The following is a 288,358-nucleotide window of genomic DNA, read 5'->3' on the forward strand; positions in this document are numbered from 1 at the left end:
CGAAGAACATATTCAGGAGATGTTAAAGAATAAAATAATAACGCCCATAAATAGTGAGTACGCGAGTCCAGTCGTACTATGTAGGAAAAAGAACGAGTTTCCTCCTTCGGATAAAAGGGCTTGGAGGTTTGCTATTGATTACAGAAAACTAAATAGTATTACCAAATTTCCAGTTTACCCTTTGCCGGTTATAGACGAGATCATTAGGCAGATCAAATCGACAAGATATATGTCTACTTTGGACTTAACGTCTGGCTATTATCAAATAGCTATGAGACCCGAAGATATACATAAAACCGCGTTTATAACAAAATCGGGCACTTATGCATTTTTACGCATGCCTTTTGGGTTGTGTGGGGCCCCATCAACATTCCAGAGAGCTATGGACATTGTTCTAAAGCCTGTCCTAGGAAAATCAACTTTAATTTATCTAGATGATATAATTATAACGAGTAGTACGTTGGAACAACATATGAATGATCTAGAACAAGTTTTTAAATTATTAAAAGCGGCCGGGCTTACAATTAACGCCTCAAAATGCAAGTTCGCAACTAAAGAACTTAAATATCTCGGTTATAAAATTTCGCAAAAGGGTATAGAAACGCAAGATTCAAAAATAAAAGCTATTAAGAATTTCCCACCGCCCAACACCGCCAAGAAACTTTCTTCCTTCCTTGGGTTATGTTCTTACTATCGATCTTTCATAAAAGATTTCGCTAATATTGTTGAACCACTCTTAGTAATCAAAAGAAAAAGGGCTAAATTTACGTGGACAGCGGAAGCTAACACAGCTTTTGAAAGATTAAAAGAAGCGCTTATTAATGCCCCTGTTTTAAAATTCCCGGAGGGGGACGAAAACCTGGAAATTGCAGCAGATGCGTCAGACTATGCGGTGGGAGCGGTTCTTATGCAAAATAACCATCCTCTGGCATTTTTTAGTAAAACGTTGAATCAGACTCAAAGGAATTATACAGCTACAGAAAGAGAAACATTAGCCGTATTAATGGCTGTACACAAATTTCGAGTTTATTTCGGCAAATCGCCAGTAACAGTCTTTTCGGATCATGCGGCTGTTGGTAGACTTTACTCGGGAAAAAAACTTAATGCCCAGGTTAATAAGATGGGCTTTAAAACTCCAAGAATATAATATCACAATAAAATATAAACCGGGTAAGGAAAACAATGTAGCTGACGCACTTTCTCGTATAAAACTGGAAGATGAAGGAAATGAACTTAAATGCGCTGTGTTGACTTCAAAAATTTTAGATTCTAGAGATACGGTTATTACTGAACTGAAAGCTGATCCTTAATTTGGAAATATCTATGCTTATTTGAAAGACCCCGAAAGCTTTGAGCACACAGATATCGATGCGATAAGAAATAGAGCAAAAAACTATGAAATAATAGATAATTTATTATTCTATACGAAAACAACAAACGAAAATCTTGAGTATAAGCCAGTCATCCCAGCCTCGCTTCGATTAAGCATTTTGAAGGAGTTGCACGAAGCAAAAACAGCGGGCCACCTAGGGGTCAGAAAGACTTTAAAAAGGGTACGCGAGGCGGTATATTTCCCGCAATTATACAAAATAGTAACGGCGTATGTCAGGTCCTGCAATCAATGTCAGTTAATAAATGATATTAATTACAGCCCGGCCGGGTACTTAAATAGCATTCACGCTACATTTCCGAATGAAATTTTAGGCATAGATCTTCTTGGTCCCTTCCCCCAGAGCGAGTTAAATAAAAATCGTTTTCTTTTAGTAATAGTAGATCATTTTTCAAAATGGATAGAAATTGTTCCTCTTAAACGCGCGTCAGCCAAAACAGTCGCAGATGCATTCTTACACAGATACATTTTAAAATACGGTGCACCGATAAAAGTCATTAGCGATAACGGAAAACAAGTCATTTGTCAAATATTTGAAAACATATGCAATGGACTTGGCATACGCCATATCAAAATGGTTCCGTATAGACCACAAGCTAACATAGCAGAAAGAGTTAATAAAAATATAGTAAAAATAATTCACAGTTACGTGAGCACACATCACAAGCGCTGGGATGGCTACATAAATGAATTAGCTTATGCTTTAAGAACGGCACATCATGATACTACGGGAAAAGCTCTAGCAGAATTATTCTTAGGCCGAAAATTAATTACGCCTTTAGATAAATTATTCTTTGTGCAACAAAGAGAGCAGGAGTTTAAACAAAAAGATGTGCAAAAGTTGATTGATCAGGCGCTTAAAACCTCGGAATAAATAAAATAATAAATAAAGAAATAGGCAGAAACTATATTACGATAGAAAACGCCGTGAAGCAGATTTTAAAGTTGGGGATAAAGTATTGAAGCGGAAATTTTCTTTATCAAGTGCCCCAGACAATTTTACGGCAAAGCTAGCTCCAAAGTTTGAAGGCCCCTATGTAATTCAGGAAATCAAAGGGGTAGTATTATATCTTAAGAACGAGAGAGGGGAAATCTGTAAAGCAAGTCCCGACCAGGTGAAAAAATACTATAATCCAAATGATTTTGAAATCCTTAAAAGTTTCTTGCAGGACTCAAGTCTAAACGAAATAGAAGGTCCAGAGACAACAACAACTATTCCACCACCCAAGAAACAGAGAACTGAAGAGAGACCTAGCACTTCTACAACCCGGACGTCGGTATCAAAAAGAAAAAATAATTTTCAAACTCCGACGTTTAAGAAAAACAAAAATACAGATGCACCGGGTAAAGAAACCGTGGTAAAGAGAAAAACACCACCTACAAAGGATAGCAGGAGAAATTACACATCAAGGAGAACGCGCACACGGCCACAGAGTCAGGTGCCAGCAAGGCCGCCGTTCCGGAAACTGAAACGGCAACAGGAGGCACAAAAATACGAGGAACAGAAGAAATTCAAGAAGGACTCCAGACCGGAGGATGTCAAGACCAGCCGTCCCAGGGAAAAACGGAAAGGCCAACAACCAGACGATTACTCCGCCAAGAGACCAGCATGTAGAGGACGCAAAAGAAAAAGTCAGGTGGACGACACTCGGAGGGCAGTAAGGAGAAGATTAACATCCATGAAACCTCTAACTTGGGTCCAATTCTGCCAAAAACGAATGACGGAGTTTCAAGCATCGAAAACTCAAAGATAAGTTAAAACCTTCTATAAATTTTTTTTCTCTTTCGTTCCGAAATGTTATGCATAAGTACGAAGTTCTATGTTGTGACGAAAGTCAATATGTCTCGGTTGAGACTTAGTTTTGTTTTACTTTATTTAGCTAAGGCAAAAGTATTATTTTCTTTAAGTGTAAAAGCTAAAAAAAAGCATTTTCTGTTGGTCGAAAGACTAATTCTGTTATGTTAAAGGGAAAATTTGGCCGAAGATAAAAATAACTTCGTATTCTTGTATTAATAAGAATTTTAGTTTCAGTGCCGCCAGCTTGGCGAAGAAGGAGTAAAGTAAAAATTTATTTTCTCTTATTCATTTTATGGTAAATTGTAAAAATCATATGTATTAAAATTTTGTAAATGTACGTAAATACTTGAATGTTATGTAAAAGTAGAATTTAGTCTAGAAGCATAAAATTGTAGATGCTAAAAGTGAATGCTTAAAAGCAATGAAGTCAAAATTTAAGTATTAAATTGTAGATAAAGTCATGCTTTAGAGCGAAAGCCTGCATGTTTAAAGATGAATGAGGGGGAAGTTAGAATGAATGTGTTTTTTAGGGTTCTCCACCTACATTTGAATTTTTAAGACTATTAAAGTAGCTCATTGAGTTGTAGAATGTCAAGTAAGGTGTGTCTGTTTGGTCGTTGAATTCTAACAAATCATTGTGGTTAGGGGAAGTGTTGTAAGACTAAAACACGAATATTCCCGTTTGACACCACACACGGTGGAGAGCCAGGGTAAAGTTAAATTAATGCTTGAAAAATTGAATGAATGTGAAGTAAGCAATAACTAAGAAAAACGAATCGTTTAAAAACAAAAATTTATTGTGTCAAGAAAGTGTAAATTATAATGTATGTAGAAAGATACTGATACTTATTCCTTCCAGATGCTGGAAGGAAAGACCAAGATTGATTGATGAAGTCCAGGAAAAGTTGCTGTAAGAAGAGAGCTTTATAACGATCAACAGAATTGTAGTATACAATTTGTTACATAAGATTTTTTTTGTGTAAACGAGGTTCTCGCCAGTTAGTTCAGAATTAGAGAAACTTACAACAGGTCGTTTGTAGGACCTGCTTCCAAGTTTTCCAAATTCTGGCAGCGGCAAATGTAGGGTTTATATTTATTTTAACTAACATTTATTCTAAGTTTAAACTATCTTTCCTGTCAAGCCTTACTTTCCCCTGGAACTGCCAATGCCAGAATATGTAAATTTGAGTAGAACGCGCAAGAATTCAAATTATCAGCGGAAGTATTATGATTTAAATAGAAGGAAACAAGTTCGGTGTGTGATATTCTTACTTCACGAGCGCGGAGGTAGTTAGCGAGAAATTGAAGAACCCCGCGTTTCGGCCTATGTGCTTGGCGGGAAGTTGTGTTAATCGTCCAAGTGAGCTTCAAGTCTGCTGAATTAGCAGCGGTATTGTAAAACGCGGTGAGTTAGTTATTTTAGAGAGCCTCGTAGTTAGAGTCTTGTCTTTAGTTTCTTTTCAGGTTATTATTTTTATTTGACTGCCGAGTTGGCACAGTCTGTGAGCGTCAAGAGCACGCAATTATAATTTTTACGTTGAATAAAAATGGACTTAAACCCTTCACAAGACTCTGTGTTTTATACAGTCACCTCTTGGTTGCGTGCAAGTTGGAGGCGCGCAACGTTACAAACTGAAATAAAAAGAGCCCTCCAGTTATTTTGTAGCTATTCACTATATTTAGCCTGAAAAGACTTGAATTCAAGTTCGTAACCGGAACGAGAAAATGATAGAAGTTAGTAATTCATTCTTGAATATCTCCGAGAATTTTGAGTAAGTATGCAGTATTAATTACAGTTATTTGAATGTCAGGACTATCTGCTTAGGATACCTTCGTAAAAAGTTTTCTAAGGATAAATTGCTAGCATTCGTATTACACATGAGGCAAATATTGAAAACACACTGCGCCTAACCTATTCGCCTGGGCAACAATCCCTTAGGTAGACAGCTTTCATACTCAAATAATCAAGCTAAACCAAACCAAGCCTTGAATTCAGATAGAACTGTTTTATCACTCGAGCAGATCGCTATGTGCTTAAACCGAAATGTCATCAACGTTATATATTCAAGTGATAATGAAACTAACAACGAACTGGACTTACAGCAATCTGTAATTAATATAGTATATACATATGTTAAATATTTTATTTATTTGAGTTTCACTGTAACTAGGTGATAAAATGTTCTTTTTTACAGAATCTTCGCGTTTTATATTGCTGCGATAGTTTTCATAAAATTCAGTAACTTATTTTTAAAGTCTGGATTCCATGCCTAGCATCAATAAATTAAGAAATAAGCCCTGACCCCCACTTTTCTAACATTTTAAATAGTAGTATTATATATCTTAAAATATAAGATCATAAGACAGTTAAAATAAGATAATTAACATGTGCATCCTTTGAACCAAAATATCTATTTATAAACTTCCGAAAGGAAAAAAAAATGCATCATTTGCATTTGAGGTACTAGAATAATAAAAACATACATAATTTTTTTGCATGGAATCCTAAAATAAAAGAAAATGTATTCTAATATAAAGAAATAAAAATTTAAAACTGAACCCAACAATAAGATCAGCAGGCTTCGGACCGCTCTGTTTTAAACAGAGAACAGTTTCTTGAGAAGCTGTGCCTTTTAGGCTCCCTGAGAATGAATCGCAAGCATCCGTATTCGGAGAGACCAGTTGCCTATATCCCCGTATCACATTCACAGTTATTAGTTCTGTTGAGTCGTATAAATATCGCAGAAACCTAAAATCAGATGGTTCAAGGTCTTTTACAAAAGTCACTAACTCTACAAAAGCCAATTGTAGCGATAATTCTGAGCTTCGTATTTCAGCTTGCGAGCATTGTAGGAGCTTGTAAGCAAATACTATCACTGAATATTTCATAATCATTTTTGTTTTTGATTATCCATAATTCAAACACAATTTTCTGGCAATCACTATTTTGACATATTGCAAATTTTTTGCACAAAATTGTGTCCCGTTGATTTCATTTAAATTAATGAAACACTTAATCTCCCCCTCACAATAATATATGTGTTGCTCATTTTAGCTCACCAGTTGCCAAGTGATTTGAATCTCAAAACGCTAGTAATTTGACATGGATTCGAACACCAGCGAATGGACTGCTGGGACGTTTTCGTGAATTTCTCCATGTTTGTGCCGACGCGAACTAATTTCCCTTAGAAAGCTCACCAGGGCATACCTCCTCTTAAGCACATAGTCTTTGTGTGCTTTGCCCTATTCAAATAATCTAACCCTTAGACTTACATAATTTTTAATTACAATTACTTATTTTTAATATATGTAGCGTAAAAAATAACAGTTGGTTAAGATATAAGTATTTCTCCCGCCTTTTTAGCATGCTTTCGTGGTGCAGTGGTCAGCACGCTTGCCGCGTATTGGAGAGGTCCGTGGTTCGAGTCCCGGCAAGGGCATTGCTCCTTTTTCATGTCTCCTGCTTCGAAGTAATCTACTGTATCTACAGTGGCGCCCGGACTGAAAATGGTGGTGGATAATGATTCTTCACCACCAGGCTTTGGTGATTGGGTCCCCTAATCCCCAGTCGCAGTATATAAGGCATTTCTCCCGCCATCTTAGCATACCCTCGTGGTGTAGTGGTCAGCACGCTCGAAGCGTACTGGGGAGGTCCGTCTTTCGAGTCCCAGCGAGAGCATTGCTCATTTTTCATGTCTCCTGCTTCGAAATAACCTAATGCCTCTACAAAGAAATGAAACACCTAAAGTTAATTTTAGTGGTAATCCAACTAGATCTTACGTTTTCAAAAAACAGCAGAGGTTGAAGAGATACCTAACGTTTAGATCAATAAAAAAAGCAAACCGATCATGAAGTCAAACACTCCTACCAGGATATTAATTACCAAGAAATATATTTTTATGCATCTTAAAAATAAAATATTCAGTCAGTGCACAGTCATTTGAAGTTTTGCATGATTAAAAGATTGTAAGAAAACCTTGATCTATAAATGAAAATTTTCGTTTATTGTTCTGATTGATGACAAAGAACAACACTTTATTTATTGAGTTCAACCCTTCATGCCAATACTCCTTCGAGAGTAGCATCGAAAGCTTGTGTAAAAATTTAACAATTAATGTTTAATTTCTAACAGAAATCCAGAACAATCCCATGGTGAAGATACAACTGAGGAATAATTAGTTGAAACTCTCAGATATGTGGAAAGAGGAACTCAGTCTCTTCTCCAAATACAATTAAATAATTAATCTAAACTTTCATTCTGACTTATACTTAGACCGAATAGTTGCGAAAACTAATTAAAACTCACTTGTACCAATTACACGATTAGACGGGTTTGGAAATGAACTTTTGAATATGTTTCGCTTGGTAAAGGCGTGATGTCCACTCACATTTGCAGCTCTAGAATCTCGTCGGGCAAATACCGAAAGATCATCACTTCTTTTGAAGTTAGTCTGCTTTACGTTTTCTCTTATCTGATCAGCATACATTCAGATGTCTCTTTCTCTCTTTCATAGTCTCTCCCTATCTTTTCCCGCTACTTCTCTTTTCTCCCTTTTTCCTCTCTGTCTATGTTCTCTAATTTTTAGCCTAAAATCTACCCAGAATCAGTTTTGTGTTGTAAGGTTGACCATACTAAAAGGGGCGATCATGCAAAAAAGTTGTATAGCACCATACCAAAAATGCATTATCACTTAAATAAACAAACACTGAAAAAAATTCAAATCCGAGGACTTCAGAGAACATCTAACTCTTCAAAATGAATTTACTATTAAAACTTTCGAAAATGTTTTTTAAATTTTTAAATATTTTAAATGTAATATATAAATTTAAAAAAATATATATCCTCTATTCAAACTCAAGACCTATATATTATGAACTTTTAAGAACTGCAATTTAATGTGCATATTCAGATTCCCTTTTAACCTTGGAAGTGCTTTAAAGATATACAGTTACGGTAAGCCCACTAGCTTACGAATTAATCCCCAGAAATTCAAGACAAAAAACATACAATTATGTATTTAAAACAAGACGTTCAAAATATCATTGCCAAGTAGTAAAGAAAATACTTAATACAGTATTTTTCCATGATAAATTAACACCACGTGGAGATTTTTTCCACACATTTAATTAAAAAAGAGATTTAAGTACTCAAACACATAATATTTCAGTTTGATTGAGTTATTTTTGGCAAGAAAAAGAGATCAAATATCATCTAAATGTTAAAATTCAAATATTCTTTAATAGAATATTTTCTTCGAATTGGCTGTCAAAACAGCTTACAAAAGTTCTTAAAATAAAATGAAATAGAATCATATTCCTTTAAATATTGATTCTGACAACCTTTTTCTATGCGCACTGGCTAAGCTTTAAATCATTTCTAAGCTTCCAGTGAAGTTTAGGGGATTTATGTAATGCCATTCAAAATGAAAAAGGTCATACATAATTTTTTCTTTACGGTTAAATTCAAGAACATGTCGTGACTATTTATATTTAAATACGATACCCTAGTTCTTTTTATGGAATATTTTCTAACTGCATAATAATTTATTGTTTGTACAAAAGGTAGGATTAAATCAGTTTTAGTAAAAAACTCTTTCCAGTGTCAGGATACATGGGAAAATATCATCCTAAATTTAAGATAATAAATGATTTCACAAAAAAAAAGGTTTTCAAACGGCAGTTATTTATAGTTTTATATTAATAAACATACTATTCAGTAATTAATAATGTAAAGAAGTACACTTAATACTTGAAATTCTGTGAATTACCCAAAACTATTAACTCAAATTTAATCAAAATAAACACAAATAATGGAATGAAACTCTGGGCAAGTTAAAAAAAAAACCTCACCCTGTTAGACGTAGAGTATTTTCGGTATTTCATGATCTTACAAAGGATGATAATACGTTTTGTGTATGAAGAAAGTTAAAACCATCAAATTTCATTTAAGGTTATCAAGTAATATGTAGAAACTAATACATGTACAATATGGCGAAGTAAATGCACGTATAGTAATCCTTTATACGTATAATGAAATCCAAATTATCCGAAGTAATAGGCACCGATAGTACTCCTGATAACTGAAAAACCGCGTAAACGTCAGCAAATATTCAAGCTAAAAATTTAAGAATATTGAAAAATTCATCAGTCTCTACGGTCCCAATTTTACGCCTATTTCATGTCTCAGGGATTTTAATGTTATATACCAGGAATGATCAAATTAAGGTTTCCTGGCTCCTTAATATTCGAGCGGTGCTTTAACCCAATGGTCTCAAACTCAACCTACGCGTGTAATACTTTAATTCAGTGGTCTCAAACTCAACATGCATGTGACTTGCACGCAAAATCTGAAAGCAGACGCGCCAGAATAATTTTTAACAAAATTTTAAAGCATTTACAACAAAAAAAATTAAAGTAAAATTTATATTTCACTTACTAATTATTTATCAAAACATGCATAAATAATAATAACGCAAAGAAAAATTCAAATTTACATTTATTTCCCGTCTTAAATCTAAAGAATGGTACCTGCAAACAATTTCTTTTGATTATACATTGTAATTCAACACTGGCAGCTAAATATTAAATTTTAGACTAAATATTTATTTGAGATAGTTACAGTATATTGAATTAACCACTAAATAACTTCATTGTAACCTAAACCGGAAAGCCGGAAACACCAGATTACTGAAACGCCACAAGTTGTCGGCTGGTAAACTAAATTTAAATTAGACTAGAAGAGAAACACGCTAATGTGACAATCAAAATCGTAAAAACAACCTTGTATTTAGCGTAAGTATATTGAAACAATCGATTTCGAGGGCAGCTAAAGGTCCCTCCTCATCAGGAGAAAGAAATACCTAGAAAGAAGAAAAATAAAATAAAGGGGAATCTCAGAAACACGTGGTCCTTATCAGCACTGCACGTGCTTATAACCGGATTTTTAATCAGAGTTACACTGGCCGCCTACTTTTACTGAGCCAGGCTATCTGATCAAACAGGTAACACAAAGGACAAGAAAAATTAGCGAAGTTTAAAATAGGGAGCGAGGGGCAACTGCACCTTCATGCTCAAAATCTGAACTTCGAATAATGGAAAACAACCACTGAACGGATTTTATACCCTCTGGTAGTACCTTTGGTACTACCAGAGGTCCGAGGAGGTAACGTCATTTATCGACACAAATAACTGAATTAAGATAGTAGAATTTTAAAGGCATTAGGAAGGACTGGATTGGACTTCAAATCATTAACTAAACTTGCTAGATCTTTGTGAATATAAAAAGCCTCAAGAAAATCCAATTCACCTATGGAAGAAGCCTTTTGGATAATTTTTGCAGACCCAAAGTCAAAATTATGGTTAAATGTCCAACTATGATACGCTATTGAAGACTTGTTAATTTCACCTTTTCTGACATAAGATTCATGTTCCTTGGTACGAAACTTCAACGCTCTTTTTGTTTAGCCAATATATCTTAAACCACACTGACACGATATACTATAAATTCCTCAAAAATTCGAGACAGAAACGCAATCTTTTAGAATCGAAAGGTGAATTTTATTAATAGGGGAGAAAACGACTTGAAAATTGAATTTCTGGAGAATCCGTGCAATTTTATAGCTAACAGAAGGATAAAATGGAAGCACGACAAGGTCATTAATATTATTTCTAACAGTGGAATGTCTTCTTTGATGGGAATCTGAAAATGTTTTAACGGCTTTATCAATAATCACCGGAGAAAATCCACGGTCAATCGCAACTGCTCTCAAATAATTAAGTTCATTGGTAAGCAAAGATTCATTTTTTGCTTAACAGGGTGGCTTAACAGTGTATGAATATTGTTAGCAAGTAGAGGAGACAATCTGAAAACTAAATATTTGGCCAAAGGATATGAAGCAGTACCTATGTTGGAAACAATTGGTCGAAAAGGAATACCGGTTTTGTGGACTTTTGGAAGAGCATAAATCCTAGCGTAGTATAAAGTAGAATTTCCTCGAAAATGCCGGTTGATAGCATATCGGTTATATCGGTTTACCACGTACACGGTTTTGACTTTCGTTGCTTCTTTCCACGTGGCTATTGGTTTTCAGGATTGGATGTTTCTCTCCTTTTGAAATGTTTTTGTCATATGTTGATGAAAATTGTCTTCATTATTTATTGGTGTTTTTTCATGTTATAAGTAATTCCTGTTTTGGACTTTCGGAATTATATTTCTTTTGTTCACTTGTTTCTTGCTTGTAACCTTGTCACAATATGTCCACTGAAAGGAACCGATTTTGCAAGTTACGCCTTATGCGTACGAAATTCTTGAATCATCTACAGTTTCTACTTAAATGCAAACATCAAAATATCATTCCCAAATTTATACATGTGAAATGTAGCCTTAAAGCTTCCGTTCACGTTTCAAAAATTTTGCATAAATTCAAATTGGCACTTCTTCGTCGTATTACAAGGGACACCCGCAAACGTTTATCTAAAATTGAATTTGAATTATATTACCTCCATTTAAAAATTGCTAATTCAACTCAAAATTTTTCCTCATTTGAACATACATCCTGGTCTAGAACTGATACCGTTTGTCAACGGCATAAAAGTGTGCTTATTTCTAAATTCCTTAAGCTCACACACCATTCGAATAGTCCCACCTATCTAACTGATCTTCGCACTGTAAACGTTAACTCCATCGTTAATATCTCCAATAGGAATCTTTTGGAGGATCAGTTAAATGTATTAAAATATAATTTCAACTTTTCAAAGACATCTAAACCTTCAATTCCTCAAATCATCGCCCCTATAGAGAAAGCCTTTAAATTCTCCAAAATTTCGGAAACGCAGAAGGATACAATCCGCCACCTAATTACTCATCACGTTAATTTTAACAACAAATCTTTGAGTTCAAATCTTAGCAAAAAGGAAAATGAGATCTTACGTGAAATTCATTCTGACACTAATATCATTATCTCTAAAGCTGATAAGGGCGGACAGATCGTTGTTATGGACAAACACACATATATTACTGGAGTCTCTAAACTGATAAATGAAGGCCCATACTGCTCAATCCCTAAAGATCCTTCAACTTCGGACCTCACGAAAGTTAAAAGTGCTATCAAATCTTCTCATATTCTGCCAACTCAGTTGAAGAAATCACTTATTCCACCTATTACTAATTGCGCTAGGCTTTATGCTCTTCCTAAAGTCCACAAAACCGGTATTCCTCTTCGAACAATTGTTTCCAATATAGGTACTGCTTCATATCTTTTGGCCAAATAGTTTCCAGATTTTCTCCTCTACTTGCTAACAATATTCACCCTGTAAAAAATTCTGTTGAAGTCATTGATAAACTTAAAACTATTTCTCCACTTCGTTCCATTATGGTTTCATTTGATGTAAAATCATTGTTTACTAATGTTCCGGTCGAAGGAGCACTAAATTGTCTTGAAATTAGGCTTCAGGAATTTCACTTCACACGTACTGAAATTAATGAGTTGGTTTCGCTTACTAAAGTCTCTCTGAGTCAAACCCACTTGGTTTTCCAAAATGCATATTTTCGTTAAGTGGAAGGATTGGCTATGGGTAATCCTCTCAGTCCGGTACTTGCTGACATTTATATGCACTATTTTGAGATGAAATTATTTGATAAACTATCTTTTCGTCTTTGGATTCGGTATGTTGACGACACTTTCGCACTTTTTGACGGTTATAAAGAGGATTTATCTGATTTTCTATCTATTATGAATTCAATTGATCCAGCCATCCAATTCACTCTTGAAATTGAATCCAACAATTCCCTCCCCTTCCTTGATATTCTTATAATCCGCAATGAAACTGATTTTAGCACTACTGTGTACCGTAAACTCTTTGCAGTTTGTTTACCAAGTCATGCCACCCTGTTAAGCAAAAAATGGCTTCTCTTTACTATTATGTATTCCGCGCTCTTAAAGTTTGTTCCTCTGAATCTTTGCTTACCAATGAACTTAATTATTTGAGAGCAGTTGCGATTGACCGTGCATTTTCTCCCGTGATTATTGATAAAGCCGTTAAAACATTTTCAGATTCCCATCAAAGAAGACATTCCGCGGTTAGAAATAATATTAATGACCTTGTCGTGCTTCCATTTTATCCTTCTGTTAGCTATAAAATTGCACGGATTCTCCAGAAATTCAATTTTCAAGTCGTTTTCTCCCCTATTAATAAAATTCACCTTTCGATTCTAAAAGATTGCGTTTCTGTCTCGAATTCTTGAGGAATTTATAGTATATCGTGTCAGTGTGGTTTAAAATATATTGGCCAAACAAAAAGAGCGTTGAAGTTTCGTATCAAGGAACATGAATCTAATGTCAGAAAAGGTGAAATTAACAAGTCTTCAATAGCGTATCATAGTTGGACATTTAACCATAATTTTGACTTTGGGTCTGCAAAAATTATCCAAAAGGCTTCTTCCATAGGTGAATTGGATTTTCTTGAGGCTTTGGGCCCACCAGCGGCCGAGCGGTAAAGTCGCTGAATACTGGTAGTTCGGTCCGAGGTTCGAATCCCGAGAACGGGCTGGCTGCATGGGCGTTTTCGTGGTTTTTCCCATGTGTAACGTGTATACGAGCCAGTTTCCCTTAGAAAGCCCTCCACGGAGGCATCCCTCCTCTTCGGCAGATAGCCCTCGAGGCTTTGCCATAATCACACACACACACACACTTTCTTGAGGTTTTTCATATTCACAAAGATTTAGCAGGTTTAGTTAATGATTTGAAGTCCAATCCAGTCCTTCCTAATGCCTTTAAAATTCTACTATCTTAATTCAGTTATTTGTGTCGATAGATCGCGTTACCTCCTCGGGTTTGGTACTACCAGAGGGTATAAAAATCCGTTCAGTGGTTGCTTTCCATTATTCGAAGTTCAGATTTTGAGCGTGAAGGTGCACTTGCCCCTCGCTCCCTATTTTTAACTTCACTAATTTTTCTTGTCCTTTTGTTACATGTTTGATCAGATAGCCTGGCTCAGTAAAAGTAGGCGGCCAGTGTAACTCTGATTAAAAATCCGGTTATAACCACGTGCAGTGCTGATAAGGACCACGTGTTTCTGAGATTCCCCTTTATTTTATTTTTCTTCTATCTAGGTATTTCTTTCTCCTGATGAGCAGGGACCTTTAGCTGCCCTCGAAATCGATTGAGTGTTTCAATATACTTACGCTAAATACAAGGTTGTTTTTACGATTTTGATTAAATTTTAATTGAACCAACGTGGAAAATTCTCTCCCCTTACTTCAGTCGCGCGGCTTGGCGCGCTAGCATAGAGTGACAAAGATTAAGCCCAACTATTCATTTCATTTTACTTTCTTCAACGGCAGTCCTGGACAATTCATATCTTTAAAAATAAGGCATAAAGCTAACATTTGGTGGCAAGACATCCTCCTATTCTAAAACTGGTACTAGCATTCAAGTTGAATTGCCCATCCCTAAGCAAGTGATATCTTTTTCGCAGAGTTTCCGCAGCTATCGTAAGTAATATGCTATAATCACACTTTTCTACACAAAACTCTATTTTTCATGATGACTGCTTGGTAATCAATCCTGAGCAAAAATCCTTATTTACTTAAATCTCTGATTGGCATGTTGAACTTTTGATGGTCATGGAAAGAATGGGCATCTCTACTCATTAGACATAAATGTTCCTTTTCTACAAAGTTTCTGTCAAAATGTCGTATACCTAGACTTTTTTGCCTCTGCTCATTTAATTTTCCTGACATGTCCTTCTCCACAGCGAATAGCCTTCACAGTACCTCGGAAACCAGCAGATTTCATTTAAAAAAAAAGTCGTTATTTCAAAATCCCGTACTGGAGTGAAAAGATGTTTTTCTTTCAAATAATACGCAGTCTGTTCGTACTTCACAGGTAATTTATCAGATATTTATCGTAATTTATCAGAAACTTATTACTGACACGTAATTTATCAGATATTACTACAGGACTTTTTATAAGAAATGAGATGTGCATCTTTGAAAATTGATTGAAACGTTGTAGCAACGTAATAAAATCTGGATCTCAAGTAGTCCACCATAAGATAGGCTTATGACGAAAGATAAGGCATAATTTATCAATCTACCGAAAAGGAAACAAAATGCAAAAACAGTTATACACATTATGCGCAAATAGCAGAACTCTCCGTTTTTCAACTAAAATGTAACATTAATGGAACATTTTCTAATACAGTCCACACTTAGAAGACTCTTGAGATCATCAGTCGATATTAACGAAAGACGATAGTTTCTCCATACATCTAGAAACAGTTAAATAATGTTAGTAACAATTACCTCCGGCCACATTAGGGCCCAGTTTACTGTGCTGTTATCTTATGCATTATTTTAAAAACGCCCATGAGTATTTTAGTATTACATGATGTTGTAGCTCAAGTCATCCTGAAGAGTGGTATAAATGTGCTATAGTTTCCAACCCGCACTGGGAAAACTAAAGGTATGTCAAATCCTAAATTTCCTCATCCTGAGCAATTTTCAAATCATTCAGATCTTATGGTTTTTTATTTCAAATAAGAATAATAAGTAAATATAATTTTTAATTTATTTTAAAGTAAAGTAACATTTTTTATCTGCATTTAATGAAAGCCAAAATTAAGAATGCAGATTTTAAATACGTATCTGCATTTAATACAAATTGTAGATGAAATTTGGTAAAGGAAATATGTAATTAAACCTCTGAATCTTTAAATTTGCTATTGCTAAATGCTTTAACTTGTGGGAAAATGGAGACATTCTCACAGCACGCGTTTATATATCATTGCATAAGCTGATAGAAATATCTAGGACCTGTAATAACAGTGTATGTATACCAAAAATTATTGAAATTATTCAATAGTTAGTTTCAAGATTTTTTAGAAAGCGTAGTGCATCAATTACTTGAGAATTCTGGAAGATCTCACCCGAATATCATTCTGAAACAGCTTAGCATTCAGGCCTGTTAACCGGTACTATTGGTAACTTAGATACCAATTTTTGCTTTTACACTGATCATGCGGCAGTCATCCACTAGGTTTAATTAGAATCTCTGCTTTTTAATAAACTCTTCTACTCGATGTTAATGAAACTAAAGTTTTGATCTAAAACGTTTAACCATTTCTTAGGCTAAGCTTCGAAAGATTTGTATAATGAAGAAAGAGCTAAGATTAGAGTTGTAAAATAGATCTTTTTGAAGACTTTGCAGAATCTAACAATAAAAATATTGAAATGCCTAAAACTCTGAAATTCGGCGTATAGATTCTCCATAAAAAATGACACGAAGTAAATGAAGTATTGTAATAGCGAAAAATTTCAGGTATCGTGTTTCAAAGAAAATATCCATTTTGACATCTCTAGAATGCATCTGCGCGTATGGACAGAATAAAGGACTCTTTTCCCAAAACGTATTGTAAAATTTATTTAAAATGGATTCAGAAGAGATTTCTTTCGTAACGTCTGTACGTAAGCATCATACGTCGTGCGTACGTACGTCGCGTACAAGGTATCATGCGTCGTGCGTATACGAGATACATACGTACCGCATAACTCAAAAACGAGTAGCTTCAGAATGTTGAAATTTTGTACATGGAACTGCTATAATATGCAGTTGTGCACCTCCCTTTTTGGTTGCAAATGTATATATACCCACTCTATTACCCGACTCGGTGAACTTAGTTTTTATATGCTGGTAAATTGCGCATTTTTTGCTTTAAAAATGATTAAATTATGTTGTTCTTTTGTTCTGGTTACGTTTTTTATGCCTTTAGTTAATATGCATGCAATAGTTGTAGAATTATCAAAATTTGTTTGAATGCTACCGAGCCTCCCGAAGGCGCCGTTTGTTTACTTTTAAAACTCTTAGGAGAATAGTGAATTAAGTGAGCTTCTGCACCAACTTCAGTGTCTTTTGCCGAGTGGGACTAAAAGTAAGCTTTCAGTTTTGTGCACCTAAAAATCTGTCTTCTTGTAGGCTGGCCGAATTGCTTATTTTTGCCTGAAAAATAATTTGATTTGTAAAAATTGCTTTTTTAAGTGTTTTAACTGCATTTGGTGGTTTATGTTTTTCTGAGTTTTACAATTTTTAATGAAGATGTTCTGGGTTTCTATGTATTTTTAGCCTTGCTGTGAAATAAGAACTGAATGCATTCAATGAGAAATATATCTCTAATGAAATTCGAGGAAATAATATTAAATGAAATGCAGCAAAAATGTGTACAATTTAAAAGGCCGTACAAGGAAGTCATATGATGTCCACATCAGATTTTTCTAATACGGATTACATTTATTTAACTCCGTGTTGAAACAAAGCAATGGAATATGTTTCATAGTAACGCAATACATATATCTTAATTTGACAATCGAACTAATTGTCGTAGAACTTTATTCCTTCTATTAAAGAATAGATAAAAAAAAACAATTTTTCTATTAAAGATTACTGTCAATTTTTATATAAAATGCGGATTTTTGGTTTTTCTTAAACATGTACCAGGTTTCGATAATTATATTTCTATTATGTTCGAATTCTGATATTACGTATCTGTCACTAAAACGTTTTGAAGTTTTCACTCATAAAAATGCAATTTCGCTCATTTTTAAAATAAGAATAATCCAAAAAAGCATTAACCAGGAAATTTCCTAAAATATGTTTAATATATCTCACTTTCATTTTATACACCCACTTTAAATACTGAAAAGTTTGATTCCTTCACCCATCACGGCTTCACTTGAAAACAAATGACATGAAGGTATCTATTTCGATGTTGTGTTCGTAGAGGAAATTTTCCTTGCTCGAAAGCGGTGATTTTCTCTCTTCCCTTTACTTAATTTATTTTCTTCTCCTACTATAGCCTTTTATAAGGCTTTATAAGCCTTCTAGGAATGATTTTATTTTCTTTTTCCCCTCTTGTGAAAAAAATATACTGTTACTTAAATTCATAAAGATTAAAAAAAAAACACAGCCAGTTTATTTTACAGTACTTTTTTATCGTTCTTAACTTTCATAAAAAGGATTTCTACGAGGATTTTTTTTTAATTTTATTTATTTATTTATTTATTTATTTATTTTAGATAAATGTTTTCTATTTCTTTTGCTGTAATGATCCTCAGTGCATCAGCCTCAAAATATAGCAGGTATACCGTCTTCTTACTCTCCAATACAAAAGTACACGTTTTTATTGCCATTTAATGTATTTGCATGAGAAATCATGTGTGCATTTTGTGCAAAATAGGTACAATTATTATCTGCAGAATTAATATCTCTGAGCTCAATATTCCATCAAAGCGTTCTTAAATTATAAGAATAAAGCTTTATAACTACACTTATATATATTATAAGAATAGGTAAAGTTTACAAGAACGCCTTATATGGTGCAGAATCTGTTTTAATTGAGGGATCTGATAAGAATTCTACTATCATTACCCTCTACTATCGTAACCGATAATTACAAAACAACTTAACTCTTCGAAGCTTTGATTATGTAGATAATATGAAAACAGCATCATAAGATTTTTTGGACTGTATTATATAGAAGTTTTAAACACATGGTATTTTCAATGTCAATGGCATGTGTCATTTTAGAAACATAGGCAACAGCAAATCACATTGGAAACATTTTGAGTGCAGCTGGGATCCAATGAGCCTCAAGCAGAGTAGTTTGGCGCTTAGAGAAAAGAAAAGACAAAAAAGAGGCCTCCTAAAGACAATTACCTGAAGTTTTTAGGGTAGATTATTTCACATCTATATGCTAACATCTTCCTCGTCGTTTTTCATTTATGCTGTCCACTCAGCTTTGCGCTGGTACAGTAAAATTAAGATTTCGTCTACTTTCTCTGTTTAATATTGTGTTTATCTTTTCTTTTTTATATTTAATGACTTCAATTGTTTCTGTTTCTGTGTTATGAACTTATGCATAGCGTTTATATAAAGCAATCATCTGCGGTCCAGGAGCGGACCAATCAGTTTTGCATTAATTTCCGTAGGGAAAATTCTTTCGGTTTATGAATGTTTTGATTGATGAACGGCATTCCGAAATAAATTTAATTTGTGAACAGATGTTTCACTGGACTGTGAATTATTTCATACATATTACAGGCCAAATCATAATAAATGCTAAATTGAGTTCTACCAAACGGCTTCCAGGGAGCACTTTTATGGTACTGCAAGCTCTGTTAGCAGTTACGTTAATTCAGAAAGAGAATTTGTTTTCAAACTGATTGATAACAGATTTACTTCCACTAGTATTCAAAATACATTTGGTCTTGTTCAGTTTCTTTTCAACCAGCGAAATAAATCCCACAATAAAATTTTAAGTTATTTATTGCATTTTTCAAAGTCAACTGGCCTGATAAGTTAACATAATTGTTTTAACTTACTTCCTTTCATATAATGATTCTTTCAAAGAAAGTTTCTGAGTTCTGAGTAACTGGTGAAAGTCTTGTGATGTTTTGTTTACATGTACGAGTAGAATACTTTAAAAAAATTCAATGTCTCTTGATGCAAAAAAAATATCATGCCATATTCTGCTGTCATGTAATATTTTGTTCAGCTGTAAGCTTATTTTTTGTTTGGTGAAGAACTATAAAATGTCAAATGATTCTGTCCGCGTATTTTAACCATGATCAAATAAATTTCGCAAAAGTATCTGATCACAGTGGAAGTTCTGTTTCTGTGTCCTAGGATTCCCAATAACTTATCTGTCTTCTAAGAAATATTTTGTTCAGATTCTCTATTCTTTCAAAAAAGTATTTTCTACAATTTCTATATTTTCGAGGATGTCCGTACTTTATTACTTGACTTATTTTTGTTTTCTTGTTCATCTTCATATCCTGAAGATAAAAATTTTACCCATGCAATATGCAGGATTCCGAGATGAAAGTTCAGATCATCGCTTTCTCTCACAGAAATAATCTAGCTTGAAATTACGACAGTAAATAAAATGTACGCGAGGGGGGAAAATTCTTATTTTTCAATTCTCTCGCAAGAGGAATCTACTGAAATGAAATTCGCGTAGATCTCGGATTTTTTTTTTTTCGGATAATTAAAATTTACCTACATTAAAACTATCCAAAACATATTGCTTACTTTTTTAAGCTTACTTTGCTTACTATTTTTTATTTCTTTTTTATAGGTTTCATGATTTTAGCGAAGACTTTTAGATTTAGCAGACTCCACTAGCTTAGGCTTGTAATTCTACCCTATATTTATTACCCACGAGATTTGATAAGTGTTGCCAAGAGGGCAAAGAGCGAGCTTTAATTTGTATTCTACATGGCTTTCTAAACAGCCATTCGTCGAATAATTGCAACATGGCAATGCGTAAGATTTTAGTTTATTTCTCAGATTTCATCCGTCAGTAATTACTTGATAAACTGAGTAATTTAAAAACTATAATCAACTCCCTATTAACCGAATAGTGGATTAAATGAGTTCAATCTTAAAAAACTTTATGTTTGTTTCTTGCGGTGTTTATGATAGAAAATTGATATCATAATTCATCAGCGTGAATCAAAGCTGTCTCCGAAAAACGAGCCCAAAAGAGTATGAGATAATAATAACGATAGTAGATGATATTAGTAGTTACTATTTCAGAATATACCCTTGTGCCCCAACGTATCTTTACATGCCCAAAATTAATAATAAAATAGCCCATCGATCATGAAATCATGAAATAGCCAATCGATGTAAATACGGAGAATATCTGAAAGACAAGCTTAATTAGCATTATCCAATGAAAAGCGATCAAACGGTTCCTGATATTCAAACCGAGGCATTACGCCCTTTGACGGTAAATCAAGGAAGTGAATATCTGAGTGAATTTCTACATACAGCATCTGAATCGTCTTATGATGAACTGATGGATAGAATGAAATTTCTTCTTCAGAAGATTGCTGAGGCTGGAGACAGGCTCCAGCAAAATAGGTTTAGAAATTCTGGCTCTTAAAGTCAAGCAGAACGTTCATGATGATCTTTAAGATCCCATTCGAATCCGAAAACGTCACATCAACTTGAGAACGAAATTAAGTGATATTCCTACTCCTACCATAAGTAAAGCAGCTGTTAATAAGATATTAAGGACCCAGCATTATCCAGGCCGTGAAATCTTATAAAAATGATGAAACTACTCCTACTAATGATGACAAAACACAAGAATGGATTAAACCCAAAAAGACGGCAAAGAGGAAATTGGATAATCAAGAAGCCAAAGAAGTCAAGAAATCTAATAGATATGATTCAGTCATCAGCGATGAAGAATTAAATGAAGAACAAGAAGCTCTCAAAAATGATTTTCTAACTCATAATCAGAATATGCCCCCCATAATACTTTCAGAAATCAATGTTAGTTGGAAAAAAACCTAATAAGTATCTTCGCGATCTTTTGTGGAGAAGAATTCGATGGTCAAATTAAAGGACAACTAAAGATTTTCTTAAAAAACCCAGAAGATTATATAAATGTTTGAGGACATCTCAGAGAGAATAATATTCGATTCCATACGTTCCACATGCCAAATCAGAAGCAATTAAAAGCAGTCATAAAAGATTGTCAAATGACCCTTCTGAAACAGATATTCAAAAAGGATTGCCAAATATAAACTTTCCTGTTACGAAAGTAAAGCAATTTGCTCGCATCGAGGATAGTAACGTCCGCAAAATTCCAGTTTATTTTATGGAACTTCATAGGATTGAAGAAAATAAAGGAAACTTTCAGTTATCTCACATTCTTAGCCGGTTGCTTTAATAAGCCAAGATGTGTAAAATGCCTTGAAAGTCATTTTTTGTATGAATGTCAACGCACAAAAGAAGACAAAGCGCAGTCTATTTTATGCGGTTCTCACCCAGCTTCGTATCGTGAACGTCCGAATTACCCAAAATTAACTAAAAAACCAAGTCTCTTCCTCAGACAAGAAATCTCTCAGTGAGCACAAAAAAGTAAAGAGGTCATCAATCTTTTTTTCACTGGAAAAAGATCCTTCAGCGATGTATTAAGAGCTACAAAACAAGCTGGCAAAAATGAATTAGCAGAGACTCTCAGATTTTTAGCTTCCGACAAACACAAGGAACATCCTAAAGAAGATCACGGAGTTAGCTGCTGAAGTAAAAGTGCAAATAGCACCTTAATTGATAAGATTAAAATTGGATTTGGAGCAGTCGAGTTTCTAATAATGAAAAGATCGCACATTGAAGCAAGCCGAGGTTACGCAGAGAATGGGTATCTCGCAGTCCTAGATCAATGGGTTAAGAATTCGAGATTAGCTGAAATCATATATTAAAAAGTTACTCTTAAAGACTTTAACACATTTCTGCTGTTGGCTTATGTGTTTAAAACGACTTTTAAGATTCTTAAGGATTAACAATATTTTATTTTTATTTGAAAAAAAGTTTTCAGAAGACTTATATGCTCTTGATTTTAAATTGTATCTTTTTCCTCCAGGCAGTGCTGTATCAGCACTTAAATCCTCTAAACAACGAATGGTCGATCTGACATCAAGGGATGAGGAGGATAATAGTGCCTCAGTTTGTGTATCAAGTATACAGGATGCAGCAATTGACTTCAATGTGCAAGGACTCAAAACGGTTTGTTATGCCTCTGAAGAATCATTTGGAAGAATCTGTCAAGCGGTGAACCATGGTCCGTTTAGAAACAGAACAGATATTCATCAACCAGTAAGCTGTGTAAATACTTCGAGTCCCTGCGCTATAGAAACAATATCAAAACTCTGAAACTGTTTTAAGAAGGCCTGCGCAAGATCGCAAACGAATAACAACTGCTTCTGAAGATCGATATCTGGCAATGCCTGACCTTCGTAACAGGAAATTAAGTTCACCATAACACAGCGTTAGAAAAGTTCTAATTTGAGTACTGTTTGGCTTTTATTTAATCTTTTAATGATTCAGCGAAATAATATCAAATAATAATTTATATTTTAAAGGGTGAATTTCACGTCTTTTTAAATGTTCTGCTTTCCCTTTTTCATTCATAATTAATCTTCCAGCAATCTGCAATTTCAAAATATTTTAATTTTTACTTCGTCGTTTTTTTCTGTCTATCTGTTTAGGCTGTAGCGTTGCGCGCCTCCAACTTGCATGCAACCAAGAGGTGACTGTTGAAATTGGATAAATGACAGAGTCTTGTTAAGGGTTTAAGTCCCTTTTTATTCAACGTAATAAATTACAAGTGCGTGCTCTTGACGCTCACAAACTACGCCAACTCGGCGGTAAAATAAAAATAATAACCTGAAAAGAAACTAAAGACAAGACTCTAACTACGAGGCTCTCTAAAAGTAACTAACCTCACCGCGTTTTACAATACCGCTACTAATTCAGCAAACTTGAAGATCACGTTGAACGATTAACAATACTTCAAGGCAAGCACACAGGCCGAAACGCGGGGTTCTTCAATTTCTGGCTAACTACCTCCGCGCTCGTGAAGTAAGAACAGCACACCTCGAACTCGTTTCCTTTCTATTTAACTCAGAATACTTCCGCTGATAATTTGAATCCTTGCGCGTTCTACTAAAATTTACATACTCTGGCATTGGCAGTTCCAGGGGAAAGTAAGGCTTGACAGGAAAGATAGTTTAAACTTAAAATAAATGTTAGTTAAAATAAATATAAACCCTACAAGGTATATATACAGCGACTCATATAGTTTTTCCGCTATCTCAAAATTATCCCGTTTATTTTCTATCTGAAAGGTAACATCACCTTCTAAACTTTGAGTGTCATCAGATTTCTTATGAATTCTCAAAGCTTCCAACTGCCATAAATTTCTCATCAATGCGGACGCCGAATAAACGTTTAAATATTTTTAACGCGTATCAAATTCTGTTCGAAATTAAATGTTTCTCATCAATAACATGTGTTTTCTGTTGAGCTCACAGATAACCCAAATTAAGTTTCTACCGATACTAGTGATTCCGAAATTCGGCATAATCTTCCTATAAAGTATCCACAAGTATCCGTCATCTAATCCTAAAGCGTTCACAAACGAATCTAACTTTTAAGGATTTCCTTTATGAAACTTTTTGACAGAATCAGTATAAAATTTTTATTATTTTTTTCATACGTGTATTTCGTTTGCATAAGAATGGCACCACACCCCGCGCTATGGCCACCCCTGTAACGTATCTTGGGAACGATTACTTTAAGATTATTTTTAAACAAATAAAACATAATTTTTGTGTAGATAAAAGATTTCCAAATTGAAGATAATTTTTATATAGATAAAAGATTTTCAAATTATGTAAGACAACGAGTCTAAGCGAAAGACACCCATATTTTTGGAGAAAGAGTTAATTAAATAATAAATTTAATAAAATAAATAATAAATGGTATGTGAAAGAGAAAAGAAAATGGTAAACGTTTTGAATATCTTGTCCTAAAATGATTGGAACAGTTTAAGCGAGGATCCATGTGAAGAATATGCGGTGGTATAAAACAAGTTGAGTAGTAGGACTGTAGTTAGATAAAATGGAAAATAAAAATTGCAGAACTGACCTGAGTCGTATAAATGTTACCTGCAAAAAATGAAATAGGTGGAATGTTTTAGCGCAGTTTAAAAAGACCAATTACTTTTAAACCAGGAACGAAGGACTTTTAAAAGTAATTGCCACAGCCTCCCTTGGCCACTGGTGCAAAACACCAGTTTGTTCAAGTGGAATACGTCCTTAAAATTAATATGTTAGTATTTAGAGAAAGCTGTGGGGTTTTCCAGTTTTAATTTGAAATATCTTAATAATAAGAAAAAGCAAAATGCCAATTTTAATATTCTTCGGAAGTTTTTAAAAAGACATCCCTAAATAATATTGAAGATTCTAAATATAATTCTGAAAATTTACTTCCAAATTTGATTTTTTTTCGTCTCAGTCTGGTTTCTTTTTATAGTTTTATCTAAGCATTTTCTTTGAATTATTATTGTGGGATAATGTAAATTTATGCTTATTAAACTTCTAAGACAAAAATTTAGTATAATACAAGTTATTTGTCTTAACTTGAATTTTATATTTTGTATATTTATTTTTTATTATAAATACGTCCTATAAAGAATTTTACAGCCATAAAAAATAAATACAAACTTTGAATTTTTATAAAATTCTAAAATCCATTTAGTTTTATATAAGGTACGGATGTTTTTTTTAATCATTTGTATTTAATCATCCCACAGCCATCAGCAGCTGTGACGCCGATTTGCTTCTAGAGGTTCTGCCAGTTTTTATCTAAGTTTACTACCATGTTATATTTCTTCATTTCTTTGTATTAATTATTACATTGCTCTAAAACAGGAACTCTTAAACTTTTTCAGTCGTGACCCCTTTTATCACTGAGATTTTCTGGGGACCCTCAGGACCCCATAATGTTTACAAAAATTTTGTGGGACCCCCTAAGTATTGCGCAAATCCGACACACGCGTGAGTCAAGTACTGTCAATTTTTTTCACTTGTTCTGTAACATACTATTCCAGTCTTAGGTCATTAACTTTAATTTCTAATTTTAAGACACAGAACAATATGAAAATTTTAAATGAGTAACAGACAAAATGACAGCGTCACGTGCAAAGCTAGGAAATTGAACGTTTATGTTATAAGGTATTTCTCCCACGTCACTAGCGTACCTTCGTGGTGTAACCGTAGTTCGCTGGGCCGGTATCCAGAGGTCCGTGGTTCGATTCCCGGGGAAGGCGGTTGCATATTTTTTATCTTTCCTGCTTCCAATTAACCTAATGACTCTACAATGTTACAAAAAGAATGCGTCGAAACGTTTTCGTTTTTTTGTTTGCCTGTATTGTCTTATCTTTATCTATCTTCAGATACATTGCGTAAAAATATTTGGGAATCGTTAAAATTATTATAATAACTTAAAAAAATATCCAAACTGCTAAAATTTATGGCGACCCCCTGCTGCAGAAGAAACCCTGCTCTAAAATAAAGAAGTTTAGCTTTGCTTTATCATAAGTATTAATTTTATTAAAATTTCATTTAACATTTTTATTTTATATTAGTATCAATACTTACTCTTTACAAAAGATTTTCACAAGACTGCAAAAAATTTTTATAGGATCTTCCAGCCACCTGAAGAACTTTACAAATTTATATTTTCCAATTGTACTCTAAATTTAATTTACTGAATTATATTTTCAAATTGTACTCTAAATTTAATTTACAGAATTATATTTTAGTTCTAGTATTTCTAAATTACTTCTTGAAACTATTTATTTGTTCTCCCATTGAAACTGTAAACACTGTACAAAATTTCTCTCCCTTTGCTAGCACACTAATATTTTTTCTCACAAGGCTTTTTATTGCTAAGCTTTTTTCTCCTTGAAGGGATGAAATATGTAAGATATAAAAATATGACGAAAATTTATTAACATATTAAACTTAATTGTAACAAAGTGACAATAGATCTTTAAATTGGTAATTTAAGTACATCCTTTCTTTGCTTTGCATCATTTCTCCCCAAATGCAAAACCTCTAACCCAATCACTGTGTAGGATTAAAAACAAAGAGCTCTTGGTATACGTAGTCTCTTTTGTTGTCTTTTGCTTTTGCTAACTAAAGGACGTCTCTTGCTTGGCTTCTTCTAATCATTCTTAAAACTACAAGGCTTCATAATCAAAACTGTGGAGTGCAGATTGTCCCTATTGTGATGTGCTATCTCATAGCGTAATCAAAAAGTAATAAAGATATATTCATATTTTCAAGTGATTTTGTAACTCTTCAAATGTTCCCGGCATCTTTTTACTACGTAACTGATATTTCGGTGATCTTCTAACTTCAGTCCACTCGAGACTGCTGTCTCGATTAGTCTTCCCTAGTAAAGCACTTATCTAACATCAGATTAACTGCAACGAAAAAATTACATCATATATGTATGCACACACACACATATACATATATAATATTTATACATTAAATGTTATAATAGTGCGTATAATATAACACTTAATGTATACGTTATGACTACTTAATGATTCTCGCATTTGTTTTTGGCTTCACATCCGAATGAAAAGATCTTCAGCTCTCGCTACTCATACAGCATACTTCAACTACGGGAAGGCTAGCATATTTCAACTTAAGCAAACGAATACATAAGATTAAAATAAATCATTTTGGAAATGCAGACACTGCTACTCAAGACAACATAAAAATGTACTTCGAAGTCATGACAAATGCTGCAGATATAAACAATCCATAATAAGTTCGGAAATATGGAACGTATTGTGTTATATTTTCAAACCCCAGAGGGACATATCACTCTTTCGAATATACCACAAGAACACGACTTCTATAAAAGCTTTACATGAAAGAAAATTGAGGTTGAAATACGCAGTTCTTACTTATACTTCAGAATCTTTAAACATGCAAGGATTCCTTTTCAAGTAAAAGTATTACTTTCGCTTACGCTTCAAATAAAACTTTCAAACTTTCAAAGGCAATAAATTTAGATTTTGAATACTTGGCTTTTGCATGAATACTTTTATTTGCCATGACTTAAAAATTTCACTTTAATTGAAGTCGACAAACTTTTAGAATAAACGGAATGTAAGAGAAGCGAGATTTATGAGATGGTCGGCATATTTACAATAATTCTTAAAAGTCCCAATGTTTAAAATCAAACCTAGATTTTTAATTAAAATAACTTTAAGTACCAAGATGATGCCTACAGTTTGTGAAATTTTTTTAGTATTTTTTCTAATTATTTTCAATAATTTTAGTTAAGTAAAATAATTTCCTTACTCAGCGTCAAAGCTTAATGTTTCTTTTTCCCCGCTGTAACATTGCTTAATTATGAAATGAAACCATTTAAAAATATAAAGGAAGGATAGGTCAAGGAAATTGTATTGTTAAATATTACAAAATTGATCAACTCTTTCTATAAGCGTTCTATAAGCGTTGCATCGTTTTATTTTAATGATACACATGAGCATATCGTTTCTGCATAAAATATATTTACATTTATGTTTAACATTAAATTCTTAGGTTAAATACATAAAAATGCTTAATGCAATAAGCTAAATTAATAATTTAGTAAGTAAGATTTTATAACTTTAAATTTTGCATATTACCTTACTTATTAGCATATTTCCCCTTTTTTTACAAATTTTATTTTTTTTAAATCGAAAACGGAAAATATCATGGTGTATATAAATTCTCAGGTAAAGGCTCAAGAACAAATTAAAACCCACACAGTATTAGGTGCAAATTTTTAAATGGCACTGAAATTCTCTTAATATTCAATATGTCTATTCTAGTCAACCTTTGTTGTACTTCATTATGTAATCATTAAACTCCATTCTTGATCATTTTTGGTATTATTTGAGAAAGATTTTCTAGGTTTCGATGCAAAGACAGAGAGAGAGGGGGGGAAGAACAGAGTTTTACTGCACAAATAATATATATGATCATTCCTTCACAACAATAGCTCTATACTCTAATATCAAATCCTTCAATAAAAATCAAAGGAAAGTAATAATAAATAAGTAATAAAAAATCTTAAAAGGCTCAGATTTGAACAATCGCATAAAACGGTTTGTTAAGGGGCTTTTTACGCTCTCCCTGAGCTCGCACTCTACCAGCCTACTCTTCACACACTCCTGCTAACCTATTACTTTTTATGGGGGGGGGGGGGAATTTTTAGCTTTATTATAGTTACAAATTTCCTATAAACGTAAATAATTTTAAAAAACTTATATGTGAAATTGTAGTAGTTTTTAACACAAAAATCTAAAGAAGCAAAGTTTTTGCCAGAAAAGTAAAAATACGCGGAAAGTCTCTTTAACATTGAGTAAATGGCTATCAAGCTAAATTGACGATAACTTTGCCGCCATATTTGGCATGAAATAACCAAAAGTCGCCAAATTTGTCTACCATTTGGCGACATTTTGGTCCGGTTCCAATATAACTGTAATGGGTATTGTAACTGAATAACAGTATTTGCTGCTATATATAGTTGTAATCGTATCCGGCCTTCATATGCCTTCCAAAAATTTCGAAATGTGAAAGGTATTAGAAATACCTCTAAGGCTAGGAGAAAACTATATAAGACTAGACAAAAAAGCATCAGAATCTTAGTAGTAGTTGTTTACTGAGTATCACATTATGAGTTGTAGTTGTTTAGCTCAGCGTGATTTAAGAGTATTGAAATGTATCCGTATTAACTTCGCTCTTTAGATGCGCTTTTCATTTCCTTGTGCTTAAACGTTCTTAATAGTTCCAAGTGTAACTACTGATTGTACTCTGTAGTACTGTGAAGATCTGTTTTGGGGGAAAATTCCAGAAGTGTTTTCTTGATAAATAAATTTTATCAAGCTATGATCGGTTCTGTGTGCATTCAGTCTGTTACGAATTATGTGCGCACATAACATTATTCAGAATTGTTTTCTTCGCAGTTACGCCGTATAGAATTCAACAGCAAAATCGCAAAAAAATTTTTTTGGTCTCAAAAAATCACAAAAAAGGTTTTGTGTATTAACTTTATTTGTTAAATATCACGTTCTTCGCACGCACTGATAGATAAAATTCAATTTAAAAGCAAAACCATAAAATATTTACAAACAGAATACCTTTAGCTTTTTCGATAGACAAACTCACACGCTGGAGATAAAAATGTTTATTCCTTACAATGTTGCCATTGTTCACTTTCAAATTGTCGGGTTTGTTAATCGAAAATTCATTAGTTTTACAAAATATGAAACAAATAATAAAATATATATATCTCATGCTATGAAAACACTAAATATTTTTAATATCAGGAATTAAATAAATTTTTATTATTTGAATCAAATCGATTCAAAAGCATGAAACTAATATTCTTAGAAACTGCATCTGTTGCTTACAAAGAGCTCAGTTTGTTGACCAGCAGAAGACAGATTCAGTTTGAAAGATGATTATCTTACATTTTGCCGAATGGCAATAGACTCCAATGAAAAGTGAAACGACGCATTTATAGTAATTCGACGCAAAATCTCATTTCGAGACTAAGAGCCGTGTTGGGATATTAAAAATCCATATTGAGCTAACACCAGTATTGCCAACATGTACTGAAAACGGAATAACACACCACAAATACACTCTTCTACAAATAAATCGAAGCACCGTGAAGGAAGTGGTTGTTTTTGATGAAATTGATTATGTGTATAGCTCATACGCAGATAATAGAATAATTAAAAAATCAGGGTCATAATACCTGTTCACGGCTCACAATCACCCATTGAGTGTTCAAAATAGTAGTTGTCGAACCGGCCCTGGCGGCAATGCATGCATAAAGTCGTCGAAGCAAGGAGTGATAGAGGTTACTAATGTCATTCTGCGACACATTCTGCAAGACACTCACCAGTTGTCGCTCCAGATCTGCGATATTTTGCGGTGCCCGAATCTGGCAGCCTACCATGTCCCAGACATGCTCGATTGGTAAACGGTCTGGTGATCTTGCTGGCCAAGGAAGAGTATCAACCGCACGGAGACAGTCCAGAGTTATGTGAATGGTATGTGGCCTGGCATTATCTTGTTAGAAAATGGCCCCAGTATGATGTGCCATGAAGGATAATGCAACCAGCTGCAGGATGGTATCAACATATTGTTGAGCTGTTAAAGATGTACGGAGGATGACTAAAGATGACCTGCTGTCATAAGAAATAGCACCCCACACCATCACACCAGGGTTTATGGCTGTACGCCTTTGTAAAACAAAGGCTGATTGTGACCGCTGGCCCCGTCCTCTCCAGACACGAACATGGTGGTCATCTGCTTCAAGAGTGAAGCGGGATTCAGGGCTGAACAATATACGATGCCAGTCTGATGGCAGCCATGATGATCGGCCGCGACACCACTCCAGACGACTCCGTCGATGTTGTGGGGTCAAAGGCAAACGTCTTAAAGGCCTCTGGGAGCGTAACCCCGCCTTAGAACAAGCGCCGTATAAGTGGCGGCCTATTGCTCGGTATGACCACTCAGCTTCACGCAACCCTACAATGCGACCACGTTCGAGGTCGTTTAGTTGTCTGTAATGTCTTCGATATCGTCGTAATGGAATCTTTAGTTGCTTCTTTACGGAATTACAATGGCAGCAACGAAAACTTTTCCGCCTCTGTTACTGGTTTTATACTTTGCGAATTGCGCTCTAGTAATGCGCGCTATGATCGCAATTCCTGTTCATTAGCCTTTAAATTTTGATCATTTGCAAGTTATATCAAGATATTTTTGCATAACAAATTTCGTCACGATTGCAAAAGTCCTTCTTGGTGCTTCGATGTTTTTGCAAAAGAGTGTAATATAAATGCATACTTGAGAAGATTTCGAGGAAAGAAGTAATATGATACATATTTCATTTTCCATGTTTAATTGTTAAACAATAAGATGCTTTAATGCACTGAAAAGCAAAATAACCAGTCTCAAATAATGTTAGTAAGTTTTAGCAATTAAAAATATTTATAAGGAAATTTTCTGTTTCACTTCCTAAAAAAAACCACACTTCTCTTAAATATGTTTTGGGGAAGGGGCCTGTCCTGTCGATTTTATTTTATGTAATTTTCAAATTTTTATCTCTTGTGCTCGAGTTCATAAAAAACGCATGCAATATTATAAGAAACTGAATTGATTAAATAAATTGTCTTTAAATATAAAATTCATTATTCGCATAAAATATAGAATAAATAAAGTTAAATTTGAAATTTAAAGTTTGGGTTTCGAGGTGCATAAATTAGGGTGACGTTCGTTCGAAGCATGTGAAAGGGTGGATGGTAGATAGAGACTTTGCCTTCTTAGTTGATTTTTCTGTCGCATTGATTTCTTCTTGTACCTCGATCTGAAAAGGTTGGATTCCTGAACTTCGTGTTCCGAGTTCCTGTAAAAGGCCTTGTGTGGGATGCAAGTGCTCAGGCGTGCAGATTCTTCTGCGTGCTTTCGTGCTTTTTCCCGACTGCGCTTCGATTATTTTGTTTGACTCTGACTGAACCGAAAATGGCATTTGTAAAACAAACCCTCCCAGGTTATATGGACCTCAAGGAAAAACAGGATAACAATACCCTGGATAAATCCGAGCGTACGTTTCTCCGGCTGACACAAAAATTCGTCAAACTCATCGCTGATGCGAATTACCAGAGTACCAGGAGATGTTTTGGGGAATTGTACCCCTCTTCTGCTACTAACGATGCTGATAAATGCGAAAATGGAAAAGTGGACATGGACTTTGAACTTGTTCGCAACAAGCGTCGTCGGCCCCCTAGTTCGCCTACCTCACCAAATAACAATCGTTTCGCCGCGCTTCCTGATAAAAGCGATGATACCCAGGTCAATGAAGTCATCGACGGCTCTCAGAAAACGGCCGAGAAAAAGAGCACCCTAAATTCTGCGAAGCAGAATCTCAAAACTCTACCAAAAGGACTCTTCAATATTGGAAACTCAGAAAAGAGTAAACCAGAGGAAACTATCCCGCCACAAGACTCCGCCCAGGAGATTACTCCACCTCAAGCCACGCCAGCTCTAGCGAACGAGGAAACTCAGGACGAGACATATGATTATCCACAGAGGAGCTCTCGGCTTCCGCCGATCATAATTAGACTCTGATTACACTTGGAAATCTCTTTCTAAACTCCTAGCCGATTAGGGTAATAGCGATTTCAAGGCCCAAATGAAATCCCAGCATGAATTTCATGTGAACGTGTTCACTATTGAAGCTCATAGACTTCTTACTGCATTACTTGATAGTAAGCAGATTAAGTTCCACTCCTATCAACTCGCTGCGGACAAAAATATTAAAGTAGTGATTCCCAGTCTTCCTATCGATACGAGCGTCACCAAAATTGCCGATGCCCTTAGTGAGTAGGGCTTTCAGGCTAATAAAGTCTTCCAGATGACGTGCAGGAAAGCCTGGCTATCCTTCCTTCAACCGAAAAATATCTGATGTCTGATATCAAAAATCACATAAACTATCTGATGAGGCTACGCATCAAAGTCGAGAAATACAAAGGTGGCACGGAGTTACACAGAGCTACCGCTACCAGGCTTTTTTTTATGCCCAAAATCAGTGCATGCATGCCCATCACTGTGTAATGCGGCCATGACCACGAATTCAAAGATTGTACTAAGCCTAAAGACGAAACGCCCCGTTGTTGCCACTGTGGACTATCACATACAATATCATATACATATTGTCTTTACTTCCCAAAACCACGTTCCTCGCTTGTTCAAAGTGGTATAACCTACACCGAGAGTAACCTACACGGTTATAACGGTAATAAACGATTGACTGAGATTCCTGCTGAGACGTTCAACGTGTAGTACGCTCTTGGATACGCTTTGATATTTGATTTTTCTTCTGACCCAGTCAAGTAGGAGGTCAGCATTATGCAATTATTCTAGTGCAGTTCTTCTGTACAGTACTGAAATATTTTTCATTGCTGCTGTGCCCTCAGGTGCATTAAAAAATATCCTTTTATAGGACATCGACTGATTTTTTGAGGATGAGATGAGTGAGGACTCGCTAAACTCTTCTACCTCAATGAAATCGCAACCCCTCCCATATCGGAAAGAAGATTTCTTAGTTACGGAGGGTACGAAGAAATCAGCGAAGAAAAAGGCTAAGCAAGTTCTGGATCCTGTAACCCCCAAAAAAAGGACCCGCAGCTTCTATTCGGCAAACGTTTTCGGATGAACATCTGCGAATCCTGTTATCTAAAATGGAGCCAAGCAGATTCAAAGAAATTTTTGGAGAAAAGTTGAAGCAGAATCAGATTGACCAGCGAGCTGTGGAGCTTTCCCAAAACGGTGGCGATCAAGAAAAGAAAAGGCTGAAGCCTGATGGAGAATCTACAACGAAAGCTGATGACTTACACTGAATGGAAGCAGCCCAGGAATCCAGCCAAGTAGCCAGTTATGGAACCTATGGATATTACACTCAAGTGAACGAATTCCAAATGCTGGTAGAAGGAGATCCTGAGAACGGGGCTTGTGCAATAATCCAGAACGGTGTGTTAAGTGCGGAGGCCCGCATCGCAGTATTATGTGCCCCAAGAAACCGGAGGGCAAGCCCTGCTGTATATTTTTGCGTTGGGGAACATGTTAGTAGCTTCCGTGTTTGTGAGGTCTACAAAACAAGGTATGAGCAGAAAAAGCAACAGAGGCCACAGTGATTACCAGCCCCAGAAGAGTCACTTGAAAATTTCCCGGAACACTCTGAAGCAAAACATCAGCCTGTGCAAAAATTAAGTGAATCGTATGTAGATATAAAGGGAAGCCCGGATCTACCCCCAGTACTATAGAGGAGATACTCTCGTGGATATTTGGTCCCAAAGTTCAAGAACTCTTAAAAACTATTTTTGAAATTTTCAGGTTTTTACAGAGTGCTAACTTCATGGATAAAGCGAAATCCAACCTACAAGCCATTCAGAACTTAATAGAATGTGCGGCAAAGGGCTAAACCCTGAGGTAACGACAGTTATTTTTTTGTCACTCGCCAGCTCCACGACTTTCGGGCTAACAGTTTTTTCGTTCTTTTAGTTACCTTACTATTCAAAATTTTTCTCTATAACGTTAATGCTATTTTAATTTCTTAAAAATTGTTTCTGTTTAGGTATTTAACTTAGTCATCTTTATTTTTAATTTATCTAAGTTCGAGAATTTTGTTAAGTTATTTTTTGACATTATTCGCAACAACTTAATTGTTCTACACAGGCTAGGGCATCAGCCCAGGCACCCGGGTGTCTTAAACACCGTTCTACCGGGGAGGGTAATAAACAACAGTATATCCTTGCTGTTTCTGCTCCACCAACAAACACTCAATTTGTAGAATTACAGAAAAAACTAGGTGAAGCTAATGCGGTCATTGGCAAGCTAACTGTTCTCCGAAATTGTCAAATCCATGCCTTCCACACAGATGAATCATGGATAATTACATCTCAAGCGTTTCTCCAATTAAGATTCTTTTGTGAAACGCGCAAAATACAACCACCAAGATCCCTGAACTGCCCACCTCCTCCTTAAAAACGATGTGGACATTTGCTTAATTTCCCAAACGCATGCAAATCCTACACATAGTTTGAAGCTTGCAAACTACTGTACATACCGTTGGATCGACTCAAAGGTGGAGGATCTCTTATTTACGTGAAAAGGACTTTAGAATCATGTTTTCAAAGTGCGGATAACTCACCAGGCTATAAAGCTGACAAAGCAGTCGTAAAGTTACCCAAAATTTGCCCTACTGCCTTTCTGTGCGGTGTATAATAAACCAGATAACAGACTTACGTCAACACACTTGGATAATCTGATGTCCCCGCTATTCTTGGTGGCGACCTCAAAGCAAAACATTGCAAGTGGGGTTGCAACAAATCAAATTTCAATGGCAAAGTTGTGAATGATTATATGTGAATAATAATCCCATATTTATTCACGTCCTGGACCAGTCGATATACAGACCAAATGTGTTTAATCGAAGACATGATATGTAGACCTTTTTTATTTCCACAATCAATACTCCTATGCAGTTATCTGTTTTGAACGAACTAACCTCGAATCACGTGCCTTTGGTAACATATCTCGGCATTAGCATGACTAAGGACACGCCGCCACTTCAAATCACCAACTGGGATTTATATCACAATACTCTGTTTACTTCTAATGTGAATTTTGATAATTTAAAATCTTGGAGGGACATTGATCATGCAGTAAATACCTTTACTAAACATCTGCATAACGCTCGTGCGCAGGCTAAGAAAACTGTGGATGGCAACAAATATAAACATCAGCTCCACAAGCATATTAGAGAAATAATCGATATTTGCAACAAATTGCATAAAGACTTTAATCGTACTTGGGATCCGGCTATTAACACTCCATCAACAGATTAAATCGATGCATTAAGCAACTGATCAAGTCACATAAAACAAACATCTGGAATAACAAAATCGAAAATCTTAATCTGGATAGCAGCTCCATTTGGAACTATCTACAAATGCTCAAGCGGACTGTCTCCTGCAACAAGCCCATTAGAAATGAGGGCGGATTCACTTACAGAGACGAAGAGATATCCGAACTCTTTGCTAATCACCTGGCCTAACAATTCGTTCCAAACTCCTTTCCTGTTAACCATGAATCTGACCTGCAAGTAATTGATTACCTATATAGATGAATTAACGCGCCTATTGCTATGAACGTCGCAAATCTGGTCACTCCTCATTAAGTAAATGAAATCATCAAATCTCTCAAACCCAAAAGGCACCAGGTAGTGATGTAGTCAGCAATCAGATGCTCAAGAACATGCCGTTCAAAACTCTCTGCAAACTCACCTGTATTTTTAACGCCTGCTTCTACAATCAGTACTTTCCACAGGCATGAAAACATGCAAATATCTTTATCATTCCGAAACCAGGAAACGGGCATGAAAATCCGGCAAACTATAGGCCTATAACCCTGCTGTTATCTATCAGCAAAATTTCCGAAACACTCATATATAATAGATTGATTAACAACCTCCAATGTTTAGCGGATTATCAACCCGGATTCAGGGAAAACCTCTCTACTTCGACGCAGATCGTTCACCTCAGTAAATTCATAGACTTGGCGATCCACAATCAAATGAGTGTCACAATTATAATGCTATACGTGGCAAAAGATTTTGATAGCGTCTGGCATCCAGGTCTGCTCTACAAACTTATCAGACTAGACCTGCCTCGTGAACTGGGTTTGCTCATAAACTCTTTTCTCGAGAAGCGCCCTTTCACTGTCAAACATGAAAAGGCAATTTCTACTGTAAAGAATATCCTAACTGATATTCCGCAAGGTAGCAACTTTGGACCTTTATTTTACATACGTTATGCTTTAACGATTTCCCCAGCTTTCCAGACGACGTTAGCATTCCCCTACGCCGATGACACGGCAGTTGTTTCCCAAATCACGTCGACCGGACCATGCTCTGGCCAGGCTGCAAGAGAAAATTCCAGCCATAGAAAAATAGTGTGATTTTGGAACAACCAGCATTTAACCCATAAAATCTAATATTCTTCTCATCAGGAAGTATTGTAGACTTGACTAAATTAAAATTCAAGTCATCTTTTTGGCTCCTCAATCCCAAGGGTCAACAAAGCAAGCTACCTCGGAGTTATCTTCAGTAGTAATTTCCCATGGAATGATCACGTGACCCAAGCATGTGGAAAGGCCTACAAAATTAAGGTCAGACTGTTCCAACTGTTAAAATGTGAACAGCTATCTCTACATCTGAAAAAGAGACTCTATCTTACGGTCATTAGACCGATTCTCACATACACCTTCCCTACCTGGGCTTTGCGTTTGACAATGACTACAAAAAACTTCAAGTCCTTCGAAACAAGTTCTTAATAATCATCGGAGCTCCCTACTTCGTCAGAAATCGTAGTGTGCACTCGGATTTAGACTTAGATTTGCTGATGTGAATGCATTCAATGTAACGTACCACAGAAAGTAACTCAGCAAATAGAGCTGAATTACTAAAATAAAACAAACAATTTTTAATTCGATATAAAGAAGTGGTGTAATAAATATCAGGGCTAAGTTCTAGACCCAAACAACAGAATGTAATATGAGCTAAACAGCGAAAGAATTATTTTTTTAAAATAGAACAGAAAACATTTTATGACGAAATTACACAATTAAATTATTTTTAAATGCTTAAATACATGATCGTATCTCTGTTTCAGTTAAAAACATCTGATGAGGCTGGCATAAGAACTCTCGCCTATTCCATGTTAAGACAGAATTGGCGGAATAGCAAAGTAAACTATAACTTACTGTTGATCGTTTGTAAATAAAATCAAATTTGTTTATAAATTTTATAGTTCAATGTTACTTATAACACTACTTACAAACACTACTGATTTAATATTCGATTCTTTCATACAAACGACAACGATAACTATACGTTCTTCGTATTCAATCGATCTGATGTTTTGATTTGAAAATATCGCAACGATTTTAGTATATTCTCTGGTCATGCAGTATGTCAGATTTACAAATCAATGACTTAATAATCACAAATTCTTTAAAAGCAGCATATCTTTAGTATTCCTGACAAAATGTTCAGTGTTGCCACACGTTTATTTTCCCATCTTTTCTCAATTTATGATATTAGTGTTCAGTTTTATTAATAAGACAAGAAACTTTTTATTTCTCATTTTAGTTTTATTTATTTAGTATTACTTTCTCCGTATTTCCATCACATAAAATTCAACAATATAGTTGCAAAATGTTTAAATTCAGCATATATTTTTAGAATTTTCATTAGAGCGTTAATTGTTGCCATACATTTTTTTCTGTTCACTGCATTTATATTTTCTATATTATTTCTTTAAAAATAATTCATATCGATAACATTTGATGGCACCACCCTTTTATTTGGAAGGTGATTCGACACGGTGAAACGAACACAAAATTGAGGATTGAAGCTAATACAATAAATTGCTTCGCAACGAGATGGTTGCATTTAAGTTAATAACTCCAAAAACACGTAGAGGACTTATAAATGTAATATTGTTACGTTATTTTCTGACACCAGTTGTTACGTTATTTTCTTCCTTCACGTTCATACGGTGTTCGTGAGGATTTGGAGTGAATAATGACGACAGCACTTGATGAAATATCAAAACATACTTTATTTCCAGTATTTTCAGGACTGTTCCAAAACCACGTTTTACAGTCGTCGAAGATCTACTATAAACACGCTGAAACTCAGCGACACTGCTTTCAGTTTATCAGGTTATCACGGTGAAGATAGCTTCACTGCAAAGCGCTAGAATACAGCTCCCGACTCTGCTTGGTCGTTCTCGGAACCCCACGTACTCTCGAGACTCTCCACGCTACAACTCGCGATGAACTCGACGACACACGAGCACAGCTCCCGACTCTTCGGTTCAGTCGTTCCCGGAGCTCAACACGCTCTCTCGACGATGCACTAACCGCGATACACTAAGAGATTCTTTCGGTGCACTCGACGACCCACTCGGTACTCGCTGCCCGGCTATCAACTCGATCGGCTCCGCACGGACTGACTAACTCGAGACACTACCGCGATACTAATTGACTGATTCTCCGCGTACCAGCAGGGTTTATATAGCTTTTGGCGTGTGTTCGAGAACATTCTGGGCAAAACCAGCAAGAATTCGTTCCAGAAAGTTCTCCATCCGTCCACGGCATATCGCCAATTTTGTCGCCAAATGGGCGATTTCTCACCATATGTGGCATATTTGCCTTCCATTTTTATGGCAACCCTAAAATTGCTTTGCGGGGAAGCTATCTTACCGCGTCTGTACATTTCGTAACAATATGTTATCATAACAACAACATAAATGTGAAAAAGTGTCCAAGTTCGGGATAAACGACGCTCGGCGTAGTCGGTTTCACGGACAAAAGAGTTAAGATCTAACGGATAGCAAGTTTTAATTAAGCAATTTCGAATTGGAGAAGTCAGATTTTTTAACGCAATTATTATATTACTTAACTAATCAACTACTGCCGATCGAAGTTATCAGCATTCACTGACATATGCAAGCTCTATTTATTAATCTGATTTTAAAAATAAGAACAAAATTCATTTACTTTTTCTCATGCCTTTTTGAATGCATCCGTGATGTCTCAGCTGGAAAGAATTCTCTTCATAGAAAACAATTCATTTGTTGACATCGCACTTTATTTACATAAAACATTCAAAAGGGAAAAAAATCTATAGTTAATTATATTTTTGTGTACAGTCTCTCTTTTTCTCTAATGACTGTACGAATCAATCTATCAGTCCTGGCATGGACTTGGAACCAGAACTGTGTACTGTTTACAAATAAAGGGGAAAACAAGGATTCAATTTACTCTCATTAGTGGAACCAGTGATGACATCTAGTGAGGAAAGGAAATACTTAGAAAGAATATAATGGCTAGCATGATAACCTAACATACTCCCACCGTTAATTTAAGATTGAGGCCAGAAATTAAACATTAGAATTAAATTTACATCATTACTCAAAAAATAATATAATGAAATAAAAACTAATGTCTATGAAAATTTCAAGCAATAAAAAATTAAAGTTCTAAAATTGAGTTCCGGAAATATTCAAACAGTTTACTGGATCATCAACTGGATTTACTGGATCATCGTTCTTAGAAACCTCCAGAGGGTAAAGTTTACGAATGGGTCGTACGAAAGTTCCTGAACAGGTTGGTGAAAGTATATATCAGAGTACCCCTTGGCGAAACTTGGCGATTTTTGGCGGTACATGGATACCGAGTTTGTGCAGTTCTTATTATTTTGGCTTGCATAACGGAGATTTTTGCTCCAAAAATTGCTGCTACACAAAGCCAAAATATCAAGACAAAGAATTGCACAAACTCAGTATCCATGTGCACATCGACCTTTTTTCACTTAAAAAAAAATCCCCGAATTGCACAAAAATGGCATTGCGCACTCCCTTGACTTATAGGGCTTATAAATGTAATATTGTTACGTTATTTTCTGACACCAGTTGTTACGTTATTTTCTTCCTTCACGTTCATATGGTGTTCGTGAGGATTAATTATAATGGCTAGTAAAGCAATCCATGTACATGTCGACCTATTTTCACTTTAAAAAAATCCAAGAATTGCACAAACTTGCATTGCGCACTCGCTTCACTTTGTTCATGTACACATCGATATATTTTCACTTAAAAAGTCAAAGGAGCACCCAATTCTACATACAGTACAGGAAAACAAAAAATGCATAATCTCAATAAACTACATTTTAAACCAAACAATAAAATAACATAAAAAAGGAAAAACATGTTATACATTTAAGCACTACAAAAAGCAAATATCCACTTACCCTATTTAGAATTTCCTTCGTCTTTAGTCTGTGGCATACAAAATTCCTTAACAGCATCCAAAAACTTCTTAAAATTATGTGAACTCGAATCCGTATATCGGCGTCGCCACATCTGAACCTTTCTTCCTACAAACCCATTCAAATCCATCTAAACAGTTTTTACGTTTGACTAGACGCATATCCTTCCTACATACAGGACAATTATAATGGCTAGTAAAGTATACCTTCATTATGAATAAGTAAACCTTCATTTACACACCAGTCAATTAACGCTCTTTTCCCCTTTCGTTCCAAATCGTACAGAAACTTCAAATTAATCTTACTACATTCAGCTATTCTGATGTAGTTGGTGTATTTAATTATGGCAAAGCACACTAGGGCTATCTGCCTAAGGGGAGGGATGCCTTCGTGGAGAACTTTCTAATGGAAAATGGCTCGTATACACGTTACACATGGGGAAAACCACGAAACCACCCATGCAGCCAGCCCGTTTGCGGGATTCGAACCTCGGACCGAACTACCAGTGTTCAGCGACTTTACCGCTCGGCCGCTGGTGGGCCCATTCAGCTATTCTACCGTCTAAACAATAAAACCAACACACACCACAAAAGCATCCCATGATTCAAAATTTCCCAGAATCATGCACCCGATTACGTCGACAATAGGGTTTCCATAACATTCAACTATTCAGGCTACCATAAATAAAACAACTTGGCGATAAATGAAACAACAACTTCGCCATAATACAAAGGGTACCTTAAAGTCTACTCTAACCAAGAGGTTTTTTACCTCTGCTACACGTGTACAACCGTCTCTACTTGGAAACAATTTTGTGACTTTGCCTATTGGCCAGTTAAATCTCTTTCGGTTGACTAGTTCAATTAGTACTGCGTCGCCCGTCTAGATAACTTGAGCCTTTTCTCTTGATTTTTGAACAAGAGTGCCCAAATATTCTTTTCGGAATCTATTTTTCAACTGATCTTTTATCTTTTGGCATTCCGGTATCTTTTTCGAAGTTTCTGGGAATTAATATTCTCTAGATCAGGTATCCTGATTTCTTAGATATCTTGAATAAAAGGTGATGGAGTCAAAGGAATAACTAGTTCTTTAGGACAACACATCATGCGTCTGCGTTATCATTTTATCTGTTACAAGCAGGTTTTTAGTCTTCACTATCGGCAAAGTTAATCTCAGCATCCCAGTACCGCCGAAACCGACGATCGGTGCAATGTCATTTATTGGTGGCGTTGTCAATTGTTCGTTATGAGTATTATTTCGTTTAACCTCGATAATAATGTAGTTTTTTGAAGTTTTAGGTTTTTTTTTCTTTTCTTTTTACATGCCTAATGATCTACCCTGAAGCGAAATTTCAGGTACCTAAGTCATTTAGAAGTGATCTAGGTTTTTGATCAGTCAGTGATTTTCAGACCTTAATAATTTCCATAACTATGAGAGTTAGATTAGTGAAATTTGGAATTGTAGGTGTTCAAGGGACTTACAAAAGGCATACGAAACTATTAAACATACAAAATTGAAAGTTTGTGGGTCTAATAGTTTTTGAGTAATTAAGTTTCGAAAGTACCTCGAAATGGTTCGTGTAAGATGCACATGGCCGGTGTCTCGCTGTTTTCTTCATGTGAAGTATCATTTCAGGTTGTCCCAAAATCTAATCAAATCTTTATATGAATATAGAAAGCTTAAATACGGAAAACAGAAATTTTTAGTTTCATACAAGAGGTATTGCGAACGAAAGAATCGTCACACACTTACTTACAGGCACATAAACAAATATAATTGCAAAAACAGTAAAAACGTGTTTTAGCGACCCTAATTCGTGCTTAGTCATTGAAAATTCATTATCGAATTTTAGATCGAAAGTATGACCTCCGTTACCTACGTATATAGGTTGGCGGGAGGTAATAAAAAAACGAAACTAATTTTAATAGGTGAGGCTCTAAAACCACACAAATGGGTTTTCATTTTTAAAGCACTAAAAATCTATACGTAAAGTACTATTTTTTATTTGCACAAAATGATAAGCACAGTTTTTTTATTGAATTAATATTAAATTACCACATTACATTTTATTAACCTAGAAATGAGTTTCACAACCTTTTTATTGTACCCCTGTTATCGTATCTGTTATAAGTCGTTATATACCTCCAGGGGTACACGTACCAAAGATTGGAAACCATTGCCATAGAGGAATAACATATTAAAATCAATGATATAGCACATATCTTCAGAAAACCTGGTAGGATATTACCTTTTCTAGGGTAAAATGTTAAAAATACTCAATTAAAAAGTTCTGTTGTACAAGTACTTCATTTTCTCGGTGGTAAACTGGCTTTTTCATGCATATGTTTCTTTTATAAATACACTAGATGTTTTCTCCCTTCAAATTTCCGAATTCAACTTACACAGCATAAGCTTTATCTCTAATTCAATATAAAAAGAAAACCATCACACCATAAGACAACCTGACAAAAACGCAATTACCAGTGTTTACATGACAGTTCCAACTGGGAACTCGAGTCTTTTATTTCTTTACTTCTCCTATTTTGCTGATTCTGCAACATATTCTCTATCTTTTAGTGAAAAAGAAGAAACCCTTGAGGAGAAATTTTATTGTTATTATGTGGAATTATTTTTATCCCGTTTGTTTCTGAGTTAAATCGATTGTTGACGAAAGTTTCTTATATCATTATTTGGAGAGAAGATAACGAAAGCTGACAATTCTGGACAAAAATTCTGCAATGGGATTTCAGAGAAGTTTTCAGTATATGTCTTCTGTCTTGACAGTTTAATACTTTACGAATTTATTTCATTCTTGACTAAAAAAGGAATTGTAATTTAAAATCTCATATATATGTGACATCTAATCCAACAAATAAAGTACAGAACTGCAAATAAAGTTCCAACTAAACAAATCAGATTATAAATTTGTATAATGCTCATGAATGCTTTTCAGAATTCTTTTCTCGTCGAAAGAATGAAATGTAATTTAAAATTTTATATACATTTGACATTTTATCCAGCATATCTCCTCAAGTAAATCACAGAATGGTAGACAGTATGTTAGACAGCTAACTCAAGGCAGCGCATGTTTATTTAACATTCCCAAATTTTTCTTGCCTCGCCTCGTAATTTTAGAAGCTGATGTCAACATAGGAGTCATTCCTTAAAAGTTCTTTGAATACTAGTTTTTTTCAGCAGTCCCCATGATGTGCAACTATGAATTATAATAACTAGTTCAAATTATTTTCAACATATTCTTATAATAATACATTTTGGTTAAACTTCAAAAAAAAATCAATGAACTTATTTTGATCCGCCTGTGTAGTTATAAAAAGATTAATGAAACCACATATATGATATCATCAAACAAGCATTCGAAAATATTTTATATAAATATGCAAAATTTCTAATGCAAAAATTATCATGATTGATCTGTAAGAAGCATAACCCTGACAGCAATATTGAAGCCTTACAAACTGTGCAGACTTATACTCATTCAGACATATATACTTAGAATATTGTACCCGATTAGTAACTGAGCAGATAAGAGCCAAGAATGTTGCGAACATTCCTATGGCAAGTAACTCCGGTCTGTTTTTCTATAAAATTATTATTAAAATTAATTTTCTATAAAATTAAGGAGCTAACTTAAACAATAAAAGTTACAAGCCATCCCTAGTAACTGTCATAGCTATAGTGTTGCTAGGTGTCCTCTGCTGATGCGATAACAAGACACAAGGTGTCTCAGGTATCAAGGTGTCTCGTTTCGGGTATTATTGTCAACCGAAACAAGCTGAGTGCAAGCTTGAGGATCTCCGAATTAATATCCACATGTTAATTGAAAGTGGCTAAATAAAAATTGGTACTAATTACACATGGACTATCACCTTTTTCATAAAAATAACTTATATTCTTTGTAAAATTTCATTGTTCTTTAGCTAACTTAGGTAGAAGCATTCATCATTTATTCGATGATCTTGGACACTGTTTTACAACTAGTGTGCCAATGTGTTGTGACCTATTAGTATGTCATGAAGCTCGAACATGTGTATCAAAAAAAAATGTTTCTGTTTAAATATAATTTCAAAGTTTGCTTACATCTTTAGTATGACGCGTTTGCGAATCAATATTTTTTGTCATGAAAATAGCGAAATCTGAACAAGAAACTGAGTGGTTCATCTTTAAGATAATCTGCATTCTGGTCTATCTCTTATTGGACTATGCCTTAAGAAAGTACAGACTTTAAACTAAAAGTTGAAATAAATATTTATAATAGTAATAATAATAATAATTTAAAATCCATGTCATATTTTGACAAAAGTTACGGTGTTCAATTAAGAGTCTATTGAAAACTATTGCCAGTCGAGTTCAGGACAATAACACTACCAAAAAGTCGAAAATTGCAAAAACATGAATTCAATTTTCAGTTTGCATTGGTTTGGTTCATTAGATAATACCAAAGTACTCTGTAGCAGTGGTTCTCAACCTTTTGACTAACGCGTACCGTCTAAACAAAAATTGGGAAACTTTAGTACCAGCACTACATTTTACAATGATTATTCCTCAATTTCTCAACAAAAATATTTTAAAAAATGTATTTTGCCATTTGTACAAACTATTGGCTATTTCCTTTAAATATGCACTCATAAAAAGTATTGGATTAAAAATTGGTTACACTTTTAATTATCAAAATTTAAGTTATAATAATTTAATTCTAAAATTTGATACGAAATTTGGGTCTATTTAAGAGAGATCAATATTTTTATGTCTGGTCTTATTTCACTTATTTTAACCTTAAATTAGGATCCACTTTTAATTTTGTTTTGTATTTATTTTTCAAATATAACATGGAAGAAAATCCTTATTCGCACAAATAGGTTGTGCAAAAAGGCAATAAAAATTTAATAGCTTTATTTAAAATTCCCTTAAATTCCCTTTTTTTTTTTTTTTTTTTTTTTTTTTTTCTGTTTAGCCAAAAGTTAACAAGTGTGTTATTTTTGACATCTTCAGTTAGAGATCGATCAAAGGAAATTTCTATTAGTTGTTCTCTTTCTTCACGAGATAAAATTTCAGGTACATTTGAACAACATCTATTTCTAATTCAACTTTCTTTTTCATAATCCTCTGGAAAACACGTGTTGAACTTATTTATCAATGAAAAACTTGTTAATGCTAATTCTTTTATTTTCAAATTATTTTCGGTTAAAGAAAACTTTCTAAAACTGCTATAAAGCTGAACATATTATTATCGGTGTTGGTGTATTTAATTATGGCAAAGCACACGAGGGCTATCTGCCTAAAGGGAGGGATGCCTTTCGTGGAGGACTTTCTAAGGGAAACTGGCTCGTATACACGTTACACATGGGGAAAACCACGAAAACGCCCATGCAGCCAGCCCGTTCGCGGGATTCGAACCTCAGACCAAACTACCAGTGTTCAGCGCCTTTACCGCTCGGCCGCTGGTGGGCCCATATTATTATCGAGTTCTTTGATTGTTAGCTCGAGTCTTTTTATCATTGCACTTATTTTATCTCTAATCGTAAACAAATTAAAGCTTTTCCCTTGTAATCCTAAATTTAATTCATTCAACTTTCTAAAAATATTTCTAAACGCGCCAACCATAATTTACTAGATAAACCCTATTGGAATCCAAAGTTTGAATCACAGAGGAAAATTTGAATTTCTGGTCGAAGTTCAAAAATACGATTTAAAATTTTGCCTCTGGATAACCACCTGATTTCGGAATATAACAAAAGCGTCTCTTGGTCACTGCACATCTCTTGGCACAAAATCGTAAATATTCATACTATATTTTATTGGAATATCGTACTTCCTCGGACAACTCGGAATGAAATTATTTGCTATAAACAAATAATTTATATTACCTTCCTTATTTGCATTACCAGTATATTCCATTTCATGGACTGAAATAGCAGTTATTTAATTATAATGAATGAATTATAATCTATGAATCGCTGTGAATTATACTCATACAACATATTAATTACTAAACACCTGTTTTAAAAAAGAATGTGACACTAAAGGTCGGCTTTTAATAAAATTAACAATTTCCACAGTTTGATTCTAACAATTTTCACGATTTCGGGGACTTTTTTGGTTATTAAACCTTCACAATGAATGGAGCAGTGAATTTAAATAGTTTATATTACTTATTACGTCTTCACTGCATACGGTAATGCACTTATTCTAAGGAATATAATCCTCACACATAAAATTGTCAATTACTTTGAACATTTCATTTGCAGTTGCTCAATTACGAAGAGATTCACAAAATAAATACTCTTCGGCAATTCTTTTGTGCCCATTTCTGGGCATAAAATCGTAAATATTCTTGAATCTAAACCTCAGCTTTTATTAAAATTAACAATTTCCACAGCTTGATTCAAAACGATGTTCAGGTTTCAGCGATTGTTTTGGCTACTAAAGCTGCACAATGAATGGAGCACTGAGTAAATTTAATTTCAGTTGCAACTTTATTTATTTGAGAAATAACACCAGAATGGTTTCCTGTTAAAGCCCGAGTTTCGTCACTGAATACAAAAAGGCATTATTTTAATATCATTCTGAGACATAAAATTGTCAAGTACTTTGAACATTTTGTTGTTCTATCGTGAAGGGATTCACAATAAATGCCTTTCGGCAATTCACTTATTTTCTTTGAAATGTACGTAAACTAACAATTGAATAAAGTTTGTTATATCAGTACTGTCATCCAACTCCAATGCGAAATACTCACTGTGTTTTATTTTTTGAATAAATGTCTCTTTTATAGAATTTTCCATTTCATGAATTCGCCGACTTACTGAATCATTTAATAACGGAATATTATTAAGTTCATTAGCCGCTTTTTCGTTGAATAATGTTAAAGATATACGATTTTCTCCAATAGTGTGAGCCTACCTAGTCTTGGGAATTCTTAGGCTTACTAGGTAACTAGCTTCCAAAGCTTTTTCACTTGAAGTAACAAAACATTTCATTACAATGATTATTCCTGTTTACTATTTATGAACTCCGATAATTTCCTCTTAAATTATTCTTCAGATTTATCCTTTAAACTGGCATGCTTAGATTCAAGGTGGCTTCTAAGAAACGATGGTTTCATACTTTAATTGGATAACAGTTCACCGCAAACAATACATTGAGGTTGAAGGTCCCTTTCATCTCCATTCCAAGTAAACCCAAATTGTAAATAACTTTCATTATACTTTCTACAAGCAATTTTTCTTTCCTTTTCAATATTTAGTGCTTATAGATTGTCTTGGTTCCATCACCTGTGAATCATCACTTTTCCGCTTAGTCTATCCTAGCTATTTTTCCATTTTGAATGTCTAAATTTATTTTATTATTTTTTCAAATGCCCAATATATTACGAGTTCTTCAAAAACAAACGACAATATTCTCAAATCGCGTAGAAAAGTAAGGAACACAAAGCAGCAAGAAGACAAAATACCTCCTCTTAGAATCAGCAAATCGACATAAAAAAATTATTCTAATTGAAAATAAAGCCATGTGAGCTCGGAAATGGTGGTGAGATAAAGAGTAAACATGCTAATAAATTGATAAACTCTAAAAGAATTAACTGGATACTATTATCTTTTTATAGGAATTTATTTCTTATTCCGTTTCCTTTTAAAAATCATTTTAAAATCCAGATCCTTTTAAAAACTTCATTAATGACAAATTTTGTTATGTCTGTGGCTTAAAGAATATTTGTGAAAATGAAAACGGATAATTTTGCTAAAGTCTATGAGTGGCTATTGACCTTGAACAAAGCTCAAGTAGCATAAATTTACGAGTATTAGAGAAAAGATTTAATCAGGATGTTGGGGTATTTAGTTTTCGAATTTAATAGTTAAAAATACTTTTGTTTCTTTACGTACCACCTATTTTTCTCTTGCATACCACCGGTTGACAATCGCTGCTCTAGAGCTATCTGCCTAAGGGTAGAGATGCTTTTATGAAGAACTTTCCAGTGGAAACTGGCCTATATCCATACTACACACGGGGAAACTCATGAAAACCATCCAGCCAACCCGTTCTGCTGGAAGCAAGCCCAAGTCGAAATACCAGTGTTTGGCGATTTTACCGCTTGCTCCTGGTGGGCTTTCAATTTGCAAAAGATATTTTCATCACTAAAAGTATAAATAATGCATTACGCATTGAGTGTCAAAATTAAATTACTTTCAAATGCGTGTCAAAATTAAACAATGTACTTTTTCGGAATTTGGTAGAAAAACTATAAAGCTGGTTCTAGAACAAAGAATCTAGACTCCCGATTAACTGATCTCTATGAGAGCGAACTTTAAGTTAGATAGGTCAAAGGCAAAAAAGTAAGCTGATTAACCTGAAAAGCATAGAAAACAGCCTTTATAGATTGAGATCAAATTTTAAATATATCAGATGTATATACTGCATATCATATGAAATAGAAACATGGCAGTGTAAAATGTAATATTATAAAAAACTTTTCCATGTTTGGTAATGACTTACCAATCCACATTATCGCCTTCCAAGTTTTGTTTCCCTAGAAGGCCACTACACGCCAAAAGAATAAAATTTCCCAAACCTTTTACTAATAGTGGACGTAATCCAATGTAATAGCCAACTACAGATCTATCATAGTTTGCCTGGAAGTTATTCACATTTGCCACAATATTGACTTTCAGATGAAATTTTAGTTTGCGGAAAATAAATAAATCAGCGGAAGTAATCATATGGGCCCAGATAATCTGTGGAGATATTTAAAGTACCCTTCCTTTCCGGACTCTGATGATGGAAATGCAGTGTGACAGGAAGCATATTCATGATGAAACATCCATATACTTGCAGTATTCGGTCAGACATGATGATTTTTCCTCTCAGCTTTCAATCTCACTAATAAAGTCAATTTTTTTCCTTCTTCTTCCACTGTTTCTAGCATCGAAGGTCTTCAGCAGTATGGTTCGTCTTCCACTATTTTTCAATTAACCGAAAATGCCTTATGCTCACTTAAACCGTGTCCTTCCGGTAGAATCCTCTTCATAAAACTGTTCATTTTCTAGTGCACTTAGTAATGTTTTAACGAATGTTTATGTAAATTTTGACCCCATACTATTATTAAAGGCTCCCTGTTTTTGTTTATGCTATATACTGATAAAAATCATTGTGAACAAACACATATTAATTACTGGGAGTTCGAAACTGCATGGTGGGTAATCAAGATTTTCAACTGACTTCCAGAAGTTAAACACGCATTGAAAATTAACAATTTTCGAAAGCGTAGTTAAATTTATGTAGCTGAAAACCGTTGCAGATGCAGACGGCTGTATGCAAATATTGCAGGCAATCACGATTTACTCTCCGAACATATCCTGTTCTTACAAATTAACATTCAATTCTCTCCTCAAAGTTAACTAGCCAGAACATACCAGTTTGTTGCTTTTACTGACAATAAGGCTTTTCTTGTCAAAGATCGCACAAGAAATGAACTGGAAAACTTCGGCACAGCAGTCTGTACAAAATTTTCTGATCTCTGCAAAATCTTTAAATTAGGAATCTCAGTCGAAAAACCTGCGGCTCTCATTTTCGCCTACTAGATGCCTCTGCATGAAATCACAAGGCAAAAACATCAAGATAGTAAGTACGCGAAATGAAATACCTTGGTCTAATGCATATTCACAAAGCCTACAGACCATTTCTGTTACTGTTTGCTCCGATTGGTTAAAACAGAAAACGTAGGGTTACAGAATCTTGTGCTTGGCGACTTTTGCTTCATCGCCTTTACTATTTGTATATGAGCATTGTGTACCAAAAAGTGTGCGGAAGCCGTCGGAGAAGCCGCAGCTCAGCGGTAACGACCACAGAAGAAATTCTCGGATTTCTAGATCACCGGTTCAACCCTTACCGGTGACTTTTATTAACTCTGGCCCTGCACGGATTTATTTTTATCCCAACTTTACTGAATGACTTTGTCATTATTTGTCTTTTCGCCGTCAGGTGCAGTGTTAAAAATTTAACACCTTTATTTTCTCTATTTATATATTAATGCTAAATTTTCTTATTTGTATTTCCTGCTTTGTACTCTTTGTATTAGGTACCAGTAGCAAGATTAAAATCCAAGATCCCGAAAAGCGTTTCAATAGAAATAGCGCATAATAGAATAAAATATAATTTTAGTTATACTTACTTTATAATTTGGGTAAAAAGAATAGGTAACTGACGCTCTTAAATGTTTACTGAATGTTTTCGTTTGACTAATTTTTTAATATTCCTTTAGTTGTATAAATTAATGCTCCATGGAAAATTTACACAATAGACTCTTTCTAACAGAAATGACGAAAAAGTGCATATGCCATTTCCATGTAAACGCTTTTTCCTGCAAACAATTATCGTACTTTTAATAGATTAAATTCAAATACAAATAAACTATTAATAAGATCAGTAAGTTATTTAAAATATATTCCACACAATTCCCCTTAGCTTTCATTCACAAAACAAAAAATTAACGATGAAATAAACGATGTTCTCCTAGCTGTACTGAAAGCCTACAAGGTTTGTTTGGCGTTATGTACTACGCCTACAAGGCGATAACTCACCATTCCAAATATGACTCCCAAGCAGATGTTTCATCCAATGAGAACAGAGCGTAGTAGAAATGGTCTGCAGGCTTTGTGAATATGCTGGTCTAATGTGGAATTTAGGTCTCACCTAGATTCCACATTTCCAAACATTACGAAATAAAGCTAATGCAATACCACAATTACTAGCACTATACGCTTTTGCAATCTTACTAGTTCCTAGCACTATACATAAGTTACTAGCACTATACGCCGCTGCAACCTAGTCGCAACCAATGGGAAAAAAGAAAAAGAAATATCTTCTAATATCCCAACGTCTGTTCATAATTAACTTGTAGAATAACAGCAACAAACGTTGCTCTCGTACTGACAGTTTTGATCTCCCTTCATAAAGCTTCGTACGATTAGAAAAAGAAAAATGATTTGGGATGAAAACTATGTCTTGAAAGGAAAATGTAAAAAGCAATGATATGAAGGTTAGGCATGGTTATTGAAAGTTCGGACTTTGAGATTTTTGATTTAAAGAACTAGCATATACACCACAACCAAAGAGTAAATGATTTGTGAATAAACATATTTTGAAAAAAATTTCATAAAGAAACTAATAGAAAAGACAAGCTATTTTAACATATCTAGCAAAGTAACGGAACTCTGATGTTAAAAATTAGAATAATAATAGTTTAAAAAAGTAAAGTACAATTGTTAAACTGTTAAACAGAAAAAACATTGAACATTAAAGAGAAGAATAGATTCTACATCTGGCTACGGGAAACAGTAAGTGTTGAAGAGCTGCAGTGTGAAATTATTTTGTCTAGTTGGCTGAGGCTTGTTTTATATTTTATTAAATTATTGAACCACTGTGGCCAAAGTTGTTCGAATGGAGCTTTTAGCTACTTAGACACAGCAGATATCCTTCAGAGACGCAGAGGATATCCTTCTGACTCTTCCCGAAAATCAAAGGCTAGATTTCGAAGCTCTATTCGGCGCGTTGGAACTACGCCTTGGGGAGAAATGTGTAAAAGATTACAGCAGGCTTCAAGTGAAATACCGTCAACAGAAGCCCATGGAAACAGTCCTGGAACTTGCCACGAATGTTGAAAAGCTGTCTCATCTCACCTTTTCAGATTGCCTGACAGAAACAAGGAAAATCTTGTCCCCGCAATACTTCATCGACGTCATCCGAGATCCTGAATTAGAGAAAGGACTACGAATGGGGGATGTGAAAGACTTAAAAAGTGCTCTGGGGAACGCCATGAAATTCGAGGCAGCCCGTCAAGCAACTCATAGAAACCGTTACCCAATCAGAGCTGCTCAAGTCCAAGAACCAGTGTATCAAATAGCTGCTCGCTTAAATGATTTAACGAGACAAGTCAGTGCCTTGAACAGAATAAGAGTGACAAGAAACCGAATCTTACATGCTGGAACTATGGTGCTGAAGGCTAAATACGAAGAAACTGCAGAACACCCCAGGGTACCGAAGTTACAAACTCACCTATCAAGAAGGAGGAGAACTAATTAGTGGCCATCTCACGGGGCGAAGGTTGCCAGATAATAAAAAGCCCCAGTTTAAAGCGGTTCAGATTTCTGCAATGAGTGGCGCCAGTAAAGGACTTTTCATCATGGGAAATATCAATGGGTTTCCTTGCAATATGATCATGGATACAGGAGCCAATGATACCATCTTTCGAAAAGATGTGGCTCAACAAATGACAGGCAAACTAATCTTGACGCCCCCTGCGGTACCCTCCAGACTGAGTCCAGCGATAAAATCGACATCGATGCAAAATTAAGTTTAACATCACATTTAGAAGTGCCGCCTACTATCATACGGCATATATGGCGGAGATTACAGATCCTTGCATACTCGGATTGGACTTTCTAAGGAAATACAGTTTTTCCTTGGACTTTAAAAATAACGAACTGTATTCTGCCTCTGAGTATATAGACCTATTCGGAATTAATGATGAAGGAGTTAAATCTGCCCACAAAATCATAGCACAAGGCAATATCACAATACCAGTAAGAACAGAATTTTTACTTCATGGATTTACAGCCGAAAACAGAAATTTCCGCTACGGCACCATCGAATATCCCATGAACTGTAACAGCCCGAAAAGAGTACTAGTAGCCTCAGCACGCATCGGCCTATAAAGGACCGTTATTCCGGTGAGAGTTGCCAATTTAACTGACAAGGCGACAGTTATTAAGAAAGGTGCAGTGGTTGCAGCATGTACTCCAATACCCAGCGTTAAAGAAACAGTAACATCCCAGAATCCATGTCTTCAAAGAGCATTACATCAGAGTTATTGCAGAATGCGCAATTAAACGATGAAGAGAGTCATGCTGCCGAACGTGTCATTCAAGATGTTTTCTCCCGCTCGTCATCTGACGTAGGTCGAACCAGTTTGACACAGCACAGAATTCACACCGGGCATCATCCACCAATCAAGCAACATCCAAGACGTCTACCAATTGCTAAAAAGGAAGAGGTAGGAAAACTTCAAAAGGACATGGAAGAAGGCGATGTCATCCAGCTTTCAGCAAGTCCATGGGCATTTCCCATCGTCCTCGTCAGAAAGAAAGATCGTTCAACAAGATTTCGCTTTGACTATCGCTGGTTTAACGAGGTTACGAAAAAAGATAGCTACCCTCTTCCTAAAATTGAGGACATTTTGGACATTGTTTCTGAAGGCAAGTGGTTCTTGACGCTTGATCTAAAAAGTGGGTATTGGCAAGTTGAGATACTCGTACATCCTGACGACCGAGAAATGACGGCATTTACATAGAGACAAGGACTTTGGCGGATCAAGGTGATGCCGTTTGGAAACTGCAATGCGCCGGCTACATTCGACCGTCTAATGGAGACTGTTTTGAAAGGCCTTTACTACAAAGCCAGTCTGATGTACCTGGATGACATGACCATCGCGAAGCGTTTTGAAGCATCTAAATAATCTTAGAAAAGTGCTTCAGAAACTGAAAGAAGCCAATTTAAAGTTGAGTTCCACTAAATGCATATTATTCAGACAGGAACTGATTTACCTCAGACATGTCATCTCTGGCGAAGGTACAGATCCAGAAAAAGTGACAGCAGTTATAAAGACTGGAGACACCCCGAAAATGCCAATCAGCTGAGAAGCTTCCTAGGGCTTTGCACCTACTATAGGAGATTCGTGAAGGACTTTCACAAGCTGAGAGAGAGCAAGCAAAAGTGCTTGTGGATAAAAGAATGTGAGGATGCATTTAACAACTTAAAGGAAACTTTAACATCTGTTCCAATCCTGACGTATCCTCAGCTCGACAGACCATTTATTCTCGACACGGATGCGAGCAATGAAAGTGTCAGTGCTGTTTTGTCCCAAGAAATAGACGCCCAAGGACGTGTAGTGGCTTACTGGCGCAAGTGACTGTCTAAACCGGAGAGGAATTACTGTGTCACCAGGAAAGAGTTGCTCGCAATAGTCAAACCCGTAGAACATTTCCATCATTATTTATACGGCAGAAAGTTCCTGTTCCTCACAGATCATGCATCATTAGCCTGGCTTTTAAATTTCAAGATTCTGAGGTTCAAATAGCCAGGTGGATACAGAGACTTCAGGAATATGACATCACTATCCATCATCAGAAAGGATCATCACACGGAAACGCCGAAGCCCTGTCCAAGACACTTTGGTACCCGCACCTATCTAGTAGGACACAACCCTCGCATTGGGAATTTATTAATGGAGAATATGAGGTTTTGCTATGGCCAAACAAAGACGTATTCATATATGCTTCAGCATACAATTAATAAAAATTTCATACATATGTACATTGGCTGGTACAGGTACATTGGATACATATGTGTATTGGCCTAATTGGTTAATGAGATAGGCAAACAAACACTTATACATTAAAAGAAATGATACACTGATAATGCAACTGGCGCATTAATGCAGAAGATGACAAATAATGATTATACGTAATCGTGTATCATCCTGTATGACTATACAGTACCTGTATGACTGTATAAGTGTTAACGATATGCATTAACACTTATACTATAATGTATATCATTTACACTTATATAGTCATAGAAATGAAATTCTGACAACAACACATGCACAATAATACGAATGATGGCGATAAATCAAAACACATAATCATATATTATTCTACTGGGCTATCCATACATCAATAAAAATGATACATACACACCTATGCGTTGACAGAAATGATAAACTGAGAATGAAGCATCAACATCGCCGCTGATTGAGACCCATGGAGTGACAAAGAAGTCGAGAAAGACCAGCTGAAAGATGGCGACATTACACCCATAATTGAATTGATGGAGTCTTCAAATAAAAAACCTACCTGGCAGGACATTTCGATCTATAGTCCTACGACAAAACAATATCGGGCTCTGTGCAACTAACTCCACATTTGAAACGGCGTCTTATACCGGAAATTCGAATCAAACGATGGAAGGGCGTTCCGATAGCAGCTGATACTTCCAAGATCCCGGAACTTGAACGTCCTTAAAGAACTACATAACAGCTGTACAGGACGCCACTTCGGTATAATGAAAGCCTTGTAGAGAGTTCGAGGGCGCTTCTATCAGAGTAACGCAAAGGATGACGTGCAGAAGTGGTGCCGATCTTGCGATGCCTATGTGAGTCGGAAAGGGCCGAAGAAATGCAGCCGAGGCTAGCTGCAACGTTACAATATAGGAGCACCTTTTGAACGCATCGCCTTTGACATCTTGAGACCTCTACCACGCTGATGACAACAAATACATTCCTCGTTGTCATTAATTACTTCACCAAGTGGTCTGAAGCTCCTATTCCTGATCAAGAGGTTGTCACAGTAACAGAAGTAATGATACAGCACTGGATTTCTAGGTTTTGAGTGCCTTTTCAGTTGCATTCCAATCAGGAAAGGAATTTTACCTCGGCTATAGTTAAAGAACTGTGCAAGCTACTCGGCATTGACAAAACCCAAACGACGCCATAACATCCCCAGTCGGACGGCATGGTAGAGAGGTTAATTCGAACCATCCTTAATAACCTCTCACTGGTGGTTTCCAGAAACCACCAGGACTGGGACAAGATGTTACCTCTGTTTTTGCTGGCTCGTGGACAGCACTACCGCAGTGCTGTCCACGAGACTATTGGCTATTTCCCATTTCATCTGCTCTTCGGTCGTGACCTTTATCTGCCTTGTGATCTCTTGTTTGGTTGCCCTCCGGATGCGCCTTCATCGCCTGAGGAATAAATGCAAGATCTCCAGGCCCGGTTTGAAGTGATGCACCGTTCTGCATAGTTGTGCTCGTCTTGACTATCGGTAAGGGAATTTTGACTTTTGCTTTTCTCCCCTAATGCTTTACGGTATTACATAGAGGGTTCGGTGACTAGCTGTTCGGCATGGAGGACGGAGAACTTGTATCGCTATACGCACATTTTCATACGCTAAAAGAAGATGTTGCTAAACTTCAAGAACTAAAGAAATCGACAGGTAGCTCTATGCGAGCCGAATTGGAAGCGAACATTATATGAACCTGGCGATGGAGATAGTGAAGACCAGATACGACACGAGAGTTACTGGACATAGATTCAACGAAGGAGACAAGGTATGGTTGTGGAATTCGACATGACGAAAAGGACGCTGTCTGAAACTACAGTCACCTTGGGATGATCCGTACACAGTACTAAACAGCCTAAACAACGTCGGGGTTCCCAGCCTAAAGTCATTCATTACGACAGGTTAGCTCCTTACTATGGCCATAGTACGTAGTATATATCATTGTAAATAGTATAAGACCATGGTCATTTTTGTTTCTAAATTAGTGTTCGATTTGTTTAAAGTTACTAATTGCAATTATTGTTTATGTTGTTATTGTAATGTAATATTCATTATTCCTTTTTGGCCTTAGTTGCAAAGTTGGCTTCTTGTCCAGGGATTATACTGCCCGGGACGTGCAGTCCTTGGAAAGGAGGCAGTGCTACGGATTTTGTATTTAGTTAGCTATTTTTACTAGAATTATAATTAAAATTGTTTTATATCTCTGTGCAATGCAGCACGAGACTTATTTTAAGAGAAAGCTAAGCCACAAAAGTAAAAATACAGGAGCAAGCGCATTTAACATTTAATAAATAGATATCTCGTACTTTTCAGTTGCAAATTCGGCTTCCTTTCCAGGGTTTATACTGCCCGGGACGTCCAGTCCTTGTAAACGGGGCAGTGTTGTCTTAGTTATAAAAGAATGCCAAAGATTACTTACTCTTTTGGTTTACGAGAACCTTCTCGTGACTGATTAAAATGCTTTAAAAAGCCGGAGAAAAATATCTCAGTTTAGTTGTTGTGTACTTAGCTGCGGTAAATTTTGTTGCACGGATTGCGCTTTGGATTGTGTCTATTTAACGTTTTAGTAGTTTAAAATATAGCTACTGATTATATTGCGTGATATTGTGATATTAGGTAATATTATTATATTATTGTGATATGTCTCTGAGGAAAAATTTCAGCATTTTGTCATGAGAATGTGAAATTTTTTGTGATAAGAATAAATTTTATTTACTTCTTATCAGACTGGTGCATTCAATCTATTACGAACCCGTACGCATGATATATATATATATATAAGTACATAATAATAAACATTACTTAATGTTTCAAATTAAAACTATGGAGCCAAAATTTACTTTGCACTGAAAAAGTGTTTAAATAATAGCTACTTATCTTAACATATATTCACAGAACATAATGTCTTCTAAACATTATTTTTTACATATTTATGGAAAAAAATGGAAAAAAAAAACATATTTCACTTCAAAACTAGAATACAATAGGTGATATTTCTGTATCATAAAGCAGTATCACAGTGCAACAAAGTTATATAATAGCACTACAGTTTTTAGCAGGGTTCTCTTTCAAACAAACTGCTTTAAAGCAAATCCACACTTCGTGAATTTATTTCCATATGCAAATATTAAACATATTTTAATAACCTCGAATAGATCGGTATTCGAGGTATACTCTTTTTGAAATTAATAAGTAAAATGTATCCCTAGCTGTTCTGTTAATTAAAAAATAATGTTAATTATTAAATTTTATTTAAGCATGTGCATATAGAAAGATTTTTTACACTAAAAATGCCCTTTCCAGTAGTAAAATTTGAAATTCTATTCTCAGTACAGTATTAAATTTTGATTCCCGCAAAAATTTATGAACAAGAAATTCAGAGGCAACATCACTTTTATTGAGTCTCTTTTGCATATAAATTGAAATCAACACCAGGAAGGTTCTGTGGCTATATTTGTTTTTATCATTACACTATCCTTTACCAATCGACACACTATACAATGTTCTCACCATACAGTAAGTTCTCACCATACAATGCAAGTCTCCATAGAACTGATTTTGAACTCTGGAAACAAAGAAAAGTTTCATATTTTTCAGCAATTGCCTTAAAACGTGCTTTTTCATGAGAGTTTTCTTAATGTCTTACAAAGAGTTCTTCAGTAACTAGTCTAATGGTCAGGATAGTCTTAAGTGTAAGTTTTCTTCCATCTTCCAAGGTTCTATCTAAACAATTCACATTTACTGCCATTTTGTCAAACAGAGTTTTAGCGAAAAAACTTTACTTCCAGTTATTCCAGAAAAGTTTGCAAGTCGAACACAAGAATATCTAAAATGAAAATTCAAGTGATGCAATGTTCCAAGTTGCAGATTGTGATCCATTTCTAAAAGATCAAACATAATATGCAAGCCCCACACTATGTCAAGCAATTTTTTTTAACGTTTCCTTTTTCCATACTTTGCTCATGCTGATATTTCAAAATTAAACAACTTTATCTATTTGTTTTTTTTAATAATTTTGTTCAGCGCTACATCAAAACAAATTACATGGTTCTGACACATTACCACTTGATCTTAAAGAAGTGATTTAAAATATGGTGTTAAGCACTATGATATAATATATGATAGTTTGGTGCAACTCCTCCGAAACTGCTTAGCAATTATACACTGCTTGATATTGAAAATGCAATACCAAGAAGGAGTGGTCAGAAAGTGATGAAATTTGGAAAAAAAGACAGAGACAGCAAGCAGCAATAAGTGATCTTTATTTCAAAATGATAGTCAGAATACAGAGCGAGAACGGTGTCGGCTCAGTAGGATAAGTGATAAGTGACGGTGGACGTGGGCACTGTCCCTTTGCCGTAAAGCTTTATCAATACAGCACCACATCCACCCTTATCTAAAGTTGGCTAGAGAGGAGCCTCACGAGAGCTATACATATACATGTATACTATAATTTGTACTTGGCATTACTTAATAATACATTAACAAATAAAACTGTATCCAAATTCTATCTGTGTTTACATTGTTGGGAGTGACTTTACATAAAGCTGCGTATTGGAACATTACAATTGCTCCGGCAATTATGCGAATGTGCTTTTGAGGGTTAACCTGCTGGGGCGTAAACATTTATACACTACAAGTGTTCAGAAGGCAGCTATAACTAAATTTCTGCAGTACACGTATGATTTATGCTATACATTACATTTTACTTATTTATGACATTGTAAATTATTATTTGGTACGGTCTATAATTTGGTAATATATATACATTACGCGATACGACATGGGCATATCATCTATCAGTTAATGGGCAAAGAACGGTATCACACTTAACATTATTTGACGTTACATTTGCAATTAATGCATTACGTATATTCCTCACTGATATGACGTTGTCAAGAGTGACTTTGCTAGATATGTATTAGAACATTATGAATGTTCCAGCAATTTTGCCAGTGAGCTTGGGAGGGCTTACTTGCAGGGGCTTGTACATATTGTTACGAAATGTTAAGGCACGGTAAAATAGCTTCCGCGCAAAGCAGTTTTAGGGTTGCCATAAAATGGCAAAGGAAGGCCGGGTTGCCACATTTGGCAAGAAATCTTCCATTTGGCGACAAAATTGGCGATATCCCATGGACGGATGGAGAACCTTCTGGAACGAATTCTGACCGGTTTCATACCTGCCAACTTCTAAAGATAAAAATTCAGAAGATTTCTCCCCCAAATTCAGAAGATTTCTCAAAAATTCAGAAGAACACGAAGAATTAATATCATGCTTTGATATTAAAAAAATAACAATTTATACAAATAGAAAAAAGAAAATTGTACTTACATTAGTAAATCTCAATTAAGTAGTAACTGAAAAATTTATTAGGAAACATAAAACAAGAACTTAATGTTACACAAAAAAATCTTCGTTGTCACAGAAATATGTGACAACGATGGGGTAAAGCTTCCAATCGCTGTCGTTGCTGCCATCGATTGACACCGAAAATGCTGAACTCTGGAGTGCAGCTATCGTTTTACTTTGTGCATCACAAGCAGTTTCGTTCACAATAGAAGATGTTTTCGTGCGAGCACAAGCATATTTCTGAGCAATCTTGAAGTTGGGAAACATTCGTCTGAAAAGTTGACCGGCGTGATCGGCAGTGCGGCACGTTGTGTTCAATGAGGAATGCAGTAAACAAACACTCTGCCAAAATGACATCGGCATCCGAATTCGTAGCCGAATTTGAAAATAAATCATCCACTTTCTTTGACGTTGTCAAAGCATTAACTTCATGCTTTTTAGACTTAACATGCTTCACAATGTCGCTTCTTCCACCGTGAAGTCACACACACACACGTCGCAAAATGCATAGTTATTTCCTTTGAAGGATTCTTTAATTGTTGGAAATTTGGCTTTATAGGCAGGCTGAAAATATTGAGAATACGATTTTTTTTAACTCATTTCGTAACAATGACGCATTAAGAAAATTCGTAGCACGTGCAAACAAAAAAAAAAAAAAAAAAGAATGCGACAATCCACGCTCGCTGAGTAATTCCCTTTCTGCTGAAGTAAGCGCGAAAAAAATAATCTGGTGCCCACAAAGAAAAGAGTAGGAGAAACAAGTTCAGCACATTGGATTGGCTGGTTAAGCGGCGAGTTGGGAGAAACCGCAGGTTACTGGATTCGAAGTAGTCGGTAGTTGGCGGTAAAACACGATGCAATTGGCGAAAATCGCTGAATTGGTGAAAAATTCTAAAATTTCGACAAAATGGATTACGATCGTAAAATTGTAAAGACAAACGCATTTTCGTATAAATTACGAAAAATTCGTAAAAGTTGGCAGATATGCAGTTCAGTCCAGAATGTCCTCGAACAAGGCCGAAAGCTATATAAACCCTGCTGGTCTGCAGCCAGTCAGTGTGTGTCTCGTCTAGCGAGTCAATCCCTGCGGAGGCGATCTCGTTGACAGCCGGCCATTGAGTGCCGAGTGCCCCGAAAGAGTCTTGTAGAACATCGCGGTTAGTGCATCATCGAGAGAGCATATTGAGCTCCGGGAACGACGGAACCGAAGAGTCGGCAGCTGTGCTTGTGTGTCGTCGATTGCATCGCAAATTGTAGCGTGGAGAGTCTCGAGAGTACGTGGAGTTCCGAGAACGACCAATCAAAGTCGGGAGCTGTACTCTGGTAAACAGAGTCGGAAGTTGTACTCTGGTGCTTCGCAGTGAAGCTATCTCACCGTTATTGCCTGACAGTGTGAAGGCTGTGTCACTGATTGCTCCAGCGTGTTTATAGTAGATTTTCGACGACTGTAAAAAGTGTTATTGGAGCTGTTCTGATTAATATTGGCTAAATAAATTGTGTTTCGATACTTCATCAAGAGTCGTCGTTATTCACTCCAAATCCACAAACCCCGTGCAAACGTGAAGGAAGAAAATAATGCAACAACATGTGTCAGAAGAAAAGAAAAATGAAACTTTTTTTGGGAATATATTGTTGCGTTTGTATTGAATTAGACTTCTGACCAAGGGTTGTACTGGCCCCTTCCAAGGACTGCACATACCGGGCAGTACAACCCTTGGTCAGAAGCCTAATTCGATACAAACGTAACAATATATAAAAAAAAGTTGTGTTTTTCTTTTCTTCTGACACCAGTTGTTGCGTTATTTTCTTCCTTCACGTTCGCACCAGAGTACAGCTTCCGACTCTGTTTTCCAGAGTACAGCTCCCAACTTTGCTTGGTTGTTCTCGGAACTCCACGTACTCTCAAGAATCTCCACGCTACAACTCGCGATGCACTCGACGACACACAGAGCACAGCTCCTGACTCTCGGTTCAGTCGTTTCTGGAGCTCAACACGCTCTCTCAACGATGCACCAACCACAATACTCTACGAGACTCTTTCCGTGCACTCGACGACCCACTCGGCACTCACTGGCCGACTGTCAACGCTATCGCCTCCGCAGGGATTGACTCGCTAGACGAGACACACTTACTTGATGAGAGATGCACACTGACTGACTACGGACCAGCAGGGTTTATATAGCTTTCGGCCTGTGTTCGAGAACATTCTGGACAAAGCCGGTAAGAATTCGTTCCAGAAGGTTCTCCATCCGTCCATGGGATATCACCAGTTTTGTCGCCAAATGTGGCAACCCTGCCTGGCAACCCTAAAACTGCTTTGCGGGGAAGCTATCTTACCGCGCCTTTACATTTCGTAACAATATACACTACTGCTGTTCAAAGGGTGGCTACATCTAAATTGCTGCAGTAAGTATATGATATATGCTATACATATGCATATTCTTGACTTTACCTATTATTATTCGGTGCGGTCTATAAGTTCAACAATATGTACATTATAAGATACAAACTTGACATTAATATTACAGTTTATGAGGCAATTAAGGAATTATACTTGACATTAATTGACATTACATTTACAATTACATTACGCATATTCAACATTGTATTTACTTTGTCGGAAGTGACATTGCATATAGCTACGTATAGAACATAATAATTACTCCTGCAATTACACGAGTGAGCTTGGAGGAGCTTTCATGCAGGGCTTGTACATATACACTACATGTGTGCAGAAGACGGTTGCAACTAAATTACAGTGCACGTATAAATAGTGCTGTGCATATACATATTTACATAATTACGACATTACATGTTTTATATATACACTATGCGATACAGCATTGACATTATATATGAGATAATAGTGGTATTACATTACCATTATTGACATTACATTTTCAAATTACATCATGCAGATTCAACTCTGTAAATACATTATCAGGAGTAACATTGCATATAGAATGTATTTATAACACTATATTTTCTCTTGCTTTTATGTGATTGAGTTTAGGATGGCGTACAGGCAGATCTGATATATAGACATCATAGCTGCTCAAGGCAGCTACATCTGAGGTCCTGCTGTACCTGTGAGATTTTTGTACAGACACATAGATACTTATTTATGACAGTGTTTGCATATAATGCGGTACTGTAAGTATATTCTATATTATGTTACTTAATTCGATACATTACATATGACTTTACTATTCAGAGATGACGTCACACTTGCGTGGTATTACATTTACAATTTGTGCAGTGTTCGGATTCAGCAATGTTTTTATTACATCCAATGTGACATTAGATTTTGATACATATTGAGCAATATAATTGCTCTGGCAGTTATGCGAATGAGCTTAGGATGTCTGACATGCCGGGGCATGTAAGCACACATTTCTAATGTTCATAGGCGCATCTTCCTATGTCACTGCAGTATTCGCAGGATTGTACTGTACATATGCTTTTGCATACATATTCTAAGATATTGTCCTTTGCTCAGTACATCAGATACGATATTGGCATTTAAATACACGCATTTAAAGCAGATAGGTTGTGCAGCCGGTTATGGGGATGGGCATTGGGTAGCGTTACACTTGCAATTCAGGTCTAGACAGAGCCTGAAGTCAGCTGTGTACTTTCTTTGTCTGACACGTCATCCATATTGATATTCACTGTTAAATTAGTGGAGATGTTCACGCATACTTGCTGATGTACCTGAACTATTTTATATACTGGTGCTTAAGTTATTTACATTGCTTGAATTTTGATTAGTACTGCTGAGATGTTGCGGTACGCAGGGGCGTAGCTAGAGTTTCCAGCACCCGGGGACAACTGAAGAATTTGCGCCCCTTTCTGTGTACCAAGAATAGAAAACATTTCATTAAAAAATTTCCTAGCATCAATTTGGCGCCCCTTGGGTGCTGCGCCCAGGGACAGATGTCCTGATGCTAAAGCAAAGTTTAAAGTTTAAAGAAATTAAACATTTAGCAGTGGTAGCAATGAAAGCTCCCTGAGTTATGTTGTGCAGACATTGAAGACAATAAAAGATTTTTGAACTTAACCACTTTATTAACAATATAATAAAAAAATAAAAACACATAAAATAAATGTCAACAATATTAGAGTATTAGGAAAAACACAACATAATCATCATTCATCAAATATTTTTACCTGTACTCCAAAACACTGGCATTCTATACAAATAAGTTAAAAAAAAAACGAAGATGTCCTAAATAGTGACTATGCAGCCTAAAAATAAAGCCGGCCACCCATTCAATAAGTCCATAAACAATGGTCAAGAAAACACCTGAAAAATTTAAATGTGAAACCACTTAAAACCGGCCTAACTTCGTTTGCACAAGGAGTCGTCGCCGCTCACGTATTTTTAATTCCGCCCTCATTGAAGTAACATAGACGCCGCCCACGGCATTTACTCACAGGACAGCCTCGAAGAATTTTAATCTGGAACCATCAAACCGAAATCAAGGCATTCTTTCACCGGACTGCATGCATCCTTTGAAGGGGCTAGAAACCGCTCACTCACCAGCCGGGAAACCACTTGGATCTTGGATCATATCTTTACTGCTGGCTTTAGCTACTAGGAGCTCTTACCAGTATATTATCATTTTACCATAGGCCATAAAGTTAAAAATTTAAGAGGTGTATTTAAAATACACCGCGCCCGAAGGCGAGATCAATAAATGAGAGAACTCATAAAATAAGTTTTGCTAAATTGCATATCATGGCATAGCATGGGTGATTATATACGAAAATGATGGCGAGAAGCGAAATGAAAGTCTAAGCTTCTGCGTGAGTCAAGAAGAGCAGGAACACGTGATCAGCGTCTGGTATTTAGATTGGTCGAGGAGTCAGAGTTCGAAAAATGAAGTTTTTGTAGTTTTTGGCAATAAATAAAGTTTGAACATAGTAAAAGCAACATCTATTTGTGAATTTAAGAGTCTAATGTCTTTTGAAACACTTGAAAATCTTCTAAACTTGCGATATAATCATTAAATGAATAGGAAACTGTAAAAGGCGAAAATGAGGTCATGTAGCTCACTAGGGCTGAGTGAGAGTAAGCACTTGGTGTTACCACGAACTTTGATTTTAAAACACACGATACGAAATAGTAAAAATAAAAAGTAAAAATCTTGGTTAAATAAGTAGTAAAACGAAGAATTCATCGATGAAAAATAAAGTCCTAGTTTTGCAAAGTTCATCTTTCTTGAATAGTAACTGCAAAGGAATAGTAATTTTTTTTTATATATATACATTATATACACTACCACCACTTAGAATTGTGGTGGATCGTTCGAGGTCTTTTCACTACGTTCTCAATAGTAGGGTCATAGTCTGTAAGCGATTTAATAGCTTCATAGGGAGAATTTCTCATATCTTCAAAGAAGTTGTGTGCAGAAATTAGGATTTGGTCGTGAATTGGATTGATATCCAGGTCTTTGTGAATTTGAGAATTTCGCACGAACCAGGGTGCGTTTACTATGCTACGTAAGATTTTGTTTTGAAGTACATTTAATTTTTGTCTGTCTATTTTTCGGGCAGTAGCCCAGGCTGGAACTGCATAAAGGATTATTGGTCGAATAAGTGAGATGTAGATATTTTTCTTGGTACGGAGGTTTAACTTAGAGTTTCTTCCAATTAATGAGTAGAGAGCAATGAAAGCAGCGTTAGCCTTATTTGTAACATATTGAATATGATCTTTGAAATTTAGGGTTTTGTCAATATAGACACCTAAATATTTATAGGAGTTGGCAACAGGAATATCTTGGTTATTGAGTCGGATATTTATATTCACTGGGATATTTTTTCTGTATCTGCGAAAGAGGACTACGCAGCATTTATCAGTATTTAGTTTGATTTTCCAGTCTTGACAAAATTTGTTAATAATGTTGACTTGGAGCTGAAGTTTCTCTAAAGCATTATTTGGACTTCGTGAACTGGTGAGGATGACTGTGTCGTCAGCATATTTGAGTATATTAGAATGAAAAGGTAGAGGCATATCATTTATGAATATTGTAAAAAGCTTCGGTCCTAAAACACTGTCTTGAGCTACTCCACTGTAAATAACTTTTTTTGAAGAGATTGCTACACCACAGCGCACTTGAAAAGTACGATGTTTAAAATAAGAATGCATAAGCTTAATAAAGCTGTTTGGTAAAAGGAAGTTAGATAGCTTATGAAGTAAGCCAGCATGCCACACTCGATCGAAAGCTTTTTCGAAATCGAGGAAGCATGCCGCTACTCCGTTCTTTTTTGTAAATTCTTGGGCAATAAATTCAACTAAATTTAATATTTGATGTGTGGTATTGTGGCCTTTGCGGAATCCAAATTGATGCTTGTCTATTAGATTAAGGCGTTCTAGATGATTGGTGAGCCGAGCACTAAGTACTCGTTCGAAAACTTTTCCAAGCGCTGGCAGAAGACTGATGGGTCTGTAATTTTTTGCTAGCTTTGGATCTTTTCCTGGTTTCGGGATCGTAACAATGATCGAATGTTTCCACTGCGATGGAAAGTAGCTGAGTCTAATACAAGCATTAAAAATATTTGTAATTAAGACTATGCATCTTCTAGGTAAAGCTTGCAACGCTTCATTAGAAATCATGTCATATCCTTTAGCTTTGCGCTTCTTTAATTTTTTAATAATTTGCTGAACTTCGTTTGGAGATGCAGGCATAAAAAAATTAATGCTGGGACTGTTGAGGATGCTATTGACAGAGTAATTAATATCTTTTTCGTGATCAGAATTTTTATTTTCATGTTGTTTAAAAATGTTTTCTAATTCTTTTGCATGAATTTCAGCTATGGAGTCTTCGGAGTGGTGAATTTTGCCCATGTGATAGAGGGGGTGAATTTGATTGGGTGAAAGATTTCTGAGTGATTTAGCTACTTTCCAAACAGAGTTTGGGTAAAGATCCATGTTTTTTAGGAAATTATCCCACGAATTTGATCGATGGGTGGCGATGTCTTCTTTTATTTTTCTGTTTAAATAATTAATATGACGTTTTTCAGTAGGATTGTGAGTAATATGCCATCTTTTTCTAAGTCTATTTCTTTCTTGTATAAGGGATTTAATTTCTTCTGGGATGTCATAGGGATTTTTGTTCTTGACTGTATAGGTAGCATTATTGATAGCGTTTTGAATTTTGGAGTTTAATCTGGTGATTTCCAGCTCAATATCGCAGTCATAACGAAGTGTGACTCTGCTGTTAACAGAATTTAGCTGTTCGCTAACCATATACCAATTAACTTTTGTATGAGCTTTAGGGAGAGGGGGATAAAATCCATAGAAGTTGAAGACTATAGGGAGATGGTCAGACGAAAGTTCTGGGAGAACATCAAGATTAGGAATATTAGGAAGGTTTTTCATCAAATCTATATCTAAAATATCCCCTAGTCCGTTGTGCGTATAGTGCGTTGGGTGATTGGGAGCAATGAGATTGATGTTACTATTGTGGATGAAGTTGCTTAAATTTTCTCCATTTCTATTTGTGACTCTACAGTTCCAAGAGGAATGTTTAGCATTTAAATCACCTGCTATTAAGGTGGGGTAGTTATTTTCAGTAAGTAGTTTCAGATTATTGAGATCAAGAGTGCTGGAGGGGGGATTGTAGACGGATATAAAAAGAAAAGGTTCTCTAAAACCACTATAGATAAGTACTGCAGCATTTTCTATAGTACAAGCAGGATTTAAATCGTATTTGGCTGTTTTGATATGGTTTTTAATGAGAATTGCGTTTCCTCCCCCTCTATTATGTCTTCTGTCTTTTCTGTAAGATGCGGTAGCCTTGTATTTTAAATTTGTCGCAAGAGCGGAGATGGGTTTCATTTACTAGCATAACATCAATGTTATGTCTAGTAAGAAAATTTGAAATTTCCACTTGTTGGTATCTGATGCCGTTTGCATTATAGTAACAAATCTTTAAGAAGCTATTTGTAGCTGAGATAAAATTTATTTGACTATGAGTTTGATTAAAATTCATAGTTTAGATTTGAGAAATATTCGAAGGCCGCCATACCGACCTCTAGTTTGTCTAATATTGTTTTTGCTGTTTTAAATTTCTGGAAGAATTCTTTAACTTGAGTGAATTGGATTTTTATCCAGTCAAAAAAGCCAAGTGGGTTTGAGTTTGTGTCTTCTGTTTTACTAGTGTTTTCATTTTCCTTGGAAGTATTCCATGCATTTTTTGGTTTGTTCTCAGGGAGTGAAGGAAAATCCTTTTTGTTAAATTTAAATTGTTCTTTTTTCTTTTCTTCTTTGAAAGCTTTAGATTCTTCGATTTGCTTCTGAACATTATAAGGATGTTTACTGCAACCTTTGAAGGAAGAAACGTGATTTTGCCCACAGAGGGCACAGACAGGGAGTTTGTTGTCATTTTTTGTTTGTTTGCAAGTGAATGTTTCATGAGGCTCTGCACATTTTAAACAGCGAGGTTTATAGTGACATTTGTCCCGTGTGTGCCCGTACCTTTGGCACTTATGGCACTGCACGGATCCAGGGCGAGCTTTAAAAGGCTCGATGAAGACATCCAGACCTCTGAGTTTCTTTAGTTCATATATTCTTTTACCTTCTTTATTTCTAGTACATTCTGCTATAAAAACAGGAAGATGAACTTTCTTTCCTTCAATAATGTGAATTACTTGTCGAATTTTTTGAATTGGGATACCTTCTTGGGCAATTTCGTTTTTGATTAGTTCCATATTAGCTGTTTCTGGAAGTTTTTTAATTATTGCCTTGATAGGCTTTTCACTGTTGAGTTTATAAGTATGAAAAGGAATAAGTAGTTTAGTTAGGTATTCAGTAACTGTGCGGTAGTGGTCTGAGTCATAAACTCTTATGGTCAGTGTACCTCCACTTAGGTTTCCACGATATTTTTTTATATTTAATTGCTCTTCAAAATCTTCTTTAATCTTATCCCAATCCCCCGTGAAGTCTGCTAAGACTATAGGGGGAATGTGTCCTGCTTTTTTGTTGGGTGTAATAAATTCACCTTCCTCTGCTTCCATATTGTCTTCAGGATTTAGTTCCTCGAATTTATTTTTTTTGAGCTGGTTCTTCAATTTCGGAATTTGATAGAGTTCTTTTATGAGTTTTTCTAGGGGTTATGTATCCTTCTTTATCTATTGTGGTTTTCTTTTTGATTCTAGATTTTTGACTAGCAGTAATATCAGATTGATTTGTTTCCTCTGTTGGATTATTTAGGGTTTCTTTTTGTTTCATTTCATTAATGTATAATTCTAAGATTTGTATATCCTTTTCCATAGCATTGACGAGGGCTAAGTGAACTTCAGTCGCATTTTTTGGATTAAATGAATTTTGATAAGCATGAAACTCAGAAAGCATAAGTTGCTTAAGTTTTTCTAAGTTATCGCAGGTAACTTCCAGATTTCTGTGATCACACACAGATTTGATACGGTTTTCAATCGCCTCCTTGTCCATGATATGCATGAATCCTAACTTTTAACCTAATGGCGAAAAGAATAAAGAAAACATACTTATCGTGAACATCAAGAAGAGACGACAGCAACTCAGGATCAGCTTCAGTAGTGAGAGCAATGTCGTTTTCCCTTACTTCACAAAATCGCAGGAAAAGTAACGCCGTAGACAGAAAGAACAATTTCTTTAATCAACAGCAACACCTCATGCCAGCACTGACGCGAGATACTTATAGCAGAAGTAGGAATGACGTTATCTCACGGCAACCAATCAGCTATCGGCACGAATCGGCTTTTCAGATGACGTAAATCATGTTTCGTTTTTGCATCTCAATTAGGTTGAAACAGTCCGTTCTCAATGCAAACAGTGGCAGCAAGAAAAGAAGTAGAAGTAACTACTATATTATATTAAAATAAGGACTAAACTAAATAAACATTTCAAGGAGGAGAGATGATGCATTAAAAGGTTTAAAAAATAAGCTATATTTTCCAACAAATGCCCCCCACATCATCATCTCCGACCTGAAATAAAAACCGAATGCCAGTATCTTTACAAAATTCAAAACAAGAATAAATAAATATCACAATTTCATTCAGAAATTTTTAAGAAAATTTTTCTTTGGGAAAATCTTATCCCATTATTCAAAAATTTTACTGTAGCAAGAAAGTCCAACATGTTACAGAACAATACAAAGACATATATATGATCATACACTCAGTACATTTACCCAGGGCCCTGGTCACTCATACAACATTCTACACTATACAATTTTACATTTACCTAATATCCATCACAATATGACTTTTAACATATTTTTCAAATTAACAAAATTCTTAATTTAAATACACACAAGAACAAATTTCATAGGAAAATTGTTCCACAAAATTTTACCAGGTTATGCTTAGTCAGCGGTTTTGTCATGGGATCAGCCAGATTATCTTTACTTGGAACATATTTTAAATCAAAAATTTCCCTGTTCAATAGATCACGAATGAAAAATAGTTTCACATCTATATGTTTTGTCCTTGAGTTTTCAATGGGTGATTTTGTAAAACATATAGCAGCCATGTTATCAGCAAACAATATTGGCCTCGAAACATAGTTACTTGCAATCTTAAACTGAATGCATTCATCCAAAATGTTTTTAAACCAAACTAATTCTTTTGCTGATTCAGTCATGGAGATAAATTCAGCCTCCATAGTAGACAAACTCACTCCCCTTTCTTTAAATGTACGCCAAGATACAGGTGATTCTCCCAACAAAGCTATTTGTCCACCAATAGACACCATATCATCCCTGCTTGAAGCAAAATCCGAATCTGAATATACGAGGCGTATTCGGAAACTAAGTACCGTTTTGAAAAAAAAATAGTAAAACAACTTTTTCGAATCCAATTTTATTTTTACATGAAAATACATGTCTTAAACTATTTTTGAACATAGTTTCCGCCAATGATCAAACACTTGTCATAGCGGGTGACCAGTTTTGTATACCATCGTCAAAGAAACTTCCCGCCAGTTTCGATAACCACGACTCCACAGCATTTTTCGTCTCATCGTCAGATCCAAAGCGCTTGCCACCAAGCTTGCGCTTCATGTGCAGGAACAAGTGATAGTCGGACGGCGCTGTATGGCGGGTGATCGAACTGCTTCCAATGAAACTGTCGAATTAACGATTGAGTGACACCAGCAGTATGGGGCCGAGTATTGTCATGGAGCAACACAATTCCTTTACTGAGCATTCCTCTTCGTTTGTTTTGAATGGCACGCCTTAGGTTTGTTAAAGTCTCACAGTATCGTGTCGCATTAATGGTTTCACCTCTGGGAAGAAATTCAGTAAGCAAAACGCCTTTCCTATCCCAGAAGACAGTGCACATAATTTTTTGTGATGACATTGTCACTTTGAACTCTTGTTTTTTCGGAGAATGAGTGTGTCTCCACTCCATCGATTGTTTCGATTCTGGTGTGAAATGACACACCCAAGTTTCATCACCTGTCACAATTTGGTTTAAAAAGTTTTCTCCCTCATCACTGTACCGCGTGAGAAATGTTAGGGCACTACCAAGTCGCTTTGTTTTGTGAACATCAGTGAGCATTTTTGGAACCCATCGGGAACACAGTTTGCGATAATTCAAGCGGTCAGACACAATTTCGAACAAAACAGTACGTGAAATTTGTGGAAATGCCTCTGAAAGAGTTGTCATTGTGAAACGTCTGTTCTCATGAATTGCTTCATCAACTTTCCTTACCAAATTATCGATGACAACAGAAGGCCGACCACTCCGAGCCTCGGCGTGGACATTTGTTCGACCTGCATTAAACACTCTTACCCACTTTCTCACCATTCCATCACTTATCGCGTATTAACCGTAAACTTCTGTCACTTGACGATAAATTTCGGCCGGTTTAACATTCCTCGCGTTGAAAAATTTAATCACGACACGAATCTCACAGTCAGCGGGAGAACTAATTGTCTTAAACATTTTGAATGTGCACAGGAAACTGAAAACACAACATAGAGCAACCAAAATGGCGACAATTGAAAGTCAGTGAACAAGAAAGACTAGTGCGCATGCGCGGGACGCCTACCACAGCGCTACGACAGCGCTCGAATGAAACGGTACTTAGTTTCCGAATACGCTACGTATATTGAGCTTCAGTTACTTGCATACCAGCTTGAGTTTGTGCTGTCTGGTGTTGGAAACGTACCCTAAAAGTTTAAGTAATCCTTCCCAGTGAAACTTACCAGGATTGCTTTGGAACTGAGAAAATATATTAACAGCATAAGCTATATCCGGACGAGTACGATTGCAAAGAAACGATAGACATCCCAAAACATTTCTATAAGGATAATTCATCATTTCAGTCGTTTCTTCTTTTGTACTGGGACTTTGAGACTTTGAGTATTTCACACCTTTAACTATTGGAAGGGAAGTAATTTGTATTTTAAAAGACTTAAATCGATTAACTATGTCTTCTATATATAATTGCTGATGAATTAAAACACTATTTTTCTCATATTCAAATTCTACACCCAGAAGCTTTCTTGTTTTACCTAAAATTTTCAAATCAAAATGTGAACTCAGGACTTTTAATATCCTTTTGGCCTGAACTTCACTTTTCCCAAACACAACTATATCATCAACATAAACCAACAGAATGACAAAATCTTTAAAACGATAGACAATTACACCACTCAAACTTGATGAACCCTAGGTTACATAGTGTTCTATCCAACTCGTAGTACCATAATCGGCCACTCTGATGCAAACCATACAAGGCTCTATCTAAACGACACACAAAAGTTTCTTTATCTCGCTCCACAAAACCCTGAGGTTGGGACATGTAAATTTCCTCTGATAAGGGAGCGTAGAGATAGGCACTTTTCACGTCACATTGTATATTTGCCCATCCAAGGTGTGCAACTAAAAGGGAGAAAAAGAGCCTTATTACTGAAAAGTTGACTACAGGAGAGTAGGTTTCATCATAGGTATCGTATTTAATTTGCCGATAACCCTGAGCCACTAAACGAGCTTTAAAACGAACAATGTTTCCAAATTCGTCACGTTTAATGTTGAAAATCCACCTGCAACCTAGTGGAGTCTTGTCTTTAGGAAGTGGAACAAGATGCCATACCTTATGCTTTCGCATGTTGGCCATTTCCTCTTCCATTGCCTCTATCCATTTAAGCTTTTCTGTGGATTTCATTGCCTGGTTATAAGTGTTTGGAATTGAAACATCTAGTCAGCTATCTCGGGTATACGACGTTGAAGGAGTACCAGTTGGGTCGATTTCACCACTATAAGTATTGCTTCCCTTGAAATCAAACAAGGTAGGATCATACTGAATATTATGTTCAGTGCAATACCTTTCTACATCATTTGGTGATCGTAGTCTTTGATTACACCCCCTCTCAAAATAATACACATCCGTACGAGTGCTGTCTGGCCTTGGAACAGGTTTACGAAGCCAAGTTACTTGTCTCAATGTAGATTGAGTGTCAGTGCCAATTGTAGAAGAAGGTACATTGGTATCGGTTCTTTCCTCTATTTCAGGAAAATAGCCAACTGGAGTGTCAGTAGATTGGAACTCTACCCTTTCTTCAGATTCCAAATCAGGAAGGGTGCCCAGTGCAGCTCCACTGCCACTTTTCTGCATTCCAATTGACTCTTTAAAAGTAGCATTTAGGGTTTCTACTACCTTTTGCTCATTTTCCAACCAAATCTTGTACCCTTTTGTTCGTACACTGTACCCAATCAATCGGCCCTTCGTTGCCTTTGGATCAAGTTTAGAATTTCTTTTAGCCTTTGGAATTCCCACATAGGCAATCGTTCCAAATGCCTTAAGATGACATACTGATGGTTTCCGCTTAGTGTATAATTCAAATGGGGTTCTATCTTGGTCCTTATGAAAAATTCTATTAAATGAATATGCAAAATACATTACTGCATCTGAGCAAAATTCGGAACTCATTCCACTATCGTGCAAGATTGCACGTACATTATTTAGAGCTGTCTGATTAAATCTCTCACAAACTCCATTCTGTTCTGGAGTATAGACATCTGTAAATTCGTGCTTTACACCATTTTATTACAATATGACCTGAATTGATCATTATCATATTCTCGCCCATTGTCAGTCCTAAAGTATTTCAACTTAAGGTTTAAAGATCTTTCCGCACGTGCTATATGCCTTTCAAATACTTCAAACACCTGACTTTTCTCCACAATGGGGTACACTACCACATAACGAGAATATTCGTCAATAAAGGAAACAAAATAACGTTCACCATTCCTACCTGGAATGTTAATAGGTCCCCATACATCAGAGAAAACCCTTTCAAGCGGTCTCTTTACTTGAATACCTTCTAAGGGTCTATAAGAGATTCGTCTTTGCTTATTGATTTGGCAATGTTCACAAAACAAATTAGGTGAGTGCTTTAACACGGGAAGACCTCGAACTGAATGTCTCTTACTAGTCCTGACAATAGTATCATAATTTATATGACCAAACCGACCATGCCATAATTCACTATTATTATTCTGAACTGTGGATGCCTCAAATTTTACAGATTTACCCCCCTTTTTAATTATTTTCGGGAATACATGATAGTTACTTCCTATCAACTTAGCCTTGTACAAAGTTGAATTCTCATCATCAGTAACTTTAATTTGCCCATTTTTACCATAAAATCTCGCTCCATTGATATCCACCCTAGGTCCAGATATTAAATTTCATCTCAGTTCAGGTGAATATAACACATCTTTAAGCAAAATAACCGTATCCCCAAATTTCATTTTAACAGTACCCTTCCCATGAATTGGAAAAGTTACCCCATCAATAGCTACTAGCATATTCTCATTTTTCACAGGAGAAAAAGTATCAAACAATTCACGATTTTTACAAAAATGATGAGATGCAGCCGTATCAAAGATCCAACTATCATCATTTTCTTCCAAATTGTTAACATTGGCTTGAGCTATAAAATGGGACTGTGCATGGGAATTATTACTACTCTTACTCAACTTGGGTTTATTCTTACACTTAGAAGATGTTTTATTACTACTAGATACAGCTGAGGAAACAGAAGAAGCAGGTGAGGGTGATCTGGAAAAATTACCTCTCATTCTACAGTATTTTTGAATATGACCTGGACGGCCACATTTATAACACTTGAGCCCTTTAATCTGCTTAAATTTGGGTTCACAGTGAGTACTTTGAACTTCTATAGTCTTATTGGAGTTTTCCCTATCCATCTCTCTTAAATTAAGACGCGTTTCCTCTGCTAGAATTTCAAGTTCAACATTTTTAAAAATGAACTTTTCATCTGGCCACCTCAAAATATTCTGAACTACTTGATCAAATTTATCTGGAAGGAACCTAAGAAACTGGAAACATATATATATGTCTCTTACAGCCTGATTAATATCAGCTAACTGTTCAGTTACGCGTTTTAATCTAGAAGAAAAGAAACTAATACTTTCATTTGGCTTGATTTTGCAATTTAAGAACTCTGAAAACAGGGACATATGTCTTGACCGATAATCTGGCTGGAAATATTTGGCAAGAGTATTCCATGCCACTACCGGGTCATCAATTTCACATATCAAGTTTCTATATTCAGGGCTTACATTCATATAAATTAACGATAATGCCAATCGACTTCTATTTTGATAGTCGGCAATAATTTCTTTTGTAATACCCTTAACATCATCCAAATCAGGACATTTCTCAATACCTTTGACCAAAAGCCATGCATTTTTTTCATTCAAGACAAACTTCATATCTTTGGACCATGTAAAATAATTACATGCATCAAGTTTAGCAATATTATGCATGACACTAACAGTAGCCATATTTGAATTTTAACAAAAATCGCCCCCAATCTCTTAAGTCCTAAATTAACTTTAAACTTCAAAAGTCTGCACTAAAAATAACTCATAAGCTACTGGGCCCATAACCAAAATGATGCTAAAGCAAAGTTTAAAGTTTAAAGAAATTAAACATTTAGCAGTGGTAGCAATGAAAGCTCCGAGTTATGTTGTGCAGACATTGAAGACAATAAAAGATTTTTGAACTTAACCACTTTATTAACAATATAATAAAAAAATAAAAACACATAAAATAAATGTCAACAATATTAGAGTATTAGGAAAAACACAACATAAACATCATTCATCAAATATTTTTACCTGTACTCCAAAACACTGGCATTCTATACAAACAAAAACAAAAAAAATGAAGATGTCCTAAATAGTGACTATGCAGCCTAAAAATAAAGCCGGCTACCCATTCAATAAGTCCATAAACAATGGTCAAGAAAACACCTGAAATATTTAAATTTGAAACCACTTAAAACCGGCCTAACTTCGTTTGCACAAGGAGTCGTCGCCGCTCACGTATTTTTAATTCTGCCCTCATTAAAGTAACATGGATGCCGCCCACGGCATTTACTCACAGGACAGCCTCGAAGAATTTTAATCTGGAACCATCAAACCGGAATCAAGGCATTCTTTCACCGGACTGCATGCATCCTTTGAAGGGGCTAGAAACCGTTCACTCACCAGCCGGGAAACCAGGAACTAAAAGGGTTGAGCTAGAGCGACGCGAGATACTTATAGCAGAAGTAGGAATGACGTCATCGCACGGCAACCAATCAGCTATCGGCACGAATCGGCTTTTCAGATGACGTAAATCATGTTTCGTTTTTGCATCTCAATTAGGTTGAAACAGTCCCTTCTCAATGCAAACAGTGGCAGCAAGAAAAGAAGTAGAAGTAACTACTATATTATATTAAAATAAGGACTAAACTAAATAAACATTTCAAGGAGGAGAGATGATGCATTAAAAGGTTTAAAAAATAAGCTATATTTTCCAACATGTCCCCCCTTGCCCCACCCTAGCTACGCCACTGGCGGTACGCTTCGGATATACAGTACATGTACACATACGTGGTATACTTGGCATGTTTGACTTACTGTTCGTAGAGTTTGCTTGTTCAGTGCTATAGTCGCGTTATCTGAGGAGACATTTCTCAAAAGCCATGCAGGCCTTGCACTAAGTATTCGACTGCACAAAGGTCAGTGCCGTATCAGGCAAAAAAATTCATGATTTTAATGATCTGTCAACACAGGTGCTTCTGCTTGATCATGGATTTACAGAAGGCCTGTGTATTAACAGTTGGAATACATATGTGCAGTTTGCTGGTAAGTGGGCAGGTTGAGAACCACTGCGTCCGCAATGCACGAAGAAACACGTCTAGGCATAGAGTCAATAAGATCGCGGATGGTGTCCTGAGGGATGGCTCTCCCTTTAAATCATTTGCCACAGTTCATCTTCTGAATGAGGCAGGGGCAGAAACTGCAAACGGCGTCCAATCACATCCCACACATGTTCGATTGGTGACAGGTCAGCAGAGTACGGTGGCCAGTGAAGCATTTGTATACCTTGCACAGCAAGTTGGCAGATGTGAGCACAGTGTGGTCGGGCGTTATCCTGCTGAAAAATTGCATTACGCAGCCCCTGAAGGTAAGGAATTGCCACCGGCCGCAGTACATTATCCAAGCATCGTTGGGCCGTCATAGTGCCCTGAATACGAACTAGAGGTCACCTGGAATCATACGCAATAGCGCCCCAAACCATTATGCCATGTTGTCGCGTGGTGGAGCATTCCACAGTTACTGCCGGATTAGATCTGTCTCCACGTCAACGACACACGTATGCGGCGACTGTCACTGGATCAACAGAAGCGTGACTCATCTGAGAACACGATGTTTCGCCATTCTGTCATCCACATCGCTCCAGTCCAGCACCAGTCTAAACGTTGGTATCTATGCTAAGGGGTCAATGGCAGACTTCTTAACGGACACCACGAGTGCAGGCCACGTTCAACCAATCGATGAGAAATGGTTCTGGTTGACACGGGAACATCCAGGGTATTTTGCACATGCTGCAGAATCTCAGTACAAGTGACCTGCGGGACCGCCACAGTTTGTTGGTGGATGCGCCGATCAACGCATGCTGACGTCACTCTGGATGCACCTGCACCCCTCCTTCTTCACACATTTCCTTTTTCCAGCCATGTTCACCATAGCCGATGCACCGTGCTCGCATCCATGTGGGTATCAGCTGTGATTTGACATAAAGACCAATGTGCCCTTCTTAGTCCAATCACCATACCCCTCGTAAAATCGTCTATCTGCTGGAAGTGCCTTCGTTGATGGCGGCCTGTCATTCTCTCCTATTACACGTATCCTCCGGGAGAAAAAACAACTTTCTTCGATAATTCGTCTGGCAGAAATAACACAACGAATATTGCCCATTCTGCACGTTCTTTCCCTTATATCTTACTTTACGTGCGTCGGAGAGCTGCGCCTTTCACTTTATTCACATAACTCAGTGACGTGCGTCTACTCTAAAATTTGCTCTGACCACTCCTACTTCTGTTGCATTTTCAATGACGAGCAGTGTATTATTATAAAAGCCTGGAAACACAGCAATATCTATAAGAATTAATAAAAATATTGCTTGCTGCAACTTGTAAAGACATTGCACTTTACAAACATCATGATTCAATATAAATTATTGTAATTCAGGTTTGTTGCAACCCAACAATTTTAAATGACGATGATTACATCACATAGAAATTCAAGTGAATTAAATGCAATCTCACACAATCGAATATATCAAAACATCTCAAAAGAAAAGTGACACCGTGTATTTTATTTCTATGATGAAACAATAATAAATAATTTTTCTAGCATTCATTTTTTTCCCATTATTATTCTCCTTCTTTAAACTGAAAAGTATAGTGTAAAATATATAAAGGAAAACTTTCTGATCTATATGATTAAAACTATATGCACTAAAAGTAAATATTAACTGTTTTAATAATCACAACATTCTTTATCATATGCAACGAAAAACAAATTTGTGGTATGTCCATAAAAGAAATGCATTAAGATATTAACATAATATTAAAGTACAGTAAATGTCCGAAATGACATTATTAAAAATATATGTAAATTTATTTTTGGCAACTTTGATTTAAAGTTTGTCTCTGTTACTAACTTCATGGTTTTATTTTCAATCACAAGAATGTTGTGATAGTTAAAAAATCATTTTTTTTAACCTGTTAAAATCTTCAATCATGTAGTGTTATAGGTAATACATGTTTACACTTTTACCAATGAAGACAGCATTTTATGGAACCTCAGTATTGATAAATAGAAACTATTTGAATGTACACAGGAATTTGATTTGAACAAAATAATATAACACACACAAAAAATTTCATTTACTTTCGTTGTATGGAAGTGAAATCAATTGTGTTAATTTAATTGTTTTCAAATAAATGAGAACTAGCAATAACAGAAAAATTGTAACAGATCAAAATAATAAGTAGAATGAATTTATACACTTGAAAAAGAGAAAGAAAGACATTAAAAAAAAGTTATTCTGCATGTGCTGTGAATACTGACATTTAGATTACGTATGCTAAATCATGGATATCAAATTATCCATGACTTAGTTTTGCTGTCTTAGGCAGTCACCTAAGACAGCCAAGTTCCCGAAAAGGAATTAATTAATGTGAAAGTATCACTTTAACACTGCTATTTTTTGTATACTACATACATATTCAAGGCATTCAAATGTACTAAAATCAATAAAAAAATGTTATATATGATGCAAATGATTTGATACTTCTGCGAAAAAGGCTCATTGAAGAAAAATTATAGTTCATAGCATAACATCTATATTTAATTTTGAATGATATGTGCTTGTACGTATTCTGCAAACCTAATTTCTAGGAGCTTGATATTATGTACTACATGCATTTGTATTTAGTCTTTGAAATTATTATGCATGAATAAACATACTTAGTAAAATAACTGACATCAAAAAAATAATTTATTCTTATGAGTTATATACATATAATACAATTTTTTCCCTATTTTTTATCAATCAGTACTCTGTTTGGTTTTCTGTTTTTTAAACTTCATCTTTTCATTTAAATAATCCTCTTTTTCTTCTATGAGATTTAATGCTGCTCTCTCAATATCACGTTTTCGCAATTTAGAGCCTGGACTTTGGTCTTCAAAAATTTTATCTGCTAAGCAGACACCATTTTTGAAATCTTCAAACCTGAAATTTTAAAAAAATAGTTAAAATATCCCATACTTTCAATAATCAAAAAATGAAATATGCAGATGAATTAACAGCATTATTGTATGATCAATAATTTAAACCCCTCAAGAACCAATGATGTACAATATTTACTTGTTCTCACCTCCTTCACAATGAAATGCTGAACTATTGGGTTTTAACTAAAGTTTCCCACCACCACAAATATCATCTGCACAAGAAGTTTGCGTTGCCATGTTTAATCCTATTTTGTCAAGCAATTTTTGGCATTTGAAAGAAAAAGACTTGCTAGCACTGTGTTGTGAAATATGTAAAAAAGTTATCATTATTATTAAGTACAAGATGTCTGAAATGGAACTATCATGCTACCAGATTAGAACCATCATTAATTTCCAGTTCTGTCGCAAAAAAATTAGCTACAGACTGGCACCAAGTCATGCATACAGCTTTAGGTACTAATGTTGTAACATATGACACTGTGAAGGTTTGGTACCAAAGTTAAAAAATCTGATGTGTATACCACAAGACTTCCTTGTACAGAATATTAAATTATACGCACTTTTTCTTGCATTTCATTTAAACTTATTGGATTGAATTAAATCCACTTCACCGACAGCGCATAAACCACAATAGAATAAATGCATTCTTTAAAATTCACTCTATTTGTTTACCATAGCGACACTCTGGCGCTAGGTTCACTTAACAGTATTATATTTCGTTCATATTATAACTCAGAATGCACAAAATTTATATCATTTAAAGAATTATCTAATCGCTGCCACATGTTCTATTCAAATGCTATAATAAAGCTAGAACAATGTATAAAAGATGTAAGCAAACAAAACAAAAAAGAAACAGTTTTTCACAGATGATTGAGTATTTCTCATTCAATTAATTCAGTTCTTATTTCACGACAAGGCAAAAATGCATAAAAACTCAAAATATCTGTATTAAAATTTACGAACTAAATCCTAAACACTTATTTCCTCGAAAAAATTCCAGAAAGGATTAAGCATTATTTAATTCGCAATAATAAATGAAGGCGTTATCTTTGCTGTTGCGAAGCTACGTTTCTCTAGATTGGCAACAAATCCACTATGCTGCTGTTTCAAATACAAACAAGTAATAGCCGCCATCAAAAAAATTATTAGGCTTAGCGGCACTTAAAAACAACTTTAAAATTGTTGATGATTCTAAAAATATTGCATACAGATTTACTAAAAACATAAAAACCTTAACCGGAAGATAAGAACAACATAATTCAATCATCTTTAAAGCAAAAAATGTACAATTTACAAACATATAAGAGTAAAGAAATTGAGATCACTGAGCCGGGTAACCGAGTGGACATATATACAAATATATTTATATACGTTTGGCGCGGCCGACTGCAACTAAAATATGATGTGCACTCAACCTTGTTACTCTGGAGTCTTCCCCGCCGTAATGGTATATAATTCCGTTTGGTTCATGTCCGTGGTCGGAAGCCATCATAGCGGTGCACTCACTCAGTAGTCCTACATACAAAATTTCAACGTTCTGAGGCTACTCATTTTTTAGTTATGCGAGATACGTATACGTACGTACATACGTTCATACACACGCACAAAAAAATTCTCTTCAGAATTCATTTTAAAGCAGTTTTATAATTTTTTTGGAGGAAAAGAGTCTTTTATTCTGTCATTACGTACAGATATCACGCAAAAACATTGTTAAATTGCATTCGAAAGCGGTCAAAATGGATATTTTCGTTGAAATATGCTGCCTGAAACTTTTCGCGATTACAATACTTCCTTTTTACTTCGTACAAGGAAGTAAAAACAAGGAGAAGAAGAGCATTCTGGTTGGCCTACTGATGTTGATGAGGTTTGCCGACAAGAACTTGTGGAAGAAAGTAAGTATGCAACCACTCAAGAGCTTGCTAAGTAGTTAGACGTTAGTGCCACGTCCATTTGTCACGTTATGCATTGCAAAAACTTGATGTACAAATTCAATTGTTGGGTGTCGCATGGCTTACTTAAGCAGATAAGGATAGATTTTTTGGGGGGCCTGCATTAATCTCCTCAAATATCAACACAAGAGCAAAATTCTGGACTGGATCCCCACTTGTGATGAAAAATGGATTTACTTTAACACAGGCCAAAAAGAGGGTTGGTATGTGCCCAGTGAACGCGTCTGCATCGTCGCAAAATGCAATCTGACCAACAAAAAGACCATGTTTTGTATTTCATGGAATTGCCATGTATTATCCACAAAGAGTACCTGGGAAAAAGTAAAACCCTTAACTATAAGGTGCACAGAAAGATGGTCTATGTTGATGCTGCTTTCAAGTAAAAATGTTGAGCTGAGTTCCGCCATGAAAAAGATAATGTTCCATCAAGATAATGCAAGAAACCATTATCTGCATTCACCAGCTGGACTCTATATGGACTTGAATGAGATCTTTTTTACATCCACCATATAGTCCTGACATTGCTCCTTCGGATTTCTACCTTTTTTCACACCTGCAGTTACATCTTGTTGGTGATACCTTCCATTCTGCACAGGATATCCAATATTAGGTTGATCTGTTTTTGGACCCACAACCACCAAGTTTCTGAGCCAAAGGCTTTGAACAACTACCAAATTACTGACAGATAATCATAGATTTGGGTAGTGATTACTACCTGCACTAAAGGTACTGCATTTATGTTTTTTCTAACTTTATTAAGAACGTTGTTTCCAGAAAACTTTTGTTACAACCAGATATTTCATATTCTCTATACTGCATCCCCACCTTTTTCTGTACATTATAAATTAATCTGTAACTAATGATACTAGAATACAGATAAAAAGCAAATCATCTTAATATTTAAAAAAAAAATAAGTTTTTATGACATTTATAAAATAATTGCAATTGTAAATGAGATCAAAATTATAATCTCTAGTCCAGAAAGTGAGGTTACCCTCCCCCCGCTTCATTTTAAATATATGAATAACATGTGCTTCAAGAAAGCTCATGATTTCTGTGTACCAATTTCACCCAAATTCTGCATAATTACAAAAGACAAGGCAAAAATATGTGTAAAAAGAAAATGTACACTCTCAAAAAAACAACACAGAAAATCAAGACTAAAATTCTATACAGCTTTCATATTGTTTAAACCTCTCTCTCAACCACAAGCACTCCTAATTTACTGCTATCACAGGAAGGTACTAACACAATGTCCTCACATAAATCTGGCTGCTGTTAAATATTTTTCTACAGCATTTTGAAATCTTTTGGTGATATTTTTAGATAAAATTTAATTTTAATTAATAATACTTATTAAATTAATTATTAAATTAAAAGACCAATAAGACTCACATACTTGCCAACCTATGACACTCAAAAATCAGGAGATTTTTCACAATGTTAAAAAGACTTTTTAAATGATACAAATATAGTTTTTAATAATGAATTAACTTTAAGTAGTAACTAATTCTTAAATGGAAGCAACACAAAAATACTTTACACATAAACATTTTTATTACTTGCATCTTTAAAAAAAAAAAAAAAAAAAAAAAAAAAAAAAAAAAGACACTTTAATCAGTTTTTGTACAAATTTTATAAACAGTGGCAGATTTTGCTTTTGTTAAGAAAGAAACTTCATAATTTTGTTCACAGCAACTGCCATGCGGCCTGCTTTCACTAATAAAAGTTTTTCTAATGTGTCATCACTAATATTAGATCTAAATTTAGTCCTCGTTTTCACAACAACCCGAAAATCCTCTCACACTTTGCATTACTATAGGGAACTGTCAAGATGGCCAACATAATTCTAGACAGTTTACTATATTTTAAAATTCCATCAGCACCTTTCAGTTTTCCAATTAAACTCCACTGAGTGTCAATCCTAGCTGATTTTATAACTTCATCCAAGTTTTCTAATTGTAAACTGCAAAATTGCGACTGCAAGATATCAGAGGCAACATCAATATCATCATCTTTCATGACTAGATATAGTAACACAGGAAATCTGTTCAAAAAGTACCTTATATCAGAAAAAGAGGCACTTGCTAGAGCAAAAACATCAGCAACTTTAGCATGCAAAATCACTTCATCGTTGACTAAAAATTTATGTAGTACATAATCTAACTTCTAACATGAAGATAAAACTTATTTTTGTCTTCTGAAAGTTCTTCAACTACTTTTGTAGTTCCAGCTCCTATTACCAAATCTTCCTTTTTCTTCTGATTTTCTATTTCACCATAAATCACATCATATATAGAATTACAAGAAAAAGGCTCCAGTAAAAAGGCAGAGAACAGACATTCTGCATTAATAATGTTTTGGTCCTTTGTTTTTGAAGAAAAATTAAATTTATTTTTTTCAAAACAACTTATGTTGTCCTTGTGTTTTTGTGTACGCACATGTTTGTGAACATCCGTCCTTCCACAATACGAAATCGAAAAATCGCAACGACAGATGGTACAGATCACAAATTTATTACATTTCCTTGAGGAAATGAAAGGAAAGTCACCTGTGTACGATTTTTTAAACGTACACGAGTATTTCACCTTTCTCACAGACATAACAAAAGATGATAATTTCTAAAACTATTTCCTGAACGCACGTGTGTACTCAGACAACTCAGAACAAAATGAACGAAATAACTAAATAACAGCTTGCTTTGTCCTCATTGGCTAATATATGCCAGATGACACGCAGTGGAGCTCGACGTCCATTGGAGAACTGGAGAACGATGTTTCTGGATACGTATATGCTCTCACTCACAAAGCAGAAGTTATCCGATTCGCAAGGTTTTGTTTTAGATATAACCTAGAAAAAATTCAGTTGATTTCAGACGTCCAAAATCACCTTTTTTTCTTTTTCTTTTTTCTTTTTTTTTTTTTTTTTTTTTTGTTTGTTTGTTTGTTTGTTTGTTCATATAACAAAGTATTAAGCCAAGTTCCATAAAAATCGTGAGAAATTTTAAGAATAAGAAAAAGTCGGGAGAAATATATTGTAAATCGGGTTGGCGGGAGAGCAGTCAAAAATCGGGAGAGTTGGCAACTCTGTATACTATTGCACTGTTTAATGTTTGAAGCAACAGCAGCCATAAAAATTGAATCTCTTCTTGCTTAACCTGTAAGTTTTTAATACTGGAATCAAAGCTTAAATTTTCTTGATATGCTCTCTTTACATTTTGAATAACTTCTTGACCAATAGATTGAATTAATATCAACCAGTTCCTGTTAACTTGTTAAACTCACGTCTGATCAGCATTTTTACTTCTGAATGTGGCTAAATAAAGAAACAGAAATTTTGAACATCACCAAAAAGAAAAAAAGAAAATGGTTCAAAGATGTTAAGCAACTGCTGAGTCTTTTTAAATATTGCTAAATGAAATAGCAAACTTGCTGCAAAAATGTTGGTGAAAGGTACGCCACACCATCAGACCTTTATGGCATTCTTGAAATGGGTCACACATCTCAAACCGAAACAATCCACATAGATACATCGTTGATCTGGCCCCAACCTGGTGAATCATTATTTATTATACTTTCCTTTCACCACCACATGTTTATCAAAACTGGACAACTTGAGTAATGACTCATGTAACAATGCTTAAAAAAAATTTTATGGTAGTAATTGAATAATAAAGAAGTATGGTAACCTTTTAGGTTGACATTATGCTTCGCGATGATTACAGATTTAAGTTAAATGCACTAAAAAATGTTGACGAGGAAAAATTTACCCAAAATTTCTTTCCATATGCTAAAAATACATTTTGTTGATGATACTCATAGAGCCAAAGATTATATTTAGGGATATTTGAATTAAGGCTAACTGATTTGTTATTAACATAAACCCAGAACAGCTTGTATGGCCACACCGAGTCGCAGAATTTAGGACCCACAGAAACTGCATCAGGCGGTAAGATATCTAATGCCGGCCCTCAATAAGGATTAAGTATATGTGGGAATTTATTTATTCAGAACTCTGAAAAATCTTAAGCATGCGCAAGAAATAGACACAAATATAATAAATACAGTAATACAATTCAGCCTTAATTGTCTCAGTGCGGGATAGAAACACGATAAAATTTAATGGAACAACTTTTCGTTAGTCGCCACGCTCATGATGCATTGCCAAATATGTAGTGAAGGATAGCTAAATTTGATGTTGATAGCTGCTAATTTTAAAGGTTTTCGGATATCGCAAAACAAAGGTGAAATTTTCCAATAAACGGATTTTGTAAAGAAATGTGGAGAAGCGGTAATAAATGAAGATGATATAAAAGAAGTTTATTATTGTGATGACAATGCTTCTCGATCATAAATCAATCAATAAATGGCAAAATCTGAAGTATGGTTCTACATCCAGAAAATACCGCTACCGATAGTAAAGAAAGTGACAGAGAAGTTACTGAAAACAAGAAAATTTCAATTGGCAATTTAACGGAGTTCTCGAAACAAGAGTTACAGGACTCAAACAATGTAACTAAACAAGAGATTATGTCTGTCTACAGAATTTTAAAAAAAGTATTAGCACAAAAAACGAAGCAACTTAAACAACTTACATTGAACGAAATGTTTAATAAGATAAACAAATACATATTAAGCTTTTTGTGTAAATCTTGATACCCTTTAGATCACTGACTTCAGATTACTAATGATCTAATATCCGGAATAGCTGAAGTCCTTACTTACAAACTTGTGAACATGGACATATGAACATGAATAACCTACAAACTTCTGAGCATGGTCAGTTGTTGTTATCAAGCATGTAAAGGAAAACCAATTAAATATTACTTATCACTTACTACAAGGATCTAAATTTTCCCCATGGAGTATATTATCTTATTTTGTGTGTATGTATGTGTATGCATATACATACATATATATATCAACAGAATAAAAATAATACATACTGTTTTACTATATTGTAAATAACTTTCAAATTTTTCTTTCGTAAAGATGGTTTCTTCGCAAACTTCAACAACAGCTGTTGCACTGATTCAGCATCGAACTGTTAACAGAAAATTTATCAAAACAAAATTTAATACAAACAGAAAAGAAACATAATTTAAGGCATGCAATTTCCATATTAACAAATACAAATAAAAAGGTGCATTCAATAAAAATTATTCCACATAATTTCTTTAAAATGAAATGAAAATTTTACAAATGTACATCACATTTAAATTGTCCACTACGAAGCTACAGAAAAAGAAGTTATCATAATGTTCTTACAGAAAAAGACAAAGCGACAACTACCATGAATCTCACCTCACTTTTCAGTGGCAAAGGATATAAGCTGTGAAGAAAACATTGACTCTAGCAAAAGACAAAACTTTTAACTAAAAATTCAAATTAGTTTTAAAGATTATGGAAACCCTGGAAGAAATACCAAACTAATGTAACAAGAAGAATAATCAACAGCCTGAATAGAACTTCTTAATTTCCAGCTCTTCTCATTAATGAACTCATAGTACAATGGTACTGCATAAAGACTATAAATTTGGATCCAAAGCTCATGATTTCTAAATTCGAATTTCAACTGTTTGAAAACTGGATGACTAATAAGTGCAACTTAACTTTTGCTCTAATAGGAAGTTAAGTTACTTCTCTGCTAAAACATTTGATACTCTATAACCATCTCTTTTTTATTTTTAAGGATTTATTATGAATTGGATGGAATCGACACGACTCGCCTCAATACCCCTAGATGGAGCCACGTGTCCAGCTTTAATTTTTACCAATTACCCACAGTGCACTCATGCTTATTTTCAAAAAATAACAACCAATGGCTGCAGAGCAAATATAATTTACCCACAATGGCTGAATACCTCAGCAACCCAGCGTGGGTTCTACAGTTCGAATCGCATGAACTTACACAAAGTACAATTCATGATGGAGCAACATTTTTTGCGTGCAACTGCCCAAAAATAAAGTATGAGAAAAAATGCTTGTCTTTGAACCAGGAGTTTATATAACTTTATATATTTTAAGACATTTCCTATGTTTATATTTAGTGCACATAAAACACATAGTGGTGGTGGCATATTTAATTACATAGTGAGACCATAGTAATGACACATTATGGAATTCTAGATTTTTAAATTCTTACTTTCTGCATTACTTTTACATACATAAAAATAAAATTTATCCACTTTTTTTCTTCAACTTTAAACATGCACTTCTTGTGTACGCTGTTAAATGTGGCTTTTTAAGTACATCTTTATTTTAATAATGCACATATATTAAAAGCTATCTATTCTACCTGTCTCCTTCAACTTAAAACATACACTTCTTATGTACACTGTTAAACATGGCTTCCAAGAGTTATGTTTGTTTTAATAATGAGCATATACTAAAAGTTATCCTCTCTAAGACAATCTCTTCTTAACAAAAAATTCTATGATGTATTGTGAGACCTTAAACAAACTATACTGTGCAATCTAAAACAAAAGACATGGCATACTAAATAGGGGGATTGTTTTGCTTCATGACAATGTCCATCAACACACAGCTAAACAAACTCAAGATCTCGTGTTATTTCACTGGGAACAACTTGATCATCTGTACAATCCCAATCTAGCGTGCAGTGACTACTATCTGTTCCTGCATTTAAAGAAGCACTGGGCGGTCTTTGCCTCTGTGGTTATGATGAAGAAGTCAAAATGGCCATGTTGCAGGGCTGTCAAAACAGGTGGCATATCTCTATAAAGAAGGGATTCAAAAACTGGTTGTATGATACGATAAATGCCTTAATATTGGTGGAAATTATATAGAAAAACAGACTGAGGTACAGGCCTTTCATACAAAAGTGAAATTAGTAACAAAATTTTACTTTTTTAAAAAAATTCTAAATCGTACTTTAAAAATATGCCTCATAATTTTGTTCATAGCAACTGCCATGTAGACCTACGAGTGATAATAAAATTTTCCATTGTATCATCACTTCATTGTGTCTAAATATAGGTCATGTTTTGAAAACTATACTGAACATTCTCCCACACTTGCCATTTACTGTGCAAAATTTCCCTTCGGAATGCACTAGACTTTGAAAATCCAACAGTACTTTTCAATTTTCTGGTCAGAGTTATTGAATATGAATAATGCTTTGCTATACTTTACAGCACAATCAAAATATAAGGTTTTATGTTTAATTTAAGACAGTTATCTTATTAGTTGGCCATTATTTTCACTTCATCAATTCCCATCAGAATTCAAATTAATATATAAAATAACCACGCAGTTTCTTGTGTTCAAAGAAAGCGGCAGCATAAGCTCACTCTGCTTCGTATTCCTATTGATTGAATTTGTTTATCAGCTTAAGATTCTGCAAGCTCCTTTTGCTTTACAAATATTACTTTTAAGGTCGAGCTAATGTTTATGCAATTTAGGTTGAATTTGCATTCCACATTTGGTTTTATTTGAGCATGTTTTCTGAAGTATCCAAATGTAGCAAAATCGGTTTCTTTAATACTTTTAAGTTTGCGTAACCATTAAGTTGACATGTTAATAAGCAATTTTTACTCTCACTCAGAATTGTAATACTTCTAAAAGTCAGAGCAGAGGACAAGTTGCCTGACAGTTCACCACACTCAGCATGTTAAAGTATTGAAAAACTATATAAGACAAAGCACAAACTTTGATAAAATGTTTTTACACAAATCACTGATAATTGGATGCAAAAGATAAATTACAAAATTCTTTCCTGCAGAACTGCATTAAGAACATTGAATGATGGCAAACTCAGGCTTAGGAGAATGCCCCTCCCCAAAAAAAAAACCTGTTCAGGTCAGATGACAAAAACATAATCGCGCTCCACAGGATAAACTTAAAGTCACTGGCAAATGTTTCTCTTTATTTATTTTGTAAGACTTCTACATCAAGGTTACTTTTTTCCTCCCCCCCTCTGAAAACTGGCAGTAAAGTTGCTCATTACTGAGGAATTTATTTTTAACAGTAGAAGTAGAAACCACTTTTCCATTTACTTTAGAAATGTTACACCTTTGAATGGAGCCTTTTATCAAAACTTTCCAAGCATTTATTTCTTACTTAAAAAAATTGGAGAAAAAGTTTCCACTGATTGAGGATTCTAGAGAAACTCATACGCACATACATATTTCAAAATTTTTCTTGCTTTAGTATTATGCACCTGTAGGAATTGTTTCAATTTTTCTTTCCCTTCAAAACTCTTCTGAAGATAGTAATAAATATGAACAATAAATTAATTTATATTTATTGGTAAAGAAGCTGCAGCTTTTTCAGCTGCTTAATTTTAAAGGACACAGGCAGACACTGTAATCTGCAAATCTGAGTTTTCTATTATTTAAGTTGCTTGCAACATTGGTTTTGAAGCCTACCATTACTTGTACTGTGTGCATGAGGAGCTAAACATCCATCCAAAGGAACTCCATTTTCTTTCAAAGTTTTAATAATTAGCTATGCTATACTAAAATTTATAGAATCTCTTTCCAAAGTGAGGACAAAAAGTATATTATATTCTATTTCTGAAGCTGTGGAACTAAAACTAAATAAACAATGACAGCGGTTCTAGGAAAGAAGTCCACAGGAAAAAAGCTCACGGGAATAATGCTCACAGGTATAAATGCTCAAGGAAAAAAGGTCACACAGAAATATGATCACATAGAAAAAAGCTCACATGGAAAAATGCTCAATTAGAAATATACTCACACAGAAGTATGCTCACATGGAAATAAGCCCACTGCTAAATAATTCACATAGAAATATCACTATATTAATGAATCAAGAATTAATTGATTTGAACATTGTACACCTACTTGAATTTTCTAAAGAAAAATTATTTAAATTACCAAAACATCTATGGTATATATTTAAAAAGCTTTATAATTTATGTGTAGATTCAGTTGCTACACAAGATTAACAAATGGCCGTTTTGAATTAAAAGGAGAGGAGAAAGATGAAACAGAATTATAGTGAAAAATTATTACAATTTTAATTGTTAAAAAAATAAAAAATATAAGTTACACATTTTATAATATAAACATTTAGAAGAATAATGAATAATGAATGAGAATTTAGAATGATTAATTTAATTACTTAAAATATTTAATTTTATCATCGATTTCATCATAGTTTCTTACATGATTCACGATTACCAAATGTAAGTTTTTCATGTTTTCTTTTTTTTTACTTCAGTACATCCTGTATTTACATAAGCTAATAACAAACGTTGAGAGGCTAAATCTTTTTTCAGCCCATCAAATAAAAACCACACACTGAGATGGTTACAATTAAATAATGAATTTAGTGCGTTATGAGAGCCTTAGCAACAATTTGTGGTTTTAGGAGATTTTTCGAAGGCTGCTTCATAATGTTCAACTGAGAGGCATCATCAAAGTGCCTAAAAATGTTAATTTTATTTTTAAAATTTTAAATTTCTGCAGAAATTTTACAACTTTTTTAGCTCAAAACTTGAATAACTACGTTCAAATATCAATTTCTATAGATACACATAAAAAGTATGCAAAAATAGAGTAAAGAAAAAAAATTAATTATTAGGAGTTAAAAGGAAAAAATGTTGTACAGGGGCAGTGGTATAAAATATTACAGTACATGCAAAATTTTACTACAGTTTCATGCTTTTATTTATCACACCTGAAAAGGTTAATGTGAGCATTTGTCCATGTGAACATATTTTGTGTGAGCATATTTCTAATTGAGCATTTTTCCATGTGAGCATTTTTCCATGTGAGCTTTTTTCCATGTGAGCTTTTTTCCATGTGAGCTTTTTTTCTATGTGGGCATATTTCCTTGTGGGCATTTATACCTGTGAGCATTATTCTGTGAGCATTTTTCCTGTGGGCTTTTTTCCTGTAGGCATTTTTCCAGTCACCAATAACAGCATACCGTTTTGAATCAGTATTACTGCTTCCACCTGTATAAATATACAAGGAGATATTTTAATGGAATCAACAACTGAAGTTTGATTTTTTACATCCATTACTTTAACAACTACGATTGCTTTTGTTCTTGCGCATGGGAATTTCTTAATGATTTCAATATCAGGAAAAAATTTTCTAAATAATACTACAGCATTATCAGAAACATTCATCAGAAGACTGTGATCAACACATTCTAGTTTCCACAGGAAATTAACTTTTTTTTCAAAAGAACTTACACTGTCCTTTTGTTTTTATATGCCCATATGTTTTAGTACATTGGCCCTTTCACCATGTAAAATCAAAAAATCGTAGTGACAAATGGTACAAATCACTAATCAATTACATTTATTATGCAACACAACGAAAGTCATCCATATATATTTCATGAAAAGTACATGAGAATTTTACTTTTTTCATAATTAATTGACATAATTTTACTTTTTTCACTCACAATGCATTGCCACAAAAAGAAACATTCTCTAATGTGACTTTATTCTTGAAGAGAAAATACACAGTGGATTCTTTATTCACATTTTATATTTTTTAATCACTTAAAAATGAAAAGTTTTAAAACTTTCACATTAACCAAAAGACAAACAACAAATAAGTATTCATCCCTGTAATAAAATTCATCCCTGTAATAATTAAATAAGTATCCAAATAAGTATCCATATTCTGCTTTATAATTGTAACAGCAGTTGCTGGTTGCATGCCACAGTTTGGCAAAGGTTTTATGACAACAGCCAATAAATTCATGAAATTAGTTAAAGTATGAGCAAACCAATCAACAAAAATTTAATAAACTGTCTATTACACTGCTGGATTCACCCCCCAGGCAAAAAAAAAAAAAACACTTTCCAGTGAACACACTATAAAAGAAAGGGTAAATATTTATCTATGCCATCTACTACATATGTTTGCTTTGCTTCGCAGTTTCATGTAATAAACTTTAGAAATGGCCCACACAAAACAGGAGAATAATGAAGTTTGTAAAGTAATTAAAATATGATACTGAAAATAGACAAAAAAGTTAAAATTTAAATTTATTAGTTCTCCTTTAATGATGCTCCCAAATTTTAATACTTAAATTAATTTTAAGTAGTTAGAACTTGAGAATGAAAAGAAAATACCTAACCCTATCAGAAAGCACTTATTCCTGATCTTTGTTGTTATTGAAAGAAGAATCAAGGAAATTAATAACCAATATGAACATGTACACAAGCTTACTTCTGTGCTTAAGAAGTTACTCAGAATAATCAAAAATATTCACTACATCTTCAAATAATCTTTTGATTTAAAAAATAATGTCTATAAAAATAAATTTACATACACTGTGTTTACAAAGCACTTATCTGGGCTTTATTTTTGTATCCACTGGTTATAGGCAATTAGTTCCAGTAATAAAAAAATAAAAATGTTTCAAATGCTGCAAATATTAATGATTTGTCATTAAAAAAATCAATTTAGTAAAAATTATAAAATTTAGTATTTTGTATGGGCCCCAGATCCCTACAGTTATATTAAGGAAAATTTACAAAAATGTTCATTAAAACATAAAAAGTTTGATTCTATATGACGCATATTTAATTTTAAAAACCAAAATCACATGCAGATACCATATACAATCTGAAGACAGAAATGTTTACATTTATATATATAACTAAAATATCCTCATAAAAAAAGGTTTCTGTTGTTCAGAACAAATAACAAACATTTCTGCATAGATTGTTAAGATACATGGATTATTAGTAAAATTTTTCAAAAAGGAAATCTTATTCACATAACCTTACAGATCTAGAGTCTAAAAAACAGTTTTAAGTTTGGCAGCTTCAGTTTTGGCACATAGCCAGTTTGGACCATCATTTGCATAAATTAAAAATGAAAAATATTTCTAGTTTGATGAAATTTTAGAATTATGAGATTATAATTCTAAAATTCTAAAAGTGAACTTAATGAGAATATTAATAATGCAGTCTTCAAACTAGAAATCTTATGAATTACATGTGTAAACATTTTTTCAACATACAAATTACAATAAAACTATAAATTTAAAAATATTACATACGGATACATCACAAATTATCACTGCATGACATTTAAGAAGCAAAAAACCAACCCAGAATTACTGAAATTGAATGTATCAATGGATCTCCCATTGCAAATCTAAAATGACATCAAAAATTCCAAATTTTGAAATTACACATCTTGGTCAATATTTGTTGCATGGGAGTCAGACTTTTTGTGTTTTAGTTTCCATAATGAGTATGATGTTTTCCTAAATATAGCTATTTGGATCAAGGACAACACGAAAAGTTAACTTTTGAAATTTGACAAAACAGATTTTTTTCAAATTTAAAGATGCCAAAATGTATATATTTGCATCATTTAAAACATTTTTATAAATGAAAGCATATGTCTACCACCAATGGTTGTGAAAATAAAGGCTACATAAGAATTTCTGTGGATATAATGCATAATTTCCTTATAATTTGGATAAATGAAACATGTTTTGTTTCCAGAACTGATACCTTAATAATTAAACTTACTTTCAGCGCAGGAAATTCATGAAACTTCCGTTCATCTGCATCCTGGTTTATAAGATAGAGAAATATATTTTTGGCCACATCACTGAGATAAGAATAACTATAAGGGGGGGAAAACGTATAAATATTCAATGATAAATATGAACATCAAGTTTAAGAATTATTAACAGTGGTACAAAAGTATCACTATTGGTACCATAAATACAAAAGTTACCATTTCAAGCTATTACCGATGTTGCAATGAGAGAAAAATGCCGTTTTCCTCTTATTGTAATACAAATAATAAGTGAAAAACCAATACAATAAATATAATTTAATTCAATTTCTACATATGTTTTATAATATTAAAACTGGAGTATCCCTTCCTCACCTCAGTAGTTGAGGTATCACCGAATCAATATGTGTATTATGTGGCACTAACACACTTGCCAACCTACTACACTAAAAACTCAGGAGATTTTTTTAAGAAATCAGGAGATTTTTCTCAATGACTAAAAGATTTTTTAAATGATAAAAATGCTTTTAATAGTGAATTAACTTTAAATAGTTACTAATTAATATCTGAAAATCCAGTTACTAATTCTTATATGCAAATGGTATAAAGATAATTGCATGCAAAAAATACTTTTATTATTTGCACCTTTTAGCAAAAAAATAATGCTTTAATCAGGTTTTGTACAAATGCTATGAACAGTGGCAGGTTTTTCTTTCATTAAGAGAGAACCTTCATGATTTTGTTCATAGTAATTGCCACGTAGGACTGATTTTGATAATAAAAGTTTTTCTAATATTTCATTACTAATATTAGACAAAAATTCAGTCCTTGTTTTCACAACACTAAATTCCTCTCACACGCTGCATGTTCAGATGGCAAACATTATTCTAGACATTTCACTACACTTTAAAATTTTATCAGCACCTTTTAGTTTTCCAAGTAAACTCCACTGGGTGTCAATCCCAGCTGGTTTTATAACCTATTCCAGTTTTGTAACTGTAAACTGCGACTGCAATTTTTACCAGTTCCAACATCAATATCATTGTCTTTCATGGCTAAATGAAGTAAAACTGGAAATCTATTTAAAAAATCCTTATATCAGAAAAAGACACATTTGCTAGAGTGAGTAAAATCACTTCATAGTTGATTGGAAATTTATGCAGTATGTAATCACATACTCAGCAGAAGCTACACAGCTTCTAACGTAAAAATAAAGTTTATTTTTGTTTTCCTCCAAAAGTTTTTCCAATAATTTGTGAGCTGTAGCCCCTATTAACAAATCTTTCTTCCGATTTTCAATTTCACCATAAATCACATCATATAAAGAATCAGAAGACAAAGACTGGTTTTACCAACTTCGATAAAATGTCTTAAATATGTCTTAAGTTCATAAATCATTGATTGCAAAACATGAATTAATAGTATCCTACTTTGTAGAACTAAGTGTTAAGAACATTGAATGTAGGCAAAATGAATTGTACAAAAAAGCAAAAGGCTTTGTTAAGGTCTGAAGAAAAAACACAAATATTTGTTCTTCAAAAGATAAACATAGATTAGAGTAATCGGAAAATTTATCCCTTGCTCAGTCTTTTTTTTTTTTTTTTTTTTTTTTTTTTATTTTATTTTCAGAGAAATTTGTATCAGTTTTATGCTTATGTTTTGTAGTATTATTTTGAAAACTGCCAATGAAATTGCTCACTGGTGCAGAAATTACTTTATTTTTCTCAAACCTAATTTTAACAGTTGAAGTATGTAACTAGATCTCCATTTGCTGTTAATATTTTATAACTTTCAATAGAGCCTTTTATCTTTACTTCTTCTTTAAAAAATGCAAAAAATGGGTGAGTGAGTGAGAGTGAGAGATTATGGCACAAAACCAAAGATGATTATAGCGCGCGAAACACGAGATGACGATTACAAATGATGAAATTAAAATACAATAGTTAAAAACAAGTATACTATACCAAATCCAGAAGATGAAGTCATATAAAATTAAGTTAAAAGCATATAAGAATATTCAAGACACAGTCTTCAAAACAAATTACATTAGATGATAAAAGTCTGTCTCTTTTAAATAGTAAAATAAATTGCAATTGACCTCTCTTCCGATTAAACGGTTGAGAGGTAAGTCACAGCTACTAAAATATTTCTTGCGAAGACTATTAAAACATGGACACTCAATTAAAATATGACGAACAGATAAACAAACATTACAATTTGAACAGACAGGCTCATTTTCAGTTTTGAGGAGATAGTTATGTGTGACTCTAGTATGACCAATTCTGAGGAGCGTCAAAAGAACTTCCTCCTTACGATTTCCAGCAAAATCCCAATGCTCGATTCATATTTCTCAACTTGTTGTGATGCTGAACATCCCAAATTTGTTGCCATTTTTTTTTCGGACCTTTCCCTTGATGACACAGCAGATATCTCTATAAGGGATGAGGCGACTGGACAGTTCAACAGAAGATTTTGCCGCGATGTCTGCAAGCTCATTTCCCTTTATTCCCGTATGCCCGGGAACCCAGCAGTACAGGATTTCATATCCACGACTCGTCAAGTTTATATGTATTTTTAGGACATCCACTATTACAGAATTTTGAGTGTTGGGAAAAGCTTCCAAAGATTTAAGAGCACTATACGAGTCTGTATAAATTATGAACTTTTTGTGGCAGAGCTTTGAGATGTACAAAAGACTATTATAGATTGTAGTTAGTTCACAAGTTAAGACTGAGAAACCGTTGTGCAAACGTCTACCCTCTATGTGATCTTGAAATACAAATGCCATCCCAACATGATCATTTGACTTGGATCCATCTGTATATATCGGATAATAACTGCTATAATTCTGCCTGTGCTCAGCGAAGAGTTGTCTATAAATGATGTCGTTGGTGGTTGCCTTGATGTGATGCTTGAAAACATCAAGAAGCTGAATTTATGCATTTTCCCAAGGTGGGATTTCAAAATTCTGTACTACTTGGGGGTGCATATCAGAGAGTGAAAGTTCCTCAATGACAGGCCGAACTCTTAATGGAAAAATAGGAACACATGATGGACGTATTTCAAATAAAGTGTTACACACATTATCAAGTAAGCACAGCTTATTGGGATGTTCAGGTTGGGATAGAATATTAAAATAGTGCAATAGGGACAATTGCTCACGCCTCAGATAAAGTGATGGTTCATTGGAGTCAACACTCTGGACAGGAGAAGTCCTGAAAGCTCCTGAACAAATCCGCAGAGCTTGATGATGAACATGATCCAATTTTAACAATACTGATGACCGAGCGGATCGGTAAACCACTGAGCCATAGTCCAGTCTAGAGCGGACAAGCGGTCTGTAAATGCAAAGCATGGAGCAATGCTCTGCACCCCAGGAGGTGTTCGCCAATACTTTTAAAATATTTAGTGTTTTTAAGGTTAATTTAGTGTTAGTTATTTCTCAGGTTTAAAACATGAGAAGGGAAAGTCAATTTTTGGTCGAACGTTACTCCTAAAAATTTTACTTCGGACGCAACTGGAATAATTGTACCATTCAGATATAACTCAGGCTCAGGATGCAGACCTTGCTTCCTACAAAAGTGTACGCACACAGTTTTCTGTTTCGAAAAAGTAAATCCCTGTTTGTTTGACCATTCTTGGATCTTATTCAGAGCCATCTGCAATTGCCTCTCTATGTATCTCATGTCTGACCCTCGACAGCTAATCTGTAAATCATCGACATATAGAGATCCCAAGATGGTGGGAGGAAGTTCTTTTAGTACAGAGTTTATTTTTAAAATGAACAGGGTTACACTAAGCACACAGCCTTGTGGCACACCCTCTTCCTGTTCAAAAATATCTGACAAAACAGAGCCAATCCTTACTTGAAAAGTTCTAATATTCAAGAAATTCTGAATGAAAATTGGTAGGTTGCCGCGCAAGTCACTCTCGTGAAGATCCCGAAGTATACCGTATCTCCATGCCTTATCATAAGCTTTCTCAATGTCGAAGAATATTGAGACAAGGTGCCTTCTTCTTACAAATGCTTTTCGAATGGATGTCTCTAAAAGGAGCATGTTATCTACGGTCGTTCTCCCCTTTCGGAAACCGCTTTGATAAGATGATATGATATTATTTTTTTCCAAGAAGTAGACAAGGCGGCTGTTTACCATCTTTTCAAACAGTTTGTATATGCAACTGGTAAGGGCAACTGGCCGATAGTTGGAGGGATTCCTTGGATCTTTCCCTGGCTTAGCAATAGGAATTAGAACAGCTCTTCTCCATGCACTGGGAAAAGTATGCTCCTTCCACACTCTATTGTAAAGAGTTAGAAGGGCATTCAGTGACTTATAGGACAGATGTTTTAGCATTTCGTAATTCACGCCATCAAGACCCAGAGAAGACCTATGTGTCTGTAACAAAGCTCTCTTTAACTCAGCACAGTAAAATCTCTATTATAAGGCTCAAAGTTGGAAGAGTTGAAAGCGATGGGATTTTTCTCAGAGCGTTGCTTGAGAGAAAGAAATGCAGGTGAGTAATTTCGGCTGGAAGAAACGGCAGCAAATGTCTCACCAATAGTATTCACAATTTCTTCTATGGAGCTAATCACTCGGCCATTTTTTCCAAAAAGGAAAGTGAGTGGTCCTTATATATCCCGCATGCTTTTCTGACTCTCTCCCAAACTCGCTTACAAGGCGTAGAAGATGTTATTGATGACACATACGAAATCCAGGAATCCCTCTGGCTCTGCCTCCTTACTTTTTGTGCATTTGCTTTGGCTCTTTTAAATGCCATCAGGTTTCGCAAAGTTGGGTATCTACGAAAAATTCCCCATGCTTTTTTCTGTTTTTTCAGTGCTTCATGACAGTCGCGATTCCACCACGGTTTCGAATATTTCATTATTTTTCCTGATGTTCTAGGAATGGAGAGCATAGCTGCCTGAGTAATAGCAGTTGTAACTGCTTCCACTGCATCATCGATAAGCACATCTTCTACCATGTTCCGTATGAGCTCTGCAGAGGAAGAGAAGAGTTCCCAGTCTGCCCTATCCAGTATGAACCGAGGAAGTCTCGACATGGGGTTCGCTCCTCTTCGTGCAAGAGACAAGACAATAGGATAATGATCGCTGTTGTAGAGATCACTTCCAACACTAAAATTGCAAAATGGCAATAGAGATGGTGAACAGATGGCTAGATCAAGAACGTGGAATGTCCTAGAAGGCTCATGGAAGTAAGTTTCCTGCCCATTATTTAGGAGACAAAGGCTATGATCTTCAATCATTCGCTCAACTTGCCTTCCTCGGCAATTTGTATCTTTACTACCCCAGAGCGGACTATGGCCGTTAAAATCTCCCATTATGATGAAAGGCGCAGGCAGCTGCTCTATAAGACCATTTAAATCTTGCTGATCAATGTGCTCATTAGGAAGCAAATAAAGAGAAACGACTGAAACTACAATATCAAAATTTACTTGTACAGCGACCACTTGGAGAGATGTCATCAGAGGAAAGGAACTTGAGGGATAGTCCAGTGAGGTGAGGAGACATATACCTCCACTGGCGCGTTCACCTGCAAGGTTATCCTTCCTGACGAGAGAAAACCTCCGAAGTTTTGCATGTTGATCAGGTTTCAGATTCGTCTCTTGTATTGCCAAGCACACAGGATGATAAGCATTGATCATAGCTTTGATGTCAAGGAAATTTCGGTGGAAACCGCGACAGTTCCATGAGACAAGGTGGCCATTATGATTGATGTTTGCTCTTCCTGTGTTCCTTTTTAGTTTTGTGCGGAAGCAGATGTTTGGGAACTTTTAGACCGTCTTCCACTTCCATACTGTCTGAATCTGCAGATTCAGAAATAATTTCATTTGCAGAACAATTGCTGGGACTTCTATTTTTGGTTACTATTTTTGGAGGCACAGTTTTGGGTTTGCTCGGGATTGCTATTTCTTTATTTTGTATGACATGAGTTAGATTTTCTTTTTTCTTGCTTTCAGGCTGCTGGGTTTTATTTGGTGGAGTCTGTGTACTTATGGAAGTTTGGGTGGCTATAGTGAGGGTTGATTTCACGGCATTGGCATATGATTTCTTTGACTGAGGCTGTGTGCTTTGAACTTGTCTTCTGGCTTCGGCATATGAAATGTTCCTAGAAACTTTTATGGTCTGGACTTCCTTTTCTAATTTCCACTTCAGACAGGAACGAGAGAATGCTGGATGATCACCCTTGCAATTTATACATAATGTGGCAGCAGTACAATTATCGCTATCGTGACCAACCAACGAGCATCGAGCGCACGTCAGTTTGCCACGACAGGACATCTTGGAATGGCCGTAACGCTGACATTGGAAGCATCGCATAGGGTTTGGAATGTATGGTCGTACAGGACAATTGAGGTATCCAGCCTTAATATTCTTAGGCAGATCAGGCGTTTTGAAGGTCAGGATCACGTGTTTTGTGTCAATCAACTGACCTTCCTTACGCATCTTGATCCGCCTGGCAGCACTGACATTTTGATCAGCTAGCTCGGAAACGAACTCTTCTTCAGAAACAGACAGAAGGTCGACTTCCGAGATTACGCCTCTACAAATATTAAGTGTTTTATGTGCCGATACTGTTATGTCGATTTGTCCTAGTTTGGTTAATCGTAGAAGGAAGGCAGACTGTACAGCCGAAATTGTATCAATAAGCAAATCTCCAGATCGGAGACGCTTTATGTTTCTTGGCTGACCAATGGAGGAATGAATATATTTCTGAATTATAAATGAGGATAACTTTTGAATTTCGCCAGAAGGACTTGAGACTACAACGAAACGAGGGCAATTGTTAGGATCATTTGCATTTGCATCGGTACATACTTTTTTAACAGTAGGTTTTTCAGAATTGGTTGCTGGAGTGACAGGACTGACTTCAAAGCCTTTAATTAAAAATATATGAGAGTTAGCCATATTTGAAAGAAAATTGATTCGGGTCCGACGGCCCTGCCCCCCATGGAGCCCAACAAGGGAACACAGATTCCTGTGTTAGGGCTAGCCGGACCTATACACAAACTGAAGCCCCACAGTCGGCTTTCCCGAAAGCAGGTACTCCCGAGAGCTTGACCCCAAGCCACTGACACAAGGACTAGTGACCAGCCGATTGACACCCGTGAGGACGACTAAGGTGCCTCCTGTTTAGCTGAAGCAGAGGCCAAAGCAGTCTGTTGGGGACAGTACCTTGCCCCTCAACTACCAGGACTCTCCTTTCCAGCGACACGGGTCTCCACGCACGGCAAACACGTGGGCAGTGTTCTCGCCACTCGAAAACTAGATGCAAGGGCTGCTCTAGTCTCTCGTGACGAGCCCCAAACTTCATAGAGAGAAACCACAAGGGAGAAGGGAAAGGGAAAAGTTCCAGCCAAGAGGAGAGGAGACGGAAAAGAGGATAGATCACTAGGGCTCCAGGATCGTGACACCCATCTCACCAAGATGATCCTCTGAAGGGCTAGGGTACCTCGGGATTGCCACACCTGTACTCACAAAAGTGAGCCCCCTGAGGGCTGCAAGAAATGGGTTCCATTGGTTGAGGATTCTAGATAAAAATTTCTTTAAAGACAGTCAGCGTGTACATACATGTTTCGAAATTTTTCCTTATTTCAGTATTATGCAGCTGTTGGAATTGCTTCAATTTTCCCTTCCTTTTAGAACTTCTTTGAAGAATATAATAAATATTAACAATGTGTTCATTCACACCTACTGGCCCTTTTTCAGCTCTAAATTCAAGAGGTAACATGCACCTCATAATCTGCAAATCTGAATTTTCCTTTTATAAGATACCTGCAACACCAGTCTTCAAGCCTACCATTACTGGTGCATTATTCGCACCAAGTGTTAAGAAATTATCCAAAGGAATTGCATTTTCTTTTTAAAGTTTTAATAATAATTAGGTGTGCTATAAAAGCCTGTCAAATGTCCATCTAAAGTCGGCACATAAAATAAACTACACTCAATTTTTAAAGGCAGTAGATTAAAAAAAGAAACAGCAACTGGATACAGTTTTGAAATGGTATTATTGTCTCCATCTGTAAAGGCAGAATGGAACTGTTTAATGCAATCAATAACTGAAAATTTATTTTTCATATCCATTTCTTTAACAATTGCAACCATTTTTCTTTACTGTTTTGGTCCTTGCATCTGAGTATTTCTTGGCGATTTTGCTTTCGCTATCACGAAACACTTTTCTAAATAAAGCTGCAGCATGATCCGATGCATTGAGGGGCAGGTTGTGCCACAGTAAAAAGGCAGAGAACAGGCATTCTGCATTAATAATTTTTTGGTCTTTTGTTTCCACAGAAAAACTTAATATTTTTTTTTTTTTTCAAAAGAAAATTCATGTTGTCTTTGTGTTTTTGCATACCCACATGGAGTACCCATCCTAGACTGTCAAGTGCCTTCACGCAAATTTAAATCGGCTGCCCTTTGTTAGAGAAATACAATATGTTTGATAATCATTTCATCTCCCTTAATGGGCCCCCTCCAAAAACTTTCAAGTAAGATATGACACAACTTGCTAATAAAATCTGAATTCATAGATCTTCCTTACGAAAATTTTATTTCATGTATTTTTAACAAAATATGTCATATGACTGAAATTGTCAACGTCAGATAGCTTACCTTATTTGATTCATTTCTCAAATCTAAATTGTTAATCAAGCATTTACAAGATCTGAATCACATAATCTTTCAGAAGAAAACTGTACAACAATCATGTCAAACTGAGAACCTCAACAAATAAGACATATTTTACAACCGTGAAGGCCATAAAAAAATAAAACCCGTTTTTGTACTTAACTGATGTATTTAAAATGTAAAAAATACATAAAATCTTCCTTAATACCTTAGTTCTTTAAAAAATATAACAAACATGGAAATCCTGGTAGTAAATATAGATACTTGTTGCTCCTTTTCGGATACCTAGCATCTTTTTTCCCTGCAACTAGCTTTCAGATGTCTAGAGGCATGCTGCTCATTCTAGCAATTTTTAGAAGTTAATGAATGCCAATTAACTTGGATCTCATTGTAGATTTCTCTTTCATAAGTGAGAAAAGCTATTGACACTGATACATACTATCAAATGTCGAAATCACATATAAAATTTGCAGCTTTCTAGAAACCATGCAGGCAGGTAATTCACAAAACTTGGAGAACACGCTTAACTGAAATTTTGCTTTACAACTGAGTTGCAATGAATTTCTTTTAATACTATCTGTAAATTGGCTAAGACTCTCTCAATGGCAGTCAAGAAAATACTTTTGTTGAAAGATCATCTTGAGAGTCACTCAAACCAGTATATATGCCTTGATAAGAAGTGGAATTCCAATTTTTATGAATATACTATAATTATATACATTTTGATATTTTCTCGGGGTGAACCAAGGGTCAAAGAAAAATGAGTCAAACATGCAGCCATGTTTGACATGCCTGCAATACAGTAATAAATTTTTTTAATTTCAAACATTTCCCTAACTGGTGTATGAATTTAATTATTATACTAATATATTATATTAATACTTATCTCTGCTTTCTAATACCACTACTTTTATAATTGATTTAGTTGATTCTTATGATGCAGCAATCACATAAAAGAAAACTATTTACTATGAATATTTTTAAACTCATCTGTATGCATCCAGAACTCACAGCCTTAATAGATATTAAATGCCAGCAGGCTTAAAAAACCTATAAAATATTACAATGCCTGCAGAACTTGAAGCAACATCTACTTCCTCAATATAAGCATGATTAAAAATAATTACGGTACAAAGTCCGAAAATCCGGACTCGTCGGGACTTTCGCGATTCCAGATTTGGGATTTTTCCGGATATTAGATCATCAGTTTAAATCTAGTAAGATGGTATGTAGAAATTATAAAATTAAAAATATGAAATTGGGATTTATGAAATAATGAAGTATATATGATCTAAAGGGTATCAAAATTTACAAAAAAAAAGGCTTAATATTTATTTACCTTATTAAACATTTCTTTCAATGTAAGTTTAAGTTGCTCCATTTTTTTGTGCTAATACTTTCTCTTTAATTCTGTAGACAAACATAATCTCTTGTTTAGTTACATTGTTGAAGTCCTGTAACTGCTGTTTCGAGAATTCCGACTAACTTGCCAATTGAAATTTTCTTGTTTTCAGTAACTTCTCTGTCACTTTCTTTACTATTGGTAGTGGTATTTTCTGGATCTAGAACCATTCTTCAGATTTCGCCATTTATTAATTGATTGATGATCGAGAAGCATTGTCATCACAATAAAAAACTTCTTTTATATCATCTTCATTTATTACCGCTTCTCCACATTTCTTTACAAAATCCGTTTATTGGAAGTTTTCACCTTTGTTTTGCGATATCCGAAAACCTTTAAAATTAGCAGCTATCATCATGAAATTTAGCTATCCTTCACTATACATATCTGACTATGCATCACGAGCGTGTCGACTGACGACAAGTTGTTCCATTAAATTTTTTCTTGCTTCTATTATGCACTGAGACAATTAAGCCAGAATCGTATTAGTTTAGTTATTTATTTATTTATTTTTTTTTCCAATAGCAGATTGTGAACAATTACAAATGTAACCCAGTCCATTAATCTATACAAGGCTGGATGTGGTGGTCTCTTTATTATGGAGGCACCTAATAGGTGGGCCACCATCGTTTTTTCTATGAAGGGACGGACAGTTACAACCATGAATTTTCCGAGATTCGAACCCAGGCCCTTCGCCATCGCAGTCAGCTTCCCTGACTACTATACTGACTGGGCAGCAGTTATTTATTATACTTATGTCTATTTCTTGCAGATGCTGAAATAGTTCTGACTAAATAGATTCCCACCATATATTTAAGCCTTATTGAGGGCCAGTGCTAGATATCTTACCGCCTGATGCAGTTTCCATGGGCCCTAAATTCTGCGACTCCGTGCGGCCATAAAAGCCTCGGCACTAGTTCTGGGTTTATGTGAATAACAAATCGGTTATTCTTATTCAAACAGCCCTAAATGTAATCTTTGAATCTATGAGTATCATCAACAAAATCTATTTTTAGCATATGGAAAGAAATTTTGGGTAAATTTTTCTTCATCAACATTTTTAGCGCATTTAACTTAAATCCTCGCCAAGTGTAATGTCAACATAAAAGGTTACCACACTTATTTATTATTAAACTACTAACATAAAAAAAAAAAAATTGTAGGCATCGCTACATGAATCATTACTCAAGTTGTTATGTTTTGATAAACGAGTGGCAATGAAAGGAAAGTATAATAAATAATGATTCGCCAAGCTGCCGTCAGATCAACAATGTATCTATGTGGAATGTTTCGGTTTGAAATGTGTGCCAAAAAGCAGATATGCAGCAACGGAGCCAAATTACTGATTGTACAAATTTAAGCTAAAATGTTTGTTTCTTCAATAACAAGGTATTTTATTTAGTGTCAAAGTGAAATTAAGAATCGGGACTCTCCAGATGTTTTATTATGCACGGAGGGGAGGAATCAAATGTTTGATTATATAAAATAAACATCTGGAGAGTTCTTAGGAGAAAACCACTGTTGGTGGTTTTGAGGTCCGGATTTTAGATCATTCAGGATAATGGATGTCTGGATTTTGGACTTTGTACTGTATAACATAATTTTACCTACAGTTACAAAATATTCAAAACATTACTTCTATTTGCATGAAAATCAAAATCTGATTTAACATAATTATTAATCTACACAATTTGCTATTCTGAATTACTTTAAATTTTCATTGTTTTATACCTACAGTAATGAAATAAAAATTCAACATACTGAGATTTAAATAGTTACAGTTTCTTCTCTATAAAGTTTTTTTTTTTTACATTTTTTAGAGGGTTTAGAAGAGAATTTTGCAGGGTATATGTTTTTAGAAGATTTTTTTCACATGTTTGTTATTTATTTATAGTAAACCTAAAACATGAAAAACGTTATTTATCATTTTAACTTTTATTTTGAAAGCTTTGACAACTATCTGACTGGTAAATATCATCTGCTTTAAAAATGGCACATGTGAATAACTTTATCAAAGTCTACATTGCTGCTCTTTTCAAAGAATTATTCTTACACTGTATTTCCTTAGAGCTAAAAACGAACATAAGTTAAACATTTCTAGATGCAAAAGTGTAAAAAAAAATTCACCAGATAATACTGTTTTCATACTGAAGGAGATGAAACAGGGAACAATTTACAAAAGTTTCAAAAGTTTAAAAAAAAAAAAAAAAAAAAAAAACATACATTCAAAATAGCCATTATTAAATTCATACAGTACACTCCTGATTATCAGCGGAATTGGGTGGCACGGCCGCCGCGGATAACTAAAATCGTGGATAATCTGAAAAAAGCTAAAAACGGGTATAGCAAAAGAGAAAACAGTCATTCCAACTTTGAAAAATTGTTTCATGTACAATAAAACGTAAAATACACAGCAGGAAATGTTTAACTAACACTTAATATTTTACAGGGTTGCCACTCAAACAGGAGAATGAAATTCCCTGACTTTTCCAGGTTTTCCAGGTATGTTTCGAGAAAATTCCAATCTATTCACGTAATGTTCGTTGGCTGTGCTAAGAGGTAAATTAATTATGGTATTACCTGTACTGTGTAGCAAATTCACTTAATTATTCAATAAATCCCAGAGGACATTTATTCTTAATTATTCTTGGTACACTTTGATAATTTTGTTTACTTTTCCACTTAAGAAACTTAATAAAATTTAAGATATATACATTGGATAACAATTGTACGTTTTATTTAATTATTACTCATGATCATCACCAGTTCAACATGAGGCTAATCCGGTTCTTATAAATCACAACGCAATGCTAAAAGTTAGGTTAGATTTTAGGTAAATTTGTGTGAGGTGTCTTTTTAAAAGGCACCTTAACACTTGAAAACACAAATATAATTATAATAGGAGTTGTTTTCTCCACTGAAGATTGAGATTAGAATCTGCCCAATCTGGAATAAAATAAGGCTTTTTTTTTTTTTTCAGACATTCTACAGCTAAATGAAAGAAAGAAATCTATTTAATGATATGTTTTTACTAAATTGAGGTATTTTATATTTATTTCGCAGCATACATAAGGAAAAAATATGTGCATTAAATTTCGTGATGTCATCATACTGCTAGAATTAATTTCAGGATTATGCCAGAGAAAATTTCCTGAAATTTGGAAATATTATTTACTAATGATAAATAAATTTAGAGGGAAGAAGCAACATCAAATGATATGAATAACATAAAAATAAAGATAATTACTTAAAAATTAGAATTAGAATAATCAACGATATTTTAGCGAATGTAGTTAGCCTAGATGACTGATTACTATTTTTTTTATTTTACTGCAAAATGACAAGGTATTTATTAAAAAGAAAAGAAACAAAAAAAGATTTTGCGGTAAAATCCTAGTATATGGTACGGCCTTCGCATGATTTTGAAAATTGTCGCCAAGAACAAAATGACCCGTTCACTGCTCATCACCATGTCGCCAAATCTCGCTGTACCACACATGGAGATTACTTTAACCAAAGAACATCTATGTACTGAAGAAAAGGTTCCGTACACGCAAATGCTATTACGCCGCTAGAAACCGAAGGGAAAATTTGCCAAGGGATTTGGCGACGGAACCTGGCGGCCAGAATTTCCCTCTCCGCGAAGTGTACAGGAGATTGAGAAACACATGTTAAGAAGAAACATTCTTTGACAAAAAAAGAAAACTTCGAAAATCCGTTTCTAGATTATAGAGAAAAATCCAAGAAGAAATGTTTTATCAAAGAATGTTTTTTCTTGGATTTTTCGCAATAATTTTAAAAACGGATTTTTGTAGTTTTTTTTTCCCCCTCAAAATAACTAATCCATGAATTAATTTACTTGCGCCAAAAAATATGTTTAAAGAAATTTTAAACGATATTCATTTTATGAACTCTTGATAACGTGATCTTCAAACTTCGACACCGGTTTCGAGCTTTGGAGACAGATATATTGCGCATGCACAGCTGTTTCCCTCTATGATGGAACGGAGCCACGTCTGTTGCAGAGAGGTTTTCCTTCTTTACAATACATATTTTTTTATTCTAACCTTCATGGTACCGTATACCAGGATTAAACCCATTTTGTTTTATACGAGAACAGGTATTTTCTTTAGTTCATGCACTGCACATGCGATTCTCGAGGTTGCTGGAAACCAAAAGTTGTGGGAAACTTGCTTTGCCTTTCTAAAAGACAATCAGATTGGAGCTGCAAAAATTGGCTCTATGCCAGCTGCCCGAATGACACTCACGTGATACACAATTCGCCAAAAAAGTGATCTCTTCCGACGTCGGCGCAAAACTCGCTGTTTTTGGCGAGATCGTTGTATGAAATTCCCTGACTTTTCTCTGAATTTTTTGGTCAATTTCCGAATTCCCTGACTTTTTTCGGTTTTCCAGGTAGCGTGACAACCCTGATTTTAGTATATCACTCAAAACTAACCTAAAATGCATTTTGTTAATGAAAACAGAAAAGTGCTTTGTACTTACAAGAGGTGTTAAGGATACACAGAAAAATTAATACATAGGTACTGTTTTAATACTTTAATGCATTATGTAATTACAAAAGCATAACTGTACAACTACAACCTTTTGAAGAAATCAGTCATTTGTGTTTGTTTCTTGCTTTGGAAGCATTTTCTCTTGATCCGAGATTGCATTTTTCGTAGCATAAGTTTCTCGGCCAACTTTGCATCGCTTTGTTCTTCCAAATAGCTCAGCAGTCCGTCGACTTGTAACAAAGGCGCTTCGTGAGTCTTCCGCATCTGCACAGTGGGCTCTTCTTCACCTTCACTTTGCTCCTTCATTCTCGGTCTCTCCCTTTGCTTTCTTTACAATTTCGTTATCTGTCAAGCGTTTGAAGCCAGGTTCGTTGACGTCTTGCCGTGGGCGTGTCTACATCTTCATTCTCTTCTTCACAACTCAAAGGGGTTAGGTTGTTGTTGGCTTCAAAATCAGGCATGAGTTTTCTCCATGATTTTATGAGGGTTCACGGTTTCACTGAGTCCCATGCAGATGCAATATCATAGATGCTGTCCAAGATTGTGTAGTGTTTCCAAAACTCTTTCAGATCATAACCTTCTTCAATTTTGGTCGTTAGCAGCTTGGTTCGATATGTTCTCTTCATTGTTGCAATGACTCCTTGGTCCTTGGGTTAGATTAGCGCAGTAACGTTTGGGGGGAGAAACTTTGCAAAAATGTGTCATCAGAAGACTTTAGCACGCTTGTTCCTGGGTGAGAAGGTGCGTTGTCGATCAATAGCACAGCTTTTTCAGGCAGAGTTTTCGATTTAAGATGTTTACGCACTTGAAGGACAAAGATTTTTTCGAACCATTCTTGAAAAATGTTTCGGTTCATCCATCCTTTTTTCTTTTAAGTAATCAACGGGCAAATTTTCTATCCTTGTGCCTTTGAAAGATCTCGTTTTTTTTTTTTTTTTTTTTTTTTTTTTTTTTTTTTTTTTTTACTTTCCAATGACAACAAGTCTAGCTTTATGCCCACCACTTGCATTACTGCAAGACATGATAGTGATCCTTTCCTTGCTGCTTTTATGAGCCGACACTTTACTTTCACTTTCAAATGCTAAAGTGCGAGTGGGAAGACATTTCCACAAAAGTCCCGATTCGTCGGCATTGTAAATTTGTTCAAAAGATAGCTCTTCTTTTAAAACAAATTCTTCAAATTCACAGCGGAAATCGACGGCTCCTTGTTGGTCACCACTAAATTTCTCCCCATGAAGTCCAATTTCTTAAATTCCATGTCACTGCTTAAAACGAGTAAATGAGCCAGAAGACGCATCAAAAGTTCCTTTCAGGCCTAACAACTCAAAAAAGGTTTTTGCCTCGGCCGCAATGATAGGACCATTTACAGGAGTACTCTCTTTTCGAACTTGAGCTAACCACTCTGTCAATGCCGCGTCTAGCTCATCAAAGGTAGAACCCTTCATAATTTTTCGCGTTTTCATTCGGGAAGCACTGTCCGACATTGATGCAAAGTTCACCAGTTTGTCTTTTTACTTTAGAATGTCACGCACTGTTGTTTCCGCGATTCCGTAATCCAATTCCATCTGCTGCCTTGTAGCGCCGTTTGCTACTTTGGAAATTAATTCTAGTTTTTGCGCAATCGTCAACACAACCTTCTTTCATTTTCTTGACATTTTAAATCGGTAACGAAAAACACAAAACCAAAAAGCACCAGAACTGAACACAATAAAACATAAGAAATTAACTACGACCAGTTTGCAAACACTATCTGGCTTAAACTAACAATGGCGAGTAGGAAGAAGTGGACATGTCAGTAAGATTAAGACGAGAGAGGGCGGTGGAGCAGGCACTGCAAGGGTGAGTAAGAAATCACTTACTCATCAGAGGGGAAGGTTCCAAGAAGGCCTGGGATATTTTTGCCATAAATAAGCACGATGTTAGCAAATATAATGTTTTGCTCAGTTTTGTGAGCATTTTTATTTTCTTTGCTTTATGCTGGGAAAAAAAAAAAAAAACTTTGTGCGGCAGGTGTGGATAATCAGGAATATACTCTAATAACAAAGATAAAAATCTTAAGGAAAAAAAAGCATCACATTCCTTGCCATGTTATAACTCATAATAAAAACTTATTTCCAAAACAAGTTTATACTGCTGATAAAATTGGTCTGTTCTAGCAATATGTGCCCTGAAATACCTTGGCAATCTCTGTGGGAAAGACCGCAACTATAGTTCAGGATTCCTAAGTGAAACTAATGATTTTGTAAAGTACAAATGCTGCATGAATGTGCAAAGATAAACCTTGCATATTCGGAAAACATACATGACCTCGAACATTTAAAGGAGTAATTATTTTCTCCATTACCTATCAACCAAATAAAGAAGCATGGATGACACAAACATTAATGAATGTTTGATTTGAAAATCATTTCATACCTAAACTCAGCAACATCTGAAATCAGTTGAGAGGTTATTGAGAATGAGAAGATTTTTTATTTATAATTTCAAGATAATTCTTGAGTCAGCAATTATAGGACTTGAACAATGTAACTTTGTAGCTGAATAAAAAAAATTCACTATCTATTAATATTAAAGGGAAAGTATTTGCATACTTGCCAACCTATGACACCCAAAAATCAGGAGATTTTTTTAAGAAATCAAGATTTTTGGCAATGTTAAAAAGACTTTTTAAATGGTAAAAATATAGTTTTTAATAATGAATTAACTTTAAATGGTAACTAATTCTTAAATGCAAGCAACACAAAAATACCTTACACATAAAAAACATTTTTATTACTTGCATCATTTAAGAAAACAAAAAGACACTTTAATCAGTTTTCGTACAAATGTTATAAACAGTGGCAGTTGTTGCTTTCTTTTAGAAAGAAACTTCATAGTTTTGTTGATAGCAATCGCCACATGGGCCTGCTTTTGTCTTAATGTGTCATCACTAATATTAGATCTAAATTTAGTCCTCGTTTTCGCAATAACACTGAAAATCATCTAACACTCTGCATTACTATGGGGAACTGTCAAGATGGCCAACATAATTCTAGATAGTTCACTATATTTTACAATTCCATCAGCACCTTTCAGTTTTACAATTAAACTCCACTGTGTGTCAATCCTAGCTCATTTTATAACTTTATCCAAGTTTTCTAATTGTAAACTGCTGTTATGCAGCTGTTGGAACTGTTTCAATTTTTTCTTCCTTTTAGAACTCCTTTCAAGATAATAATAAATATCAAAAATGTGTTCATCCGCATTTATTGGTATAAAGAAGCTGCCCCTTTTTCAGCTGCTAAATTTAAGAGATGACAGGTGTATCTCATAATCTGAAAATCTGAATTTTCCTTTCTTAAGATGCCTGCAACAACAGTCTTCAAGCCTATCATTACTGGTGCATTATCGGCACCAAGTGCTAAGCAAATTATCCAGAGGTACTGCATTTTCTTTTAAAGTTTTAATAATTAGCTATGCTATATTAACACCTGTCGAATGTCCTTCTAAAGTGGGGAAGAAATGAGTCTGGATTAAAAAAATTGAAACCACAATTGGATACAGTTTTGAATTGGTATTATTACTTCTATCCGTAAAGAAGCAGAACAGAGTTGTTTTAATGCAATCAATAACTAAAGATTTATTTTTCAAACCCATTTTTTTAACAATTGCACCTGTTTTGATCCTTGCACTTGAGTATTTCTTAGCAATTTGACTATCGAGAAACACTTTTCTAAATAAAGCTGCAGTGTGATCCGATGCATTCAGTGGCAGATTGTGCTCCAGTAAAAAGGCAGAGAACAGACATTCTGCATTAATAATGTTTTGGTCCTTTGTTTTTGAAGAAAAATTAAATTTATTTTTTTCAAAACAACTTATGTTGTCCTTGTGTTTTTGTGTACGCACATGTTTGTGAACATCCGTCCTTCCACAATACGAAATCGAAAAATCGCAACGACAGATGGTACAGATCGCAAATTTATTACATTTCCTTGAGGAAATGAAAGGAAAGTCACCTGTGTACGATTTTTTAAACGTACACGAGTATTTCACCTTTCTCACAGACATAACAAAAGATGATAATTTCTAAAACTATTTCCTGAACGCACGTGTGTACTCAGACAACTCAGAACAAAATGAACGAAATAACTAAATAACAGCTTGCTTTGTCCTCATTGGCTAATATATGCCAGATGACACGCAGTGGAGCTCAATGCCTATTGGAGAACTGGAGAATGATGTTTCTGGATACGTATATGCTCTCACTCACAAAGCAGAAGTTATCTGATTCACAAGGTTTTGTTTTAGATATAATCTAGAAAAATTTAAATTGCTTTCAGACGTCCAAAATCACCTTTTTTTTTTTTTTTTTTTTTTTTTTTTTTGTTGTTGTTGTTGTTCATATAACAAAATATTAAGCCAAGTTCCATAAAAATCGTGAGAAATTTTAAGAATAAGAAAAAGTCAGGAGAAATATATTGTAAATCAGGTTGGCGGGAGAGCGCTCGAAAATCGGGAGAGTTGGCAACTCTGTATTTGTACAAAAAATGAAACTTACATTGAAAGAAATTTTTAATAAAGCTAACAAATAAATACTGAGCTCTTCTTGTAAATTTTTACTAAGGTCATAAATGTTTCATTACTTCAACTATTTCACCTTATCATTTTTACATATCATTTTACTACATTTAAAACGCGGTGATACTACATTAAATATGGTGAATTAAAATACAGATCTTGGACTGCATCATATTGCTGAAAAATAAAATAAAGACACAAATAGGTCAGACGTAAGTTTACTGTTACATTTCTCAGATTATTCAGTAATACAATTATAATTTGAAAAATAAAAATTTTTGTGCCATGTCCAACAGCAAGACAACAAATTGGCTGCTCTCCAGGCCACATGAAAAATAAATATCATATATCTCATACAGTTGCAACATATATTTAGTTGTGTAGATGGTTAGTTGTGTAAATCTCCTGGTAGCATAATAAAAGGTAAAAGAGGGGAAAATGGAAAAATTTTACCCTTAAGTAACTGTAACATAAAAAGAGCATTTTAAAGTATTCAGATAATGAACTTAAAAAGGGAGTAGAAAAATTCTTTTTAAATATAAAGAAGTACTTACTCATCACATTTCCATAGCATACGACAGTAAGGAATTAGAAACATTTTTACAAGGTCCGGAGTTAGCTAAAAATAAATATGCATATATATATATATATATATATATATGTGTGTGCGTAAGATTTTAAAAAATATGTAAATTAACTTTATAATTTAATTGAATAATAGCCTCTTAATTCATCATTGTTAATCTGGTTATTACCTGTTTATTCTAAAAAAATTAATAATGTTTCTAGACTGCATCATTCCTAGATAAATCTATGACAGAGCTTGCATAACGTTTAATGACAAAGTTGATATTACACAGTTGATTCGGGACCTAAACTTTGAGAAATACTTTTCTAACCTACACCAAAACCTTCCTCTTTACGACCTTCCATACTGGATTAATGCACACTTTGCTTGTATCTTTTTTACTGTAAGGATGTCATTTCACTGTGCTATCTTTAATATTTAATATCGCAATAGAATTAAAAATGTAAATGTTCTAAAAATAGGCACAATTAGAGTGCCAAGTGAAATGTGGACACAAACATGAATTTAAAGAAAAAATGAATTTAATCTGCCTTCACTGCCAAATTTCCTATTCATTATGGATTAGCATTCTATACAATCAAAATTCTTCCTCTTCAATCTGGATCTACGTTTTATGCCAAACAATTACTACAACATCTTTTCTTATTTTTTAATTACATTTATATACAGGGTGATTCTAAATTACTTTTACAAATTAAGAGGAGTTATAGTACACGTCTAGGCGAGCAAAAATTATGATAGAACATAGGGTCGCATTCCACTCTGAGATGCAGAAAAGAGGAAAGTTGAAATGCATCGAGGAAGAAGAAGGAGACTATCTCCTAAGATTATCAAGAATTAAACATATACAAATTTGCACTGAGAAGAAGCAGCATTTTGCTCTTGGTTGAGAAAAGCCAATAAGAAAAACTGGAGAAAGCCAATCAGAGCAAATGTTGTCCTTAAAAAGGGCACTACATCATCGCTTCAAGCATTACCTTGATAACATCATTTGAAACTTTTCATTAATGCTATGGCGGAGTATATGTACAAGGAATTGGTAGATATTCACCTCACATACGATGAAGCAAAAGGAAATGGACGTGAAGCACGAAGATTGTATGGACAGTGGTTTCCAACTTGTCAAATTCCAAGTCATCTAAACTTTTCCAGTGTTGATCAAAGACTATGAGAAACAGGCTCTTTTGCCATCTCAAAAAGTAATGTAGGACGTTCGCAAAACGCACAAACACCAGAAATAAAACGGTGTGTTTTGACTAGATTTTGAAACAGCTCCATCCATAAGTACGCAAGCAGTGGCATGCAAAATGGGTATTTCTCAGCCAGTGATGTGGCGCATTGCATTCAAACTTGATTCAGAAAATATGTTCTGGCAGGAAGTTGTACGCTGAAATTCAGGAAGATAGGGAAAATAACTTTTAACTAAAGATTAACTGTTAGAAAAATTAACATAAAAATTACTAACTTTATTTTTTTTAAAGTATATGAGACTTATTTAAAACATAAAAATTGTTAATTCAATTCTGCATTAGATTTCTCTTTTTACTTCCTTGTACGAAGTAAAAAGGAAGTATTGTAATCACGAAAAGTTTCAGGCAGCATTTTCAACGAAAATATCCATTTTGACCGCTATCGAATGCAATTTAACGATGTTTTTGCGTGATATCTGTATGTAAGGACAGAATAAAATACTATTTTCCTTCAAAAAAATTATAAAACTGCTTTAAAATTAATTCTGAAGAGAATTTTTCGTGGCATCTGTACAAATGTATGTACGTATGTGCGTGCGTACATACGTATCTCACATAACTCAAAAACGAGTAGCCTCAGAACGTTGAAATTTTGTATATAGGACTGCTATAACATGTAGATGTGCACCTCGTATTTTGGTTGCAATCAGCCGCACCAAATGTATATAAATATATTTATATATATATCCACTCTATTACCCGGCTCAGTCATCTCAGTTTCTTTACTCTTATATGTTCGTAAATTGTACATTTTTTGCTTTAAAAGTGATTGAATTATGTTGTTTTTATCTTCCAGTTAAGGATTTTATGCCTTTAGTAAATCTGTGTGCAATATTTTTAGAGTTATCAGCAATTTTAAAGTTGTTTAATTACTGCTAAGCCTGTTTTTAATGGCGGCCATTCATGTTTACATTTGAAACACGAGACTAGTGGATTTGTTGCCAATCTAGAGAAACTTAGCTTCGCAACAACAAAGATAACGCATTCATTTAATATTGCCAATTAAATCATGCTTAATTCTTTCTGGAATTTTTTCGAGGAAATAAGCGTTTGAGATTTACTTTGTAATTTTTAATATACACTCACGTTTGTGAAAATTGCAACACCATGAAGGACTTACGCGAGTGTGCTGAAATTTTCAGGAAATGCAAAGTAGCGCATGATATGCAAATGATTAGAATTGCAAATCCGTAGCGCATGCGTATGCTGAGCAGCGCCCTCTGAACGGCTGATGGATCCGAATAAATAGACGGCTGTAGCGAGGCGTGTATGGTTATCGGTGGTTATCTGCTAGTGGTAAACGTTAACTCAATCTGTACTTATGCCTCGTCGACGAAAGAGAGCGAGATTTGAACAACTTACAGAGTTTGAACGAGGGAGAATCATCGGCCTTCGTGAAGCTGGATTGTCGTATCGTGCAGTAGCCTCTCGTGTGCAGCGTAACAGCAGCACAGTGATGCGCGTTTGGAAGCAGTGGACGGACGAGTGTCGGACAACTCGGAAATCCGGGAGTGGACCCCGAAATGTGACGTCAGCTCGCGATGATAGACACCTGGTCCGCATGGCGCAAACGGACCGTACAGCTTCCTCTAGACAATTGGCAGCACTGTGGTCAATAGCTACAGGTGTTTCATTGTGTGCTTCATCAATTCGTAGACGTCTGCTGCAGTGTGGACTGCGCGCACGAACTCCTTTATACAGGATCCCCCTAACGCACGACCATCGCAGCCTGCGGCTACAATGGGCCAATCAGCATAGAGACTGGCGTGCTGATTGGCAGCATGTCGTGTTTTCTGACGAATCCCGCTTTAATTTGTGGTACCACGATGGCCGCATTCGTGTCAGACGCTATGCCGGTGAACGCCACCTTTCGGAGTGCATTATCGAACGCCACAGTGGACGAACACCCGGAGTTATGGTCTGGGGCGCCATAGCATATCATAGACGATCTCAATTGCTACGAATTGTGGGCAATCTGAACAGCAACCGGTATATCCGTGAAGTTCTACAGCCCGAAGCTGTTCCCTTCCTTCAAAGCTTGCCAGGCGTTGTATTTCAACAGGACAATGCCCGCCCTCATACTGCTCGGATTGTTAAATCCTTCTTTGCAGCGCAGCAGGTACAGCTTCTTCCTTGGCCTGCGTGTTCCCCGGATATGTCGCCAATTGAACATGTGTGGGATGTCATTGGTCGGCGTCTTGCTCGTGATCCTCGTCCTGTTGCATCTGCAGATGAACTTTGGGTACGCGTACAAACGATATGGAATGCTCTTCCTCAGTCAGACATTCAAACTTTGTTTGACTCCATGCCACGTCGTGTAGCAGCACTTATTGCGGCGCGTGGTGGCCACACAAAATACTGATTCTGATCTCTTGTTCTTGTTTGTTTGCTTTGAACATTTAATCATTTATTTGTACCACTACCACTCAACTGTGTATTAAATTGCATTCAATTATGACGATTCCTTCTTGGTGTTGCAATTTTCACAAACGTGAGTGTAGATATTTTGAGTTTTTATGTATTTTTGCCTTCTCGCGAAGTGAGGACTGAATTAATTAAATGAGAAATACTCAATCGTCTGTGAAAAACTGTTTCTTTTTTGTTTTGTTTGCTTAATTTCTTTTATACATAGTTCTAGCTTTATTATAGTATTTGAATAGAACATGTGGCAACAATTAGATAATTTTTTAAATGATATACATTTTGTGCATTCTGAGTTATAATATGAATGAAATATAATACTGTTAAGTAAACCTAGCGCTAGAGTGTCGCTATGGTAAACAAAGTGAATTTTAAAGAATGCATTTATTCTATTGTGGTCTATGCGCTATCAGTGAAGTAGGTTTAATTCAATCTAATAAGTTTAAATAAAATGCAAGAAAAAATGCGTATAATTTAATATTCCGTACAAAGAAGTCATGTGGTGTACACATCAGATTTTTTATTTTAAATATAGCTACAAAAGAATTTTAAGTACCTCTTCATGTCCCACTAGGGTTAGCTCTTCCATATATATATCACAGATGTGCATTTTTAATCCAAGTGGAGCACCCTCATGAGAAGGGTTAATAACTGTTTTTTTCATTACTTTACAAAATCCTCTTATGTGCTCTGGATCCCACTTTAGGTACTGTAAAAGTTGATAACACTGATGCAGAAATTTACGGACCAGCTAAAAACAACAAGAATTTTCATTTATTAGCAAAAGGAATATTTTAAAACTAATTTCTACTTAAAAGATCACCTGCTTATTTATTTTAAAAGTAAAATATTTTTTCAAAAATAATTTTGCTAATGTTTACATACCTAAAAGCTCAGATCAAGTCAGTTCAATATGATGTTAAATTAAAGATAAAACAATAAAATAAATTAAACATTTTTTTTTATTTTGACTGTTAATTCAGGATACAACCACTTATCTCTTTTATCAAATAAAAAATTGAAATATTTAAATAATGCATTTATTGTGCACTGCCTAACATAAAAAATGCAACATCATAAAGATTCAAACATATAAACGTGCAAATTTTGATCAAAGAGTCATGCAAGTTGGTCAAATGATTATACAATGATATAAAACGGAAGAAAACAGCTGATGAACCAACATTTGCCTTAAGGATCCCGGAATCTATGAAGGATACGTAAATAGCTGTGAAAAACCAGGTTCATCTAGGTGTACTAAAAGAGTTCATCTAGGTGTACTAAAAAGTTCTAAAAGAGGTGTCTAGCAACACCAAACATATTTATCCATTTCTTCAAAGGCCATGTATAAATCTTGTTTGTATTTTTTCATTTTTATATCTAAAGGTTCTTGGTTCTTTATTTTCATTCACTTTGCCATAGCATTTTCAATATTATCCAAATATTTCACAAAATCTAATTCATCAGTGGAAGAAGATTATAGAAACTCAGTTGCAATACCTGCAGTTTGACTGTCTGATTCGAATTCTCCAATTGTTCTGAGAATAATTTCATTCTTAATAAAAGTTCATAGATGGCTTTTTTTTTTCTTTTTTTTTTTTTAAGTTCTTTGTCATGAAACAAAATTAAACATATTGGATCTGCATATATTGAACCCAGTGCAATCTTATTGTCTAGCAAACTAGTTTCTCTTTTCTTCATTGAAGAAATGATTCCTTCTGCAATAAATCCTCCATTTCAGAGAAAACAATCATTGCATTCTTCCAGTCTTGCCTCTTGTTAATTCTTCAGCTGTTTGGTGGCTATATTCGGTGTTGAAAGAAGGATTTCCCGTTCTGCAAGATCATTCCACAGTCTTTCTGTTAGTGAAATATTAGCGTTATTTACATCTTCTGAAAAAGTTCTTAATCCCAACAACCACTATATCATCAAATATATACTTCTCCATTGCGTTGCTCCTTTTCCTGCTTGCTTCCTAAGAATGGCATTAATTTTGGGAGTTCTTACTGCTTACGTCAGTTCACCAATGAGATTAGTAACTAAATAAATCAGTTTAATCAATAATGGCAAATATCACATCCATCCTGCTCCCTTATATTTATTTACTAATATGTCAATAAAATAGAAAATAACTACTTATTAATGTATATAGTTTATAAATAAAAATATTAACTCAGTTTGTCATTAATTTTTTTTTTTCAATTCACTTTAATTTCATTTTAAATTCAATCTATTCAACAAAAACTGGAGTCAGAGTCGACATGTTTTTTAGCGACTCCAACTCCGACTTCTTTTACCATAAAATCTATCCAACTTTGATTGTGACTCCAACTACACAGCCCTGTGCGAAAAACTGCAATGGTGTCATCAACAAACCATTTGTACATTGGAATGGCACAATGTGGTAGTCAGCAACGAGTCTCACTTTTGTTTGCCTGATTATTACCACCAGTTAAGAGACGGGAGGCATCCGGGAAGGTAGCGCCCATCTGACTACTATTAATAAACATCACATTACTCATCAATGTGGCAAAATTTGTTTTGGGTGCCATCAGTCATGATGGTAGGTCACCCTGTTAGCATCAGAAGGATATTGACGGCATAAGGATATGTTGATGAGGTGCTGCAGACAAATGTGGTACTTTATCTACAGTGGCTGCAAAATAGTATTTTCCAGCAGGACAATGCAGCACTACACATAGCACTCATTAGTTAAAAGCCTTGCAGCATGTCCCATTGCTTTGTTCGCCTGCAATATCTCCTGATCTTTTGCTGATGGAGCATATCTGGAACATGATTGGTTGTTGTTTGTCTGCTCTGCCTTAGCCATTATCAGAGGACAAACTTTGAAGGAGGGTTCTGAGCATGTAGGCTTCCATACCTTAGAACACTATCTGGTACTTACGTACTAACGCCACCGCAGCAGACGTTGCACTGATGCGCCAATAAAGAGCAATCCTGTTGTTCGCACCCAGTTCTCTTTTGGATTCCTTTTTGTCTTGTTGTTTGCTGATTTTTAATGCCATTTTTTAGTGCTATGAAAATGCATCTTAGGGATTTGCCAAACACAGAAGAAGATGCAATTTTATTTTTTCAGGAGCTAAACATTTTAATAAAAAAATGAAAATGTACCAATTCACATGACATGAAACTTTATTTTGATAAACAATATGTTTTGGAAATTTAAGACAGTGTGATTAGCAAGTGGGACTTAGAAAAGACAATTGGTTTGAAGAAAGCAGAATTCCATTTTGTTCAGCTGCGAGATTCATATACTGCTGGCGCGAGGAGTTGATGTCAATTAAATTTTGTGAAAAGCGACTTGATTTATCAGATAAAACTGTTATAGATTGGAACAATTCCATGCATAAATTATGTGTCTTGGATATGGAGAATAAACCAAACAAGAAGGTAGGTGGACCAGATTGCATTGTGGAAATTGATGAAAGTTTGTTTACTAAGCGTAAAAATAATTGTGGTCGAGTATTACCCAAACAGTGGGTGTTTGGTGGTATATGTAGAGAAACAAAAGATTTGTTTGTTGTCACTGTTCCTAATAGAACTGGCTTAATAAAATTATTGAAAACATTGCAGATGGTAGCACAATTTATTCTGACAGTTGGAAAGGTTACCAAACAAATAGAATAGAAAAATTTTCACACGCTAAAGTTAATCATAAATACAATTTTACTGATCCTGATACAGGAGTTCATACAAAAACAGTTGAGAGAATGTGGGGCAGTGCTAAATGGAGGAACAAGAGACAGCAAAAAGGGGACAGGAGGAAGCAAGACATCATTTAGAACCTCATTTAGCAGAGTTCATATGGCAACAGCATCAGGTCAAAGAAAATAGAGACTGTTTTGACTGTTTGTTAAACTCTATATCAGCCCTTTTTCCACCGAAATCCAATTGACTACTTTGATTTTAAATAAAAGTGTTTTGATTTTTGAAAGTGTTTTGATTTTAAATAATAATTTTTAATTATGATTTGTCGCAAAAAAATTTAGTTGTAGATTAGTGGCACTTAAAAACTGCCAAATCTGCAGCTGCGGTGGTGTTAATACATAAGTACCCACTATCCGCACACTAATTAAATTGGTAGCTTGTAAGATTACAGTTTGCATCACAACAAATGTTCATGAATCTTACCGATTCTCAGTATATTCCAGCACTGTATAAATTTATCTTTCTGTAAATTAACATGATTTATTTACATATGCATATCCTGTCTGCATATCAATTAACATTACACTCTACTAAATTTTACATGGTGTTGTATTTTCTATGTCAGGCAGTGTATTTGAGCAATGAAATATTAATTTACATTTTTAATTAACATAAAGCACTTAAATATAAAAGCAACATGAAAAGAATTTTAAATATATTACATGACATAAACACTTCAAAATATAAAATTTTCAACATTTTATTTGCTACAGTCAACCTTAATTAACTGGGGCAATGGCAATAATGACATCCATTCTTAAATCAAACCACAATTAATATGATCACACCTGAAATAACAGATGAAAAAGAATATGTTAAGATGTTTAGCCGTAACAAATTTGTCAATAATCTTTAGTTCCTTTGCAGACTCTCCTAAGGTTACTAATTTACTGATTATATAGCAAGAGCTTCAAATACCAAATGCATCTCAACTTACAACTGAAAGGTCAAATTTCCTATACTTCTTTTTCGATATTCAAATATGTATACAACCACTGCACAGATATACGTGTATGGCAAAATTTTCTGATACGGAACTGATTTGAAAAACATAGTTCATCAAGAGTACATGCCTTCATATAGAGAATACTTTCGGTACTTTTCCGTTTTGCCGGCACAGGTGATAAAGTCGGAAATAATGGTACAACTGATGCCAAACGGAATATCTTTGCTGGTAACCTTTTACGCCTCATTTTCAAAACAAATCGCAGCCATTTCTAATCTGATTGTTTCTTTCAATACTGGCATACAATTACATAGGATTTTTAGTTCAATTTTATGCCCTAAGGCCATTCGTGGTAATTAAGTCAATTAGGATGCTCACCCACAGATGAAAATATAAAAAAGACAAAGACAATGGTTAAATTCACCAATTCTAATGAGAATGCACTAGCGAAGTAAAGCACTGCGGTTTTACATTATTTCTGAGTAAGCTAGTCGTACGAATTGAAATAATTCTTGCATTTACACTTGTATTCTGAATTAAGATTTAACTTGAAATTAATGTAGATAATAACCAACAGAATTAGATTTTTCAAACATAGTTTACATGAGATGAGATCACTTGGGGTCATGTGATATGAAGTGGCGAATCAGGATGATGAACCATGAAAGCATAGTACATTCTTAAATTAATATCTTTTTACAAATTTATTGTCTTTATTTATTTATCTTTTACAAAATTTTAAACGATATTAAAATGTTTATGCCTTCAAAATAAAAAATTCTTAGAACTAACATTTGTTAACATTTTTTATGTGTATACTGTATGTTGTCACCAATAAAGTCTGCTTGACAAGATTTGCGCCGACGAAACGGAAAAGTACCATACTTTCATTAATAATCACAGTTCAATTCAGTCTTTACTGCAAATTCAATGTTATTCAAGAGTTAACTAAATGGTGGATAATCTTTTAAGGCTGCATTGGCATATTTGCAATAATTACTATCTGACTTTGTCCCTACACTATTTTCTGACAAGCAGCAAAGAATTTGCCTATACTCTGAAAATTTTATAAGCTCTGACTTTCATTAATAAAAGATCTTTTCCTCCAATCAGAATTTTTTTTTATTACAGCTAATGTAATACATGCATGATTCATCAACTGCTACTGCTGATATTACTTTCATTTGGAAAACCATAATCTGTAATTATAATCTATACACAAACACAACTATTTAACAAAAAGATATTTAGAATATCAAAACACTAGCTATGAACTTTTAGCTTAAATTTTAAAAGCATATACGCATTAATAATACAAATTATCACATCAAATATGATCATATTATTTAAGTTATTTATTTATAATTTGTTATCATAAAAACATAGAATCTATATAATAAGAAATTTTTACCATCATAAATTTTTCCAATCTATAGCGATCGATGGTACCCCATTCGCGAGCCATAGTTAGAAAAAATGTATCTATGTAAAGAAATGAACATTCCAAGTTTTTGAAAACATGAATGTATCTGCTAATAATATCAGCTCGCTCCTCCTAAAAATAAAAATAAATAGCAAAACTATAAAGAAATGCAAATATCATATTTGTAGAAAAACTAAGTAATATACTTCTAGCTCAAAAAAGACCCAATTTTCATACGAAAAAAATATTATAGCAGATATAAAAGCCACACATTAACCTAAAATTAATTTACTCAGCATAATTCAATTTTTGCTTATGCCGACTTCATCTAAAAAACAGATAACCTATTTTAAATTACTGTTTTGTTTCAATACTGCTTTGTTTGCTGAAAGGAATTTAATGTTTTCTTTAAAAATTAATATCAAGAAAAGATTAAATTTTACTGGTTCACCTGAAAAGTTCTGCAATTTTTCAAATCAAAGCATGTTTTCTTTTAATTATTTTATTAACACTGGTATGCAGTGAGCTCCATCAAAAGCATCTTTTTTTGCTCCCATTGCATAATTTTAGCTGTATCGCATCACAATATTTCAATGGCGTGCTAAGAAAGAAGAATGCAAAAAGCTAATTTTTCTTCTCTTACCCATCCTCTTTTATTTTAAAATTCGGAAAAAAAAAGATATTACACTGCTGATAAAATCTATGCTACATATAAAAAAGTGCTGTTTCAGGAAACACAGTTCAATGGTTGTCTTAGTTTTAACATGCAAATTTCAGTCTCAAGGACCAATCTCTTGAGGTGTTGTCCTCCCTCGTGACAATGCTCAGCTCCACATTCCGATGAATGTGAAACACTTATTCAATGATGACTGAGATATTCAGCATCCTCCCCATTTTCACTAGACTGCTCTCTCAGAGTTTCATCTCTTCAGTTACTTCAAAATCCTCTGAATGGTCAGGAAGTTCACTTTCCTGCCAAGTCAAACAGCATGTCCATAACTTCTTTACAAATAAACTTTATTAAAAAAAAGGGGGGGAAGAAATTTCCAGCTGCCTGAGAGAACACAAAAACTCTTGCTTTTGCCATATTAGCTTGGTAAGAAATTAGTAATCCATAAGTTTGCAAATTTTCAACCAGGATTTCAATAATCAGAGTGCAAAAAATCTTATAAATATTAGCTTGAATTTACTCTGTATAACAAATTGAATAATTTACTGAAATAATATGTGATAATTTAAGTTGAAATATGTATAAGAAATGCAATGCTTTAGCTTTTAAGGGGCCTGAAACTGTAAACAAAACAAAAGCAGCAAAAATAGAAACTATAAGAGCTACCTTTAGCAAATTCTTTCAGAGCAATGCTCCACTGATTTCATTTATTATATAAAAATTAATAAACTGTCTGGCCTTAAATTAGTTTTATATAAGAGCAACAGAAAGAAGATTAAATTTACTACAAAATTAATGTTGCAAAATAAATTAAAATTTTGTTTTCTGCATGTTCTATATTTATAAAGAGAGGACAAATTAGCTAAAATGCCACCAGTTAGCTATCTGAAATCTTTATGAATAGCTAGAATACAGTTAAAATGATGCATATATATATATATATATAACAGTATCACAAATTTTTTCAAATAATTTTTATATACAGTACAATGTCCGAAATCCGAACTGGTTAGGACTTCGGCAGTTCCAGATTTGGAATTTTTCCGGATAATACATCATCAATTTAAATCTGGTAAGATGGCATGCAGAAATTATACAATTAAAAATATGAAATTGTAATTTATGAAATAAAGAACATTTATGATCTAAACGGTATCAAAATTTACAAAAAAAAGCTTAATATTTATTTGTTTACTAAACATTTCCTTCAATGTAAGTTGTTTAAGATGCTTCTACAAAAAATTCAAAAAGTTCCCTTTTCTTGTGTCATATACAGTGGACTTTCCAAAGCCATACTCCTTGCATAATTTTGAGACGGATATGCCTTTATCCATTTTTTGCAGCAATTCCACTTTTTGTTTTAATGGATACTGAAACATGGTTTCGCTTTGTAGATTCTTTGGCAACTCCAGAATTGGAAACTCTTGACATAATCAAAAGTTCAAGCTTAGTTTTAATAAAATTGCCCAGTCTGCAAAAAATAATAAGCTGGATCAAATTAGAAGATCAGGGAGCAGCGCAGTCTGCTACATTAATTGAAATGCCTTAGCATTAATTGAAATGCCTTAGCATCAGTAAAGATAATTTTAGCCTAGCTTAATAGCATGCATTACACATTATTGGCTGTGTATCACAAGATTGGCAAAGAAAGCCAAGTTATTTCACTAAATTTTGTCTTGCTCATATTGCAAACTGAATTAGGCCTGAATTGTTTTAGTTATTTACTACACCTACGTTTATTTCTTCCACATGCTTCAAACTAATCAGAGTCCTAAATAAATAAAGTCCCACTTTATCTATGGCCAGTGCTCAATACCACCTTGTGCAGTCTCTACAGGTCATTATTCTGCTACAAAGCGCTTTTCTATGTTCTAAATTTTTACAGTGCCTAAACTTTGGATCCCAATGCTTTGCCTAAATCCTAAAAACTTCTCATTTCTTAATTTTGCTGCTCTTTGCTTCCCCAAATCCCAAAACTTTTGTCTTCCCTAAATTCTACTGTCCAGTGCCGACACACACTGCCGGCGCTTCTGAGTTTATGGTGAATAACATATCAGTTATTCTTTTAATTAAAATAGCATTAAATGTAATCTTTTGGCCTATAAGTTTCATTACCAAAATCTATTTTTAGCATATGAAGAGAAAATTTTGTTGAATTTTTCCTCGTCAAAATTTCTTAGAGCATTTAAAAATCTATAATCATCGCCAAGCATAATGTTAGCATAAAAGGCTGCCATACTCTTGTTAGTCAATTACTAATAAAAAAAGTTTAGACATCACAGGTCAGCGTCAGGGATATAAAATAGGTGAATTTTTCAGTTTGAGATGTACGCCAAGTAGATATAAGCTACGGAGCCACATTATTAATGTCACAAATTTATGCTTACATGATTGTTTTTCCATAACGAGGTATTTTTTTAGTGCCTAAGTGAAATTAAGAATCAGAATTTTTAAGTGAAAATCTCCACATGTTTTATTATGGAAGGAAAAATTAAATGCGCGTGCGTAAAGCATTAATAAAAAAAAAAAATGTTTGTGGGTTTGAGGTCCAGATTTTAGATCATTCCGAATAATGGACGTCCGGATTTCAGATTTTACACTATAAATATTTTTGTTGTTTTCTGGAATTCTTCTGTTAGCTGATTTTTTTTATTGGGAAATCCTGGGATTTTACTGGTTTTGAATTTTATTTCTTTCATGTCTTTGTGAATTAGTTTATAAATTCCTTACTATTTTGTCTGTATTACACACATACACATTTAAAAGATTAACTATAAATTATAATTTAAATTAGCAACACCTCTTACTAATTAAGTTAATTATTTAATTTGGATCTGTTTAATTTGGATGCTTCCCCTCTCTATTCTAAAAACAGCAACACCTTTTTCTCTACAGTGTCATTTCTAGATCACTCGGAAAACGAGACGACATAACTAATTTGGAACTAAACTAAAAATTTCAAGAACCAAAAAAAAAAAAAAAAAACCCTTAACTAAAGATGCCATATTGAGTAACTGTTCACTTCTGTTTTCACTAAGACATTGCTTGATGCTTTTCTTTCTACTGCGACAATACCTAGAATGTAACCGTTCTGAAACAGACACAATTAATATGTTTCTTCTTCATTTCAAATTTTCTATGTGTGCAACAACATCTATATGCATAATTCAAAATCACTCTATTTAATTAAAATCGACAGCATTGAACTTGTGAAAAAAGAATGCTGCTTGATTGAAAATTGGTCTACGGAATTAGATTGCACGTTAAATGTGCTAAATTATCTAACTCAAATTCCATGTTCAAAAGCATATCAAGAAAGAAAAGAAATACCCTTTTGCTGTGGCTTTCTAGTGCTTTAAACTTACGATCTACCTTTGCTTTAAAACTAGTGATCATTTAAGTTGTAAGTAAAAAGGAAATCACCCATTATAATATATTTACAAGTTAATCAAGGTCTTTAGGCTGATGTTTCATCTACTTCTGTTTTCAGTATACATTGATCTTTATGTTAATCTTTATTACATGTCAGCTATTTTATCGGCTAAATTACATCACATTCTTTTCGGAGGTGCAAGAATGAAAATTATGCTACGGATTTTAAATGTTGCATCCAAAATTAGTGAAACATTCCTGAAATTTGACTGGATTGAATTGAAAAAAAAAAAAAAGTATTGTTCAAAAAATAATTCAGTATTTCAGGAATGATTTTGAATTTACAACTTTTGTGCTAAAATAATTCACATTTTCAAATCTCACCAGTAATTTTTTTCTGCCACTTATCATCTACACGTATCACGGAAATTTCAGAGAGATCTACATATTCAATGTTATTTTGCTAATAATGTATGCAAAACATTTTTCATTATCATGTACTGTTTGAAAATTTGAATTTTAAGAATTTTGAATTATTTTAAGAAAGAGCTAAATGTAAAAAATGAATAAGTTAATTCTAAAGAACTGGTACAGAAAAATGGATATAGATTTGTGTTTTGAATATAATGTAAAATACATTGTTTTGATATTAAATTTTGGTATAATGATTAAAGAAATATGAAAAATTTATGACTAATGTAATTAATAAAAGTTCAAATTAGAATAAATAAATGTTATAACTGCTTCTGCTTTAACGTTTTTTCTCTAAAAAGTCTTCTCTGTCACTAAGCCTTTTCCTCTTCTAAGGCAAGGAGGATTATGCAAGTTAAAGATGTAACTAAATTATAATTTAAATTAACAATAGCTCTTAATTCCTTTTTTTAATCTGGGTACATCCCCTCTCAATTCTAAAAATAATAACTTTTTCCTGAACTGTCCCATTTCTAGATCAATCTCTATACTTATAATAACTATGAATGATGTAGCTAATTTGGAACTTAACTCAAAATTTCGATAACTAAAACCTTTCTCTTAAGCTGCCGTACTGGGTAACTGCATACTCTGCTTCTATCTCTATCCTCGCTAAGCCATTGTCTAATACTTTTCTTAATACTATTCTGAAACAGGCATGATTAATGTGCTTATTGAATTGTGACCAAACAATGATAAAAGAAATATGAACTAAATCTGCTGCATTTTATTGCATCTATGACTTAGTTTCTTTTCCACTCCAGATTTAATATGTGTGCTTTAACATGCATCTGCATCATTCCTAAATTATTACACCAGACACACTCACATACATATACAGATATAAAAGTTGAGAAATTTCAACTTAAGGTGAAATATATCATTAATACACAGAATGCTGAAAATTAATCAAATAATCAAGAGTTAATAAAATCAAAATTAAATTAAGAAAGGGGCACAACTTTCCAGCCGGAAATACAGCACAAGGTCCAAGATCCACACTCATCAGGACTTCAGCGATTTGAGATTTGGGTTTTTCTGGATATTAGATCATCAATTTAAAACTACCAAAATGGCATGCAGAAATTATAAAATTAAAAATATGAAATCGTTATTAATGCTGTAATAATGAGCATATTTTATCTAAAAGGTATCAAAAAGTTCATACATCACTCCCCCATCCTGGATTTTAACTATCCAGAAAAATTTTAGCCACAACACCAGAATTTAGATAATTAATTGGGCATAAAATCTAATAAACACATATTAACAAAAGTAGACTCACAAAAAAGAAAGAAAAAAATTCTGCTTTAGTTGTGCAAGTTTCAAAGACAAACAATAATATTAAGTATTTTTAAATCGCAATATTACGAATTTTGCCTGAATGCCATTGTCTCCACGCCTGAGCTATGTGATGAAAATTGAAGAACAGTGTTTAAACTTTGCTTACAAAACCCAATTCATAAAACTGAATATAAAAATAAGTGCACTGTAGTCAAAATTTTGAATAACTGATAAGTACTACTTAATATAGTTTATTAATTAATTAAACCACTTAAACTGACTACACAACAAAGACTTGGCAATTTTCAACAATTATAGTTTTTATATTTTGCACATTTTAAATCAACTTGCATGTTTCATTAACTTTATTGACTTCTTTTAATTTTGATTTGAATAATTCCTGTTGGATATCCCCCATTTTCTGGTTTAATTATTATCTTTTGATTATATATGTGTGTGTGTGTGTGTGTGTGATTCTCATTTGAGCATTAGATTCCCAGACAAATCTTTTGTAACAATCGTGTCTATGTAGAGTAGGGCCATGTTTTAGGAGTCTGCTTCTACAGCTAATGTTGCAATGAGATACACAAGATTCTCAGATATCATACATCAAAATCTTTCTCAAAGCTAAAATTGTGTATTGTGAAAAGATATATTATAACCACAGCTCTTCTAAGATGTATACCAGATGCATTCATGTGTTCACACAAAAGAAATAATATACAGTACAAGCATTTATTTTGCTTCCACCCATATGCAGAAAAGCTATAAACATTTCCTTTAAAAGGTGTGTCATTCAGAAAGAATCTATTACAGAAAAAAATTTCAACAAAAACAGAAAAACTTTTAAAGCAGCTAAGTTGGAATTAAAGCTTGTGAATCAACAAAATCTTTTTAAATGAATTTCAGCATAACTGTCAAATGAGATTTTGAAATACTAACCTGAAATAATGGCTTGTCACAATTCCAAAAGTAATAAAAAAGTCCTTTCCATAGCTTTAGCATGCCATCACTTGAAAATGCTACATAAACAAAGAGCACACATTTATTACTCAAGTCACTTGAAGCAAATACAATTATAGTAAAAGCACCCTAACTTTTCAATTAACTGGTCATGCATACAATAAGTAATCCACTGTTTCAAGTTTTTTATGTTTTTACATTTAAAAGAAAATCTTCATTCATTTCACTGTAGTTTTCCAGACATGAAAGATGCTTAAGATATGGATAATTTTTAGCTGGCCTTCCTGAAAAATACGCATTTTCAATGGAGCTCATACGACACCACTCTTCTTTTTGCAACAAAAGTACCCCACATGGGCTTTTTTTAAAATATATATATATAATCAACATCAATCGCAGATTAAAACTCATATAATTTTAAATTTCTGATTTACATGCTTCTTTTCCTCATGTAAAACAGATTATGTAACTTTATTGTATGCATTAAAAATGATAAAAATATGGTATTTTTGGCTAATCTTTGGAATATGGTAACAGGTAGTTTGGCGAAATTTTGGTAAGGCGATAAAGGTTACTAGTTAGGAATTTAGCAGTGTACATGGATAAAGTCAAGAGTATGCGCAATGCCATTTTTGTGCAATTCCGGGATGTTTTTTTAACTGAAAATAGGTCGACGTGTACATGGATGATACTGTGTATGTGGAATTCTTAAAAACACGGCAAGCAGTGGGCGATTCTGCACTTTGTCCCAATTTCGCACCTAATCTTCGTCATGATTAAGTACTTTTGTTCCATAAAAGTTCTAGCATAAGTGTAATTCGGAGGGCAGATTGTTGGAAAAAAATTTTGAGTAAAAAAAAAAAAAAAATGCCTTTACTTTGTGAAAACAAAATGGCGTCCAAACAAAAACTAGCAGGTTGCGGTAGCAGGGTTGGTCGCCAAATTTTCGCCAAAAAATCATAAAGTTACCATAATCCAAAGATTAACCGTATTTTCAATTTTGACAATTAATATCTGTATCAAGATAATGTAGGCCCACCTGATTACTAAACTCCAATTTATTTAATGGATTTCATGCAGTTCACTTCAATGTTTTTACAAATTATTTCATTACCTTCAAAAAGCTTATATTATTTTAGTACTTCCTGATTATCTGCACCTCTTTTGAAAAATATTCATGCAGGAATGTACTATGTCACCAAAATATATAACCCATGATGTTGGCAAAATTTATTTATGTGACTACCAAGGTATGTGACACCCATATACTAATTTAAGTGAATGTTTATGGCAGATGAGCATCAAATGGCACATTTCAATTTTGGAATTTGGCAATGATTAGCATTTTTTTGTGTGGGTGGGTGGGTGTTATTGTTGTTATTAACTATAATTTATACTTCTCGTGTTCCAACAGAAGTATATCATAAGGCTTACCACAAGTAAGTTATAGCACTCACAAAATGAATAAACAGATATACACATTGGAAAAAAAAAAAAATGGGACAGTTCTACATCTCATTCTGAAGAGATTTTCAAAATTTAACTTGCATTTCCCATGTCTCAAAAGCACAATTTACGATATATATTAGATTTATATAAAGCATTATTCTAACATAGGTACTAAGACACAAAATCGATATTTCCTGAAATAACATACCATTTTTTTTTCATATTTCAATTCCACGATTCAAATTATTCCTAGATATTAAATTTTGTAATTTTTGGTGAGAAATTTATGAAGATATTTAAAAATTTACCTTAGTGCATTTTCTTTCAGTTTGCACCAAGAATAATTCACTTTATAAACTTCCTAATTTATAGCAACCTATTTTCCTTTCCCTTTTTTTCATTATACACGAGCAGAAAAAAGTTATCGTTCATACCTTCAAATAATTTTAACAAAGTGTATAAACCATATTTGGTGTTATTATCTCTTATAACAAATATGCCAAATTTCAAAATGTACCACTATGTAAATTCACGTATATCTTAAGAAATTTTGAATAAAAAACTCTAATGTTTTGTAGGTATGCTTAATACATTTACTTTAAGATGATTTTTAAAATTATAGGTTACAATTCAAATTTTTTTTTCAAAAAATTTAATTTTTCACTCAAAATCATGCTCTTGTGCAATTTTTACAAAACTTGGCATTTTGACTTAATTTAAATCGTAAGAAGGAAATATGTAAAAAAAACTGGTATGTCATAAAAAGGTGTCAAAATACCTATGTTTTGTGTCAAAATACCTATTATTTTGTGTCAAAATACCTATTTTAGAACAATGTTGCTATGTACAAATCTAATATACGTCCCAAGTGGTGCTTTCAACCCAAGTTAAATTTCGACAACCGGTCCAGTAGTACAAGAAATATAGAATTGTCCTATATTTTTTGTGCAAGGTGTAAAATAAAACTGAAATTATAAAAATATAATAAATAAAAGAGTACTCAATTATCAAAATTGAGAATGAAATTCCAAAAAGCAGAAATAGTATTTTTAGTTCGAAAAAATTCAGAAAAGATTGGGGCCCAACTTACAGACAGGTGCTTCAAAATTGCTTGAAGTACCCTCCACTGCTGGGCATGGTGAATGCACTCAAGAAGAATATGCTTAGCATCTTCATTGCTAGCCCAGCGGCACAAGATACTTGAAGCAAGCCCCGCTTTAAATAGCTCTTAAAATTGCCATGTCCAGTCAAAAATTGAATTACTTTAAAATCTGTTCAAAACTGATCAACTTTTATTCTGTGAAAAATTATAGGAAAAATATTTTCAGTTTCTTTGAAACACTAACCTGTAAAAATTGTAACCAAGAAAGAGAATCACTAAATATTGAATGTGCATTGATCTCAAACCACTACAATAATTTTAAATCCATTTCACAGCAAGGTTTAAGCATAGCAACTCAGGCAGAAAAAAAGAGCACTCATCACTAATTTTGTACTGTTTGAAGTCTCTTTCTTGCTTATCTTCATAAACAATAAAAGAATAGCCCACCTTATCATTCACCTAACTTCCATCTGCAAAACAAATTAATTTGTATGCTTCAAGAATAGGCAACTCATACAGGATTCCTGTTAAAAGCATGCAGCCAAAAAAAAAAAACTGGAATATTGCCTGCAAATGCTTTCCTTCATCCCAATTTCAATAAATTTCAATATCTATGGGTGGAATACCAGCGACATAAAAAAGTGCCTCATAACTGATAGTTCGGTAACCATGATTAGGAAATCTTTGAATTCTGCTTAGAAATTTTCAGTTTACTATTTTCAGCCAAAAACTGCCTAAACCCTTGATGCATAAAAAATTTCATACATGATTCTGCCCAGTGCAGAAGTTTTACCCTTTTTTAAACCTTTAACATAATCAACTCTTGATGCATAAGAAATAACTGGCATTATTTCTTGACTGCATAATTGATTTTAGAAATTTTTAGTAATCTTGAAAATAGCTTTTCAAATTTTCCTGAGAGATGGGCAATGTCATACTTCCATTGAAATTTATTATCCAAGATGAAAGTCCCCAAGTGATAAACTTAGTTTGCAATCAGTATTCACCTTTTCATGTACCATAATACCATAATAATTCTGCTTCTCAGCAGGCTAAACTTTAATTTATAAAGTTTAAACCATTGAAAAGCAGTATCAAGTAAATCTTGAGACTAAGGGCAAGCATCAACGAAACTTTTCCATTGAACAACTAAAAGCAGATCATCCACAAAAGCAAATTTTGAAACAATTCTGAAAAGCAGATAATTCACACAAAAGATCATTAATTATAAGATTCTACAAAAAGGGCCCAGAGACTGATCCTTCTGGACAGCCCTTTTTCAAACTACATTCTTTTGTAATATTACCTAGAGAAAGTTCTACAGTGTGAGTATGCAAAAAAAAAAAAAAAAAATCTTTAATCAAGTAGATAATGTTCCTAGGCATATTAGCACAATTCAACAAATTTACGATTCCTGGAGCAATATTAAAAGCCCCATTTATATCCAGGAACATCAAAATCGTGACGTAGTTTTTCTATTTCCCTTGCTTTATTATGTTACATTACAGAAGAAGCGCATCTTCAGTTGAACACTCAAACTTAAGCCATATGGATCCTGATCTAAAATATTTCTGCTTTTGAAGTGCCAATTCAGTCTATTTATTTAAAGTTTTTAGACATTTACTTAAGAATTGCAAAAATCTGCTACATCTGATATTTTCAATACTAGACTGCTTAACTTCAGTACTTATGATAACTCACAATTCTAGCTTTCCCCAACATTGTTGGGAAGTGTTCCTGATTTAGACAGGTATTAAATAACTTATGTCAGATAGATCGACAAACATCGTGAAGATTGCAAATCATTTCATTTATGATTTCGTCCTTCTAAACATTTTGCATCACAATATTACTGAAAAACTCTTTCCAAGAATTAAGTTAACTTCTCTTTAACTTAGACACATGTTTTAGCCTTATTTGCAAATAACTCTTGTAAATACCTCTCAAAATTGCATTTTTGGCTCTTTGATATCTCCTTCTAGCTGCATTTAACTTTTTGTGTAAATAATCAATCTTGGCCATCATGGAACATTATGTAAACGAGATTTCTTCAATGAAATACGCAAAAAAAACTTTGATCAAGTAGACGATGTTCCTGAATACATTAGCATAATTCAATAAATTTATAATTCCTGACCTCCGAGCCCAATTATATCCAGAAACATCAAAACCATGACGTTTACACGTATCACACACAACATCACAACATTCATATACTAAATTTTGGCTATATAAACAAGATATTTACCATCCTCAGATACTGATTTCAACGCAAACCATTTGCCTAGTTTTTTCAAAGCCTTTTCTCGTATTTTTGGTTGATTTGAAGCAAGTTGTTGGGCAAAATGTACTTCAGCTGAACTTTCCATCTCTACTTCATCCATAGAAACTACACCACATGCTGGAAGAAAGACATAAAGTTAACAATATCTTAAACTTTCTGCCCGCTATGCAAAAAAATTAGGTCGCCGCTTTTTCGGATGGCCTAGAGTCTCCTTTTCCCATCGATAGAAAGACTTGTGTCAACGATAGGGGAATGGCCGGTTTATCGATTACGAGTTTCAAAGTCCGTCTCGTGTATGAACCTTTGTGTTTAGAGGCAAAATGAATTTTGCGAAATCTTGGAGCGAATTTAAAGAAATACTTCGCAGACACGAAGTAGAAACTGTAACAAAATATGTTTACTACTATGGAAAGTCATTCGATAAAGAGAGTAAGTAATTTTTGAAGATGTAATGAGTAAATAAAAATCCTCTAGAATGTAAATGCTTTCTTTGGTTGTTTAGTTGATATTTGGCCATTTTGTTCCAAAGAACTTATCAGCACTAATTTGTATTAATTTTATTGCGTAAGATCTAGTTGATGTTGCGAGATTCGGTCCAAGTTGAAAAAAGGGTTTATAGACGTTCATATTCATTAATTTTGTTGCATAACGTGTAGTAGCGTTATGTTTGATTTTTATTTGGTTTCATTGTCAGGTATTGCATGTTTTTTTTTTTTTTTTTTTTTTTTTTTTTTTTTAAATAGCTGATGCTTCACGAAACATTCCGTACTATATTAAACATTAAACAAGATATACCGTGTTAGATTTGAAAATTTTTATTGTTTCTTGAGAAACTCGACAATTGTCTCGATGACTACTATATTTTTCATCCTATTTTAGTGTATGAATGCAGTCTGTTGATTTGAAATATAATCATTTAATAGTCTATAAAGAAAATCCATTCTTTAGTTTTATCATTAACAACATGTTTCAAAATAACCTTATAATAAACACTACCAATTCAAAAAATATTCTGTTTTATTTTCAGGTAATAGTTCACCATAAAATTATAATGCATTGAAATATCAGGAAGTTATAATAATAAAGATATTAAATTTTAGAAAACAGGAAAGTTTTCTGAAATGTATATATATTTCTTTAGTCAATGAATGCTACTTATCTTGTGTGTCAAATCACATTACTGTCTATTTTGACTCTTAGCACCAATGGACTAGCAGATAAGATAGCTGAATACTGGATGTTTGATCAAGGTACAAATACTGTTGAATGGATTAGCTGCATGGGAATTTTCCTGTTCTCCTTATATATAAGTGAATACAAGACAGTTTCCCATTAGACCTTCTCAAAGGCATCCCTTTTGCGTAAGGCAGCTAGCTCATTCTATACTTTACCTAGCATATATAATTTTAATATGAGACAAAATGACATAATATTTTTACATAATAGTTTAATGCTTTTAATATCTCTCTATGTTTGCAGTAGGTGCTGCTTAATGTGATTACATTTGCCCATTTTTGATAATATAAGATGATGAGAAAAGTATCTTTTAAAATAGGAATTGAATTAACTATAAATATAACTAGCCACTTTCTTAACATTTTAATTAGGAAAAATAAAAGTTTGTTTATCAATTGTTTACAGTCTTCATTGCAAAAGTTCATTTGAGTAGTCCATAATGTTTCTGAAATTTATTGGACCAATTCTATACCTATAATCTTAATACTTGGAGGGCATCCTTGTTTAAAGAGATTTTGCCAATGTAAAATCTGAAATTGGGCAAAAACGCAAGTGTATTTTGGCAAAGATGTTTTCAGGAATTTTTACCTCCCTTTTGAAGAAGAGGGAACTGTGCTGAAGCCCTTCCAAATCAATAGCTATTGAAAATTCGTATGAAATTAAGTTTTTTTTTTATTTTATTGTTTTGCGCTTTTTTCTAAATGCTTGATTAAAATCATTTTCGTTCTTCAGTTTAAGAAATTTATTGTATAATATTTTGATTATATTAACCAAATTGAGCAAATAAAATTACAGCAAATGATGCATTTTTTTATGTTTCCATATATGAAAGAGCAGAACTTAGAAATTCAATAGCAATATACACGACATCAGCTGCAATACATTAAGCAGTGTCTACAGTATGTAGTATATATAGAGACAGTTAAATGTATAATATGTTTATAGAGATCTGTAATTTCTTTCTTTTAAAAATCAAAGCTTATCAGATTGTGATCTAAATCAAAATTTTCTTTCCAGTTGAACTAACTCCAAATTTACGATTAAACTGGTTAGATGATATTCCCTATTTCCACTTTGGGCGAAAAACCTATGTTTGCCATCAAGGAAAAGATCTGAATAAACGTCAAAAGGAAAATTATGCTAAAGAAAAAAAATGAAAAGGTAAAATAACATTGTTATATTTAAAAATTTATACAAAAATATCACCTCTTGGATTATATATACAGTCAAAAGTCGTTAATTCGGACACCCATAATTCGGAATGATCTATAATCCGGACATCAAAACTAAAAACTTTCTGCGCATGCGTCACGTTGACACATGTGCAGAGGCGTTCACGCGTGCGCGTAAGACCTTTTACGACTGCGCGTATGAGTGTGCGCAAGTGCAGAATACGTTTTCGCGTGCGTATTTTATGTATAATGGATGTATAAGCTAAAATTATCTAATTATCTATTTCAGTTAATGTTGATGATTGCGTTGTTCCTTAATTTTGGAATTGCATCCGGCTTATTATTTTTTGCAGACTGTAAGAGCAATTTTATAAAAGTAAGCTTAAACTTTCGATTATATCAAAAAGAATTTCCGATATATATTTGTTAATATGTAAAGGATCTAAAGCGAAAGTATGTTTTGAAATCCGAAATCTGTTTATCAATTTCACGCTGCTCGGCGGCGGGCGTGTAATGAATTGGAAGTTGATTTGTCAGCACTATCCTTATCTTCAGCGCAGATGTTTTTATTTTATTTGGCTTATAATTCCTTACCAAATGTAGTATTTCATCTCGATATGCTCCGTCTTTGATATGATTTAAAACAAGTTCCTTGTTTATAGCGAAGAAAAGTGACAGAGGTTATTGAAAACAAAAAAATTTCGATTGACAAATTAGTCGGTGTTCTTGACACAGCAATTATAGGACTTGAACGGCGGAACTTTGTAACTGAACAAGAAATTATGTCTGTTTAATAGAATTAAAGAGAAAGTATTATCACATGAAATGAAGCAAAACTTAAACAACTTACATTGAAAGAAATGTTTAATAAAGTAAACAAATAAATATTAAGCTTTTTCTTTTTGCAAATTTTGATACCTTTTAGATCATAATTGTTCTTTATTTCATAAATTACGGTTTCATATTTTTAATTTTAGAATTTCTGCATGCCATCTTACGAGATTTAAACTAATGATCTATAATCCGGAATCGCCGAAGTCCCGACGAGTCCGGATTAACGACTTTTGACTGTATGTGTGTGTGTTTTTTTTTTTTTTTTTCCTTTTAGTGTCAAACTGATCATGCTTTTGGTAAAGCATATTCCAAGAACCAGACAACTAAAAAAGTTAATTGTCCAGCTGTAATTAATGTTACCCGAATGTACAGGATGCCTCAGTTCAAGGTAGAAGTTTATTTAACTTTTTGTTCTAAGATGGTCTTAGTAATTTTAGAGAATTTTTTTTTAAGGAAAAAATATAATTCTGTCACGTATGAGCAAGATGTATTGAAGGTATTCTGTGATAAAGTATACATACTTTTTGACATAAAAACAAAAGGTATTTTTAGAGTCACAATGTAAAAAAGAGAAATGATTTTTTGTGTCTCTTTATTCAACATATTTTTCTAAATAGTTTTTTTTTTTTTTTGCCTAAAGAGGGTTTTTAACAGTAATATTTTCCTAAATAAATAATTCAGTAATTGACATGCAAATAAAATGATGTTTTCAGGCCAGAAATGCTAATTATATTCTAACCAATTTGCTACAAATAGAAATAAGTTGTTCAAAGTGAAGTTTTATTGGTTATGTTTCTTTGAAGAAGTAATTTGATCTATTGTTATAAAAATGGAAGATCCTTTTTACAGCTTTTTTTAAAGGAAAGAAATGACTCCTCTGTTTTTTTTTTTTTTTTTTTTTTTTTTGAATAATTTGCTATGAACAGAAAGTTTTTAAAATTGAACCTTTATCAATAATTAGTTTTAGATGACTGTGCTGGAATTTCTAAATTTTACTGTGATAAATATGTTACAGGTAGTGCCAACCCGAAAAAGAAAGATTATGATATCTCGGAAAATTAAGGAAAAACTAGCCAATAAAGATAGTATTGCTGGTGAAGAAGTTTTCATGTTTAATTTACCTAATAGCCAAGATCATCAAAATCATCTAATGGGTAACATGGCTGCAGTAATAGAACCTATAGATGCTAGAGTACGGCATTTCATAGCTTCTAAAGTTAAGAATGGAAAATGCAATGCCACTGTAATTGCAGAGCTATTAGAAGTATACGTTTCAACTGAATTGGGAGAAACTGATAAAACGCGCAGACGATTTTATCCAGAAATGGAGGCAATAAGGAAAATAATAAGCCAAGCAAAATCCAATATTAGAACTAGTAAAATTGACCAGGAAAATACAGAAATGTTAATAAATAGCTGGGATACTTCCAAGTGTTCTGTTTTTTTTTAGACCATGTACTGAAAATACATATGATGGTACTGAGCCAAATGACTTTACAGATTCAAAACTAAATCTGCTATTTGTATATCAAAGTGAAGAAATGAAAAATTTATATGTCTTATATGGTTCTAATCTTGTTCTTCTCGACGCGACCTATCGAACCTGTAAGTATGCTCTCCCACTTTATTTTTTAGTTGTCAAAACAAATATGAACTATCAAATAGTGAGCATAATAATTACACAAAATGAAACAGCCAAAGCATTAGAAGAAGCTCTTATAATTATTAAAAATTGGTCGCCTCTCGTTAGACCAAAATATGGGATGGTTGATTTTGCAATGGAAGAAATTACAAGTTTGGAAAATGTCTTTAGAGGAATTAAGGTTTTTATATGTAGTTTCCATCGAGAGCAGGCATGGTCAAGATGGGCTTCTAAGAAAAAGAATGCAGTGGTTCCCAAAGAAGAGCTTTTGTGTAAATTACGTGCCATAGCAAATGCTCCAACTCAAGATGAAATGGTTGCAGCAATAGAGGTATTAAAATCATGGAACCAATATGAAGCTGTGAAAGATTATTTTGAATTAACATGGTTCAAGGAAATTGAGAGATGGGCTTTGGCTTACAAACCAAATGACTTATTCATAAACTCGAACAATGGTGTTGAACGCTTAAATGAGGAACTAAAATATAGATATCTTCAGGGATATAAAAACTGTATGCTGTCTGAAATAATTAAGATCTTGGTTGAGAAATTTCTGCCAGAAAGATATAGAATTTACGTCAGAAAAAATCTGAGTATGCTTTCGCAGGCCAGATTATACAATGAACATGTACCAAATTATTTAATCAATAAGCCAAAATGGTTAATTGATCACATAAAAACAAAATTAAGAGCTGCTGAAGTTTATGTGGGTAGTATAAAAAAAATTTCACATGGCTTCTTTAAAGTTTCTTCTGAAACTAAGCATGATGCAGTTTATTCTGTCACGTTTGATGAACAGAAACAACTGTGTCAATGCACATGCTTAGATTTCAGAAGAAACCGACTGCTGTGCAAGCATATTGTGTTTGCTGGCATGAAGTTTCCAGCCTGGAGTTTGGAATGTACTGCAGAATGGCTATTTTCAAAGTTGATGAAGATTTAGTCTCAAGAAGTATTTCAGGCACCAGAAAACGAAAATATTCATCAACTGAAACTCCTTCAGGTGGAACATCAGATAATTTACCCACCATATCTGAAGAAGCAACGTTGAGTAAAAAAAGAAATTTGATCAATGAGTGCGATGCAAATTACAGATCAATTCGGTCACTCCTTTGGAATTTAGATAGCGAAAATTTACACAATGCAGCCAACTCTTTGAAGGAGATTTTCGAGTCTGCTTCAAAAACAGTTATGCTAAATGAAAATACTGGTCTACCGCTTCAAATTGAAAAAAAAAATAAAAGAATTGTCAAGAAGTATGGTCAACTAAACCTCCATCGCCGTAGAAATACCAGAGTTGGAATAAAGGTGGATATACATAAAGAAACCATTTCAGTAGATGGCCAGTAATTAAAATTAGTATAAAACCTAAAGCAGGCTACAAAGAGCCTTTGGCAAAGGTGACACCCCCACCTATGAGTGGATAATAGAGTAATCTCGGGGACCTGCATGCCATGGATACACTAATACTTATTTTCAAATAAAATAATAAATTTCATACTTTTAGGATAATCTTAAATACTGAATATTATCATACTTGAAATACTTTAGTATGTGCATTTATTTTCAGATTCTTCAGAATTTATAGTGAAAAAACTGCTACAACTGTATACTATCAAATACCAGATTTCAGACAATTAAAATTGACGATAATTCAAAGTATAACATGTAAGTTTTGTACAATTCAATAAACATAATACATGTTATTATTTAGTAATATTTATTTCCTGAACAACTTTACAAACACTTATTTGAGAGTCATATAACTTATTTCTATTCAATAATGCTGCAGCTGCATTGATTGTCACGATCAAGACATATGAGCAATATAGTATTTAATGCACTCAAAACTGAATCTGGTAAAGACTTACGGCATATTGGTTACCAAATGCATCTAAAGCAAACCAGTATGCAGGGTTAGTTTTACAGGTTCACTTGTTTTCAAATTAGCAACTCTGTAAAAGTTTTACTCTTGGTTGTACTGACACTGCCTGTTCTTTCTCATATCTAATTGTAGTTATTTGGTTGTAATATGCAGTAAAGGTAAGAACACTGGTGTAATATGCTGTAATTTTTATGTTAGATAGCCCAGTTACATGACTACAACATTTTTCCACTACTTTTTTTACACCGTAAACTCGGTTTAGAAAGTTATTTTCCATGATTTTGGGGTGTTGTATAATACATCATATGGAATAACTACAGTTAAATGTATTCATTCAAAAGAGGATATATTGTCTTGCTGAATCTTTTCCTGTACTTATTGTTTGATTTAATATTTCCAATGTGGTGGATTGACCATCATGGAATCATAGCATCTAGTAGATCTTTCAATATAACTCCATTCAGATATTCACATTTATATTATTGTAAATTAACGTAGAAGACAGATTGACAGATATTCTCAGTTCATAGTGCCAAAGTGTTTTTTAATAATGCTAAAATACAATTAAAAAAAAAAAGATTACTCATGTTATTATGTAGAATTAATGTTAAAATTCTATACAAGAAACAAGCATCGATTAATTGTGTTATATAGAATTAAAGAATAAACAGTCAGGTAGAAATTTATAAATGCATAAAACACAACAAAAGGCAGGGCTGCATTTATTCATCCAGTTCATTGAAAAAGTTGTGGCTTTCCTAGACCCCTACCCCTTGTCGAACATGTAGGTTGTTTCGAATGTTGTCATGAGTAACTAACATAAAATATAATTTTTTCCCCAAATTAGTATGTTATAATTTTTGAATAAAAGAAGAGTGAGATAAGTGGTTATTCTAGCCGAAATAAAGTGTGCGTCGAGTTCCAGTAAAGACCCAAAAATGTCATCTGGGAAAGCTGAGAAAGGGGAAACGAGCTAGCTTTAACCTGAGTCTAGAGATGCATATAATACATACATACAATACAGATAAGTGTGAGTAAACTGGTGCACTTAAATTATAACATAAGTCACAAATGTACATTACAGGTAAAGCATGTCAATTTAAATAATATGTGTATTAAGTATGGCCATAGGCCATTTACAATTATTTGGGTCATTCACATTATAATCGTAAACCCTTATAACAGGGTTGTCTTCAAATCTTTAAATTCAGAAAAACTTCTAAAATCGTAATTTTTTCTATAGAAGAATTTCTATCCTCAGAAAAATAAATGTTAAAGAATTGAAATATAAAATTTGTGCATTTTATGCAGAAAGTAAAAAGAAATTCATTATTTCATTATAAATTTAATCATAAACAAAAATCTGCTTAATATTTTTTAACAATAATAAGAGAATTTCAAAGATTATTTCAAGTACTTCATTTTGATGTCCAGTGATATTAAAAATTGTTTTAAATTTTGACTTACAGATGCCCTAGAGGAGTTGCATGGTATCTAAAATTTCTGTGAAACACAGTTTGAAAACCTTCAGACTACTCGAAAACTTCAGATTATGTGAAAAAAGAAATGTAGATGTAAAGAGCAGTGATTAAAAAGTTTTAATGACCAAAATATTTTCATTCCATCAGATTATTTGTGTATTTTGAAGAAGACACAATCAGATAATAAGATCACAAATAGAGGATAAGTTTTTTTTTTTTTTCTTTCTTTTTTTTTGGGGGGGGGATTATTGCATATACCATACATTTTAACATATAGAATATTCTTGGATTGTCTACTGAAAACAGTACATAATATATGTAAATTTTAATATATAAGAAGTAATGCAAATATTTCAATAAATGAATGGATAAAAAATGGCCTTCTTAAACAACCTCATGTTTAAATTACTTAGAGGAATTTATGCGAACATGTTTCTGTTGGCATTAATTAAACATTAACAAATGTAGATGAACACAAATTGCATAATGTATTTTAATTGAATATATGTTTTGGAATGAAAAATGTAAACAGCCTTAATATACTTAATAACTCGGATTTGTAATGCATATATTTTTATTTCCAATGGCAGACAAAAGTATTTATACAGACACACTATCAAATAAACACACACAAACAAATATATCACACACTAAATAAACAGAGAATAAGGAAGCCTATTTACTACTGCTTGAACATACTCTAGGCTTCCAGTAACAGCCACAGAGATCCTGTACAAAGAGAGCCATGCATTTTGCAGATGGTGGAGGTTCGTATCTTGGGCTTTTATCACAAAGAACGAATACAGAATTTTTTAATCAAAAAGTTTTGCTGAATAATGACGAGTTAAAATACAAGTTGTTATGATGGAATTAGCCTTTGGGTATCGGAAATGAATATGTAGTTGAAGAACGAAGGTTTGCTTTAAATTACAGATTTCTAATACATTAATTTAATTATGTGTTTTAAAAATATCATTTCAATATAATATTTTTCTAATACATTTATTTTATTATCCAAAATTATTTTCTAATTAACAGAAAGATACAGCATAACTTTCAGTGATCCATTGTCAAAAAAAGGCTTCTTCTGGACAGCTTAATAATAGTACAAGGAAATAAGCTTATTTTATGCATGCCTTGTGGCATGAGATAATGAATTTCTGAAGTATTTTAAAAACTGTAAAAATATGTACATATACCATAGAAATGATTTTTAACACTAAATAAAATTCAATATGTGCCCATAGTAAGATCAACTTATGAAAGCTTTTTTACCAAACTGGAAATCATTGCATAAGGAGGAAAATTTCCAAAAGCCATTTTTTAATTTTTATAATATGACTAACGATAAGGTATTGCTTTTTGATCAATAACATGGGTTGTTTGAACTAATAAAGAAAAACAGCTGAATGCACATATTAGTAACCTTAAATTGCATCAGTATTACAGCGAGTTAATTCTAAATCACAAAACACTTCTGTAAGACAGTCAGACACAGCTGCTACAAAAAATTTTCTATGGAAGTGGTTGTCTTAGGTGATATTTGATGTCAATGTTATTAAATTACCACTTTTGTTATCATCATAGTGTGATATGCATCTCTCTGTGTATACATTTTGAATCTGAAATAATGCATTCAGCATAGCATATATACTTTAGGGATAATTGGGTGTAAAGAAAAGTCAATAAATACAAATTTATTCGCATACAAAAATAATTGTATGGTTAAAATGTACACAAAATGATGAAAATACATAGTTTTTTTTATTATTAATTACCAGACATAAACAGTGCATAAATCTTAACACTAAGCAGGATTATAATTTAAAAAGAAATCAATAGCAAACAAAAATCCACAAAATATTAGTTCACTTGAAGCACTACACATCTTAATACCTGCTGCAAGAATGAAAAAGAAATATGTGCCTACATGAGAAGCAACAGAAAGAAATTGGAGAGTATGGTTAAATAATAAAAACCAAATCCTTAATATCATCTACTGACAGAAAGAGAACAAAATGCAAATAAGAAGCAAATTTCTTAAAAGCTAACAATAAAGAAGAGATTAAAATTAGGATGAACTGTCATATTTTTATTGACATAAAACATCAGATGCCACTTGAAATCAAATGTTAAGTGAAGTGGTGCCCCCACCCCAGTATAATTTTTCGATGTAGAGAAATGAAAATCGTAGACAAAACAAAATTTATAAATTTCTTTCCTCCAGACATAAGTTTGTGCTGTTTAGTACAAAATTTAAGCATCTCAACTGTTCGGAGCAAAATTTTAACGCTGTCTTTGCTTGATCATTGTATATGAAACAACACAGTCAGAGAATATTATAGATATTCAAAGAAGTATTCAGTTGGTATTTCGCTAAGATTACATTACATATATAAGAAAGTGCTTGTGTGGTATAGTATTATAATGTTTATAATAACACACAATTTTTTTACTAAATCAACCCAAGTTTTAAGGCCCGTTTATTCGTATATATATGCACACACAATTAAGTACACAATATATTAAAATAGATATATCACCTAAAAACGATATATCCCTATGAACAAAACAAAAATTATGGGTCATTCAAATAAATAAAAATTCAGTGATTCTTTTGCTGTGTTCTACCCTACGTAATTATTACTTTAAATCGTACATATACAATCAGTAGTCTAATATATATTTTACAATCAGGCATTATTACTACTTAGTCAACAATACAGACATATCTAAATTTTCATTATTGTTTACACTCATTACATGCACAATTGCGGTTTTTTATTTTAACAACAGAAATGAACTAAACATATCAATACTCTTGATCATTGTATCAGCAATATGAGCAAGTTTCTGTGTATCATACAGATTTATTCGCATTGCGCCCAGTCTCGTATACCGCAAAAAAATAAATAAAATAAAATAAAATATGAAGGTGAAGGCCCTTTTCCGTTCCGCAAAATTTTCCACAATTCCGCCTAAAACGTAAACAAAGTATCGAGACTTCGTAATCGATTACAAAGTGCAAAGCTATCAGCTAGTCGTCATCGATGGGGAAAAGGAGACTCTTGGCCATCCGAAAAAGCGGCGACCAAAAAATTAACCTTTAAAGAGCCAATTTGTCGTTGCCAAGAGACTTTACAGAAATTTGTCACTGCAAGAAACTCGTCCTATTAGAGGGAGGTTTATTACAGTCAGATAGCTAGTGTACAAATTAAATAATTTTAGAAAAACAGAAATAAGAATACATTTAATAAAATAATAATAGAACAGGAAAATTAAATATTAAATGTACAGGTTCAGTAAGACAAAGGAGAGAGGAGAGATGTGCATTCAGTCTGCTGGGAGTTCACTCTCCTCTTCACAAATCAACATGCAACTGTTCCGTTTTAAGAATTCATAAAATAAAAATAATACGATGCAGATGATGAGCAGGACTAAAGTGAAGGGCTAGCTCATAGAGCGTTTCCCCCTGAAACAGGCAGTGAGGAGTGATGACGTAGCAATGATACCACTGAGCGCGGAGATTCAATTGACAACATAGAAATTAGCGTTTTAAATTTGAAAAATCAGCGTTTAAAATGAGCTGTGTGTGAAAGATAGCTATAATTTGGAAGAGACAATGTTACTGCAGTATGCATTTTACACTGAACATTACAAAATTTGATAGTACTTACTCAATTTTAAAATAATAGATAAAATGCGCTACTCTTAGCATAAAGTTCCTTTTTTATTTGCAGGGATTTTTTTTTTCTTTAAATGCCTGTATGTTTCTAATCATTTCTTTATCTGCATGTTAACTAAGAGAACTGTACTACTGCTAAGATAACTATAATAACAGCTATTTAAAATTAATCAAAAAAAACAACCTTAAATTGGCATAGTTTTAAACGTGTATGGTTATATATGGCAAAATTTCTGCTAATCTAAGTTTGAGTTTCAGCCTAATTGCAAATTTTACATTAGCAGATTTTCTCCCGATTCATTATAATAACATATATATTTTTTTTTTAATATTGTGTAACTTAGGCTTACATCGATATTTCATTTAAATAAATACATGTAAGACTGTTATCTTAATTTAGACAAAACAACTTTACTCAGAGTACCTAAAATAATTATTTAATTTTTCAAAAGTGGGGGTTAAAGAGGCAGGTCTTCTTATTCCAATTACTTTAATATTATACTTTATATATATTTTATCTAGAATGCTAAGCTAGCACAAAATCGTATCAATAATAACAGAGGATACAATAAATATAACTGTAACAATAACTTAACAGAATTAGTTCTCATTTGAAATATGCTTTACGCTATTAACTTCTAAAATGCAATCTAGAAATATTTCAAATCAAAACATATTATATATACTTACTTTTTGTCTCTCGTTTCCCTTGACCATTAAATAATTTGGTTTTAGTTTGTGACACAATTTAATTCTCTTTAATAATATCAACATTTAAAACAGTTCCATCTTCTAAAACAAATCCTTTATCTAAAAAGTCGTTTCTCAGTAATTTGAGCCCACCAGAGGCCGAGCGGTAAAGTCGCTGAACACTGGTAGTTCGGTCCGAGGTTCGAATCCCGCGAACGGGCTGGCTGCATGGGCGTTTTCGTGGTTTTCCCCATGTGTAACGTGTATACGAGCCAGTTTCCCTTAGAAAGTCCTCCACGAAGGCATCCCTCCCCTTAGGCAGATAGCCCTAGTGTGCTTTGTCATAATTAAATACACCAACACTCAGTAATTTGAGGCAGTGCGCTAAATCTGCAAAAACCCATATTTTTTTCGTTTGGAATACTGGATTTGGAAAATGAGAACTATTAATCGACATCTGTAACTCTTTCCACAAAGTAGTAGATCCTCCTAAATCAGACACTATTGCTTTCACTTCTACTCTAGATGATTGAATACCTCTTATGAGTGAAAAAAGAAGTTCTTTCTTCATTGGAGTGTTAAAATAAAAAAATATTGGTTGTTTCCACTGCGAAATGAGATCTCTGATTAAAACAAACTGCACTTTTTGAAAAGGACCGATTTTGGTCCAGTTTAGAGTCATAGCAGAGTTTAGAATCTATGTGCATTTCGTCGAAACTGAGAACGCATATTTTTTCTACAGAATTCAAATATTGGCATCTTTCCTTCATTACAGCAAGAGCATCACTCTGAATTCCTGGACTACATGAAAATTTAGCGCACCATCTCTTTAATGTGCTAGTGCTAGGTAAAGGAATTCTCATTTTTTCTTTCCAAAAATCGTAGCTTTTCGATGACAGAGCTCTTATGACAATGCAACGTGAAATATCTTCACTAGTCCACCGGATTTTTTCCTTCTTTTCTAGCAATGCGTTAATCTGCGTCTTTGTAAAAATATGCTTTAGACGTTTTTCCAAATTCTCCGATCTGTTCTGTTTTTTCCTAAATTTCGCTGTTTGGAATTTTAATTTCTCAATTTCCGATGCAAATTTCTTTCTAGATGTCGTCCACCTTCTTTGTCGCTGAGCAAACATTCTAAAATCTTTCTTTTTTCTATTTTTCAATATTTTATTACAATTTTCTAAGGATATTATTTTGTTCTTCAAATTATCAATAAATTCTTGTTTATCTTTACACTTAGGGCACTCAGGGATATTGTCACTTGTGAGTTTTATTTCAAAATCATTCACATTTGATTTATTATTGTCAGCTTCAATTTCGTTCTCGGTCTCAAAATAAATTTTCTTTGGGCTTAATTCGTGTAGTCTTTCAAAAGCACTCTGCATTAGTTTTTTCAAATGCCTCCGATTTCTTGGTGTTATTTTGTTTACTGCACACGATAAATTTACTTTCGGCACAGCATTGCATTTCAACAGTTTCTTTTGCGGCAACCCAAGCAAGCGATTTCTCATGTCATCTTCATAATCACTGCACAGAAAATGTTCGCTGCAAATTCTTGCTTTTCACATTAATAGAATCCTGTCTTCGACATTTATGTATCCATTCTTTCGTCAAAAGCAAATTGTCCTTGGGGAAAGCATGAAATACAATATCTCTTCCTTTCGTATTTCTATAAGTGTTACGGCACGTTGCTACAGCACAAGAAGCCATATTACATAAAGAATACTTTAAATATAGAATTTAAAAGGAAAACTGACTAAAACTACATATACACAAATTATTTTAAATATTTGCATTATTAGAAAACAAATATTATGATTAAAATTAATTTGGGATGTGCGATCTCCAGAAAATCGTCTCGCAACTGAATGAAACTACAGTTTTAAAGGCGCGAAATCAGAGCAGGTGCAACAGAGATACGTCAGATTACTTCCGGTTCCCCCCCCCCTCTATGAGACTCGCTTCGGCGAGGAGTCGAACAAAGGAATGACCTAGCCCTTCTATTTATCTCTGGATGATGAATGATGAGCTTTTACAGAAGTTTTACCCGACAGGTTTAGCACATTAGCAGCCCACGAGCGCCCTCTAGCGATAAATGTTTTGAAACCCATTTTCATGCTGTTTGAGCAAAGAATATGTATTGTTAGCCTTGATCTTAAGTAAATGTTGTTGGTTTCTGTTTGGATTTTGAGGATTATTCAGTCAGTTATACATTTCTTTTTTATGCTAGTATATTAGAAGCTTATCATAAAAACTGAAAATCAAAGACGTGCATTTTAACTTGTATTGTCGTCTAATAAATAAATATGGTAACAGAAGCAGGAAAGGAGCTTTTGCGAAATACTATAAATACAGCAAAGTTTCATAATAGAGTATGTGGTATATTGTACTTTAATTCCTATTTCAGTTATGAATAACACAGCGAATTAGTTTAAATTGGAATGTTAAGCGTTTTGTTACTATTTTTCATATTACCTCCAAATATGTAACTAATAATTTATTTGTGAAAATGTATTTATTTCATTTTAAGTATTGTTTGTTATTGTTTGTCATTTTAAGTATTATTTGTTAAGGAGGATCCTTTTAGTTATATTACTACTGCTTGTCTAAATTCTTCTTCGTTCCAACAATTTTATGTGTTCAAAGAATGAATTAGCTAGCACTTCTGTAGTTATGGGAATTCATTTTTTATGATAAATTAATTTCCTTTGATTTTTAAAATATTACAAATTGAAGCAGATATTGTCTTGGTACGACATAGATTTATGATGTAAAACTAAACCTAAACCTAAACCTGTAGGCTGGAGTTGCAAGGTAAATAAAAATCCTTAAAAAATGTGAATTGATGGTATATAGCTAAGGGTTGATGGTCTGATTGGGGTAGCATAGCTTTTTGGGTTTTTTTTGCATTTTCATGGTGTTGCACTGCTATGAAGTTTGACTAAGACTTATATAGAATATAAGTTTTTAAAGCTAAAAGTTAATCTCGAAGAATACGTCTTATTTAGATATGCAATAGTTACATGGAAGAGAAATCAAAATATGTATTTTCAATACTTCATTTTAACTTGTTCATTTTAGATTTTAGAAGAAAATGAAATGTGGAAACAATGGGAGTTAGAACGAGGATTGACGATGATGGTATCAGACGATGATGTTTTGAGAAAAATCAAAAAACATCATCAGTGTTCAAAACACCGTAGAAGAGATAGATCAAGAGATAAATGCAAGTCTAAAATTGAAGAAAAATGTAAAACTCTGGCAGGTTCTTCAAAAGAAGTAACTGACAGGTAATGTATTAAAATGTTGACAGTTTATAAAAGAATATGCACAAAATTGTGATTTTTCTAATCATTTTGTAAATGTTTGTTTAATTTTTCTGTGTTAAGAAATGGAAACTGTGTCAATATGTGCAGTCCCAGCTCGAGTATTATTGGCATCGCAGGCAATAACTTTCAGCACCTGAGGAGTGAATCAAATCTCCTTTCTTCATAGAACTAATAATAAAATTTTTCAAAAATTTAGGAAATGATAAAAATTAATCTCACTCTTTATCACTGGAGAATGAACATTCTTTTCTCCCCTAAAATGGAAATCATTACTTTTGTATTAACGCAACTACCTTGGCGCAATTAGGCGGCTTTTTACAAATGAAAAGGTAAAAGTAACTTGTTGGACTAAAGTTGGTAGTTTTTACACCTTTTTTTAGAAATATTCCCAAACTATCAATATTTTTTATAAATCAGTAAACGATATCAACAAAAAAAAAAAAAAAAAAAAAAAAAAACATACTTTAGCAATTTGAATTATTAGTTAAAGATTACATGAAAACACTTACATTCTTTTTTAGATCTTTTCGTAATTTTTTTGTGCTGTTCTCCTGAAGTACACAGTGATCTGTTCTTGCTTAACCCTCCGAGCGTTACGGGTTTAGCCCTGAAATTTCAGAGTTCCTCAAAATGTCATGAATAAGTGGTATTTTCGTGATTTTAATTGAAAAGTGGCTCTATCATTTTGTACCTTGATTCCTTTTCTTCCAATATACATCCAAATTGAAATCAGATACATTAAAAACTAGCAGAAATTTTGGCTGATCTTTGGAATATGGTAACTGGTAGTTTGGAGGCGATAAAGGTTACTACCTAGGACTTTGGTAATAATGTGAGAAGTACTCAGTTCCGATTACGCATTATTTTGTGTGAGGGAAATGAGAGATCATGAGATATGTCATGTGACATTAATGGACAAATTACAGTTCTTTAATCGGAAAAGGGGGGGATTTGGAAAACTGTAGTACTATATTATTTTGTATTGAGCTTCATTGTGTGTTGTGTGAAATAATAGAAGTGTGCGTGCCACGTAATGAAGATTCTGAAGATTAGGTAAGTTAGTATTTTTATTCATTTGAGGATATTATTTTAATGCATTGTTCTAAATGTGAGGAGTAAATAAATTTATATGGTATTATTGGAAAATTGTTATTAGCGATGATTTAGTTTAAAGTAATTAGGATTGTAATCTAATTTTTATTAATTTAATGTATGTGCTTATTTATATTTTAAGTAGTGTTTTTTAATTTAATTATATTTTAATTTAATGATCGTGATTTTGTGAGTTATATGTTTGTAGTATTTTGGAATACGTTGAGTATTTTCATGCATTTTTGTGAAATTTTTCTAATTTATGAGAAAAAAGCAGTGTACATGGATATAGTGAAGAGTGTGCGCAATGCCATTTTTGTGCAATTCTGGGATGTTTTTTTAAGTAAAAATAAGTCGACATGTACATGGTTTAGTGATATTTTAATTAAATGATAGTTATTTTGTGAATTTTATGTTTGTAGGAATTTGGTATATGTTTCATTTGAAGTAAACGTGCATGGAAATAATTTAAATATTTGACACTAAGTATTTGTAACCATTTGTAATGTTTGCGGTATGAATTCGTTGGTGACGTTTACAATATAATAGATAATTTAGAGGTAAAAGTTTTTGGATATTTTATTTATTTTATACGTGGAAATGTTCATCTTTGGAAAGGGTATATACTTTTTGCAATCAGGTAATTTTATATATGTTCTTTTTACCGGATTTAAAGATTCACAAAAATTTCATGCATTTTCGTGAAATTTTTCTAATTTATGAGAAAAAAGCAGTTTACATGGATATAGTGAAGACTGTGCGCAATGCCATTTTTGTGCAATTCTGGGATGTTTTTTTAAGTAAAAATAAGTCGACGTGTAAATGGTTTATGTGTATGTGCTATTCTGAAAAACGCGCAAGGAGTTTGCGATTGTGCACTTTTTCCCAATTTTGCAGTTAATATTTGTCATGATTAAGCAGTTTTGTTACATAAAATTTCTAGCATAAGTGTAATTCGGCTAGTAGATTGTTGGAAAAAGTGTTCAGTAAATAAAAAGAAAAGAACCATGTCTTTACTTCGTGAAGACAAAATGGCGGCGAAAAAAAATAGAGGGTTGCTGTAGCAGAGTTGGTCGCCAAAATATCGCCAAGTTACCTTAATCCAAAGATCAACCGAAATGGCCATATATAATGAATATAGAAGGCAGCCTTCTGTGCGGAATTTTCCGTCCATAACGCTGAGAGGGTTAAAAAACATCAGAGAATTTTTTAGACTTGGCTTCATGTAATCCTTGGCAACATCAGCTATCGGAGAAACACATTTCCTCGTTGTTTTCTTAAAAAGATTTTCAGGAAACCTCTGTATTCTTGCAGAAATTTTACCACTGTTTCTTCCATCAAAACTCCTCAAGCTCATATTTTAAAACTAAGTTTAAGGCAAAAAAAATATGGTGCTACTTTGGTAGACGGTTGCACGGATTTTTGGCGATTTACGTTGGCGCAATTTCTACAAACGTCAGCCATCTTGAAAAACGCTCTTTTTACACATAGTAAAGTTTTCGAAACTTAAAAAAAAATAAATGTCGTTAGAAATAATGGATTAATTTTTTTGTTGAAAATGTCGTTTTTTACTATGGCAGGCAAGTGTAAATAAATACATTTACTATGAGTATAAAATACTAAAGTAAGGTTATTATTACTTTCATATAGCAAAGAAGAGAATAAAAACATTGTGCCAACGTTTAATTAGATTAAAATATTACTGAAATTGAATATTGAAATAAAAAACATCATCCAACATTTAAAAGAATTAAGAATATTATTAAATTTAAATACGTTATATAGAATATAATATATATATATATATATATATATTATATAGAATAATTTATCAAGCAAAGCAGTAATAACAATTTTTAAAAAAACCAATTTTGGTCTAGAAAACATCTTGCGCAATATGCTGCAAAATAAGTAAAATATAAAAATTGTAGTAAGCTCGCCTAAAAGTTACCAAGAGCTGCTGCTCCAAAAGGTTTAACACGTTTTCAAAAAAATTAATACACATGAAAATCAAATCATTAGACATGTAAAACACTAATAAAATTAACAAACAAAAAGTTAAAAAGTAAGCAGAAAATGGTAAATTAGCCCAATTCGACTTCCAAACAGGCTTTTCAAGGGAAATTTCATTTATTTGAACGTCGAATCAAGCTAACCCCATTACGCGTTTCGCCAAAACAGACAATTGAAACTTTTTCGCTAAAAATTTTTTATATAGAATATATAATAATAATATACATATTTAATATAATATACATATTAATAATATAATATACATATTTATTATATAGAATAAATACATTTAGTACGAGTATAAAATACTAAAGAAAGGTTAAATTATTACTTTCATATAGCATAGAAATAGAATAAAAATACCACTATAAAAACATTGCGCCAACGTTTAATTGGATTAAAATATTACGTAAATTGAATATCGAATTAAAAACCATCATACCAACGTTTAAAATAAGTAAATAAGAACGCTTCGTACACTAGAGCTAAAATGACAGCAATTGGAAGTTTACTGCCGGTAAAAAAGGAGGAATGTCTAATAATTTTCTTACTGTTACAGCGGTTATTTCTTCCAACATGGCCACAATATCATATACGGCCGTCTCAGAATCGGCTCTTCTAACGGTCATCATCTGTGATCTACATTTTCGCACTTCATTGAAGAAACAATTAGCGACGTTTCCTCCAAAAATTTAAAATAAATTTCCTCTGACCCTTGTAACAATTTATAAATAAATCTTTGATTAAGAAAGCCAGGCTGGCGGAAATAAGGTCTCAAAGGACAATTTTTTGATTCCGAAACCAAAAATTCTTGGTACTTATCAAAAACAACATTCATCTTTGAAGGAGACATTTTTGAAGGAATTTGAAGATATGAATTAAATTTTAAAATGGCGCGGTAATGCACAAATTTTCAGCAACCTATCAGGGAGCTGATTACAGCTTATTAATGCACAAATATTCTATAACCAATCAGAGAGCTGATTACATCATGCCTAGAATTAAAATTATTTAAATAATCATACATAATAAAATCATTTTGAAAAAGAAATGCAAAATTAAATTGTATTTTAATATTTAACAGCCATAAATAATGTTTAAAACATTAGATTAAATTTATAGATATTAAAACCAACTACTTTTAAAATAAGGTGACGTCACATCATCCACAGCATAAAATTTCATAAAATATGGTAAAGAATAAAATTTTTATTTCAAATAAAAATGCAAAATTAAATTGATTTTTAATATTTAGAAGCCATAAATAATATTTAAAACACGGAATTTATGCATAATAACACACATTATTTTTTAAATAAAATGTCAACAAAGTATCGGTTACCATAAATAACTTATCCAGCAATGAGTTTACCATAAGTCGTATTACTCGCCAAAAGAAAAATTGCCAAAATCCGTGCAACCGTCTACCAAAGTAGCACCAAAAATATCACAGTTTGCCTATAAAAAGCATTGGCATTTGTAATGCAACAGGAAAGAATCCATATGAAAATGGTGGCGTTGCTTGGCTGAATGATTATTATGAGGGTGATTATCAGAAGAATGGTTGCCATAGTTTGGCATATTGTGGTAATTTGGTAAATTCTTAAGATGGTTGTATTAACCCTGTTGAGTTATTTTATGCAAATAACTCGCCCAACTTCCTCTAAAATGTCGTGAAAGTAAGCCTAGATCTTTGAAAAGTGCCAGCTAGTCTTTTTGTTATTTCTCTTCCCTCACAGAATTTTACATCAATGGTTCCACGTAAAAGAGATTGATTGCACCGTAAACATTAGTAGATGCGAGCTGTTAAGAACGTTGCAAATAAATAGCTTCTCTCTGAGAAACTGTGGGAGTGCCCTAAGGTAAATGTCCAGCAAGTGTTCAGACGTTTCATGAGTAGAAGGTTTCAGAACTACAAAACTTAAGCGTTATCTTTTACAGAAATATCCTATTTTCAAATAAATTGCTTTTAAAATTTACCCGGTTTCATGTTTAATTATTATGCCGTTTATAGCAAAGTTACCTAAATTTTTAAATTGCTGATTTCTAAGTGCAGATAGATTAAATTGTGTTATAATTTATTAATAAAAATCTGTATTAACTGGTGCAACTTTCATTCCTTCTGTAACAGCATAATAAATAGCAGTATTTATAGTTTACTTACCTTTTATATTATTTTCCAAATTTTTAAAACTTTCATCACTTTCTATATTTTTTATTTGCATACAAATAATAATTATTTTTAAACAGTTCTATAATTTCTTTTAATCTTTTTTCACCTTCTTTACTTTAAAGATGTTTAGCATAATATTTGAATTATTACTATAAAAAACTGTGTTTTATGATTTCTGCCAAATTTAATCAACGGGATATGATGTCACTTTTAAATTTGCTTTTGAAAGAAACTCATAGTTAAAAATTAAGTTTCAAATTTTTAGGGTCAAATTTACATCTTTTTGTAAAGGAATCAGGGTGAAGGGAAGAATTTTTAAAACTATATGTGAATTTCTGATTTGAAAAAGGATAGGTATTAAATGTGACTTATTTACTAAGAACAGAAATATAGCATTTATAGTTTGAAAACATCAGATTGCTGTCCGATGCTTCAAATAAAAGTTTACTACTGAAAATTAAAAATTAATGCTTAATTAAGTTTACGTTTTTCCTTCCTTCTTTTAAATAATATTGCCATCTAATCTTGCCAATTCATAAACTTAAATACTTTCTAATTACTCATAAGACCAAATAAAATACAAATAAATAAAATTACTCAAATCAAACAGAATTTGAGGAAGCACTTCCGCAGAGAACCCGGTAAATGTAAACATCGCCAACTTCGGCGATAATAGTTCAAACCTGGTAACCCAGCGGATTTATCGTATTCGCTTGTTCGAAGTTTGCAACCATTCCTCTTGGGTTAATTTTGTTGAATTATCACTGTCGTTGTTCGCATTTGCAGATTTATATTATTCTCTTATTTATTATTATTTTTTCTGAATTTTTTAACAAGGAATGGTTAGAAATATTTTCGTAGATAGATGCCAGTTCTCGGTTCGGGATGAAAGGAAGAAAATACGGCGGGAGGGGTGAATGCTAATTTGTAACACGGCTGTTCACGTTGTGTTCTTAATTATTAACAGTTCTAAGAACCAGCAATTTAAATAACTAAGTAATGCTTTTATTTTTATTATTGGTTATTGTCATCTAAAATGAGAATAAATAAATTTTCTGGCTTAAATTTTAACAATATCTTGTTAATGCTTTTCTAACAATAACCTTTCAGAGGATGGCTGGTGTGACATAAACAGATGATTAAATTGAAATAAAAAATATTATTGATTATCTAAGATGACAGAATAGTTTGCCATGAGTGCATCACCATGGTCATCAAAATTAGCAAACCACTGCTGGTGTAAGGAATATATTGTTTTCTGTATTAACTGGAATTTAAGACAAATTTTTTTCGTTTATCACGTTTAACCGGTTAATTTCAGTACATTAATACTAATTTATATTTTTCAAATGAATTTTTATTTCCGTTATAAATGCCTATATATTGTCTTATAGTTAATATATTCTTTTCTGTGCTAACTTGAATTTAATACAAATTTATTTAGTATATCACGTTTGACCAGTTAGTTTTACATCTACATGCTTATTATCTGTGAATTTTTACTACCATATGCTTAATATATTGTTTTGTCTGCTAACTTGAATTTACATGCACTAAAAATCACGTTTGCGGCTCGGCTCATTGCTGATGAAACGCGAGCTTGGCGAGTAAAAATGCAACGGCGCCAACGGGTTCTTTCCCGAAGCGCCAACGGGTTCTCTGCGGATGAAAACCCGAATTTGAATTTATGAGATCGAGCGATTGTATCTGTACTTCTTTATGAAAAAAAGGTTATAGCAGAAAAATATCAGACTTTTTTAAAAAGTATACTACAATTAAGTAAAATTTTAGAAAAAGAAATTGGGTCTGATGTTTTCTCATTATACATATTATCATAAAATAAGAATTTTCTGCTTTTTTTAGAGCTGTAAGATGGGCATAAAACTTAAAGGTAGGAATTTTGCAACTGCCATTATGATAGCACATTATAGCACTTATGTATTATTTTTTACATAATTAAAATGCTGGATATTCTTATTATCCTATACATTTCTAAAGCTAATGCAGAGTTGGTAGCAGTCCTTACAAGTGATTATATGTCCTTATATTTGAAAATAAATTGTGAAAGCTGTTATAGGTGTTTACTTTTTCTCTAAAGCACTTATTATTATTTTTTAGTGCCCCCCCCCCCCCCCCCGCATCAAAGTCGCAACTAAATAAACAACTTTTTCTTTCTCATCTGGAGCGTCGTATTGTGAATCATACTTCTGGAAATAGCTTTCTCCGCATTAATGTAATCTTTGATTCATGCGTGTAGAGACAGCAATCAATTTAAGAGTAGTGAATCAGTTTAAGAGCAAATTATCCAACTCAGATGTCTGTGTTGCTTATGCTTTGAGCTGGTCATGTTTATGCCTTGCATGTGATATGATAAATAATATATGTAATATAACATTGTTCTGTTCCTATACATTATAGTTACAGCATTAACCTTAAATGATGTGCCAAGGGTTCAGTATAAAACTGATTAACAACTGTTAGTAAATTTTCGTGGGGCATTGGTTGTTAATAACAAATTATTATTATTGTTATGCATTTTATGTGTGTATTAAAATTCAGGAAATGAAAGAGAAGAAACATCAGTAAAAACAAAAAAGTATCTAAATTTGGTACTCTTCTGTTATCGGGACTGGGTTCAGTAATGTATGTGCGCATGCATGCATGTATAGATGTATGTGTTCATGTATGCACATATGCATGTTCATACATTTCTGAATCCAGTCTGCCCACCGGGCTGAGTGGTAAAGTCGCTAATTTCGGAGAAATATTTTTGGGAATTCACTAATATAAATGGTGAAATACTCGAATTTCGAAGCAAGAAGTGAAACATAAGCATTTCAAAATTCATTTTTTCTAATGAAGAGTTCTTAACTTTTCGCTTTTGGGGATGTGAATTCTTTAATTTATTTTTTTTTTTTAACAAATGGCAGGCACTTGCCTATAACGGCATTGGCCATTACTAAGGCCACAAGTGGTGACCATTTTATTATGGAGGTACTTAATAGGTGGTCACCGTTACCTCCTATGAAGGGAAAGACAATTTTACATGCATGCCTTCTCCGGGATTCGAAACAGCCCCTTTGGTATCGCAGTCAGGCTTCCCTAACCACTATACCGTCTAGGCAGCTGAATTCTTTTAATAAACGATTCTAAATTTGGCGATTTTAAGATCAGTTTCTATAGAAAATTTTTAATTCCGAGATCTGGAAAATTTTCAACGATTTTTTTTAAAACATCGTAACATTGATAACTTTCATTTAAATAATAGTAATATATTGAAATTATATTTTTAAAAATAACATTAAAATAAAACATTTTTATTTTTCGCTGTCATATTATAAAGCTCCACTTTGCCAACTTATTATTCAATATTTTGAATCTGAAAAATAAACAAGGTATAATGCTATAAAGTTCAATTTCTAAAACAGTACTTAGCAAAAGCAAAATTAGCTATGTACTTCATTCATTATGTTTTCTTTTTAATTTTTTCATATTAAGAGTTTTTCCCATGTAATTTTCTTGGAATATTCAGAATTCCCAGAATATACATAATTTTCTCTATAAAATTAATTTTACATGTTTTCCCTCTTTTTTTTTTCAAAATATTTCTGGTTTTTTCCTGTTACAGAATCGGTAGGGATAATTTTTCTTTAGGATTTTAGACACTGAAGCTTGGAAAGTTTAGAAGGACTTGAAGGCAAGATTTATAGACCCACAATTCTAGAAGATTCCAGAAATATGTGATAAAATTTTTTAAAAAAATGTCTCCAAGTAACACATAATGAACGTACTTTACAGAAAGTTCGCAATGTAACACATAATGAACATATTTTACAAAAAGTTTGCAATGAATTTCTTACGTTTTGGAGAACATCATCTGGAAGAACAATGAAAACATAATATTTGAATGTTTTACTTCTGATACTAGAATCTTTTTCTTAACATGTTTATTTTCCCTTTATGTTCTCTACTTTTCATTAGACACAAGCATGGAAAATATCAAAAATGCACTTCTTCACGTGCTTTTTTAAAAATTATCACATGGATAGGCATTATAGAAAGGATTTAGTTCCTTTACTCTATTTGCAACGAACATTGACCAATCACCACTGTTTTTAATCCACCAGAGTGCTACCATAGAATTACTCTATGCTATAATTTTCAAATCGTGCAAATCCAAGGCGGCGTATATTGAGCGAACTAGTCTCGTGCCAATGCAACAGGCCATCAATTCTAACTGGGGTATTGTCAGAGATTTTAACTGCGTTAGCCTGGATTTGGCTCTGATCAATCGAACTTTGACTCCCACGGGCGTTACAGTTCTAATATAGGCACATGCACCATAAGAGCTCTTAAATGCGACAACGAATAAATGTAACTCTGAATTCTCATTTATCTCTACATATCGTGGAATACTAATTTTCTCAAAATATTTAATTTCATCCTGCCACTTCTGAAAAGTTTTCTGAATGTTGTCTGGCAAGGGGTCTCCCATTTTAATTTCATAGTCCAAGCCTCCTGTAATAGTAACTTAGGTAACAAGGTAGTTGGACTCAAAAAACCTTGCGGATTAAAAATTTTATGTACCATAGCCAAAATATTACGTTTACTTATCTCATTACCATTGAATAATTAAGGTTACATTTTAATGTATCATTATCCAAATCCCGTAAGATTCCAAGAAGAGAAGTTATACCTGAACTACGGGAAATACAATGACCTGGAACATTACTTTCCCAATCCCGTAGGTTAAAACATCCCGAGCCATTACTTCTATTGCCTTAACTATAAAACTTTCTTGCTGTTTGATATCGAAAACCCAGTGACACAATTGTCAACATAAAATGAATGCTTTAATTTTTGGGTCATATCGTCAAACTCGGCAGGGGAATTATCCAAGAGATGCTCTATCAATGCAGAGAGTTGGAATGGAGACGAACAAACGCCGAACACCACTCTGCAGTGTCTGTAAATCATAGGTTCTTCAGGAGTTGGAAGAAAAAACCTCAAATAATATCTATGTTCTGGGATAATACTCAGCTGAAGAAACGCTTTCTCTATATCTGATGATAAACCAACGGAATACAATCTAAACCTGTCAGGTATCAGTTGAATTAAATTCGGCCCTCTATTTAAACAATCATTTAGGGATGGTTGATTTCTCTCTCGGGCTGAAGCATCGAACACTGGCCTTACCTTCATTGTCTGGCTAGTATGCTTTATAACAGGTCTATGGGGCAAATAATAACTCAAATTATCAATTTCAGTTTCAGGAACCTTTTCTATTACTTTTAGGTCTTTCCATTGCTTAAAAACTACCTTATAGTCATCTAACTGATTTTCCTCATTAATTCGTTGACACATTCTTTAATGCCTTTTAAAAGTCATAGACCTTACTGTTAGGTAACAGAATTTCAGATTTAAAGGGTAGTGGCAATTCATATCGGCCATCAGGAAGAACATTTAAATTCTCTTTAAATTGCTTAATGGTATCAGAGTGAGCAAGTTTACGTTTAACGTCTTCAGTTGGGTCTATTTGCCAATTTCATCTAAATTCCAGAGTTCAGTTACGCTAAGATTAGCACAATGCAACGAAACTACATTATTGCACAAATTATTTTCTAGTAATGCTGGAATAGTAGCTGAATTAGGTTCTTTAGATAAGCTGTTTACTTTACCAACCACAGTGTATCCAAATTTAATCTCAACTACAGTTACGCCCAAGTTCAGTTTCAGAGAGCTGCCAGTAATAAGGTTTCCGATGGCATCTGCTCCTAAAAGCAATTCAATGTCATATTCTTTAGCTTGCAAATCAGACAAGGTAATATTTCTTTCTTTTAATTCTTTCAGGGTATTGTGATCAACTACTTTTGGAACACACTCACATATTTTGTTTTGAGAAAGTATTTCAAAGTTATGGTCATAAGTGCCCTCAAAATTTCTGAAATTAACATCAGACACTAAATGCGAATGAGGACTTGTCTCTCGCCCCCCCAAACAAATCGTATATAATGGTTTGTTTCGATTTAGGACGCAGTTGCATTGACTGATTAGATAATACATTACTTGAAATGACAGTACTGTCAGTTTGTTTGGCTTTACAGGTTCGCCATTTGAGCACATAGTGGTATAGTGAAATTTACCACAAGTTAAACATTTTACTTTATTTTTGCATGCCCGTGAACTATGTCCAACTCGTAGGCAGCGAAAACAGCCTCGCTTTTGCACCAAAAGTTTTTGTTTATCTTCTAAAGATATTTTGCAAGCAGAAAAACATTCGGCAGAATTGTGGGATTTCTTTCAAAAAATACAACGTAAATTTCGCCTATTGTATTGTCTTGAACATTTACAAGGTAGCAGCTGTACAGCAGCCCAGATCATCAGAATGTGGACGCGAATGTGCAGAATGTGAAGCTCCGAACCCAGTACGAGCGAGCTTAATCATTTCCTCACTTTGCACTTCGTTTCGAAGAAAGCACAAAAGTTTATCCAAAGAATGCGCTCTACCTTGCTGTGACGCAGTATCTTCTATCGAGCGGCATCTTTCCCACACACGAAGAACAGTCTCTGGTAAACAGGACTCAACAAGTGGCTCCAAAAATTCTGCAAATTTTTCCTTAGTTCTACCGAGGCTTTCAAGTGCCATAAGCTTGCTCTCAAGTAAATCATAAAGTTCAGCTAAATCTCTTTTGATCCAACTAGCAGCATTTTTCATTACTATGGAAAGTAGATCCTGTTTATAAATCTGAATCAAAAGTTCATCTCTCCCGAAGCTTTCTTTCAGTTGTGTAATTAATTACCTTTGAATAGTTTTCTTTAGTTGGTGGAAAACAGTCTTGACGCTTTAGAATCTGCTACCACACATTGTAACAGATATTGAAATTTGTCTTCATCCACAATTGAATCATCTTTGTGGATTTTTTCAAACTGGGAACAAAACGCAAGAAAGTCTTTTGGTTCTCCACTAAATTTCCTCAATTCCAGTTTCAGAAGCTTGAATTTTCTTTTTTGCTTGGTTGTTGTTCCTTCTGTAAGCAAATTCCCTTCTTTGCATTTTCTAACAGCGAGCAAATCAAGCAGAACTTGTCTCGATATTCTTCTGCTTTAAAAAAAATCTTTGGAATATTCATCTTGAAGGATATCGTCACTTAGCAACAAATTCGAAACTTCTCGAGTTGTTTCCAAACATGTGAATTTGTCTTGAATCTGCCTAAACGACGTACTGAGTTCGTCACTTCCTAAACTTTTGTTTTTGATCTTCTGAGCTATATCATTGCAGCATATCATAAATGCTGTTCTCAGCAACTTTCGTTTTGCTTTTAAAACTTTTATATCCATATTTCATTGAAAATATAAAGTAGCGGACGCCAGATTTGCTATGTTGCAACTCTCAGGGCTACATCGTGCAGGTTACAAATTAAATAATCACAGCAGGGATTATTAATATAAAGATTCTAATATGGATATCTCACACAAGCAGAAAGCGTTACATTACTCAATCAAGTGCATACATATAACTGATTGAAAAGGGAATTTCCCTGCTTAGTTCGCAGTTAAAGGGAAAAAAAAATAAGAATAATAAAAAATAGTCCAATCAGATGCGGTGCTCCTTCTGTCGACTTTGCCCAGCCATTACCTAATCGTCTGCCTGCAGCAGCTGTCTCCAACAAAATAAATAAAATTTAGTAGTGCCCATATAAATCCATAATGTCTAAGGTTATCTAACTACCTAATTTAATTATTTGTAACTAACTGCTTACCCTTAAAAATTATCTCTGCATATTAAAGCAAGTTATTGAATTTCATTAATCCTTACTGTGGTCACAAGATAAAACACAAAAATGTAAAAATTCATGTAAAACGTATTCTTTGCATCCAGTGACACTTAAAATAATACAAAACAACTTATCACCTCGGGTGCTTTAGTGGCTTATTGGAACCTTAAATTATATAAACTGGGTTACAATCCCTGAAACTCTACACGAAGCTATGACAGTAGCTGCATCAGACAGAGCCTAACTAACTTCCAAGACTTGTCAGCCGTGCCTACATCAGGCCTTTCAGGTTTGTTTTAATTAGCTGGTCTCTCTCTATGCATGCAGCAGGGGTGACAGCATCCAGTCTTTTGTTATGAATCATGCTGATTATATTACTTCTCATTTTATGCTATGCCGCTTGACATAAAATCTACCTACTATTTACTAAGCCTCTAAACTGAGCAAGCATGTAACAAAATGAGACAAAAAAAAATCAGCATAAAGCTTTTAATAAAACGTAAATAAAATGTCACTTATCTTCTTTCAATTATGTCCAACTACAGTCAAAAGTCGTTAATTCAGACTCGTCGGGACTTCGGCGATTCCGGATTATAGATCATCAGTTTAAATCTGGTAAGATGGCATGCAGAAATTATAAAATTAAAAATATGAAACTGTAATTTATGAAATAAAGAACAATTGTGATCTAAAGGGTATCAAAATTTACAAAAAAAAAAAAAAAAAAAAAAAAAAAAACTTAATATTTATTTATTTACTTTATTAAACATTTCTTTCAATGTAAGTTGTTTAAGTTGCTTTGTTTTTTATGTGATAATACATTATCTTTAATTCTATAAACAGACATAATTTCTTGTTCAGTTACAAAGTTCCGCTGTTCAAGTCCTTTAATTGCTGTGTCGAGAATACCAACTAATTTGTCAATCGAAATATTTTGGTTTTCAATAACCTCTGTCACTTTCTTCGCTATCGGAAGCGAATTATAATGACGAGGAATTTGATTTAAATCATATTAAAGACAGAGTACATCGAGATGAAATACTACATTTAGTAAGGAATTATAAGCCAAATAAAATAAAAACATCTGCCCTGAAGATAAGGATAGTGCTGACAGATCAACTTCCAATTCATTGTGCACCACTGCGTTAAAGATAAACGTTAAAGTTTAGATAAACAAAGGATATGCCTTTATCCGTGTTTTGCAGCAATTCCACTTTTTGTTTAATAGACTTCAAAACATACTTTCGCTTTGTAGATCCTTTACATATTAGTAAATATATATCAGAAATTCTATTTGACATAATCGAAAGTTCAAGCTTACTTTTATAAAATTACTCTAACAGTCTGCAAAAAATAATTAGCCGAATCCAATTCGAAGATTAAGGAACAACGCAATCTGCAACATTAACTGAATTGGATAATTTTAGCTTAGCTTATACCGTCTGTTATACATTAAACGCGCATTCGTAAACATATTTTGTGCACATGCATATTCGCAGCTGTAAAGGTCTTACGCGCATGCGTCAAAGCGACGCATGCGCAGAAAGTTTGTAGCTTTGAGGTCCGGATTATGGGTGTCCGAATTAACGACTTTTGACTGTATTATGAATGTAAAATATTTAATGCTACTTGGTAAATTTCGTAAAGTTTTTTTTATTCTCAAACTTATTGATAATTAATTCAAGTTTAATAATAATGCATTCTACTTATAGATGTATTTTATTTTTAGGATGATATTAAAAAGTGAAGTTTCAGGCATAGATAATAACTTTAATTTAATTTATTCAGTACCCATTTGCTAATAGGTCCTTAATTTTTTTCATTAATGGTCATTAAAAGTACTTAAATTCAGTGTGTGGAAATGTGTATGAACCCTGTAAATTATATACATTTTAATTAGCTCTTTGCAACTAAAAAGCAACATGCTCTATCTACTTGTATAATCTAGGGAGATTATTTGATTATGGTAAACTGTGCAAGAGCTATAGGGGAGAGATGTCTTTGTGAAGGACTTTCTAAAAGAAAACTGGCTTGCTTTCATGTTACACATAGGCAAAACCATAAAAAGGCCCACGGGGCTAGCCTGTTTATGAGAATCTGAATCTAGATTGAAGTACCAGTGTGCAGTAATTTTACCACTGAGCTGCTGGTAGATTTCGTTGTCTAAGAAATTAATTATTAAGTGAATCTTTTATAATACAATATATAAAATACTAAGTAAGGACTGTAGTATGAGGGTGGTACAATTTTTTTTTTTTTTTTTTTTTGATTCAATAGTAATTTTAAACTTATTTTATTATAATCATGTGCATACTTGCAAATGAAGTTCATTATTTATCTTAAAACTGAATTTTTTTCTTTCCATTTTAAGGTGGGACCATAGTGGGTTTCAAGAGCTTTATCCAGATGAAGTTATATCTGACAGGCATTCTTCCTCTTTATCCAAGTCACATAACAAAAAGTATGATTTCTGTTTCTTCCATTAATTTAAATTCTGAATGCTGTTGTCATCTAAATTATTTATCAGAATGTTATGTTATGAACACTGTGCAAAAAAAGGGGGGACAGTTCTATGTCTCCTGTTCTACTGGGCCAATTGATGAAATACATCTTATGTTTTTCATGTCTCAAAAGCACGATTTAGGATGTGCATTACATTTATATACAGCATTGTTCTAATATAGGTATTTTGACACAAAATCGGACTTTTTCTAAAATGACATCGTTTTTCTCCCCATATTTTGATTCTGTGCCAAACTGCCAAATTTTTGTAAAACTCGCACGAGCAGTTTTTAAAAAATAGCTCTCAAAACTTTAGCTCTTCAGTGTTAATTGAATTTGGTATATATATATATATATATATATATATATATATATATATATATATATATATTAAACTTATTTGATTCTTCCTTTAACATTTCGAAATTTAGGTTAATTCCAAATAAAATTTGCCCACTTTTTATGATTTATTTTTTAATTTGTAGTTTTAAATAGTTTTTATAAATTTTTCGAAATATATTTGAATTATAACCTTTAAAATTTTTACCATCATCTTAAAGTAGATGTATTTCTAAGCACATCTGAAAAAAATGACAGTTTTTTTATTCAAAATTTTCGTAGATATACATGAATTTATATATTAGCACGTTTTGAAATTTGGCATATTTGTTGAAAGTGATACTAACACCAAATGTGGTTTAGGCACTTTTCCACTCATGCACAATCTAAAAAGATAGGAATGATGTGACTTTTTTTTTCCGCTCAAAATAGTTTGCCATATATTAAGAAGTTTGCCAATAGAATTATTCTTAGCGCAAGCTGAAAAAGCATGCCAAGATAAAAATTTATGAATTTCTCCATAAATTTTGCACCAAAGCTTACAAAATTTACTGTTCAGGCATAATTTGAGCCGTAGAAAAAATTTAGTATGTTATTTCAGAAAAAGTCCGATTTTGTTAATAATCGAAAAAACCTATGTTAGGACAATGCTATATATAAATATAATATATATCCTAAGTCGCGCTTTCGAGACATGAGAAATGCATTTTAAATCTCATCAATCTTCGGACTGGAATGGGAGATATAGAACTGCCCTCCCCTTTTTTTTGCGCAGTGTACATCTAATTTATATAAAGTTTTAAATACTGTTTATTTTGATTAAAATACAGTATGTCATATAAGTGGAGATGTGAGAATATTAAAATGGGATCATGAAGTTACTTTGCTGCACATCTAAAAATAAATTCTTTTTACCTACATTTTTTCTATTCCTCTTTAAAATGAATTAAAGTCAAACTTGTGATGTGAAACTCACCTACACAAACTTTTATAAGATGTATTTAAATAATGTAAATGGCTGTTAATTAAAATTCTAAAACAACACAGATGTTTAATTAACAATCATTTACTCTGTGTAATATGTATATAGATGTATTTTAAAGTTTTAAATGTGTTTGCTTATTCTTGCATGAACTCTTGGCATACACACCATTTCAACTCACTACTAAAATTTCATTTATTAAATTTTGGATACCTGCTGCCAGATTCTTTCTTATTAACTTTCAATAACCTTTGTTGTCATATTCTTTCTCATTGACTTCCAATAATTTCAGTTACCAGATTCTTTCTCTAAATTCCAATTTTTGCCATGGTCATCTGAAATTACAGCAGGCATTTAAAATTTTTATAAACCTTTATTTTCCATTTTAAGGTGGGACCATAGTGGATTTTATGAGCTTTATCCAGGTGAAAGTGTATCTGACGGGCACTCTTCATCTTCATCTAAGTCACATGATAAAAAGTATGCCTTCTTCCTTCTCTTCATTAAATTCTGAATAATATTGGCTTCAAAATTATTGTTATTGAATGCCATTGACCAGATTTTGTGTAGTTTATTTTTTTTTAATTCACAAGTTAGAATGTCAAAGAGCTGGGAAACTGAAATGAAAACTGTCCAATTTTTGTGTATAATTATAGGATCTTTTTAATTATGTAAGCAATGTTATGGTGACATTTAAAACTGTGACATTCTTTATTATCTGTACAGCAGTAATAGCATGATGTTTGAGATTATGGAGATGTGAATTGCCATGGTCATCTGAAATTGCAGCATGCATTTAAAATTTTTATAAACTTTTATTTTCCATTTTAAGGTGGGACCATAGTGGATTTTATGAGCTTTATCCAGGTGAAAGTATATCTGACGGGCACTCTTCATCTTCATCTAAGTCACGTGATAAAAAGTATGCCTTCTTCCTTCTCTTCATTAAATTCTGAATAATATTGGCTTCAAAATTATTGTTATTGAATGCCATTGACCAGATTTTGTGTGGTTTAATTTTTTTAATTCACAAGTTCACAATGTCAAAGAGCTCGTGAACTGAAATGAAAGCTGTCCAACTTTTGTGTATAATTATAGGAATTTTTAGGATCTTTTTAATTATGTAAGCAATGATACGGTGACAGTTAAAGCTGTGACATTCTTTATTATCTGTACAGCAGTAATAGCATGATATTTGAGATTATGGAGATGTGAAATTGCCATGGTCATCTGATATGACAGCAGGCATTTAAAATTTTTATAAACTTTTATTTTTCATTTTAAGGTGGGACTATAGTGGATTTTATGAGCTTTATCCAGGTGAAAGTATATCTGACAGGCACTCTTCATCTTCATCTAAGTCACGTGATAAAAAGTATGGCTTCTTCCTTCTCTTCATTAAATTGTGAATTGGCTTCAAAATTATTGTTATTGAATGCCAGTGACCAGATTTTGTGTGGTTTAATTTTTTTTAATTCACAAGTTAGATTGTCAGAGAGCTCCTGAATTGAAATGAAAACTGTCGAACTTTTGTCTATAATTATAGGAATTTTTAGGATCTTTTTAATTATGTAAGCAATGTTATGGTGACAGTTAAAGCTGTGACATTCTTTATTACCTGAACAGCAGTAATAGCATGATATTTGAGATTATGGAAATATGAAATTCATCAAAAGCAAACAAGAGAAAGTAGTTACATGAAGATTGCTGATAATAATAATACTTTAATAACATATGACGATGCATTCTTGGCTATCAAAAAACTGCAGTAGCTCATTAGGAAAATTTTCCTTAATATGTCATAAACTATAGAGAAACCAAAGAGGCAAACTTTGAAATACCATTTTTTGGTCAACTCCAACTACAAGAGCACATTGTTAAAAGCAACAGTGAATTTACTGGGGCAACCAATAAATCCAACAGATGCGTTTAATGCATGGTGCATAAATTGTACAATGTCAGCAGAATTTATGTTAAGAAATGAGAAAAGAGTAAATAACTAACATACAACAACATCTGCAGTTCAGTTGCCATTTTCTGTAAACATTTTTTCAGAGTTGTACCAATATTATCACCAGTTTTTTCTAATATTCTTAGATTATCATGTTTATTTGATGTGTTCTATCAAAGTTAGGTATTATCCCGCAGCTGTGAAATATGATTTAGTTTCAAACATCCATTATTGGCCTAAATCATGTTGCCAAACAACACAGTTTAGTGCTAGCTATGGATGAGCATGACCAGGCAGCACTCTCATAATATCTGCACTTTCATATGATTTAAACTAAATTGAATATCAGTAAATCATATTTCGTTTTTATGTACAAGAATATTAATTAACTATTATTGCTATATTTTTTCTTCCATTTCCAAAGAAATGATTAAAATTTGGAACCTGCCTTCTACAGAATAGCAAAAGTGGATTATTTTCAAAGTAATGTGATCTTACCATGAAAAGAAGTGTGTACTAATGGACGCAATATGGTTAACTGAATATGGCTGATAAAACAGTAATAGATTGGACCTTCAGGAAGTTTGTATTCGTAGCTTTCTAAACAGGCTTCTAGTAAAATGGAAGGGCCTAACAAAATAGTAGAAATCGACAAAAGCATTTTTATGAAGTTAAAATGTATTGAACACTAATTGTTCATGAAATAAGGAGCTGTTACTGCCTTAAGAATTCCCCACTAACGAGTGGCAAAACTTTGACAAAATATTCATGGTTCTATAGTAGCCAACTTTCATGGTCAGTGGAATAATACATAAGTACCCAAAGTAATATATAGCTAATAGCAAGATACAAAATTATTCTCATTTAAAAATGGATGAGTATTTATTAATAACCCTGTATTATATACATAATTTGTGCATTTATGAAATAATGCTAATTCATACCTGAAACTAGCTCACTTCTACTTGGATCTTCTCCAAACTTTCCCTGTTAAATCCATGTTCTTCTTTAAAATTAATTGAATTCAATCTAAAGATATGACAGTCACACCTGTGGACTTCAGCTAGATATATTTATATAGTGGAAATTGTTATTACAGTACAAAGTCCGTAATCCAGACTCATCGGGACTTCGGCGATTCTGAATTAGGGGTTTTTATGGGTTATAGATCATCAATTTAAATCTGGTAAGATGGCATGCAGAAATTATACAAATAAAAATATAAAACTGTAATTTATTAAATAAAGAGCAATTATGATCTAAAGGGTATCAAAATTTACAAAAAAAAGCTTAATATTTATTTGTTTACTTTATTAAACATTTCTTTCAATGTAAGTTGTTTAAGTTGCTTCGTTTCTTGTGCTAATATTTTCTCTTTAATGCTATAAACAGACATAATTTCTTGTTCAGTTCCACTGTTCAAGTCCTGTAATTGCTGTGTCTGGAATACCGACTAACTTGTGAATCGAAATTTTTTCATTTTCAATAAATAACCTCTCTGTCACTTTCTTCACTATCGGAAGCGGTACATCGAAACATGCTTTCGCTTTGTAGATCCTTTGGCAGCTCCAGAATTGAAAACTCTTTTTGACATAATCGAAAGTCCAAGCTTAATTTTTATAAGATTGCTCTAACAGTCTACAAAAAATAATAAGCCGGATCCAATTAGAAGATTAAGGAACAGTGCAATCTGCAACATTATCTGAAATGCCTTAAAATCAGTACAGATAATTTTAGGCTAGCTTATACCGTCCGTTATACATTAAACACGCGTGCATAAATGCATTACGCACATGCGTAAAGCATACAAAAAAAAAAAGTTGGTGGCTTTGAGGTCCGGATTATAGATCATTCCCGATAATGGACGTCCGGATTACGGACTTTGACTGTAGTATATGTTGTGTTATTAACATTCCATTAAAAATGTTAGAAATGCAATATTTCACTCACAATCATTTGCATTATAGTAATGCAAAGATCAAAATATGTTCATTGTCATGCACTTTCTCATTAAGCATCCTATTTCAGCTTACAGCCAAATTATTGTCAAAGTAAATAAATCATAATTGTCAAAGTAAATAAAGTTGCTGTATCCAATTTGTTAATGAACACTATGGTTAATGATGCTGACTGCCATATTAATGGGCCCAGGTTTTAATCCTGGATGCTTGTAAGTGTGTAGTGTCTGTTTGTCATTGAATGTTTGTGTCTGTGTGTCAAGGGGATACTTAGAGTGCATGGCAAGATGAAAATCCTCTCAAGAGGTTGGTGATAGGGAAAGAGATGAATACCTGAGGATCTTCCATTTCCCCAGGGTATTGCTTCTCAAAATTGGGGCGAAACTGCACAGTTAGAGAGGTAGGACTATTCACTCATTTCTATCTGTATCTATTGAAATCTTATATTGGTTTCTATGAACACTTTATTTAAAAATTAGTGTAACGTCTTGTACTCATGTAAATGCTCTCCAGACAACAAGCTAAAAATGAAATTTATGGATTGAGAAAATTTTCCCTTGGATACCAAAAATATAGTAAATGAAGTAGGTCATGTATCAGTGGTTAAAGAAACAAATATCTATCAATAACATGGATTGGAATATAACAAAATTATGAAAGTTTGTAGGCAAAACTGCATCTCTTACACTCTTCCAAAGGAAAATTCAAATCATCAATAATTCTATATTGGGAGAGTTAAAGCAACAAGTATCAAGATAATAGTCATGAATTTGCAGTAGCTTTGAAGGTTTAAATAGCTCAAATAACTCACTAATAATTTGACATGAAGGATCAAGTCTGAAATACCATTTTTCAAATCTGCTAAGATTATGGAAACACTTTGCTAAGAAAACTATGAATTTGTTGAAATATCCAATACCAGTAGCAAATGTATTTAGTAGCACCAGCGAATTTATTGGTGTATGAGTTGTGTAATGTCAATGAAATTTTTGTATGGTGATAATCAAATTGAATAAATATAGTACATAAAATGCCGTCTGCAGCCTAGTTGTTGTTTTCTTCCAGAGCTACAGTGATAGTATTTCTAATCATTTGTGACATCATAAAATTCAAAGCATTCTTCTTTCATTTGATACATATCAAATCAATATTTATTTATTTAATTTATTCATTTAATAGATGGAAAAATTACACTTATCTAAAACTGAAGTAAATTGAATACCTGTGTATTATATACATGCAGTTTTAATTTAGCTGTTAATATTTTATATTTTAATGAAAATGTAGTATGCAATAAAAATAATTTGTAGTCTTGGAATATATTTATAAAACATTTCTATTGCATGTGTCCTCTATTCATCATCAATTGAACTGAACTAAACTGCATGCCAGAAATTTTTCTTCTTCCTTGAATCTTCTACTTGGAATCTTCTTTAAATTTTCATACTTTAAAATGAATCGGATTCTATTTAGTAATGTGACACTTTTACACCCAACCCTTAATAACATGTGTGCCTCAAATTTTTGTTAGCTGAATGTGTGCTGTTAACATTTCATGAACACTAATGTTAAAAACCGCAGTATACAACTAGTAGTAATTTACGTTGTATAAATACATCTTGTTAAACTTGAATGATTTAATTGTATTCATTCTTGAGCACTTTTTCAGCAATCATAACTTTTCAATTTACTGATAAGCTCTGTTTAATTAAATTTCTATAACATCTGTTGTCAGTTTCTTTCTCATTAAGTTTCTATAACATCTGTTGTCAGTTTCTTTCTTATTAAGTTTCTATAACATCTGTTGTCAGTTTCTTTCTCATTAAGTTTCTATAACTTGTTTTAACATTATTGTAAGATTCTTCCTCAAAGTTCCAAATTTTTATTTGGTTGCCATGGACCTCTGAATTTATGTTAGACAGGAGTATTTATTTATATTAGACAGGTGTAACATTTATCTTTCCATTTAAGGTGGGACCATAGTGGATTTTATGAGCTTTATCCAGATGAAAGTATGTTTGATATGCATTCTTCATCTAAGTCACTTAATAAAAAAGTATGGTTTCTTCTTTTTTCCCCCTCATTTAATTTTGAATGTTATTAGTTTCTGAATTGTTAAGCAGTATAATGTAGTATATGCCCAATCATGTTCATAGTACATTTAAAAAGTTCTAGAGGAACAAATCCATAAAAGCCTAGTATTTGAAAAAAAAAATAATAATTACTATAGATGTGTATATGCATTGCTGTATATATCGTTATATGTACATAAAAGTTCTGTATGCATTTATAGAAGCTACCTGTTAGAAACTTTTGTTATTCTTGCCTCTGTGCTGTATATATATATATATATATATGTACGAGGTGTGACACAAAAAAACAAGACTGGTCCAATAAATCGTTGTACTTACAGAATCAGTTCTCTGTGACATTATCACCTTCAAAGTACAGTGGAACTTCGAGATACGAACACCTCTATATACAACAAATTCAAGGTACGAGGAAAGTATGAGCAAAACATTTGTCTCTAAATACAAGTATTGACTTGAGTAACGAGCAATGAGCCAGGCTGTTAGTATACATGGCACCATTTCCCAATTCCGCTCAACTCGGGGAATCCCCTTCTCAGATAACTCGGTGTTCTTTGATCTATGTGTGTGCACTTGCGAGTCAATTATTTACTACATTTAATGTGAAAATAGTTATTTCACGATGTCTCCCAAAAAGATTCTTGCCTCAGATGGTGCTGCAAACGAAAATAATGAAGCCATGGCTTTTGAAATGATGGAATTGGCAAAAACTTATAGCCTTTCAATATCGATGATTTGCACTTTTCTAAAGAAGCAGGAAGAAATTAAGAAACTTGTTGTAGCCAAAGGAGTTACCATTACTTCCAAGCACCATTCAAAACTCCTAGAAGATGTTGCTGGTGTAGATTAACAAGAAGCAATTAAAAGGTCAGTGTCAGAACCTATCTTAAAGGTAAACGACAGTTTTATTATTTACCAGTGTTATTTATTAGAAAAATTGATTTTTATGTTGATATTATTGGAGATGCAAAACGAATTAACTGGATTTCCATTATTTTCAATGGGGAAGTTTGTTTCTGGATATGAGAGATTTACTATATGAGCTCAATGTTGGAATGAATTAAACTTGTATCTTGAGGTTTCACTGTAGTCCCTTTCAGCATTCACACACTTTTGCATTCCTTACTGCCATTGCTGGTAACAGTTCTGGAACGAGGTTTTTGGAGATCTCTTCATGAGATCTCAGTTTTTGCTTGACCTGCTTCAGCTGAGGTAAAATGGGTTACCTTTAAGCAAGATTTAACTTTTGGAAATAAAAAAAGTCACATGGCGCCAAATCATTTGAATAAGGAGGATGCCCCATCACAGTAATATTTTTGTGTGTCAGAAATTGCTTGACAGATACGGCCATGTGAGCGGGTGCATTGTCCTGTTGCAACAGCCATCCATCGCTCCACAACTGTGGCCTTTTTGTCCTTATTTTTTCATGAGGTCTTTTTAGTACTTCAATGTAATAGTGTTGATTAACAGTCTGATCACTATGAACCCACTCCATTACAATTCCATTAATGTCGAAGAAAACAACATTGCCTTGAATTTTGATTTTGACATGCATGCTTTTTTGGATCTTGTGGGTCCTGGAGACTTCCCTTGCATTGGCTGATGCTTAGTTTTTGAGTCATAAGTAAAAACCTATGTCTCGACACATATTGCAATAGATTCTAACAAATTTGCCATGTTTGCAATGCATTCCAACATATCCACACACATGTCTTTACAGCACTGTTTTTGGTTATCGGATAGAACTTCTGGAAAAAACTTTCGCGCAAATCTTCCTTGTGTGTATTTTATATGTTAAATTGCGTCGAACAGCTTCCAAGTTAACCAACTCCGCCACTGCGTGAACACTTAAGCTTGCATCACGAACTTCAACAGTGTTTTGGTGTGTAATCGCTGAACTTGGGCACCTAGCATGTTCATCATCTTCCACACTGTCCCTTCCCCCTAAAAACCGCTTATTCCATTCAAACACATGTACAATTAGACAAAGTTTCATCTCCATAAGCCTCGGTTAATACTTGAAATGTTTCTGTTCTTAAGTCTCACAAGAAACTTGATGTTAATTTGCTATTTGGTTTTTACATTAGACATTTTTCCAGCAGAATGCAGTTGCTTGTGTTCAGTTCTCCCAACTAGCTTGATCGGTTAAGTTGAAACTGGCCGCATGGACAGAGGTGTGTGGGGTGACGTCGCCAAAATAGTTGTAGCCAACTCCACTCTTTTTTCAAGCGACACACTTTTTTTTTTTTTTTTTTTTTTTGGTCACACCTCGTATAACGTATCCTTAAAAGACCAAACTGATCTGAAACTGAGTTTTAGATTAAAAAATTCTAATGAAACAAGTATAAAAATCCTTATTCTAGAATCAAAGTTATTTAGAAAAATTTTGCAGCATTTTACCTAAAAGTTTTGACCAAATTTTATAACCTAAAAAATTATTAATTTTGTTTGAAATTTTTTTCTGAAATACTGTTGCAAAATGATAAAACTCAAGTAAAATATCTGGGTACTCTGATTACTTGTACCCTCCCTTTTGAAAAGTTTCCTTTCATTGGTCACTAAATGAACTGTTAATCAAGCTGAAACGCAAGAAATTCCCAAGCTAAGATGCGACAGGCAACAGCCATTTTCAAAAAACAGTGGCACAGTAAAAATTGCATAAAATAGCAACCAGTTAACAAAATTGAAAGAGCGGGGAACATCCGTATTAAAACATTTTTTCTCCCTCTTTTTCCCATGTACGCAGCAATATGTCAAAAAACATCAGACAGTTGCAGAAACTTAGCATTGCATATACTATTGTTCTTCTTGTGTATATGGCGATCTGCTTTAATTTAAACAAAATCAGAGAAGTGCACAAATTTGGCATTGTTGCACATTGCTCTTTTTTCATACACACAGGAATCTGCTTTTACTTTACAAATTTGAGGGAAATTTGGCTTCATGCGCAAATTTTGATCCATGATAAATTTGATCATTTAAGAAGTACAGTTTCATAGAATAAGAATTTGTGCAATGTATATTTTTATGCAAAACACCATATTTCTAAATAATACACCATCAGCCAGCATATTCCACAGTCCCATTGCTATTCCTTACAGAAACACATTAATAACCGGTGCTCATCTGCACATTAATATTTCTCAGTTGCCGCATATAAACATTTGACTGACAAAGCGTATTGCATCATGTTTGGGGTTGAATATGGATAATCAGGAAGTCCAGTACTTATGTTATGAAGTTTACCAGTCACTTACTAGACCACTTCAGATAAAATAGGAACAAAGGTGTATAATTTCTTTTATAATATTATTGTGGGTTTTCCTCTCTCTAAACATAAATCTGAATTTAATTCAGTATGTAATGAGAAGAATATGCAGAAACTAAGGAATTTTGATGAATTGCATTGTAATCAATTGGTATATTGAAGCATTCTAAGGATTAAGATACAATAACACGCTGAACAAATATTAATTTAGAAGTCAAACAACAAAAATCAGCATTATATTTTCAAATTTTCACAAGATTAGTTTCGATGGTTTTACCGAACCATCATCCTCAGCTGCAAAAGCGCAAATGAACGACATAAGATATAATGATAAGATAAGAAAGCCTGGACAGGAGAAAAGCTACTGGCCCCATCTGTTGATGAAACCAGACCTAAAACATAATTTCTTTAAAGGCTGAAGGCAAAGATGGATTGAAATTAGGGTCGTTAACTAGAACAGAAAGATTTTTTTGAATGTGAAATGCCTCTAAAAAATCCAGTTCACCAATGGAGCATGTTTCTTGAATAATTTTGGCAGCAGAAAAATTGAAAGTGTGATTTTTAGACTAACAATACTGGGCAGCAGAAGGTCTTCTGTGTTTCCTTTTTTCTAACATATGCCTCATGTTCCTTAACGTGAAATTTTAAGGCTCTCTTAGTTTGGCCAATGTAAATTGCACCACACTGGCAAGGAATCATGTAAATACCCCAGGAATTCATATCCGGAATAGTGTCCTTTAGTATGGAACTCGAAATTTTATTGATGGGAGAATAAACAACACTGAAGTTAAATTTCTGTTAAATACGTACAATTTTATAGCTAATTGATGGAAAGGAGAATGACAACAGAACTTTTATAATCTCCTAAAACAAGAGTGTACCTTGTGGTGTGTTGAGATGAGAATTTTTTTTTAACTCCTTGATTAATAATGTTGGGTGAAAAGCCCCTCTCAATAGCTATTGCTTTTAAATAATTAAGTTCTTCATCAAGAGATAGTTTGGAGGAGCAAATTTGAAGAGCACGGAAAACATAGAAATAAAACTAACTTTTGTTTAGTCGGGTGACATGATTTAAAGTGTGGTGGAAGGCAAACCGATGATGGTTTAAATTAAACCGTAGTACTGAAGTTGGATGTGTTACGTGTGACCAGAATGTTGAGAAACGGAAAAAAATTAAAAGTCTCAAGTTCAAAAGTGAACTGAATGGCAGGATCAGTGGAATTCATTGTTGAAAGAACCTTTTTTAAATCATTTTTATTACCTTCAAACAGGGTAAAAGTATCGTCTGCGTAGCAGAACGATACCGGGAAGTTTAAAGTTTCAAACAATTTTGATTCATAATAATGCATGTAGATATCAGCCAGGATGGGACTGAGAGGGCTTCCCATGGCTAATCCCTCAGTTTGCTTGTAATATTTATTTTGGAAAACAAAATGTGTTTGTTTCAAACAGATTTGAGTGAGAGAAATTAGCTCATCAATCCCGATGCAAGAGAAATGAAATTTCCGAAGTCTGGTTTCTAGACATCTTAATGCATGAATAGTGATTTTACATCAAAAGAAACCATATGTTTTTAACCTTTTTTACAAACTCTATCGAATTTTTTATCGTGTAAATGTTATTGTTTAATAGAGTTGAAAATCTAGAAGCTAAACTTTTAGCTAATGGATACGAGGCAGTACATAAATTTGATACAATAGGGCGGAAAGGAATACCACTTTTATGAATTTTGGGAAGAGCATATAATCTGGCACAGTTCGCAAAAGATGGGGTTGACAAATTTTTTAAGTTGTTTGAAAGGATTTGTTAAGATTTGATCTCAGTTTTTATTTTTGACAGGTCCGAAAGTGAAGGATCTTTAGGGATCGCATTATATGGTCCTTCGTTTAAGAGTTTAGTGACGCTATTGATGTAAGTGTTCTTACATCAATAGCGTCACTAATCATGACGTCACGTCATGACGACTATCTGGCCACCTTTGTCGGCTTTTGAAATGATAATATCTGGGTTAGAATGAATTTTGCGCATTGTAGCTCTTTCTCTCGCCGTTAGATTTGGTTTCAAAGGTTTATTATTGAATTTCACACTATGAGCAATAAAATGCCTAATCATTTCTGTGAATCTGAAACTTGAAAGCTTTTTCGATGGGAGCCAAAATCTTTGGAATCGAGGGTTTGCAGGTTTGTGAGAAGTTAAAATTATATTTTAGAATTCTCTCTTGTTCTTCTGATAAGCTAACATTAGAAATATTAACTAATTAATGTTTAATTAATTGTGTTAATTAATGTTAATTAATACTAATTAATGTTTACAATGGGAAGATTTTTTTTTGAACTACTTGAACTGGAAGACTGTAAAACAAGCTTTTCGAATTTAACTGCAAGAATGTTTTTATGACAGTTAACTGCATTCTCCGTTTTAAAATAAGACTTTTGTTCAAGGGCAGTGAATTTTGGATATGAATTTGCAGGTTTCAGATGAAGCTTATAGAGCTCATGTTAAATTTTGGATAACTGTTGATGTGTATCCCTAATGATGGACCGAAGTAAGACTAGCTTGCAATTTAACAGAATTCTTGCAACAGGACTGGAAGGTTTTTGATTAGATTTTATTTGAATGAAATTGGGGATAAATTTTTTACATTTACACTTAAGTAAAAAGTCAAGGTGATCAGAAATTTCTGTCATTTCAGGTGTAAGTTAGTGAAACGATTAATGGATGAAGGCATGATTTTTGCGCTTTTGCAGCTGAGGATGATAGTTCGGTAAAACCATCGAATCTAGTCCTGTGAAAATTTGAAAATATAACGATTTTAAGGAATTGTTAGTTCTCCTCATCATGTTTTGGTGAGTTTATATAACAAATGACAAACTTACTGCTTTTTGCAGATTACATATGAAAAAAGATTTTAAGCTAATTGAGCAACTCGCTTGCAAGTACAGTGGGCACTTGTTAATTCAAACTCAAAGATTCTCAGAAAATAGTTTGAATTATCCAATTTCAGAGAAAATATAACTTTAAAAGTATCACTGAAGAAGAAAAGTGTACTAGTATGTACAGAGGGTTTTTCACGCACTTTTGCAAAGATTTATATATAAACAAACCTTAGAATTTTATTCACTAGTATTTTCAATCTGATAGCCCTTTTCTTGAACTATCATATTATATCTTGATTTCCAAGATAAAAGTCTTTTTCTTAAAACATTAAGGTTCGTTTTATTCCACTCCTTCTTCACAATCTTCCAGAGTCCATCCAATGTTTTGGGATACCACTTATAAAGAGCTTGTTTGAAAAGTCCAAATGGGCAGTAATCCATAGAGGACACGTCAGGGGTCTTGGGTGTTGTGCATTTAAAGGAAATAGCTTCACTTCCGGTTTCATTTCTCATTTTTTAAAAAATTAAAGCAGTAAATTTAGAGGTATGGCTTGGAAAATTCCTGATGGAACTTAACACAGTGATGATTGTTTGGAGAAAGAGATGGAATTTCTTTAAAAATAGATGTTAAAACATATTTCTGATAGTAATCCAAATTAATTTTGATATTTTTTTCTACTTTCCTTACTTTAAGTTTTCCATTATAAGAGAATCCAGTAATAACCATAAATCCTTTAGAAAAACTTTACTTGTTTTCTCTAAACCAAAATATTAAGTCTTTTTCTGTAGTAAAGCGATCTCTTCTATTGCAATAAGATTAAGTATATCCAAGCCCCATCAGCTGTAACTATATATATATATCCATTTTTCACCTGCCAAATAATTTTCATTCAGCAATCTGCACATAGTCGTACGCTGAGAAACATGTTTCAGCGATAGGTAATGAACATCTTCCCCCCCTTAAAATCTTTAAAACAGATTTTATGATTTTGTTCACAGTTCTTACAGAGATATTTAAAGATTATACTATACCTCTTGGGGGGCTGGATTTTCCTTTAAAACATGAGTAGCGACTTTAGATTTAGTAAGAGTTGTACATACCATTGTCTATACATTTTTCAACTAGCTTCTTCATTTGAAGTAAACATTTCAATTCATTTTCAAAGGAAGGTTCAATCTGAATAAATGCTCTCAGAGTGTTTACATAATCAATTATGACTTGATGTTAGGATGAACAGTCTCTGCATTCTCTTCTAAATCCGATAAGGTCTCTTCTTCATCTTCTCGGAGTTTTAATTACATCATCATTCAGTTTTCCGCAGACTTCCAAGTTGTCATCTACCGTTATATAATCAGAAAGAGTAATGTTATCACATTTAATTTTTTTTAATTCAGGGAAAGCTGTATCAGTATCATCACATTCTTCGCTATAATTGTTCTCTTTGGCATACATGAATTTAGCATTACAAAAGCAAGTACTAATTGTGCTTTCTTTAACAGCATCCCATGCAGCGTATATAGATCATTTATAGCTGTCAGCAGAGTAATGTCATAGTTTTTTCTGCAATCTAAAGAAAAAATTATTTGTTATGAGCCTCTTACAATATTTTGTTTTTGTGATTTTGGAGGATTTTTTGATCCATTGGTTATAGTTTTGCAGTTGTGTTTGATGGCAAATATTCAACCTGTATGGAGCTCAGATTCAAAGTAATTGTGCCAGATTATGTTATCCACAAATAAGAGAATTTTATGCTTTTCCCTCAAAAACTGCTTATCTTTTCCTTTTAAGGAGTTACCGAAGATGTCTGGTGTCATCCACGCTTTTGTATTGGATACATAAACAACTGGCAGTGTTAAAATTCCTTTCAAACACAGTGGACTTTACAATCACTAATAATTTAAGCTTTTCACTCCCATTCATATTAGCACAAACTAAAGCTGTAATCCTCTGTTTACTGCGTTTACCTTCTATAAAATCATTCCTTTAAAATGTAATTTCTTGTTTGGCAAGAGTTTATTAAGAAATGCAGTTTCGTCCACATTAAAAATTTCTTTCAACAAGTAAGTAGAGAAAAGCCTGGCAGTTTCCTACCAAAATTAGTGTGTACATCTTCATTTACATCTGAGCTTTGGCCTTATGCAGTTTGATAAGAAATACTGTGCCTTGTCTTAAACAGAGAAAACCATTCATTACTGAATTTAAAATCTTCAATATCAATTTGATTTGCCAGTTCATCAGCCTTTATCTGCAAGAGGGCTCCATTTATCAGAAAATTTAACTAGCCTTCTGGAATTATAGCAGTAAAGCTTTTTCTATATCTTTTTCGGATGAATTTCTCATGCGTTTTCTTCCTCTAGCAAATTTAGATTTTTCCTATGAATCTGAAATTCTGCTGACTTTGTTTTACATTCACTATTCTCTGCTTTCTTTAAAAATTTCTACCTTTGTTTCCAAAGTTTTGTACTTTGCACATGTAGACATCCTGAATTTTTACATCTTCACATCACACACTCTGAGGAAGAAAAATTAGAGCACATTAACTTACCTGCAGTGCAGGCATAACTGATGCAGCTGTCTAGAATTTGTTGTAAAGACTGAATTTTGAGAAATTCTAAGAAAATTGGAAACAAACAAATGATATTTCTCCTGCCTCAACCTATTCATAAAGAGTTCTGAATGAATCCAAAATAAGAGGTGGGCAGTAAGACAATAGCCACTCATGTTTAGCAGAAATGCAGTAGTCTAGAAATGCAGGCATGTGCATCTTTACATAAAAAGAAATACAGATGATTTTGACATACAAAATAATAAAGTGATGAAATTTTAGTTCGAATTAATGAGATATTTTTAACATTAATTCCAATACATATTTTGGGGAGGGGGCTTTATAATGATGAAAGAATGTAAAAATATACTGACAAGAAAAAGGAATAGCTAAAGAAAAAAGTAAAATTTTGCAAGACCTTTATCTTCTCATGTGTAGCATAACTTCGAAGCATAATTGTTTATTTTTTTATTTTAATATGCAGTAACATACCATATTTACCTGCATGCAGTAACATAAGACTGATTTTAAACTGCAGTGATCTGCATTTTGATATTACATTTTCATCCAGATTTTTAAATAGTTTCAGTAGAATATATGGGCAGCCCTGAGTAACGTGCGAGTTTCACATTAATTTTTCATGGTTTTGGTTAATGTCCTAAAAACCTGAGACAAAAAGCATATTACATTTACTTGCATATTTCTCCCCCATTTTCCCTACTTTTCTTTATAGTTTTTTCAGCATATGATTTAAAATGCCTGATTTATGGTAAAAGAGTAAAATGTGTGCATGAATGGGAAAGTATTTTGTGTAAGTAAAAAGAATACTATTGAAAATACAGCCTTTAAATATAAAACCTTTTATGAAAAAATACATAATGTGAGCTTTTTAACGTGCTGTGTTTATCAGCTATGCCATCTCTTCAGAAATAGTATACACTACGTATTTTTCCACTTTCTGCTTTTCAAATGGTAAAATTAGTGGGAGTATATAGAAGTAACATACTATTTCGTCCCCACATATTCAAATGGACTCAAATCTAGTGAATCTATCATCCATGCTGTTTGCTCGATTCATGAACTAAGATCATGAAAATAGTGTAATTTAACCCTTTTGGCCCTAATGGGCACATGCGTCCCAGAGATTAGATTTCATACCCTGTTTGGGTTAATAAAACCCACCTTAAATGGGTTTTTACATTTGCAGTGTTTTTAAGGAATTAAGGAACAAATGTATGACTAAAGAAACCTGGCAACACTTTTAGACTGCAGATAACGTACTTATGTTTTTGAGCATGCCGATTACTGAAGTTTTGATTTGTTTATTTTTTTTTAATTTCACAGTATAATTATGTTGAAATAGTTTGTATTGTTTTCATTTAGTAATTTAACATTTTTAATGTCAGATTTAAGAAATTTTGAATAAATTCTTTTTGTGGGATATATTGTCCTAATTATATTTAACAGTGGGCATATGTCCTACCAGTGATCAAATTACTGCATGCTGATAAATTATGTTTGTGTTTATGAAACATATATGAAAATTTCTACTGTGTAAGAACTAATACATGTGAAAGAGTTTATATTTTGTAATATTCACATTATATATTACTATAAATTTTAGTTTTGTTTTCTGAGAAAAGGTAATATCCTAGACAATTGTGACATATAGTCCCAGTTGGCGATACGATTGGGACATATTGTCCCAGGAAATGGGAAAAGTTAAAAACTTTAAACTCCATATTACATTTTTTAATATATCAACATTAAATTAAACTTCTTCTCATAGTTAAATCATAATCATGTAAAAGTTCGGTCGAAAGGGTTATGGAAATAAATTACTTCTCTCCAGGGTAAGCTTTCAAAACATTCAAGTTAAATACATTAATCAAGATAAAATTATGGAAATTAAATGTAATTTGTAATAGAAATTAATGTGGGTGAATTTCTTCTTCTTGGGCTAAACTTCTATAAAAACCAGATTTTAAAGGTGAATGCCTAAAAAGTGAAATTCAATGAAAAAATGAGTGATGTAACAATTAAATATCATCAGGGGTATTATTTTACCCTAATTACATCAAGTATCCCCTTAAAAAGGTTTATCATTTCTGATAATTAAAAGTCACTTGATTTTGTAATTAAATTATGGGCTCTTTGATAATTTATTAATTATTTATAATTTTGCCCCCTACTTGTTAAAACAGCAAAGTTGTTAGGTACATGGTTACCACAGTTTGGTGAATGCTGAAAATTTGGTAACTTTAAGGTACGCCTAAAACGGCAAAAATTCCTGTATCATCTTGACTTATTACTTAAGTGTAAACATAAAAAATTAATCCCCAATTTCATTCAACTCAAATCTAATCAAAAAGCTTCCAGTCGCGTTTCAAGAATTCTGTTAAACTGCAAGGTTGCCTTACTTCGGTCCATCATAAGGGATACACGTCAACAATTGTCCAAAATTGAACATGAGCTCTATAAGCTTTATCTGGAACTCACTAATACATATCCAAAATTCACTGCCCTTGAACAAAAGTCTTGGTCTACAATGGAGAATACAGTTAACCGTCATAAAAACACTCTTGCAGTTAAATTTTAAAAACTTTTTTTACAGTCTTCCAGTTCAAGTAGTTCAAAAAAATCTTCCCATTGTAAACATTAAACCAATAGTTAATATTTCTAATGTTAGTTTATCAGAAGAACAAGAGAGAATTCTAAAATATAATTTTAACTTCTCACAAACCTGCAAACCCTCGATTCCAAAGATTTTGGCTCCTATCGAAAAAACTTTCAAATTCAGTAAAGTTTCAGATTCACAGAAAGAAATGATCAGGCATCTTATCGCTCATAGTGTGAAATTCAATAATAAACCTTTGAAACCAAATCTAACGGCGAAAGAAAGAGCTACAATGTGCGAAATTCATTCTAACCCAGATATTATCATTTCAAAGGCCGACAAAGGTGACCAGATAGATAGTCGTCATGGATAAGAACACTTACATCCATGGTGTCACTAAACTCTTAAACAAAGGACCATATAATCCAATCCCTGAAGATCCTTCACCTTCGGGCCTGTCAAAAATAAAAACTGCGATCAAATCTTCACAAATCATTTCAAGCAACTTCAAACATTCGCTTATCCCATCTGTTGCGAATTGTGCCAGATTATATGCTCTTCTCAAAATTCATAAAAGTGGTATTCCTTTCCGCCCTATTGTATCAAATTTAGGTACTGCCTTGTATCCATTAGCTAAATGTTTAGCTTCTAGATTTTCAACTCTATTAGACAATAATATTTACACCATAAAAAATTCAATAGAGTTTGTAAAAAAGGTTAAAAACATTTCTGCTAGAAATTTACTCATGGTTTCTTTTGATGTAAAATCATTATTCACCAATGTTCCATTGGAGGGTGCATTAAGATCTCTAGAAACCAAACTTTGCGAATATCATTTTTCTTGCATCGAAATTGATGAGCTAATTTCTCTCTGTTTGAAACAAACACATTTTGTTTTCCAAAATAAATATTACAAGCAAACTGAGGGATTAGCCATGGGAAGCCCTCTCAGTCCCATCCTGGCTGATATCTACATGCATTATTATGAATCAAAATTGTTTGAAACTTTAAACTTCCCGGTATCGTTCTGCTACGCAGACGATACTTTTACCCTGTTTGAAGGTAATAAAAATGATTTAAAAAAGGTTCTTTCAACAATGAATTCCACTGATCCTGCCATTCAGTTCACTTTTGAACTTGAGACTTGTAATTCTCTTCCGTTTCTCGACATTCTGGTCACACGTAACACATCCAACTTCAGTACTACGGTTTAACGTAAACCTTCATCGGTTTGCCTTCCACCACACTTTAAATCATGTCATCCGACTAAACAAAAGTAAGCTTCATTTTATTCCTATGTTTTCCGTGCTCTTCAAGTTTGCTCCTACAAACTATCTCTTGATGAAGAACTAAATTATTTAAAAGCAATAGCTATTGAGAGGGGCTTTTCACCCAACATTATTAATCAAGGAGTTAAAAAAAATTCTCATCTCAACACACCACAAGGTACACTCTTGTTTTAGGAGATTATAAAAGTTCTGTTGTCATTCTCTTCTTTCCATCAATTAGCTATAAAATTGTACGTATTTAACAGAAATTTAACTTTAGTGTTGTTTATTCTCCCATCAATAAAATTTCGAGTTCCATACTAAAGGACACTATTCCGGATATGAATTCCTGGGGTATTTACATGATTCCTTGCCAGTGTGGTGCAATTTACATTGGCCAAACTAAGAGAGCCTTAAAATTTCGCGTTAAGGAACATGAGGCATATGTTAGAAAAAAGGAAACACAGAAGACCTTCTGCTGCCCAGTATTGTTAGTCCAAAAATCACACTTTCAATTTTTCTGCTGCCAAAATTATTCAAGAAACATGCTCCATTGGTGAACTGGATTTTCTAGAGGCATTTCACATTCAAAGAAATCTTTCTGTTCTAGTTAACGATCCTAATTCCAATCCATCTTTGCCTTCGGCCTTTAAAGATATTATGTTTTAGTTCTGATTTCATCAACAGATGGTGCCACTTGTTTATTCTTGTCCAGGCTTTCTTATCTTATCTAATCATTATATCCTATCTCGTTCATTTGCACTTTTGCAGCTGAGGGTGGTGGTCTGGTAAAACCATCGAAACTAGTCCTGTGAAAATTTGAAAATATAACGCTGATGTTTGTTGTTTGACTTCTGAATTATTATTTGTTCGGCATGTTATTGTGTCTTAAACTTTAAGGTAGATGCACTAATGCATAAGTACCATTTAAATACTTTTATGCATGCTTTATGAAGATTTTTAAAGCTGGTTTCAAGATCTTTCCAAACTTAAACATCTTTAGCAACATTATAGTTATCCTTCTGTATTATGTCCATTGAAACTGGCTTCAAGCAAAATGAGGCCCACCAACGGCCGAGCGGGAAAGTCCCTGAACACTGGTAGTTCGGTCCGAGGTTCAAATCCCGTGAACAGGCTGGCTTCATGGGTGTTTTCGTGGTTTTCTCCCTGTGTAACATATAAACAAGCCAGTTTCTCTTAGAAAGTCCTTCACAAAGGCAGCCCTCAGACAGATAGCCCTAGTGTGCTTTGCCATTTGCTTTAGGCAGTGATTTAAAAAAAATCTTACGATCTGAGTTACATGTTTAGTAGCATTTGATATATTTAAAGCTTCGGCCAATAAATATGTGCTGAAGTATAAGCTGGAAATCCTTTTCTCCATTATTCTGTATTATCAGTTAAAAAATTATAAATTTTACATTCTAATTTTCAACTTTTATAAGGGCATCAACAAGAAGGATAAGTAATTTTTCTATTGTAGGTGGTGTTAATGACGTATCAATAGTTTCCACTACATGTACTATTTCGTCTGTTTGTACAAACACAGAATGCAGATTATCAGCTGATTGTGGATATTAGGTCCATTATCTAGAACAAGAGTTCTCAACCGGTGGTATGCAAAGAAGCAAAGTATTTTTAACTATTAAATTCAAAAATTAAAATCCCAACATCCTGATTAAGTTTTTTCTCTAACACTCGTAAATGTATACAATCTGAGCTTTGTACAAAAGTGTTAGTGGTAGTAATACTTTGTAGTGGTGGTACAGTCAAAAGTCGTTAATCCGGATTCGGCGATTCCGGATTATAGATCATCAGTTTAAATCTCGTAAGATGGCATGCAGAAATTCTAAAATTAAAAATACGAAACCGTAATTTATGAAATAAAGAACAATTATAATCTAAAAGGTATCAAAATTTACAAAAAAAAAAAAAAAAAAAAAAAGCTTAATATTTATTTGTTTATTTTATTAAACATTTCTTTCAATGTAAGTTGTTTAAGTTGCTTCGTTTTATGTGATAATACTTTCTCTTTAATTCTATAAACAGTCATGATTTCTTGTTCAGTTACAAAGTTCCGCTGTTCGAGTCCCATTAATTGCTGTGCCGAGAATACCGACTAACTTGTCAATCGAAATTTTTTTGTTTTCACTAACCTCTCCGTCACATTCTTCATGTTTTTATCCATTTTTTGCAGCAATTCCACTTTTTGTTTGATGGACATCGAAACGTACTTTCGTTTTGTACGATCCTTTGGGGAGCTCCAGAATCAGAAATTCTTTTTGACGTAATCGAAATTTCAAGTTTACTTTTATAAAATTGCTCTTACAGTCTGCAAAAAAATAATAAGCCGGATCCAATTCGAAGATTAAGGAACAAGGCAATCATCAACATTAACTGAAATAGATAATTAGATAATTTTAGCTTATACCATCCGTTTTACATAAAACGCGCACGCGAAAACGTTTTCTGCACTTGCGCACATGCATATGCGCACGCGTAAACACCTATGCGCATGTGTCACACTGCGCATGCGCAGAAAGTTTTTAGCTTTGAGGTCCGGATTATGGATCATTCCAGATTATGGGTGTCCGAATTAACGACTTTTGACTGTACTAAAGATTTTCAGTTTTTGTTTAGATGGTACGCGTTAGTCAAAAATTTGAGAACCACTGAGCTAGAATCATACATACAATTGATTGACAAAACATTATTGCATTTCTCTAATAGTTCTCCATATATATCATTTAATAAAATAACCCCTTTAATTACTTTTGATGAAGGTAGCATCTCCATTAATTATATAAAATAAGGGGTTTTCTGTATAATAAGTTATGTATTCATAGTGTAAAAAATGTTATGTATGAATTGATCTATTTTAGATTTTTGAGAGGATGGCATTTTTGCAACATATTCTCGTACATCATACACTATGTGTTTTGAGTTAGCGCATTCATTATCAGGTATATGCTTGATACTAGACAGGCACAGAACAGACAAATTTTCATTCACTGTACTAATATGTACATCTGTTCTGTTAGTTCTATCTATATGTATGCATACAAGTTTTGATGATCCCTCATGTAAAAATTATTAAGGAATTTTATTGTCAGTCCTGGATAATTTATTGAATTCTATTTTCACTGCAAATTGATTTCAGAGTAATAAAACCGATTTAAGTAAAAGTTTGCCTTCAAAGAATTTAATATTCAAAGAATTTATTAACGTAACCTAACTGCTACTTAATCAAACAAAGTTCAATTTCGAGTCAAAACAGTTTTATCCAACAGTGCATTGCCACTTGCTATTTATATTTAAAATTTAATCAGAAAACTTAACTGTTTAAAAGAAATGTATTGCCATTCAATAAAGCATGTAATATTCGGCCTTCAAATTCAGTCAACCAGTTCAGTGATCTGAAAGAAAAAAAAAAGTCTGAAAGATTTCAGATTTTATATTATACCTAAAGGAACTTTTTTACTTCCTTGTACGAAGTAAAGAAATGTAATCACAAAAATTTTCAGGTATCATAGACTCTTAGGAAAAAAAAAAAAAAAAAGATGCACCAAGAAGGAGTTATCCAAATGGGACGAAAATCGGTAGAAGTGATGTACATGTACAGAAAAACAAATGATTACAGTTTGAGTAAAATTGGATGATTTATTTGAGTAATAAAACTTCACAAGTGAAAAAGTTAGTAATGCGTTCGTCCACCTCTGGCCCTTATGCAAGCAGTTATTCGGTTTGGCATTGATTGATAGAGTTTGCAGATGTCCTCCTGAGGGATATTGTGCCAAATTCTGTCCAACTGGCGCATTAGATCGTCAACATCCCAAACTGGTTGAAGGGCCCTGCCCATAATGCTCCAAATGTGCTCAATAGGAGAGAGATCCGGCGACCTTGCTGGCCAAGGTAGTGTTCAACAAGCAGTAGAAACATGTGAAGTGTGGGGGCGGACATTATCTTGCCGAAATGTATGCCCAGGGTGGCTTGACATGAAGGACAACACAACAGGCCTTAGAACTTCGTCAACGTACCGCTGTGCTGTAAGGTTGTGACGGATAACAACCAAAGGTATATTACTATGAAATGAAATGGCACCCCAGACCATAACTCCTGGTTGTTGGCCTGTCTGCTGGAAGATAGTCAGTTTGGTATCACACTGCTGTCCGTGGCGTCTCCAGAATCGCCTTCACTGGTCATCAGGGCTCTGTTCAAAGAGGGACTCATCACTGAAGACTATTCTACTCCAATCAGTGACATTCCAGTGCGAATGAGCCCGACACCACTGCAAACAGGCTTGACGTTGTACAGAGGTCAATGGTAGTTGGTGCAAGGGGTGTCGTAACCTCAGCCCCCTTTCTGTGAGCCATCTATGAATGGTCCTTGCGGTCACTGAAGGTCTAGTTGCACGTATAATCGATGATAATGATGCATCTGGGGCTGTGAGTGCCGCTCTGACGATTGCTTGGTCTTCACTTTCTGTCAATTCTCTAGGCCTACTGCTTCCTTCTTGATGCTGTGTGCGGCCATGGTTTACCCATTCCTGCCAACATCATCTAATAGTGGCATCACTCTTGCTCAAATATCGAGCTATTCGCCAATAAGACCAACCGACTTCTTTGAGCCCAACTACATGAGCTCTTTCAAATTCTGACATCTGCGAAATCATCCATGCACATGTATGCGAGGCATACTTACTCTCTACCAGAGTACATGGAATGAAATTCGTGAAGAATTTATGACCTGGAATCATAATTCCTCCTCTTAAATATCCTGCCAGCTGTGCAGATCAGATGCGCTGTAGCACAACTGGCAGCCAAAATGTAAAATTTTGGATTTTCCGTCGAAAATGTATGCATATTATTAATTTGTGTCCAATTCGCTTTATATCTTCTTAGTGCGGCGTGATGCGTCTTTCTCCTTTTTTTTTTTTTTTTTTTGTCTAAGAGTGTATTTAAATGAAAATGTCCATTTTGACAGCTATTGAATGCAATTTAACAATGTTTTCGTATGACATCTGTACATGAGAACAGAATAAAGGACTCTTTTTCCCCAAAACAAATTATAAAACTGATTTAAAACAATTTCAAAAGAGATTTTTCTTGGCGTCTATACATACATATGTATGTATCTCGCAAAACTCAAAACTGATTAGCCTCAGAACGTTGAAATTTTATATATAGGAATGCTGTAGCATGTAGTTGTGCACCTCCCTTTTTGGTTTTAATTGGGTGCAAAAAAAGTGTATAAATATGTATATATACTCACTTAGCTCTCTTTCTTTTCTTATATGTTGGTAAATTGTGTATTTTTTGCTTTAAAAATGATTAAATTGTGTTATTCTTATCTTCCGGTTAAGGATTTTGTGCCTTTAGTTAATCTGCATGCAATAGTTGTAGAGTCATCAACAATTTAAAAGTTGTTTAAGTGCGGCTAAGCCGAATTTGTTTTTACCATAGCAGCCATATTTGTTTACATAGCAGAATAGTGAATTAAGTTTATTTCTGCACCTTCAGTGTCATTTTGCCGAATGGAATCAAAAGGAAACTCTTAGTTTTGAGTGCCAAAAGATCTGCCTTCTTGCCTGCTGGCCGAATTACTTGTTTTTGCGTAGAAACTCTCAATTTTAATTGTAATGTTTTTTAATTATTTCAACTGTATTTGGTGTTTTATGTTTTTCTATATCTTTCAATTTTTAATGAAGATATTTTGAGGTTTTATGTATTTTTGCCTTGTCACAAAGTAAGAATGGAATTAATTGAATGAGAAATGTGTCTCTAAAGAAATTCAAGGAAATAAGTTTAAATGAAATGCAGGGGGGGGGAAATGCGTATAATTTAATATTCCATACAAGGAAGTCATAGTGTCCACATCAGATTGTTTCATTTACACATACATACACATTTTGAGGCATTCGAGTTAATGCCCCTTTGGATTAAAAATATTTAAAAGTAATGTATCTTTAGAATTTGCGATAGACACTCACACTTGCTGGAGATAAAAATATTTTATTCAGCATAGTATGTTGCCACTGCTTACTTTTAAATCTTTTGAGTTTCTTAATTGAAAATCTATTTCAAAGCTTAAAAATATGAAATAGATCGTAAAATAACTTTGAAATTCAAGCTTCAAACTTCCAGGTGTCAGTGTTCAGGTGGAGGACTACGTTATTCAAAATTTGACAGCTCAAGTATTGTTGTTTTCTTACAATGCAAGAAGCATCCATACATACATTCATGGATATTCTTCATTATTTAATTTCTTTAAATATAGTACAGGACAATAAGAGTTGGTGGCAACAATTTAAAAAGTGGTACAGCCATTTATAGTGATTCGATGCACAATGCTGTTTCGAGATGAATAGCCCTTAATTTCTATTTTAAAACTCATGAGCTTGCTTTCAGTGAGGATGGATGTGTTGTTGATATCAGTGAAATATGCAAAGGTATCTTTGACATCTTGTAAGCAATATTGACAGTAAACATTTCAAACAATCATCTGTAGTTCAAAAGTCATCTCTATTAGAAGTGAACTATAGAGTGCCTCTGTACTGAAGATCCTTTTATAGACCACATTTGCTACATAGATTCTCACTTTTTCAAAATAAAAAATGCATATGTAACTTATGTCTGTAATTCAGAGTGGAATCTATCATTGTTGTCCGAAGAGAATGTTAGTAAGTTGTTTGAACAAAAAGTCTAGAATATTAGGCATGGTAAAATACACAAGCAGCTCAGTTAATCTCATGATTTAAGTCATCCTCGTCTTTGAACTTCCATGTCTTATTAGAGTATGTGAAAATTTTATGATTCTTTCAGCAATGTACACCAGATCCATTGTAATGCTTTCCTTGCCAGTGTATCAGATGTTTTTTCATTTCACTCTTTTCTGCTTTAGTAATACATATACTTGTTGTTTTGCATTATATGCTTTGACACTAATAGCTATACCTGTACTTCTATGCATAAACTATCAAATCCATCATTGAACTTTTCCTAGACCTTCTCCGAACAGGCCATCAAACTATTCATATGTAAACCAGAAGATGTGGCGTGGTATTTATAAAAAAATTAAATAATGAACAATAGTTTACTATTGGAGTTATATTGCAAAATGTGTTTTATTGCTGTGGATGGTATTTGTCAGATTGTAGGAAGTCTTTTTTATATAGGAGGCTTGAGTAATTTTCTTAATTTCTCATTAGTATGGCATCTAAACATTTACCCATATAATGTATGTAAATTGTAAAAAATTAAGATAAAAACAATAAATATGGTTGTGCAATTATACTTTTGTATTTATATTTTTCATGAATGAAAGCAATATATGCTCTATATAACAAATAATATTCAAAATACTAATTCCATTTTGTTCATGCAACTTTTTAAATTGTTGAAAATATGGACTCTCAGGACTTTTTTTAAAAATTAGACCAATATTTTTTTCAGGGGGAGGCAATAGCATTGATAAAAAAGTGCTATTGAGAACCAAATCAGTCACAATAATCAGGTTTTAATATTACTCTTCGAAAAATATGATAAAATCTTACATTTCTGCCCAAGAAAAAATAATGCCAATATTTCTTTATGATTACTGTAATGTTATTAAGCATACATAACCCTCTAAGCGGCAAGGCCGTATATATACGGCCTGGAATATTTATTGTGATATCTGTAAGAACATATATATACGTGCATATTAAAATATGTCAACAAAATTAAGGCAATATATCAAAAGAAAACAAATCTAGGTATGAAATACCGGGAGAGTTTTTGCATTAAAATCAAAAAAAATAATCTGTTCTCATAGTAGTTTTGGGAAATTTGTGCTTTCTTAGAGAAAACCCTGGCCGCCCAGAGGGTTAAAGTGAGCTGAAAAATATAACTTAATTATTTATAAAGTTAATATACTGTTTTATGTTTTTTTTATTTTTTAATATATTAATTTCAGAAAGACATTGAAACTTTAAATTAATATAAATAAATGAAAATTATTTTATGAACCTAGGAATTTTAGGGAAAATGCTAATTTTATTTTAAATGAAAGAAAGATTACGCTTAATTAAAGCAGTTTTAAGAAGTGATTCATCACTAGTATGTTTCATTTTTTAGCAGGAGTATGGGTAATTACATTTTATGAAAACTTGCAAAAATGATAATGTGTATAATATCCTGGCATTTAAAATGTATGCATATTTAGCATGAAAAAAGTTTGAATGAATGTAGCAGTATGTATTAAAATTTTTGTTAATATATATTTATTAGGCAGAAGAAAAAGAAAAGAAAACGTCATACTAAATGTTCCTCAGCTGACAAAGAAATATGGGAAGAATTCAAGCTTTTCAGACGAAGCAAAATGGAAAAACAGAAAGCAAAATCAAAAGAATCCTTAGCAAGCATTTCTTCACGATTTGATAACCATGTGAAAGAGTGGCGTAAGCATACTGATGCTGTACAGTTGAATTCCTAGTACAAAGAGAAAATTATCACCTGAATTTTAGATGGTGTTTGAACATTTAAATTTTATAAATGAAAACAAGCCATTTGCAGTTTTTCTAAATATGTACTTTCTACTCATACTGAATTCTTTTCATGTTTCATAAAATTTAATAACGCTTAAATAAACTGTGGTATATGGTGTATTTTTTGCATATTGGATTGTGTGTATATTTTGTTTCCTGCATAAATATTAATGAGTAATTTTATGTATAAATTGTAAGTTTTCTTAATAAAGTTCGAAACTTTTTCTCAAATGGACTAAATATACAGTATTTACATGCGTATTTTATTACCAATTACATTCAAACCCCATTATAAAAAATTTCAAGAGACTGAGGATTTGATTCACTATATCCAATCCGAAAAGAAAAATGGGTTATTTTACAAAAAAAAAAAAAAAAAAAAGTGTAAAAATGACCTGATGAATTACAGGAATCTGATTAACATTATCACATCTGCCAAAAAATGTGAATAATTACTCTCAATTTTTTAAATCATATTAAGATCGAATTATAATTATTTTGTGAAATTTTCAGTTTTACTATATGTCAAGTTTACATGATGTATTATTGAGTATAAAAGTCAGTTTGTGCCCTTCCTTCAAAATGCAAATCTTCCTTTAAAATACACATTTATATTTATGAATAATAATTTTATTCTATATAAACATTTATTTAACATCTGCATGAGTACAAAAATTATCTGTAATTTTTTGCTGCATTATCTAAACTGCAGGAAAATTTTATTAATATTTTTGACAAAAATTAAAGATTCTTTAATATTCAGTTCTACAGTTTGAGTGAATAAATATTTAATTACACTCATCACAACTTTGACATCTTCTGTGATAGGAAGTTTGCTTTCCATATATTTCATTTCTTCAACATCAGAAGTAAAATATATTAATGATATGGTTGTGTAAATAATAATTTAGAATTTTCTTCTTTGAACATTTTCTTTCATGTTAGAATTTTCTGTTAGATTTTCATGTTAATGTTAATAAATGTTAGATTTTCGTTCATGTTCATTAGCCCCTTTTCTTATTTTCATTCGTAAAACAATTTTTTTTAATATTATTATTATTATTGTGAACATAATTTATGTTTAGATTTTCTTCCAAAATGAATCTCATTTATTTAAGAAATAGTGCAGGCATTTAGACATACTGTGTTTAATAAATAATTTGATACATTGTGTTATTTCAATAATTAATTTCAGTGCAATTATTTATATATATATATATATAAATGTTATTGGTATGCTTGTATATATAATCTAACTGCACTGGTGTATGATAAAAGTTATGTATTTTTGTAATTTAAAGAAAGAAAAGCATAACATGATACATTTTTAAATATTTTATACATAAGGGAAAATTTAGAGGAAAAATCAAACTGGGCAAAGTATGCAAGATATTCATTTATTAAGTCTCGAATCTTTAGTTACAGCTTTACATTTAAATGCTAGTGTATTATTCAATATATAACTTTTTATGAAAGTATGTGAGTTTTTGTTTTTATTATATTTATTATGACAGATTTAGCATTAACATAATTTATGTTGAATAATATTTTACAGTGATTAAGTAATTAATTTCATTAAATAAATTGTAACCGAGATCAAAATTTATTTCTAATATAATTTAAAAGTTCAAATATTTAAAACATAACTTTCCTTTTGTGCATGTCTAGCTTTTGAAATTACTGCATACAAATGTTTTTGAATAAAGTGTTCTAAAAATCAAAAATAAAAAGAATTTTGTATGTAATTAATTTAGCATTAATAAACTGTGTATGTAATAAATGCTGAAATCTTTTACATCAAAAATTCATTTCTTGTAATATTTACAACAATATGTTAGTTTTACACAGACTGTACTTAAAATGGAAAAGTAATCAATTATTGCTTTAACTTTTTTTTTTTTTTTTTTTTTTAATCTAGCTGTTACTAATGATTAGCTCCTATAAAACTGTTTCATTTATATTCCATTTAAGATAATTCCAATTTATATATAATTTGATTTTCATATACTAGACAAAATAAAAGATATTTGTGAATTTACAAATAAATGTAATCATACTAAAATATACTTATACATGTTATTGGTTTTAGTTTTCAACATATTAAATTCCAATAAAAACATGTCTGCTTTATATTTTAATGGATAAAGCAGATATTCCTCAATAACTATTGTGTATTATAGATGCCTTTTACATAATCAGCAAATTGTTCACTTATTACATAAAAAAATTCCTAGTTTAAAATAATTACTCAGTTTGTCATGCCTCTGTCTGTCTAAATTGTGATGATTCTAGAATGAATAATAATGATCTACAGGGGATTCTCAACCAGGGCAGCAATTTCATAGTTTCAGGAAGGGAACTACTTTTATTCACGTTTTGTTGTTTATTAACTTTTTCTTGTTTCATTTATAAAAAAACATAAGAAAATAATCTCAATTTAAATAAATGTTTATGTATTTTTCAAGTTTTGAATGATTGTCTAGCAGTTTTGAAAGGGGTACATGAAGAAAGACAAGTGAATTCCGGAACTAGAGCATACATTCCATTAGTATTGGAATCACTTTTCGGTGAATCTTTGGATTATGGTAACTCGGCGACCAACCCTGCTACAGCAACCTGCTATTTTTTTTTACCCCGCCATTTTGTTTTTACAGAGTAAATTTATATATGAAACATGTAAATAATTTTTCTCAAATAGAAAAATTTGCACGAAAATGCAGGAAAATTTTGTGAATCTTTCAAGTCGATAAAAAGGACATGTATGAAATTACCTGATCGCTAAAAAGTATGTATACTATGCAAGCTTTTATATCTTCAGTTTGCTTATACCCTTTTCAAGGATGAACATTTGCACGTATAAAATAAATAAAATATGCAAGAAATTACATTAATTTTCTTTTCCCTCTAAATTGTCCATTCAGCCCCGGATCTGATTTTTCTGATGAGGGGCAAAAGCTAAAACTGCCGCCCTCACCCATCATCCCTTAAGTTTCTCTAAAAAGTTTTAATTTCTTTAATAAATGTAGGGTTTGGGGTAAAAACCCAAGCTCCATTTCATACTAAATTCTTTACGTGCCCCCCCTTTTTTTTTGTTAGCTATAAAGGAAAAATACGTACCGAAGTTACATAATTAGAAAATTGCCCCTGGTGAGCTTACTTTCGGATTCAAGCTTAATCCTAACCCTAATCCCGAGTGCTTCTAACCCTCCAGTCCTCACAGCCATTTGTTTTCCGTTCTAGGGACAACGGGCATTCACTAAGCTTCTCACTATTCCGTGTTATTGCATTACTGGTTAAATTAAGTTATGTTAGATTATATGAATATGGCAAAGACAGGAGGGCTACCTGCTTAGAGGAGAGGTGCTTTCGTGGAGGAGCTTTTTAAAAGAAACTGGCTTGTTTTCACATTACACATGAGGAAATCCATGAAAAGGAACCATGCAGCCAGCCCGTTCTTCTGGGTTTGAACCCAGGCAAGGTCGATCTACCAGTATTCAGCGGTTGCAATCACTCGGCTGCTGCTCATGACATTTGTTTGATTATTTACTGTGTGTTTCGCCATTAGGCTTTGCATGGAAAAGAAGGAATATCCCGTGGAAAAAACTTTGTAAGGGAACTGGCTCGTATCTATGTTACACAAGGGGAAAATCATGGAAATGCTCATACAGCCAGCCCATTCACCTATACTTGACCCTCGGACCGAACTACTAGTGCTCAGTGACTTTTATTGCTCGCCACTAATGGGACCATTGAATACAAAATATGGGCTATTGCCGAAAGGAAGTATTCTGAAACAATTATACAGAATATGGGCTATTACGGAGAGTATTCGTGCTTCCTGTCTTGCTTTTCATACTTCCTATTTCATAAGTAATTTTAAGTTCTTACCTGCCTTAACGCTATTAAAATGTCATGGAATTAGTAACGAAAATTAAAATTTTACTCTGTAAGCCTTTTGTTCTGCAAATAAGTGCATGGAATCGTCATAATTTGATCTGTGGTTTGATTTTCAGTTGCCAGAATCGCGAGACTTGATAAACGCTCCTAGCTCACCGATGATCATAGATATTTTTTAGTATGTTTTAATTTGCTGAAACTTCGATCTGAACAGGTTGAAGTGTTTGTGATTTGTCCTCAAACAGTTCATTAGATTGTTTTTTGTGCTTTGGAATTCTTTCTTTGTCAGAATAGACACAACTGCAATTTTTTTTTTTTTGGCTACAGTTTTAACTCTTGTATCCAATATTCCATAGGATTTTTCTCTCATTTTTTATAATTCCTCAGTTTTGGTCATTTCTTTCGCTAACTACACGGAAAAGGAATTCCTCTTGAATTTCTATATTTACTCGATTGAATTCTGGAAAAATATTAGCTCAAATTTTCAGGTTGATAGTAAATTTAAATTTTTTATACCATGTACCAGATGTTCTACCTTGTGCTTTGATTCCGCATCAAGAGAAGTTTCTTTTAAATATTTGAATATTTCTGGTAAATTCATTAGGCCTTTCACAGCCACATACTTTTCCGACCATCTCGTCTGGCTGCTTCCTTTTAAATTGTATTTTGTACATTTTTTCACAATATACTGTCGAGTAGTGCATCCGATAAAAAAGTGAAGTATTTTCTGAGTAATTCCAAACAGATTAACTGCTTCCGGTCATGAAGAAGCAGAATGCATACTGACAAAATACGAGGAGTGAGCCAAACAAGGCATAAATTCCTCCAGCTTATTCATTTCTGTAATTCTAGCTTGTACTATTTTAGAAATTCCAGCCATATTAGACCCTTTGTCGTAAGATTGACACCGACATTTCCAGTATCTAAACCAAGGATAGGCAAACTTTTTCGTTCGCAAGCCAAAAATTAAAAAAAAAAAAAGTTTGGCGAGCCAAGATAAATTTTTCTAAAATTTTAAAAACAATATACAAGTATTGCAATTTAAATATGTTAATGAGATGAATGAAACTGCGATTTCATTTTTAAAAGTTCCTTATATTGAGGTGTGAAATGAGATGTACTGATTCTAAGGAACGAGGCTAAATACTCATCTGTCAGTCTACTTCTGAAATAATTCTTTCTAAGGTTCATAGTTGAAAACACTTCTTCACATATATAAGATGAAGCAAGCATAGCACTGAATTTCTGGATGTGAGATATTAAATTTGGGAAACTTACTTTCAATAATGATTTGCAAAACTCTAACTTTGGCATATTTAGAAACAACAGCTTGAGATGAATGTTAGACTGCAACTCAATTATTTCCAGCTGTAAATCTCACCACATTGCTTAATAATTTACGTTGAAAGGCATGGTAGAAATATTCAATTCTGTTTGAAAAAAAAATTATCGGCCTGATAAATTTTTTACAAAAACTTTCTGCATTTTGCTTTCTTTCATATTCGGACATTGCGTCATAATCGAAATTCTTATGCTTAGAAGTGAAATGATTGAAATGTTACATTCTCTGAAGACTGCTACAGTGTCATTGCAGGTAAGACACACTGGTTTATCTTTTATAACTGTAAAGAAATATTTCCATGTCCATTCATCATTAAAAGCATGGCACTCTGAATCAACGTTACGTTTTTTAGTAGCCATTTTGCAGTTGAAATATATTACGAATAACTCAAACAACCACTAGCTATGTTATACTTTTAATAATTTCACCACTATTCACAATGATGCTATATGTCCGCAATCTTTCCATACGCAATCAATACCAGAACTCGCGCCAAAAGAAAAAGCCGCTGGCTAGTCCTATATTGGATTCCCATACGTCTGTTCCCCGAGAAAGAGATTACGCTTGTTGGCGCCAATTTATATATAGCTTGTAGCTAATATAGGACTTCCACTTTTAACACTTTACCGATTGAAAGTTGTCTGTGCTTGCTATTTACATTGATTTATGTTTTGTAGAACAAAAATAAAGAAAACAAGATGATCAGTCCCTGGAGAAAAAAGAAAGAAAAAATAATATTTAAACAAAGTAGAAAAGGAGATGGATATATAAAATATAAATACATATTTCTTTTAATTTGCTTTGGACCAGAAAATTAAAATTCTATCCGCGGGCCGGATACAACCTTCCGGCGGGCCATAGTTTGCTTATCCCTGATCTAAACCATCAAGTGTCAATTAAGACACTAATTTCCTACAATGCGTTCAGAAATACATTCTCCTATCGTTCCACCAACTTCTACGAAATCAATTAAATTTTCCTTTATCTTACACAATCAGCCCACCAGTGGCCAAGTGGTAAAGTCGCTGAACACTGGTAGTTCGGTCCGAGGTTCGAATCCCGCAAACAGGCTGGCTGCATGGTTGTTTTCGTGGTTTTCCCCATGTGTAATGTGTATACGAGACAGTTTCCCTTAGAAAATCCTCCACGAAGGCATCCCTTCCCTTAGGCAGATAGCCCTCGACGCTTTGCCGTAATTAACTAACTATTATCTTGCACAATTACCACACGTTTTTACATATCGAGTCACCTGATTCATTTTTTTCTGTATGGGACATGTGGGGTGAATATGATTCCTTTCCCTTTGTTAGGTGCTTTGACTGGTACTTAAGAGTTGAATTATGTTTGGCAAACAGAGAGATTAAATTCAGAAAATTCCCTTTGCTAGGTTGAGGACACTTTGTGAACAGGCTACTTGTGATTTCATCAGACCCAAGAAAAGAACGACAGTTTGTTGAAAGATATACAGTCAAAAGTCTTTAATCCGGAATCGTCGGAACTTTAGCGATTCCGGATTATAAATCATTAGTTTAAATCTGGTAAGATGGCATGCAGAAATTATAAAATTAAAAATATGAAACCGTAATTTATGAAATAAAGAGCAATTATGATCTAGAGGGTATCAAAATTTACAAAAAAAAAGCTTAATATTTATTTGTTTACTTTATTAAACATTTCTTTCAACGCGCGCATGCGTAAAGCGTACATTACGCATAGTCGAAATTAGAGAATTGCAACCAGAAAACTATTTGATGTGTACTCGTGATATTTATAATGACGAGGAATTTGATTTAAATCATATCAAAGATGGAATACATCGAGATGAAATACTACATTTAGTAAGGAATTATAAGCTGAATAAAATAAAAACATCTGCCCTGAAGATAAGAATAGTGCTGACAGATCAACTTCCAATTCATTGCACGCCGCGACATCCCCCCCCCTGCAGAGCAGCGTGAAATTGATGAACAGATTTCGGAATGGTTAGAGAAACAAAGAATATGCCTTTATCTTTTTTTTTTTTTTTTTTTTTTTTTTTGCAGCAATTCCACTTTTTGTTTAATGGACATCGAAACATACTTTCGCTTTGGCAGCTCCAGCATCGGAATTTATATTTGACATAATCGAAAGTTCAAGCTTACTTTTATAAAATTGTCTGCAAAAAATAATAAGCCGGATCCAATTCGAAGATTAAGGAACAACGCAATCTGCAATATTAACTGAAATAGATAATTGTAGCTTAGCTTATACCGTCCATTATACATGAAACGTGCATGCGTAAATATATTACGCGCGTGCGTGAACGCATTATGCGTTGACGCATGCGCAGAAAGTTTGTAGCTTTGAGGTCCGGATTAACGACTTTTGACTGTAGTACCGCATGCATGTTCCTAAAACGTACTCGCTGTACCCGCTGCTGAATTGCTATTGGTTGATCGGCTTGCTACGTAAAAACGTCACTTGTTTGGTCACGTGACAGCCGATTGCGTAGATTCTAAACAAGTGTTATGAAACCGGCGTAAAATGTAACTTGCAACTTCCTTGATAAAAAGTAATAAATTTTGTATGCATATACAATTCCGAATTAATAAAAAGGTACCATTAAGAGGTACAGGTGGTAAAGAATATAGAACGCAAAGCTCTTCAGACATAATGATTGAAGTGTTTTATTTGGATAGCATAAGTATTGGTATGTTTACTAGGAAGACAAATTTTGTCAAACGAAATATATAATTATGTAAAAAAAATTTCGTTACTGGAACATAAAAGTATTTATTATAGTACTTTAGATTGTCAAATATCAGAAGTTGTGAAATAATGTAAGAGATTTTTGATTTAAGATAAGAGATTCAATTTTAGGGGTGACATGAAGGGATTTTTTTATTTATTTTGTAATAAAACAAGACTGGTTTTGTATTTTTTTAAATTTTTGGCAGAACGGTTTAATCTTTTAATATTTTCTTGAACCAAAATTATAAAATGGAGGACTGTTAATACTTACAATAATAACCGATATTCTGGAAAAGAGTATTGTTTTCGATCATTTAAAAATATGAGCAACTTCTGATGATGTCCGCCTTTTAAAGAAGTACAAAAAGACGAACTAGAACATTACTTTGTCATTGTCACCAATAATGTATCGAAAAACATTGTTTCAGTTTTGGATGTGGGTATTCAGTTACATACTAAGTTATATTAATAACAGGAAAAATATAAGCACTCCAAAACTTGGAAAATGTCATTATGATATTTCAAGGTAGAGTTTGGCATGATGAATTAATAATTTCAAAAGGTTTTGTAGTGGATTTGTCATTCAGAAAGCACTTTAAGTTGGAATTTGCTCAGAATATCATGTTATGCCTTGAATAATAATTTGAAATGCTTGCCAGCAAGTGTCAGAATTTGATAGAGCTAGGATTATTGCCTATTGAGAGTGTGATTATCGTTCTGTGATATCGCCCATTTCTCTAGTCGACATCCAACCACTGTTATGCGAATATGGCATCAATGGAATGCTGAGGATTATACTGAACGGCATGCACCTATGACTAACGCCTGAGAGGACAGACATATTGCGAGGTCAGCCCTTTGAAATTGACAACCACATCACGGACCATTAGTCAGAAAATGGGCATGTTTGCAGCACGCCTATTATCAGGCGCGTAGCTAGAGGGGTCATCTGTCCCCGGCGCAGAATCCAAGGGGCATCAAACTGATGTTACGACATTTTAGAACTAAATGTTTTCCATCCTTGGCAAGCAGTAGGGGGCGCGAAATCTTCAGTTGTCTCTGAGCGCTGAAAACCCTAGCTACGACTCTGCCTATTATCTGCTCGTACGGTGCTTCAACGTTTGCATCAGCCTGGACTTGGACTATCAGCATAGTGTCCATTACTTTGGCTTTCCTTAACAATGCAGCACAGAGAGAGACGGCGACTCTGGTGCGTCCAAAGACAAAGCTGGATATAGGAGTGGCACAATGTCGCCTTTTCAGACGAGTCCTGGTTCTGCGTACAATATTCTAATGGCCGTATAAGTATCTAGAGGCTCCGAGGAGACTGCACATTGCCTGGTTGCATTTGATGTCGACATAGAAAACCTGTTGTGATGGTTTGGGAAGCCACTGGGCACATGGCACAACTCTAGTTCGAATCCATGATAATCTGAATGCAGATCGGTGCATTTCTGACATCTTACGTCCAGTGGTTGTGCTCTATCTTTAAGGCCTGCCAAATGCAATCTTCCAACAGGATAATGCAAGACCACACATTACAAGTTGTGTTTTGACCTTCCTCAATATACATTGTTTTTGATTGCTGCCCTGATTTGTACGGTCTCCAGCTCTGTCACCCACTGAAAACACCTGGTCATGGTTTGCTGAGGACTGGCCCAGCACCCCTCTCCATCTAATAGGGTTGATGAAGTGTGGCACAGACTTGAAGCAACATGGAATGAGATGCCGATTTCTTTCATTCAAGCCAAATTCTACTCAATGCCTAAATGGGCCGTTTTAACTGCCAGATGTGGCAGCTGTTTCGACTGATTTCGCACCCCTGTAAATCCTCAAACTGCTTACAAATTTAATCATATTGTCTTCATGCCGTACTGTTTACATACAATGTATATATATATATATGTATTGCCATTTTTGTGCAATTCTGGGAATTTTTTTAAGTGAAAATAGGTTGTTGTGTACATCCCCCATAGCACAAAACATCCTCAGGATGTCCTATTTAAGTCGCAATATCCCGGGATATACGTAGGATGTCCTAAGGATGTTGATTCTCAGATGTCCTGAGGAGATCGTAATTTAACATCCTAAGGATGTCTTATTTAAGTCGCTATGTCCCGGGATATGACAGGATGTCCTGAAGATGTTGATTCTCAGATGTCCTGAGGAGTTCACCAATTTCACATCCTGAGGACATTCATTCTGCATTGTCCGGAGGACTTTCGTTATCAAACATTTTGAGGATATTTGTTCTCAAATTTACCAGTTTTAATTTTTTGACATTGCACATCTGAAACTTGTACATTATTTTATTTTTCATATGTGTTTTACTAAGTTGTTTCTAAATGCTGTACATTAAAAATATTGATATGATTGATGATTTATTCTTGTTATTTTGTTATTAATTTTAACTGCTATTTTTTTTGACTTTTTTAAAAATTTATTTAGTCATAGAAAAGATTTTTTTCAATGGATTAGCATTTTCTAGAATATTTGCAAAATTCTAAATAACATATATTTTTTTATATAAAAAATGTATAAATTACATGTATAATTACTTACAGATTACAAACCCTACTACAAATATAGGTAAAATTAGATATAGATATATTTAATTACGGAAACGAATTTTTTTTTTAAATTTGGGTATAGAGACATTAGTATTTTTTTAGAAGCAGGAAACATGAAAAATTAGCAACTGCCTTCGCCGGGAATCGAAGGACGGACCTCTGGAATACCGGCCCAGTGTGCAGAACCTCTACTAAGGAGAGAGATGTCTTCGTGGAGGACTTTCTAAGGGAAACTGGCTCGTATACACGTTACACGTGGGGAAAACCACGAAAATACCCATGCAGCCAGCCCGTTCGCGGGATTCGAACCTGGGATCGCACTACCAGGGTTCAGCGACTTTACCGCTCGGCCGCTGGTGGGCCGAAGACACGCTAGGAAAGCGGGAGAAATACCTCATATTACTTCTCTTTTTAAAGGCCGACTTTTTTTTAAGGGGATCCAATCACTAAATCCTGGGTGTGGATATACCTCATCCAACACCTTTTTAGTTCGGGCGCCACTGTAGAGACATTAGGATTTTTTTGTGAAGCCGTAGAGATGAAAAATTAGCAACCGCCTTCGCCGTGAATCGAACCACGGACCTCTGAAATACCGGCCCAGCGTGCAGAACTATTACACCACGAAGGCACGCTAGGCAAGCGGGAGAAATACCTCATAAGGAAAATATTTTTCCTCTAATTACAGGACAGAAAATGTTTTTCAATCGCGCGATCTGTTATTGATATTGAATTACAGTCGTGCGATAATTTCGCAGTAAAGATACATCTCTGATGACTATCCAAGATTCTAGAAACTTTGTTCTTATATAGAGATGGTCGTCTTATAGAAATAATGCTTAATATCAATATTTATTTATAATCTCAGAACTATTGGTCACTTTCAGAAGTGGTCGTTTGAGAGGCGATATTCTATATATTTATTTACTGATACTCTCAGATTCCAAAATTTGTTTATATTCTCAGAAATATTGGACGGAAGGTGGTCGTCCCATACATACAAAATTTTACATTTCATTAAAAATGAATTCGGCATTACTTAACTATTTCCCTATTAATTAATTAATTAGATAAAGAAAAAATTAGGAAATAGTACTGTTTATTACGGAATAATGTAGGAAGTTCTACAGAACTATATTCTGTCGCGTCATTGCACATTGTATCCGGCAAACTACTAGTTCCTCGTATTCTTCCGCAAATCCATAAACATCTGTCTGATTTGAAACGAAATCCAAAATGGCTGCGCCAGGATGTTAACTTGTATGGATATTTTTTGTTGCATGAAAGGTAAGTTCAGTTGCAATACTTGTATGTTTACTTTTTTTGCTTTTCGAATTTATGTTATTTATGTCATTTTGACAGTTAAATGTTTCACAGCTTTATGAATTGTTACCATTCTGTCGTGAATTACGTGTATCTCAATGGCTGGCTGTCTTTTCAAATATCTAATTTGCCTTGCTATCCAAATGTTTATGATTGAATTTTTTTTAGTCTAGTTTATGCATTCAGTTTCAAAATAATATGTGTAATCAGATTACTTATTATTTTATTGCAGCAATACATTTATGTTAAATAGTTTGAACAATTGTATAAAAATAAGAGTTTGCATTGTTTTGTCCAAAATATGTATGGTTGAAACATTATCTTAATCTAGCTTGTAATTCAAGTTTTTTTTGGGGTACTGTTCTGTTATTGGGACCAGAATCGGAAATGTATGAACCTGTGTTCGTAAGTATGTGCATAGATGTGTATATATAGACACACAAACATACAAATATACAAGCATACATAAATACAATTCTGAACCCGGTCCTGATAACAGAACAGTACCTTTTTTTAATCTTTTTTGAATATTTTATAAAAGGATTGAGCATTTTTCAAACTGCATATCATTTTAAGATTCGACTTGCAGGAAGACAAAATATGGTCATTCAATCAAATGCTTGATTGCTTTTAACATTTTCTCATAAATATTGTTTGCATTTTTATTGTATTTTAGATACTTTAGTTATGTAAAGTGAACATGAGAATATTAGTAAAGCTGAAGAATATGAATAGCTACCATAATACATGTATTTTTTCATCGAGCCCATTGTTTTAGAAACCAATGCACCATTATTATATGCTGGCTTATTTTATAGTTATATGCAGTTTAATTTTATGTTCATGTTACTGTAGTATTGTCATTATAATAAAAGTATTGATAATTTTTGTTGAATCTTGCAAGTTGCCTAACATTCAGAATTATTACTACCGAATTTTACAGATAGGTTTTTTTGAGTTGACATAATCTGTCTGATAAATAAAATAAACTGGTGTTTAAATTATATGCATTTCTCTTAATGTTTCATTGAAAGTGAGATGGAAATATAAATGCTATCCAGAAAAGTGAATTCTTTTTGCCTGAAATAACAAACTGTACTAAATGATTAATGTTTATATCATTTTAGAAATGTCAATATTAAAGTTTCTCCCCTTTCTCTTCTTTGATTTTGAAATAATTTATAATAAAATAATATATGCATAAGTGTAATTAATGTAAAGTGTCATTCAATAATATAATTTATTTTTACTGATATTTTTATATTTCTTATCTGGGTTTTCTTTTGGTGTTAGAAGGAGGAAAAGACTGTAATGTTTTAATTAAGGAAATAATTAAAACATTACAGTCTTTTAAATAACACAGTTACAGTAATGTTTATTGAAGCAATCAGTACTGTGTGATTGCCAGTGATTGAATAATGTTAAAATGCATTGTTCATAAGGAAATTTGCTTAGATTTGTGTTATAGATTTTATTTTGACACAAGCTGAAATTTGAATTATTGGAAGCACTTTGAAAACCCGAATTATTTCCTGAATCATTAATCAGGCCAATATATAACATACAAATTTTCATACAAAATTATTTCTTTGAGCATATTATAAAGAGCTCATTTAATTTTATTATTTGTACAAATTTTAGACAAAAGTAGCATGTAACAGTTAAAGATTTATTGAAGCCTACTTGTTACTTGTGGTAACAAAGAAGTGTGAAAGATATTGCCACATTAGCAAACATGACGATCATTGATGCTTAGTTTAGTAATTTAATAATATATTGAGAAATGCTGGGAACTTTCAGAAGTAGACATTTCGGAAATGATGGGCTTGATAAGAAATTTACATGGTTTTATTATTTATTCTTTAGTTAAGAATGGATTTTAGATGTTCATGTGAAAGAATTGTTAAAGTTTGGCATTTAAAAAAATGAATTAATAATATGCAATTATCTTTTTATTATACATATATTACTATATATTTCTAATGTGCTATGTAAATGTCAGTGCTAAACAATTGAGATACTATTGTCAGGGCAATCTTTTCTTATACATGAAAAATTCTGATACTTTCTTATCATCTGCCCTCACAGCTTCAACTTATGCTAAAACAGCAAGAGTATGCACACGATAATAGCAAACTATGAATATGCATACCACACACGTGTATTTACATGCTTTATATTTAATCTTTATTTCTGAATAGTATTCCATTGGATGAAAAATATGTGAATATTGACCCAATGTATATATTTTTGTGTGTGTGCATCCTAAAATTTCTTGTTTCTTATAAAGTGCTTATTTGAATTACTACTTGTGAACAGAGCAGTAGATATGAACCATAAACTAACTATTTTGCCAATTTTCACAGCTTTGCAGATAGTCAGAAAGCACCAAAATTTGTAATAATGTTAAGTTTAAATGATGTTCTATACTTTTGTGTTAATTTTTCTATTCTATTAATTCTATTACTGTGTTATCAAACTTTCTGCAGGAATTTCAACTGGTTAAGATGTTATTTCCATGTGGAGAAGAATTTGGTTTTCAAGCTAGAAAAAATTGCAGCTGAAGGATTTTGTAGAAGGTCAGTCAAACTGGTTTTAGTTAATTATAATTTAATTTTGGGTGAAGAATTCTCAAATTTATTTATCATAAGTGTCTAAAGGTCTTCTAAATTAAATTCTGCTTGTTTTTGAAATTTTTCATGACATTCATTCTTTGATTATTATTATTATTTTTTTTAATTTACTAACTTACATCCAGGCACATAATTGCATTTAATGCCATACCTTAAATATTGTAAAATGTTAAAATAATACATTTCATTTAAAAATGTGGTTGTGACAGTAAATTTTCTGTTACATTTAATCATATCTATAAACATTGGTATACATCATTTTTCAATAATCTGTATATTATTTTGTGCATTTCTTTTACATCCAAGATCTGGCATATGACTTGCTTTTCAAACTGATAACATGGTGTAATAATGAATCTAATGGTTAAAGTTTACTATGGAACGGGCCAAATTTAATAAATTATTCTTTGATAGAAATTTATTCATTTGTTCAGTGTGTCTCATCTCTTTAAACTGCTAAAGTAAATTTTATGTACTTGCATTTAGGAATTTTGACTGTATCAGAGTAATTTTGTTTCAGTTATTATAACATGCAAGGGAAAAAATTCATTCATAGTTCTGTATTTAAAATTAGTTAATTAAGTCCTTAATAAAGAGGGACGTTTTGTTGTTTTTAATGTCGATAGAGTTTAATTAAAAAATATGCCACATTAAGGGTTACTTTTTAACCTAATTTAAAATTTTCATTACTTTAACATGTCCAATAATTGTTATTTTAACTCCGATATTGTAATAATATCAGAATTCCTTACTTTTTGATAGGTAATCCAAATGTAAAACAAGAAAAGAAAAAATTAAAATCTAGAAGTATATTTATTTCATACCTCTAACAAATAAAAACAACACAAGCACTTTTTACTGTCTATCTGCATAGTGTGGCATGTCCCGTAAGACTGAGATTTGTATGATCAAATCCATGTTTCAGTTAAAGGAAAATGCATGCACAGTCTTCTGATTTTCCCTTCGATTAAGGATTCTGTATATACTAGCATAAGAAATATATTAGTTAATGCAGTGTTATACATCAATATTTGTAGACAATTATTGTGGCTATGTTTATTATAATTTTGTTCACTGTAATGGCTGGAGTGCCTAAACCATCATGCTGTGTAAACAAAACTCAAATCTTCATCTCTGCATACTGCTCCACTAGTGTTTAAACCACTGAAATGGTGATTATGGTAGAACATCTTTGGTAAAAATTTACTCTACTGTAACCCTTGGTGAATCGTTTCTTTTTTTTATATCAAGATCGTCACCTGAGAGGATCGGCACCAATTTCAAGGTGGCCGCTACACAAAACCAAAATAAGAAGTCAAAGACATACACAAACTCTGTGTCCATGTACACATCGACCTATTAAAACAGAGAACTGCACAAACTGGGCATTGTGCACTGCCTTAACTTTGTCCATGTACACATTGATCTATTTTCACTTTAAGAAAATCAGAAAGTTAAAAATATCATAGTTACCAGAAAAAATTCGCCACTGTCTTAACACACAGACAGCCAAAAATACACAAACAGAGAGGAATAAATTACCAAAAATACATATTTCCTAACATAAAAACATTAAACAACAAATCTTCTAACAAAAATTAACACACAGAGACAAAAAAATAAATGAAACATCATTTTTTTTAACATACCTTTTTTTTCACATGCATATGTTTAGGCTTCCCACCACCATCTTCCAGGTAAGCAATTCAATTAAATTTTTCGTCTCTTAGTCACTTCAGACATACTCAAACGATGGTACCCACTCCAAAATAATAAATAGTATGTTCAAAATACAAGATCATACCACTTCCGTGCAACCAAACACAGCAATTGAAAAGAATGGTAAGAATCAAAAACCTGAGACCGTACAAAAGGTTTACTATTAAAAAAAGTAGCCCAAAACTAAATTTATCACAGCACATTGGCAATATTTGCAGAAATAACTCCTTTTTATTGACAAAAAAAAAGTTTTTTTTTTCCCAAAGGCTACTTTCGCCAACATTATCAACATTAGGGTTACCGAAAAACTTATTTGACGCAATGGGCTTCCACATTTTACAAACAACCAATACCACTTTGTGATTTTTTTTCAGACAGAAACCAAGGTGTACCATACAGTAAAGATTAGCCACATCTTCATTTACTACTGTTACAAGTACTTCTTTGGTAAATTTCTGCGGTTAAATTCAAAAGTTTAAAATTGCATTAACATGATCAGATTCAGAATCATAGCTAGGGTTTTCAGCGCTCAGGGACAACTGAAGATTTCGCACCCCCTACTGCTAGCCAAGGATGGAAAACATTTAATTCTAAAATGTTCTAACATGAGTTTGGCGCCCCTTGGATTCTGCACCCGGGGACAGATGCCCCCCTTCCCCCCCTCTAGCTACACCCCTGATCAGATTTTATTTTCTGCACGTAGCTAACAATTACTTATGTGTTGTCAGATAAATGTTACCAGATGCAGTTAATTATTTTTTACTTGCCAATCTCATGAGACAAGTTTTTTTTGCTCCTGCAAGACTTTACTTTGTGTTGCAAAATAAATTCATTCTCACTCTTTTTGGACTTGCCTACACATTAAATTTAAAATAGTTTTATGAATAGGTAAGATGTGATTATCATAATTTTGTTTCTCTCTTTATCTTGGCAACTTTATATGTTGATTCAGTATCCAGGTTACCTACCAGTGGCTGATTGATAAAACTGCTCATATGTTCAGCTGGTGGTTTGAGTTTATTTTCTGACATAAAAAATTTTAAAAGGCATCCCCCATGTTTATTTTACTATAATCGAAAAATCAAATAATTGCTCTGTTTATAGGTACTAAATGTTAAAATATTTTAAATGCTTCCTTTAATTTGCATTCTAATAGTCATTTGTTTAAATTTAATTATGAATTATATTCACATATAGTAATTGTGAGTGTTTTCTTATTTTAGGTGCTGTGAAAGGCAATGATAGAGATCCAATTTATCAAGAGTTCTTATATACATAAGAATACATGGATATAAGATTGTTTTTCATGAATTCAAATAAAATGTGATAAATTGGATTAATAAAACTATTTTGAATTTTGAAAAGTGTTTTTCCTCTGTTAATCATAATATAGTGCCATAAATTCCTGAATGTGTTTATTTTTCATTCAAATAAATAGCTTTACAAAAATTTGTCATATTAATAGATATTGCATAATTTAGCATTATTATAAATATTTATTATAGCAGATTTAGCTGAACTACTTTTTTAGCCTCTTTGCAGATGAAGTCACAAAGGTAAGTGGTTAGATATTTTTCTGTATTCCCCATTAAGTAATTTTATCTGGTAAATTACCATTACTTATATACTAAAGGTGAAAGAATAAGCTTTCCTTGAAGATACAAAAATTTGCAGATATTTCAAAAAATTGGTATACGTAAAAAAGTTCTTAAATTGCCACATATGCGAAACTGAAAATGTTATATATGAAATAGTTCAGAAATATAAATATTTTCACTATTTTTTAACTATAATTCACTGCATTTGTTATATATAATCACAGTTTAAAATAGCAGTGTTTTTCTCACTTGTGATTTCTCATGTATTTTGATTCATAAATACACGTACATAATTTCTCTTTTGAGACCGAATAAAAAATGAATTAAACATTCTCGTTGACATTGAGAGTTGAATAAAAGCTCACCTCAAAATAAAATGAATTAATAAATTTATGGAAAATTTTACATTAAATATATTGAGCAGAAAGAGTAAACTGAATATACTTAATGGAATTAATAATTGGTAAAGTTTATAGCAGAATAAAATGCCTTAATTGCATGGTAAACAGTAAATCTTTTGAAGTTTTTCTATGTTGCGTAAAATGCAGATTTAAATTTTTGATATTGATTGTCATATAAATGGCAATTACTGTTTTATTTTGCTCTGAAATGAATGTAATAAAATTCTGGATGAGACAACCTTTAACATGCGCTAGAATTTACAAAGTTTAATTTGGTGCTGATTTCAACGGGTAAATTTCATTTTACTGAATTTTGTGTAAAATAATACTAATGAACCATTGCAAATTATTTTCAGAATTTTTTTTTTTTTTTTTTTAATCTAAAAGGGCTATTAGTTTTGAAATGTGACTTCATATCGTCAGTCGTAAACTTGTTTCGCTTTTCATTCAAGTCTTGCCATTTGGCAAAATTTAACATATTTACCTTTAAAATCTAATATATTATTGACTAGCAAGCCAAGCTAATTAAAAGCATTACACACAGTTCTTAACAATGCTTTTTTTAATTTTTAATCTGATTGATTTAAAATGCATTTAATTCATGATATATCTAATTGAAAACATTTTAATATTTCTACATAATTACATGATATATTTCTTCACTTTTCAAATATATAGAAGATATATAACTTTCTGGTGTCAGTATCTTATAAAATGTTTTGCTATTTCCACTGCCTCATCTGTATTGATAATCTATGCATTCATAAACTTTTAGCCTCTTTGAGTGACTGCTAAAATCTGAGGCCTTTCAGATTTTTTTTTTTTTTAATTGTGTGAGCAGAAAGATAGAATTTTAGAAGAGCTTCTTGAGTTACCTTTTGAATGATATAAAGAATTGTTAACATAATGTCAAATTTTTACAACTAAATATTAAATATATAAAAAAGCCTGCAGCATTCTCATGTTACGAAAACATATTTATTTATTCTGAGGCTAGGAATTGATTTAGTTTTAAAAATACAATTTATTCCTTTTAACAATTTCCCAACAGTGTCATCAAAACACTATAAATTCCTTACATGTTTTAAAGAAAGATGATTCATTTATGTAAAGATTATTAAATGGGTAATTTTATTATTCAATTTTTAATACAAATTAACTGAAATTAGAAACTGATTTTGTAAAATAATTTAATTATGAATAATTCAATTTGGGGGCTATTGGATGTTTAAAAATGATCAAAAGATTTTTAATATTTTAAAAATAAAAGCAAAATTTTCAGTTTTAATATTTTGTATTAATAATTCATTTTAATTTCCTTGCTCAGTTTTAATATATTCACAAATTCAGATTTAAAAACAAAATAAGTTGTATAAATATTTTCAACATTTCTGATTTTTTCATAGTAACCATAGGAGAACGATTTGAGACTATCTGTGTAAAAAAAAGTAGGTTTTAGATCATCACACCTTCACATACTACTTTCACTGGAATTTTCCTCTGTATATATACTGGGATGTGACACTAAGCAGTTGAGAATATGTATTTAAGAGGTTAAAGAGATATTGTAACTAGTGTTTCAAATCCTGATAACATCCCATACGCTGTCGGTGGGACGTAGATAGGATGTCCTAAGGATATACTGGGATGTGACATTAAGCGCTCAGGAGGATGAGTTTAGGAGGAAATTGGGATATTACGGGATGTCCTGAGGATGTAGTAAGTAGGACTTTAAATCCTAATAACATCCCATATGCTGTCGATGGGACATAGATAGGATGTTTTTAGGATATAATGGGATGTGCTTAGGAGGTTTGTGGGATATCCCGGGATGTCCTGAGGATGTAGTAAGTAGGAGTTCATATCCTAATAACATCCCGCACGCTGTCGATGGGACTTGGTTAGGATGTCCTGAGGATATCCCGGGATGTGACATTAAGCACTCGGGAGGAGGTGTTTAGGAGGTTCGCTCGATATTCCGGGATGTCCTGAGGATGTGCGCATATCCCGCGAGCAACATCCTTCCTCATTAAAGTGGCTATTCCATAAGTCTCAGGCATTGTTTAAGATTACATAAAGCAGTCAGGTTGATTCGTGATAAATTATTAACTCTATCTCAGATTTTATTATACTTATGAAATCTACAGATCTGATTTAATAAAAAGCACCAGAAATAATCACTGTCTTATTGACTAACCATTTAGTCGTCCTCATACCATTTGCCATTGTGCTTAAATGATATAAAATTAATGCCTTAGTAGCAGTGCTCAGTGAACGTCATGAAAATACCAGCCAGATTTAACACAAAAATACAGCATGTCTTGTGAAAAGAAAATAATTATTTACAAAATCTTGTTTCCAACACTAATAAAGCACCTAATTATATATTAAAATTTCAAAACATGGTTTACACAATTGATTTTCAACTAAAGCTTGCGTATCTATTATTTGGCTTCATAAAGTAATGTATTGTGTAAAATGAAGTAGTCATATAAAAACATATTAAAACAATATATTTTTCTTAATGATGAGAATATAAAATTTCTAAATAGAATGGTTTTTCTGAGTAAATGAATTAGAGTTTAAAACGCTAAATCTAATAATGCTATAATAATAAAGCTTCATAGGACTAAGGCTGGATTTCCTGCTAATTTGTACTTTACATTTTTTTTTTTTTTTTTTTTTTTTTTTTGGCTTTGTAGAACTTTTCTCTTCTTCATAACATCATACTTTTAATCTACCTTTAAAAGGTAATTAATTAATTCTGGCAAGTATTTTGCTTGAGAGATGCTCTCATGGAGATTATCTTACTAAATGATATTTGTCTCATATCTGCTTTTCCGATTAGAAAATACATGAAAGAACCAGCCAGCCATGACCTGCCTGAGATCAGCGTACGAATGTTTTGTGGCTTTGATTATGGAGCTAGGTAATAGTGATGCATGTTTAGTAAAACTCTTAATCTTTATAATAAAATATATCGTAAATATATTATACAGTCAAAAGTCTTTAATCCGGACTCGTCGGGACTTCGGCGATTCCGGATTATCGATTTTTCCGGATTATAGATCATCAGTTTAAATCTGGTAAGATGGCATGTAGAAATTATAAAATTAAAAATATGAAACCGTAATTTATGAAATAAAGAGCAATTATGGTCTAAAGGGTATCAAAATTTACAAAAAAAAGCTTAATATTTATTTGTTTACTTTATTAAACATTTCTTTCAACGCGCGCATGCGTAAAGCATACATTACGCATAGTCGAAATTAGAAAATTTCAATCAGAAAACTATTTGATTTGTATTCGTGATATTTATAATGACGAGGAATTTTATTTAAATCATATCAAAGACGGATAAATCGAGATGAAATACTATGTATAAGCCGAATAAAATAAAAACATCTGTCCTGAAGATAAGGATAGTGCTGACAGGTCAATTTCCAGTTCATTGCGCGCCGCGACGCCCCTCCCCCCGCGCAGAGCAGCGTGAAATTTATAAACAGATTTCGGAATGGTTAGAGAAACAAAGGAACCTTCATCCATTTTTTGCAGCAATTCCACTTTTTGTTTGATGGACATCGAAACATGCTTTCCCTTTGTACATCCAGCATCGGAAATTCTATTTGACATAATGGAAAGTTCCAACTTACTTTTATAAAATTGCTCTAACAATTTGCAAAAAATAATAAGCCGGTTCCAATTCGAAGATTAAGGAACAACGAAATCTGCAACATTAACTGAACTAGAGAATTAGATAATTTTAGCTTAGCTTGTCCATTATGCATTAAACGCGCATGCGTAAACGTATTATGCGCATGCGCAGAAAGTTTGTAGCTTTGAGGTCCGGATTATAGATCATTCCGGATTATGGGTGTCCGGATTAACGACTTTTGACTGTACTTACATAAATATGTATCACAGAACATTTGCTTTGATACAGCTAGGATAATTTCTCTTGTTGATGTTATTTTGCGCAGAGTTTAATCAAAATTGTCTCTGAAGTAGTGTGCTATAGCTTTGTTTTGAGAATTAGAATGATGTCTGACAAAACTGGACAAAATTTATACTTTCCTATATCCAAATTTTCCAAGTTGATGGAAATAATGCGTATTCATCATGAGAAGTAAAATTCTGAGAAGAAAAGAAAAAAAAAACTTATGCATGCATTTTAATGAAAAATTAATAACAAACACCAAACAGCAATACTAGTTTTTCTGGAAATGCTGAATAAAGAGAAAGAAATATTAATTAGGAAATATGTAAACTTACGTGTACATGTATGTTAAAAAGTGCATAAAAGCTAACAAGTTAGGTAAAATGTGTAGTAAAATCAAAGAGTAAAATCCTCTGTTAATGATTTACTATGAATAAATTATTAGTAGATATGTGTACATTTTAGAAAGAGTATGAAAATCATCAGTGCAGCGAATAAGTTCTACTGAAATTAACACTGAATGCACTTACCATATGACTGTTAATGGACACAAATGTAAAAATTACCACAGTTAGTTTGCGGAATGAGTGTGGATGAATCTAAACAACATGGGGGCATTTCTTTAGATCAGGAGTTCTCAACCGGTTGTACGCAAAGAAGCAAATTATTTTTAACTATTAAATTCAAAAATTAAAACCCCAACATCCTGATTTTTTTCTCTAACACTTGTAAATTTATGCGATCTGAGCTCTTTGTTAAGAGTGGTGGTGGTAGTAGTACTTTGTAGTGGTAGCATAAAGGTTTTCAATTTTTGTTTAGATGATACGCATTAGTCAAAAGGTTGAGAACCTCTGCCTTAGATCAAATATTAGAAGAAAATGATAATTGCAGTTTCTTTAATTTGTAGATTTCCACAGTGATTTAATATTTTCGGGTATTAACATTAATATAAATAACTGTATTAATCATAAAACACTGACGGCCATTAAAAGCAAAACATAATTGAAGACAGGAGATAAAGCCATATTTATTATACAAATAACTTTTTAATACATGGTTTAACTGTACATGTGTAAGCGAATCAGTTGGACTTAAAGTACATGGTTTAAAAAACAGTTAGGTTTGGAATACACCACCTCGTACAGCCATTGCATGAAGAATAAACAGTTACTGGATGTGCACCTAGAATGTGTGAGAAAATGAGATTTCAATCATTACCATTGTTCAGCTGATGTAGCCATGGGTAGACTGTGTCAGTTTTTTTATATTCATAGGCCTGATATATTCAGTAGATAACAGATCTGATGAAATCATAGATCAAGGGATAAATAGATCAATAAAAAAATGGTGGGAATTTAGAAGTTGTTCTCTGTTATGTGCCAGACATTCCTTGTTGATCACTAGTTCTAGACAACCTCTAAAGATAGACAGCAGTGAGCTTCGAAAACATCAGAGTAATAATAAATGATTCATCAGATTTTAAAAACACTACCTTTTCATAAGTAGTACACATACAATAATCAATTTACGGAAATGAACTAGAAACTAAAAAAATACCTCGCATGCTACAGACATTTTATGAACATTGATCACATAGCACACTTCCAAATGGCTATTGATGTCACATTTTGTACCCCGAGTTTCCATACTGCATCATCTATCACATTTGAAGTCTTCAATCGGGCAAACATTAAGGAGTGCATTTTTACACATAATGTACTGGTAATACATTATGTACAAAATGTAACTGGTGCTCACATGGTGTTTTTGTACATAATGTACCTGGTGCTCACGTAACATACACAGCAAAACATTTGTTGTACGTAAAGAAAATTTGGATAATTTCTCATTCTTTATTTGGATTCAATCATTACAATATGCATAATATTTTTCAATATTAGAATTTTTAAATCTTATACGAGGCCCACCAGCGGCAGAGCGGTAAAGTCGCTGAACACTAGTAGTTCGCTCCGAGGTTCGAATCCCGCGAACGGGCTGGCTGCATGGGTGTTTTCGTGGTTTTCCCCATGTGTAACGTGTATACGAGCCAGTTTCCCTTAGAAAGTCCTCCACGAAAGGCCATCCCTCCTCATAGGCAGATAGCCCTCGTGTGCTTTGCCATAATTAAATACACCAACACCACCAAATCCGATACGTCATTTACAGTAGCCCTAAACAATGGCGCCTGTTCAACTGCACATTAAACATAGAGGCTGTTTTTTGGGGGGCGGTGTTTAATTTATTTGATTACAGTATAGTAACTTGGCTAAGGGTAGAGATACTTTCATGGAGTACTTTCAAAGAGAAATTAGCTTACCTATTTCATATATGCGGAAAACTATGAAAACACACTTGCAGCCAACCAATTCCCCAGAATGTGAACCCAGGTCGAATTATCAGTATTCAACAACTTTACTGCTTGGCTGCTAGCGAAGCCAGAGGTAGACATTTTATCACCCAATAGAATAACTGCTGCTTGCAAATTATGCCTTCCAGTTCCTGCCAAAATTCTAAAAATTTTGATGCTCCTATGTCTTGCTGCCCATTGCGCTCATACAGGTACCCTTGCCACCGATGAGCATTAAACGTGAAGGCAACTGGAGTGTAATGGCACCTTACAATTACACTTGGTTTCAGACCTGTATGGGGATGCATAATGCATGACATAATGTGGCATTTTGTTGATGCAGACCATGGATGTGATCCTTGATGGTGTTAATGTATTAAGATTCATCTGGAAAAAATGAATTTATATTATTTATCCTTCTATTTGCAAAGTTCTATGCACAACTATAGCTGTAGTCATTTATAATGTTCTGATGAGGGTTTGGTTAGGTTATTTGAATATGGCAAAATACATAAGGGCTGCTTATTTTTTCTACCAAAGTTAGCTGAAACAATGGTCACTTTAAAAAAACTACTTTAACTTTTTGCTATGTAGCACCTACTTAATTCTGAACTGAAGAATAATATAACTGTAACAGCCATACATACAGATGTATGTTGTCTTAATCAATGAGTCAAACTAGTGAGTTCATTGCTTAAGCATTCACCAGCTTTAGGAAAACCACATCAAGTAGGATAGCGCTCTTTTTTTCTTTTAAAATAATTACGTATCAATGTGCTTAAAAAATGATAATTCAAATTGTGACAAAGGTACCTATTGATTATTTACTACAACTCAGATTTTTATAAGTAGCTATTTCCCAGCAATGCTGTCTGTGCGTTTTCTTTGGTAGTTAAGTGGCAATAAATAGTAAACTGTAACAGTCATGTATAATCATAACTGACTTCTGATAATTGTGTATGTAATTTTATATTTCATTTTTGTTAGCCATGTTCTCATTTTATAAATATGGGTCTTATTGCTTTGCTAAAAATAATGAAAACAGAAAACTGTTCATTTTTTCTAGTTTCAGTCTGCTATGTCATGGGATAATAAAAATCTCATAGAATGAAATTATAATCATTCCAAAAGCATATTGCAATAGTAAAGTTCTCATATATGCAAATAAATCATTATGTGAAAGAAAGGAAATTGATTTGAGGGAAGCACAGCTTATTAATTTTTGTTTACAAAGTGTACAACTTACTCAAAATAATTCTAAAATGATGAATTTTGGTACTTTCTAATTTTCTGAACCTCACCAGAATGCTGTGAAAACGTATTGATGGTCTAAACCATGTTGCGAAGAAAAATTTATGTGGCTACACATGTCACTAAAAATCATTTATGTGGCAACCCAAATATACACATAGCATTCTCCCAGACAGCACTTCTCCAGATATTTTCACAAGTGTAGTTGCAGATTATGATCCCTTCTATGGGGATTTCAATACTTCAGCATTGGGGTGGACCACATACTGCAGTTTCTGTTGTCTCTGGTAAAATCTTTGGCGACGTAGCTTTCTGCATACATACAACATAAAAGGCATCACATGCCTCTCTTTCCTTTCTCATGTTAGGATTCTGGTGCCAAAATTTTGCAATTTTCTGATTTTTTTTTTTAGTAAAAAGATTTATAGGGAGAACAACGGTGAAAAAAAGGCATACAATTGGGCGTGTCTTGTATTGAAAAAGAAGAATGTAAAACAATAGGTGGTGGTGGAGGCATCGTTGAAATAAATTTAAAAATATGCAAACAAACATCCCTCTCCTAACTCACCAACAAGTTTGCAAATGCTCTCAAAGTTGCCAATGAGTTCATGACTTTTCAGTGGATCTGTGGTAAGAATGTACGAGTAAATTTCATATATTTTATGGCTCTTGTTAAAGATGGAATTAAACACAGGAATTTTAATTTAATAACTTCTATTTAAACACAAAAACTTATTGCTATGTTTCCCTTAATGGGAGAGAAAACATAAATATTGGTGCAAAATGTAGTTTAAAATATTAATGGTAAATTTAAAATACATTCAAAATGCAATTTGTCACAGATCCAGATAATCCCCATCTTTAGGGGGGAAAAGGCAATGAAGTAGAAATAGATAATGGAAATGACACTGTGTATTTTAAAATATAAATGAAAATTTAGGATAATCCAAGATACGTTTATGTGTCTAAAAAGTATATTCCTTACTACCTTCTGCATACTAAAGGTTACTGATAGAATTAACTGACAACAGTTACTTTTAAAACTAGAATAATATTAAGAGAGATTCAAAGGTTATATTTAATTTAATGGACAGTACACAATGTAGGCATATATATTTTGCTGTAAATTGACTGGCAAATGTTATTCAGTAAAGGAAAAGATCCGATGTATGCTTTCTCTATATCACTACTTTGATCTAGTCCACCATTAACAATATTTTCCCTGGGATTCCATCTCAGGATGAAAACTAAGATAAATTTAAGTGTATAATTGTAAGCTTATTCTTAAAAATGTAGTATCACGATAAAACATTAATAAACTATGTTAAATATTGTTTTCCCAACATTCCATTAACAAAATAGAATATGGATATAACTCTCTCAAGCAAATAACCCATTTTCCTTCCTTTGTAATGATCCGGTATTTCTCAAGTGTGTATTGCATAAAGTAAAAATATATATTAACATATGAATTAATTCAGTTGTACATAAAATCACCTCTGACTTCTTAACTGATTTTTTTAAAGGATTAAAACATAATCGCTGTACGCCATAAAAGGTTTTTTATTTCAATCCAATCCAATCCATATCCGATCCTATCCGAACCGAACAAGTATGGCTGGAGTAGCGCGCGAAGCGCGCTGTTTCCAGCTCATGAGGAGATGCAGTAGGCACATGACGTATACTACATGACAGAACGAGTTTTAAGAATACAAACTCTCAAAAGCATACATTTGCAAATATAGAGTTACAGTGACAAAAATATAGTTTGGAAGATCAGAAATCATATAGAAGTTTCGATGAACTAATAAGAAAAGTATTCATATAAGCTATATACAATATGTACAACTATATACAGGAATGTTCTACTTTATGTAGGAAAGTTAAGATCTCTGCTAGGTGGACTGCCAGCGGTCGTAACTCTTTATCTTCCGGTAGTGGAATGTAGTCAAATACATGTAATTTTGTCATGTGAGGGCATGTAACTGCTTTCTGGAAAAAGCTGGAGTTTAGGCGATGAAGATGCTCTATGACAGTTTCAATTTTCAAATCTTTGTGTAAAGTCCTATTAGATACAAAATAATGCGCATTCGTGAAGGTGCGCAGCAACTTGTTCTGTGTAATTTGTAAATTAGATATGTCCCTGTCTCTAACTGATGCCCACGCAGGGGAAGCATACGTGAAGATTGGCCGTATAACAGAGATGTATAAGTGCCGTTTTCTTCTTAAGTCCAGTTTAGAGTACTCGTTAATAAGTGGGTTGAGACTCTGAATGACTCCTAGTGTTTTTCCCCTGACATGATTCAGGTGATCCTTCCAGGAAAATTTATCATTAATAATAACGCCAAGGTAATTCGCCTTGCGTAATCTAGGAACTTCTGTATTAAATAGTTTAAGCTTTTCCGTGATTTCAGTGGCAGTTATACACATGCTACTTTGAAAGAGAAGCTTTACCACTTGACAAAACAAATGAAGCCAAAAGCTTTCTTTGGCTCTATGTTACGTCTACATTCTTCTAACAAATAGCAGCGAAGCAGCTATCACAGCAGGAGGTACAGCGAGTACGTTTTAGGAACATGCGTACCGCATCCATGACTATATAGAATTTTTCTCCATTTTTCTTTCTCTGTATAAATGAGTCGCTCAGTGTCGTAATCGATGCCTTGGCACGATTTCATTTGTTGTACTCTAATTTTCCACTTAATCATGCACCTCTGTTGATTCCAGACGCTTTGCGCGCAGTTAATTTTGCTAAAACGTTTTTCCAATTAATGAATCCTGTTGTATGGTGTAACGGCAGTACCACGTTTCTGATAAATCTTGCAGGGTGTACAAAAAATTGCATTTTTGTTTTTAGAATATGTAAACCAAGATTTAAGCTTTTCATTATTTACTAATGTTCTGTATTACATGTCAAATGTCTGCCATCACGTTCAATGGGATTGAGGTTTACATTTTACCGGATGTTTATCGGCTAATAATACTGATTGACTGCTTAAGAAAGATTGTTGGTGACCGTTCATTTTTACTTCCTTGTACGAAGTAAAAAGGAAGTATTGTAATCGCGAAAAGCTTCAGGCAGCATATTTCAACGAAAATATCCATTTAGACCGCTTTCGAATGCAATTTAACGATGTTTTTGCGTGATATCTGTGCGTAAGGACAGAATAAAAGACACCTTTCCTCCAAAAAAATTATAAAACTGCTTTAAAATTAATTCTGAAGAGAATTTTTCGTGGCGTCTGTACGAACGTATGTACGTACGTGCGCACGTATCTCGCATAACTCAAAAACGAGTAGCCTCAGAACGTTGAAATTTTGTATATAGGACTGCTATAACATGTAGATGTGCACCTCGTATTTTGGTTGCAATCGGCCGCACCAAACGTATATAAATATATTTATACATATATCCACTCTGTTACACGGCTCAGTGATCTCAGTATCTTTACTCTTATATGTTTGTAAATTGTACATTTTTTGCTTTAAAAATGATTGAATTATGTTGTTTTTATCTCCCGGTTAAGGTTTTTATGCCTTTCGTAATTCTGGAAGCAATATTTGTACAATTATCAACAATTTAAAAGCTGTTTAAGTGCGGTTAAGTTTTAAATAACATGGCGGACATGTTTGTTTACATTTGAAACAGCAGAATTGTAGATTTGTTGCCAATCTAGAGAGACTAAGCTTCGCAACACAAAAATAACGCCTTCATTTATTATTGCGAATTAAATCATGCTTAATCCTTTCTGGAATTTTTTCGAGGAAATAAGAGTTTAAGATTTACTTCGTAATTTTTAATGCAGATATTTTGAGTTTTTATGTATTTTTGCCTTGTCGCGAAGTGAGAGCTGAATTAATTGAATGAGATTTACTAAATCGTCTGTGAAAAACTTTCTTTTCTGTTTTGTTTACTTAATTTCTTTCATACATCGTTTTAGCTTTATTATAGTATTTAAATAGAACATGTGGCAACGATAATTCTTCAAATGATATAAATTTTGTGCATTCAGAGTGTCGTTATAGTAAACAAATATAGTGAATTTTAAAGAGTGCATTTATTCTATTGTGATATATGCGCTGTCGACGAAGTAGATTTAATTCAATCCAATCAATTTAAATGAAATTCAAGAAAAAAGTGCGTATAATTTAATATTTCGTACAAGGAAGTCATGTGGTGTACACAACAGATTTTTTTTCTATGACGAGCCAATTTCATGCTTCCAGCAAATCAAATATTTTTAGTTTTTCGTCTTTCTGCTGCCCGCCCCCCATATAAATGAAGAGATCTTTATATCATGGTTTCATGTCCTCCAGCTATTCGTTTGATGTCGATGAAGAAGGTTGTTTTTTCTAATGCTAAATTGTAGATTGTTTGGGATGATATATGCAGTCATGTTTGGTCGTGCAAATTGCAAGAAATATTAATACCCTCTAGAATCTCAGCATAATCGGAATTGCGACAGGGTCTGATAATTTACTTCTTTCGTGAAGTTATTTTTTCATCTTAGCTGAATTTTTTTTTTTCTTTGTTTGGCCTTATCTGTAGCTCGTTTTCCGAATTCCGCTTTTCTCCCCCTCGGCGCGCAGATGGTTTCTTTTAATCTAAATAAAATTCACTACGAAAATTGCCTCTTAATAAATGGTCGCATCTCGCTAAATATAGTGCGGACTATTAAAAGCAAGCACATCTTAAAAAAAAAAAAAAAAAAAAAAAAAAAAAAAAAAAAAAAAAAGAGTACAGAAGAGACTTAAAAACTAAAAAACCGTAAAAATAATAAATCTAGCTTAAAAATCCAAAATGCACTCCACTGTTCCGAGTCAAACCAAAGTGAGCCTAAGTTGCCGACTAGCTGCAAAAAAGGTTTTTAAACATGGCTTTAAAACTATTAACATTGTACTAAAATTACAGAGCTGTTATAGCAAACAACATACCAAAACGATCCAGCGTTATATTTGAATTTGCCGCCCTCGAAAGTCGCCGCCCGGGGCACGAACCCCGACTTGCACCCCCCGCTAGATCCGGGACTGTGTCCATTATAAAAGTCACCACAAAATAATCTGTGACTGGAACTGTGTACTTCTCAGATTATTACTAAAGTCCTAGCTAGTAACCTTTATCGCCTTACCAAAATGTCGCCAAACTACCTGTTACCATATTCCTAAGATTATCCCACTTTTCTATACAGCTAATTTTTTTTTTTGTTAGGAAGTACTGCATCTAAAGCATTATTGTATTATATGCAATTCAATGAAGAGTATTTAAAGAAAGAAGACATAATTCTGTGCATTTTATTAGAATAATTTATATTATACAGTGTCTATTCATTATGGTAATGAAAAGAAATACATATACAAGTAAGGAAAATATAACTCATCTATATTTAAATACATATTTACATTATTTTGAAAAATGAAGACAAATATTGTCATATTTGTTTGAAAATATGCATAAATTCAATCATATCCTATGTATATGTTATAAAGAATTGTAAAGATCATAATAAAAATTTCTATAAATATATATTAAATAAGAGATATATTGGCTAAGTATTTACTTAACGTAAGAATAATAACGATTTTCAGTAATTTTTTTTTTTTAATTTTGTTATTGACTGTACATGTTATATTTTCTAAAAAATGATTCAGCCCTCCCCAATCGCCTACTTTTCCATCTCGGCTCGGAGAGAGAGAGGATTCTGCCTTCAGCCTCCGTGACCGAAGGTCACTTTATTTTAGCTCTCATGGCGAGCCATGATGCTAATTCGGCTAGCAACGCTCCTCCGTCGGACAAATGCCTTTCTGACTGGAGTGCGCCTACTGATGAATATCAAGAGGATACGATAACTGCTTTGGACAATGGACTACCCGATTTAAACAACTCTGATTTGAAAGCTCACCTTCTCAACCTGCAGAAGCAAATTATGGTGTTGGACACTATGATATATTATGATGTTCACAAAAGAAAATTGTGAAGATTTTATAAGTTACAAAAAGAAAATTATAAGTAGTTCATAAGTCCAGTCTCTTAGGTACTTTGATTGTACGACCTGCTCTAGTCTTTTGAATCTGAGGTTCAGGTCCACACACGTTATCAAAGGAAGAATTGGCACAGGTTTCACCTCCCACCTTCGCGGTTGAAAATTTCTCAATAATGGGATCATCGTTGGAAACTTCAAGTGGATACAATCTTTGAATTGGTCTTAGCGAGTGTCCATTAGCTGTTTTAAGCTTGACAAGTCTTGTAATTCCATCTTTTCCTGGAAGAATCTGAATTATTTTACCTAATGGCCAATTGATTCGCTTGGTGTTATCACTTCCTATCAATACAATATCACCAATATTCACTTTCACAGATTTTTTGTTTCCTGTTTTTTGAATAAGTGCTCCTAAATATTCAGACCTAAACCTGTTTCTCAAATCCTTTTGCAAGTTTTCTCTATATTTGACTCGCTTATTAAGACTTTTATGTCCAATGTCATCAAGATCTGGAACACCGCTTATTTGATTATCTTGCAGAAATAGAGATGGACTTAAAGGCATTAAAGTAGCATCACTTTCAGTTACATATGTCAATGGACGGGAATTAATTACTGCTTCACAGTCACAGAGACTCGTGTTCATTTCTTCAGAAGTTAGCGAAGCTCTTCCTAATACTCGTCTCAGCAATTTCTTAAGAATTCCTATCAATCTCTCCCACCAGCCTCCCCACAAGGAGACAGTTGGTGGGTTGAACTTCCACTGAATTGGTGGTATAGATGTGTCTTCAGTGATTTGCTTCCAGTTCAAGTCTTGAAGTACATTTGAAGCACCAACAAAATTGGTTCCGTTGTCACAGTAATATGATTCTGCTCCGTCCTCTACGAGCTATAAATCTTCTAAGAGCTAGTAGAAAACTCTCAGTAAACATCGATTCAACCAACTCTAAATGGACTGCCCTATAAATGGCGCAGGTGAATAAACAAATCCAAGATTTCTTGTTGCCTTTCAAGATTACTGGTCCCGCAAGATCAACTCCACAGATTTTAAATACAGCTGCTTCTCGTAATCTATCTTCTGGAGGAGCCCCAGTACAAGTTTCTAGGTTCTTTGCAGAAAATCTTCTACACACTGTGCATTCCACAGATTTCAAATACAGCTCCACAGATTTCAAATACAGCTGCTTCCGTAATCTATCTTCTGGAGGAGCCCCAGTACAAGTTTCTAGGTTCTTTGCAGAAAATCTTCTACACACTGTGCATTGATTGATGACAGATCTCACAGTTTTACGAGCATTCAGAATCCAAAATCTCTCTCGTAGAATATTTATTAAAATTTGAGTACCAGCATGTGCATTTTTCTCATGATAGTATCGCACTAGTCTCTTGACAACCTCATGATTGGATGGAAGAATAGCTGGCGTTTTAAAGTCTTCGGTATCCTCACGAAAGGTAAGTTTAGTTTTTAGTCTAAGGATTCCACTTTGATCCTTGAATACTCCTAAAGTTCTTAATTTCTCATCATTTTCATTCACAAAACAATCTTCTTGAACCATTTTGATCAATAACTTCTCAGCCTCAAAAATTTCATCAGAATCAAGGTTTCCATGCTTTCTCACTGTTTTTTCAGTTCGACAATTGGAGGTGAATCTTAGGATCCAGGCAATTAGATTAACTATCCTTTTGTATTGGGAAAAATATCTATAATACCAGTCTCTCTTGGTAACCAAGCATGCAGAAACTAAACATTTTGTTACAGAAGAAACTATGCTTTTTTTCTTTTCTCTAACAATCTCAGTCTCATCTAAATTTAAGTCACCTTTAGGCCAATCTTCTTCAGGCAAGTAAAGCCAAACTTGGACCTAACCACCACTGAGATTTCAATAAGGAGAGAGCTGAACAACCTCTACTCGGAAGATCAGCTGGATTCATGCAACCAGGAATATGTCTCCAAGAATCTTTATTTGTTAGTCTTCTTATTTCCTTCACCCTATTCTGGACAAATACACTCCAAGCTTCTTTTCTCGTTATCCAGGCTAAAACAGTAGAAGAATCAGTCCAGGAGTAAACTTCTTCACTCTGTATCTCAGACAAAATTGAGGACGAAAGGCGAGACGCTATAGTAGCTGCAAGTAATTCCAATCTCGCGATAGTAGTTTCTTCTTTTCCAGTTGGTGTAACTCTACTCCTGGCTTGTATCAGTTGCACTTTAGTAGAATCAAAAGTTTTTATACGAATGAAAGCAGCCACGGCATAAGCATGCTTACTGGCATCACAGAAAATATGTACTGAAGTATTTTCACTCGTACTCCTTGAACCAAAATATCTTGGAAAACGGATCTTTGCCAGGTAGTCAATATCTTTCAGACATTTTAAAAATGTAGTTCTCGTACAGGTATCAACTTCTTCATCCCATGTTATCTTCTGCTTCCAAGTTTCTTGAAGTAAGAACTTAGGGATAAGGATAACAGGACAACACATACCAAGAGGATCAAACAATCTATGAGCTGTAGATAAGATTAAGCGCTTAGTCACTTTTTCAAAACATAACTCTTTTATACTACCAGTATTTATTCTTAGAGTGTCAGATTTTTTATTCCATATTAAACCGAGCACATTTGTATCAGCAGAAGCATCAGCATTAATATCATTGAACTCCCACCCTCTAAGCTCAAATTTTCTCTCAGCCATTACCTCAGTTGATACACTAATAAAATGATTGAGTTCTTCATTTTTAACATAACTGACACAATTGTCAACATAAAAACTATGCATAAGTTTTTGAACGACACCTTTCGTATATAAGGATTCACCGGTTTTTATTTTCTCTAAAACAGTTTGTAGGTGAAGCTGAATAGTAGAGTTTAAAAGAAAAGGGCTACTTGCTACACCAAAAACTACACGGCAGTGCCTGTACACTTTCAGTTGACCATCACTATCAAGCCATAAGAACCGCAAAAAGTCTCTATCAGTAGGTGAAACACTTATTTGAAGAAAGGCTCTTCGTATATCAGCAATAACACCAATCTCTTCTTTTCGAAAGCGTGTTAAAATACTCGGAAGCTGTTCTATTAAGATTTGGGCCTTTTTCTAAGCAGTCATTAAGACTAGGAAATCCCTTTACTTTGGCCGAAGCATCAAATACCGGTCGGAGTTTTGTAGTGCTATTCTCTTTGATAACTTCTCGATGAGGAAGGTAAAGAACTTGCCCTTGATAATTTTTATCGGCCTCTTCAATTACTTCCTCTTCTAGCCATTCCTTGAAAACATCTCCATAAGCTTCATAATTGGACTCGATTTTAAGATGTTTAACAGTTTTGTTCAGTCTCCTCTCGGCTAAGTCAAAATAGTCTGTTAGTGGTGGATGATATTCCAACCAGGGCAAATCAACCTCGAAACGATCATCGACTATACGAACTGTATTTAGAAAATGTAACCGAGCAGCTTCTTGCAGTTCAGTCTGGTTTTTCTTGACTGATGGGTCAGTGATCCCAAGTCCATAGATCTGTTATGGTCTCCACAGTAGATAACAAGGATGTAACTAAGAACGATGATGAAAACTCACTTTTCGAAGTATTCGGCATTCGTCCCATAACTGACCATCCAAATTTGGTCTCAATAGCTACGAGACCACAAGGCAACTCACGACGACCACCTGTCATGAGTTTTCCAGCTACATAGGTCCCAATAAGAATCTCAATAGGATTTTGACAATCATCCACAATATTTATATTACAGGCTGCTAACTCTTTCAGACAAAGCTTGTTGACAGTAGGTGGCACTGACTGACAAATAATTTGTTGACTAAGAACTTTAAAGTTGCAATTATAATTCCCATGCACACTCGGATAAATATAAAGTGTATACATCATGCTTGCATATACCTGAGTCCTTCCGTCCAAATAAAGAGTGTTGTAAATATTCACAACTCTGAGGTTCATAGTTCATTTCTTTAGCTGTACTTCTTAATAAATATGATCGCTGTGAAGCAGTATCGATAATAGTTCCTGCGACGCGTTTTTTCTCATTACTTCTAATTATAACTTTGAATGTTTGAAGCATTACGTCCGGAATAGAAGATAAATTGGAAAGAGCTTGATCCACTTCAGCACTAATCTCAGTTGTCTTTTCAACTTCAGGTGATTCTTCGTTTTTTGACATAGTTATTTGATGCATCTCTCTACATTATTATTACATCTATCTGTTTTTTACCACAACACAAGCAACCAGCTTTCAAGTTACAATCCTTGACTGAATGTCCAGATTTCAAACATATAAAACACTTGTGAGATTGTTGAACCAGCGACTCCCTCTGCCTTAAAGGTATTTTTCTTACTTTTAGACAGTCTCCAGAAAAGTGTGAATTAGAACAGAATATACACTGTTTTGATACTTGAGATGAAGTTAGAAGGTCTGTTGCACTAGGTATATTTGAAAATTTTCTACTCTTACATTTGTTCTCTATTACCTTTTTCTCATATGAAAGATTATGTTTTACTTCTGCTTTTGGTTTCGATGTGTTGAAACTTTGAGAGGCTAAAAAAATGCGTTCTTCAGCTTCGACTTCGGCTTGTAAAAATTCTAAAATGCATTCTAAATCACTTTTCTCAATTATAGTTTTACTTTCGTCTGAATCATCTAAATTCACTTCTCGAATTCTACGATAAGCAGATCTATAGCGCTGCCAAGCAACAGGAGTTTCTTCGGGTAATGATGATTCAACTAGTGGAAAAAGCATTGCAGCATATTTTTCCCTAGTAACACCTAATAATTCAAGTGATCGCAGTTTACTCTCAAGTTCATCGAACAATTTTCTTAATGAATTTTTAGAAGTGTTCTGTTTTTGAAGAACTAATACTAATAAGTCTCTGACATATACCTGAATCAATAGTTCCTCTCTGCCGAAACGCATTTTCAGCTGTTTTAAAGCTTTTTCGTAACTGTTATCCCCTGGGGGATAACTCTTAATTAATTCTTCAGCAGGACTGCCTTTTTCCATTGCTTGAGATAAATACGAAAATTTATCGTGAAAATCGATATTAATGTCCTCATCAATTTTTTGAAACTGACCCCAAAAGTATAGCCAATTTCGTACACTACCGTCAAAAGTAGGTAATTTTATTTTTGGGTAACGTAATGGTTATATTTCATTATTGCGGTTTTATTTATTTTATTTTTGGGTAACGTAATGGTTATATTCATTTATATAACATTGCGAAACAATGTTCAAATTTTCATTTTTAGAAGATAATTGTTCACTCACTAGTGTTTCTAGCTTCTGTTTAAAAGATCTCCATCGATCAATACACATTTCTGACTCATCTACCGCTTTCTCTATTTCGGTATCGGAAGTATTTTCAGAATACAACAAATGGTTATATTTCTCTTCACATGCTATCATTAATAAAGCTTTCTCTTCAATTAGCTTTAATTTATTAATTTTATCAGCACGATTTAATTTGATTTCTTCCTCATCAAAAGCATTACATGCTCGAGTAAACAACCTTCTAAGTTGCTTTCTATCTTTCAAAACAATATCCATAATGCACAAAGAATAAAAGGAAATATAAAAATATTTTTTCACTCACTCTTAATAATGCAGCCGTTGTCCTGTCGTAGGACGCCAGATATCCCGTTTTACCTTCGATATCAGAAGAATTATGATGGAAAATGAGTATACAATCAATTATCCAATGAAAGACATCTCGTCACAACACAAACAGTTTAATATTACGATTCTATTTACAAGTCTAATTAAGTGTTACCTTTAGCTTTGATACCTCAAAGCAATACTCAAAACATAAATGGCATAAAATATTACTCATCAGTTTTTAAATACTCAGGAAAAACATCTCAAAAAGTCATTTTTCTCATTACTTAAAACGAAAAAGTAAAACTATAGAACAAACTCGAAAGCGTAGATGTCAAAAACTCAACTGTTGCCAATCGCGATTTACTAAATTACATCAAAATAAAGATAATAATCAGGTAGAGGTTCAACTTCACAACTTCTTCAATGAAGAGCGAAAATGTACATCACAGATGAAGATCGTTAGAAGAGCCGATTCTGAGGACTGCCGTATATGGAATTGTGGTCATGTTGGAAGAAATAACCGCTGCAACGGTAAGAAAAGTATTAGACATTTCTCCTTTTTTACCGACAATAAACTAATTGCTGTCATTTTAGCTCTAGTGAACGAAGTGTTCTTATTTACTTACTTTAAAGTATTTAATTTAAGTAATATTTTAATTCTTTTAAACGTTGGTATGATGGTTTTTAATTCGATATTCAATTTACATAATATTTTAATCCAATTAAACGTTGGCGCAATGGTTTTACAGCTGTATTTTTATTCTATTTCTGTGCTATATGAAAGTAATAATTTAACCTTTCTTTAGTATTTTATACTAGTAGTAAATGTATTTATTTACATTTGCCTGCCATCTTAAAAAACAACGTTTGCAACAAAAAATTAATCCATTATTTTTAACGATATTTATTTTTTAAAATTTTGAATACTTTTTACTATGCGAAAAATAACGTGAAAACGGCGTTTTTCAAGATGGCTGACGATTGTAAAAACCGCGCCAAAGTAAATCGCCAAAAATCCGTGCTACCCTCTACCAAGGTAGCACCCTATAATTTCCACAATTAAGCACAGGAAAACAAAATCTACATATTAAATTAAAAGCAAAATGTCTTTTCCACATTGAAAACATCGGCATTGGCGATGTTTGGCGACGGGTACATTAACCCTAGACCAATTTAATTATAGCTATTGTGACAGAAATTAGAAGATACTTAGTTTATTGTGCACAACAATTTCACTTTACTTGTACATTATAAACATTTGAGAAGATTGTAAACTCTAAATGAAGGAGTAAATAATCTTGTTGCGTGCGTAACAAAATTGAAGGCACAAGTCCGATGAAAAGTGAATAAAATTTGTTTCTATCACAACAAATAAAACCAAAATACTTAAATTTCCTCAATATTGCAATATCTTGCAATAGTTATCTTTTAAATTACCAAAACGTTCAACAGAACTAATTCAAAATAGAGAAAGCTAATCCGATTTCATCGCGAATTCGCTACAGTAAACAACAACAGTTTTCTAAACAACTGAACTGTTTTCCTCCCACCTTTTATAAGCTTTTTAATAAGCACGAAAATATTCTGGTATTTTCTCTACTTCTCCGGAAAAGAAACCGTACAATTACGAGATATCCATTTATTAAATGCGCGTGCTCCTCTATTTTTAATTTTTCCGGCGTAGCTTTCTCTTCAAATAAGTCTCATGCTGCATTGCACGGTAATATAAAACAATTTTAATGAATTCTATTTAAAAATAGCTAATTCAATACAAAAACCGTTGACACTGCCCCCTTCCCAAGGATTGCACGAATGTACAATAACTACATTAAGCACTTTGAATCAATTCAAATACTAAATTTATAGACATAAAGGACCATGGTCTTTATGTACAATTACTTACACTACGTACTGTGGCCATAGTAATGAGCTCACCTGTCGTAATGAACGACTTTAGGGTTCGATGACTTGGGGATCCGAACCACGAAGTCGTTCAGCTTGTTTAGGACTGTATAAGGACTATCCCAAGATGACTTTAACTCTTTCGCATCGAATTCGTCTCAAACGCCCGAGCATTCAGACATCGGCTGGACGCCCGAAATGCCTAATTTCTACCTAGTGCTGAATAATTTCCTACCTAGTGCTTTCCCCCATCACGTTACTGCATTATTCATTGCTTTCAGGTGTTTTTAAATGACATGTAAATCATTATTTTGAAGCTACTAAAAGTACTTCTATTATTTTAATGCACCTTCTCTTTGTTACTGTCAGTGTTTAGCTTTTGATGCCCGAAGTTGCAATCCCGTCTCAAGGGGGAACTTCACACAGGATGAAAGTGTCCAAGAAAGAAGTTCTTGCTTTACTTAAGTAGGTTATTGTTAGCGCTGTAGTATTCAATTTGTCATGGGGGAAGAAAAAGCATTCCAGGAGAAATTCTTAGACACGGGCGTTTTCGATGTTTGGGGAAAAAAGAGATTTTGCCCTCTCTCGATGCGCAAGAGTTAACGCCATTGTGAAGAGCTCCCGACCTGCATTTTCGGACGCTACTGTGACAGCCTGTTGATCAGGAATATGATACGCTTCAGGCCACTTGGTTGAGTAATCAATGACAACGAGGATGCATTTGTTGCCATCAGCAGTTCGTGGCAGAAGTCCTAAGATGTCAAAGGCGATACGTTCAAAACGCGCGCCTACGTTGTAACGTTTCAGCTTCCCTCAGTCGCATTTCTTCGGTCCTTTCCGATTTGCGCAGGCATCGCAAGATCGGCTCAACTTTTGCACGTTATCCTTTGCGTTATTCCAGTAAAAGCGCTCATGAACTCTCTGCAAGGTCTTCGTTATTCCAAAGTGACCTCCTGTAGGGCTGCTATGTAATTCTTCAAGGACATCAGGAATCCGGGATCTTGGAAGTATCAGTTGCCATCGGAAAGTCTTTCCATCATCCGATTCGAATTTCCGATATAAGACGCCGTTTCGAATGTGAATTCCAAAGAGTCCAGTATTGTTTTGCGTCGGACTGTAGATCGAAATGTCCTGCTAGGTAGGTTTTCTGCTTGAGGATTCCATAAAATTAATTATAGGTTTCATGTCGACGTCTCCCAGCTGATCTTTCCTGTCTTCTTTGTCGCTTCAAGGATCTCAATCAGCCGATGTTGATGTAATTTGTCGTGCGACCGGACTCAGCAACTCGTATTTCGCTTCAACCCTGGAACAATATCGACAGCTTTCTGACAAGATCTCCAGGACAGGGCTTCAGGGTTTCCGTGTTTTGATCCCTTCCGATGACGAATAGTGATGTCATATTCCTGGAGTCTCTGTATCCACGTGGCTATTTGAACCTCAGGAATCTTGAAATTTAAAAGCCAGGCTATTGATGCATGATCCGTGCGCATTTCTATTTTAGGTTATAGATCCAGAAAGTAAAAATTCTGTTTTTGCTGGAATTGCCATGTCGTCTTGAGCTATAATTTTGTGGACAGATTTCATTCCTTCATCATTAATCCCGAATAACACTGTCCTCAGAGGTAGAATGTAGTTCTTTGTTTTTAAAGTCTACGAAAAAATTGTGTTTCCTTAGAACGTCTAATCCGAGTATGCAAGGATCTGTAGTATTTGCCACATATGCCGTGTGGTGGCACGCGGCACTTCCAAACGTTATGTTAACGTTTAATTTTCTGTCGATATCGATCTTCTCGCCGGTCACAGTCTGCAGGGTAACGCAGGGCGGCGTCCAGATAAGTTTACCTTCCATTTCCTCAAATGTTTTCTGATGATGGTAACGTTGGCTCCTACATCGATAGTCATATTGCAGGGAACCCCGTTGATATGTTCCATGATGAAGATACTGCCGCCACTCATGGCAGAAATCTGAAGCACTTCAAAATGGGGCTCATCGTCATCTGGCAACCTCCGCCCCGCGAAATGGCCACTAATGAGTTTCCCTGTTCTTGTTGGGAGAAGTCTTAACATCCGTACCCTGGGGGTGTTCTGCCGTTCTTCGTATGTGCCCTTCAGCACCGCAGTTCCAGCACTTTACAGTCGGTTTCTTGTCACCAATATTCCGTCTCAAGGCATTCAGTTGACTAGTTAAATCGTCTGAAGCAGCAGTAACTTGATTCACTGGCTCCTGGACTTGAGGAGCTTTGATTGGGTGGCGGTCTCTACGAGTTGCTTGCTGGGTTGCCTCGAAATTTATGGCATACACTAGCAGTGTTGCCAGAAAATTTTCAACTAAAGTAGCAAAAAAAGACTCAAAAAGTCGCAAATGACATCAAAGATCACGTGATTTTTGAGACCTCATAGTTCCGCATGCTCACATAAACTCTGACTTCAGCTCAAATTACCGGTTCTGAAAGTTACAGACTGTATTCGATTGTTAATCTTTTTAATTATGTATCTTAGCTTTAACGAAAATTTCAAAACAATGTTTCTCATTTGTTTAAATAGCCATTTTTTTCTTAATTAATTCTAATTTAATTTCATCTACTTTTAATTAATTTGCCAATATCCATTCTTAAGAGATTCCACATGTTTGAACTGTTAGCGCTTCTGTACTAAATTTTTTGAGTTGGCAGTTAATTTTTTTAATTCATTGTTTTATTGTGAATATTTTAATTGAGGAGTGCTTTTCAGTGAGTTTTCCGTTCTGTGTGGTGGATCTATTTCAGATTCTGGTTATTTCAGAAAGCCTTGTTCTTTCACTGTTAAATTAATTTGTGTTGTTATTGAGAAAAATGCCGTTGCTTTCCATTGCTTAGTTCTTAGCAATATTATAATCAGGAATATGAGTTTCATTTCTTTCTCTGTTTAGGTACCAATATTTGGCGCGCAAGTTCTTTGGTTCGATTCATTATCACAATAGAAATGGGAGAGGGGAAACTGACTTAAAAACAAATCGTATGGGGCACGAGGGAAGGTGGTGAGAGGTCCGGAAGCTTTTTTTTCTTTCATTCCACTTTTTTCACTTTTCGTACCCCTTTCTCGTTAAACCGGCGTCACGCTGTGCAGCCTTGTAAAGGAAAGCTCAAATGTAAATCAGATTGCTAGATACCAACTTCTATTTAAGCCTAAATAAACTGTTTTTTTTTAATATAAATAATTTTTAATTGATACATTATCTTAACAAATGCATTTTACGATATATTAAAAAAATCTTTGAAGTCGCAAAAAGTAGCATAAGAGAATGATGGATGTTGCAAAAATTTCGCAAATATTAAAATTTTAGCACCATACGTTTGTCAAAAGTCGCAAATTTGGGAAAAATCACACGAGCTGGGAATACTGCATACTAGAGCGTTCTTCAAATTTTAACGTCTGCCATTCGCAGAGCTTTCTGTATTTCAGAAACCCGGATGCCGTCTGATAACGTATTGCAGAGACAGGATTTCCCTTGTTTCTGTCGGACACTTCGAAAAGGCGAGAAGGGACAGCCTTTCAAAACTCATGGCGAGTTCCTGGAGTGTTTCCGTGGGCTTCTGTTGACGGGATTTGAATTGAAGTTTGCTGTACTCTTTGAAACATTTCCCGCCGAAGCGCAGTTCCAGTGCGCTGCACAGAACTTCGAAATCTAGACTTTGGTTTTCGAGAAGAGTCTGTAGGATATTCGCGGCGTCTGCTCTCAGAGAAACGGCGAGATGACAGGCCTTATTTTGGGAATCTCAACCGTTGGCTTCAGCAACTATTGATAATTGTGTCTTATAGACTTGTCAGGAGGTCTTCCCATTACACGTGGTGTGGGGTACAGCTTTAGTGAGGGACAAGCAAGCATGGGTAAAAATGTAAATCCGAATAGCTCCCTGCCATCGCTAAGAATTTCCTTAAATTATCAACTTCTTTAACAACCGCAGAAACGCTGTCATCAATTTGTTGTACGATTTGGTGTTGATCGGCAGAAACTCTTCCTTCAATTTGTTCCTCCACAGCAGAAATCATCTAAACGAGACATTTGGCCTTCAGCACCGTAGTTCCAGCATTTAAGATTTGGTTTCTTGTCAGTCTTATTCCATCTCAAGGCACAGACATGTTTCGTTAAATCATCTAAGCGAGCAGCCATTTGATCCCCTGGCTCGTGGACTCGCACAGCTCTGATTGGGTAGCGATCTCTATGAGTTGCCTGCCGGGCTGCCTCGAATTTCAGGGCGTACAACAGAGTCTTTTTATGTCCTTCACATCCGCTATTCGCAGAGCCTTCTGTATTTCCTGATCCCGGATGCCATCAATAAAGTACTGCAGGAACAGGATTTCATTCGTTTCTCTCGGGCACTCCGTAAAGGCGAAGTGGGACAGCCTTTCAACATCCGTGGCGAGCTCCTGGAGTGGTTCGATGGGCTTCTGTTGACAAGATTTTAATTGAAGCCTGCTGTTGTCTTTTAAACACTTCTCCCCAAAGCGCAGCTCCAACGCGCCGGACAGAGCTTCGAAATCTAGCCTTTTGTTTTCGGGAAGAGTCTGAAGAATATCCACTGCGTCTGCTCTCAAAGAAGGGGCGAGATGCCAGGCCTTAGCTTGGGAATCCCATCCATTCGCTTCCGTAACTATAGAAAATTGTGTCTTATATAATTGCCAAGCGGTCTTCATATCATATCTAGATAGCTTCAGTGAGGGACGAGGAGGCATGGGTAAAAATTTAAAACCATCCGAATTGCTCCCTGCCGTCACTACGAATTTTCTTAAATTATCAACTTCTTTGGCGACCGCAGAAACTTTGTCATCAATTTGATGTTGGACGGCAGAAACTCTCCCTTCAATTCGTTCCTCAAAAGCAGAAAATCTCCCTTCTATTTGTTCTTTGACAGAAGAAACACTTTCTTCAATTTCTCCAACCTTACTTTCTACCGAGTCTATTCTATCTTCCATAGCATCGAATTTGTTTTCTAACACGCAGGTAATTTCTCTTTCCATTTCGTCTTGACCTGCTTCAATCTTTACTTCAACCGTTTCATCTCTCCTTTAACCGAATCTTGGCCCATGTTCACCTCTGTTGTATCTCTCAATAGAATTCTAAAAAGGTAAAAAATGATCTCTTACGTTTTCTTTCACCCGGGAGCCGAGCTTGTTCCATTCTAAATTCTTATTCGAAGCTTTTGCATAAAGACTGACACTTCTGTATAAATAAACATTATATTTAGATACATTTATACATTTTATATACAATTATTAGGTTACATAAAAATTACGCGTTCTCCTTCTAACAGTGATTCGAGTTTGGGTTCAGAGTTCTAACTACGTTCTTCCGTAGGATTATTCTCGAGTTTAGATGTAATGGTGCTGATAGTCCGGAGTTAAGATATGGTGGCGCTGATAGTCCAGAGTTTAGATGTAACATCACCTCTCACCATTGAGATCCGACGATGCGGAGGAACTCAATACACACATGTTCAGTCGATGAGGAGGCCGAACAACTCGTCCAGCTCTGGTCATCACTCGAGGACTTGAAGCAGGTTCTGGAATACTAGCAGCCTGATCAGCCTGACCAGTTGCATGGTCGTTTCTCTCTCGAGGTGATCTGTCGGGGAACGGAGGGACAACGGATTCGGAAGTAGAGATCTCCAACGGGAAAAGCCTGGGCACTGGACGAAGCAGAGTTCCATTTCTTGTCTTGACCCTCGCTAGTCTAACTATTCCGTCTTTACTGGGAAAAAGCTCGACTATCTTGGCTAAAGGCCAATGTATGCGTCGTTTCTGGCTATCTTCCAACAGAACGACATCGCCTACTTGCAACTGTTGAAATTTTCCCTTCTTTATTGTCTCAACTGACCAAGATATTCATTACGAAATTTGTTTCGTAGATCATGTCAAATTCTCTGTCGGTATTTGGTTCGACGGTTTAGTTCTTTGGAATCTATGTAGTCCATATCAGGAACGTCTGATGACGGCAATTCTTGCAGGAACATCATAGGAGTCAGTGGTGATGAATCTTGATTATCCTCTGATACGTATGTGATAGGTCGCGAATTAATCACTTGTTCACAGTCACATAATATAGTATATAATTCTTCATAATTTAAGGACGTTCGACCTAATACTCTTCTTAAATTTTCTTTCACCATTCGCACAAGCCTCTCCCACCAAACTCCCGACCAGGCGGCGGTCGGAGGGTTGAACTTCCATCGTATCCTTTGGATAGAAGCAGCTGAACATATGCCGTTCCAATTAACTTTCTTAAGAACACTGTTAGTCCCTTCAAAATTAGTTCCGTTGTCGGAATATATCACATAAGGTCTACCTCTTCTGGCAATGAATCTACGTAAAGATTGGATGAAAGTTTCCGTAGATATAGAAGTAACTAGCTCGAGGTGAATGGCTCTATAGATGGCACAAGTATACAAGACTATCTACTATTTAGACCCCTCACGGAGATAGAGAGGACCCGCTAGATCTACACCGACGACTTCAAAAGTCGCCCCTTCTCTGACTCAGTCTTCGGGCGGAAATCCTGGCTCGACTTCCAATCTTTGCGTAACAAATCTTTTACATTTTACATTATTTTCTGATAATATTTCGAATACTTTTCCTGGATTTTAATATCCAAAATTTTCTCTAAGATTTGTCATTAAAGTGCTGACACCAGCATGCTGGAGTTCTAGATGTTTCTCGTAAATTAGTCTCTCAACAAGAAGGTGTTTTGAAGGTAAAATGATAGGATATTGGAAATTCTCATTATCTGGACGATGTAGGACGTTCGTTTTGGCTCTTAAAATTCCATTTCGGTCTACGATTGGTCTCAGCGCACGAATAGCGGGATCGTTTATGCCTGTAAATGATTCTTTCTGTACCAATCTACAAAGTGCCTTTTCAGCATTCTCCAATTCTTCAACTGAGACATCAGGAGTTAAGTTTTTATTTTCGTTCTTTAAATTGTGATAAAACCTGAAAATCCAAGCGATCATTCTCACGGTTTTTCTATATGAAGAGAAGTATTTGTAGTACCAGTCCAAATTGTCTCAATGATCTATAAGAGTCAGAATCGTTTTCCTTTTTTCTTTGTTTATAAGTTCTTCATCAGGCTTTTCTTCTACATGGAGCCACTCGTCTTCTGGTAGGTAAAGCCACGATGGACCCTCCCACCATGCCGATTTCTGTAATTGCTCAATAGTACATCCTCTCGATGAGAGATCCGCTGGATTTAAACTTCCAGGTACATGCCTTCAGTCAGATATTCTGGTAAGCGATCTTATTTCTTGTACTCGATTATGAACAAACGTACCCCATGATTGATCTCTTCTTATGCAAAGCTGTAGAAGAATCACTCCAGAACACTGTTCTACAATTCTTAAGTTTCAAATCTGATAGAATTGTTTTGGCAAGCCTGGCACCTATCAGACAGGAGAGAAGTTCAAGACGTGGAATCATAAGTTCCTTAATTGGGCCTCTTCGACTTCTTGCGCTTACTAACTGAACCTTTACACCTTTGATGGTTTCATCTCTTAAAAATGCACATGTTGTATAGGCTCTTTTACTAGCATCCGAAAAAACGTGGAGCACTACGGTATCTTCGTTTTCGTAATTAATATTTAACCAACGAGGAATTTCAATCTGAGATAGCAGAGGCAATTGGTTCAACCAAGTCCCAAACTGCTCACTTAGGGGAAGAGGAAGACCTTCATCCCACTTAATCTTCTGGTTCCAGGTTTCTTTCAAAATTAGTTTAGGAATTACAGTTATCGATGCAGTAAAGCCAATAGTATCAAAAATTTTCTGGGTAATTGACAAAACTTTTCTTTTGGTAATAGGTTCCCTCGAGTTAAATGTTTCTTCGATCTTGCAACTCAAACTATCTTTTTCTAAATCCCATACTAATCCTAATACTGGGACAACTTTCGTCTGGTTCTCTATCTCATCGATCATGTCAATGCGAAAATTTAATCGCCAACATCTTAAATTGAAATGCCCCGAAGAAAAAATCAATCTCACTTCTTGAACAAAATTTTCGGCTTCATCTACGTGATTTAAGCTAATTAACGAATTATCGAGGTAAAATGAATCCTTTAAAATATCAGAAGTTTCTACAAACTTTTCTGGGACTGTAGTCAATAGGTGACTAAGTGTAGCGGCTAGCAGAAACGGACTTGATGTGAGTCCAAAAACAACTCGGTTATGTCTGTAAATTTTAAAATTATGTTGATTACCCAACCATAGAAATCTTAAAAAATCTTTATCCTTTTCTGCTATTTTGATTTGACAAAAGGCCCTTTCGATGTCAGATGACACTCCTATGCGATATTTTCGAAAACGATTCAATATACGTGGAATAATTTCTATTAAATTAGGTCCTTTACTCAAACTATCATTGAGAGAGGGTGAATTCTTAGAACGTGCAGAGGCATTGGAAACAGGCCGTATCATTGTAGTTTCACTAGGCTCCTTTATTACAGGTCTGTGTGACTAGTGCACTCCTTCCTCTAACAAGTTCTTCCTTTTCCTCAGTTACTACCTCAATAATGTTCTTCGCTTCCCACTCATCAAATATTTCTTCGTAATCTTTTCTTCTGCGCGTGTTTTTACTTTCGGTTTTGACGAGGTGTCTTTTTGCCATAGTACGGTTACTGGATAAAACGGATTTATCTAAAATAAAGAGTAAAGTTACTTCATATCTCCCTGAGCTATCTCGTTTTACACTTTTTAAGAAATGTTTTCGAGTTTCTTCTTCCAAGACACTTTTCGTTTTGTTTTCCTCACTTGAAATCCCCAAGTCCAAAGATTCCGAAACTCCAAAGATTGAACAAATTTGTATTGGAAACATATAAGGATAAAGAAAGAACGGACAGGGAACTCGACGTATTCGCATTCTCTTTAATCTTGCCCATTAAAGTCCAGCCTAACTTGGTCTCAAAAGCTACGTAATCCCCCGCAAAATGTTCAATTCGTTCAGTGAACAATTGTGCACCGGTGTCCGCTCCTAACAGCATATGAATCTCTTCCGGATTTTCTTGAAACAGACAGAGATTTACATTCTCATGATTGTCGTTGACAAGGATTCCCCTTTTTTCCATTACTTTAATCAACTTTTCGTCTTTGACCTTAGGTAGTGACGAACAAATTTTCCTCTGGTCTAGTGCTTCGATTTTACACCCATCTAAACTAGTTATATCTATTTGATAACGGTTATGATCTTCCGAAACTTCTACACCCCCAAATAACCCATTTTTAATTCTTCCAGTTTCTATCTTTTCTAATTTCAACGTTTTAGCAGTATATTGACTTATGTACGTGTTCTGACTTCCGGTGTCTATTAACAGTCTTAAATAACCCTTTAAGGTTCTCCCAGCAACACATACGACCAAAGTTTGTAAATAAACTTCAGAACGGTTACTTTGATTCGAAAGTACTTTATTTTCAACTTCCTGGACAGTTTTGATCGTTCCCTTTTTACTCTCGGAATTAATTCTGTTACGCATAATCGTAGAGACAATGGGAGCAAAAAATGTTAGAATCACAAAATTTGCTGATGTGACCCTTATTTTGTAAACACCTAAAACAAGTGCCATTTTTTCGTAGTATTTCAACATTTTCGTCATTCATTAGTTTCTGGGTAATGAGACATTTATGACTTGAATGGGAAAAATCTCCGCAAAAAACGCATGCCTTAATCAATTTATTTTTAATACCCGTGGACACTAAATCAGAAGCAGAAGAAGCTTTCGTTTCTAATTTATTGCTCTTTCCATCGCTGAAATGACGAGTGTTTATTTTCTAGACTGCATACGCAGACTGCCGACGCCCACTATTCGCTGTCGAATGCTCTGAATTCTTATTTATGACTTCCGGCCTTTCGCGTGAATCTAAACACTGAGCTATAATCAAGCACAGGCTTTTAATATTACAATACGCACTTCCATTACTCCTTCTGTTAATCTCAAGCAAAATATCTTGGGGAAGTGATTTCAGAATTATTGGATATAAGACGCTTGATAAATTCTCCAGAGACTGACCCAAATTTTCTAAACATCTTAATTCGATAGAAATATTATCATAAAATTTTCTAAAGGCGCGAACATCATTCGAGATTTTCAACGGTTTAGTGTTCAAAATGTTATTTATGTGAGTGTAAATGTGCACATCTGTTTTCGCAAATCTTTCTTTTAGAAGATCAATAGCGGAATCGTAATTAGCAGCAGTAATCGGTAATCCTTCGACTGTATTTAAAGCAGAACAACCTAAATGAGCTTCCAAATAATTAAATTTGTCTATTTTATCTAATGAATCATTTTTATGAATGGCAGACTCGAAACTGTTCCAAAAGGTTAGCCAAATGTTTATATCTCCGTAGAATTTCGTTAAAGTTAACTTAGTTAATTTAATTCGAACAGACTCGTTATGTTTTGGTTCGCTTTGACTGTCAGTACTGAACTGGTTACTTACTACCGTTTCAGTAGATTTGCGTTTTAATTCGTCGATCCTTTTGGAGGTACGGAAACTGCATTTAACCCCTTCGCGCCGACTGTCACGTATACGTGCCAGCAACGAACACACTTATTTACCGGCCGACACGCAGACGTGCCAGAGCATTGTTGCGTTCTCTACCGACTGTCACGTATTTGTGCCAGTACCTTGGAACATTTTTTAAACTATAATTTCTGCCAAAAGATGGCACTGTATGTCCATATGGTTTCAGATACATGTACATTAGACCTTCTACTCGAAATAAGAGAAGCATGACTCACATACACGTGTTTTTGATTATATAAACAAACGGGGAACTAAATGTTTCCGAATGGCGTGATTTATGACGTCTCTTTAAATCGCACTTTACTCGCACGTGGTAGTTGTTTATTGTAAGTAGAAGTTTTATATGCGCTAAAGCGTTGAGTATTTCCGTTTACAGTTTAGTTTTTAGAAAATAATTAGATCTTGTTAGACGTGAATTCGTTCTGTTTTTACCGTTTCAATGTCGAAGCGTCGAAAATGTTTAACAGAGCATGAAATAGCAGAAATGATGCAAAATATTTCAGATATTGATTCTGAAAGATTAACTGAAAGACATTTTCCAAAACTTTGTTCGGAAGAGACTGATAAGAAAATGAGACGACGATGCTTCGTTTGTTCACATTCCCGGAAAAATCCTCCAAAACGGCAAATGAGTTATTACGAGTTCAAGGAATGTAACGTAGGACTGTGTGTAGATCCCTGTTTTAAAATTTTTCATACAAAAAAAAAATTTAAGTAATATATTTAGTTTTCAGATGTATAATGTTAATATATTTAGTTTTCAGATGTATAATGTTAAAAGTCATAAAATGGTGAGTAATTAAAATAAAATGTGTAAAATATGCATTTAAACAAGAAATAAGGTAATTAAAGTATATATATAAAAATATTTATAAAGCCGTTTAAATACTCTATAGAGCATTATTAAACAATGCGTTGATACTTCGGAAATTTCATGGATTTAGGCTTAGTAGCAAAAAAGCCCCCGGCCCTGGAGAGATGCTTGCGGAAGACACTGCCGGCCTCCGCAATAAGCGCGCGTTTTCGCTACCCGGCTCGAAGGGGTTTTAACGATCTTTTTCACGACATTCTTCAGATTTTTGGAATTCAGCATCAAATTCTTCGACTTTAAAAAGCGGTTCTAATTCTGTATCGACACTTAAGCGATTCGAAATTATTTTTTAATATTTCTAAATTTTCTTCCAAATCATGAATTTTCGGATCAATTTCCGAAAGCTGCGATTCCAAATCTTTAAGCGATTTCGTTACTGATGTTCGGAGAGTTGCGCGCTTCTTTTTTAACTTATTTAAGATCTCTTCAGACATGTTCTTAACAGTTCAAAAAAGTAATCAATAATTGTATTCTTAATCTTTATTGTCTAATTTAAATTCTTATTCTTAGCTCAAGCCAAAAAATATTGTTGTATCTCTCAATAGAATTCTAAAAAGGTAAAAAAAGATCTCTTACCTTTTCGTTTACCCGGGAGCCGAGCTTGTTCCATTCTAAATTCTTATTCGAAGTTTTTGCATAAAGATTGACACTTCTGTATAAATAAACATTATATTTAGATACTTTTATGCATTTTATATACAATTATTAGGTTACATAAAAATTACGCGCTCTCCTTCTAACAGTGATTCGAGTTCGGGTTCAGAGTTCTAACTACTTTCTTACGTAGGATTATTCTCGAGTTTAGATGTAATGGTGCTGATAGTCCGGAGTTTAGATGTGGTGGCGCTGATAGTCCGGAGTTTAGATGTAACACCTCCTTTTGACCAACATCTAGCTTTCATCTCTTCTTTAAATGCAGCAAAGGCTGCCATGAATTGCCTTAACTGTTCTTCCATCGCTTTTGTGATTGGCATTCAATGTCCCACTTCTACACCAAAAAGTGTTGTTTGCATACGGGTTCGTAATAAATTAAAGACACGTCCGATGAAAAGTGAATAAAATTTATCTTTATCAGAACAAATAAAAAAAATGCTTAGATTTCCTCAGATATTCGTACTATATTGCAGTATCTCTCAGTAATTATCTTTTAAACTACTAAAACGTTCAATGGAACTTATTCAAAATAGAGAAAGCTAATCCGATTTCACCGCGAATTCGATACAATAAACAACAACAGTTTTCTAAACAACTGAACTGATATGTTTTCCTCCAGCTTTTTATAAAGCAGGAGAATATTCTGGTATTTTCCAGATTTCTCCGAAAACAAAAGAGGACAATTACGAGATATCTATTAAATGCGCGTGCTCTTCTATTTTTAATTTTTCCGGCGTAGCTTTGTCTCCAAATAAGTCTCGTGCTGCATCACACGGTAATATAAAACAATTTCAATTAATTGTATTTAAAAATAACTAATTCAATACAAAAACCGTAACAATATTATACTTATTAGGCAAAGTTGAGCACCTGAACCAGGTTCCCAGTTTCTCTTCAGCAGTTATTTACCCAAATCTTTCTTTTTACTTCATTTTAAGGAAATTTTAGCAATATATGACCTTTCCATGAATGATTTGAGCAATTAACAGCTGCACATCTGCCCATTTTACGTAAAAATGCACAAGATATTGTTGTTGCTAACTATGCATCCACCTTAATGCTTAATTGAAAGTTGCTAATTATGCAGCCGCCATTAATATTCCCAATTGGACTCGTGAATGGCAGATGATTCAGCCTGGTATGTAGCAGCCTTATCCCTACCTCCCCCCAAAAAACTTTGTTTTTTTCCTTTCAAATATAGTTATTTTACCACCGGTATTGTATCAATATTAAAAACTTGAGAGCTATTAGTATCCATTTTTAGCAATAAATAGATAAGTAACAGATAAAATCATTCTGTACTAAATTTAATGAATGCCTAGTTATATACGTAGAAGATTCACCATTTTTATATACTTAACATATCTCTTGTAGGATAGAAAATACCAACTGTATTAGTTGCAATAAATTTTTTGTGAAAAAATTAATATTGAGAGATTCATTCAGTAATAATAAAATATAAAACTCATGTGAATATTAAGGTAAATAATAAAAAGAAAATTTAGGACAGGGTTTTTTTCCCTCATATGTTAAGAAGAATTCCAATTATTTGCTTGTTCTGGGTGAATTTATTTATTTGTTTTTAATTTTGCAGTGATCTGAATAATTAATATAGACATATAACACATAAGTGCTTATAATTTCGAGAATGTATTAAGCTGATTTAGATGAAGGTAAAGGACTACTTTAAATGATTCACTGACTTTCAAAATATTATATATACAATAATATTTGATACATGAAATAATAAGAAACTGACCTGCTTTTCATTATGCTGGGGTTGTATTAACCATTATATAAGTACATGCTTAGAATATTAAGGAATGGGGCCAGTTACCCATTGCAGCTAAACCAAAACAGAGAAACAGAATGGATGAAGGAAAAAAAAAATCATTAACATATGTGGGGCACCAAAATCTTTTAAATGACCCTTAATCTTTAAGCCCCTTAAAGATCTTAAATCGACCATGCCTTATATGCACTGCAAATTTGGTTGTGTATCTTTTGTTATAACATTTGCTACTTTCACCTATTTTTTTAAATTTAATTACTTTAATGACTTTCACCTATTTTTTACCTCATATGTTTTAAGAAAAGATGTAATTTAAATTATACAAATTTTTATTTATGTATTCTCTTTTAGTGAGAAAGTTTAATATCCCCAAGTTATTCAATAGTGATAATAGCTGATAAATATTCCTTTAAATAATGTGTACATTGGACAAATGACGATTATTATAAAAATTAATCATTTTTTTTAAAAATATGTAGCATTTGTCTCCTTTTATTGCATATGATGCTCTGTGTGTGCCATATTAGTCATGCAGCAAATACTGAAACAGTAAATATGTACATTCAGTACTTTTCATGGGATAATCTGTTAGGTCTGATTTTACATCATTATGAAAATTTAATTAAAAAGTAAATTTTGTAATTAATATAAGTCTATTTTAAATACATATTTAAATCTATATGATTTCATAGAGGATACATTAAGGACCATGTCTGTATACACATCCCCACAGCCAACGACATTGCTGAAATAATGCTCATGCAACTGTGATGACCATTGGCAGAAAAATGCATGAAAGTCAACTTGAATACTACTTCCATTTTTTTATGTGATCAACGGAACATTTATATTGTGTGAAGAGAACTTCACGAGTTTCCAGTTTCTTTCAGTTGCTGTTGTATATGCAATAGTTCTAAAAATATATTTTGAAATCTAATAAATTATTGATATGTTTTCTTATAGACATGTTGAAAAGTCATTTAAGAGTCATTATTTTTTTGGGGGGGGGGAAGCTGGAGTACATCAAAAATGAGCAATACCCTCGCTGGGACTTGACCCTGAACCTCTTGAATATGCGGGGAATGTGCTATCATTACACCATAAAGGCATACAGAGAGGAGGGAGAAAATACCTTAAAATGTATAAGAATACATATAGACATGTATAAGAATGTAATACATAATATATAGATATATATTAGATTGCCCTACCATGCTTGTCACTTTCCAAGAACATGTAAAGAAACTTCTTGTTATATAGGTGAAAGAAAAAAGGTTAGAAAGATTATTTGCTGTTGATTATATGAGTACATTTAGTTTTATGGCCTATAAAAATGGTTTGTGTGTTTAAAAATAACTTTACTGCTTTATGTTGCCACAAAAAAATTGTTTTGAAATGGGGTGGAGCATTCTTTTAACAGCATAATCTTTGTTAGATAAAATTCTTTCATTTGTATCACAGTAAATTGATGTCTGCCATGCAGAACAAAGGTATTTGGACAGACTGTAGTTCCACTATATAATAACGCATGATTAAAAAGTCTTCATAATTTAACAGATGGGATATGAATAATGTGACAATAATGCTTTCTTTCTTTTTTTATTAACAAAATAGTATAATTCCAGTACATCTAATATTTTACATAGCCAGTTTTGAATTTATAAAATATGAGACCATAGCAAGTAATTGCTCCAGTAAGTGAAATATCCTTTTCATTGGTATTTGTTGGTAAAAGATTTTATAATCCCCTTTGAAGACAATCTCATTGGACAGGAAGAGCTTTATACACATATAAATTTAAAAATAAAATATCTATAAGATGAAAAATAATCATCATAATTACACATTCTTATAATTATTTTTTTTTATAATTTAAGGCAGAAGTCTATTGTATTCCAGGAAAAGAGTTGATTTTTTTACCGTCTCCCATATCCTAGCAGAATAATGAAACCTAAAAAATTTAAATAAAAATTATTAATATAAAAATCTGTAAATTTTTTTTCATTTATATTCACTGACATTAACAAAGTTGATCTACAATACTGTTTGCCAATTTCAGTACTTGGACAACTTTGAATTTTAATTGATTTGGTACAGTACAAAGTCTTAATCCGGATTCTGATATTCAGAAAGATCTGATCTTACTAAGTTTATAAAATAAAGGAGATTGTAGTACTTGACACAATGAGACATGTGTACTGTAAAAGCTGAAAATGCAATTTTTCTCTTGACTAGCTGAGATTCCTGCATGTCATTTTCAAACACCTGCTAGCTAGGGTATTGAACTGTGGCAAATGACAATATGCTGATTGATGCTATATTAATGGTGGCCGCAATTGCACTTTCAGCCTTCATGTCATTATGGGAGTTTAGCATTTTTCTATCTGACATAAATACTTAAAGCCCAAATGTTGCCATGTCTATAGGCCATCTTACTAGATTTAAACTAATGTTCTAAAATTTGGAAGTTTACAGAATTACCAAGTCTTAATGATTCCAGATTTTGGACTTTGTGCTGTATTACTTACTAAACCGATTTTTCATAATTTTACGCATTAATTAAGATTGTAGCATGTAGTAGAGATGTGAGCAATATATAAACATATAGTAAAATAGATCATTAGATCAACTTCAGTACCACTTCATCAGGGAAGAGGAATATTGAAATCAATTAAAATTTCCCTTCTACAAAAATCTTTGCTTTTCTGCATCCAGAATTAGCTGATGGACCATTTCAATGTATTTTAATTATAACAGTTCACCCGGAAATTCTGGCCCTTTAAAATTTTAGGTTTTTCAAAACAAAATTTACATGAATTATTCACTAACAAACAACATATATAAAATTATTTGAAACTATAAGGTACAATTTATCATCTAATATGTTGAGAAGAGTAGCATTTTTTAAAATTTTTATAAGATATTTTGTCACGATCATGAAATTCAATTATTAAGTTATTCACAGGACAAAAATGCTGCAGTTGAAATGACATGATCACATTGGAATTCTGCTCACCTGAAAATTATCAGTGACACAATTAATTAGCTCTTCAGTGATAATATTCATAAAAAAGGCTAAAACAAACTGTGCAACTATATCAAAAAATTTTAAATCATAAATTCAATTTAAAAGAAATATTTTTTTGGATGTGGAGTAGGTTTTAAAGAGTAGGTTTTAAAATTAATTTATTTCTCCAGTTTCTGCTTCAAGCAGGAACAAATATTTAGCTTTTTGATATTTTCTGTGTTAGCCACAAATAAAATAAAATAAATAAATAAATAAAAATAATAAATAAAATAAAATAAAAATAAAACAAAATCTCACAATAAACAAAAGTTCACATTCAGCATAGTTTTTGCAACATTTATTAAAAAAGTGTAACTATTGCAGTTTGCAGTTTAATGAAACAGGCACATCTTAGCCTATGAATATATTATATAGAGTAGGAAGCATGGTAACTTAGCTAATATCAAGCATATGAACAAGGATCTCTAAAGAGCATAAGCTCTAACTGTTATTAAATTTTAGAAGCTCCTTTGTTAATAATTCAAGAGACATTAATGACACAGCATATTTAATAAAGTTCTACAATAAATCTAAATTTCTACATATGTGGTTCAACAGTATTTCTGTCTAAATCCACATTCAATCTAGTTGAAAAGTGAATTTATTAAAATACCATAACAAATTAATCCAATTTAGAATTTATTTAATACCTCATCAGCAGCATTTAAGCTCCTAGTTTGGTTAGGTTTGGTTTACTTGACTATGGCAAAATACTTGAGGGCTATCTGCCTAAGGAAAAGATGCCTTCATGGAGGGACTTTCTAAGGGTGGCTCATATACATATTACACATGGGGAAACTATGTAAACACCCAGGCAGCCAGTGCATTCATGGGAATCAAACCTCGTACTGAACTACCGGTGTTCAGCGACTTTACCATTCGGCCACTGGTGGGGGCATTTGAGTTGCATCAAACAAATCAAAAGGAAGTTCAAAGTTCACATTGTTGCCACTTAGTGTTCTCTATGTGCTTCTACTGATTTTCGCACTGCCACTCAGAGGCAAGTGTCTGTTCCAACTGGAACAGTCATATTAGTATAATCAAGCAATCACGTTCATTCTTAACCATCCATCGTAAAAACTAAGATACATCAATATAATTGGTAGATTCATTGAACTGAAGTGATAAATACAGACATCTCAAGATTACTATTTTGATCACTACCAATTTTTAACATTCAGCAAGTGCTGTATCAATGTAGTAGAATTTAATAAATGTTAAAACCAAAACTTTTAAACAAGCAAGACCCCAATTCAAAAATTTTGTAATGAAATTTAAAGAAAAAAGAACATAAGAGGAAATCAAATCAAATTCATCAGGGAAGAGGAACACTGAAATCAATTGAAGTCTCTCTTCTACAAAAATCCTTGCTTTTCTGTATCCAGAATTAGCCTTTGAACCATTTCAATGTATTTTAATTACAATAGTTCACCTGAAAATTCTGGCCTTTCCCCAAAGCAAAGAAAAAAAAAGTAAATTAGAATCATGTACCTTAAATAAAGAGAATTCTATTTTTTTAAGGAATTGAAAGCGAAAGTGAAAAATTAAAATATTTCAGTGAAAGATATAAATCAAAATTGTAACTTTAAACATATAGCATATAATCCAAAGAATTTTGAACTTTAGTGAAATTATAAAACTTAGGTGAAAAGATTTAATTAAAACTCACAATAAGTAATTAAAAACTTTGAGCACTTTCATTGGACCTCAATCGAAGGTCCTTATATGTATATAAAAGACTTCCTTATATATATATATATATATGACTTCATATAGATTTAACAGCGCATACCAGTTTTTTTCAGATAAAGCTGTGTGTGTCAATAGAGATCGTGGCATAGATAAAACCTGATGGCTTAGTGAATCAGCAAGACATTTAAATCCAGGGTGACCTTTATATTCTGGAATTTATCTTTTGAGGCATCTGAAACATTACAACATAGTTATGAATATAGAGAAACAAGATAGGATACATATTTAATCTATAAATTATATTACTAAAACTGAAGATAAAAGGAAAGCACAGCCACCTCAAATCAAATAATTTGCGAAATCCAGTTTTGATTTTCTACTAATTTTATAAAAATTTTAGTTCTTTTAAGTGTAAACTAATGTAAATGTACTTTATTTACGAGCATAAGAATTTCAGTCCTCATCTGCAAGAGGTAGATGAATTATAGTCTACTAGCCCAAATAATACTGTTACGAATTTGGTATTTAAAAAGCTAATGTTAGTTCAATTATAAATTAAATGGTTTTATTTCTCGCGCAGTGCAGCGCGTGACGAATATTAAAAGAAAGCTAAGCCGGAAAATTGAAAATACAAGAGCGCGTGCATTAAATAAATAAATATCTCTTTTTGATTTCGAGAAAGTACTGGAAAATTCTAGCGCGTGATTTTAAAATCTTATAAAAGGAGGAAAACATCTCAGTTTGTGGTAGTTGCTTAGTTTGTTGTTGTTTAGAAAACTGCTCTTGTTGATTGTAGCGAATTCGCGGATTAGCTTTCTTTAGCTGTTTTGAATTACGTTCTATTGGACATTTGAGTAGTTAAAAGATAACTACTGTGAGATATTGTAATACTGCTTTGAGATTGTAATACTAATTTGAGAAAATTTAAGCATTTTTGTTGTGATAATAATAAATTTTTGTTCATTTTTCATCGGACTTGTGCATTCATTTCATAACGAACCCGTATGCACGCAACAATTTTTGGTGTCAAAAGTGGGATTTGAATGCCAATAACAAGAGCGATGGAAGAGCAATTAAGGCAGTTAATATCAGCCTTTGCCTCATTTAAAGAAGAAATGAAATTGGGCCAGTAATCCGTTAAGGACGAAATGAAAGCAATTCAAGCTGGTCAAGAAAAGATTGAAGCATGTCAAGAAGAAATGAAAAGAGAAATTACCTGCATAATAGAAAATAAATTTGAAGCTATGGAAGGCAGAATTGACACAGTTGAAAATAAAGTTGGACAAAATGAAGAAAAAGTTTCTTTCGTAAAAGATCAAATTGAAGAAAGAGTTTCTTCGGTGAAAGAAGAAATAGAAAAAAAAAAGTTTCTTCTGTAAAAGAACATATAGAAGGGAAAGTTTCGGCTGTGGAGGAACGAATTGAAGGAAGAGTTTGTGGCGTCCAACACCAAGTCGAACAACAAATTGATGAGAGAGTTTCTGCAGTTGCCAAAGAAATGGGAACTTTAAAGAAATTCGTAGCGACGGCAGGGAGCAAGAGTGATGATTTTAAATTCTTACCGATGCCTGCTCGTCCATTTCTGAAGCTATCCACATATGATGGGAAGACATCCTGGCAAGTGTACAAGACTCAGTTTTCTATCGTTGCGGATGCGAATGGATGGGATTCCCAAGCTAAGGCCTGTCATCTCGCCGCTTCTTTAAGAGCCGACGCAGCGGATATCCTTCAGACTCTTCCCGAAAACAAAAGGTTAGATTTCGAAGCTCTGTCCGGCGCCTTGGAGCTGCGCTTTGGAGAGAAGTGTTTAAAAGACTAAAGCAGGCTCCAATTAAAATCTCGTCAACAGAAGCCTACCGAAACACTTCAAGAGCTCGCCACTGATGCTGAAAGGCTGTCCCATCTCGTCTTTTCGGAATGCCCGACAGAAACAAGGGAAATCCTGTCCTTGCAATACTTTATCGACGGCATCCGGGATACTGAAATACAAAAAGCTCTACGAATGGCGGAGGTAAAAGATTTAAAAAGCGCTCTAGTGTACGCCATGAAATTCGAGGCAGCCCAGCAAGCCACTCGTCGAGACCGCCACCCAGTCAGAGCTGCTCAAGTCCAGGAGCCAGGGGATCAAGTCACCGCTCGTCTAGACGATTTAACTAGACAACTGAACGCCTTGAGATGGAATATTGGTGAGAAGAAACCGACCGTAAGTGCTGGCACTGCTGTGCTGAAGGACACATACGACGAAACTGCAGAATACCCCAGGGTACGGATGCTAAGATCGCTTCTAACAAGCAGCAGGGAAACTAATTAGTGGCCATCTCGCGGGGCGGAGGTTGCCAGATAATGAAAAGCCCCAGTTTAAAGCGCTTCAGATATCTGCAGTGAGAGGCGGCAGTAATGGACTTTTCATAATAGGGCATATTAATGGAGTCCCCTGCAATATGACGATAGACACAGGAGCCAACGTTACCATCATCCGAAAAGATTTGGCTCAACAACTGGAAAGCAAACTTATCTGGACGCCGCCCTGCGTTACCCTACAGACTGTGTCCGGTGAGAAGATCGACATCAATGGGAAAGTAAATGTTAACATCACGTTTGGAAGTGCCGTTTACCATCACACGGCATATGTAGCAGAGATCACTGATTCTTGTATACTCGGATTGGACTTTCTAAGGAAATACAATTTTACCTTGGACTTCAAAAATAACGAATTGCATTCTGCGTCTGAGGACATAACGTTATTTGGAATTAATAATGAAGAAGTTAAATCTGTCCACAGAATCATAGCACAAGACAATATCACAATACCGGCAAGAACGGAAATTTTACTCCCTGGATCTATAGCCGAAAACAGAGATTTCCGCTACGGCATCATAGAATATCCCAATAACTGTAATAGCCCGAAAGGAGTACTAGTAGCCTCAACACTCATCGACCTATCGAGAATGGTTATCCCGGTGAGAGTTGCCAATGTAACTGAGAAGGCGAGAGTTATTAAGAAAGACGACGTGGTTGCAGCATGTACTCCAGTAACCAGCGTTGAAAGAAAGAGCAATATCCAAGAATCCGTGTCCTCATCAGAGAGCATTACATCGCAGTTATTGCAGAATGCGCAATTGAACGATGAAGAGAAGAATGCTGCCGATCGCGTCATTAAAGATCTTCAAGTTGTTTTCTCCCGCTCGTCTTCTGACGTGGGTCGAACTAGTTTGACACAACATAGAATAGATACCGGCGATCATCCCCCGATCAAGCAACATCCAAGACGTCTACCGTTTGCTAAACAGGAAGAGGTGCGAACACTGTTAAAAGATATGGAAGAAGGCGATGTCATCGAGCCTTCAGCGAGTCCATGGGCATCTCCCATCGTTCTCGTCAGAAAGAAAGACGGCTCAACAAGATTTTGCGTTGACTATCGCCGGTTGAATGAGGTTACGAAGAAAGACAGTTACCCTCTTCCTAGAATTGACGACATTCTAGACACTCTTTCTGGAAGCAAGTGGTTCTCAACACTTGATTTAAAGAGTGGGTATTGGCAGGTAGAAATACAGCCTGAAGACCGAGAAAAGACGGCATTTACTACGGGACAAGGGCTTTGGCAATTCAAGGTGAAGCCGTATGGACTGTGTAATGCGCCGGCAACATTCGAACGTCTTATGGAGATTGTTTTGAAAGGTCTTTCCTACGAAGCCTGCCTGATATACCTGGACGACATCATCATCGTCGGAAAGAGTTTTGAAGAACATTTAGAAAATCTTAGGACGGTGCTTCAGAAACTGAAAGAAGCCAATCTGAAGCTGAGGCCCGCTAAATGCAAATTGTTCCGAAAGGAAGTGACTTACCTGGGACATGTCATCTCTGCAGAAGGTGTGCGCACGGATCCTGAAAAGGTATCAGCGGTTAAATCCTGGAAATGTCCTGAAAATGTCCATCAGCTGAGAAGCTTCCTAGGGCTTTGCATCTACTATAGGAGATTCGTGAAGGACTTTTCTTCCATCGCAAGACCCCTTCACAAGCTGACAGAGAGCAAGCAAAGATTCTTGTGGACAAAAGAATGCGAGGATGCATTTAACAACTTAAAGGAGGCTTTAACATCTGCTCCAATCCTGACGTATCCTCAGCTCGACCGACCATTTATTCTTGACACCGACGCGAGCAATGAAAGTGTCGGTGCTGTTTTGTCCCAAGAAATAGACGGCCAAGAACGTGTAGTGGCGTACTGGAGCAAGTGCCTGTCTAAACCGGAGAGGAATTATTGTGTCACCAGGAAAGAGTTGCTCGCCATAGTCAAAGCTGTAGAACAGTTCCATCACTATCTATATGGCAGAAAATTCCTGCTCCGCACTGATCATGCATCATTGACCTGGCTTTTAAATTTCAAGAATCCTGAGGGTCAAATAGCCAGGTGGATACAGAGACTCCAAGAATATGACATCACTATCCGTCATCGTAAGGGATCATCACACGGAAACGTCGACGCCCTGTCTAGAAGACCTTGCCAAGAAAGCTGCCGATATTGTTCCAGGGTGGAAGCGAAATACAAGCTGCTGACTCCGGTCGCAAGACAAATTACAACATCAACATCGGCTGATCGAGAACCGTGGAGTGATGATGAAGTCAGGAAAGACCAGCTGGAAGACCGCGACATTAAACCCATAATTTATTTAATGGAGTCATCAACCAGAAAACCTACCTGGCAGGACATTTCTATCTGTAGTCCTACAACCAAACAGTATTGGGCACTCTGAGATTCACTTCACATTCGAAACGGCGCCTTATACCGGAAATTTGAATCGGATGATGGGAAGACGTTCCGATGGCAGCTGATACTTCCAAGATCCCGCATTCCTGATGTCCTTAAAGAACTACATAACAGCCCTACGGGAGGTCACTTTGGAATAATGAAGACCTTACAGAGAGTTCGTGAGCGCTTTTACTGGAATAATGCAAAGGATGACGTGCAAAATTGGTGCTGATCCTGCGATGCCTGTGCAGGTCGGAAAGGACCGAAGAGACGCAGCCGAGACAAGCTGCAACGTTACAACGTAGGGGCGCCTTTTGAACGTATCGCCTTTGACATCTTAGGACCTCTGCCACGAACTGCTGATGGCAACAAATACATACTCGTTGTCATTGATTACTTCACCAAGTGGCCTGAAGCGTACCCTGTTCCTGATCAAGAGGCTGTCACAGTAGCTGAGGTAATGATACAGCACTGGATTTCCAGGTTCGGAGTGCCTCTTCAGTTACATTCCGATCAGGGAAGGAATTTTGCCTCGGCAGTAATCAAAGAACTATGCAAACTACTCGGCATTGACAAAACTCAAACGACGCCATTGCATCCCCAGTCGGACGGCATGGTAGAGAGGTTCAATCGGACCATCCTTAACAACCTCTCATTAGTGGTTTCCAGAAAACAACAGGACTGGGACAAGAAATTACCACTCTTTTTACTGGCTTACCGCAGTGCTGTCCACGAGACTACCGGCTATTCTCCATCACAAATGCTCTTCGGTCATGATCTTCGTCTGCCTTGTGATCTATCGTTTGGCCGCCCTCCGGATGCTCCTTCATCGTCTGAGGAATATATTCAAGATCTCCAGGCCCGGTTTGAAGTGATGCACAACTTTGCACAAGAGCGAGTCAACTTGGCGACGGAGAAGATGAAGACCCGATACGACACAAGAGCTACTGAACATCAATTCCACGAAGGAGACAAGGTGTGGTTGTGGAATCCGACTCGACAAAAAGAACTCTGTCCGAAATTACAGCCACCTTGGGATGGCCCGTACACAGTCCTAAACAGGTTGAATGACGTCGTGGTTCGGATTCGTAAGTCTTCGAACTCTAAACCTAAAGTCGTTCATTACGACAGGTTAGCACATTACTATGGCCATAATGTAAATATTTGTAAATAGTATAAGACCATGGTCCATTTTGTTTTTAAATGTGTATTTGATTTGATTTGTATTTAGTATTTGATTTGCATTTAGTATTTGATACCATTTGATTTGTTTTATTTATTGCATTTATTGTTCATGTTGTTTATTATTGTAATGTAATGCTTATTAATGCATTCATGCCACAGTTGTAAGTTTAGCTTAATGTCCAGGGATTGTACTGCCCGGGACGTGCAGTCCTTGGGAAGGGGGCAATGTTACGAATTTGGTATTTAAAAAGCTAATGTTAGTTCAATTATAAATTAAATGGTTTTATTTCTCGCGCAGTGCAGCGCATGACGAATATTAAAAGAAAGCTAAGCCGGAAAATTGAAAATACAAGAGCGCGTGCATTAAATAAATAAATATCTCTTTTTGATTTCGAGAAAGTACTGGAAAATTCTAGCGCGTGATTTTAAAATCTTATAAAAGGAGGAAAACATCTCAGTTTGTGGTAGTTGCTTAGTTTGTTGTTGTTTAGAAAACTGCTCTTGTTGATTGTAGCGAATTCGCGGATTAGCTTTCTTTAGCTGTTTTGAATTACGTTCTATTGGACATTTGAGTAGTTAAAAGATAACTACTGTGAGATATTGTAATACTGCATGATAATTTGAGAAAATTTAAGCATTTTTGTTGTGATAATAATAAATTTTTGTTCATTTTTCATCGGATTTGTGCATTCATTTCATAACGAACCCGTACGCACGCAACAATACTTTATAGCACAAATAATAAGGAATTATTTTTCTTGCCTTTAAATATGTATGTGGAGTTTAACTTTAAAAACTATATTAAAAAAATATTAGCTACCCTTAAACTTTTAAACTATAGGAAAACATATTTACTTAAACCTTAAAGATTAATTAGACTAACTTTTGAGTCATGCATAAAGTTCTATGATTTTTCAGCTTAAAGTATGTTTTCTTATAATCATTTTGTTACTGCTGATAACGAGTGACCGTAATTGAAGCAGATGTTGAAATACAGTCTTTTCTGCTTGCACTGCATAATTCTAGGATGCGTTGTGACATAATTTTTGTCCTGTCCTGTCTAATGAAATCGAAGAACTCAAAAATTCATTTTTTGTCATATACTCCTTTATTTTAAAAAGCAGAAAAATGCTAGTCAGATACATATGGGCAAAAAGCTGTTTCTGATGACATACACTTTGAAGGTGGTTTCAGAAGTTTAAGTACGGAAACTTCAGCCTTAAAAATGGTGCTCATTCTGGAAGACCATCCTCTGTAAGCAAGGACCAATTAAACACTGAAAGTTAATCACTGAAAATCCACGTAATACATTTCAGGAACTATCAGACCGATTAAGTATTCGAAAAAGTACAGTAAATGATCTTTTGAAGAACAATGGGTATGTAATTCGCCTTGGTGTAAGGGTGTAAGGGTTATGTCATGTTTGAGTTTCATTGTGTGATTCTTTGCTTAAAAGAAACAAAGCTCCTTTTTTGAAAGAGCCCATTACTGGAGATAACAAGTGGCTACTATACAATAATGTTACAACAAAAAGATTACAGAATAAGCTAAAAGAACCCCTTTTAGTAACATCTACAGAGGGTAAATCATCTCCAAAAGTAATGTTTGGTGTACGGTAGGATTACGAAGGAATTGTACACTATGAATTGTTGCCATCAAATCAGCTAATAAATTCAGAAAAATATTGTTTCCAAACAGCAGTTTTAAAAAAGGAACCTGAAGCAAAGCACCCAGAACTGACCAATCATCAAGATGCTGTCAAGGTTATTCAAATTAAGACTGCAAACAATTTAATATATATTGTTGCATGCATATGGGTTCATCATGGATTGAATGCACACAGGTATGATGATAACTTGATAAAATTTATCCTCACAAAAGAAACACTTTATGGTTCTAGAAATGTCCACAAAAGTACTTGTACATCTGTTCTATGACAAAACACAATCAGTAGTTACCACTTTAAACTACTAACAACATTAAACAGAACACAATTAAAACAGTAAATCTTGTACACAGATCTAACTCTGAACTAAAAACTGAGAACTGATGCTCTCTAAAGTGTCATATAGTTCTCCTTGACAGTCACAAAATTCCAAGTACTTTACCTTTTTTTGAAATTATTGGAAGGTATGTATGGTTACAATTACATATAATGGCCAGATATAGTAACAGTTAAATGTAGGGATTGACTACAGTTATTCAATTATAGTACCAATTATACTTATATGGGGAGCGGAACCAAATGTCATCACATTTGGCAACTTTTGGTGATTTCTCTCTAAATTTTGCGCTAACCATGAGCAGCTTGGTGATACCTCACTAATTTAGCGAGATAGCTATTTACGTCAAAGTTAAATGGATTTGCCCCTGTAACCTTATTTTTCTAGCAAAGCTTCACTTTTTCAAGCATTTTATGTTGCATTATATAATCGATAAAACAATTTCACATATATCTGCACTAAAATTCTCTATGTACAAAACTCGTAACACTGCTCCCTTCCCAAGGACGGCAGATGTTCGGTAGTACAATCTCTGGACAGGAAACTTTACAATTAAGGCATATCAATGCAATAATAAAACAATAATTTCAATAAATAACAAATCAAATATTAAATCATTAAGTGCATGAATTTACAAATTTACATTCCAACAGAACCATGGTCTCAGTTCATTATTTACACTATGGGAACTACATATTATGGCGATAGTAAGGGGCTAGCCTGTTGTAATGAATGATTTTAGGTTTAGAATTTAATAACTTACAGATCCGAATTACCACATCGTTCGGCCTGTTTAGGATTGTGACTGACTGTCTCAGGGTGACTATCATTTAGAAGGAAGTTCATTCTGTTGAATTAGATTCCATACCACATCTTGTCACCTTCATTAAACCCAAGCCCTGTAGTTCTTGTGTTGTATCACGTCCTCTTGTTCTCCACTGGCAAGTGACTCGCTCTTGTGCAAAATTGTGCATCACTTCAGATCTTAAATGTACTCCTCAGGCAATGAAGGCACATGTGGAGGGCAAACAATTAACAGATCACAAGGCAGACGAAGGTAACGATCACAGAGTACGTAGGATGGGGAATAGCCAGTAGTCCCGTGGACAGTACTGAGATAGGCCAGTAAGAACAGAGGCAACTTCTGGTCCCAGTCCTGTTGGTTTCTGGAAACCATCAGTGAGAGGTTATTAAGGGTGGTTCAATTAAACCTCTCTCCCATGCCATCTGTCTGATTGTGGACGTAAAGCTGTCATTTGGATTTGGTCTATGCCGAGTAGTTTGCACAGCTCATTAATTAGAACTAATATAAAATTCCTTCCTTGAAAGCAATGCAACTGAAGAGGAACTCTGAACCTGGAAATCCAATGGTGTATCAATACCTCTACTAACGTAACAACCTCTTGATCAGGAATATGACCTGCATCAGGTCACTTGGTGAAGTAATCAATGACAACGAGCATGTATTTGTTGCCATTAGCATGTTGTGGCAGAGGTCCCAGGATGTCAAAGGTGATGTGTTCAAAAGGTGCTCTTATATTGTAATGTTGTACCTTCCTTCGACTGTGTTTCTTTGGTCCTCTCTGACATACACAAGCATCACAAGATTAGCACCACTTTTGCATGTCAGCCCTTGCATTACTCCAGTAGAAATGGTCTCAAACTTTATGAAATGTCTTCATTATTCCAAAGTGGCCTTCTGCTGAGCTGCAATGTAGTTTTTTAAGGATGTCCGGGATCCAGGTTTGGTTTGGTTTTATTTATGTGATTATGGCAAAGCATCGAGGGATATCTGTCTAAGGGGATGAATGCCTTTGTGGAGGACTTCCTAAGGTAAATTGGTTCGTATACACATTACACATGAGAAAAATCAAGAAAGCACCCATGCAGCCAGCCTGTTCACAGGATTTGAGCCTCGTACTGAACTAACAGTGTTCAGAAAATTTATTCCTCAGCTGCTGGTGGGCCCAAGGATTGGAGATCTTGGAAGTATCAGGCTGCATCAAAATGCCTTTCTGTCATCCTATTTGAAATTGAGGTATAAGAAGCCATTCTGAATGTAGAGTTAGTCCCAGAGAACCAAATATTATTTCATTTTAGGACTATTTGAAGATTCCATTAAATCATTATGAAAGTTAGGAAACACCAGATGAAAGATGTAATATCTTGTGTTTCCTAACTTTCTCGTCACTTCATTTGCCTGGGTCAGATAATGTTGAAGTTGTAATTTGATGTGTGACTGGATTAACCAGCGCATACTTTGCTTCGACCTGGGCACAACATCAGCAGTTTTCTGGACAAGGCATCAGTGCTTCTGTGTGACGATTATTTCCTTAGATAGCTATGTCATATTCCTGAACTGTCTATGTGCATCTGGCTCTTTGGCCTTTGGGATTCTTGAAATTTAATATCCATGTCAACGATGCAAGATCTGTATCAAGCAAGACAATACTGCCATAGAAATAATGTTGGAGTTGTAGTACGATTTTAACTATGTAGCACAATAACTCATTCTTGATGGTACAGTAATTCCTCTCCAGTTTAGACAGACACTTGCTGCAATATGCTACAAGCCCTTACCATTTATTTCTTGGGCTAAAATAGGACCAACACTCTCATTGCTCGTACTCGTGGTAGATAAATAGTTTGTTGAGCTCAGGATACATCAGAATTGGAGCAGATGTTAAAGCTTCCACCAGTTTGCTAAATGCATCCTCACACTCTTTTGTCTCGAAGAACGTTTGGTTACGTTCTATCTGTTTGTGAAAAGGTCTTGCAATGGAAGAAAAGTCCTTCAAAAATCTCCTATAGTAGGCACAAAGCTCTAGGAAACTTCTCAGCTGATGGACATTTCTGGGCATCTTCAATATTTAACTGTTAACACTTTTGCTGAATCCATATACACACCTTCAGCAGAAATGGCATGTCCGAGGCAAGTCACTTCCTGTCAGGATTTGTATTTGGCAGGACTCAATTTTAGATTGGCTTCCTTCAATTTCTGAAGCACATTTCTAATATTTTCTAAGTGCTCTTCAAAACTCTTGCCGGTGATATTTATGTCATCCAAGTACATCAGACAGGCTTCTTGGGAAAGACCTCTCGACACAGTCTCCATGAAGTGCTCAAATGTTGCTAGCACATTATATAATTCGAATAGCATTCTAAACTACCAAAGTATTTGTTTGTTTTAGTAAATAACATAAAACAAACTGAGTAAATGACAACAGAAATTTACAAATTTAGAAACAAATAGGATCATGATCTTAGTATGCTATTTACATATATACACTGTAGGGAGTATGTAATAAGGCCATAGTAAAGGGCTAGTCTGTTGTAATGAACAACTTTAGGCTTAAAATTCGATGACTTAGTGATCCAAATTACAACTTCGTGCAGCCTGTTTAGGACTACACGAGGACTATTCCAAGGTGACTGTAGTTTAAGAGAGAATACTTTCCACTGTATTAGATACCATAACCACACCTTGTCACCTTCGTTGAATCAATGTCTCATAGCTCTCATGTCAGATTGGGTCTTCATCTTCTCCATTGCCAAGTTGACTCGCTCTCCTACAAAATTTTGCATCACTTTAAACCATGCCTGGAGATCTTGGATGTACAATGTGCCCCCCCCCCAAAAAAAAAGCAGTTCTATATGTCTTGTTCTATTGGGCCGATTGACAAAATTCAACTTGCGTTTTCAAGTCTCAAATGCACTAAATAAATATATATTAGTCGAATAATAATATGTATTTATTATTCGACTAATATATATAATATAATCGTGAATAATATTTACCTCAAAAATATATATTAGATTTATATATAGCATTATTCTAACATAGGTATTTTGACACAAAATCGGACTTTTCTGAAATGACATGCTATTTCTTTTCTATATTTTGATTCTACGACTCAAATTATGCCAAACTATCAAATTTTGTAAAGATCACACAATTAGTTTTTAAAAAACTAGCTCCTCATTGTTATTCGAATTTGATATATATTTATTAATATCTCTTTTTTTCCTTAAACTTACTTGATTAATTCTTCCAGAATTCGAAATTTAGGCTTAATCCAAATATAATTCGCACATTTTTAAGATTTATTTTTATTATTGGTATTTTTAAATATTTTTATTAATTTTTGAAAAAATTTTGTATTATAACCTATAACATTTTTAATATCCTCTTAAAGTATATGTATTTCTAGGCACACCAGCAAAAAATTAAAAGTTTTTATTAAAAATTTTCTAAGATATACAAGAATTTACATATTGGCCCATTTTTAAATTTAGCATGTTCGTTATAAGCAATAATAGCACCAAATGTGGTTTACGCACTTTGATAAAATTATTTAAAATCAGGAACGATGACTTTTTAGGCAGTTTTGCTTTATATGAGAATGAGAAGGTCTTTTCTTTCGTTCAACATGCACTGCACATGCGCATGCAAGTCTCTCGATTCTCGAGGTTACTGGGAATCAAAGTTGCTGGAAACTTGCTTTGCCTTTTTAAAAGACAAACAGTGATCAGCTGCAAAAACTGGCTCTACATCAGCTGCGCAAATTATGCTCAAGCGATACATAATTTGCCAAGAAAGTGATTGCTTCCAATGTTAGCACAAAAATCGCTTTTTTGAGGATCACAGTATGAAATTCCCTGACTTTTCCAGAATTTGACTATAATATTTAAATTCTGACTTTTCTGGTCAATTTTCGAATTCACTGACTTTTCCCTGTTTTCCAGGTAGCATGGCAATCCTGATATAATCCAAACGGCATCACCTTGAACTGTCTTTATTCGATGATAAATGCCCTCTTTTTTCAGCCATCAGAGTATCTCTACCTGTCAATATCCATTTTTTACATCAAGAGTCAAAAACCACTTGCTTCCAGAAAGTGAGTCCAAAATGTCATCAATTCTAAGAACAGGGTAGCTAGCTTTCTTCATGATGTCATTCAACTGGTGGATAGTCAACATAAAATCTACTTGAACCACCCTTCTTTCTGATCAGGATGATAGGAGAGGCACAAGGACTTCCTGAAAGCTCGATAACGCAGTTTTCTTGCCTATTCTTTAGACGTTTTCCTACTTCTTTCTGTTTAGCAAGTGACAGACATCTCAGATGTTGCTTGATTGGTGGATGACCTCCCGTATCAATTCCATGCTTAGCCATACTGGTTCAACCTATTTCAGAAGATGTGTAAGAGAAAACACCTTGAAATTCTTGAATAATACTTTTGGCAGAACTCCTCCCTTCATTGCTTAGATGTGAATTCTGCAATAACTTCGATGTTAAGCTGCCCGAAGACACAAACTCTGGAGAACAACTGGTTTGCTTAATACAGGTCATTGGAGTACATGCAGCAAGCACTTCACTTTTCTTAATGATTTTCACCTTATCACTTACCTAAGCAACTGTCAACGAGATGACGGTTCTTGATAGACGGATGAGTGCCGAGGCTACCAGTACTGTTCAAGTAGTTAAAATTCTTAGATTACTCCATTATGCAAACCAGAAATTTCTGTTTTGAGCTAGGGATCCAGGTAGTAAAAATTCACACATATGATAAAACCCTTAACAAGCTAAGGACTAAGAACATGAACTCTGTTTTCATGGTTTTTTTGCTAGAGTTCAGTTGATGTTACATGGAACCCTTACACTGAAAAGAAAGCACTTGCCAATTGAAATTAAAACATTAAAATTCAAAATCCCAGGTGAAAGTCAGACTTACCAGAATCAAAAATTTACATATTTGGTGTGCATACCTTGGTTAGATAAAAAAAAATGCTATCAATCAATATACCAAATGATCCGTGTCATGTTAACAGAAGAAAAAGAGTGGAGAAAACTGAAGTCCTTTGCCCATGTTCATTTGCAGTGTATAACATGCACATGGAAAGAATAGAACTGGCAGACCAGAGATGTAAATATTATAACAGTTGCCAGAAAATCGTCCAGACGTGGATGTATGTGTTTTGGTTCCTTATGGACATCACCATCAACAATGACTATATAATTCAGTTTGCTACAAATTATCCCCATCAAAGAAGATCAAAAACTTTATACTATTTCAAGGCTGGAATTTATACAAGATTTAGCAAACGTGAACTTGGAAATACAATGCCAATTTAGCGAGATAACCATTTACATTAATGTTAAAAAGACTTGCCCTGTAACCTTATTTTTTCTGGCAAAGCTTCACTTTTTAAAGCATTTCATGTGATATAATGCAAAAGATATTACTACTTCACATATAATTTCATTAACATTATTTACATATATATAAAATTCATAACAATATTATGATTTTAGATGAATAATTTGTGAAGCATAACATACCAAATTCAGGCAATTCTTTTTCAGGCAGTAAGAAGAAATTAACTTTGTGAGATGAATCCTTCTGAGAACGAGTATATGTACCACAATTCACAGATCCTATGGAAATTTTTGAAATGCTATTTTATAATTGCATACATTTGTTTCACCAAACATGTTTAATTATACTGTTAAAATGTAATGCTACCATTTAAAGTCATAAGGTAAAAAGTGTCATTCTGAAAATTTTTTGTAGAATACAGATATTTTACTCTTATTATTTTTTAACCTTTCTAATACGTAAAAATATTTAGAATAATTCAAAACATGTACGCGGTAGGATTCAAAAGTTCCTGGACCGAATCTATAACATAAAAATATTATGAATTATATTGCAGAAACACATCCTCCTGCAAAATAAGACCCTTGTGCAATAACACACTTTTGCAAGTGCCTGCAAAGTTCACTGAAGCATGTCTGAAATCCACTTTTGGCCATGTCCTTTAAATTCAGCCTGTTATGCACATTTAATTTCATCTGAAGATTGAGATCAACGACCCTGCAAGCATCTTGCCAGTTCAGAAAATAGGAAGAAATTGCAGGGTGCGAGATCAGGTGAGTAAGGAGGATGAGGCAAAACAGTTGTTTTAATTTTCACAAGAAAGTCAGTGACGAGTAGGGATCGATGAGCAGAAGCATTGTCATGCAACAGCACCCATGACTGCTCAGCCCACATTTGTTGTCTCTTCTTCCGGATTGACTCACACAAACGACGCAGGATTTCAACATAGAGTTCTTTGTTCACAGTGCGTCGTTCAGGATAAATTTCAGATGAACAATGCCCTGGATATCAAAGAATATTTCTAGCATGACCTTTCCTTTAGAGCGATCTTGGCGGAATTTCTGCTTCCGTGGAGATTGTGGTGACTTCCACGTTGCTGATGCTCTCTTGGTTTGCAGGCTGTACAAAAAACACTGTTTCTCGGCTCCAGTAGCAATTTTGCCAAGTAGGAAAGGATCTTTGTCAACAGCTGGGATTAAGTTTCCCGCCATTTCTATTTGAATTCCCTTTTGGTCTACGTTTAACATGCGGGGAATAATGTGTTGACACACCCTATGCATGTTAAGTTCCTTAGTCAGCATTCACTGACATGTGGCCTCTGATATTCCAACTGATTCTGCTATTTGGTAAATTGTTCGCTGCTTGTTTGCATGTCCTGCTGCAGACACCCTTTTGCTTTTCGACCACAAGATTTGGGACAAACCACTTTTAGAAAAGGGAGAGAATGTAGTAACGCAAAAACGTTCTCGCAGTCGCACTACTGCAAAAAATTTTGAGTGTAGACTCAGTCCTGGAACTTTTGAATCCTACAGCTTATGTTTATTTGAGTAAAAATAATTTCTTTGAGAAATTCATTAAAAAATAAGAGCTTGTAAGACGACATTGTAATGATCGATTAATTATATCTTAGTTACTCAATTATTAACCTATATTTATAATACAAGGCTCATTCATGTAAGTTAAGGAATCTGAATTTTCAGAACAGAGCAGCTGTAGCAACAGTTAGCAGTCTCAATCACTACTTATACTGCATGGTTTTGTACATGCCTGTCTTACAAGTTAAATATAATACAATAATTGTAGGTTTTCACAGGTGAAAGCATTATGCGTAATCATGTTTCTAGCAGTATAAGATTTGAAACCAGCTGATATTCATAGATTCCATAGATGATCCTGGGGGGGGGAACATTATCGAAATTACAGGTATACACGAGATCACAGATCATGATAGCATAGTGTAGCTCACAAGGTGCGCCTCGAATAAAATATATATGTTTGAACTATGATAAATTAAGTCTTTTCACAAAGTTACCAGACCTTTTCTTTTCCATTTGAAACCTGTTTTACTACTTTTAAAATGATGTAAATATGGACTTGTGGCTTTTGGAAAATTTAGTTGCAGCTCTCACTGACATGAAGGTTGGCCACCCCTCGCATAGATGCACAAGCGATAAATATTCACATGTTTGCTACTTGCCAATATATTTAACAAAATGAATATTTTTATTACAGCTTGTTTCAAAATTTATTTTTGATCATTAAAACTACATGAAAAGTATATACTTTAACAATGAAAATGGAGAAATCCATGCTTTACTCAAGATGGCTAATGCAAAAATGATGATACTCTATAAAATAGATTAGTAAAGGTGATATTCTGTTTCACAAAGTATCATGAAACTATCAAATCATTAATGAAGACCAATCCAAAGGTGAGCACTGAGAAATTTTCAAGTCAGCTTTAGATAGAAGGGATGGCAAAAATAGCTCTGTAATAGATAAAATACAGAAGTAAGCCAATGGCTTAACAAAACTATAACTCAACGTAAAAAAAAAAAAAAAAAAAAAAAAAAAAAAGGAAAAATGAAAAACCTCTGTATTATGGCTGTATACATGGTTTCCTGGATATACACAATATTCTTGAATATATACGGATAAATGAGGTACATATCTATATACACAAGTCCTATATACAAAAATGTTTATAAATTTTCCTATTTCTTATCTTCGTGAAATTGTTCAAAGCAAGTCACACCTTTTTGATGGAAGCACAAACCAACTAAGATTAAAATAATTAACTACGATTAATATTAACAAAAAAGAAAAATAAGCTTATAATATGTAGACACACGAAAAATATCTACACAATTATTGAAAATAAACGGGAATGAGACTAAAATGACAGCAAAAAATTCGCGTAGGTCTAAGTAAAGATGAGTCAAGCTACTAATGAAATTCCCGCCTAAAAACTACCCCCAAAAATTTCGAGATGCCAATATTAATGCTTTCATAACCCAAAAACCACCTCGCCCCTCAATGCTGCTTTGTTTGAATTCATTCCCTCCCCCCCAAAAAAATCAACGGAAACAGAAAACGAAAACAACGGATGTTCTCTCCTAAGAGCACAGATGTTCTGATTAGTAAGAGCATGAGATTGCTAAAGGCGCAGTGTTCCCGCTAATGGAACACCTAGTTTTATTCAATGATTCTGCGTATGATTTTTGTATGAAAGATTAAAAAAATTATTTGGAGTACAGCCAGCAAAATTATGCCTATTTTTTCTCCAAATAAAATTTTTATATCATTAAAAAATAGAGAAAATTACTTGAAAAAAAATGGATTTTAATAACACATAATAAATTAAAGTTATGTCTCCTTGTGATATGCTGCTATCTACGGTTTAAAAAGAAAAGTTCAAAGTATATTATAAAAGCATTTTTATCTATTTACGGTTGAATTTAGAGGCTTTCGAAGCGATTCAATTTGGGTGTTCCATGTAGTGGCACACTGAGACACAAAAGCTTAACCATATTTTAGAATCATTTATAAAAATATATAAATGTAAAGTTAAATATAAAATATTCGTTTCAAAGCGATCGTTGACGATTCCATATCTCTTTAGTCTTCCGTTGATGAGGTCATCTTAGAGAGACATTGTGAAAAACCTATATTTACTTATTTTCTCAGAAACATCGGTCATCTTAGGATGGTAATCGACAAGAGGATTTATTGTACCTATATTTTCTTTTTGTAAAATTCTGCCTTTACATTTTCTAGATCTAAATTTAAATTTGATCTTTCTCAAAAAATAGTGTGAAAATGAATGCATTTCCGTTAATAATCTATTCCGTTAATAACTCTATCTGGCTGCAGTGGTCCAGAGGTAAAGTCGTTGAACGCTGGTAGCTAGACCCAGAACAAAAACACGCTGCTTGAGAATTTTCTGGCTTTTCTAATGTGTAATGTGCGTACGAAACTTTTCCTGAGAAAGTCCTCCCCAAACGCTTCCCTCCCCTTAGGAAAAGAGCCCTAACGGGCTCTTCCAATAATCCAATAAATATAAATACGGTACTGAAATATTACGTAGTTCATCCTGACTTGTGTCATCACAACTAACGAATCGCAACATGCAAAGGATACTTATATAAAAGGATTACTTTGAAGAAGCTGAAGGAAAAAGAACAAAAGAAGTCTTAATTTTATTCAAAGAACATAATATTAGAAATTTCAGACATGCATAAAACTTTTAAATACATTTAATCTAAAGTAAATGCCCCTTTTCCCTTTTTTAATTTTTTAAAAATATATTGTTCATGAAGAACTGCCAATACAACTTTATGAAATGACTTAATTAAATAACAACGTTTAATAGTTAAGTAAATAAATTTAAAATTCTCTTAAAATAAAAAATAAAAAACTGCGTAGTACTCCCATACGTATCATTAATTTTCTACTTTTCAATGCAAGAGTTCCTTCTTGGATTTTTAGCAAAAAATTATTAATGAAAGGAAATATATGAAATATAGAGGTAAAAATATTCCTCATTCTTACTCGCACCTAGAATTCATTACTCGAATACGCACCAGCACCTTTTAAAAGTAGAAAAGATATATCTGCAGAATAATCGTCATGCGATTATTTTATTTACTCTCTTTTATAGGAATATATTTTCCACGACGATATTTTTAAACTGCGAAGTTTTGGAACCGCTTTCTGTTCTTCGTCGATGTTTTGTACCACGATTGATTTTTTCGATGATGTTTTAGACTTACGATATGTTTTCCTGCCTTCTTTTCTCCCACATGTTTTCTACAACGAAGTTTCCGTCTTACGTTGTTTTCTCCGCTACGTTTTCGTCCGCGATGTCTTCGTCGGACCTCCTAGAATTCACTCGCAAGCAAGCGAAGTAATCGTTCCATTTAGACTCTTGTCCTTCGACAAAATAATACCTGGCCCATTATGGATTTATGCAAATGTACAGAGACGTATAAGATTATGGGGTTCATTTAAAAATGACTTTTCAGTCCACTTTCATATTAGTTTGATTACCATTAAAAACGAACATGAGAAAGGTGTCTAAAAATTTGCGTCTTATAATTAGGAATTTTTGAATAAGATTACAATCAATTTTTTTTTTCTTATCGTTGGCACTTGCCTATGTCGGCATCGTCCTGCCTTAAGGCCAGATCGGTACTCTCTTTATCATGGAGGCGCCTAGTAAGCGGGCCATCATTGCCTCCTATGAAGGGACAGACAATTTTACATCCATGCCTTCTCCGGGATTCGAACTCGAGCCCATCGGTATCGCACTCAGTTTTCCCTAACCACCATAACGCTAAAAAAGGCTTGCAGCTACAGATTTGATTTTATTCTTGACTTATCATTATAGTCGTTAGAATATTTTATTCTCACAATTAAATATTGATTTTTTTTTAGCTTGTACAACGATGATTCAAATTTTAGTGTTTTCCCAGCATCAAAGCGGTGCGCACATTGATTACAGACATGTTGTTTAAAAAAATAAAATTTACGAAAAAAAATGCAGATCAATTTTTTAACAGTGGGAATCAATTTTTCGTAACTATTTCAGTAGTGTCAGTTAGGTCAGACTTGTAGAGATTAATATTAAAATATTAAAACTGAGACTCGGTCTTTCAGAAAGCCTCACAAGTACTTTCTCTCTTTCCATAACAATGTATGTTATTGTCGTTATGATTGATCAATACCAGTATTGATCACCGATAATTTTTAAGAAAATCTGTGATAACTCTTTACCGACGTTTAAACAAAGGAATGAAGCTTATACAGGGTGAGCTGTCAAGTACTTCAGAAACTGTGTTCTTAAACGTTTAAAAATATTTCATATCTTTTAATGAAATACATCTGACACTGAAGCATGTCTCCATTCGATGATGCCACCGATGCTTGAAATTTTATTCACAGTTTCAGCATGTTTATAATAAAAATTGTAACCAATGTGCTACTCACTTGTTTTCTGATATACTCCTGCGCTTTATGTACTTTAAAATTACAAACGGCTACAACTGTGTCTCTGTTCACCTTGTTTATTTAATCAAACTACTTTGTCTTTAACTGACAGAGTGTTGGCTTTATAGTAATATATACTTCTCACACTTCTGCTGCTTTGTTTTGTGTTTAAAATGTTTCTTCAGTTTTATTTGGACCGTAAACGCTTCAAGAAAGTAATTCAGAAATCTGATTTAGAATGTGCGTGTTGATGATTGACTTATTCAGATGCTTGATTATTTTCTGATTAGATCTCATTTGCGTCTGCAAGAAGTGCCAATAATTAGGTAATAAATCTATGCAGACTTTTCGTCAGAACTCGTTGGTATGCAAGTAAATAAAATGCTTACACAAATGAATAAAATACTCCTCATATTACCATTTCGACGTTTCATATACAGATAATTTGACTAAAACCTGAATTTATATTTTCTCTCTCATTGTAATGTTTTTTATACTTTTATAAACGTTCTTCCAAATAAATGTTTCCACAAAATTATTACAATAGGTTCTCAAGCATTACCCTCTTAACCTTCTAAAACCGGGCCGAAATTCTCATATTATAGCTTTCAGACCAGCGCGATCCGAAACAGTTTTGCCCCCTCTTTGACATTTTCCTAATGAGAAATGTCGTTAGTTCCCCTCCATGGATGAAGTAAAATTTACATGTTTGTCGGACGCCTACGTCCCATAGTAGAGGAGTTGCTAGATTTGCAATTTTTTCGATGATTATTTTGCTTTCAAATTTAAATGAAAGCAAAATTCTAAATAAATAGTGCATAAATAAATGTGCAGTACTGGATGCATATCCAGTGCACACTTTATTTAGAACAAAATGTATGCAATGTTTATATTTCACTCATTATTTCTAATCAATCTCGTAAATAATTTGTGAATTTTTTAACTTTGTTTTCACTCTTCATTTATATTCGCGTATTTTCGTATTAGAAATTAGAAAGCGAGAACAAAATTTAACAAAATATAGTAAATACAGACTAGATCTGTAAGTCTGCAGGCCAAAATGCGATTTTTAATAACATATTTTCATTAATAAAATAATGGTAATGACTAATTTAATGAAATAATAATAATAATATTTATTACCATTAGATGATTAGAATGAGATTCAATACAATTAGATTTTGAGATGAACTTACAGCAATAATAAAGCTTTACATAACAATAACAGAGATTTAAATCTGCTTTTTTCGATAATTTTGTTATTATAATATAAAAATCAAAATCCAAGATACATTGGCTGCGTTTAATAATTAATTTTAACAAATATTACATTGGACTATCAGGCAAAGAAGGTATATCTTTAACGAGAATTTTTCTTTGTAAAATTGGCTTTTGTTTATGTTAGCCGAGAAACAAATTCGTGACTTAAACATGCAATCATCAAAATAATTTTGAGAACAGTTTTAAATGTTCATGAAAAATTAATTATACGTCAATTTCTTTCCATAGGTAGAAATTTCGTCTAAAACTATCGTTATATCCAAAAGTTGAAGTCTATTTCATTTTCAACGAATATTCTATTTGCACATAATATATTTTCTAATTTATTTTAGAAAGAGTAATCTTTCACGTTTTCAAAAGAATAAGGAAATATTGGGTGTTGATACTATGTAGTAAATTTGTTTTTTATATTTCTTCCAGTAATGAAAACGATTACCCTGCAATATTTTCAAAGCAAAATCCTAAGAAACCTAAGAAATTTCCAATCCTAAGAAAACCGTTTACGCCAAATTTTGCATAAAGTATCTTCTCGTGTATATTTTTATTTAAAGTGCGGAATTTTCTCTTTGAAAATATCAAAAATAATGAAGAGCAAAATTAATTCATGAGAAATAACTTTGAAATGCAATAATTCCATTGTAATATGACATAGTGGATAAAAGTGCAATACAGTTTATTTATTCACAAATAATCCCCCTCATATGCGTAATTTATGTACTGTCGATTGAGAAATATAGGTTAGTAAATGAAACCGGTTAATTCAATACTTTTCCTTTATCAATATTTTTACCTGCTCTTCAGTAAAGCGGTAAAGGTGGCTGAACACTTATAGCTCGCTTGGATTTGAATCCCGGATAAATAGTTGGAGTCATGGTTTTTGTGTAACGTAAATGCAAGCCAGCTTCTCTTAGAAAGTCCTCCGCGAAGACATAACTCCCCTTATACAGGTAATCGTTGGGTGCTATGATGTAATTCAGTAAGCGAACAAATTAATCCAATCAATACCGAAGAACGGGTTGATTACATGTGGAGTTTTTCACCAGGAATGTAAATGCGAGCAATTTTCTCTTAAAAAGGTTTACACGAAAGCATCCATTCCCTTAAGCAGATAGCGTTCGCGTGCTTTTCCGTAATCCAATCCTAATTTTCATACATTTAGTAGTAAGTTGACATACACCTTATTACAGACAAAATAACAACTTTTTTAAGATATTTTTTTATCAACTTGTCTGAATTCTCTCTATCTCTTGAAGAGTATAAGAATTTCAGCAAATAAAACTGGCCAAAATTTTATAACATTTAACTGATGTTTTGATTCAGTTTAGAAGTAACGTGAGCTTTACTGATATTTAAATATTTTTTGGCAGATCTCATCCTAAAAGAGGGTGTAAAGATAAATTGATTTTATTTAATTTACAATCAATGAAAATCATTGAAAGCAATCACTGAATGAATGAAAATCAGAAAAACTATTATGCATACAATTGTCTCTTATTTATCTCCTGATAAATCAGACAAAATTGCCTGCATAATAGAAGCACTTTGAAAGAGTTGACAGTTCTTAAGGGTTTTATGCACTCCACAAAACAATGTCAAAATAAAATCTTATTATTCATAAGTATGAAAAGGAAGTAAACGAGTAAACGATAAAAACGGTTTTAAATATTTTCTAGAAGGGCATTAAATCTAAAATATTAATCTATTCTTATTTGTTATGATTAAAGAACATTAAATATGGTAAGCTTCAAGAGCGTGCAAAATCGCTGACGTTTTAATCATAGCAAAAGTCAGTACTAAAAAAAAAAATAGCATTAAAATTATCAGACAGATTGAGAAAGAGATGGCCTCTATTTAATTTTCAAGTATATTGGCGAGAGACGAAACCTGCCGTTTTTGCCAAAATGTAGCTAAACTGATAAGAAGAGGGAAATAATGCGTAGCCAGCGGCTACTCTGAGCAGCGACAATGGACCACCCAAAGATCTACAGATAGGCGATTCTCTAAAATGGGGAGGGCATGGATGGTACGACAGTTGTACCAATGCCGGCGTCTGAGGAAGTCATTCTCCTTGTACAACTGCTGTACCAGCCGGCTTCGAGAGGTTAATCGCATTTACGTTTACTCGGCTGGAGAACTCAGTAAAGGACTTCTTACCACTATGCCCACAGTTGGATAATCTACGGTTTCTGGCAAGTACTATCTTAGCTGGTAAAAGGCAGCAGACCAACAATAAAGTGCTATTCACATTCAATGTTCCCATGTTTAGCTATTGTCTATTTTGCCTTTCTGCTCATTTTTCGAATATTTGATTTTGAGTGAAAGGATCGTTAAGATAGTAGATTTATAATCATTCATCCTTTGGTATTTAATTAGGAAAATTCTCATCGGAAGACTCAGTGTGAAAGTAATTCAGCTAACAGGGAAGTACTGCTATATGCGGTAGAATTACATTTGCATAAAGGTATAAAACCGGCCCTTTAAAAGAGCTTCAACGTTTTCATATGAACGTGTATTTCTGTTGAAATTCAACTAGTTGCATAAGCACAAATCTTCATAATTTATTTTGAGATGGTGGAAAAACAGTGCTGATGTGTTATCAAGCTAAAAAAAAAAAAAAAAAAAAAAAGAAAAAAAAAGGGGGGGAGGACTGTGCTATATCTCCCGTTCTACTGGGCCGATTGACAAAATTCAAACTGCGTTTTTCATGTCTCGAAAGCGCGACTTAGGAATATATTAGATTTACACATAGCACTATTCTAACATAGGCATCTAACATAGGCATGTGTTGAAATCTTACTCCAGCTTTGGATTAGCGTGAAACGTGATTGTTTACAAGCTCTTTTGCGATTTCTAAATTTCTTTTGACTTTTTTGAAGGTGTTTTTATTATAACATTGCAGTTCTTGTTTAGTATTTTTATCACCTGATAATTATGGAAAATTGTGAGGAAGATGTAAAAAATAAAAGATCTTATATTCATCGACCAAAGAAATGAAAGTTCCAGGAAAATCAGCATAATGATACAATGAATAAGAAGTGTGGTGTCAGTTTTTCGTTTAAAAAATTAAATAGTGACACTGTTTTGCCACCAAGAGATAAAGATAACTTTAGAGCCTAATTTTAGTGGTTATAGACTATTTGATTTGGATATCCTATTTCAGTTTATTGAAAATAATTTATGTTGTAAAATTTGTAATGTTCATTTAAGTGAACTATTTCATCATGGTTTAAGCTCAAAATTTGAGTTACTATGCTCAAAGTGTTCATGTAAAAGAACTTTCAGAAACTCTAATATGATGGGTGTCCGAAAAAATATATCAGAGCTAAACAGAAGATTTACGTATGCAATGCGAACTCTTGGTCAAGGGAAAGCTGCTATGCAGAAATTCTGCTGCGTTATGGATCTCCCTCCTGTGATTGCACATCGTTCTTTCAAATTCGTCGTTAAATGTGACTGTAAGTGGAGACGGTACATGGAAGACTCGAGGACATACGTCTTTGGTTGGAGTCTGTTCCGTAATAGGGTCAGAAAGCAACACAGTAATCGATACAGAAATACTGTCTTATATTGCAAAGGTTGCGAGTCATTTCTAGGAAATGGCGTAATTGAACAAAAGGCCTGTTTGGGGAATAATGCTGGTTCTTCAGGAAAAATGGAAATGAATGGAAAGATAAACAATTTTTCATGTTCCATGGAAAAAAGAGGTGTAAAATATACTTCTTATATTGGTGACGGTATCAGGTTCAATGTTCTGTCTTACTTTTTTCGGGAACATGCAAGGACCTGACTCGGAACAGAGAGCTTACTAAATCTATGTTCAATAACTGTGGGAAGTAGACAGGATACACAAGAAGGGTATACAAATCCCTTTGTTTTTCTCTCTTTACAATAATTTCCGTACTTCGGAATACAAAGACCCACTACTTGTGGTCTAAACGTAAGAATATAAAAATATTAAACTAAACTCTAACTTAACTTTGGAATAATAAACATGGAAGATTGGCCTTATATTAACAGGAAGCCGTATGTAGTACAGAGAACTGTTAACACTACAATACGTTTAAAAATTATCACGAGGATTAAACCTCTGGCCTGGAAGCCAACCAGCAACTGAGTAAAACTTCTAAGGTAAGCGGCCTGCTTCGACTAACTCCATCCTCTCTCTCGCTTGGCAAAAAGCCACAACTTAAGTACTTGGAGTTCGCCAGACAAATTTTGCATAAATAAGTTAACGCTTTTAATTCTGGCCGGAAGTAGAAAATAAGAAGTGATAGTAAAGATTTAAAATAAAATAAACGTTAGTAAAACTTAAGATCCTTACATACTTCCCGCCAGTGTTAATTAGTTTTAAACTGAGGTCTAAAACGACCTTGTTGAAAACATTTAGCTCTAGAATCTAACGCGAGGCCAATCTTTTACAAACATTTCTCACTAGAAACTAGAAATAAAAAAAAAAAAGAATTTTTTTTTACAATAGCAGCTCCAAGGACACGCAATTGTTCATCTGTACTGCATCTAAACAGGAGCTTTTATTCAAATCTGGTTCCTTCCAGAGATCTGGAAGGAAAACTAGTTTAATGAAATGTTACACAATGAAATGGCAAGTAACATGCATATTTATATTTCTCTTAACATTCTTATTTCATTCATGACTATTTTAATTATCTCTCCCCGTGCTCTCTGACATGTGTTGTAAAAGAACACCAAACACGAATGTGTTTATGTATACGTGTTCAACACTTCCTCCTACAATCAAAACACTAACGTGTTAAAAATTCAACATACCAAGACCTCGTAACACACCCTAACTTCAACTCTAAACCCTGAGGTACTATTCTGAAAGTGGCTAACTCTGAAGTGTAGCGTCAGAGAGCCTAACAACATTCATTCAACCTTTAACACATATTCACCATGATTTGGTCTTTTTACAGTAACACGAATAAAAAAAATTTTTAACATTACTTTCACTTTTACCATATCACAGTATTTCTTAACATTTAAAATAACAGTCCACATTGTATATAAGAACATATTAACATGCCGTTAATTTTACGCATTTGAAAACATACATTAGTAGTACATTGTTAACTTCTATTCTTTTCAAATCAAGTGCTAATTCTTCTACATTGAAATACTACATTTCAAAAAGTCTTTCAGACAAAAACTTCTTTCTTGCCAGAATGTTTTGAATAAAATTTATACAATAACTTTTACAATACTTAAGTCTTTACATATTCCTATTATACATCAACTTTTGTTTTACGCGCGAGTAATTGAAAAACATAATACCAAAATCGGTAACAACTCATTTCTCGCCTTTTTGGCGATAAAGGTAGACCTCGCATGACGTAAAACTTCTTGAAATCTGCCACTTGCAGTAAGAATGAAAGATTAACTTACGTTTGCAAAGTAACATAAAATTTTACTTATCTTTGTTATATTCGGACATTCTTTTCTGAGCCCAGTCCTGGAAGGTAGCGCAGATTCTCGTTTGTTTTATCCTCCTTCTTGTGCGGGCTCGCCCTTCAGGGCCTTCCTCTAGAAGCTTTCTTTTTTCTCCAGTTCGGTCACCCTTGAATACCTTCTTTTTCGCCGCTGCCTGTGGTCTTGGCCGTTTGATGGCAGCTGGTCTTGGCGGAACCGGGAGAATCCTTTCGCGTTCCTGCTTGGACCTCGTTGCTGGCCGTTCAAATTTTCCTTGTAACTTTTCCTCCGCCGCTGGTGGCCCTTCCGCAGTTCGGCGACATTTGCTGCGGAGAGTCCTGTCGGATGAGTAGATCTTCCGTTTTAGAGCCGGATTATAGTTGCCGTCATTTCTCCTGGCTCTCTTTGCATACGTCGTCCTTCTCCCTTCTTCATTCTGGGGGTGTTCGTGAGCTCTCTTTTCTGGACGGTTTTTCTTGTTACCTTTAATTTTCCCGCGGGGAAACTTTCCTTTCACTTGCTCCTGCCTCTTAATGGCTTGCCCTTGTACTTGTCGTTGTTCCACCTCTGGAGCTTGTGCCCGCCGTCTCTGCCGTGCCGGATCCTGCAAAAGATCTGTAAATATTTGCATTTTATTACGATCATAGTAGGGTTTGATTTGATCAATGTTTGCGGAGCAGGTTTCACCATTCCTGGCTTTTAACACTACTACAGCGTGAGTTATTTTTTCTATGACATATGGTCCTTCAAATCGTGGAAAAAATTTGGCAGTTTTATCTTCTGGTGCTGAAGAAAGTGAATGCTTAATTTTTAACACTTCATCCCCTACTTTATAAGTTACTCCCCGTCGTTTCAAGTCATAATACAGCTTTTGTTTTCTCTGTGCTACTTCAGTATTCTTTTTTGCTTCTTTAATTAGTTTTTCTATATCACCCATTTTAAATTCTGGGGCTCTTTGTTGCACATAAAATAATTTATCTAACGGCGTTATAATCTTTCTGCCTAAAAATAACTCAGCAGGAGTTTTGCCCGTTGTATCATGTTTTGCGGTCCTAAGGGCGAAAGCAAATTCATTGACATAGTTATCCCAGCTTTTATGAAAATTGTTAACATAACTACGGATAATTTTCACTATATTTCTATTCACCCGTTCCGCTATATTTGATTGCGGCCGATACGGGACCATTTTTAAATGACGTATGCCCAGTTTTTGGCACATGTCTTCAAATACATTACTTACAAATTGAGGACCATTATCCGATATAACTTTTAGGGGCGCTCCGTATTTTAAAATATATTTATTTAAAATAGAATCAGTAACTAATTTCGCGGAGGCTCGTTTTAAGGGAACAATTTCGGTCCACTTACTAAAATGATCAACCATAACAAGGAGATAGCGACTTTTATTTAACTGACTTTTTGGGAAAGGGCCCAATAAATCGATGCCAATTATTTCATTTGGAAATTCGGATTTAATACTATTTAGAAACTCGGCCGGGCGGAAATTAATATAATTAACTGCTTGACATGTTGAGCAGGACTGGACATACGCCCTTGTTAACTTTTGCAGTTCAGGAAAATAGACTGCCTCGCGTACGCGTTGGATAGGTTTTCGAATACCAGCATGAGAAGCTAAAGGGCTGTCATGGAGCTCCTACAGGATATTTAATCTAAGACTAGCTGGGATAACAGGTCGAAATTCGTTGTTGGAATTCGTAGTTTTTGTATAAATTAATAGACCATCTATTAGTTCGTAATGGGCCGCCCTATTTCTTATCGCCACAATATCTTGGTGGCTAAAATTTTCAGGATCCTTTAAATACTCATAAATGCTTCCAAACTCAGGATCCTTACCCAGTTCGGTTATTACAGTTTCTCGGGAATTTATTGTACATGTTGTGAGCATTGCCACCTTTACAGTATTACCTTCTTCATCTATTTTAATTCTGGATAGGGCATCTGCTACGATATTTTCCTTTCCGGGGGTATGCTTGATTACCAGATTATATTCTTGTAGCTTGAGTGCCCATCTTATTAACCTTGGGGATAAGTTTTTCCCTGAGTACAATCTAGTTACCGCCGCATGATCAGTGTACACTGTTATTGGCGCCTTCCCAAAATAGACTCGGAACTTTTGCACTACTAACAGAACTGCAAGTGCCTCTCTCTCGGTCGCGGAATAATTTCTTTGTGTTTGATTTAAAGTTCGGCTAAAAAATGCCACGGGCTGCTGATTTTGCGAAAGTAGCGCTCCTACCGCATAATCCGAAGCATCCGCTGAAATTTCTAAATTCTCATCCTTTTCAGGAAATTTCAACAGAGGGGCTTGCGTTAATGCTTGTTTTAATTTTTCGAAAGAACTATTGGCTTCGGCCGTCCACTAGAATCTCGCCTTTTTCCTTTTTAATTTTAACAATGGTTCAGCAATAGCTGCAAAATCTTTTATAAAGGACCTATAATATGAACAAAGTCCTAGAAAAGAGGAGAGCTTCTTCGCCGTGTTTGGAGTCGGATACTTTTGTACAGCGATTATTTTTGATTCGTCTGTCTCTATTCCTTTCTGAGATATTTTGTAACCTAAATATTTTAATTGAGGGGCTGCAAATTTGCACTTTTCGACATTAACTTTTAGACCGGCTTCATTTAATAAAGAAAACACCTGTCTTAAATCCTGTACATGTTGGTCGAGATTATCACTAGTAATAATGATATCCTCTAAATAGATAAATGTGGACTTTCCATGAACAGGCCTTAACACAATGTCCATATATCGCTGAAATGTTGCCGGTGCCCCTGAAAGGCCAAACGGCATACGCAGAAATGCATAAGTGCCAGACATGGTTATAAAAGCAGTCTTAGGCACGTCCTCAGGCCTAACCCCTATTTGAAAATAACCAGTCGTTAAGTCTAAAGTCGTCATATATTTGGTGGATGTTATGTTCCTTAGAATTTCTTCAATAATAGGTAACGGATATACCGGATATTTAGTTATGGAGTTTAATTTACGGTAGTCAATTGCGAATCTCCACCTTTTTGGATGTGTCAATGGATAGTCATTATTTTTCTTACATAAAACCACCGGGCTAGCATAACTACTTGAGATGGGCGTTATGATCTTTTTACGTAGCTTATCGGTGATATGCCATTCTATAATTTTTTCCTTATTCTTATCATACCGGTATGCTTTGTGGCGAACTGGCATTGAATCTCCGGTGTCAATACTATGGTTAGTAACCTGAGTAAATCCTGGAATATCACTAAATAACGAAGCAAATTCACTTACCACTTGTCGGATTCTTCGTTGCTCTTCATTAGGCAGGTGGTCAAGGTTTAATATCGGCGGTTCAGCCTTTTCTTCACGAACTGGTTTCATTGTCAGCTTAAGGGACGCTTCTTAAAAATCTAGCGTTGCTTGTGCCTCTGAAAGAAAATCTATTCCTAAGATAATATGTGCTTGCAGATTCTTTACTATGAAAAACATAACCTTTACTTGTTCGTCCTTGATACGGACATACAGCGGTAATTTACCTATACACTTACATCTTTCTCCTTGCGCAGCTAACACTGTCGTATTATCCGAATTATATATACGATATTTACGAAAATACTTCCTAAAAAAATCTTCTGCCACACAGGAACACTGCGCGCCTGTATCCAGGAGTGCGGTGGCTGGGATATTATTCACCAACACTTCAATCTTCGGAAGAGTCAAATTTTTCACCATTACTGTATTTAACTTGAAGGAAGAGGGGTTTTCGTGGCCTTCGGATTTCCGCACCCTCCCGTCAGCAGAAATTCGTTTTAGTTTAAATTATTTTTCATTTCCGTGCTTTTCTTCTTTTTCCACTGGCCTTGAGACTTTTTTCCTGGATTGCTATTGAACTGTGGACGTTCGCCGGCTGTTTTTGAATGCTCGGGTTTCCTTGCCCACTGATTCGCTTTGCTTCCGTAGCCGTGTGCTTCAGTTTGCTGTAGTCTTGGCGCACCAAATTGGTTTCGCTGTTGATAATGGCGTCTTCTTTCAATGTCCGCCGTTCTTCTACTTTCAAACTGGATTGCTAGCATAAAATAACTTTTCCAGTGTAGTCGGATTCCTTAATTAAATAAAGTCTTGTACTTGGGGAACTAAACTCGGCAAAATCACTTGAATTATCTCAGGATCCGGACGGTTTCCATACAAGAGTTTAAAGACGTGAATTTTTCTTAAAATAAAGGTGGAAAGATTTTCGATTCGTTGCTGATATATGCTGAAAAGTTCCGTTTCTAGTTTCGCACGATCCCTTACGACAGGGAAGGCTTTTACTAGGGCAGTCTTGAAATTCTCGTAAGTATAGGTGGGACTTCCTGCTTGACCCAAGAGACTTCTGCCTATACATTTGAACCAATTAAGCGCTTGGCCCCTCAAAGCGCTGGTAGCTAAGGTAACTTTTTGAAATTCGTGCACGGGGTAGAGCATGAAGTGATCATCCAATTTTTCCAAAAAACTGGTTACCGGTGAGTTTCCATTAAATCTTGCTTCTGGTTTCATCGAAGCGCGCATGGTCTGGACGATGTAACCAAATCTTTCCAGGGCGGCAGCTGGCATTTCTGGATTCTGAGCCGCTTCTGCAGGCAGCACAGGTTCTTCTTGAAACTCGGCGATGGTTATTCTTCTTCGTTTGGCGCCACTCTCAGGTTCAATGTTCCGTCTTACTTTCTTCGGGAATATGCAAGGACCTGACTCGGAACAGAGAGCTTTCTAAAGCTATGTTCAATAACTGTGGGAAGTAGACAGGATACACAAGAAAGGTATACAGAACCCTTTATTTTTCTCTCTTTACAATAATTTCCGTACTTTGGAATACAAAGACCCACTACTTGTGGTCTAAACGTAAGAATATAAAAATATTTAACTAAACTCTAACTTAACTTTGGAATAATAAACGTGGAAGATTGGCCTTATATTAACAGGAAGCCGTATGTAGTACAGAGAACTGTTAACACTACAATACGTTTAAAAATTATCACGAGGATTAAACCTCTGGCCTGGAAGGCAACCAGCAACTGAGTAAAACTTCTAAGGTAAGCGGCCTGCTTCGACTAACTCCTTCCTCTCTCTCGCTTGGCAAAAAGCCACATCTTAAGTACTTGGCGTTCGCTACACAAATTTTGCATAAATAAGTTAACGCTTTTAATTCTGGCCGGAAGTAGAAAATAAGAAGTGATAGTAAAGATTTAAAATAAAATAAACGTTAGTAAAACTTAAGATCCTTACATAGGTGATGCAAAACCATTTGCAGGTATAACTGACGCCAAACCATATGGTTCATTAAATATAGAAAAATTTGAGTGTGTTGGACATATTCAAAAACGAATGGGAATATGGCTACGCAAATTAAAACTTGAAAGAAAAAAAGTAAAATTAAATGACGGTAAAATCTGTCTGGGAAAGGGAGACTAACAGATAAGTTAATAAATGAAATAAGTTCGTATTATGGTAATGCGATTAGAGAATATAATGAGTCTGTTAGTGATATCAGAAAAGCCATTTGGGCAATTTACTACCACAAAATATCGAGTGATGAAAAGCCGATTCATGACGTTTGTCCTACAAATGAAACCACATGGTGCAAATACAATATAGCTAAGCAAAATAAAGCTGATTATAAGCATATAAATTCTGAACCAGTCGCTGTAATGGAGGCAATAAAGCCAGTTTTTATAGATTTGTCACAACCTTCGTTATTGAGACGTTGCCTTGGCGGCAAAACACAAAATAATAATGAATCATTTAATTCCTTAATTTCGAAATTTTGTACAAAGACATGTCGTGCTGGTAGTAGGATAGTTCAAATTGCTGGAAATGAAGCAGTGATTGCTTTTAACGAAAGGTCTGTTGGTAGACATTCTGTAATGAATGAGCTACAGCTTTTTAGAAGTAAGTTTTCTATTGAAGGATTTTTACAAATTGATAACAAGAGAATAGATAACGCAGAAAAGAAAGGCTTGTCAGAAACAAAACAACAGCGTAAACTTGAAAGGCAGCAAAAAATGTCAGAAGTGCAGGCCTCCATAAAAATGATGGGGATGTTTATTGTGCTGGTGCGTTTTAATTTGTAAATAAAATTTTAGCAGTTTAGCATACAATTTGAAGTAAGTCGTAAAAGATTTTTTCACACATGTTAAATAATATGTATATTATACAATATAATACATATCATATGCTTAAATGCTTGAGTTTGTTTAACTAAAGTGGTTATGTAAAAATAAATTTTTGTGCAAATATGCTACATGTATTTTAATATACGGCTATCACTCTGTCATGGTAATGTATATAGCAAAGTAAATTTAACGTGTTTCATACTAACAAAAGCTTCTGCAATTTATTAGGATTTATACTTTTTAAATGTATTTTGAAAATAAATATACTATGCACTTTATTATTAGAAAGTTATATACTGAAGTATTGGCATTAAAACTCAAATTTCTTAAAATACGGTTTTTCGCAGTTGTATACATAGCATTTAAAGTATGCTAAAGTTACATTGTGGAAGAACTATTAAATGTTTTATATGTTTGATATACAGTAATATATTACAGAGAACTTGAGCTAAGACATTTGGCTAAGACATTTGTCTATAAGTAAATTCTTATTTGTAAGGAAGTTTTAGTTTTATCATTCTCAGTCGATATGTTATACTTCGATGAATGTAGCAGTTTAGCATACAATTTCAAATAAGTCTTAAAGGTTTTTTTTCCCACCTATGTTTAAATAATATTGCATAATATGATACATATCATATGCTTAAATGCTTGAAAGTACTTAACTGATGTGGTTATGTAAAAATAAATTATTTGTTCAAATATGCTACACGTATTTTAATACACGGCTATCATTCTGTCATGGTATTTTATATAGTATGGTAATTTTAATGTGTTTCATATTGACAAAAGCTTATGCAATTTATTAGGATTTATACATTTTAAATATATCATTTTGAAAATAAATATACTATGCACTTTATTATTAGAAAGTTGTATACTGAAATATTTGCATCAAAACTCGATTTTCTTAAAATGCATTTTTTCCCAGTTGTATACATAGCATTTAGAGTATGCTAAAGTTACTCTGTGGAAGAACTATTAAATGATTTATATGTTTGATATACAATAATACATTACAGAGAACGTTACCTGAAACATTTGCCTATAAGTAAGTTCCAATTTGTAAGAAAAATTTAGTTGTATTATTGATAGCGTAGAAGTTTCAAATCATTTTTAGTTGATATGTTATACTTTGATGATGGCAGCTTATTTTACATTAATTATGCTTATACCAACTATTGGAAATTATATAATATTACAATATCTCTCAGAAAATAAGCATTTTATATATTTTATAACAAGAGAAGTATTTAAAAAAAATATTTACATTA

General features: G+C 34.0%; 3 protein-coding genes and 2 long non-coding RNA genes across 16 annotated transcripts; 3 read left to right on the forward strand and 2 right to left on the reverse strand.

Moving 5' to 3' along the window:
- Positions 1 to 80,624: 80,624 nt before the first annotated feature.
- On the reverse strand, positions 80,625 to 136,617 carry Nnp-1 (Ribosomal RNA processing protein 1 homolog Nnp-1). Its single transcript, XM_085821803.1, has 8 exons — positions 136,355 to 136,617; positions 131,535 to 131,614; positions 124,784 to 124,927; positions 119,254 to 119,448; positions 114,992 to 115,056; positions 95,326 to 95,422; positions 87,773 to 87,870; positions 80,625 to 80,876 (listed from the first exon to the last, which is right to left on the reverse strand). Exons 1-8 carry the CDS (start codon positions 136,488 to 136,490, stop codon positions 80,693 to 80,695), a joined length of 999 nt encoding a protein of 332 aa, XP_085677929.1. The 5' UTR covers positions 136,491 to 136,617; the 3' UTR covers positions 80,625 to 80,692.
- Positions 136,618 to 136,628: 11 nt separating this feature from the next.
- On the forward strand, positions 136,629 to 142,718 carry LOC118180475 (uncharacterized). 4 transcript variants are annotated; one of them, XM_085821801.1, is made up of 5 exons: positions 136,630 to 136,819; positions 137,591 to 137,751; positions 138,644 to 138,787; positions 139,907 to 140,020; positions 140,648 to 142,718. In XM_085821801.1, exons 3-5 carry the CDS (start codon positions 138,764 to 138,766, stop codon positions 141,080 to 141,082), a joined length of 573 nt encoding a protein of 190 aa, XP_085677927.1. In that variant the 5' UTR covers positions 136,630 to 136,819; positions 137,591 to 137,751; positions 138,644 to 138,763; the 3' UTR covers positions 141,083 to 142,718. The 4 variants fall into 4 exon arrangements, with proteins under 4 accessions (XP_085677928.1, XP_085677927.1, XP_085677924.1 ...); XM_085821798.1 differs by having other exon boundaries at positions 136,641 to 136,819; XM_085821802.1 differs by lacking the exon at positions 137,591 to 137,751 and having other exon boundaries at positions 136,629 to 136,819.
- An 8,255-nt stretch (positions 142,719 to 150,973) lies between these two features.
- Positions 150,974 to 196,706, forward strand: LOC118203922 (uncharacterized). Of its 9 annotated transcripts, none has more exons than XM_085821806.1 (8): positions 150,974 to 151,387; positions 152,097 to 152,305; positions 167,769 to 167,858; positions 169,611 to 169,700; positions 170,053 to 170,142; positions 170,506 to 170,595; positions 175,101 to 175,185; positions 196,059 to 196,228. In XM_085821806.1, exons 1-8 carry the CDS (start codon positions 151,322 to 151,324, stop codon positions 196,089 to 196,091), a joined length of 753 nt encoding a protein of 250 aa, XP_085677932.1. In that variant the 5' UTR covers positions 150,974 to 151,321; the 3' UTR covers positions 196,092 to 196,228. The 9 variants fall into 9 exon arrangements, with proteins under 9 accessions (XP_085677932.1, XP_085677938.1, XP_085677935.1 ...); XM_085821812.1 differs by having other exon boundaries at positions 150,975 to 151,174; positions 196,059 to 196,706; XM_085821809.1 differs by lacking the exon at positions 170,506 to 170,595 and having other exon boundaries at positions 150,977 to 151,387.
- Positions 196,707 to 208,035: 11,329 nt separating this feature from the next.
- Positions 208,036 to 213,890, forward strand: LOC146995801 (uncharacterized). Its single transcript, XR_015042550.1, has 3 exons — positions 208,036 to 208,138; positions 210,664 to 210,753; positions 213,750 to 213,890. It is a non-coding gene; the product is annotated as an uncharacterized LOC146995801 (long non-coding RNA).
- Positions 213,891 to 250,978: 37,088 nt separating this feature from the next.
- Positions 250,979 to 254,630, reverse strand: LOC146995802 (uncharacterized). Its single transcript, XR_015042838.1, has 3 exons — positions 254,493 to 254,630; positions 254,255 to 254,386; positions 250,979 to 251,346 (listed from the first exon to the last, which is right to left on the reverse strand). It is a non-coding gene; the product is annotated as an uncharacterized LOC146995802 (long non-coding RNA).
- Between the last annotated feature and the right edge of the window lie 33,728 nt (positions 254,631 to 288,358).

The sequence above is a fragment of the Stegodyphus dumicola genome, chromosome 8 (assembly GCF_044657685.1).
Source record: "Stegodyphus dumicola isolate Sdum_Otavi_A_Nest chromosome 8, ASM4465768v1".
NCBI classification, from domain to species: Eukaryota; Metazoa; Arthropoda; class Arachnida; order Araneae; family Eresidae; genus Stegodyphus; species Stegodyphus dumicola.

Excerpts from the sequence above, each read along its gene's own strand:
- Nnp-1 (XM_085821803.1), bottom strand. The coding sequence starts at position 136,490 with ATGGATGAAGTAGAGATGGAAAGTTCAGCTGAAGTACATTTTGCCCAA. Across the intron at positions 115,057-119,253 it reads CCCTAGTGGGACATGAAGAG|CTAACTCCGGACCTTGTAAA; the intron begins GTACTTAAAATT and ends ATTTATTTTTAG. Across the intron at positions 87,871-95,325 it reads ATGAATTTCCTGCGCTGAAA|TTCGATGCTGAATCAGTGCA; the intron begins GTAAGTTTAATT and ends TTCTGTTAACAG.
- LOC118180475 (XM_085821798.1), top strand. The coding sequence starts at position 141,174 with ATGAAAAATTTATATGTCTTATATGGTTCTAATCTTGTTCTTCTCGAC.
- LOC118203922 (XM_085821804.1), top strand. The coding sequence starts at position 151,322 with ATGGTAACAGAAGCAGGAAAGGAGCTTTTGCGAAATACTATAAATACA. Across the intron at positions 167,859-169,610 it reads TCCAAGTCACATAACAAAAA|GTGGGACCATAGTGGATTTT; the intron begins GTATGATTTCTG and ends TTCCATTTTAAG. Across the intron at positions 169,701-170,052 it reads TCTAAGTCACATGATAAAAA|GTGGGACCATAGTGGATTTT; the intron begins GTATGCCTTCTT and ends TTCCATTTTAAG.